The 245,048-nt window shown below is 38.6% G+C and overlaps 6 protein-coding genes and 1 long non-coding RNA gene across 12 annotated transcripts; 5 read left to right on the forward strand and 2 right to left on the reverse strand.

Annotated features, from left to right (window-relative positions):
- The first annotated feature begins 8,377 nt into the window (after positions 1–8,377).
- On the forward strand, positions 8,378–25,099 carry LOC124164346 (sphingomyelin phosphodiesterase-like). Its single transcript, XM_046541630.1, has 11 exons — positions 8,378–8,490; positions 10,031–10,224; positions 10,959–11,117; positions 12,132–12,302; positions 14,275–14,496; positions 15,445–15,617; positions 16,714–16,908; positions 17,567–17,737; positions 21,098–21,290; positions 23,245–23,438; positions 24,597–25,099. The coding sequence occupies exons 1-11, from the start codon at positions 8,421–8,423 to the stop codon at positions 24,787–24,789; spliced, it is 1,935 nt and encodes a 644-aa protein (XP_046397586.1). The 5' UTR covers positions 8,378–8,420; the 3' UTR covers positions 24,790–25,099.
- LOC124164347 (ubiquinol-cytochrome-c reductase complex assembly factor 1) lies at positions 25,021–37,458 on the reverse strand. The gene is made up of 6 exons (XM_046541632.1): positions 37,254–37,458; positions 37,002–37,181; positions 36,850–36,922; positions 32,841–33,004; positions 25,621–25,815; positions 25,021–25,372 (listed from the first exon to the last, which is right to left on the reverse strand). The coding sequence occupies exons 1-6, from the start codon at positions 37,284–37,286 to the stop codon at positions 25,289–25,291; spliced, it is 729 nt and encodes a 242-aa protein (XP_046397588.1). The 5' UTR covers positions 37,287–37,458; the 3' UTR covers positions 25,021–25,288.
- A 62-nt stretch (positions 37,459–37,520) lies between these two features.
- Positions 37,521–83,072, forward strand: LOC124164345. 3 transcript variants are annotated; one of them, XM_046541629.1, is made up of 9 exons: positions 37,521–37,717; positions 38,035–38,148; positions 47,942–48,162; positions 61,849–62,132; positions 62,412–63,163; positions 64,588–64,728; positions 69,250–69,605; positions 73,316–73,556; positions 79,428–83,072. In XM_046541629.1, the coding sequence occupies exons 3-9, from the start codon at positions 47,950–47,952 to the stop codon at positions 81,230–81,232; spliced, it is 3,792 nt and encodes a 1,263-aa protein (XP_046397585.1). In that variant the 5' UTR covers positions 37,521–37,717; positions 38,035–38,148; positions 47,942–47,949; the 3' UTR covers positions 81,233–83,072. The 3 variants fall into 3 exon arrangements, with proteins under 3 accessions (XP_046397585.1, XP_046397583.1, XP_046397584.1); XM_046541627.1 differs by lacking the exons at positions 37,521–37,717; positions 38,035–38,148 and adding an exon at positions 45,873–46,140; XM_046541628.1 differs by lacking the exons at positions 37,521–37,717; positions 38,035–38,148 and adding an exon at positions 45,873–46,140 and having other exon boundaries at positions 73,319–73,556.
- Positions 83,073–85,701: 2,629 nt separating this feature from the next.
- On the forward strand, positions 85,702–192,564 carry LOC124163316 (tetraspanin-18-like). Its single transcript, XM_046540132.1, has 8 exons — positions 85,702–85,906; positions 120,646–120,773; positions 125,124–125,222; positions 151,289–151,417; positions 184,965–185,039; positions 185,179–185,286; positions 185,821–186,006; positions 188,792–192,564. Exons 2-8 carry the CDS (start codon positions 120,708–120,710, stop codon positions 188,933–188,935), a joined length of 807 nt encoding a protein of 268 aa, XP_046396088.1. The 5' UTR covers positions 85,702–85,906; positions 120,646–120,707; the 3' UTR covers positions 188,936–192,564.
- LOC124163317 lies at positions 154,600–157,291 on the reverse strand. Of its 3 annotated transcripts, XR_006865745.1 has the most exons (4): positions 157,197–157,291; positions 155,741–156,055; positions 155,550–155,591; positions 154,600–154,958 (listed from the first exon to the last, which is right to left on the reverse strand). It is a non-coding gene; the product is annotated as an uncharacterized LOC124163317 (long non-coding RNA). The 3 variants fall into 3 exon arrangements; XR_006865744.1 differs by lacking the exon at positions 155,550–155,591 and having other exon boundaries at positions 155,959–156,055; XR_006865743.1 differs by having other exon boundaries at positions 155,550–156,055.
- A 9,998-nt stretch (positions 192,565–202,562) lies between the features above and the next one.
- Positions 202,563–227,190, forward strand: LOC124163928 (kelch-like protein 4). Of its 2 annotated transcripts, XR_006865879.1 has the most exons (12): positions 202,563–202,905; positions 202,980–203,094; positions 203,280–203,594; positions 203,707–203,919; positions 205,253–205,487; positions 210,135–210,442; positions 211,701–211,812; positions 220,358–220,547; positions 221,712–221,906; positions 223,034–223,164; positions 223,790–224,038; positions 226,186–227,190. XR_006865879.1 is itself a non-coding variant. In XM_046541043.1 (11 exons), exons 1-10 carry the CDS (start codon positions 202,739–202,741, stop codon positions 223,122–223,124), a joined length of 1,941 nt encoding a protein of 646 aa, XP_046396999.1. In that variant the 5' UTR covers positions 202,563–202,738; the 3' UTR covers positions 223,125–223,164; positions 226,186–227,190. The 2 variants fall into 2 exon arrangements, 1 of the variants encoding a protein (XP_046396999.1); XM_046541043.1 differs by lacking the exon at positions 223,790–224,038.
- An 8,181-nt stretch (positions 227,191–235,371) lies between these two features.
- Positions 235,372–237,757, forward strand: LOC124163874. The gene is made up of 3 exons (XM_046540978.1): positions 235,372–235,973; positions 236,152–236,295; positions 237,151–237,757. The coding sequence occupies exons 1-3, from the start codon at positions 235,692–235,694 to the stop codon at positions 237,589–237,591; spliced, it is 867 nt and encodes a 288-aa protein (XP_046396934.1). The 5' UTR covers positions 235,372–235,691; the 3' UTR covers positions 237,592–237,757.
- The last annotated feature ends 7,291 nt before the right edge of the window (positions 237,758–245,048 follow it).

Raw genomic sequence — 245,048 nt, forward strand, 5'->3', positions numbered from 1 at the left:
GCTGAGAGGGTTATAAACATACTAACAGAAAGTATGGAAAATTATAGGCATTCAAGTTGCCATCTAGAAAATTTCCTTTATAATGCATCCTCCAGGTATTCATTAATACTGTAATAGCATTTTTCAGCTAGGAGGCTTTTTAGTCTCCTTTTGAATTCGGAAGGTGATTTGCAATTTTTTATTTCATCGGGAACTTTACTGTATAGGATCGAGGCAGAGTGGTAGGGACCTTTTAGGCAGAGAGAGCTGGAATATTGGTTGGAATGGATGTTATTTCTAGAACGGGTGAGGTGATCATGGTAGGTAGAGTTTGGAAGAAAATGGGAAGGGTTTGCTTTGACAAAACAGGCACATGTAAACAATAAGTGACAAGGGAGTCAGGAGAGATAAGTGGAGGGGTTAAGATAAAAAAGGGCACACGGAGGAGAAAAGGACAGAAGTTAGAAAATAAAGACGTTGGGCAGTGGAGATAACAGAGTATCAAGGTGACGAAAGAGGACCCAGTAATCTAAAGGGAGGCCAGGAAGGAATCGGGCAGGAGACCCAAGAGATAAACTATATGACCCAAAAATCTAAAAATAAGGGAGGAGACAGACTGTTCCCATACTTGCAGCTGTCGAGGTGAAGGCAGAAATCCTCAGTGACTGATAAGCTCAGCCTTCAAGGATATTAAAGGAAAGAAGAACAATGACCTCCCTATGTGAAATTGTTGATGTCTGAAAAATAACGTAAGTGTATTGAGACTGGAGATTAACAGCGTATCGAGACAGTATTGAGATTAAAAGTGTAAATGGGGCCCAATATATCTTTAAAAAGCTTAAAATGTTGGTGTTGCTTATGAAAAAGTTAATTTCTAACTAAAATAAAGTGTTTAACTACGTTGGTGATTGAACTAAGTGTTTTCAATTATGAGTTGTATTATAATAACCATTAATACACTCTGCAAGGAGGCAAGCTTTTAAAGTGTTGTGTAATAGCAAAGGTTCATTGAATTTGTTTTAAATAAGAAAGAAAAATGTGACTGGGAGTTGGTTACATCGTAACTATCTCATACAAAAATTTCCTGGAGGAGAAATCAAAAGCCAAAGGTTCAAGGTTCTATTCCCGGTCCAGGGTAATTTTTTCTGTAAATTAATGCGAATTATTGAAAGAAGTTAACTTTTCCTCTATAAAATTGTTATCCATTACAACTGTGTGCCAATGGGGCCAAATTATACATGAGGCATGATAGGAGAGAAATAAACATTTTGAGGATTCATTATGGACTTCCCTATGTTGTCATCTGGACTGTTTTTCTTGGATAAAATGTGAGGTCAAATCATGACAATGGGAAGTGAAGACAGAGGTGTGAAATTGTTTTGAATGTGTCTTTGAAGATAGGAACAGTTATCTAATCTTTGGATGGAATAGATTACCTTGAGATGGTTGATTGCATGTATTGTTTTGATCCTTGAAAATAGCTGATTCTTATCATTTGAAGCTGATATTTGGCAGTTTTAATGTTTTGCAGATTTGAGAAATATCTTGATAAGCCTTTGGTGTGTGTGAGGCAAGACTTTGGTCCAAAATGATGCTGTGCCAAAATGCTCTGGATTCAGCCAGCTCTGGAAACGCCAGATTTAACATGTGCATTCAATTGCCTCTTTATTCTGTTATCTATTGCTATTGTCTTTGACTTACTGTCTGATTATCTGTCACTGCAATTGATGTGCCCTTGAAATTTTTAACTGGAAAGGCCTGATTATATGGCACATGAACCTATTTGAGTTGATGTCTCAATTGCACGAACAATTTTGATGGAACGTAATTAAAAATGTATGATTTCATGAACGAAGTTTAAGCAGGTTCTATTTTCTGTACATGCATTCACTCAAGTTGGGTGGTTACACGGTTCTTTCTTGCTTTCATTCTCTCATTCATACACTTACATATTAACTCATGGAGGTAAGTGTACTGTGTAACCAGGCACCTAGTTAGAGAGCTCACATGACATATGTACCCCTTCTTGATGTGGTATTAATTTCCTGTTATTTAGATAATTTATTCAGTTTTGAGAAATTTAATGTATATAAGTATATTTAATACTTTCTTCAACACCAATTGTACTTCAGTGGATACCTTTTGGAAGTATTGAAGTATTGGGATTGTACTTCTGTATTCCGTTGAGCAATATTCATTTTTCTATGCAAGTGAATTTTAGAAATGAATATCCGAATTCAAATTAAATTAGGGAATAGATTCGCTAGAACCTGGTTTTCACTCCACTTCTTACAGGTTAACTCACATTCCCCATCATTATCATCATTAGTCCACTATCCTAAGACTGGTTTGACGCAGCTCTCCATTTCTCTCTCCTAACCGCTAACCTTTGTATAGCGATGTAATTCTTCTCTTTTACATCCTTTATAAACTGTCCTATGTAACTCATTCCAGGTCGTCCCTTGCCCTTTTTCAATTCCACATTCCCCACTCCATTTAATAAGTCAACTGAAAAACCTGCTTTGGAAATAGCTATTACATTTGGCATTTGTTAACTAATTTATTCAATTCACTTGAAGCCAATGAGCACCTCAACTTAATTCATTTTTCACTTTTACACATAATCACTTTTTTCACACTTCTTAGGAATATTTTGAAAAAACACTAAATTAAAGCAAGTCATGTGGCAATTCCCACTTAAATTATATTTGCTCCTCTCATGTTTGTATTTATCATTATAATTAGGTATGAGTATTTTCATTTTCTGCTGCTCAGTTCTATCAAGTAATCAAATATGACAAGTAATGATAGAAATGCTTAGGTCTTTCAAGTAGAGAGTACCTATGTATAATCTTTTTATTTATCTGGATCCCAAGCCAGCAGATTTTGCCTTTGATATACATAATTTCCAATCCCTGTTGCTGGTGAGTTTTTTATTATGTACTTACCTTGAGGGGAATTCCTATGATGTCAAGTTTTATCTCTTCTCTGAGAAATAGGAAGTTTGTGATTGGAAAGAGATAGTGAGTCCATTGTAGATAGTTGGATTGGGGTAGAAAACAATGCAAGTGTCATCATGATTTTGGATTTGTTCATACATGTGTATATACTTTGCCATACTTGTACAACTATACTCTCCCCTACAAACCATCTCAAAAAGAAGTGTAGGGGGACTGTCAGAACACCAGTTATCTATTAATGTGAAAGAGTTCATTTGAAATTTTAAGTGTAGGTATGCATTGGAAGTGAGTTGATTCTAGCCTAACTTAAATCAGTGGTGGATTATAAGGAGAGGGGTATCTGCCTTCCCCTCCACAATTCCTGGAAAAAAATCTGGAGAAATAGGAATGATGGTAATCATTGAGAGGTCTCTCTAATGCACGTTTTTATTTCACCAGCTCTGCAAAAAGTTTTATAAGATAATGGGAGAATATCTAAAAGCCACTTGTTTATAAGCAGTCACATTCATGCTGAGAGGAATTGCATACCACCAAGCATCAACGAAACCTCCCCTAAACTATTGTTTCTGGCTGTACTTTGTGAAAATCCATTATGAGCAATAAAAAGTTATGGTACTTTTTCACATGATTTATTCAATACGACCAGTTTTTTGCAGAGGCGACATCATCAGGTACAGAAACCGTTATAATAACAGTTATAATAGTTAGTTAGTTCTGGTTGCGTAATAACAACCAGATAAACAACAACAAAATAACTGTTATTATAACGATTTCTGTACCTGATGATGTCGCCTCTGCGACGAAACCGGTCGTATTAATTAAATCGTGTGGAAAAGTACTGTAAATTTTTATTGTTCAGAAACCTCCCCTCCTCCAAAACAACAACCATAATGTGACCCTGCTTTTATCATGGCCTATATTATCTCCGAAAAACGAATTTACTTTTCTTTCTACATGGTATTGTGTCTCTCTTACATTTATCATTTCTATTGGATACAGAAATTTAGTTTGGCTCTGATATGATATCCTCTGTATCACTGTGGAAGATGTTTGATCTCAGCAGTTCAAAAATCTAAGGCTTGTGCTATAGTCTCAGATTATCTTTATATTCACAACTTAAGAATGAGATAAAGGTTTTTTAAGCCTGCTAAAACCTCTGTGGTGGCTTTGGTATTCTCCATAACCTCAAAGATGATTCTTCAAATCACTTATTAAAAGTATTTTTAAAATCACTAATTCAAGTGCTGAAGTCACCAATCGAAAATATTTACTTAAGGTAAAGAATTTTGATTTGTGAAAGAAGATTTTTGATTTGTGATTAAAATTTAAGATAAAATTTTCCGGATAAAATACCTTGATAAGACCAAGGCAAAAATAATTTGAGGATGATAAGCCAGCTTATCTTAAAGGTTTTCGATATTGAATAATGAGATTCAATTTATCACAAAGATAATTTGAGCACCTAGGTTTCATATGATTTCATAACTTCTAGGTTATTATTAAGCATTGATTTGACTCCATTACACCACTGGAAGATATCATATGAGTGGAAAGCAATCACGGCACCTACATAAAAGTTCACGTCCAGAGTGACATGCTGAGATATCAGCTCTGAAAGCATATGAATATAGACGCCCTCAAAGTCATTATATTATTTATTGCAAATGCTAATGAATGGAAATATATTTCAAAATAATTTTTGATATTGGCAATGTAAATGAGCAAAGACCCACATCATTTTGTTTACACGTTGTGTAGAATTGGCTGTTTTTTTGTTCTCTCTATTAATCTCAAAATGGGGGGTATTGTAGCATAATAGTTAGGTCGCTTAGCTACTGACCAAAGAGTCCATGGTTTTGATCTCAGGTGAAGCCTTCAGACACCCCCCAAATGAAATCCTCAAAGTTCGAGGAGGAACAGGCCCACAACCCAGAATGTGTGATATTCTCACTCCTGTGGCTAATAAGTCTGTGTTGAGCTCTACCCACACCTATCCAAAGCAGCCTTAAGGCAGGCGTGCACTAGCGTGACCACGACAAATCTCTGTCGCACACCTTCCGACCAGAGCACGACCACACCCACGATAGCAAAACACGTTCACTGTCCACTTGCTCAATCGGTATAGCCAGGTTTGAGTGAAGTCGGAGTCAGTGCGCGGCGCGCCATTACAATATGTGTAATTTTTGGCTGCAAGGACCCCTGAGTCGGGGACGACCAAATTCAAAAATTTTGGTCGGACGACTCGGGTCCGACCAACGAGTCGCACTTTGTCTAGTGCACGTTGCTCCATTTGTTGCAATGCTAAAACTGGTAGTGTGCCACAGGTCGTGGTCGCGCTAGTGCTCGCCTGCCCTTGAGGTTGTCTCACTGAGTGAATAATTTAATGTAAATGACGATGCTCTAAAATCGTCTGGAGGTCTTTGGACCCCTTCTGACCTGGGCAGGATTCCATACCCCACACCACCCCACCCTGCAGATGGTGCAGCACTTCAGGTAAAAACCGACAAGGGCTCTTCTAAACCCATTCTTGAATGTCAGAGGCATTGCAGTTCATTTTCCAGGCCTGAATTCGAAAAAAAAAAACATTCAGATTTGCCTATAGTATCTTCGAGAAATCCTGACCGAGAATTAATGATCGAGGGCCTTTAAGATGAACACCGAACCGCCGAGTAATATGACCGAACAAATGAAGCTATGGCGACGATTTTAGGCGTATGCTGATCCAGAGGGCTGTACGCTTACCTTCAATGGACGTAGAAACCGCGACGTTGTCCCGTTTAAGTGGCTTTTTAATCGGAAAGAATAAGACTCAAAGAAGATATTCATGGATTGCCATGAGAAAAAATTCGCGGTCCAGAGGAATTTTTTTCTCATGGCAAATCATAAATATTTCATCTTCCCAAATAAATTTCAATCCTTAAACCGAACTGCGGCTATACCGTGAAATGTGGAGACTGTAAAGTATAGTAATCATTTCTTTTTGCCAACTATTGAAGGCTACCACCCATGAAAATAGGAGAGAATATGATGGAAACCAAAACGTTTAATTTGAGTTAGACTAATATAACTTTACGAATCCTTGATTTTTACGCTGCCGGTTTTAGTGTTCAGTTAAAAATGTCGTAATTTATAAATGCCTAATGTGAGAAAAAGGACGTCAGCGTGTGGTAATGGGAGAAGCGTGGTAGAGTAGAGTAGAACTGTAGAAGGCATATGCGGAATTAGGAGGGGGCACGGGGCCACGTGCCTTTCCCCAGGCGCTTAAAAAAATAGAAAAAAAAAATTAACACGGCTATCATTACGTTAGTTTTGTTTTGTGTATTATGGAGCCACAATAATTTCATACTAATAACTTCCATATCAAAAGAAAGCGAATATTTCGTTAAGTGCGTAATAGTTGTAGTATGCTGTTTTTAATCTCAAATATGAGAAGACCGTTTGCCAGTCAGGCCCTTGTGCCCCCACCCAGAAAAATCCTGGATTTGCCCTGGGTAATGGTCATAGTGCCGAAGGAATGCGTGTTGTCTGCTGCTATATCCGACTGTGATTTCTGCCGTGACGCGTGCGTCGCGAAATACGAACGCGACAAAAAAAAGTGACTGTTGACGTCGCTGCGCGGATGCCGAGATATGAATCGGCCAACGTGCGGGGAAAGATGACGGTGAGTTTGAGTATTATTCAGACTTTTTTCCCGTTACTTCGATGCTTTATTGAGAACTTGGTCGTCAGCGGAGAAAACCCGTATGTTGATAACCCTGCGTCGATCCACTCATTCTCCCGCGCCCTACTTATTCCCGCAGTTTGCCACCCTCGTACCTCCTATGAGCGCGTGTCGCGGGTACATATCGAAAACGTGTTTATTTTTCACCACCGGAATCGTTTTGCGAAAGAAAAATGTAATGCCATTGGAAATGGAGCCTTTACTCATCACGCGCTATCTCACGTTTCATAGCGGATCCTCTCCTTAGCTGCTATATAAGTTAAAAAAAATATATAGGCAGTGCCGACGAGAGCCGGCCCAGGCAAGGATGTAAAACAATCCATGGGGTCCATTTGGATTGAGGGTTCTTTTGGTTAGATTCATCGGGAGGAGGTATTCTTATTGCTGTATCTTCCAAATATTTCAGAGGGCTTAAAAGCCCATCAAATGCTAGTGGGATTCTGCCCTTTTCATTTGCATCTCGGGATTGCTGCCTCTTATTGTTTGAAAAGAGTACCTGCGTGACAGCAGCAATCCCAGAATAGTGAACTACTCGAGTTTTGGTAACCTCAAGTTCGAGCTTCTGCCTTGACCTCCTCCACTTGTGCAGCATTGGGACTTGCAAGTGAGACTTGCAACGTTTTAGGGGATAAACCCCCCCCAGAGCTCAGAGAAATTTTTAAGCTTAATCCATTTTACTAGATTGGATTGATATTACTAATAGAATAGTGTAAGGATTAATAAAATATCCCCCTGAAAGCCGTAAAACTCACCATTTTGAACCATTTACCTTTAAATTCCACAATTTATTAATCTCGCACCTACCACTTATCCTGGTGGGTATTCCATACCTCCACACACCCCGGTATTAATTGCGCCTAAACCCCCCAGCCTCAATTCCTAGCTGCGCCCCTGGTATGGCGAATCCAGTGTAGAAAAGCAGGACATCTAGCAATGGCACAAAATTAACACAGAGTGAGCATGAGGGCCAAGGTAATTGCCAGAAAAGATTTATGGCTTGGGATGATTGTTGGAAAGGGACTAGATTTCAGGCTAGAAGGAGGTATTCAGTTCATACTTTGGCAGTAGCTACCCATCTCCCTAACTTTTGTGTTTTGAACCTCTTAAATGGATACCCACTACCCCAATATTGCTACATTCTTGGTCAGGGCTGCAGAAAGATGTGATTAATCAATTCTGTATATAAATTAACTCATTTAAATCCACTCAATTTGTTAAAGCCTCAATTTTTATTATGTGTATGTGAAGGAAGTGATTTTTATCATACCTAATCAGAGATTCAGCAATGTGAAGCCAGAAATTATTATCTATTATTAAATTATTAGTGTAATGCCTCTACTTGTAGGAAGTTTTTTTCCCAGAATAAACTGTTGCAAAAAGGTATACGGCTTTGTTGGTTATAGGGAGTAATCGTCAATCTTCATTCACTTCTTTTATTCCAAGGCCTTGTTGGTTATTCATTTTTCTTTGTTAGGTTTGAATTTAAAAAATATTTGGATTGGAGCAGAAATTCTATTGCCCCACTTATTTTTAGTGATGTCTGTTTATTCAACACATCCCTTAGTTCAGATACCAGCATATTCAAGGAATCTTTGAATGTGAAAAGGATGACGAGTGAGATAGCATTGATTATGAAGAAGGGGAAGAGATAGATGGAGTGGGACAGCTTATGGGGGTGCTTATCTGCCTTGATTATGAGTGGCTTATAAGCACCAGTTGGAGACATTCTCATGCAGTTTTGTCTCTCATAGTTTGCCACAATGGCTAGGTTTCTCAGCATATGCATTGTCCTTCTGCTGGGACTACTTACGTTCACATCTGGTACTCCAGGTAAGTAAAAGCTCTTCTTGGTTCTAGTTAATTGATCCTTGATCCCAAAAAAATATGCCATTAGATGGCTCAGATAGGCAGGGACATAGTCAGATGGTATAGTGAGTAAGGTGGCATAAATGGTTGAATATTAACTTCTGAGTTACTACACTATGGAGTAGTTGCAATTGGTGAATGCATCCAAAACATGAGAAATATTTTCTAAAAATATGAGGCCTGTAGGTGGCCCTGTAAGGTATGCATCACCTTTAACTGAACAGGGAACTCAAAAAAGAAGGCATGTATTTGGTTGACAGCACAAGTAGTAATGATATTACTACTGGGGAAAAAGTGAAGCCACTTGACAATTCAAGGTCCGTTGCAGTTGTTGTTTAATAAATTTCACAATGAATGATCATATCAGCAATGAATACTCTAGGAATGACCAACAGACAAAAGCAAACACAGCAGAAAATTCCATCATCCCAAACCCGCAAACACTAGTGCGCTGTGGTTCTGCCTTGCAGAGTGAGAGTGAAATTCCACACTTTGAAATGTGTATTTGACAAGTTAATATTTGGAACTTACAATTCCATGTTTTAATCTGTTTTGAAGCTGAGAAGGTTTTTATCCCCCGCGGTTTTGAAATGTGTATTTGACAAGTTAATATTTGGAACTTACAATTCCATGTTTTAATCTGTTTTGAAGCTGAGAAGGTTTTTATTCTGAACCTCTATATCTGACTGAAATTAATTTTACAGATGTTTTAAAATTATCCCACCATTAACATTTTTTGTAAATCAAAAGATCTCAATGCTATATTGGATGATATTATTTTAAGAGAAAAAATTTATTCTTTCTATGTTTAGAAGTACAAGATTCAAAGTTTTTACTCAATTGCATAATAAAAAAATGGAAACAGATTTTGGAAAATAAAAAATGTGAATTTGCCATTTTTTAAAATATCAAATTCTTTGGGTGAACAGAAAATATTCAGGTTGAAAAAAATATGAGTTATCAGATTTTTGTGATTGAGAATTGAAAAAGCTTGCTCACAAATCAGGAAAATTTTCTAATCATTATATTTGGGCAATCACACAAACCAGGGTATTAATTTTTAAGAAACTTAAATTTAAACAATTTTTATCATTCTTACATCCATCTGTAATAATGAATTTCAATTAGTCAATTGTAGTTCTAATTAGTGAGCTGCACTAACATTAGACATGTTACGGAAGTGCCATCACTCACAGATTAAACGTCCTTATAGTCTTGTGTACCATGGTGATTGTGACCAGTGGCGTAACTACAGGGGGTTTCTGGGTTATAAGCCCCCCTTGAGCCCTCAAAAGAGGACCCCTTAACCCCCTGTGCCCTGGGGCGTTTTCCATACAACCCGGGAGGGTCCCGAAATCTCCGGTAAACCCACCCATTTCAAATTCCTAGCTAGGCTACTGATTCTGACAACATAAAATGTACCTCTAGTAAGTACCACTTTGTAGCTTCCTTGTGAAGGGACCCTTGGTCTGATTCAGTACTAATCGTGATTATACATTGACAGATAGAGAAATTCAATCTGAGTTATCACAAGAGGAGTTCACCAGTCTGTTTGAAGAGGCATGGACAAACGAGAGGGCTGGAAGATCTTTATCTCAGGAGAAGAAGGAGCGCTTGAATTGGTATTTTGATGAGCTAAGTGCGCCGCATTCCCTTCGAGGAGATGGGCTCTTCACTGGACCAAATCCCTTCTTTCAGGTAATCCGTTCTTAAAAAAAATTTTCTCCTTCGTTTGAATTGGTGTGAATGTGATGAACATTAAAAAAAAGTTCAGTTAATTTCCTAAATGTATCAAAATATTGAAATAAAATGTGAACATATCTATGAAAGAGTCAACAGTAGATAAATAGGCTTCATTGTTGAGGGGACACATTTCTGGTTAATATTTGCATTCTACTTTCCCTTTTGTGTAGAGAGGGATAAACTATGTTCTCTGATTTTTACCTAAAATCTAGTAAACTCTCGATGCTAAAGTTATCTAAGAATTCAGTAGTGTGTATAACTTGGTTTTATAACCACTCTTTTAGAAATCAAAAACATCATTTAAATATCGTAAGAAATATTTTTCCATTGTGACTATTGATCAGTTCAAGTTTGAGTTTCAAACCACGAGTATAGCCAGAAATGCTTCCAGGGATACTGGTTTAATTCATGTTAGGGAGTTGAATGAGAATCTATCAGGAAAGGCATGATATTAATTGATAATTCTAGATAAATCATTATGGATTGACGTCTTTTTAAAATAAAACAATAATTTGTATTTTTGCCACTGAGCAACCAATTTTATATTAAAAAACTACTTCAGTATTCCGTGTAACTTTAATTTCTTCAAACTCATTTGGGTTCAGGGGTCACTAACATTCCAAACTCCCAATGACTACTTACTCCTAATACATTGCATAATAATGCCATGATAATGCTTCTCCTTTCAGTTTTCGTGCACTCTGTGTACCTTTGCCATAAACACTGTGCTGAAGAAATATGAAAGTGGAGCATCTCGGGATGAGCTGGTCGAGTATGTTGTCAACCTCTGTGTTAATTTCAAGATAGAGCCAGAGGAAGTTTGCCGAGGAGCTGTGGAACTCAATGTGGTGAGTGTTCTTAAGTTGAGCTGTAGTTTCACTTTATCTGTCGCATTTTAAAATATTGGCATAAAAGTACCTGTTTTATGCTGTAACAGGCTAAGTGGAAGGGCAGCCATTCCCCATAGTTTTTTTGAAAAATGATGGTAAAAAAAAGATGGCATCCTTGAAGGTGACTGTCCGATGAAAATGTTTTTTTTTTATCATCAGCTTAAAAACTAGCGTTTCAAAATAATTGATTTCTAAAAGCCTCTTCTCAATATGTATCAGACCTCAGATACATTGTTGCTGAAAGGTAATATGAATTACAAGGCACTGTGGAAATTGATGAACCACCTCCCTAACTATAGTTATTAGGAGCTGATTAGGGCCCTATGGTTTTATACTATCTTATGGAAGAAAATATTAGCGGTGACTTATTGATTAAGGTCTATGTGATTTATTAATAAAAATTAGGGACTGAGGGTAACTTTTTGTTTTAAAAACTGAATGACATTCCGTGTCGGAAAGAGGTAATATTTTTTTATCCCTGTTTTGGTCAATAATGATAAAAATAAATATCAGATTTTAAATTTGAGGGTTGAGAATATGTTTCCATGTAAATGATTGGGATTCATCGGGTAATGAAATATAACATGAAACAAATGCGTAATATGTTATGTGGATTGACTCAAATATGGAATTCATTCGTACTCTCAGCACTTTGGATTGTGAAAACAGTGTTGTAGCCAAGATCAGGAAAAATCTGTGAATCAGTGACAAAAAAGTCTTTATTCTTGAATATTGAACACAGGAAGATGCTCAAATTTCAGTAAAATGGTTGAAGCAGTAAAAAACATGTGGACCTTCCACGAAGTTGATTTAGCTGTAGCTAGAGTTCAGGGACTTACTTGTTTGTTTGTCCACAAGACCACCTCACTTTTTTCTAAAAAGTCATCTACATAATTTTTTAATATAAATATATGGTATGCAATCGTAGAATGGCAATGTCACTCTAAATTTTTTTTTCTTCTTGCTTTTCAGGATCCAATTCTGTACATTGCCAACAACTCCCAGGTTCCAGTGACTGCAGAGCGGATGTGTGGTGTGGTGTTTCAAAATCTGTGCCCTTTCACCGACGATGCCTATGAGTGGACCGTTGATTTGACAAAGTATGGTGAGAAACCAGAACTAAGGCCATTCATTCCCAATGACGTGAGTAACCATTGCCTTTCTTTATAATTATGTACTTCCATTATCGGTCAAGTTTCTCTCGGCACTCTGTCTATGTCTAATTAAGATCATTGTGACACAACAATCCAAAGGTTGTTTATACACAGCTCTCAATCCCACTCTTCCATCTACTGACACTCATATGGATGTATTTCCTACCTAAAAAATCCAATTATGTAACCGGCACACACAATATTACTCTGTTCAGCAATAAAGGCATACTTATGTGTGTTGTAAATTATTGAACCATTTGCCAGTTGAAATAAAAAATGAGCAAAGACTGGTGTGTTTAAAAATTAAATCAAAAAAATATTTCCTTGAAAACTGTTTTTACAATGTTAGAGAAGTCTTGTCAAATGACTGATAATATATATGTATGCGTATAACTTTTCTAATACATACGTACTTCCAATGTATTATATTTTACTTTTATTCTTTATTTGATGGGGTCTGTATGTATGTAATAACATACCAACGGGACCAATAAATTTATCCATACATCTATCCTTTTGCCATTACAATATTTTACTTGGTCACCCCCATGGTAATCCAGAAATATGGAAAATCTTTGGAAACGGAGTAGAAAATGAACCATTAAAATTCTTCCTCATCCTGGGATACGTTTGGAAAGTGAATGAAAAAAAAGATAAAAATGGTTAGAGAGATGCTAACCATCAATAATTCATTAGCCCTTATAAGGGCTTAACCTTTTCCCTAGTACACACGTATATATACGTATGGACGTTTCCTGACCCGGGAGACGACGGTCGTATATTTACGTGTGAGATTTTCTTGGCCAGGAGAACGAAAGCCATGTATATACATTTTCTAGCTCTCCCCCTTTTAGGACGGTCGCGGATTTATGTCGTCTTTGTCTCGGGACCCATCGCTGCGGGTTTTAGGATTTACCCTCGGAATCCGGGAGCAGGTACCTGGACCCCTCGTCTTTTATAACCCCTCTTAGCGGTAAGGGACAGCAGTCATGCAATTGTTTATCCAGTCAGTTTTCCAAATAAATATTTGTTCATTTCTCAAGAAAAATAAACTAAGAAATGAATTCTTGGTCTTTTAAACAGCATTTACAATTTTTAAACGAAATCCTGCGATAAATATTAACTTATATCTCGAGTTATGTATAAAAATCAACATGGAAATTGTTGCTGCATTAAATGCGTTAAATACGACCTTAGAACTTCGCTTAAAATTTGACAATGCTTGTAAAAAAATGAGGAATTCAATTCAAAGGCTGCAATTTACGTGCAAGCAACAATTATCCATGTGCTAAATACATATAAGCATTACATAAGTTGACCGCGAACCAATGCCGCAGTTATGGTCGTAAACCAGGAAAGGAGGGAGCACAACTACTCTCGGAGTCCGAAATAATTCGGAGTTCCAGCGAGGAGGGGTCGAAAAAGGTTCCGTGAGACACTTCTTTGAATGTCCTCCAAAAATGCTCCGTACCACGAGAAAGAAGTCTTTTGGGGCTCAGTACAGCAGTCATGCTGAGACGAAAACTATGCCGTCTCGAAAGGGTTAATAATTCATCATTAAGGGCTATCAGGGATGTAAATCTTATGTAGCTTTTTCATAGAAGTTTGCACAAGTGTTTAAAGCATGATGATATCATATTTATATTAAATATTTCCATCAGAAAATTTATTATAAATATCATTTTGTAATTGATACTTATAAGCAATTTTTATAAGAATGTTTCTGAATGAAATTTTCTTATAAGAAAAGTTCTTATGAGAAAATTTCTTATAAGAAAAATGCCCAATTTCTTCTTAGAAATTTTCTCATTAGAATTTTCCAATATTTTAGGGTATAGCACAAAAGCATTTTAAATGAAAGAATCTTTTGTTCTGTTACCTTTGCTGCAGTCTCTTTGTTTCACACTGTATCTTTCAATTTAGTCTTCATATTCCAACTTCCATTCAATCTCAATGTTCAGGCTGGCCGCATGAAAATAGTCCAAGTGACGGATCTGCACTATGACAGGAACTATGAGGTTGGGGGCAATGCAGCGTGTGACGAGCCCGCTTGCTGTCGAGCTGGCCAGGGTCACCCCACAGACCCCAGCGACCAGGCAGGCTACTGGGGCGACTACCGATCGTGCGACCTGCCTTGGCCTGCAGTACAATCCTTGTTTGAGAATATTAATGCCAACCACAATGTAAGTACATATTTCTGAAAGCGGTGTCCAATTTGCTAAGCTAGAATGTTTCAGCCTTGCCCTTGAGACCTTTCATTTGTTTCTGAATTCAACTGAAGTCTATCCAAGTATCAAAGTCATTAGCCCAAGCATCTACCCTGCAGCCTTAACACATTGCAACCATTGGAGCTAGCTTTGCGTGAACTTGAATGCTTGGTTGCATGGAAAATTCTAATTCTAAACCGCAAGCACGGTAGCACTGATGGCTCTGTGAGCCGAAACGCATCGTACGCATTAAAATATTGTGGAAAAGTGCTACCATCTTTTATTTAAATATGTCGAACTTCCAATATATAATGCCTGCATCTGTTGAACACAAGCAGGGTGTTCATCGCTAAACTACTCATGATTTAATTATTGATTTTAGGGACAGTGATGTAGTTTTACAATATATGACATTACAATGGGGCAGCTGAAACATAAAACTCTCCAAGGAAACACGTGATTAACAAATGTATTGTATAAATAAAACAACAATGTATGTACATAGTTACATGATTATGATTATGTGTTTGATGTAAGAATTGCATATTAGTCCAATGATTCAACACAAGTATTCTATACCATGCTGCTTTCAAAGCACAGCTTATCCTAAAAATTCTCTAGAAAAATTTTCAAATTGGTTTAAATATCATTCTAGTTAAACCAAACAGTTATGTACTCTAATATAAGGTGACGCAACCAAACTAATGATTTACAAGCATTCACAAGGTCATTCAAGAATTCTACCCCAGTGCTTAGCCTGCAGTATCTGCTTGTGTGGCTAACAAACCGAAGCCATCATTTATCACCTCCACCAAATACCCACCGACCTTGAATGCAATGCGGGTGCTGTGGAGTTTTTCATCACTCTATTTTCTTTCATGTACCAACAACTGCTCTCTGAACTGTGAAATTTTGGCTATGAAGGATGCTGACTACATAATGATGACTGGGGATCTTCTTGACCATGGTGTGTGGGCCACAACTGTGGAGACGAACAAGGCTGTCATCAGGAAAGTGATGACTGAGATGAAGACAGTGTTTGGTGACAAGCAGATTTTCCCCATCTTGGGTAACCACGAAGCCTCTCCACTCAACGTGTGAGTACCAACTTATGCTCAAATATTTAAGTCAGTAATGGTCGCAGTCAGGGGGAGTGAGAGCTCAGGAGGCCTTTCTACGTAGGCAATCTCTCGAATAGTTTGCGGAAAGACGTTATAATTCCAGAATGAGCTATACAGAATTGCGCATCCATGAATAAAATATGTATGTAGATAGATACAATGATATAAAACATAAGGTATAAACATGTTATAGGAGTAGAATTTTTAAATTGAGTTCATCTTTGCCACTAGTGACTTTGAAATCTAGATAGAGACATAGAGAAATCAAAACTTAGGCCGAGTTTATTAAAATTCCTCATCATTATGTAAAACGGGGAGTTAAACACATAATTTGTTCTGTGGTAATAAACAACAAATAGGTGTGGATTTCCAGAACTAAGGCGGGGTGCATTAAAATTTACTATAGAAAGAAGAAAGGCACAATAAATATAAGAATAAATAATTTTGTAGAGGAATATTGTTAGAAGGCTCATGCATGGTGGTTGTCCCAGGGCCCAGGCCCCCCCCTTTGATCTGCCCCTGTGTGTGTGTGCTTAAGACCTATGTACCTAGAAACTTGATCTTTGTGCAAATCAAGTAGGTGAATGAGGTAGTATGTGTGTGTTCCTTTGTTTTCTTGTCTAATTTTGTTGTATTTTGCCCTCTAGGCTTATTTCTTGGCATACCTTTCAGCCAATTTCTCCCTTCCCCAATCCCTTAACTTTCCCAGTAAATACTTAAGTTCCTTGGGGAATTCATTCATTAAAGTCAGGGAAAATTCATAAAAGAGTACTCTTGAAATGCTTCTCGTATTTTGGGATGCAATTTATGTATTCCCTTGTCGAACATTAATAATCATTAAAATTTTGTCTTTTCTTAATTTGATGTACAAGTTCAAAATACATATGTAACATTAATTTTTTATAAAAATTCAGCATGTACGTACCTGCCTAAGCTATATAAGTATCATGCAGTATATTTGATTTTCAGTTTCTCAAAAAGAAGGATGATTGTGGAAATGTAGGGGTGCTTTTTTCCTGTATTTTTGTCTATTGGATAAGAGGTGTGATACAAATTGATTTTTTCTTAATAGGTTTCCTCCAATATCCGTCACAGATGAGAAATTGTCCATCAACTGGCTATATGAAACAGTCGCTGATGTTTGGTCCCCATGGCTGTCAGAAGATGCTCGTGCTACCATTCTGAAGGGAGGTTACTACACTGCCCTTGCAAAGCCTGGCCTCCGAATAATAGGCCTGCATAACATGGCCTGCTATGTATTCAACTGGTAAGTAATGTGGCACTCAATTGTAATGCGTTATTGGGCATTTATTTATTCTGAGGAGAACCAGACAAAAATAATTTCCCATTGATTGCTTAGGTCTGTCTTCAACGAAAAAATAATTTTGCTCTGCTCATTTTAATGTTCAGGAGATGCCTATACTATGTAAAATCAATTTTTTACTCTTCATTATCGACTATGTCAGAAGAAAAGAGTAAGCAAATCGCCACAGTAGCTCAGTGAGGGCCTTTGCTAGCATAGAGCTACCAATCCTTCAACTTAATTTACCCAGGAATGACACGAGTATTTTTTCGAAAGTTTATCTCAATTTGGGGTCATTCTTAATATTTACATGAAAATAAGAGTGAAATTTCTTAACTTTTACTGGAGGATTAATTTTTTACTACTGATGAAATATAAGGAGTCTATGTAATTTAGCACTTTTCAAATGATTTTTTTTAGAAATACAAGTAAATTTTTTATAGGTGTAAAAAAGTCCCAATCCGAATTTTTTATGCTTGAGGTTCAGGTATGTACATAATTGTTTTCAAGGGTTTATTTTACATAACCTGAACTTTTCAAGATTATATGTTAAGTTTAATCAAGGAATCGGGTCTCTTTAATATTCTCTATGTTTCACTGTTTCCTATCATTGCCTTTAAAGGTGGGTAATGTACAACCCATCAGATCAAGATGGTCAGCTTGAGTGGCTGGCTGAGACACTCTGGGAGGCAGAGAAGAAGGGCGAGAAAGTTCATATTCTCTCCCACGTCCCCTCTGGTTCTCCTGACTGCTTCAAAGTATGGAGCCGAGAATACAGGAAAATTATCAACAGGTAATGGTTAAAAATTTCCACTTCTGTAAGTGCATGGCAGATATCAATATTTAAGACAGTACTTATTACATGTCATGCCACTTCTATTCAAGAGAAGATTGACCCTGATTTGAATCTGAATGGAAGATTGTTCTATAATGTCTAGTTAGTGTTTCCCAGAATATGGAGGGATGCCGACTACAAAAAAATATTGGGGGGGGGGCTCAAACTGGGGATCTTGCCCCAGGAAATTTTGAAGTAGTGAGTTGTAAGGTTTATAAGCATTTTAGAAGAGTAATATGATCAACATTAGAACCCTGATAACTAGAATCTCGATATTTGGACACTCCAGGGAAAATTGGCAAGCCTGAAGCATTTATTCCTCATGCCCATAGCGAATTTTTGAGGGGGCTCAGGCCCCCTTAGACCCGAAGGAGTCGGCGCCACTGAGAATATGATGCAGCCGTAACCTAAAGAATACGTATTTGAAAGTTAATGTAAAGCAAAGTAGTTCAGAACATTTAGTTGTACTAATTATCTTACATTCAAGAATTTGTTTACTCTGGCCTTCAGTCTCTGCTAAATTTTAACCATGCATAATAAAACTGGCCCATAGGATCTCAAATTCTACCATTTAACATGATTAATGTATTGTACACCCATGTCTCGTATAGCGCAATTTCGATTAGCGCAATTTCGATATAGCGCAAATTTGTTCCTCGGGGAAACATTGCAACGCAGTGTAGCCTAATCAAAAATCTTAAATGCTCTCGTGATAAAACGTGAACATGCGCTAAGTACACACGAAATTTCTATCATTTTACGCATATTAATATTATTGCTTGCCTCAAATTTTCTTTTTTGTTCATATATTAATCGAAATCCATTGCTGTGCAATGGCTAAAAGTATTACTCGTCATTGGGTCCAGATAGCTGGCTTACCGAAGTAATTTATCTTGTCTCCTTAACAGAATGAGTTAATTTAGATCATTAATAAGCGTGGGGCTAGTGGAAATGAGTTTTTTTAAAGCAATACTGGTTGAGACGTAATTTTTGCCGCCATAGGTTATCGGGCGATTGACTTCAAGGTAGAGGGTCTACGCTAAAGCCTTCAAGGTCATCGGTATTCACGGGGGAGAAATGGAGCGGTGGCCGAGTTGCGCATGAATAGCATCAACATGTAAGAGGGTCCGCTATAGAGTCTCAAACACAATAGCTTCGTTCCCTCCCCGCAGTCGTAGGCCCTCTGCGTCTCAAGAATACAGTTCAGCAGTAGAAGGTGATTTCGATAGAGCCATGCAGAGTAAAAACCAAGAGAAAATGACAAAAAATAGGAATGCGGGTAGAAAAATCAAGAATTTATCAAGAAAAACCATAAACCTTGAAGAGAAATTGATATAGGTCAATTGCTTTGAAAATGGAGAACGTCAAAGCGATATTGCGTGGAAGTTTAAACGCACGATGCCTTATTCTGAATAAAGACGAAGTTAAAACATCAGTGACCTCAGCCGCACCAACTTCAACCAAGCGGTCTACACATACGGAAAGTTCATAGTGAATCAGTACAAAAAGACGAGAGTGGTAACGCTCCGAGACATTTAGTGAAAGCTCCGGTTGGTTCCAGAATTTAAACGGCAAGCAGGTATTTTCAGTGCGGCGATATCAGGTGAATTTGCAAGTGTTGATAGCGCAGTCACCACAACATTTTCTGATGAACTCCAAGCTGTGATTGAAAGCGGCTCCTTTTCCCTTCAACTAGTTTTTAGTGTTGACGAGACAACATTCTTTTAGAAAAGAATGCATTCTCATTCATTCATTTTCAGGGAAGGAAAACCTGGGTCAGGTTTCAAGGCATTTAAAGACTGTTTCACGTAGCTGCTAAAGACTCGGAGGACTTCAAATTAAAATGATTTATCATTCATAAACTCCGCTAGCTATGAAATGGCATTCAAAGTAGTATTTTCCTGTCATTTCGATGAGCGACAAAAGGGCCTGGGTGACACAATAGTTGTTTTTAGATTGGTTTGAAAAATCGTCAACTGCCGGCAATGCATTACGAACCCCTGAGATAGCAGATGTTAGCCCACCCGCACGACAGGAGGGAATTTCAAAAGCACGTAAGAATTTTTTTTAACGTGAATAAAAGTCTTCAAATGCGTGCATACTATCTTTAAAGATGTTTTAAACTATTAACATTTATATAAATAATGCTTTCTAAGGCTATTTATGGGAATATATATGTTTTAGAGGAAATTCAATACCCAAGACCTATGCTACCAGGAACGCATCCCTATCTTCCCAATGTTAAAACGATCTCGTATAACGCAAATTCGTATAGCGCAAAGACCCCAAGGAACGCATCCCTTGCGCTATACGAGACATGGGTGTAATTGGGTTCATCATGACTGGAACTTTGCATCTGTTTGTTTACCGTCTAAGTTACCAGAGGCAACTCAATAAATATTATGGAAAGTCTGACAGATATAAAAAATTGAAAAGCTATTCTCAAGAGTGACAGTGTCTGAGAGCAATCATTTCAACTCTACCTAACCAGGGGCGCAGCCAGGAATTAAGGCTATGGGGGGTTTTAGGCGCAACTAATACTGGGGGGCTTGGAGGTATTGCATAACCGCCAGGGTAAGCGGGAGGCGCAGAGGTCGGAAAAGAAATTAAGATAAATGGTTCAAAATGGTGATTTTTACGGCCTTATGAGGGATATTTTATTAATCCTCACATTATTCTATAAGCAATATTAATCCAATTAAGGAAAATAGATTTACCTTAAAAATTTCTGTGAGCTCAGGGTGTGGTTTTATCCCTCAAAACCCCCCCCTCGCTGCGCCACTGTACCTAACTGTCACAGAGGAGTGATGGTGTGATTCAGGCTTCATAGCTCAAAAACACGTATATAGCAGGTAACTTCAGTGCTTCTAATGGGTGACTCAAAAGCTTGAGAAAAAGATGCAAAATAAATTTTTGAAAAACAGTTGGAGAGGTGAGAATGACATCATGGATATCTGGGAAATGACCTATCCTGGTGATAGGGGTCTGGTGGCCTCTAATTCAGTACGAAAGAATGTCCACTATAGGAGCTTCCTTATTAAGAGAACAGCTAACTTGTGGGTGAAACTTGAGATTTTCATGTACAAAAAAAGTAACAGACCGCCATCGATTTTTTTTCATGATTTTTTTGGTCCTAAGAAATTCTTTGTAAGGACGTTCTAATTTAATTGCTTTGGAAAAATATAACATTCTATATCACACCAAATTACTCTTCCATTCATAGCAAAGTTTTGTGCTCAAAATGTTGGTTGGGGGCAACATGCAAGGATGATGCTAGAGGAGGCTAATACTGTACATATATTGATGAATGATTTGCAGGTTTGAGAACACAGTGGTGGCTCAGTTTACTGGGCACACGCATCACGAAGAGATTCACCTCTATTACGACAACGAGGACCCCACCCGCCCCACGGCTCTCTCCTTCTGTGGTGGCAGCGGCACTTCCTTTACCAACGTCAATCCAAACTATCGCGTTTACTACGTTGATGATGCCGGGGAACAACCTACATGGGTAATGTACCTTGCTTATTTCACTCCAGTTGTTGAAATATTTCAGCAATCAATGGGCCCATTCAATAGAGCTGCTCTGAACCATTATTGCTGAATACATTCACTCATTGAGCAATCATGGGATGAAACTGGCCATCTTTTGGAGTGCTAGAAATCTTCATTCTGAGGAGTAATAAAATATGTCAGACTACCCAAAACAAACTTCCCAATCCTATTATAACAACCAAGTTTCTCATTCAGCAGAATAAGTGCACTCCAAAAACAACCTGAGCTACTCTATCATTAACTCCATAGGCTCTTTTTTAGCATATAACACTCACTGTCCTTCTTGATGGATGAGATGTTGAAGCAGGGTTCATACCGGTCAGGTATGAAAATGTCTGAGAAAGAGAAATATGGTACTGTAAGTCATGAAAATGTCAGGGAAATAAGGTAATGCTTGGGGAAAAATCTCTGCCACTAGCATTTAAGAAAGTCTTTTATTGTCTGGGGGAAAAGTATTTCTCATACCTATCCATTTGGCAAAATATCTCTCCTCATTTATCGTTTCTGTAGGACCTGAAAATATAGTGAGATTCTAATATGAAATTCTTCAAGTCACTCTGAAAGATATCTATTCTCAATTTCTCAAGCACACTACTCCTAGCACGCAGCCTCCGAGTCTGTAGTGGCTCCGGGCCTAATTAGTTTAATATCTGTGTAATGCTTTCTCTATGCTCATAGTAGTTTTCGATGAATCGTACAGCTTTCCTTCGTATTTTATTGAGTTCATGGATTCTTTCTGAACCAAATCCCATATGCTTGCTGCATGAGTGCGACACAGCACCTCTCTTATACTTTTTCATCTGAAAATCTTCCCACAAGACACTTGATGAATCCTAGCTTCTTCAGGGGTCTGCCACAAATATTTCTCATGTGTGATCCCCATGATAGAATCAAAGTTATCGTAACTACTAGATACTTCTCTTTATCCGCTGTGTTTATGTTAATACCATCCAGGTTTAGATGGAAGGTGAGGGTTAGATGGAAGATGGAACTTCCTAATCCCAACCTCACCTAATAAAGACAATTATAATTAATAAATAAAAGCGAACAAACTATGTATAAATCCACCAATTTATTTTTGTGGTACTACTAGTTTCGACGCAGCGGCGTCATCATCAGGTACTATGGCTACAAAGAAACAAACATCCTTATATATCATGTGGTATCGGGAGGAAGAAGGTAGGTGATATCCCGATACCACATGATATATAAGGATGTTTGTTTCTTTGTAGCCTTTGTACCTGATGATGACGCTGCTGCGTCGAAACTAGTAGTACCACAAAAATAAATTGGTGGATTTACACATAGTTTGTTTGCTTTTATTTATTAGAATGAACCTCCACAAAGTTGAGCCTATTACGATAGAGATTAACAATTATTATTATTATCCACAGCATATACATGGGGATAGTTGGACTACCTACTCAAGAAATGTGTCGCCGTGCATTTGCTCAGATTAAGTTCGAGTTCCCACTCTTGGCTCTACACATAATCGTTGATTAAATCTGATGGTAGAAAATCATAGTCAGAATGAGCATTAATTTTGCGAGTCATGGCTCAATCATAGCTCAATGATAATTTGGTGGAGTAATACACATGAAATTATGTGATTCCAGGCACTTTTTTAAATAGCAAAAATACAAAAAAAAATTAAAACGTGGATGAAATGCAAAAATTTATTTTTGCAAAACTGTCTTTGGGTATTTAATATAGGTACGCTAAGGGAAAACTTTTTGTTGAATTGAGGAGGAATGACCCAAGTATGACCCATTTTGGTGAACAGTAGAAGTGTTTTAAAATTAAATTCATTCACATTTACCAGCTTTTATTCAAATTCATTTTCAAAACCAACGTTGACTTATGAGTGCACTGAGGGAGTGTAAGACTAACATATGATTCATGATTTTCAGGCTGTGGTTGATTATGAATCATGGATCTACAACTTGACAGCTGACAGTCATATGGCTCCCACCCACCAGCCAGACTGGTTCAAGATGTATTCGTTCCGAGAGACATTTGGTGTGGACAACATGACCACAGCAAGCATTGATAAACTCACACGAGATATGCTCAGTAATGAAGAACTTCTGAATACATATTTCAGGTAAATGTTGTTTACCCTATCTATATTCAGCCCACTTTTTCACCACTTTTGCACAGGAATTGGAACCTTGGAGAAGAGAATAACTGAATATTTGTTTGTGTGGTTAAGAAAATTTTGCAATAAATTGTTTCATTCAATTCAATTATTCAACTCTTGGTCCAGCTAAATTTTTATCAATAGCAATTATTGTGTGCTTAATAAGGGCTTGGAACTTCAGTTGCATTTATTCTCAGTAGTGTAGAAACTTGAATGCTTTCCTGTAAGGATGAGTCGGTTCTTAAATTTTTTTCGGTTCTCAGCACCAGTCCGGTTCTCCCCAATCGGTTCTCGATACTCAGTTCCAAGAATGTACTCTCATGACCTGAATTAATGGCAATTTTTTTTGAGAAGCGCCATCATCTGGTTATTAAAATGATGCTGAAACACTCTTCTATTTAGAAATTATAAGTGTTTAATTAAAAATGTACAGTGGAACCTCGATAAAACGACACCCCACGGTGCACCAATAAACACTCGCTATAGCAAATTGTCGCTTTACCGGAGGTGGTGCAAATAATAGCCAATATACCTCATATTACTCCTTTATTTTTATTTTCTCGCTTAGACGTGTTTGGTGTTTTTTTGGCCATGGTGTGTTCCATCAAATGCTTTCTATTCATGCAACTCATGGACGTGCGGGTATGCTGACGACTGCTTTCTGCCGCCCGAGGAGCAAAAGAAGATCAAGCATTCGCGAATACTAATGCCACAATATTTTCACCAAAATTAACTACTTCTTTATCGAACGACAGTTTACCACATAAATTTGAAACTGAGCACTCCATTAACTTCATTTCTAACAGATCGCTAGCAATTAAAGAGATTAAGGAGTCTTGGTGTAAGTTTTTCCGGCGGTGAAACCCTCGCTATGGCGAGAGCCAACACCAAGAGGGCCTCGCAAAAACGAAATTTTTAACATGCTTGTTATAGGATAAATTGACGGTGCATCGGCTATCTCTCGTAATAGCGGGGGTTTCGCTATAGCCCGTACTCGCTTTAACGAGGTTCCACTGTAGTTATTTTTCAGCATGAAAGTAAAAAACTTACAGAAAGTTAAACCTGAAATGATTGATTTAGCTTCAGATCTAAGTATGCCATCTGATATTGTTGAATTTGCAGGTATTACGTTTCTGAAGGTGATCCATTCCTGGCCAAAGGATGTGATGAGAAGTGTCTCAAGGGACTGGTGTGTGAGATAGTCACCTGCCAACCAAATGATCCCACTCAGTGCACTCAATTGGGCCTCAACGCAATGGAGACTGAAGAAGACAATAGCGGCAGCAGCGAAGAGAACAGTAGCGAGGGTAATTGAATGACTTCTGGCTAGAGTACTCAATGATGAACTATTAAGGGAGATTCATTAGTGAAGGATATATTATGAGATCAAGGGACAACCAAATAGTGCAGTGTCGCCTATGGCCTCTCCATTATAGTGACTCTCTCAATGATTAAATGAAATGATGGTGATCTGAGAAGTTGGTTAACAACATTCTTACTCTTCTAAATAATATATTTTAAACTGAAGCATGGATGATTTTCAAGAGATCATAAAAATTTTTGTGTATTTCAGTGTAAAAAGTACATACCTCCTCCAAAGTACATAAAAAATCATACATATTGAATATCAACACTATTATTGGCATATTAACTCAGTTTAAAGTCATCATTGCATCCTCAAAACAGTTTCAACAAAGCTCCTTAACAGTTCCAAATCCATTGTTACTATGAAAAATTAAATGTCTTCATATTTACAAAATGAGTGCTCACAATACCAAATATGACTAGATATTTTGCCTAGAGAGAGAATCACATCATATACTGTCTGTGAGAGGAATCCACTTCAAGTCTGGACTAAGGATGATTTCCTCTCGACCTAATTTGTCCAGCTCATGCATCTGTGAGGGGAAAGAATACTTGAATGAATAAATGGTCTTTTGTAAGGACCAATACTGTATGGGAGAAAATGCATTATTAAGAACATGAAATAAAACTAATTTATATACAAAGTGCATCTTATACAAATATATTTACCCAGTGAATGACCCAAAAAACGTTCAATCAACTGTTATGCAAGAAAAGTAGCAGATTATTCTTCACCTTAATTGTACATTTAGAGCCAAAGACACAAGAACATAACTCTCACCTGATGTCTAACGTAAGCAACGAGGGCTTCCAGTGCCATAGCAGAGCCATGTTTCTGCTGAAGAATTCGTCTCCATAAAGCTCCGGCAAGGCACCTATCATCACCCAACAGCCCCTCATCGTATCCTATGATTGCAGCCCCAAACTGCTGTGAAAGCTCGTGCAGTGTTTCATTCACTCTAGATGAAGTGTCCACCTGTGAAATCAAAGGCACCATGTTGTACCCTTGTCATCCTCACACAGCACTAGACTTGATACTGCACAAAAAAAGTTTAAGCCACAAGAAAAAACAAAAAAGAGGAAATTTTGAAAAATAAAAAATTGTTAGACTTCATCCTTTCGCTATTAATGCCGAAAATATATGGCAGTACGATTCTTGACCAGGGAGATGAATGTTTCATAGTGGTGGCAGCAATGCTTTGGGACCCCCCGCAGTGGGGGTCAGGCTACCACAAAAATGGTCCTTACAGAGGGTACAGAAGACTATATAGGCTCAGTCCAGCAGCCATGCTAACGAGAGAACACAAGTCTCAAAAGGGTCAACCAGGATTCAAATTTGGATCTCCCGGCCCAGTAGCAAACCTGATGGGAAATCAGAGAGAGGTAACATATCAGATGGTGCCTGGTATATCCAGGTGTTTGCATCTGGATATAATGTGATGAGAAGTGTCTTCTGAAACACTCGTGATCTGAGAAGTTGGTTAACAACATTCTTGGGCAAGGCACAGATGAAATGTGACGACAATAAGGTCTTTCCTTTTACCTATGTAATTCATGATAAACATGCCTGATGCAACAAAATCTCCAGATCCCTTGAGCTGTACTCAACCGCATGCGAGGCCATAGCAATAATTGTGCTTCCACCTTGGATCCAAATATCCACGGATAATACCCTTACCCATGATGCGAGGACTAGATTTGGGTTAGAATCCAAGTCATATGATTACATATTTCAAGGCTAATGTCCTCATTTGATGCTTACATCTTTGCACCCAAGTATATATCTGTGTACAAAGTCACTTTTTGATGCCTCATCATCTTAAGTCAACACTCCAAAGACTGGTTTGAGCAACTCTCCATTCCCATCTCCTATCTGCTCGCCTTTTCATAGTGGCGTATTTCTTCTCTTTCAACTCCTTAATAACCTGTCCTATGTAATACATTCAGGTCTTCCCTTTTACCTGTCCTTATATGATTGTTTTCATCAAGCCATCATTCCTCACGATGTGGCCAACCAAGTAATCCCCTTTTTTCCTCAGTTTTTAGGTGACTTCCCTCCCAATCTTCTCAGCACTTCCTCATTACTTACTCGGTCGATCCATTTCATGCTCATCATCCTTCAGTAGCACCACATTTCGAATGCTTCCATTCTTGACTTCTCCGCTGCTGTCAACGTCCAAGCCTCGTTCGCACAGATACGCAATCTCTTCTTCCTTGGCCTCTGCTTCCACTTCCCTCACTCCCTTCACTTCTACCATTCCATTGCTCTCTGCTTTAGACCTTGAGGAGGCACAGCATAAACATGCCTGAGTACAACAAAATCTCCAGTACCCTTGAGCTGTACTCAACCGCATGCGAGGCCATAGCAAAAATTGTGCATATGATTCTTAAACAGAGTGTTGGCTACCACTAATTTGTGCTCTCAGCAGAATTCCATGAGCCTTTCTCCTCTTCCATTTTGATTTCCTAACCCATAATTTGCAGTTATTCTTTCATCCTGAACTTCGCAAAGGACAGCATTCCAACCACCTAAAACAGTAAGGTTTTCTTCATCCCATACCTGTTTGATTACTTCCTTGATATTTTCATACACGTCTTCAACTTCTTCATCCGAATAGTGTGTCGAAGGCATGTAAACCTGTACCATTATAGTATCTACTGGTTTGTTCTCTGATTTATCATAACTATACAGCAGGCTCCTGAATATCCAGCTGTGGTATATCCGTGCATGATTTTCACTCTTGCACAATATTTTCCGCAATCTTTATAAAAAAAATAAAATCGGACGTAAAATCACCGGAATTACTGCATTAATGCTAGGATACACCAGGCTTATTGTTTCCGTTATAATCCCCTTCATAAAACGGAAGCGATTGTGCGCTAGCTGCATTCACGGGAGCACCGTGTTCCTGTTTTCCAAGCCTCGCAGCTCGTGACCGTGCTCCGTGATCATGGATGCACGTCCCGCAGCAGCTGCAACCTGGGCAACTTGTGCGAGACGTGACTACGTGGCGTGATGCCCGACAGTGTAGTTTCCGCCGTTGAGCAGTGGTTTTGAAGCATTCGTGCGAACCACTCTTCTGTATCCATGATCACACAGCCACAGATGTGTGGTTTTCGAAACCAGGCATTACATGGAGCATTAATATAATACGATAACAACCATGTAATAATAATACGATTACAACCATGTTATCGCCGCTAAAAAGTTGGCGAACTGGCAAAGAAAGCTCTCAACGAGCCCGGGAAGCACTCTAAAATAACAGAATAACTGCATAAATAATAATATATTTTTTGTTTTACGTAAACTATGAACATTACAAGCATTTAAGTGAAATTTTTGGTTATCTGTGTTTTCCAATTCTTCGTGCCGCCTCTCCCCATCATTAGCCCGGATAATCGGGATTGTGCCTGTACTTTCATTGTACAGCAGGAAGCTTTTCGCACAAATCATGGCACTCTTTCTGAGCATTACCCGAACTCCTACATTATCATTAACAATTCTGTGTGTATAATCCTATAACTTCCACTCCAAAAGTCTCCCTCTTCAGGACACTTCATTTCACTGATTCCTAGCATGTCAAGGTTCAATTTTTGAATTTCCCCCTAAGGGTTTTCCAGCCTACTGCAGGTCATAAGCAATTTCACGTTCCACGTTCCTTTCAAATTAATTTTATTACATATAAGGGATTGAACGAACTACGGCCGTTAAACAGTTTAAAGAAAATTAATTCCCCAAGGCCGTACTCTTTGATGGGCAGATTTCTAATGGGAGGTAATTGTAAACGGGAGGTAATGGCAAGATAAGACACTAACTGAAAATACAAACGTGAAACTCACACACGCACCTCGCGGATTTGCTCAAGGGAACAAATGACCGCGTGGGACACACGCACTCACTCACTCAGGTTTGTGGAGCCCTCGCTCACGACAGTGACCCACTCACACAAAAGAAAAGGACAAAATAAAATAAATAAAAAACACGCTCTCAGTCACGCACCTCGCGGATTTGCTCAAGGGAACAAATGACCGCGATGGACACACGCACTCACGCACTCAGGTTTGTGGAGCCCTCGCTCACGACAGTGACCCACTCACACAAAAGAAAAGGACAAAATAAAATAAATAAAAAACACGCTCTCAGTCACGCACCTCGCGGATTTGCTCAAGGGAACAAATGACCGCGATGGACACACGCACTCACGCACTCAGGTTTGTGGAGCCCTCGCTCACGACAGTGACCCACTCACACAAAAGAAAAAGACAAAATAAAAACACGCTCTCAGTCACGCACCTCGCGGATTTGCTCAAGGGAACAAATGACCGCGTGGGACACACGCACTCAGGTTTGTGGAGCCCTCGCTCACGACAGTGACCCACTCACACAAACGAAAAGGACAAATGATAAAATAAATAAAAAATAAAACACGCTCTCTCTCACGCACCTCGCGGGTTTGCTCCAAGAAACAAATGGCCGCGTAGGACACACGCACTCACTCACTCAGGTTTGTGAAGCTCTCGCTTACGACAGTGACCGTCACACACACGGGAGTTGGGAAGGTAGAAGGGTAAAAGTGCCCAAGAAGTATCTCCTGACACCAGGTGTTTCTCCTGCCAAGCAGGCCTCCTCAAAGGAGAATGTTCAAAATATTGCAATATTGCCTTGTAAAACACGCCCCAGACCATTTATTAGACTATTATGAATCTATCCACGTACAAAAACACAAAGGCATAACTATGAACAGTGACCAAGGTCCAACAACATCTTGCCTTTTTTCCCTGATTTCAAAACACAAAACATCTAATAACAGCTTTCTTCCAACCGCTCCGTAATTTTCCATTCCCCCCCCCCTTTCCATATCCCAACGACTTCCTTACCCCCACTCCTTCCCCCACCTCCGCAATTCTTGACCCACCTCAGTATTGGCTCCTTACCTCCCCCAACCCCTGACGTTCGACCAATTACATCAACCTCTCCATCAACTACGCTCAATATTGCAATATTTTGAACATTCTCCTTTGAGGAGGCCTGCTTGGCAGGAGAAACACCTGGTGTCAGGAGATACTTCTTGGGCACTTTTACCCTTCTACCTTCCCAACTCCCGTGTGTGTGACGGTCACTGTCGTAAGCGAGAGCTTCACAAACCTGAGTGAGTGAGTGCGTGTGTCCTACGCGGCCATTTGTTTCTTGGAGCAAACCCGCGAGGTGCGTGAGAGAGAGCGTGTTTTATTTTTTATTTATTTTATCATTTGTCCTTTTCGTTTGTGTGAGTGGGTCACTGTCGTGAGCGAGGGCTCCACAAACCTGAGTGCGTGTGTCCCACGCGGTCATTTGTTCCCTTGAGCAAATCCGCGAGGTGCGTGACTGAGAGCGTGTTTTTATTTTGTCTTTTTCTTTTGTGTGAGTGGGTCACTGTCGTGAGCGAGGGCTCCACAAACCTGAGTGCGTGAGTGCGTGTGTCCATCGCGGTCATTTGTTCCCTTGAGCAAATCCGCGAGGTGCGTGACTGAGAGCGTGTTTTTTATTTATTTTATTTTGTCCTTTTCTTTTGTGTGAGTGGGTCACTGTCGTGAGCGAGGGCTCCACAAACCTGAGTGCGTGAGTGCGTGTGTCCATCGCGGTCATTTGTTCCCTTGAGCAAATCCGCGAGGTGCGTGACTGAGAGCGTGTTTTTTATTTATTTTATTTTGTCCTTTTCTTTTGTGTGAGTGGGTCACTGTCGTGAGCGAGGGCTCCACAAACCTGAGTGCGTGAGTGCGTGTGTCCCACGCGGTCATTTGTTCCCTTGAGCAAATCCGCGAGGTGCGTGTGTGAGTTTCACGTTTGTATTTTCAGTTAGTGTCTCATCTTGCCATTACCTCCCGTTTACAATTACCTCCCATTAGAAATCTGCCCATCAAAGAGTACGGCCTTGGGGAATTAATTTTCTTTAAATTTTATTACAATTGACTGATGTACCCTTTCCAGTAGTCCCCGCCTGAATGGGGTACTAATTACCTCAGGAATATTTTATCTGAGAGAATTCCATCATATCTGATATTTAAATATTGGAGTAGCTGCTACTCCTCAGAATAATGATGTGATGGTTTCCCATTACCTTCAACTGTTAATGAATATGTTACCATGCCAGCAGTGAAATACGTGTCGCTGTGAAAACTCACTCATATCGGAGCTAACCTTTATATCTCAAGGTGGACCCACCATCAGCAAACCGACAACTCAGTGGCTTTAACTTGAGCTGTGAGTTTGATGCAGAGCTTTTAAATTTACAACCAACTGGCCACTAGCCACTTCACCAACCACTACAACAACAAAGTCTTTGAATATTACACTGATATTTTAAATATATTCACCAAGCTGAAATTATACACTTGTATTGAGTCTCAAATCGATAAGTATAGTTCAAGGGCTCAACTAAATCAACAAAGAGTGAGACAGGACCAATACATGATGACTTCCTGCATGGTTTAACTTAATTGTGTCATCTAGCCCACAAATCTGTTAAAGATATGCCATATAAACGCAATAAGAGACAAACCCCTATTTTTGATCGGAGATAAAGAAGAAAAATGTAAGTGGCATTTCTTTTATCCTATCGCGCGATATTGTAGGGATATGCCCAATAACCTTTGACAGTTATCAAATATTCCACTTTCAGTACTAAATATTTACGCAACATTTTTCACCTAAATTTACACAATATTCATGGTGCTTGGAGATAAGCAGGTATTCTCTTGTTGTCTTAACCTTATGATGCTTGCTAGGGATGGTTGGATCGGATACATTGGATCCTAATATCCACGGATAATACCCTTAACCTTATAGTTCAAATACATATTTGTTGAAAAAATTGAATCTAAATCCGAAACTTTAAATCAATGCTTTTTTAAATGCAACGTCACATAAGAGGGAGTAGAGAGAGTTCTGATCCTCTCTTCGCATACGCCATTGCACTGCGATGCTTGTCCTACTCACAAACAATTTTGTTTATAAGCTCTATAGTAAGGACTATTGCAATAGAATTTCAGCCGAGGAAAATTTTAAGGCAAAACACGACAGGCACATAGCGTGAATCTTCCCTAGAGATTGAACAACAACCGGGGGAATCTCAGTGCTGTGAGATATTAACTACGGCATAGATTTCACATAAACACCCTAGGCCCTCCATCAGCCCATGCGTCTAAGGTTTTTTTTCCTTTCTGACACCACACAGACTTTGAAAGAAAGCATTTCCGATTTCTTGTATCTGCCATTTAGTCCAACAATGTACACACATGTTTGAATTTTTTAAACTGCAGGTTTTTACACCAAAAACATTTTCAATTGCAATAATCCTCATAATAGCATCTGAATTGATTTTTGAAAAATCAGGCCCTTAACGTAAAGAAAATTACTTGTCAAGATAGATGTTCACTATTAACCAGGTATTGCCCATAAAAACTATGCCTTTCTCGAAGTTTGATATGTGATTACTATTTGCAGTATAAATGCCATGGGATGCCCACTCATAGAAGTAAATTTAGTTCACCCTCCAGAGCGGAAATCCCTGTGCGATCTTTATTAGTTCACCTCAGAGATACCGCGATATTGTAATGCTTACGAGTAGAAACGCAAACAGGAGCATTGTAAAAATATGCCACTAACATTAAGAGAGAAACTCCCCTGCCTGCCGCTTGTTTTTGACCTAGGGTTTCAGATGACTGACTTATGCTGAAAATTAAGGCCACTCATTTCCCCTTGGACTTGTGACCCGGGAGAGGGGGAGAAGATAAGATACCTATTCGTGTAAGACTTGCACCCCCATTTTTGGCTGCAATTTCTGGTAATAAGGTGCGTCTCTTACACAAGTTTATGAGGTATGTAACAGAGCAACCAAAGAAGAGTGACACTAGCTGTATTTTCCCTATCCGATAAATGGTTGAAAGTTACATTTGCATGCTTTAAAAGAATTTTTTAAAATGGAAATGTTGTCTGCTAAAATCATAGAACTTCATTCTTACCTCAAGCTTTTTCATTCGCTGACGCACGTCGTCCCACATTGCTTCAACGATAACATTTCTAACAAAGCGTCCATCTTTTTCTGCCATAAGCCTCGCCATCACCATCCATACGTGAAGTTCTATGACTAGAAACCATGAAAACATGGTGTCTGGAAGACCAAGAACTGGAAAATATTAAAGACCCACTATTATAGTCACAATACTTGCACATCCAACCTGAGAAACAATGGTGGACGGCAATAAAATATTGTAACCTTAGTTATAAAGACAGTTTTTTCTTAAAATATTCAAACTATAAGGCAGCAAGACTAAAAGTTATAAAGGAAGGAATCAAGACTGTCCAGACACAAAAAGAAGGTTGAGAAGCTCAAGGCCAAGTTGGAAGTGGATGAACATCCTTAAAGAATACTTTCTTCAAGCACGATGATTGACATAATTAATTTGTTAACACATTCAATTCGGGCCCGATTTTCATTAAAGTTGCCAACATTGGCCGTTTAAATAAGAAAGAAAAATAGAGGGAGGTTTCCGTGCCATAACTGCTTCTGTTCAAATACTGCTTTTTACAAACGGCTCACACGGTTGGAAAGAGGGAAGCGTGCTGAAGGCCATACACACCATCAGAAGACTCAGAAGTGGATATTAGTCACGTACATAGGCGGAGAAAGGGCTCCCGGCCCAACCAGCAGAGCACGTCAATTGACGAGCTCTGCACTGAATATGTTTAAGTCTATTGGTGGAACTAATGTAAACATATTCACGTATTGTCTAACCTTTTCAGTTTCACAAAACATGCTAAACTTGAAAGTCTCTTTACTTTGGCTTGTCACTTTCTATCTGATTAAGATTTTCATGGACCCCCAGGACCTCTCCCCTCATTACACCAATGGCACTGTGATGAGTAATGAACTGCCACCCAAAACAAAGATCTCAATCTGCCCCTGGTGTCAAGCCATACCTGAAAACAATGCTGGGTGGAATGGAGGAGAACAAGATGGGAGGGTAGTAACATCTAAACATAAAGCTTCTCAAGTAAAAATTTCTCCCTTGAAACAGAGCTGATTCTTGGCTGAAACTCCACTGAATGTGTTAAAACTGCCTTGAAACAACCTTGTAGCTGCACTGCACTGCCTTGTCCTCAACAAGAAAAAGAGCACTCAACTGAAACTCTGATACCATTCTCCCTTGCAAGTCCATTGCTTTTGAACTGCTTCTCCCTTGCTGCATGTGTGCCCCACTGATACTGAACTGGACAATAGGCTCAGGCCAGGCCGAATTTATGACACCACTGCATCTCTATTGCCGCATGTCTTTACTGCCTTGCCACAGAGCTGCTGCAGCATTTGGGTATCCCCTCTCCCTCATGAATTTGAACTGCTTCCCCCTTGCTGCGCATGCGCTACCCATCGTAAGTTTTGCCAACATACGGAACCCATCTACCAGACATATACGCGACTCCTGTTTTCAGCGGCAATGTATTTTTTTAAATTTAGCTTTTGGCAACACGTATATCTTTTCCTGCGCGTCAAGCTGTCGGTTGCCGTTATTTCTCTTAAGTTGCTAGGAGCGAAAAACAAGTGGTGAACGTGGGTTTTGGCATGAAAAGATTGATGGCATAAATATTTTCCCGGTACTTCGACGGTTGTTAACGGCAAGAATTAATCGACATTAAGGTGAAGGGGAGAACGAGGTCGGTGGTGGTGACTGCAGCCATAATTGGAGGTAAGCATTTTAACTTCTCTGATGGCATGTTTATTCCTTCCATGTTTAGCCATGAGAACGTTGACATTGAATTCGTGTTTTAATCCAGGCACGTTTAAGTATTTCAAGCTCCTTTTTCAGGGGTCATGCAGCCAATAACGAATTCTTCTTTCAACGCATTGGCGACTGCCGTCCACTTTTCCTGCCTCATGGATACCCCAGACGAGGATAATACACCGACCGGTCATCAATGCCGCGCCGTCCATTAGTCACCCTGCGGAGGACCGGACTCGGTGAGCTCGAGCGGGCTTTCGAAGAAATAAGGAATGCGGGTGGGTTTCGCTATAGTGCAATGTATATTTACTGCTTATACTTATTAGTTACTGCTGAATGTTTTGGAATCTTGCGTGGTTTTCGTTTGGAGTTCACACATAGCCCAAGTAACAAGTCATCGCTTCGTTTTTCACTGAACTATGATGCAAAGCGCATGCTTCCCCAGTGATAATTTAATTTTTGCTTTCTATAATTTGAATGCTTCCCATTAATGCACCATATAACTAATAAGCCAAGTAAAGGAGAGTTTTTTATGTGCAATTTTGCTAATTTGATTTTGAGTTAAGTCGTTTGTGACTCTCATCAGTCATGTTTCTTCTCTATTGCAGGAGCATCTAACTTCCATGACTTCTTTCATTTGGAATATTTTTGTTTGTGCTTTTAACAGTTATTAATTTATTGATGTATTTTCATGTTCTAATAAATTGTGTCTTGAAAAATGTTGTGGTCATTGCAGTTATAACTATTGTTGATCGCAATCACCTGTCCACCCTTTATCTTTTATCATGCATGCAAAATTGTGGGAGAAATCTGTTATGTGATCATCCACTGTTGGCTGGGTTGCGCAAGTTGTTAATTTACTGTGTTTCATATGATTTGGCAAGAGAATTTTAATGGATTGGGTAGGGGAAATGCATTTAGCCAAACAAGGGAGTTTCAGCCTGGCATAGAAGGGAGTTTCAGCCTAGCTATCCAATGGAGTTTCAGTCTAGCTGGCAAAGGGAGTTTCAGTCTAGCTGGTAGCCAAGGGAGTTTCAGTGTAGCTAGCCAAGGGAGTTTCAGTTTAGTCAGCCAAGGGAGTTTCATTGGAGTAGCTGGAGTTCTTAATTGCACTGCTACTGCACTGCCATCCCTCTTCCAAACTCCACTGGTTCGTTTCAATTTCAGTGCAGTTTCAGCATAGAAGCAAGGCAGTGAGTTTCAAGGTAGTTTCAGCCCAGTTTCAGTCAAGTTTCAAGGGAGAAATTTTTACTTGAGTTATCACCTCGTGCAAGATACCCATTTAGAAGAGGTTTAATAAACTGTTCACATATTCCGTAAAAATTCAGCTCATATATTTAGATTAAGGGCACAAAAAGTTCTGCCAATTAGTTTTTAAATATGAGCTGTAATTGAAGAATATCAAGTAATCAGCTACACAAACATAAAATTATAGTAATGGATAGTAATTGGAAGTGGAACTATTTTTTTTTTGCTTCGTAAGTAGTGTTTTGTGATAATTATATGCATTGGGCTAGTTTTCACCAGATGTTGCTTGCGACAAAAGCAGTTTTTTCCAGGACACTCACCAAATTCTCGAGTTTTTCCAGAAGACCTAAATCCCTGAGTATTTCAGGTTTCCATACTAATACAGGCAAGAGGACGAATACCTATTAGTGTGAGAGCCAATCACATCAAGCCGAACTTGAGAAGTCTGCCAAGCGCCCTGTTGAACATCCAGTCAAGGCTTGCGGACAACACTTTGACCTGAATATGCTTCTTACAGAGGAAATGAGACTGCTGATATCCAAGGACAACCAATGAGGTGGAACACAAAAGATGGTGCAGTCACTCTCTCTCTCAAGGCCGGGTTTAATGATATATTAACCTATATGCTACGAAATTGCGGCTTAAACCTAGTTGTAACCAACTATTATTGACATGAATAAAAATTTATAAACTTTATATTGTACTTCATTGCATGGTAACTTTTCGATTTGGTTTACAATTAAGGTCTATGACAACAGGTGCATCCTGTAAAGCATGAATGATGGACATTTTCCTTCCTATTATAACTATAAGGAGATGCTAAGCTGTGCACAATAAATGTAATTGAGGAGATGACAGGCCAAGAACAGATGTAAAATATTTATGATCGAGAATATCACACTCGCCACAGCAATTATTCTAGTGTAAAATTACACAGTTAATTTATAAAACATTCATGAAGGTGGATGAGAAAGTGACAAAGATAGAATAAAAATAAGCTCATTACCGTCAAAAAACTTCTCCGCGTGGATCCTATCCGCAATATTTTCGTACAGCTTGTAGCCACCAGCCCTCAAGGTCTACAATAAAAGCAAGAGTAGCGATTACCTTAAGGGGACAAATTTAATAAATCATCGAAGACTAAAGCATACTACATACCGCTTTCGAGTAATCAAACCACTTCATGCTCATTGTCATCTTCTTAAAAAATCCAGGGCTACTAAAGTTAGGAGAATATGTGGAAACATTCACACATGTAATTCCAGAATGTTTTGATATACCAAAAACATCACTGCCAGCACTTTGACTGCGCAGAGTAACCTTGTGACGTGCACAGACCTGTAGGGTAAGGAAAACATTATTAGATGTGACAGGCACCTTAAAATCACTCAATGATAACAAATAACTCACCCTGAGGGTCTTCAGCGGAATTTTGTAACTCATGCCAAATAAATGGAAGATATGGAAAACTTTAACAACCAAATAAGAGTTAACGGTCGGAACGCAACATCTGACAAAAAGAAAAACTTATATTAGCAGCGTTTACAGGAAAACGGGGTGAATTAATAGGTTGCAGCAGGTTCCAGGCTCAATAATATTATGGATCTTCGTTGAAACTTGCACAAAAGTTGACCGCGACGATGCTGCGCCCTACACGGGATATTCATTACCTACCTTCTTCCTTGGTGAAAATGGTGGAGTTTGGGATGTGACTACGGATGGGATCTACCGAACATTACGCTTTAATAACGATTTAATATTGTTAAGAAGTTGTCTTTGTACGTGCACGAAGGCATATAGGGATACATGGATTCATAGTGGACTTGCTGTATCGCATTGTGTGGAGTCTTTTTCGTCTTAATAACCAGATTAACGTGAGTAGTCGGGATGTGGTTTAGGAGGTGACTCTGACCTTACGGAATTAGCGTTATTATATTTTGCTGTATACTACTAGTTATTGCCCATCGGAATATAGTTGTATCCCTATATTATTGCTTTAGCATCGTTGATATGTAATATTTTTGTGGTGGATAGCAAATTTAACGTAGTTTTTGTTAATGCAATGTGAGCTGGCTCAGCATTTCGACTAACATAAGCTTCTTATAAAGCTTGCTCTGGGGTTTAGTGGGATGGGCCCAACATGTTCATATATTTAAATGCACAGTGTGTTAACAATTTTATTTTATTTCAGGCGTCATGATGCTGACTTTTCTGAGAGAGGCGACTGATGTGAAGTGGCTGCCCATAACTTATTTTTTCAGCTAAAAGATACATTTATGGAGTAAAGTCTACATGCCTAATTTCTGTAAGTGCTATGTAAACCTCTATTAACACAAAATTTTCTAGTTTTTTTGATGTTATTCAAGAATTTAATTCCCCCATGTATTCGTGGATAATGTTAGTTTCTCTATTGTTACCACTGTTGTTATGAGTTAAATTGGAACCAATATTGTTTTTTTGGTTGTGATGAATACATGGATGTGAAATCTACTATTAAAACTGTTTCTATGCCCACCGATTGCTGATTTGCTTTCTTTTATAACATAAAATAGCATACTATTGGGGTCCTGTCTTAGTTTTGTATGCTACAAAAATACTCAAATCACATTTCTGTATTTACCAGCTGTATAAAATCATATTTCATAGCTGGACAGAGCTTGAGCTCTTTTATATTGTTATTGTTGTGCCACAATGTGTGAGGGAATGGATTTTCTCTCCAAAATCACAAATGCTGTATTCCAAGCCATCAAAATTCTCACTCTTACTTAGAAATGTATTTAAATAGATGATTCCATGCCTAAAAGTTATCGATTTATCCGCTTATTGAGTACCTATATTTCAAATTTTTGAAATGTATAATGCTCTAATTTATTATACTAATTTGGTTGATGCCATGCCATCATAATTTTATCATGATCTGTTAAGTAATTAATACGTGTATCTGATCTATCTTCTTTCAATAATTGATTCCATTATTGATTATCTCAATGCACGTTCACGAACCTTTTAGAAGAACAGTTGTGACAGTCGAAGTTCATCAACGACAGATATTATTCCCAATCTACCTGCATCTTATCAGTGTCACAAATGTTCTGTAGGTTTTTATTTGGTGATTTTTATGACGGAAATACTGTATTATTGGTAATATGACTCGTGTATGTCTTATTGTATGATGTCTTATTTTGAATTGTTGCACCATCGCATCATAAGTCGACTTACCCTTACTGGATATGAACTAATCATTGCTCAAGTAATCCTTGTGTTGGCTTTTGTGGTGTGGTGAGGATTCAACGTGGAGGTTTTTGGGGTTATTACCTCGTAGATTCATCTCTGCAGACAACAGTTTCGCCAGCATTGCAGCAGGCTTCTTTAGGTCAATGAAGTGGAGATCTGTTGAATCGCCTGTCTCTTATACACCTCGTTGGAGGCTGGTGTCTTCTCATTGGCTGGTTCAGGAGGCCCGGGTGGCTTCTCATTGGTTTGCACCTCCTGGTTCTGTCCTGTCTCTCCGGGTCTCGGAGGACTCTTCTCCATTTGTTAGGAAGCTGGTATCATTCCTCCCTATTGACGTTGTTCGGTGTCTTCATTATCTCTAAAGCTTCCCTAATTATCCGAGGGAAGTATCTAATGAAAAGAGAAAAAAAGTACCTGTATTATTCAATAAAAGTAGAGGCCGCTCATAGGATAGTGAGGAACCACTTAAAGGAAATGTAACACCCTTAAGGACAAAAACGGAGAACTATTGATTGAAAACAAAGAAAAAGGGAAGAGATGAAAGGAATATCTGGAAGATTTGTACAAAGGAAGTCGCCTCAGAACGAATGCTATCGAAAACGAGAGGGAAGTGGATGCCGATGACATGGGAGCCCCAATTTTAAGATCGGAATTTGATGCGGCTGTAAGAGACCTCAGGATAAATAAAGCGTCTGGCATTGATGACATTCCTGCAGAACTAATTAAAAATTCTGGAGAGAAGACGTTGAACCAGCTATACAAAATCATTAGTGAAATGCATTCGACAGGTGAGATACCAAAGGACTTTGAGAGGAACATTATAATCCCTATTCCTAAGAAGAAAAGAGCGGAGAACTGCGAAGACTTTAGGACCATAAGCCTTACTACACATGCGTCAAAGATACTGACAAGGATCATCTATAGAAGAATAGAACGAAAAGCAGAAGAGTACTTGGATGAGGACCATTTGGACTCGGAAAAAACAAAGGCACAAGGGAAGCAGTATTGGCCCTAAGACTGCTCATAGAGAAGAGAATGGAAAAGAACAAGCCAACATTCGTTGCGTTTGTGGACTTAGAGAAAGCATTTGACAACGTGGATTGGAGCACAATGCTTGGAATCCTAAAGGAAATTGGGGTTCTTTATAATGACAGAAGAATCATCCACAGTTTATTCAAAAACCAAGTAGCCGTGATAAAATCAGGGCCCAGCTGTGAAGAAGCAAGAATTAAGAAAGGAGTGCGACAAGGCTGTACATTGTCACCCTTAATTTTCAACGTTTACATTGAAAAAGCCTTTAATGAAATCAAAGAAAAGGAATTGGGAGTGAATATCCATGGAGAAAAAATTAGCATGCTAAGATTTGCCGATGACATAGCTGTTATAGCAGAAACAGGGAAGGGTTTGAAAAATATTCTGGTTATTATGGGTAGGGTAATGAGTAGATATCAACTGAAAATAAGCACGAAGAAAACCAAGATCTTAGTATGCAGCAGAAGAGAAGAAGTCAAGACCAACATTAAAATAGGGAGGCAAAAACTGAAAGAGGTGGATGAATTCTGTTATTTGGGAAGCAAGATAACTAGTGACGGGAGAAGCAAGAAAGAAATTATCAGCAGAATAGCCCAGGCAAAGAGAGCATTCCACCAAAAGAGAGACCTGCTTACAGCGGGAAACTTAAATATGGAAGTAAAGAAACAATTTATAAGAACCTACATCTGGAGTATGCTCCTATACGGAAGTGAGGCATGGACAATGACCGCAGCGGAGAAAGCAAGGATAGAGGCCTTTGAAATGTGGTGCTACAGAAGAATGATGGAAATCAAATGGATCGACCGAGTTAGTAACGAGGAAGTCCTAAGAAGGGTAGGAGAGAAGAGGAGCCTCATGAAAACCTTAATAAGAAGACGGAACAACCTTATAGGCCACATCTTGAGACATGATGGCCTGATGAAGACAATCGTCGAAGGACAAGTGGAAGGCAAGAATGGAAAAGGAAGACCCCGAACAAAATATATGGAACAAGTAAAGAGAAATGTGAAAGAGAAGAAATACGTAGGTGTGAAAAGTTTAGCTGATAGGAGAACTGAGTGGAGAGCTGCGTCAAACCAATCCTAGGATTGTTGACCAGTGATGATGATGATGATTATTCAATACCTGTCCTATCCAATTTTAGAGGGTGAACAGTCTAGAGATACTTCCCTCAGATCGTTAGGGAAGCTATAGAGATAATGAAGACACCGAACAATGTCAATAGGGAGGATGGATACCAGCTTCCTAACACATGGAGGAGAATCCTCAAGAGTGAACCTGGAGAGACAGGACAGAGCCAGGAGGTGCAGACCAATGAGAAGCTACACGGGCTTCCTGAACCAGCCAATGAGAAGACACCTACCTCCGACGGGGTGTATGAGAGATAGGCGATACCATGGATCTCCACTTCCTTGACCTGAAGAAGCCTGCTGCAATGGCAGCGAAACTGTCATCTGCAGAGATGAATCTACGCAGTAGTAACCCCAAAAACCTCTGCTTTGAATCCATTGCCCAAGTATTCACTTCCATTCATTGACTTTTATATAATCCTCTGCACCACTTTTGCTGTTGGCAATATTTGGGTAATTATGGAATATTCTTCAATCTCTATGGCTATCTTTAATCATGGAGTAAAAGTCAGAATGAACCAGAAAAAATTTGGAGGCGGTAAGAAGGAAAGCTATGGATGTATTTAGCCAGTTTATTTATCAGAAAATAAACAACTCACAAAAGAAGAGCCGTAGAGCACGGGGAAGGAAGAGGAATAAAAGATGAATCAGGGGAGAGAGAACACCCAAGCTAATGTGTTTTACTTGCGATTTGGCAGACCAAGAGGGATCTGGAGGTGATGGCATCTCTAATTTCCCTCAACGAGAGGCATGCAGCAAAAAAATGCTGGCCCATTTGATTCCTAAGGAACATTTCCAGAGGAACCACTTACTGCATCAGCCGACAAAAAAGCAAGTCAAGGCTTCGTCTCACATTCATCACCCTCAGTGGAAGTTGTAACTTTACTATCTATCTAAGACCTATCCTCTTATTTCCTGCCGACAAGTTGGAAAATCTGTCTCCTCCTCACTCACTCCAACCCGGAGGTTGGTTCAGATATGTGAGGGTAGAGCTCAGCTTTTCCTAAATTCTGTAGGAGCTCAGAAGGGGTGTGCTCCCTCTAATTTTATGTCTCTGGTCTGCGATCATCCTCATCCACTACTTCCTGTATGATAAATCTTTCTTTTCTATTCACGCTATCATACACATCCCTTCGATATTCCTCTGGTTCTGACCCTCTCCATGCTTAACATCTTCCCATTCTAAGCCAAATTATTAGGCATTATTTTTTCTCTTTTACCACACAATAAGTAATTTTCCTTAGCATACAGAGACCTTATCTCTCCCTGTGAAAACTTTTACATTTTTGAAACACTATCATACCTAAACTCTCTTGCTTTGTTAAATGTTTTCCTCCTTAATCTCTTGTTTATTTCCCCATACATCCACCTGTACCATGTACATGTTTGTCAACTTCATTCTTTACTTTAGTTGCCCCAATAATTTAATCTCACAGTTTCTTAATCCCAATGTTCTGCACATTTCTACATTTCCAGTAAATTTCTTGGGCCCATTAACTGTTTCTTCCATACCCCTCTCCTACCCATCCTCTAGAGTCTCCGTATTTCTACTCTTCTCTATACTATTCTCCATTGGTTACTGATTTTTCCTCGTCAGAGTTGGAGGTGTTACACTCCATCTCCTAACTCTAACCCTTTTGAACCTGATATTGCTTGTATTTCATTCTAGGTTGTGATCCAAATCCCCCATTGCATTAGTTTTTAAATCTCCTATTCCTCTTCTATGCTATGCTATAATTTAGTATATCATTATCTCCCTTGTCTCATTTGGTCTCCTATTCATGTACCTCCAAATTATATTTATTGTATTTCCTGACATAGTAGATGAACCAGCATCTTTGATACCCTTTGATTTCCTCGTTAGATTTTATGAAACACACTTGCTAGGGCACTCAGCATTTTCAACTCTGCTGGCACCATGGAGCAGTCAGAGTTCTGCAAACTGCTGTGGTGGACAATATAGATATACAACACAAAAAGCCTTTATACAGATTGTTTGTTATCTTTTGAAGGAATTAGTCACAGAAATAGTAGTACTGGCTTAAATCAGAGTTATGATTGATAATTTTAATAAAGACAACCATATTCTTGGCTGAGCAGCTTGTGTTGGTAGAGAATGAAGTCATACCCTCAGCCCATAAGATTCTGGCTGATTTTTGGGCACATTTGTGAGGAAAAAAGTGTGTGTTATGGGCTGGGAAATGCAGTATTTATTTCCTTCACTATTGCAGTGTCAACTCTTAAGGTTTATTAGGTCAGATGAGGTAAGAGCCAATCCCAGACTTAGCTACAGGCATGTGAATTTGCAACCCTCTGGGTTTAGGGGCCTGTTGCTTTCCCTGGCCAACTGTACTTTGGGGATGTTACTTCATCTGGAATTAGAATACAGGCATCTTGGATGAGTAGTCAAGTACTCTACCCAATAAGCAATTACACTTCTCAGTTCTTCCCCATGGTCATTTCTCGTTCCCAATCCACAATTTCCATCGCTACCTTCCCCTACATCAGCACTCCAATTTGCTATCATCGTGTACCTGATTTGGATTTCATTAATTATTTCCTTTTACCGTGAATATACCTGAATATACCATCATGCAATGAATAAATCTATTCCTGATATCATGTGTATAAAAAAAAAAAAACTCGTAGAATAGATAAACTTTGCCTCTTGGTAGGGACAAGCAAATAGCCACTCCTCAAAGTGAAAATTTAATTTTGTAGAACAAAATGTCGTGTATTTTGCTGATCAAAAACATTTTACTGCTATTTCGACCTATTATAAAGAAAATATCAGGCATATAAAATACGTGCTGAAATATGTACTAATATGACGATAAAAAAGGGAACTACACAAAATCAATTAAGTATTTTCATATTTTTAGCATTATTGGCTCAATCACATTTCTCAGGTGATGTAATTTTTTCCAGAAAAAAGTCACATCCTGTATTTATTTTTAGAATCCTACACTGTCAAAAATATTAACTTTATATCACAGAAAAAGTAAATTCTGGGAAAGCTTGGACTTTTTCTGGATACCTGGACATGGGGTTAACATGTAAGACATGCCTGGGGGCCTGGATGCCTACCCAATGAGAAATTTAAAAAAAGTAACCATCACTGTACTTGTAACCATAATTATTATCTCTTCACTCTATGTTTGCGGGTGAGCTTCCGTGAGAGTGCGGACACTCTCGGAAGGCTTTGCTATTGGGGTAGGGGTTGTACCAAGAGAGAAAGGGAGAGTGAATTTAACGTTGATAATATAGCCACCCTAGTTTGTCACTGAAAACGTGTGAGTCATGGGTGGCCACTGGTATCTTGGCTCTGGTGCCGAGACAATACACATACTTAATTTGAAGGTATTGAGGATAATCCTTTCACAGAAGCCCATGACATTGTCAGCTACCACACTGAATGAGGCACGGTTGGTGAAAGGCATACTTGAAGACATGCGAGGAGAATGTGTGAGGTTTGGCAACACTGCTCCATGAGTAGATTCACGATGTTAACTTGATGGTGGTCTCAGAGTGACTGACTCAGGCCACGCCTACTGTCTGCTGATTGGCTAAGGGAAAGTCATGTGTCGAGATACTTTCCCTCCCCCACCCTCACTTGCTTTTGCCACACCAGCTTAACCGCAAAGATAAAATAATTTTTATTGCTATTTTATTTATCTTTGTTGATCACTCGCCGAAACATCATTCCTGGGTTAGTTGTCTCCGAAGTGGACATATTGCTGGCAGTTGCGGCAAAAGGAAAAAAGTTTTGTATGGGTAGTAGGAGGGGGGGTCTGAAGCCTATTATGTGCCTGTATAAGTGAGTAAACTGAAAGCAGTCTGCAGGAAATTTGGCTTGGAGCCACTAAGCGTGGCCAGTGATAGCCGTGAAAGTTTTTTGTGTCAACAGTAGAATAAATCTCATAACCTTAAAAGCCCAAAACTGCTTGCGTTATAAATCAATCTTCTGTTGTTATCTGTGACCAACTGCCGTGCATTACTTAGTAATCTGTTGGCCTCTTTGCAGTTTTCCTTGCATTTTAGTTCTGGAATTTTCAAAACTCAGTATTCAATGATCACTTTCCATTCATATCCCTATTTCAGCCTCTTCAAGCTTCCTTGCTCAGCTTTAATCAATGACTAATAATATTTCAATGAGGAAAAATGTTCAGTTTCCTTGTTTTGAATGCTTTGAGCCCTCTCTTAATTTGCATCTCATTCTGTGATTCACATTTGTTGGAATTCTGTGAGCCATCTCCTCTCTTTAACCATTCATTGCGTATTCAAAATTCTTTTTTCTTAAAGATGGCATCTTTATATAGAGAAGAAATGTCATAGAGCTAAATAATATCGCTTTCAGTTTTTATATTTTTGTTTTTACTTATGTGTGCTACAAAGCACAAAACGTATGGATTACCGAAAAAATATTTCAATGACACCAAGGAATACAAGCAGATGGGATAGTTACTATCTAAATATAATGCCAAATAAGTGTTTTTAGGCGTCAATCTCCTGCAAGTTATGGGATTTCACGATGAAATCTAAACCTTCCTATGAAAATTTTAGAATTTTTTGGTACATGAGATTGTTGCTATGGTTTTGATGTTAGAACTTTGTTGAATATTGCTGTGTAGTCCATGACATGGAAATTGTTTGGCATAGGGTTGAGGTTATTGATTGATATGGATATTTCATTGTTTGGTGAATTGTAAAGTGTATTTTGGGGGTAAATGTTGGGGTCTCATTTAACAAATCAATTGCACATTGAAATATAAGTGAGTGAAGTGTACTTTATGGGTGGTTTTGATATTGTCTGTCTAACTCTTGAGTCTGAAATGTTGCGTGTTAACTTGGTGGTATGAATTGTGTCAGTAATATGAAAAGCACATCTTATAATTTGAGAGGTAAGAATATTTCTGCTTTTTCTAGTTTCTAGGAATAAAACTTGGCCAATTGAAGTAGGGGATTATCACTTTTCAGATAAAATCAAAATCACGATTGCAAGTTTTTAAAATTCATCGGATAAATTTCATCCCTCAATTTAAATGAGAGGGCTTTTCTCTTGCTGAATAAATGAAAATCAATATTTTAGACCAGCTCCAGCGACATACTGTTTAGAGTTTGAATCGGTAAGATCAGTGTGCACATCATGGGTTTCCCTGGCTTTTCAATGAGATGGTTTATCAACTGATATTCGCACTGGTGAAAGAGAAGAAATTCGTAGATATGAAAAGGTTAGCGGATAGGATAGCAGAGTGGAGAGCTGCATCAAACCTATTTCAGGATTGATGATGGTTATTCAAGTGACTTGGCAATCATGTCTTGGGAGGAGATTAAGAAGTAGCTGAGTAAAAGTAACTGATTTACCTATTATGATAACATTTCATTTACTTTTTACTGGTATTTGTTACATAGAAAAAATTTAGCAATGACTTATAACCTACTCATTGCTTTCTGAAATTATTTTTTACTTTACCGGACATATTGTACTATTTTAAAAAGCTGGTGTAGCATGAGCGAGTATATCCCCACAAATGTACCAAGTAATGATGGTGAATGCCCTTACTGTAAAAGGAAATGAGCAACTGGAAATGTAATCATAGGTTCAAGTGTTATGATAGAAAATTTAATAATTTTGACTCATTGATCCCTTTAAGTCTAACGTTAAATACCTTATATTTTTTCTACTCTTTATTTAATGATGGGGATTTTAAGTAACTGAATTATTGATTAATACGAAGCAAAGAGTTTAAAATTTTTGTTCACCAAAACTCTTATATGCCTATAGGCTGTGCATGACATTTTCCAAAAAAAGTCCACAATATTTACTGTAGCTATGCTTGTAACTGATTACAAGTTTTTAAAATTAACAGATAACAGAGCTCAGCTACTTATTTTTGGGTATTTAAGCCATCTCTGTTGCTTAGTCATTTGATAAGCTCTTTTTGATAGTATTTATTCATTATTATCTCAAACTCATCTGTTTCAACTTTTCATTTCATTTGAATAGTGATGTACATTGCCGCCCGTCGTAGGAAAAAAGAAATAAAAAGCTATATTCACATGCTGATTTATTGTGAATGGCCATGGTTACGACAAAGTATAAAATTTTCAAGGTGAAAAATAAATTTTCAACTATAAATCACCATGTGGTCAAAGCAAAGTTTTTACTTTGTTAATTCCTACGATAAAGGATTTCCTCAAAGTTATGCCCACTACTATTTATTGTTGCTGCCCTCGTTTTAGGTTTGATTATGCTATATTATACCATTTTTCTGAACTGATGGCGGCTGACCTTGAGCGCGCTCGAAACCCACACACTCTTCTAGCCAATCACAGGAGAGCGATAGTAGAAAGTGTGTAGGAGCCCGCAGTCTCTCTCCGAAGTCCATGCAGTGCAGATCGCTCTCCAGCTAGCAGTGTTGCAAAATCGAATAGCTCAGCGTTCGTCCGAGAATCTTCCGCCGCCCCCGAAAGTACCGTTATTCTCAAGGCTGGCAACGCCGGTCAGCCGGATGGAGGGGAGGGGAGCGGAGCGGAAAAGGGAAGGGGATGGAGGGGAAGGGAGAGGTGGAAGGGGCAGCGCTTCTGATTGGCTACTTGCTATTTTCCACCCAGCCGCCATCAGTTCAGAAAAATGGTATAAATGTCACAAACATTGATTTGATGTTTCGTTTTTAATCAATCATTGATTTCGCTTTGCAGAGGTAAGGATGGGGTCAAGGTCTGCTGCCAAAAGCGGCAGGAATAAGGCAATTGCGGGGCCGAGTAAAGGGCCCACGAAATCTGGCACTGCTGGTGGCAAGCAGAGCCAGAGTGAAGAGGCTGAGGAGTTGGAGGACCTTTCTGTTTTGAGAAAGTCTGTGGGGACAAGTGTGAATGGCCTGATCCATGCTCTCAAAGTCTTTCAAACCGGGACAGAAGAGGTAGGACTGCCTTTTGGCTTGATTTACCTTAGCTTATATGTACTTTTATTACATTACTTTTCAGGTTTCATGCTGTATCATGCTCTGAATCGCGTCCGTGAAAAAGTAAATATTGAGCCATAATGATTGGACTGCATTATATACGCAGTACATAAGTATATAATATTAACTATAGAAAATAGTTAGTAGTCATAGTTGAAGTAGAAAAGGGATGTCAATAGCTTTTTTTTTACACTTTTTGCACTCTTACATGATGCATACTTAAATGTTATACAGCACACTCCCAATTATCCGGGCTAATGATTGGGGAGTGACAGCACCAATAATCGGAAAACATGGATAACCCAAACTTTGATGTAAATGTCTTGTAATGTTCATAATTTATGTAAAACAAACAATACATTATTATTTATGCAGTTATTCTGTTATTTTAAAGTACTTTCCAGACTCCTTGAGAGCTTTTTTTGCCAGTTCGCAATCTTTTTAGCGGTGACAACATGGTTTTACTCGTACTGTTAGAGCTCCATATAAAAACTGGTTTTGAAAACCACGCATCCACGGCTGCGTGATCACGAATACAGAAAAGTGGTTTGCATGCTTCAAAACCATTGCGCGACGTCGGAAATCAAAACTTTCTGGCACCACACCACGCAATCGCATCTCGCACATGTTGCCCAGGTTGAAACTGCTGCGGGACGTGTATCCGTGATGACCGAGCTTGATCGTTCATTGCGAGGCTTCGAAAACAGGAACACAGAGCTCCCGTGAATGCAGCTAGGGTGTGATTGCTTCTGTTTACAAAGGGGATTCTAACGGAAATAATAAGCCCGGTGTATCCTAGCAATCAAATGCAGTAATTCCGGTGATTCTGCGTTCGATTTTAATTTTTTATAAAGATCGCTGAAAACACTGAGCGAGAGTGAAAATCATGCACGGATAATCCGCAACATGGATATACTGCAGCCGGATAATCGGGAATATGCTATCTTAGGCATTTAAATATGTGCACAAAGGAATTACCCTCCATCCTTGCATTGCATAAAATTGCATAAAATGAAAATAAAGTCATTTCCACTGATTCAATGTGAATCCTAACTTTTAAGGACTCTGAAAATAAATTTATACCATCATAATACTCATATACGTATGCACCTAGGTCCCGTTATTGCTTGAGCTTGGGTAAAAATAACCCTTATGAATCAATTAAGGTCTAAATGTTATCTGAGAGACCATTTTGTCATCATTTCTCATTTATGAATTAGCAGGGCATAAAAATATTTTACGTAAATTTCCACTTAGTGCTTTGCTTTGAATGGTTGTGGAGGCTTAGGTGTCTGGGAGCCTTTGGACTTAATGTGCAAACACCTTTTTGTGGCCACCGAGAAATAAGATGTGGTGTAATTCCACATGACAATAACAATAGAAAAACTAGATCATTCAAGGTTAAATGTATTTCTCAAATATTCAAATGAACCCAAGATAATTTATGTGGGGACCGAAGGGCCATCATTTATGGAGTAGCTATGTGAAAAGGGATTTTGCGTGCAGGTGTAGCAGGATTAGAAGCGGTGCTAGCAGTGGTGTGGCAGCAAAGGCGTTCATTCAGGGCATGCAGCAATAGGGTAGGCAGCATAGGCGTGGAGGTGAGGCAGCAGGTGGTGAAGGTGTGCAGGCAAGGTGGGAAATGTGAAAAAGATGGCCTGCTAAGGTCAGCTAAGGAGAGGTCTGCTATGTAATGTCATTCACAGAAGTGAGAGAGGTGCTTGCCCTGACTTCCAATGCCTCTACAGCAAAAGTGATAAAGGGTTTGCAGCTCCACTGCCGACAAAGTACAGAACCAAAAAAAAAAAGAGATGTTAGTGTATGGCACCAATACTAAACATCATCTGGGGATCGGGTTGGTGTGGTTGCTAGAGTGTTGGCTTCCCACCCGGAGGGCGCGGGTTCAAATCCCGGCAGCGGCAGAGAATTTTTCAGAGACTCCCCGATCCCTGCTTGAATGTTGTGTGGAGGATATTTCAAGCGCAATACTCCGTCTGTCGGATGGGACGTTAAGCCGTGGTCCCCTTGGCGCCTTTCGTAAAGAGCAGGCTAATGCCGACGCTGGGTTTCTCTCCACCCTTCCTTACCTACCCTTCCCTCATGGCGCAAATGACCACAGCTGTCGGTCGCCTCCTCCAAATACCATACCACCACCACTAAACATCATCAATGTGTATATGTGCTTATTATTACATGCTACTTCTCATCATGACTACATATATACATGTCGGCCTCGGTGGCAGCAAGGATAAGTCCTCGCCCACCATACCATCATGGGCGCAGGTTCGAGTCCTGCCTGGACAGGTTATCCCTTCCAGGACTTGGATGTATGTGATCGTCTGTTGTTGATTATTAAAATACCCTATGTAAAGGCCTCAGTGTTCTGTTTTTGGGGGCAATTGAGATAAATAAAATAAAAATTAAAAAAATATATTGCTTGGAGTAAATGGGCTGGTAAGATTTTTTTTCACTGCATTCCTAATACGAAATCCCAATCTTTCATTTGACAGCAGATTTTAAAAAGTAATTTTTCTTTGTAATTTTATTATTTCAGTGTGATCTGAACTGAATTTTGTGTCTTAATTTATGAATTCTCCTTAGCAAGCGTACAAAATCTGCAAAAGTGGTAGTTGAATCTTTAGCTTGAGGATATATTTTAGACTTTGAATCAGAGTTCCATCTGTCCCTGGAAACTATTTAACCTTAGCACCAGGAGGATGGGAGTTTTGCATTTCCTGGGACAGGTATGGGTCATTTAGATCCATTAAGTACTTTAGCTTCATGCACATTTATTTCCGGGCGTCCAGCGACTGGGAAAATCGGGGATTCTGTGTGAATTTTCAGTCCCTGGAATTATGCATGAATTATTCATGAATTTTTGCTCTGACCAGGAATTTCAAAATCTACTATTCCAAATTAATTTCACATAAAATGTTTCCCGTTCAACACCCATTTTCTGGCCTAAAATGTGTTTTTCATATTTATAAGGGCAGTATCCCTGTAGAATTTTTACAGTCACACTGAAACGTGTAATGTCAGACAAGACAACAGAATCGAAATGTCAAATACTCTTGACCCAAATTAGATTCAAAAAGACAAAGAATAGAATATCAGGTGACAACAGCATCTACTTATGAGGTCAAAGCAGAGTCTTGGATTTGCGCTGAATAAATTTAAATTTTAAATGAAATCTGCCTAAAAATTACACAAGATTTTTAACACAGTTATCATTACGTTCGTTTTATTCTGAGTGTTACAGAGACTCAATTATTTTATAATATTAAAAACTTTCTTATTAAAATTAAGAGAATATTTTCTGCTGCAATTGTTGTATTTTGTTTTTAATCTCAAATATGAGAAGACCTGTCAGACCCTTGTGCCCTCCAGAAAAAAATCCTGGGTCCGCCCCTGAATGTGCGAGTAGAATATTATTTAAAAGTATTGAAGTAATTTTGGGTGTTTTAAAATTCTTTTCTATCGCAGTAACCTCGTAAGATTAACCTGGAATTTTGTAAAATTTCCGTGGGAGACCAGGAATTATGCATGAATTTTTCTACTTATGATTGGCTGGACACCGTGTTACTCCATCGACATGTCCTATTTATTGGCATGTTTCAGTTGAGGAAAGTGAAGAATGCCGTGATAGAATGAGAATAATTTGCCATGAATCATGTTTCTGTTACAAATGCAATGTATAGTTGAACTGGAAGAAATGTGAAAATTATTGTGAGCTAGGTAACCAGCAAATCATGGGAGGACGAAGTATAGCGCTCTTATGAAATAAAAAGGTTTCAAGTATAAATCCAAACACATGTTTGTTGGTGTGTCGTTGTTTCTATAAATAAATACCGGGGTATCCTGGAGGATAAAGTGTAGAAAAACCTTAACTTGTAGGGAGAGGTTGTGGTTCCAGATTCTACATCTATCCCTTTAGGCATGACAACCATAAAATTTATCCTATGAGTAATTGCAAAACTTTTCTCCTATTTTAGTAAAATATGAGCGAAAATAGTCAAGGCCCCAAAATTATAGAAGAATTGGATAGTGAATGAGTTTTTAAAATTTGATTTTGAACATGTGATATTGGTGAATATGCGGCTCTTCCAGGATTTACTCCATGCCTGGCCTAGGCCGGTCACTTCAGTAACCTTGAAAAACTGCTTAAAACACTTGCAAAACTGTAGATGGAATGTAATATGGGCAGATGCAGAGTAAAGCCTGGAAGAGCTACATCTTCATTTACAGCAACCCACAGGAGCCTTCGTAAGGATGACATAAGGGACAAAAAGACGTACACCATTCTTCTGATGTTTAAATTCATTGCACTTGCATTGTACTAATACCATTCTGCGTAATTATGTTCTGTGCTCGGAAGGAACATAGTTTAAATATTGGTTACGTGCCATTGGGGCCGCATAGTCGAACAAGCTTCACATGTATCCTTCATCAAACTCTTAATCAGATTTCATATGTGGTTTTCGTAGTAAATTTTGCACATTTCACATTGATAAGCCATCATATGTGAGCTGCAGAGACAGTTCAGTTGTGGTACCACTCTCAACTTCCTAATGACTAATAAACTTGATTTTTTTATTGTAAGGCAATCAATATTTCCCCATATTTTCAATTATATGTAAAAAAGCGAAGGGATTATTGAATGAATATTCGCTGTGGTGAAAACCATTTTATTTAATTGGTGTTCCTAAAACGACCACTTTTTGGGAAACAGGAGTTAAGTTCTGCTTGAAGGATTAACTGTGTAACTTACTGTTACAGTTTATTTATTTCTAAATTTGTAGTTCACAAAGTTTTGCTGTGGTTGTGTTCAGAGAATGTTTATATAATTCTTTATTGGAATATAAGAAAGATAAGGAGCAAAGTTACAATTCCCATATGGTCTAGTAACTACACTTCTTGAGCATTCAGTGCTCGTCAATTTAGCTACAGCCCTCTTTTCAAATACTGTCCATCATCAAGAATGACAAGGATAATTTTTTTTTCCCTGTTCACGAAAAGAGAGGGAATGTATAATTACATACGCTGTTTCTGGCACTCATCCTACTTCCTTGCGTACGGTTTCTTCTGCCTTTTTTTCATTGATGAAAATGCCCAAGGAATTCTGGTATCTTCCCTTTTAATATGGCCCCATAATTTAATGCTCATGCTTGATAATTTTGTACATTGGAATTGTAATTCCTTCATTGATATTGAGATTGATTTTCATTCCATATTTTATGCATTGCATTTCATAATGCATCTACCAATGACTGCAGACCTTTTGATGATCAACTAACTCCTGATTGTCAGCTGGTGTAACTATCAGCTGGTAAAAGTATGTACGTATAGATGATTTCAAAAAATTTTAACTTTCAGTTAATGTTTCGAGTTAGAGATGGGATTGGTATTGATGTTCATGTGGGATATATAATGGCATCGAAATTTTTTACCCTTCAGGTGCCGCAGATTATATCCATTGGCAGTGGGATATGGAGGACGTCTATATTTCTTTCCCATTAAATAATTAAAATATGTCTTGGACCATCTAGTCATTGCTTTTTCATTAATCTTTTCTTCCTTTTTACGGCTCACTTCCATACATTTCCAATTTATTTGTCTGGTATGTTGCAGGCACTATGTAGAAACTGTATGTATCACTGTAGCATCATTATCAAACTTCCGTCCAAATTGTTGACAGTGTTTAAAATTGTAAAATAAAGTGTTAACCTTTGTGAACTCAACATCTGTTAACAGAGACTTCTTCATAAATTTTCATAGTTAATTTTGCATGTTGTTTATGGCATTGTTTCATGAATCGCAATGCTTGATTATTGAATTTGAGTGCTGAATTTTGATCTAATTAATTCATCTCTATTATGAGTGTTACGGCAAGTAGTGAAAATCTGGTTGACTTACGTTTAGTGACTTTAACCTCTTTACCTGTCTTTCAAGAAATGAAACTGGAATTGTATAATTCAAATCTCATTATATTACTCGAGTTGATTGTTTGGCAAAATAAATATTATAATTTTTTCATTGGTGGGGTCTCAAATTATTTAGTTTCTGTACTGAGTGAATATATTTTATTTAAGTAAACCAGGACTAGCCACAATGATAACTTTATGGAGTCACCCATAAGGCACGAATTGTGCAAAATTTGTTAGATAAATGTGTGGAGAAGCAGGTTTACCGAAGAGTTGACTGTAGTTACTACTGAAATATTTTTGTATGCTTGGTTTATGATTTGATAATCTCAAATTCATTTTAAATAAGTTTCCCTGAATCCACCTAGATAAAAATTGAAATTCAAATGTAATGAGAGGGTGACTTCCCTGAGCAGTATGGTATTGAATTACTGACTTAGACGGATTAGATTTGAGCCAAATTTCATTTTCTTGAAAGCTGTAATAGCAATCTGTGTGTGCAAAAATATTTGTAAATTGCCTGTTTAACTGCCGAGTGTAATACAGTTAAGCGTGAAATTTGTTAAAAATATCTTGAATATAGCATTCAATGTTAAAAATGCTATATTTACTGCAAATGTTGCTTGAAAATAACCACAAGTAGAAAAGTACTATTGGCCTCCAAAATGGTTGAGAAGTCCTCTGGTTTCATCCTCAAAAATTAATTTTATGAACACAAAGACTGTCCAATACAATAATATTTACCATCAATTTCAAAGTACATATCTCAAGCTTGAATTCTTATGTCTCGGTAAAGAAAATCACTCAAAGACAAAATTTATTCCAACAGGAAGCTTGTTTTATAAGAGTTATCACTATAACTACGGAGTGAGCCATTTTGGTAATGGCATGCCATCGTTCTAGGCATTTATTTCCTAAAAATATTCGCACAGCAGATACCTGACTGCACTAACCTAAAGATCTTTAAAGTGAATTAAAAGTCACAAAAGGCCAAATTAATTAAAAGAAATTGGTGAATAAGTGAAGGAACAAAATTCACTGGCTCACTCCGTCGTTCAAGTGTTAATTGAAGTCAAAATCCTTTAGCAATATTAATGGATGTTTTTGCACTAACAAGGAGAGATCGCCAAAGTGATGTTCGGGATCTGGAGCAGATGTTATTTTCTGAAACTATATAGTAGGTATCTTTAAGGACATCCAGATTTCGCGCAGTATGACATCCCTAGAGTAATCCCTCTCTGTTATCTACGGCCGTGGCGGCGCAGCCTAGGGCTCTACTCCCGTAATCTGTCGTGGGTGTTCCGGGTTCGAGTCCCAGTATCGGCAATTCTTTTTCTCTCTTCTAATTTTTGAAATCACTGTTACCATTTATTGTCATTTGTTTTAACCCCAAATTTTTACATGCGAATATCTCTCGAACCCGGGCCTATGTGGAAGAAAGCCGTGAAACTTTTTCTACCTTACCTATATAGCTTCAGAAAATAACATCTGCATCCAGATTCCGAACATCACTTTGGCGATGTCTCCTTGTAAGTTTGAGAACTCACTCGGTGATTCAATCTGAAGGCTGGTTTAGAAAGGTGAAGTTAGAGCTCACTCCAGAGCCACAGGCAAGTGAATCTCACTTATACCAGGTATGAAGGGGAAGAAGAGGTATAAAGGGACAAAATAGGAAGGGGCAATTAATTCCTTGGATCAACTCGCTCTCGCAGGATTTTCGTTTGGGGGTGTCTGAAGGCTTTACCTGAGAATTAAACCCAGGACCCTTTGGCTAGCAGGCTCACCACTAAGTAAAGCCCTCCCAGCTCCCCTAAGTAGATAAAAGAGCTCTTTATGTATGAATTTTTTTTCAAACTGACAAAATGATATTTTGCCCAATAAGTGGGGCAAAACAGACACCCTTAGAATTTGCATTTACTAAACCTTTATTGTACAATTTTGGAAGACTTATTTTACAAACACACTTTTAAAACGTGTGTGACATTTCTCAACATGAAATAGTAAATTAACAATATTTGAGGTTGGTTATGAACTTATTTACAGAAATCAAAAATGAAATTGTCACCTTCTTCTTCACAGTTTGAACACTCCTTGTGAGCCCACCCTTTGCAGTTCTGACATTGTATCAAACCCACTTTTTCTTGGAACTGGAATGCAACTCATTGTAAAATATGCAAGCCTCCTCGTCTCCTTCGTCAAAATCATCCTTATCTTTAAGGATATCCAACCTCTGTCAGTCCTGTCCCACTCTCCTGGAGACGGTTTTGCCCCTCGGCACGCAGCATAAGAAATATGGCAATACAAGCTTATCCATAATCAACTACTCGGCTACATGGTCTTAAAACACAACTAATAACACTAAATTATCATATTAATTTACTGTTAGTTAATCAGATGGGCATAATAGCTGCCAGATCCAAAACAAACGCAATAAAAATCCTTAAGAAAACTGTCTAAAAATTGAAAAATTCACAGAAACAAAACGGCGGCCACTACGCAAACGAAAACAAGCTCGATCTGCAGGTAATGGTGGCCACTTCAACTAGGTAGTTTATAATGTTGCTGCTTGAAAGCAAGAACTACCGGGTGATTTTAAAAGGGTCGGTTTGACCCGCCCAGTCGGTTTTGCCCCACTCTCCCCTACTCGTGCTGGGACTTGGCAATCTCGGAAAAATCTCTGCCAACCCCTGCATTTGAATCTAAGCCCACTGTGTGAGAGGTTAACATTCACGAAACCACAACAAATGGAACCATGGGTTACCAAAAGAGACAGATAGTCCATTCAATCTGATTACTGTGTCGTATGTACTTTATTGGCATCATTTGTGTTCATTCTATAGTAAAAATAGTGATTTTGAGGGGTGGGAGTAAAAGAAAGAGTAGATGAGTGATTGGAGGGACTGGCTAGGGTCATCAACTGGTTCTCTGCCCATGACAATTGGGCACTTCAAATAATGATAAAAAGTTTAGAGGAAGGAATGAAAGACTATGGAATGAAAGTAAATGTTGTGAAAACAAAAGTTATGGGAGTAAATGATGGTGGAAATGTGAATGTTATGTTCAATGGGGAAAATGTAGAGCAAGTTAGAAGTTATAGATATTTAGGATAGTTGAAGCTGGTTAGGGTAGTGATGGGAAAATGTTGTTGTTTTTGATCAAAATGAAAAGCTTTACTTTACTTCAAAATTGAAATTTGAACCAATAGATCAAACAATAAAAAAATGAACAGTTCTTAAAAACAACTTTGTACAAAAACATGTTCATAATTCATTAGAAGAACACTCAAAATACACCTTTGAGTAGTGGAGAAAAATCTTTGTACAATACATGCTTGAATTATTTGTAATAAAAATTTATAAGTACACACACATTAAAGTTTTGAGGTTCTCGCTTGGAAACATTTGGCTTCAATCAAACTATTGTTTATCAGACGACAGATAAGCTAGGTTATGCTGTGTTAATGAACTGCATGGAAAATTTTGAAAGCAGTCTGGAAGAGTCTTGGAATTTCAAATTGATACTATTTTGTGTGGCCATCCTGTGGATGAAAAGTCAGAAAGCTGTCTAATGATAGTGTTAAATTAGAGATTTACCTACCTCATTTTCCACAGACCTTATGAAAGATAAAGTAACTTCTATTAATAATCAATAATTCAAGAAAATAATTAAGTTATATTATGCCTTGTGAAATCACAAAAATATATTGGTGATTTTTATTTCCCATGCTTGATGATAGTTACCTTTTAAAATAAATTCAACAATGAGTGTTGAAACAAATAATTATAAGGTTAAGCAGGTTAACTGAATCAAGTGTTGTGAATCATGGTAGTGTTTCGGTGCTGCGACACACTTTCAATTTAACCTCTTCCTGGGGCAAGACCTCCGATATGGGCCCCCCCCAATATTTTTTATAAGTCGGTGCCCCTGTCTCCATCTCATTTTCATTACTAAAACTCCCAGATACTTTGGCTGCCAGTCTTTTCCAGGGATTGAGTGGGTGTTGTGGCTAGTGTGTTGGCACAGTGGTGGTAGATGATTTTCAGAGGTCAACCTTAGTGTTGGATGGAAGGCACGTGACACTCACGCTGTTGGATGAGATTTTAAGTCATGGTTCCTTCGGTGTCTTTTTTAATAAGAGGAGGCTGATGTGGGCACTGAGTTTCTCTCCACCCTTCCCTTTCTACACTTCCCTGATGGTGCTAATGACCTATGCTGTCAGTGTTGCCTCCTCCATGTACCACATCATAAGTTTCTTCCATGATGTGTTTAGTGGGTAACTGCCCTTTCCGTTGAAGTTATGTACTTGGCATTTTGTGACTTAGTGTGACTTCTCTGATCTGTCGAGGGAAGTAACAGCACTCTTTCACCAATACCTTTGCCTTCTTGAATTCCGCAGTGTGGCCCGGTTTTGACCATGCATGTTTGGCAATTGTGGAGAGGCAGGGCCCTCCACAATTTCGGAACCCTCTGTTTTTGGTTGACCTCTGGTGTTCTTTGATTTGCACTTTCCCTGAATGACAAGATTTGCCAATGTGGAGCCTGAATCGCACGATCATTTGTTTCGTCCCTCTTAGTGCTCACGCGAGCCATTGCTTTTCGGGGCCGGAAAAGTGATCGCTTGAGGCATAGCTTTTTTGAATCACGGTCATTATTTCCGTCACTCTTTCCGTCACGTTTTGGCATTATCACATCTAGTCATTCATGTTTACCTGTGTCGTTCCCACGATTGTCAAACATTGCACTGCATTCTACTGTAACTGCAACTCTATACGGCTGTGCATTCTGATTCAGTGGTGGTTTCTGCGACAGAAAAAGCGATGTGCTGAGTGATGAAAAAAGTGATGGGAATCTTCATCGCTGGAGCCATTGGGAAAAGTAATCACGTGGGTTGATCATTTCTGAGTGATCGCTGGAGTGAGCACACGTAAATGGTGAAAAAAATGATGGTGTGATTCAGACTTAAGATGTCTTACAAGAATAGGGAACCTCATGCAATCCCTCATTCAAAGCTTGTGGAGTAGTTCCCATGAGTACAGGTTGACATTTTTTCATACTGGTCATGCACTTGTACCTAGTGATGAGGTTGTGTTTTCTTAGTACATATCATGTACTGCAACAGGTTCACACTGGTCAACTACAATAGATCCATACAGATTATATGTAGATGAGATCTCATGTCATTTTCAGCCTGGTCACTTGCAAGAGCACAGCAGATATCCCTCCCTCTGTGGTAATAAGATTTGGGGCAATTATTGAAATGGCCAGCCTCGGTTTTGCGTTCACGTGATGATGAAGGGCATCGATTTAATATGACAATTCTCGAATTACCTCCAATTGGGGAGATATCAAATGGTTATTGCAATGTTGATGACTTTGGTACTCTAGGTACTGTTGGTAATTTGATGCTTATTTTTTTAATTCAGCTATAACTGCCTGGTATCTCATCCTTTGGGAGCAGTTTGTAAATTTTTCGTATTAGATTGTTTTCTTTTGTCATCGAGTGAACTTGAATTGAATTCAACTTAATTATTGACTCTTTCAAAAATGTCCATAGATTAATTTAATTCTGAATGTGCCGGACAGAGTCAGGTAGAGCATGTTCTGGAATTCCCCTGTTGGGTTCTCATGTAAATGCAGGCTGTACCCATTGCTGCATGTTAGAACATTTGGTCTAAAGTCCCTTATGTTTCACTCAAATGACCAAGTGGCTGAGAATGCATGGACCACAAGGGTAAGAGCTGGTTGAAGCAGTGGTGAAGTTTTAGGTATCAAAGTGTATGGATCTTACACATTAGCTGCTTAATATCAGTCAACATACTTGATGGGAAGGTGTGTAAAATAATAACTGTGTAATTACCATAATGTGGTATAACAGGGTTGTTCACTTTGATCCAATACCACAATTCATTTGACAAGTTTGGTAGATGGAAAGGAAGGATAAGTTACTGTGGCGAGAATCGTCCCCATTCTCTCTGAAAATTTAAAAATAAGAAAATGCTGAAGTTACTACCCTTTACATTAGAGGTCTGATTCTTTTACCTGATCAAGGTAAACTTTTGATGGAAATAAAGAATTGCCCATAACATTGTAAACAACAATGAACCATGTAAAGCCTTCAATCATGGCCGAGAAGCAGGGAAGAAGTAGCTAAGAAGCAGTGAACCACTCAGCATGAGCTTGTGATATCATCAACTTATCTGAAAAAGGGTTAAAGCTGTTGGTTTTTTGCTGCAATAAGTTGGCAACGAATCAGAAAACGGAAAAATGTGTCTATATATTTTTCAATTTCTATAACACTTGACAAGAATTATTTGGTGAATGAGCAAATTAGGTTTAAATCAGTTAACCATCAGCAATACTTTTTATCAAGTCTTTAGGCAGCCCAATTTAACGTCTTTATCCCATTTTGCCCTTTCACAATCATTATTCAAGAACATTTTATACAAAAGATACAAGAACATACTTAGGCAAAAATGTAACTGTCTAAATCATCTGCTGGTGATCTAACTGGAAAATTCCATTCCAGAAGATCAGGATGAGGATAGTCACTGTGAAATTGTGTGCTAATATAATTAAATAATTAACTAATAAGTAATGAGCATGTTGAAAATTGTAGGCATGTTGATACTCTGAGGTATTTTTATGTAATTTCACTGAGGTTACAATTCACAAAGCCATGGCAGCTATGTCTCCTCTGCATATGTTACCCTTTATTTGAAAGCTTACTAGAACTTGCATAGGCATTTTACTGAAAGATTTCATGTAATACATTTCAAAGAGCAGAGCAGGTACCTCATATATATTGGATTTAATTTCTGTGTCAAATGCTGTTTTTAATTATATTGTAACCAGAGAAATTTTAAGGCTGCATTTTTGCAGTACATGAGTGTGTATGCAGAAAAAAGTGATGTCTGTGGCTTTCACTTCTTGTTCATTCTTGTTAGAAAATGGGCATGTTAGCAACATTAACCCTCATCATGTGGCCTAGCTAACCTTTTGTTCAACAAAATTTTTATATTCTTAAAATATTTTTTATCGACAAAATTAAATTGTTTTAATTTACAATCTATTCTTGTAAATCTGTGCGGGTTAGTATTAATGGGGAATGTCATCTCATATAATGGAGGAGAAAACATTCATCATGAACATTGAGTCTTGAAGCTACACCAGAAGAAGAAAAAAATAAAAGAACCACTCGGGAAGCCTTAGTTCCAACTGTTCCTATGTTCAAAATCCATTTTTACTATTACCAATGCTGAATAGTTATTCTTGTGAGTGTGGATTCATGGATTCTTTGATTCTAAGGACTTTAAAAAAAAACAAGCTTTGCTTTTTCCACATGACACATTCATTCCACATTCATTGACACTGACCAAGGTTTTGTCGGAGGGTGACATTATCATCATATTTTTAATTTTTCCTTCCCTTTCTGGAATATATAATTTTTTTTAAATATGTGGTCATTTTTTACATCTTATACAAAATTATTGTTATGGCTTCCACTTAACAATTTGGTTCAAAACAAAGATCACTAGCTGTACAAAATAAGGGAAAAGGTTATTGGATATGAGAGTACATATTATTGCTGTTCATATATACAGTAGGATCGTGATGCAATTTTATGGCATTTGGCCTGAATATCTATCCCATTTTTCCTTCTCAGATATGATTTTGCCTGTGAATTGAGAAACCACTCTAGCATTGTATTCATTTTCCTTTGCAGATAAGAAGTCTGCTCTCTCAAGAATGCAAGGTGATATATGAATGCCGCGTTTGTGACAACTTGTTTCGGTCTCTGGCTAACTTCCTCTCGCACAAGAGGATCTACTGCAAGGGTGTCGCATCGGCTGTCCACCCATCTAGTTGCCCTCCATGTCAGCCGAATGGCCTCCTGCCGCATGGAGGGCGTGTCGCTGCCGCTAATGGCACAGAGCCTCAGCCAGATGGCTCCCTAGAAATGGTCATTGTGGAGCCAGAACCTCCTCCCAAGCGGCAACGGACCGAAAGGTGAGCATGCTTCATTTATGATTTTCATTTTTTAGGGCTTAAGTTTTTAATAATTTAGGAAAATGAATATTCAACTGTCCGTGAATTGTTATTCTTAAGTCACAGTGGAAAGTAATTAATAGAGTAATCACCACATTTTTTAACTTGGTTAATCTAAAATATTTTTATCAGAGAAATTATCGCATGATTTGATTTTACTCGAGGAAAAATATTGTATAAATTTGTGTGGTTAAGTATGTATTACTTGTATTTAACCTTGTTATATTGTCTATCTTGCAGTCCTGAACACTGGCTTTGTAATGAATCAACACCTGTATCGGATGGAAAGTTAGTGGGGCCCTTACCAAAACTGCAAGTCTCTGTTCCTCCCATTCGTCGGCGTAAAGACATTTGTGGTGTGATTGAGAAGTTGTCTAGACGTGCATCACGTCAAAATCTGGCCAACGCCACGGCTGTGGCGTCTCACATTGCTTCCTTCACGGGTGGGCAGCTGTGCTTGGACAATGCCGTGACCACCTCTACCTCCAATGCCCTGTACATGGAAAACATTTCGGAGACAAAACAAGCTGTTTACCAAACACTCCTCTGTGCATCGTCATCTTCGATGAAACTCAGTTTCCCCCCCAGTGGCTCCGAACATTCCACAGTGCCGCACCTGAAAGGGGAAGTTGGTTGTGGGGATGCCAAGGCCAGCCCAATGCCCAGTGACTACGTTAACCCCTCGTTCCCTCCCCCCCACAGCCTCCTCATCAAGAACCGAGTGGCTTTAATGAAAGAGGCAATTTCCCAGGGTGAGAGCGGAGTGCTTGGGCCAGATGGCATCTTGATTCCCAGCCCGCCTAAAGCCAATGGGCCCACGTATCCCCCTGAGGTGTGCTCTGGGGGTGTGTCGAACAGCGAAGGAGAGGAAGTGGAGGATGACGATGAGGATGGCTGCGGGGAAGTGGTGGCGCCCAGGGGAGCCAAGTCGAAGGCTTTAGCGGAAGCAAGTAAAGCCCAGGACGAGAAGGAGGAAATCATTTGCTCCATCTGTGAGTCTTACTTTAAAACAGAGTAACTAGAAAAAAATCTCTGGGTCATTCTCTGCACAGGGCTATCTTCCATTTCTCTATGAGCAGTGAGTCTGGTTTTGCTTGTGCAGGGGTTCCCAGCTGGTGGTACGCTTATCCCTTGGAGGTAAGCGATAAACTAGTTGGGGGTACAATGGAAATAATCTGTAATGGCAGACACTATGTTCCCTGTTAGTAGCCTGGCTATAGTGGCACGCTGAAAATCTTAGCCAGGCAATATTAATTGATTTATTTTATACTCCAAAACCACCAAATATAACTCATATCAGACAAATTATATCGTGGTGTTCAACGAATTTAGCAATCAAATGTACATGAACAACCGTAGGAGAGGAGAAACCTACCTGGGCAGGACTCGAACCCGTGACCTCTTGTTTGGCTGGCGAGGACTTAACCCCACTGCCTCCAAGGCCGGCAAATATACATATTATGTGGGGTATTTAAAACAAAATTTCTATTTATAAAATTGTTCTAAGCTAAAAGTGTCACCTACCTGTAGTGAAATTATGTAATAAAATTTGCACGTTACATTTTTGGAGGTACAAAATTAGTTATATACATACATACATACAGAGGGGTACGGGAGTAAAAAAGGGTTGGGAACCGCTGATCTAGTGGAAGCTCACGTCATCCTGATGATGGCACAGGATTCTTTCCTTATGTCCCTATCCTTGCTTTGGAGGCATTGTCGGGCTCCTTAATCTCTGTGATGTTTCTTTATTTATTTATGTTTATTTCCTTTTTGCTTTTCTCTCCTCTGCCCTCATGAGGTCAGGGTAAAAAAGTGGGTGGATTTTAGACCCAACCTCAGGAGCATATCTACTTGTAAAACAGGGGTCAGCAACCTGCTACCAAATGACCTTCATAAACTTTATATTAAGGGAATTCTTTCCTTATTATGAAATTCCACTGCCTCCTCCATTAATTCATTAGACAAAGTAGTTAACTTTTGGTCTTTCTCGGGGTGGTTTTAAAAAGTCCTGGTATGCAATACATACTCATGTTCTCCACTGGATCAGGTATTCCAGAGCCGATATTTACCTTACCCTAGCCTACGATCCTGCTTCAATCACCTCTTCGAAGATTAAATCGTTGGTTTTGGGAAACCTGAATGATCAACTGGGCATTGTTCTGAAAATCGTGTATTTGTAACTCTATTTTCCCTAAGACTTGCATATCTACTGGCATTACTCTGCTTACATGCTATCTCTGATTGTGAAAACATCTCTATATCAATTAATCTAGGTGAAGGGACATCATATAATTGTGTTTCCCTGAAATAAAGCCCTTACAATTAATATCTTTTTGTTAAATGCTAGTTTATTATGGATTATTATGTATGGATTAGTGGTCTAATTGGTATATTTTCTTTTCTTTTTTTCCAGGCAAAGCTAAATTCTCCACCCGTAAAACTCTAAGTCATCATATGAAGAGTCTGCATGTTATGTTTAGGACTTATTACCGGTGCCCTTGCTGTAAAACTTGTTTTGCCAACAACTGGAGTGTCTACAGGCACCTTTATAAAGGTAATGACCTGATGATTTTTTAGATAAAATAATTAGGTTGCAATTATGTGCAATTCTCATGTCAATTGATTGTGGGAGTGATCCTTGAGAAATGATATCAGCCTCTTATCTGGGGTTTTTATTTCCTCCAATTTCTTTATGCTGATTAAAAAAAATGGATATTTTGAACCTTAATTTAAGTGAGGAGACTAATTTCATGTTGAAAATTATTATGTGCCATAGGATTGTTCACAATTTTTTTATTGCTGTATTTGAAAATTAAAGTTAAAAAAAGGAAATGCCATGTCGATTGACTTTTTTTGCAATATACAGGTTAGGGATGAGTCGATTCCACTTTTTTTCGATTCCGATTCCAATTTCGATTCCTTCAAATCGATTCCCGATTCTCGATTCCGATTCCATCGATTCTTGTTCATTCTATCTGGTGGGATTTTGATTTATCTGTAGCATCGCTGTCATTAAAATTTAAGAATTGAATGGAATGAAAAAACTAGGGATGGACGGATCCAGGATTTTTGGAGCCAGATCTTTCGAATCGGATATTTTCGAATCCAAATGCATTTTCAAATTCCTGCCATTAAACAAAGTCATTATTCGTGTATTGTGGGTACATACAATCAATGGAATGCTTCTTAGATTTTCATTCACATTTTAATATTTTTATAAATTAAAAATTATTTTATGGGCTTTCAAGTTGTTTTTTAAAAACATCTTCACATACTCAGGGCCTAAACTGTTACGCTTGGGTTTGGAAATGAAAATAGGAAAAATCTTAGGATGAACCACTGACCAGTGGCGTAGCGAGAGGAATATAAATATAAAAAACACAATTACTTTCCTTCATAAAAGGAAACAAAATATTTAAAAATCATGAATTTACAAAAATGAAAAGAATGAATCTTTGAAAAATGAAGTTTTTCTATTATGAAGGGCGTTAAAATTAGTTTGAAACCCTCTCCTTTGTACCCTGTTGTTTAAAAATTTTCCCCCTGGTTTTGGATCCCCCCTTAACAAAATTCCTGGGTACCCCCCTGCCATCGACTGAATTCCAATTTTCCTCACGCACATTTCCCCCGAATTTTACTTTCTCATCACTTACGGACTTGTGTTTCATCCGAAAATGCTTCAGTATGGTGAGGTGGATTTAGCACATCCTCGGGATAACTTACGCCACAGTGCACGCACATGGCATTCTTTGGTTCTCCTTATCTCAGTGGAAATGTTTACACGCAAGACATTTTTATCGGCGTATCATTAAATTGAATTGCAACTGTGCAATTAGCAACACAATTCACAGTATTTAAAACGGCATTAACGTCATGTGTGACAAGGTGCTCAACCGCTTAGCATGAGGAAGAAGTGGGCAGCAGAAGCATGTAAAGGAGAGGTGGAGGGGTGGCGTAGCCAGGAATTTCGTTCGGGGGGGATTCAAAACCAGGGGGGAAATTAGAAAAAAAACCGGGCACTAAATAATGGGTTTTAAACTAATTTTAACACTTTTTATAATCGAAAAACTTAATTTGTTAAAGAAAAATTTTGTAAATTCCTGATTTTTCAATATTTTGTTTTCTTTTGTGAAGGACAATAACTGTGTTTTTATATTTCGGGGGGTGAGGTCCGGACCATCCCCATGGCTACGCCACTGGGAAGGAGCACGTGAAGGAGAGGTGGAGAGGAAGGAGCCCGCTCCCTCCGTATTTCAAACAACAAGGCTACAAATGAGGGAGTCGGACGAAGAAATCAGATCTTGCTTCAGTGACGTCGTTGCCTTCAAAGCGAAGCCGGGCGCGCTACGTGATATATGTAGTTGGCGTTTCCAATCCGTCTCTAATTGTTTGAGGGGTTAATGCTGCGCTTGTTTCTTTGAAAATTATGCTGTTTGGACAATCAGTAAAGTGTAATTGTAGAATTGTAGATAGAAAACAGAGTGGCAATCAATTAGAGCTGAAAAATAAACAGAAATATCGTCAGGAATGCTTCTCGTTTGGTCTAATTCTTTTCTAAATCCCGTGCATATCATCTAATTGTCGAAGCTATCAAAATATCTTCGGGCCCAAAAAGTCACTCTCCTAGCATTTGTCGTCTAGAAACAGAGAATTGAAGCAGGTAGGCCAAAAAAGGTCAGTTGGTGAGGCGAGTTAGGGATGAAACACGCTTCAATTGTTTTCATGTGATTTGATATTTTCCTTAGAAGACAATGATTTTTGGTCCGTGTGATTTCGGATACAAAAAAAAACAATAAAGGCACGGGCTGGTGGACGGCCGAGGGTGGTTTTCTGAAATCTGCGACGTAGTTACTTTTGACGTGGTTATTATCCTACGGCGCTGAAATTCCTCCGATGATTGTTCAATCTCTTGGGAAGAGTCACACTATGTGCCAGTCGTATTTTGCCTTTTTTATTTTCTGGCTGAAAATCCTGGCCACGGCTGAAATTCTACTCGCAACCTCTGCGAGAGCTTTCAAACAAAACGGTTCATGAGTAGGACAAGAATCGCATGCGACGACGCATTCGAAGAGAGAATCGGAACTCTTTCCACCCTGATGTGGCGTTGCATTCACTGAATCTATTATTTAAAATTTCGGATCCAGATCCGATGTCTTCCGCGACTTTGGATCCGATGTATCCGATCCGACCATCCCTAAAAATAACAATAGCCGCGGTGGCTACATTCTCGTTTGGCCGCGGTGGCTAAACAAGAATGTAGCGTTCATTGCATCCATACACACTAGAGCAGCCTGGCGGGTGCGCGGTGGCGGCCGAACGCAACCTGTCGAGTCCGCCCGGAGGCCGCGGCGGCTTATGCCAAGCAAGTATCAACTTCCTCAAGGGTTGCATTGATGAAACTGGGCTATACGAATGCTAATGTGTCTAAATTTTTTATTATTGACGCAGACGCGTGTTAGTCTAAAAAAGTTACGTATATAAAAAAACCCGCTCTCAGCGCGTATTTATAAGAAACTTTTTTCACAGGAAAACTTGCTCTCTGCACGTTGTTATTATCATCAGACTTCAAATATCATTCGAAAATAAAAAAAATATATTTCGATCTATTATACTTTAAAATTGGTGGTCGAGATGAATTCTCCGAATGTGATTCATAATCGCAATACTTTGATTTGCCGCGACCAGCGGCTAACAAAAGAACGGAAAACGCATGCATTGCTTCCCGATCCCGAGGTTTCCAATTTTTTTTTCTCTTAGAGTTGCTCATGATCACGCGCCATTTCAGGGTTCGTCGGTTTGTCGCTCTTGCCGACATTTTCATGTTTCCGAGGCCGCTTAGGTATGTTAGTCGCAGCACCCGCGTGCCGGGCGTATCCTCCGCGCGGGCAAGGCTGACACCGCGGCCGCTTAGATGTGTGGCAGCCTTTGTGCCCCAAACTTATAGTCTCTGCTCAAAACATTTATCTTCCTGGAATCGATGGAATCGGAATCGACTTTAGGCGATCGATTCTCGATTCCGATTCCGTGCCCGAGAATCGGTGGAATCGAGAATCGACATTTGGAATCGACTCATCCCTAATACAGGTATTAAAAAAATGCTCTGAAATTGGTGGTGTTTTTTTCTGTGCTGGGACAGCCTACTGCTATGTTGATTTTTGAAGAGAAAATTGATGAAATTGATTTTCTCGATACCAATGCTGCTTTCAACATTAGAGTCATTAATCTTATCCCCACCAGAATTGCCTATGCCAGTCAAACAGAAATTGATAATATTCTTACTGATATTGACATCAATGATGTTGACACCAGAGTCATTGATGAGCACATCTCAGATCATTTGCCTATCATTGCATCTATTCATGTACAAATAGGCTGGCATCAACTTTTTTTGATGAATAAGGCTGTGCTGTAGTTGTGAAAAAAATTTAGGCGGTACTCACCAAAAATCCCTGAAGGAGGTTTCTGATAGACTCGTAGTGGACTTCGTTGAGTGGGTCACATTGTCGACATTCTGTTTTTTCAGCTGAGCTGAACATGTATTATACATCTGGGTGTGATTGAAATCTCAAACTCTAATTCTTATGGGCCCAATTAGTTCCAAGTCGTGTCACGAGATAATTCTGAACAAGTAAATAATCATTTCCGATTTTTCTTTCCGAAATCCATTGGACAATTTACAGTAGGGCTATTTTTTTTACAGATTTTCAAAAGTTAGTTTAACCAGTATGCTTATTAAATTAAAAAGAAGAACTTTGTGCTTTCACATTAATATTTATTCACGACCATGGTTTCAACGTTAGACGTCATCATCAGGTTGAAACCATGGTAGTGAATAAATATTAATGTGAAAGCACAAAGTTCTTCTTTTTAATTTAATTATGAATCACTTTCACCAAGTTACGCCTCAAACAATCAATTTTATCAGTATGCTTATAACAAATGTGGATTTTATGGGGTACGCTGTAATAGCCCAAATACAGCTCTGGAAATAGGAGAGCTTGCCTGAAAGAATGAATCTTCTTTAGTCGATTACTGTACTCTTTTCTTACTTTTCATCAATTATCTCCTGTTATAGTTCACCGGAAGACTACAGATCAGGTTCGTAAGCTCAGGGCACTAATCAAGAAGAAGGCATTCCGAAAGAAGATCATACTCCCACTGCCAAATCAGACCTCTGAGCCTGCCAAGCCCCAACCTGTGGCAAAAGATCGGCCCAAGCACTCTGCCGTGCCCGTCGCTCAGTCAACAACACCCGAGAAGGCCACCTCCCCCCCTGCAGCGAAGTCGTCAACATCGTCCACCACCTCGAGTAAAATCGTGTCCTCGGGACGATCGGGCTCTCCTCTCCCACCCCCTACGGAAGCAACGCAGTTCCCTGCCATTTCAGCTCAGCATGCTCAAGTCCTACGGAAATTGGAAAACATTGTGAAGGTATGCATGTTGTTCACTTCAGTTGAATTTCACCGTGGAAAAAAATGTGAATTTCTGTACTTCTCTGTACTTTTCCCTGCAGTTTTCAAAGATTTCATTTTGAAAATAAGGAGTTATTGCACTTGAATATAGTCACTTTATTTTTATTTTTCTTTCGCAGATTTTGCTCAAAAATCATGCGTAGAAATAAAATATCATCATTTAACGTATTGAATAAATAATTATCTATAGTCAAGAAAAAATGCCCTCTGGGCTATGCATGGTGGGTAGTGTACATTTTTGGCAGCAAAAACTATCAAATTAATGTCATAGTTGTCACAGCATCTAATATAATCTTCACATTTGGCCCCAGGTGGCCTTTTCCTTGGACAAATGAAAAAATATATTCCGGGGAAATGATTAATGTGGAATAATGATTGGCTGTGGAAATGAAGACCTACAGTGAGGCCCTCCTAAAATTATGCCTTTTGGATTGCTTTAAAGTATTGCAGTAATGAGCTTCATTTTGTGATCAAAAAGAGAATTAAGCTGAAATTGTTAAACTAACTTAAAAAAGTCAATTGTCTTTGTCTATTTTTTGAACAACTTAGTGATATGCCCTCTTTGAATCATTGTCTGAAAACTACCAAGATTTTAGATTGTGGTGATAATAGTTGGTCTGACTCTTTGATAAAAGTGTATTTATTTAGGTATTTTACTCTTAAGTTCATATTTATCATCTAGAGGCATTATATGTGTGTTATATTGTGAAGCCTTTCATTGCACTTATCAATATTTTAACCCAATAGATAATGGTTCTACCTATATTTAATTGTTCCTTCATGTGTAAATTACTTGCAATTAGGTTGCTAGCCAGGGATGGTGACAAAAAAGGCTTATGAATGCATATTTCGGCAAATTTGCATAAATCTCTCTTATCAAATGGTATACTTATTTAAAGGTGATTGTTGAATTGTATTAGATCTCTCCTCTCCCGAAATAATCTCTGGCTACGTGCCTATTTGTTATTGATTTTCGTCTAGGAAATAAATAATAGTTATGTACACATATACTGAATTTATATTTTGCTTTAGGTAGCTGTAGTTTGGCCCAATTGCATAAATTAGGCTCAATACGTTAAGGTCATTACTGGTTTCATTTTTTTTTCAAAGAATTTCATATTCTAGGATAATCTGAACTCTTTTTAAGCATTGTGTGGCATTTTGGAATTATTGATGAACTGTGGATGATTGAAAGGGATCCAAACCCTGGATTTTTTGAATGCATGTATATTTCACTTGTCATTTCATTTTATTCATGCAACTCATAGATGTGTGTACAGCCCTGTAAGTCCTCCTTGGTATGTATTATGTGCTTGGTAATCTTGTCTGCACATTCATAGATCACTTGCTGTGAATATTTGCTACATCATAGTAAAGTTCTTTTTTTCCGTTGCTAAAATTTGAATTTTGTAGTTGGCTGAATAGCATTCTTAATATTTATGAATTTTCTTGTCTGATTGAAGCTTGTGAACTGGGGCTGATGTACATGCTTCATAAATTATAGAAAATGATACCATTTTGTTAGTGCAGTGTAGGGTTTTGCATGAAGTATCATGGATTAAAAAAGTTTCCCAACAATTGGACTGGCAGCACGATCGCCTTTGTTGGGAAATCAGCTTCATATCCTGTAGTTTATTCGTATGAGGTCCCATTGCTAGTACTGAAATTCAACTTAGTGATGTTCGTAGGTGTTTAAGAGTAGGCTTATGTATTTTAATTCATCGAATTACCAAAACTTGTATAAATGAAAGAATTTGTTTACCACCATAATACTCTCTCCAGCTCAGTTATGAACTTTCCACCATAGCTTTTTGATAATTTTGCTTTGAGAGTAGAGTAGCATAATGTTTAGTGTTTATTTTTTGCTTTGTTTTCTTTTAGCTGTATAAATTAGGCAAATTTATTACAGCAAATGACATTATGGTGATTGAATTTTATTCTTCATGGGCAGGGGCAGATCCAAGATTTTTTCTGGCGTGGGTCACAAGGGTGTGACAGGTCTTCTCACATTTGAGATTAAAAACAAAATACAAAAATTACTGTAGAAAATATTCTCTATATTTTGATATGAAAGTTATTAATATTAATTAAAATTATTGAGGTTCTGTAATACACAAAATAAAATGAACGTAATTATAACTGTATTAAAAATCTTTTTTCTATCTTATAATTCTTGAAAGTCTATTTTTTAAGCGTCTGGGAGCACTCCCCCCCTTAAATTTGCCTACGTTCATGGGTATTGCCTTGGAATGGCATATAATAATGGAAGACATTAAAAGTCATCCACAAGCATTAGTGGTGCCACTCCATTTTAAAGGAAACTGTTTTGTTTTGATCGTACATTGATTGTTATGGCGGATAAATAGATTGTGGTTACTAGTATAGCCTGATAATGGTTTGAGTGTTCTAAAAGTGTCTCAGTGAAAAAGATGACCACCTTCATCTAGAGAAAGGCTTATTGAAAAAAAAATGAACTTTTTCACTCTATTTTCATTGTTAGTCAATTTGATTCTATTATCAATTGCTATAGAGTTTGAAAAATTAAGAGACCCATATTGTTTCTGTTTTTTGATCCGTTACCTACTTCTTAAAAAAAATCCTGGATCCGTCCATCCCTAATAAATGGTATTACATCCTATTTATTGTATTAGGGAAAGCTTACCTCTCCTAAATGTGTAGAGTATGGGAGGTAGAATGAGTGGTAGGGAGAAGAATGGAGGGGAATGTCAGCTCATGGCTTGTAGAGCAGCTAACTTAGAAATGGAATTCCGAGTCATATTGAACAATTGTACTCGACATTGAAACTGTAGCAATTACTTAGCTGATGCATCCTTACTCCCCCAAACCCCCCTGCAGTGAAAGGTGGGGTCACAGAAGCTCATTGAATGCATATGACAAATTTCAAAGTTGGCCATGAAAATTGTAATCACAATAGGGAACTTTCAAGGTTTAACCCTCCCATCTGATAGATAACCAGTAGTGTTCCTATAAACTTTTTCTTTAAAATGAGCAACCTTTTTTTGTTGAACTTAGGTTAATCATAAATATTGCAAAGTTTCAAATGCAGCTAGCTATCCACATGCCATTTTGGGAAATGGGTGCGTAATGTCATAACTGCCGTTGGATTCTGATTTTGTTCCTTTTGCCTCACATTCTGAGTGAGAATTAGCAGAGTTCTTTGAGCCATCCGAAGTTCTTCCAGTACAGTGGCGCTGACTCCATGGGGCCGGAGGGGGCCCGAGCCCCCTCAAAAATTGGTTATGTGTGTGAGGAAAAAATGTGTCAGGCTTGCTGATTTTCCCTGGAGTGTCCAGATATTGAGATTCGAGTTATCAGGGTTCTAATGTTGTTCATATGACTCTTATAAAAGGCTTAAAAAACTTAAAACTCACTACTTATAAAATTTCCCAAAGCAAGATCCCCGGTTTGGGCCCCCCCAATATTTTTTGCAAGTCGGCGTCCCTGTTCCATTAACACCAGTTTTCAAAGAAGTTCCTTCCAGTCCCAAAATTCTCGACTCTGCAATGACTTAAAGGTTTTACTAGGACTGACCAAACGTTTTTGTTGCAGCTCATGCATCGATTGTAGTTTGTCCTTCAAATTTTTTGCGTCACTTATGCATGTTTTTCTAGTTCCCAAGTTCTCGATTTAAAGCGTTTCCGTTCTCAGCAGGAGGACAATAACTGGCGGCTGGAATCATTTCCCGAGCGACCGGGAATGGGTCAGTCGTGCCCTGGTTGCAATCGTCGGTTTGAGAGGCGGGCTGCCCTGGCATCCCATGCGCATTCGTGCCACAAGAGGATATTGCTAGCCGCCCAGAAGGCTAGTCGAGCGCGTAACAAGCAACAGCAGCAGAAGATGGGTAAAGGTGTGGTGCCTGGAACTGCAGAGACTGCAAAGAATGATAAAGGTAATGTACTCGGCTAATCTGTGGGATTTCTCAAAACTATCAATGTACCATATTTTACATGGTCACCACTTGCCAGTTGACACCAGAAAAGCAGTAAAGCTGAATTTAGTAGCAATTAAAATCACCAATAACCATAACTTGCAAGATTTTTTTAAGAATCCTTTAAATAATTTAATACTGTGCCATTAAACATGATTAACTACGAACAAAAAATGAAATATGTTTCACCACGAGACTGTGTCACACATTATGTCTGTTTTGGTTGGTGTGGGTCTGCACTGTGTTGTTGGAACCTAATAATGGAATTTGTTCTGCCAGATTGGAAAGAAATTATATTCTGTGCAGTGAAATTATTTTTACTGTAAGTCACACTTTAGTACATTCTGCACTCCCTTCCGTAGCATAGTTCATTTTTTGTTCGGAGTTAATCATGTTTAATGGCACATTATTAAAGTATTTAAAGGATTCTTAAAAAAATCTTGCAAGTTATGGTTATTGCTGATTTTAATTGCTACTAAATTCAGCTTTGCTGCTTTCTGGTGTCAACTGGCAAGTTAAATGAAATCAGCAGTGGAAAATATAAAATTTTATGCTTACATAATATGTTGGACAGTACCACAATTTGGGGTTAAGTCCATTGAGATCCACAAGTTAATGGATTATGTACGACCTTACCTTTGGAATTCCATACTAGCAGAAAGGCTCTTGGTACTCTTATGGATATTTAACATAATTATACAAGGCGTAATCAAAAAAACACCAGACTGATTTTATAACTTGTTTATTTCGACGGATACAGTTACCGTATAAGCGCGTGTAAGAGGCGCACCTTTTTTCCCAGATATTGCAGCCGAAAATGGGGGTGCGCCTCTTACACAAACTTCTAATCTCCCCCCCCCCTCCCCTTCCCCGGTCGCAAGTCCAAGGGGAACTGAGTGGTCTTGATTTTCAGCGTGAGTCAGTCATCTGAAACCCTGGGTCAAAATCAAGCGGCAGGCAGGAGAGTTTCTCCCTTAGTGACGTATTTTTAAAATGCTCCTGTTTGAATTTCTTGCAAGCATCGCGCCGTCACGTCGGTACCCCAGAAGTAAACATTGAAAAGATCGCGAGGGGTGATTCGCTCCGGAGCGCGCGCTAAATTTATTGCCACGAGTGGGCATCCCGCGGCATTTATACTGCATATAGTAATATTGGTGTCAAAACCTGCGGTTGAAAAAATTCGAACGAGTGCGCTCATCGTTGGACTTAATGGTGGATTGAATAAATCGGAAATGCTTATCAGTGAAGAGCGCTGAAGGAGAGATTGAGGGGAAGAGGGCTCCCTCCCCTCCGTATTTAAAGCTACGAGCGAAGGAGCAAGGGAAGAACACGTCCGATCTTGCATGTGACGTCGTTGCCTTTAAAGCGAAGGGGCGAAAGCGCAGCAATGTGATATACGCAGTTTGCGTTGCCTGAGTTTCCAGTCCGTCTCGTCTTGTTTGAATGCGCTTATGCTACGCTTGTTTCTTCCGAAATAGTGCTGTTTGGACTATGTTGAATATTAGTAGCCTTATTTTAACTATAAATCTTTGTGTCAATCAATTAGAGCTCAAAAAACTTAAATGCTGTAAGATATACGCCGCGTTAGGTCTAATTCTTTTTAGAACTTCGTGCGTGTCATACAATTGCAGAAAGATATATCGAGATATCTTCGAGCTCAGAAGGTGACTCACGTAGCATTTGACCTCCAGAAACTCGGGGAATTGAACCTGGTAGACCGAAAAAGGTCAGTTGGTGGAATGGGGTAGGGATGAAACACGTTTCCATTGTTCCCCTGTGACTTGATATTTTCCTGTGGAGTCTCGGAAAGGAAAAAAACGGCAGAGGCATTAGCTGATGGAGAGCCGAGTGTAGTTCCGTTAGGCCCCTTGCACACACACCGATTTTGGACGGCCGGTAAAATATTGGCCGATATTTTACCGGCGAAGCGATACTTGCACACACGCCGGATTTTTACCGGTCAAACGATACGTTGATAAGTTTTTGAGCCGGCGTCGGCGATCCACAGTGACAATAGCCGGCAGCTAACCGGCATTTTGCCGGTGCCGGCGTGTGGTCGGTACGTGTGCAAGCTCCAATGCTCTCCCATTGTTCACTATTGGAATGTGGACGGCCGATATTTTACCGGCCGTCCAAAATCGGTGGGTGTGCAAGGGGCCTTAAATCTACGACGTGGTTATTATCCTACGGCGCTGATATTGCCCCGATTGTTGTTCAATCTCTTGGGAAAGCTCATGCCATTTGCCTGTCGTGTTTTGCCTTAAAATTTTTCACGGCTGCGATTCTATTGCAATACTCCTGCGAGAGCTTTTAAATAAAATTGTTCGTGAGTAGGACAAGCAACGTAGAGCGATGGCGTAGGCAAAGAGAGGATCGGAACTCTTTCTACTCCCTCTTATGCCGCCGCAGTTATTAAAATTTCCTCTTTCAAATAGTACTGAAAGAGGACATTTCGATAACTGTCGAAATTCCAGGCATACGTCTGCAACACCGCACGATAGGATAAAAAAAATGTCGCAAAATTTTTTTTCTTCATAGCTTCGATCCTCAAAATAGGGGTGCGCCTCTTACACGTGTGCGCCTCTTACACAAGCTTATACGGTAATTGAACTTCATCATCACCACTGGTCAACAATCCTAGGATTGGTTTGACGCAGCTCTCCACTCAGTTCTCCTATCAGCTAATCTTTTCACACCTACGTATTTCTTCTCTTTCTCATCCTTCTTTACTTGTTTCATATACAGTGGAACTTGGTTAGTACGTTCCTCCTTAGTACGTTTTCCTCCTTAGTACGGCGATTTCCCTCGGTCCCGGTACCATCCAAACAAAATACAGGTAAAAGAATTTGGTTAGTACGTTTGAAAAAATTGCGCTTTCCTGGTTAGTACGCTTAATTGCTTGCCGTGACGCAACCCGCAATTCGTTCTCTAGTGTCTTCTTAAGGGTCACAAACGTCTGAATTCATGATTTAATTTATTATTATTAGCCATTAACATTCTTCCATTCATTCCACATCTCTTTCTTCTACCGTAATTTATCCAAATGCATTTCTGAATTCTTGTGACGTGCTGAATAATAAAATGCGGCCATTTTTCGGGAATGTCTGACTATGAAAAACTACAGCCAATAAGAAGCCCCAATTTTCCCCACCCCGAGCTCCTCACCTTTTGTTGCCTTTGGAGCGCTTGGGAGTGCCCACTGCTGCGCACGAAGTTCGAGTGGGAAATTGTTGCTATTGCACGAGTTATCATGATGAAGAAATGAGTCTTAACGGTATTAGACAATTCCCACATTATCTAAAGCAGTACTGCTCCATAAACTCGACGTCGTGCGTATTTACTTGACTACTGTTGCAGGAGCAGACGATCCTCTGGATCTCCACGCGAAGCTTAGCTTAAAAATACTTGATCTCGGAACGAAAGCAGACGACATTAGACAAATTTTGAATGTAAATTTCAACTGTTAAATATAAAATTTTCTTGTAATTACGTCGTAATCTAATAATCTTGCGTGTCATCAGTCGATATATCGATCGATTTTACAATCGAAATGGTATCATTCCAGAAGCGAATGTCTGCGGCTGTTGCCGTAATTTGAAAGTCAATATAATTTTGCCCAATTTTTATGATGTTTAAAAAACCAGTTGACCTACTCCGGGTTGTTGTTATATTCTCCGAGTACGCTGTGAGAAAGAAAAATGACTTGTCTTCGCTTGTCTGAGCTTCACTCGTCCTCGTTCTGTAAATATATATAAATCACGGGAGATAGACGCCGTAATCATGAAATCGTCTCCGGGATGTCCATGAAAAATTGCGATTTTTATTCAGAAAAGGGTTTGTTTTTCATGGTAGCGCTCATTTTCTTGATTTTAAATGTGAAAAGAGTTCAGGTAGGCGATCCTATGAGAACTACCGATAGTAATTGTAATTATGACGACTTTTCCACAGATTGCAATAACCCGGACTGCTATTATTTACTTTCCTCGTTAGTACGTTTTCCTGGTTAGTACGTTCATTTTTCGTGGTCCCTTCAGAAACGTACTAACCAAGTTCCACTGTATATGTATTATTAAATGTATTTAATATGCACATTTAATTGTTATCATAGTATTCTACCGATTAAGGTAGGTTTCCATGGAGTACTAAAGAAGCGATCTGGGAGCCTTTCCTTCTAGCACTGCCTTCTTCAATTCACTGTAAGGCCTACTCCCTTTCAATTTACTATGGATCTATAAATTCCATTATCTTCCTTTCCCATCCTAGCTTACCAAAAATGCTGCCCTCCAACGCGGACTTATACATCCCCTCCCCGCTCAGTACTCCTTCCATCCAAATCTTCTGTCTCCTCTAATACGATATGTCATTTTTTTCAAGAGAAACGCATAAGGAAAGGGCCGAATTTCCTACGTCATCCTCAAAGTACATGCCTTGCCTCACGACACACCACTGTCAACGTTTCTTTCAGCTCACGAACCCTGCCTTATAAGCGGCTTTAGGGATCCTTCTCAGGTCCGCCGTACAATTAGTTTTAACGTCCGCAACAGAGTTGAATCGGTGCCCTTTCAAGGTTGATTTTTACTATGAAAACAAAAAAAAGTGTTATTGGAGCCACCTATGGAGAGTAGCGTGGTTGCGGAAGTTCTAGTTTTGGCAAAAACTCCATCATAATCAGTGTGTGAGTCAGTGCATTACCGTGGTGAAAACGCCATCATGAGGGACGAATTTTGATGCGATGCGTATCATGCCCAAAATGCCTATTAAAATTGTCTGACAGCATCCAAAACTAATGTTAACTTCTTCGGCTACCTCCCTAACACTTAAATAGCGATTTTCCTGCTCCAAACCATTCACCAATTTGATATGATTGGGGTCTGTTAATGTGGAAGGCCGCGAATCTTCATCTGTTGAGGTTCTGCCCAATTGAAAATGACTTTACCTCTTGAAACACTTTCTTCGACTCATAGCTTCATTAACAAAGCCTTAATGAATCATTCAAAATGTCTCTGTTGCTCTTTTGCCAAGTTTGAAACGAAATTTCATGCACTCAAGCTGTTTCTTCATTGCTGCTGTTGCAGGTGGCGACAAACAGGTTAAGACGCGTATCGCTGCTGCTAAGTAATTACTTGATGTAAACAAATGCAACACCTCTCACTTTAGTCGTGAGATGTGTCGCAAGATGTTGCACTTTGTTTTTGTTTCGATCCATTGAATGGTTTGCGTAGAATATAATCAGTCCGGTCTTTTTTTGATCACACCTTGTATTTGAAGAATTTGCTTTTTGAAAACTATTGCTGTTTTTTTTCATCCTGTGTGTTGCCAATTATCTTCTCCTGTTGTTCACTTAAATTTAGTCGTATTTTCTCTAACCTACTTCCTAGCTTCAACAATGTTCTTTAAGTAAGCTAACAATGGTTATGACAGGGGAGCCAGTATGAGAAGTCGTTACTCAGGGAACGAAAACAAGCCACATTCATCGGCAGTGGAAAGGAAGTTTGTATGTGAAGCGAAAAAATGTACCAAGGAAAGGAAATATAAATTCATTGCGAAAGCTTAACTTGAGAAAAAATCCTGAGAAATCGTTGCAAATTATTTTTATGGAACATAATGCATTGCAAAATATCAATTAACTCATTTGGTTGACTAGGTATTTGTTGTTCTGGTAGTAAAAATATTGTTTTACACTTTGAGCACCTATAATGTTGAACATCTGAAGCTTCAAGGTTTGCTTTGAACAAAAGATTTAAAAAAAAATAAGCCTTGTAAATTGGGGGAATGCTGTATTACCTAATTGAAGAATTTATACATTAATTGACTCGTTATTAATATTTCCAGGTTTGCTCAAGTCCAAGGAGGCTGCTTCGGGAAAGGAGCAGGTTCAAGGAAAGCCCAAAATCGAGTCGATTAAATTGAGCAAAAATCAAGCAGGTGTTGTGACCTTCCAGAGAGGCACTGCTGTAAAGAAGGAAGAGAACTCGAGTGAGGAGGAAGAGGTGGAAGTGCAAGGCTCCTCCTCCTACAAGACTCAGAATGTTAAGCCCAGCTTGGCCAGGGGAATCGACTCCCGTGCCCCTGCTTCCCATTACAAAGCCCTCCCTGAAGTACCGTTCGAGAAGTTCAAGGAAGAGGAGTCTGAGGAGATAGAGAGACCAAGCTCAGCAGCATCATCCTTTGGCACGCACCGTGACAGCTGCTCCCCACTCACCATTCCCACTCACCCCGGGCGACAGCAGCGAATCGGCATCCAAATAAGGAAGGACTACGTAAAGGGAGATCGAGTGTCGGTTTGCTCGTCAGGGCCCACGCCCCCTCCGTACCCACCCCTGCACTTGTGCAAGGAGGAAGACGAGGCAGACGAGGACGTTGTTGTCTTGGACTCAAAAGATGCGGAGGCCGGTGGCGCCAAGGAATCTGCAGTCCCTGGGGGTGGTGAGGAAAACCCTTCCTCAGATCCCGACGGGGGGAGCAGTGCGAATACGTCTGTCAAGAGTAGTTTTGAAGGGAGGAGAGAGGATTGGGAGAGGGGAGAGGAGGAGGATGACGAGGAGGGGGAAAAGGTCCCGTCTGTGGGCGGTGAGAGCAACTTTCAAAGCGAGGAAGAGGGCAGCTCCGGTGGGGAAGAGGAGAGTGCTGCTGAGGGTAAGGAGACGCAGGGGAGTGCCATGTCATCGGGGGAGGTGAAGAGGGTGTTCCTGGAGCTGATAGTGGGGGGCGTGGCCGACCCCAACAGCCTCGCGGTGGACGAAGAGGATGGTGAGGGGAAGGCGGAGGACTCCTTGAGGAAGGAGGGCAAGCAGGAGTTGCCGGGACGTCGAGGCCCCAGCACGCGAGGAAAGCCATCTGCCCTCGAGATGTCCTCTTCGCAGCAGCAACAACGCCAAGGGGGCCGCCCTGTGCGCAACCGCGTCAAAGTGGAGAGGGAGGACTTCATCTACGACCTGTCGGACATGAAGCTCAGTCCCACCAAGAAGGATGATGCGTGTGCCACTAGCAGTTTCCCGACATCGAAGAAGACGAGGAGGAACGTGGGACAGGTGGGGGGTGGGGTTGGACAGAGCTCAAATGGGTCCTCTGTGAGGCAAATGTTGGTTCCTGGCATGATCAAAGTGGAGGGAGGTGGTCGGGCGCAGTGCTCCTCGGTGATAAACAATGATGGAGGGGGACATCCCCCTCGAGTTTACTCAGGGAAGGCAATGGGAGGCTCGTTGCCTGCCGACAAATCAGTCAACAAAGTTCCTGTTTCCGCGAAAGGTGGCTCCTACCCTGCGCCTGTGGCGTCCCAGAAGGGTGATTGCCGTGTGGTGATCGGGGGTTTGAGGAGTGGTGATATGACTCAGCTGTCCGTGCGGAGGGTTTACAGTAGTAGTCGAAAAGCACTGAGTCCGTCCAGAATGGCTCCAATGGCAGTTGAGTCCGAGGAGACGGGTTCTTGTGGCAATGTGAGTGACATTGACGATGATGGGCTGTTTGCCGAGGTGAGCGAGATAGAGGCAGCAGTGATGGAGAGGTCTTCAGGCAAGACGTCATCTCTCCTCTATCAGAGCGACTCGTTGGACAGTGGTGAATCATTGAGTGATTATGGTGGTGCCGCTCAAGTTAACAGCCCCGTTGATAGCAATGAATTGAACCCTACTTCATAACTAGGACCCATGTATTTGATGGCAACAACGCAAGTGTGAAAAACATTGGTCAAATTGGTTATCAAATGCAATGTGCCTCTAGAATATGCTCCTCAGTCAGATATCAGCTTGTGTTGCTGATGAAACACTGTGTTCAGCAATGCTAAAACTCATTGAGTTAGGTATTACTGTTTGCTTGGATTGCTGTGGCAGTTTGAGCTGTAAAAAAATGTACTTATTTTTTTCCTTATGGCTCTCCAAACATGATCCATCTACTCTTCCACAAAGTGGATTTAATGTCTGTGATTAAACCTACTTGTCAGGATTTTAGGAAATATTGAATCCTGTGGTAGGTTTATTATAATATAATTTTCTGTACATTAATTTTTAAATATTAAGATTTCAGTGGGGTATAATTTAAAATGTGGCTTTTTTCTGTCATGAATGCCTAAACGTGTGACTTTATGATGTTTGTTCTTGCAAGTGTGATTGTCATGTGCCAAAGCTTATACTGAAGCATTTCATTTCCCATGCGGCAGATTTATCTGAACAGTGATCGTCATGCCATTCAAACTTGTATGATTATCAATCTGAGCTCTTGTGTGAATATCAATCTTGAGATCCATTTATGGAGAAATTTTTTTGAAGAGATATCTGTATAAAAGTGAGTGGCTGCATTTGGGACGAATTGAAATTTTTTTCTGGCATTTTCTCTGAGTATGAATTGATCAAATTTTGAGTACCTACATACTCTCTAGCGCAAAGCATCGCTTCTTTTGCCTGTCTCGGTATCATGTGCAATTTTTGTTTACCTCTAATATTTGGAGATGATGATGAGCCAAAAAAATTCCCAACCCATATTTTATTACGTATCAATTGTAAGTTCATTTGATTTATTCATGTAGCAGTTCCTTATCTTTGTAGAAATTTGGACCCCGATAAATGAATAGCTATTTTTTTCAGTAATTCTTTGTTTTCCTCTTGATTTTCAGCACTTAACACAGAACAAGTTTTATTATCCTGGTATTTTTTTCAAATCGTAATTGGACTAAACTGTCTCATGAATGATAAATGCTCATTTAAAATTCATAATTAATGCTCTGATGTTCGTATTCCTTGATGTACGTATAATACTTTAACGTGCCTGTTGTACTAGCCTTCCGAGAACCTTACTGCTGTTGTTATGTGTTACTTTGCCCTTCAAAGGCATCAATAGAATTTCACAAATTTCTCTGTTTTGCAATTTCAACAGTGATTTTTATTTTATTATTTTTATTTCATTGCGAAGGTTTCACTCTGAGTCTATTAAGATTATTTTGTAACATTATAAATTAATGCCATGTTAAGGTCAGTCATTTCAATGACATTTTTTTCCGTTGACATTCTTACAAGTAAGTTTTAGTCCCTTGCATACTTCGCATGAAATATTTTTCAAGTAGCTGTAAAATATGGCTATATGCCATAAAGTAAATTATTATTTGCTCCAGAAGGTAACTTTAAGTATTTTGATTTTGTAGGCTGTACTAATTGTAAGTCGAATTGCAATATTTGATGTGACGGCAAAACTTCCTGAGAAAATATCCTTGATATCATTATTTATTAAGCTTTGAGGTTCTCAATGTATTTTTTTATGCTGCCTCAGTGATTTTCTTTATAAATGACACGAATCACCCCTGAAAATTGCAGCAAAGTATGAAGAGGAAATGAAGTATCCAGTGTACAGTTAATAAAATATTGTTTAAAACATTGAGCAGAAACAATGGAGGACTGTGACCTTGATATTTGGTGTTATGTTCATTGTCAAATATTCTCATCTATAATTTTCATGAGTGAGAAAAATAAAATATCAATTTGTACACCACATTTCATCTCCTAAACAATTTTGACTCTGCAGCAGTGATTCCTTCATTTTAAATCATTAAGTCTTTTTGTGAGGTTATAGAAAATTGGTGTTCTTCTAGTAGTTCTATGTCAGTGAAGCAGATATTACACCACATTAAGAATATAGGAGGAACTCAGAGGAACCGGTTTTTTGATGAAGCCTTGAGGACGACATTGAGAAATTCTTGTATGTGTAGGAAAATTCTAGTGTAACTGAATGGAATAGTTAGCATTCGGGTAAATTTAAACACTAATAATACCCAATATTCATTGGGTAACTAACCAGGGTTTTGCTAGCTCAGTGCCATTTTGCCTGTGAAATGGGACAAATGCGGAAACCTGGGCCAGTTTTCATGAAATTAGTGTAGGGAATAGTTGATGCTTATTTCTACGTCAATACAAGATATAACTAATAACTTCAGGCTTTACTTTGTGAAACCTCTCCATACTAGTTTTATTTTCTTACTTTCAATACAAGATTCTTTACTCATTAAGTGATGCATGATCTAAGGCAGTGGTTCCCAACCTTTTCTTGTTTTAGGCACCCTTGGAAAGCCTTTCAAAAGTTCCCGGCACCCTTATAAGGAAATAGATATTTAAAATCTCCGAAGATTTTTTATTATTATTTATTTAATTGTTTCATTTCGAGAGTTTGCATCCAACAACACCTTATACCTAGTCCTAGATGATATGAGAATACTGTTTACACTGATTCTGCCTTAATAAAAAAATAGTATTACGATTCCCCGAAATTTTGGCGGCACCCTCAAAAGATCTCACGGCACCCCTTAGTGCCGCGGCACACCGGTTGGGAACCACTGATCTAAGGCCTACGTGGTGGATTATACCCGAGGTTTTTTTTTTGGCTGACACACTGAGTATAATTACTTATTCCGGACAATGTATTGATACTAATGAGGCATAATCATCAGGAATGAGGTTAGACATGCTTTGTATGATATGGATAACAGGAAACACAAAGCATACTTCTTGGGAAACTAATTTGGATTATGGAAAAATGGGAATAAATGCAATTCCTAAAATTACTGGTAAAGAAAATGGTTCACATTAAGAAACTTCTGCAAGTAGTGGTCTTGGAGATGACATTTTCTAATGTAGAATGGAATAAAATGTTCAGCACAACAGAAAAAAATGGCTTGGACGTCAATAACGGGAATTGTCTACTGTGTCAAGGTGGCCCCAATACAGATGCAGGAAGAAAGAAATAAACAAAGGGGCCCAAAAAGGATGAAATCAACCACCAGCACTCTTAAATGTATTGATGCATACAGGTGGAGGAAGCAATGTGGGAGAAAAGAGATAACAGGCTGGCTGTCAGGTGCTGAAGATAAAATGGATGGGTAGGGTAAGAAACAAGGTGTACTGAAGTATTAGGAGAACAATATTCCAGAGAAGGGCTCGATGGATAGGTCATTTCATGAAATATAACAATTTGATGATGAATATAAGAGATGGAAAAGTCTCCTGTGGAAGAACCAGGGATAAATACTTGGAACAGATAAGGACTGGCACAAAGAGAAAGAATATCAGGAGAGTGAATGGAATAGTTTGGCTAAGAGATAAATCGAAGGCTGCAGTTAAACAAGTTTAGGATTGAAGTACCAGAAATGAAAGTGACTCTTCAGTTAATGCTGTCTTAAATACTTCCAAGGAACATAATATTTATGTAATACACCATGAATGAATTATCCATTTTCAAAAATAATGTATTATTCCAGTTCCAATTGGCCCTCGATTACATTGAATTTATATTTTTCTTTGATACCTACTCATAATGTGGTATATGAGACAATGCGTCTTTGTTTATTTTGAGAAAATTGCATGGGAATCAAAAGGTATTCCATTGAATAAAATAAATCTAATTAGATTAAAAATTATACAGATAAAGATCATAAAATTATTGTGTTCTCAAAATGAGGGAAATAAATTTTTTGGTGTGACTGGGGAGTATTAATGCCATGCTAATGCATTGCTTAACCTCACAAGCCTCGAACTTCGTCATCTTTGAAAGCACGCTTTCTGGAGAAATCAAAAGTGTGGAAAAAATGACCCAAAAACAAAAATTCGACGTATTTACATAGGAAATACTAAAAAAATGGGCAATTATTTTTAATTACAAAAATTATAATCGTCAAGTAAAGAAATATTCCACAGTTTGGCTATTATCCTACGAAACTATCCACTCAAAATGGCGCGTTGCATACCAAAGTTGAACTGCTACGATGGCTACGCCACCAATATGATACTAAATGCGTGATAAATGTTCTTTGAGGCGTACTTTAGAACCTCCAAAATTAATTTTTTTCGTCACAAATGGATTTTGTATACTCTGCAGCTACTGAAAGCTACAAAATAAAGCTTATTTTAACGAAAAAAGGAAAAAGTGCCAATGGAACGGCCCAGTTGATGTTAGCGACATCTACTCCTACTTTGACGTACTAGCAGTGGAAAGTTTCAGATCAGATTCTCAACAACCTCTAATTTTGTAGATCCATTATGTATGTTCACGGCTGATCGACAGAAATGGCAACCTTGGCAAGAGCGGCAACAGTGTACGCTCCAATGCTCAGCATTTGTTTTGCTAGAGGTGCGCGGAGTGGGGGATTAGTAGTTGAAGTTGTCGTTTGTGGCGAGGTGTTGTCTCAGGTCCTGTAGTGAAGTTCCCCAAGTATTATTTATTAAATTTAAAACATCGTCATCCGTGAGTGTTTTTTCATGACATTAAAGACTGTGTTGTGTTACGTTCGAATGGAATACGAGATCCTGGAACTGCCTTTATATTGAAAATCAGTTGTAAGTGTCACCACTACCTTTCTTTTCTTTTATTTTAGTGCCTTTTATTATTACCTGGAAAAATAAACATTCGTCCCCAATGCGATGCGATAAAAATGTGTAGATTTTCCTTACTTTAAAAGTATCGGGAAATACTGTGTGGAAGTAGTTGGAGGACGTGAAAGGATCAGCAAGCCTCAGCTCTGTTCCTTGCTATATTCCCATAAATATATAACCATTCGTCTGGACTTTTTGGAAAATATTTATTGCTACGTTTAAGCTTTGCTTATTTTGTTTGCATCGATAGTGCGACCGTCAGTGAGAAGACTTGTTTATAGGTCAGTCCACGACATTGCTTCAGCATTTCAGGTTAAACCCGGAATACTTATTCGTAATACCATCCTGAAAGTTGACTAGGGCCAGAAAAATATCTTTGACAGTGAAGTGTTACAGGTGGAGTCCATTTGACCGTATGCTGGTGGTTATATATCAGCCTGCTATGTAATATCATGTGGTTTGTTTATTGGGAGCTTGGGTGACCTTGTGACTGGCCACATTCCTGAATTAATAAGCGTTAAAATAAACACAATCGCTACAGTATTGCTCTTTATGGGAATCATCCTTACAATTTTGCCATCTAACTAACGTCTTGAATTTATTGTGGGGATTCGGTTGTGTCACTCTCTCATTGATTGAATTTAATCGTTTCCGCGCTTAAATGAATAATATTTACATTTACAATTTTTTGACAGTGGCATAGTTACGCAGGGGATTTCAATACAAAGTTATCTTCCTTGGTATAGAGTCGCACGTCAAATTTATCAGATTCATCCTTGTGATCGTGAGATCTAACCATGTTATTTTAATTTAATGGTGAATTTTTTATGAAATAATTGTTTACAATGTAAAATGTAATAATATACATTTAAAATAATTGTTTCGTTGTTCAAGATTTCCGTAATAAAACAAATGTTATCCATCAGCCTCGTCACTTGAATGGCATATCATAGCTCAATGCTGTGCATTATTAGCTAGTCTTTAGTCGGGATGGGACGAATCAGCATTAAACCCCTATTTGAATTTTTTCTATAGCTATGTTAGAGGCAGTGGAAAGGTAGTGGGAGTAACTTACCGCTTATTCGCGTTTTTTCAACGCGATTGATTCCTTACACTCGGCAACAAGTGGTTTTCAACTCCTGGCGAAGGATATCTTTGCCGTAAAAAGGTACTGGCGAACTTGATGTATTGTTTCTCTGCAATCCGTCCGGAATTTAATCCGGGTTGTGGCTGTAGGTGAACATTCGATGGGAACGCATTCGTCGTGAAATTGGACCTCAAGAGACATTTCTGAAATGTGTTACGGTCGCTTGTAGGTTTTTGCCAATTTCTGCGGCGAAAAAGTGATCTAAATGGCCCAAGTCGCAGCCTGGATCGCCGATTTTACATTCAAGATGATGAACCATAGTTGCATGGGTGTTATTTATGCAGTTTCATTCGTTTTTCTACCTTTGCATGTTTGTAATCAGTGGCGTAACTAGGAATATGCCTTGGGGGGATGGGGTGGCGACCCATCCCCCTACGCAAAATCTGGTAAAATTTTTGAAAAATGACATTCTTGGATATAAATTTTAAATCATTTCGGCACTATAAATTTTACTTTAAGCAGCTGTAATTATTTTGAGTCAAAACTAGACAATAGTTTTTTATATAAAAAAAAAATATTTCTCCGAGGGTTTAGGGTTCATCCTTCCCCCATAGTTACGCCAGTGTTTTTAATCGTTATTCGTCGCCACTGTTTCCTAGCACTCGAAGTTGATAGCGGTGAATTACGATATCGTTAACATTCGTGCGTTAACTCGATCGACTGGTTATGCATGCGTATGGATTGCTAAAGTTTTTTTTGTGAAGTATTCGTTGAGAATTTTGCTGAACTGCGGTGAAATCGCTGGCATTCGCTACCATGGGAACTTTTTTCCATTGGGTGGGACGAAGCCCAAATTTTCTCGAAGCGAAATCCGATAAGTTACCTCCTGATAGCGCTTAGTAATTTAATCTGTAAGGCTTATTGAGCCTATTTAAATGGCCATCGCGAATCATCATTAAACCACCCTCCGTTATATTTGACGCGACCCCGATCCTCTCCTTGACGCCAGCTATGTTACGAGGAAACTGTCGCCAGATTTTACTTCTATTTTCCTCGATTCTTCTTTATTGGTTCTCGACCAATGAGGGGAGCGGAAATTCAGGGTGTGCAAACCCCCAGTAGTGTTGTAAAGATACGTTTAACCCTCTTCTTGTGAACCCCTCCCCCCCAGAAATATACCATCTCTCCCGATGAGCAGCATCGTGAAACATTTTTTTTTTCGGTTGCGGCCTTGGGTTTTCAAGTTTTCCCTTGAAAACACCAATCCGATGAATTTCTTCTCCAGAATATGAATTCACTCGCTCATCGGCACAATCCGTAGGTTTTCTGCCATTGCAGGACCTGTCCCCGGAGTTTCTGGAAAGCATGACTAGCCTTGGTAGAATTCTGCTCTCAAAGTAAGGAAATAAAACTTTGTTAGGTTCACTGTTATTTAATTATGGGCAAGACCCTATACGACGATAAATAATAGTGAACCTTACAAAGTTTTATTTCCTTACTTCCTATATGGAGAGGTTTCCCAAAGTAAAGCCTGAAGTTATTAGTTATATCTGTTCTTAAATTCTGTATTTTTTTGAAGTTGTTTCTCCGGTAGAAATCCTGCTTGGAATATTTTTTTTACCAACCACTCCGGCAATTCTTACTTCGAATTTTCTTCATCAGGTTGGTATGAGGCCCAACCCTATAAGTGGCAATTCGTTCGAAGATATGTTAATGCGAGGAATCTTCAATTTTAAAGTTCTGCGTTGGAATAGATTTCAATGAATGTTAATGAATTTTCGTACCGCTATAACTTACTATACTATATCGATGGCTAAGTTATAACAACACGTATCTCAAAAATAGTAACTGTTCAGGAGAGCAAAAGAAACGATTTATATTTTTAATTGTACACTGAAATTAAAAAAACCAATAATTCATAGAACTGAAAAAGAAGCATACATTTGCAAACAGACAGTTGTTTTTTGCTGGAATTTTATTTTTTTAATATCATTACACTTTGTTTAAGATACCCATCTCAACCCGGCCAAATTTTGAGATACTTGTAGTTAGAACTTAGCCATCTATATGCAATATTATCGGCAAATTTACGAGTCCGCGCTGGCAATTGAACACCCTACGAATCAAAGGATCATTAATCCGTTGCAAAATTCTGTCCCCCGAGTTAGAATAAGGCCTGGTTACACGGTACATTAACACTTACGATTTTATGTCTGAACGTATGAATGCGAGAATGAACATGAGAATGCGTCGTGTGGCCACCTAACTTTTGCGAATGCATTAACAGGAAATATAACCTGTTGTCATTTGGTTCATGCATTCGTACATGTTCCGTTCCGGTTCACAAAAATCGTTCGCGCAAACAGAAATTAACTCGTATATATCGTGTAACAAGACCTTTAAAGACTGCTCGTTCGATTTCAAAACATGGTTCACCATGTGAAAACTCATATTTTTGACTCGAGTTATGGTATGCTAATGCTCAAAAACGGAATTCCGCGCATTTTGTGGGTTTCGCACGGATGCATTGCATTTACGGCTTTGTAGCAACAAATCGAGGTATAAAAATTTCCTCCATATTTTATTTGTTGTAGCCGAAGGCTTTCGCAATAGTCATTTAAAGATTCATGCTGTTACGCTACAGAACGGATAGCAAGTAGTCTGTCTTCAGCGCTCGTGGATGATCGAGATCGTATTGGTCGCTTTTTTCTCTGCATTCCAGGGCGGGTTTTCGTAAGGACGTGGAGGTCCGGTTCCGCGAGTAATCAGCTGGGCGTTCATTCGAATACATTCGTACCCTGCTTGGAAATTCTGTATAAATACCTTAAAACCTTTTGGTCACAGATTTCCCTAGAATTTGTACAGAATTCGTAAAATGTTGCATTACCGTTTAAGGAATTTCTACAGCATTCCATAGCTGTTTCTGTTGATGTTGTTCAGAATACCTTAGCATTGTTTATGTAGTTTTAAAACATTCTTTAGAAAATCCTTAGCTCAAATTTCTTTCCGCACGGATATAAAATTTATTTCTAAAAGCAGAAAGAATAGTTTTGAAAGCTTTTAAACGCTAATTAATATATATGTAAACGCCAATTAATGTGTATAATTTCAAATGATAAATTTAAGAGAAAGAATACGGAATTTTTTTATAATCGATTTCATGATTTATTCATTAATAGCCTTCTGCTGTCACCACTAGATCATATCATCATCCATAGTAGGTGGTGGTATGACCAAATATAGTGTTGCGATAAACTATAGTAGTGCGTGTCGGTCTTTTGACGAAATTAAGGTTAGAGTCGACCGAGTACGAATGTATCCGACGAATTCCAAGGCCCAATTATGTGTTCCAAATGTGTTTCCCAGAACTTGTTTCGAAAAAAATAACTTTTTATCCTCCTGTCGCAGGCGTCAACTTTCTACTTCCTCTTCGATCCATCCGTACGTTATAAAATGCATAAAATCTGTACGTTACAATGTGCCCTACATTGGTGAATTTGATTTTTGTGGCATAGTTAGTAATATAAGATGGACGGATCCAGGATTTTTCTCGGATCCGGATTCGGATCGGATCCTTGATTTTCAGAGCCGGATCTTTCGGATCGGATATTTTCGGATCCAAATGCATTTTCAAATTCCTGACGCTGAGATTCCCCCGATGATTGTTCAATCTCCCTGGAAGAGTCGCACAAACCTTGGAGTCGCACTATGTGGCAGTCGTATTTTGCTTTTTTTTATTTTCCTCGTCTGAAATTCTCCTACATAACCTCTGCGAGAGCTTTCAAACAAAACGGTTCATGAGTAGGACAAGAATCGCATGCGACGGCGCATTCGAAGATATAATCGGAACTCTTCCCACCCTTATGGGGCGCCGCATTCACTGAAGCTATTATTTTTAAAATTTCGGATCCAGATCCGATGTATTCCGCAACTTTGGATCCGATGCATCCGACGAAGGGCATTATCCGCGGGTATTTAGATCCGAGGTATCCGATCCGACCATCCCTATTAATAATTATATAATTAAGTCATTGTCCGTTAGAAGTCCAGTCCACACATCATGTCTGCCCACCGACGCGAGAAAAAAGGCAAAATACTAGTGACTCAGATGCTTGCGGAAAAAAATTAAACGGGAAGTTTCTCGAGTCCCCGAGAAAAGTTCTGTAAGTGAACAAATGGAATTTCGTATTCTAATATAATTTAAAGGAATAACATTATATTTACTGGAAAAAGTGAAGCATGCACACTGACCTGTTAAATGAAAGATAACCGAAAATGGGTTTAACACGGTTTAAATCGTTACGCCGAAAATTATATGAACCGCCCTGAATCGGCGCTGTGTGTTTTGCGAAATGGTTGATAGCCTGAATTTATTCTGCATCATACTCATACACTGCTCTTCAAACTGCTATTGTACTTAAAGGAAGTTACTGCAATTATATAACTCGGAGAGTATTTCCCCATGATCATGACTCTGTAGTGATAATGAATTGAAATCGGTCGAGATTATACCGAATAATGGTCTATGGAATAGACTAAGTTATCGATATATATTTATTTAATCAAATATATTACCCCAGCACGCATAATGCGTACTCTTCGATTACCTGTTATAAAATCGCCCATTAGAGCTGTGTCGTTGATAATTGAACCGTTTTGAGTTAACGTTTAATGGCGAAAACAGAAGGAATGAAAATCATATTTTCCAATTTTAATCGTTAAAAATTGCTATCTCATCGGTGAGTGACTCCAAATCTTTGAAATGACCTATTGGGATTCCCATATTCAAGAGAAAAAGTGTTTGTCATTTAAGGAAATAGCCGCGGACTCGCCAGCGGTGTTTTTTGTTATGGTTAGCGTGTATGGCAATGTGCGATCGCGATTCGAACTGGAATTGCCCGAATACCACTTGTTCTACCGCGACTATCTTCTTCCTCTGCGGAATTTTGTTGGCTTTTGTGGACAAGAGACTTTTTCATTCCCGCAGTGTTGTCTATTATTCGACTATCTACTATCCATTTTGCGCATTCGTCCGTAGACGTGGCTGGGTTTAGGTTCGGGTATTTGGTCCGATCCAATGTATCGCAATTCGCCATCAAATCGTTCATTATGTTTATTCAGAGTAATTTAGTGTTTACTTACGTGAAATGAATGGAGAGGGAATTGGGTTTGTGTAGCGGCTGAAGTGCTGATTTCCCACCCATTGGCTCCGGGATCAAATCCCGGCGGCGACAGAGACTGAGTTCTGTTACGTCTCGATAATGACCTGAAAAGGTCGAAATCGAGTTTTTAATCAATACTGTGTGAAATATATAATAGAGTATTTTGAATCTATGATTGATAGAGATTTTGTAGAAACTGCCCGATTCCGGCCTAAGTGCTTTGTCGAGGTCATTCAAGTGCAGAAATCCGTCCGTCGGGTGGGACGTTAAATCGTGGTCCCGTGGTACTTTTCGGTGTGATTAGGTATTCGTTATGATTTCGCTCTGAATTAATGTCTGCCCTATCATTGGTCCCACTATCCAATTGTAGGAATATTCATGATCTTTCCTTCATTTACAATGCCTTAAATGGCAAGTTCACATCCTCAGAAGTACTCCCTTTCTTTTCACTCCACATTCCCACCCGCTCCTTTCGGAAAAATCACCTACTACCCCAACCTAAATTCCGTCTTTCTATCTCCCAGAGATCACGTTTTTGCAGACTTCCTACCTTTTACCATTTCGACTACTCACCCTTACTTGGATCGTTGAATGCCCATTAGATCATTCAAGAGGCAGCTTCGAAAAACCATCTTCTGAATATTTTTAATATCCTTTTTGTAGTTTTTTTATAGGTTATATTTTTTTCGAGCTGCAGATTTTAAGTTTTCTATTCAATATAAAGGCCGTTTCGGCTGTTTTTGAATGATTAAATAAAATAAAATAGGCTAACGTGGACGAGGAGTTTCTCTTCATGCTTCCCTCCCAATCCTTCCGTAATGGCGCAGATGACCTCAGATGTCGGTCGCCGCCTTAACGTACCTTGCCATGAAATACGTGGGAAGGCCACATCGCATGACCATGAATAGCGGAGATGTGCGCAAAGCATAATGAATCCCTCATTATGACTCGGAAGTAGTCATTTGATTGCTATGATTATGCTTCTTATTCATGCCGGACTTTCATTGTACCGAACTCGGTTTATTAACAACGGACGCCCTTGGCACAAAATCGTATACCCGCAAATGCCCGCATGTTTTTGTCACGGTATAATGTCGAGAGTCTACCTCTTTCGGCGGCTGTTTCCATTATTATTATTATTATTATCGTCAGTTTTGGATAATTTCAAATTCAGTCAAAATTTAACGCTTAAACCATCAAGATTTAAATATTTTAACTATGAATTATTGATTTGGATGCTGATTTACAAAACTAGGGCTTATCCTATGTGACCAGGTACGTTTCGCTCATGTTTATGCAAGATTTTGCAGTTCTATTACTATTTTATTAACAAAAAAAACTATTTCTAGATAAAATTAATTGTTTGAGGCGTAACTTCTAGGTAAGAGCCGTCGATGATCCATGGCTTCCATTTCCTAACCTCCCATACATATTTAAAGGCCTACCGAAAAGGTGCACGCGAGTGGTTTTTTGCTGATATTTTCGCGGGTATATTTTTTTCTCTTGTAATTCACTTTCATATTTAGTAATGCTTTTGTTGCGATGTCGAACGGTTCTTTTTGTTGTGTTCCTTCTGCTTTTCTTGAAAACCGAATACTTCGATTATTCGCCATATTGGTTAGTTTCATATATGCAACTGAAAAAGCATCGATTTTAGCGGAAGTAATGTTGACATTCCATTTTGACTGCATTGTATAAAATGTTTTTTTATATTTTTTTGCTAAAGGTCTTGTTGTTCTTTTGATTGAAAAATGTAATTCACTTCACGTAATTTCGGATCATACTCGTAAGTTAGCTGTTTTTCTCACTAAAATTTCCTGACTGGAACACCATATTTTATTTCGTATGTATTCTTCTAAATTTCTGTCTTTAATTCCATCTAATTTTAGGCTGTTTTAAGTTTAGTAAAAACCTTAGGTATCAATATCTCCCAATTTCACGTTTTCAGCTGCGTAATATCCTACTGAAATGTAGGAAGCAACACTGGAAGTTGTCTATCATATGAAGGAATCTTTCCGGTGTATATTCTTGCAACAATATGCAAACAATGGTATTAATATCGGAAGGTCCATATCCACCGGATATCCATATGTCCAAAAATGCGATATCCTATGGATATCGGATATCCGTGGCCCATCCGTAACGTCCGTCTTTGATATCCGTCGGACATCCGTTGGATGTCCATGTGTTGTTAGGGATGATTGAGCTTAGATAGTGAAAGTGATAAGGACTCGTCAGATAGTGAATGAAAAACAGTAACTTTTTATTGCTGAAAGTGCTAATTTGCAGTACGTTAGTTGGGAAAAGTGTAAATTTTGTTATTTTTGTTCATTTATTGTTTGCACGGTAAAATATTTCTAAGAAAAAATTACGATTTTGTCAACAGCGCAGTTTATTGAGAATAATGACTGTGAAATACACGTAAGAGATTTAAATCAATGCTTTGAATTGAGCATAAGGCATAAATTAAAATTAACTGTATTTCTTTCAAAGCATATATTATCCGATAGAAGTAATATGCCTTTCGAACCTTCTACAGCTAGCAGGAGACCATACCAAAAACAAGGTCGAAGGGCTCCGGACTTCATCAATACTATAAAACGACCGTTGCCAGCAGGCCTTTAACTATGTTTGGGAGGTTAGGAAGTGGAGGCCATGGATCATCGAAGGCTCTTGTCTAGAAATAGAGTTTTTTTGTTAATAAAATAGTCCGTTCCCCTACTTTAAGCACACGATTTAAGTCCATTCTCCGTAGTAGTATATGGAATGCACTCAAAGAAATAAACCTTTCAGTGCACCTCTTGCAGTGCCCAGCGATTGCATAATAAGAGTCATTCGTAGCAATATTTATTAATTTTATTTTCTTGTGATTATTTTCTATTATATCTTTTATCTACATATAAAAGTGAATGAGACCATATTGCATCCACACGCTTGCCGCGTCGCCGTACTCTCCGCCGCCGCCGGCCACAACCGGAGTCGACCGCACGCTCGAAAAAACGATTTAAAATTCGGGGTTGCAAGTTGGTGCAAGGTTTTACTTTAGATCCACAATGTATAAGCTTCATAGAACGACGTGGTATCAGTCACTTGGCGGAAGTCCATGGTAACATCTACTTTTTCTCTACGTTTATGTAAAAACTGGGCTGAAAACAGGCTCCGCCATTTTGTTATATATCTATGGTTATTGACGAAACAAAATCTTTGAAAACCCTTCAAATGGAAGAAAAAGAAGTGTCAATTAAGATGGTATAACATTTTTTTCGATGAATGAAACCGCTGCACGAGGATAAAGTTGGCAATTTTCAGAAAAAAATCGAGGGTGGTCGTTTTTCGCTATTTTGTTCAACTTTGACCTCGCATATATTGTTAACGTGAAAACATAGGAATTAAATAATCTGGAAAGCTATGCACAATTTATTTGAGAATATGTATTCGAAGTGTCAACCTCCTAGCTCAAAAAAATCGTTTTTGAGGTTTTGGCCAGCTTTTTTCGATTCTAGCCCACTGTGCGACGGATCGAAAAAACGGAAAAATACGTGTCCATGAAATTTTCATACTCTATTACAGTCGGCAGTGCAAAGAATAATCAGTGAACGAGCCCTTTCATATTTGGGATACTGCCGAAGGGATTGGAAATGTACTCCATTCACGATTTAAAATTGCGGGAGAATGCTCCAAATTCTTTTAAAACTGCAAGAATCTAATGAATAGTGCATGCGGATAAGGTATTTGTATGTTGTGTTTGGGGCCGCTATATCGATGGCTAAGTTATAAAAATACGTATCTCAAATTCGTCCGGTTTGAGACAGGTATCTTAAACAAAGTGTAGTAACATTTAAAAAAATAGAAGCAAAGAACAACTTTTTATTTGCAAATGAATGCTTCTTTTTCAGTTTCATGAACTTTTGGTTTTTAATTTCAATGGGCAAGTAAAAGAAATTAATCATTTTTTTACTCTCCTGAAAAGTTGCTATTTTTGAGATACGTGTTATTAGAACTTAGCCATCAATATGCTGCTTTTTCCCCTCAAAGACATCGATATGATCCGGATGGGAGTGATGAAACGTGATAGGTACCTTGAGTGTGCTGATTGGCGTGAAATACCCATCTTTCTCCTGCGTGGGTGGCTGTGTTACATCATAGCTAAAATGTACGGCTCGTCATCGTTGTCCATCTTCGGAGGTCATTATTCACTGACAATGAGTATTCCTCCTATGCCTCATGCACTGAAAATTCGGAAACCAGTTTGTGTTGAGATAAATTTAGCTTTTCATTATTTATTTATTGCATGTAAGGATAATAATTAACGGAAGAATGATAGTAGAATGAGTGTAATTCATAGGGTTATATTAATTGAGCTCGCTCTTATTGGTTAAAGCCTACTTTTTTTTGGCGATTCATGATTAATATTCATTTTATAACGGCTTGAAAAGGTAAATAAAGACCGTGAATTAAAATGAATGCGGTGTCGAAGTGTGTTGGCCATGTTACGAAGCGTGTTTAACACAATTGTTTTTATTTTGGTATTTAAATTATATATGTTACTATTGGGGGAGAGTGGTGGCCTAGTGGGTGAAGCGCTTGTCTGCTGATTGAAGGGTTTCTGGTTCAAATCCCGGTTGAAGCCTTCCGACAACTCCAATTAAAAAATCCTGGAGTTGCAAAGTGGACCAGGAAGAGGAATTGTCCCATTCCCACCCTGAATGGGTGAACTTCACTCGCCTGTGGCTTAGCCCGGGGTGAGTTTTACCTTCACCTAACCACACCAGCCTTCAGGTTGATTCACTGAGGAAGTGAAAGAGCGATTTTTCTATTCTGTTATACTGTATAAATTTTATGTTTTGTTGTCCGGATGAGCTCTAGTCTGACCTAACTAAACGAAATTTCATGTTTAATCACTGATCGAGTGATTAAGTTGGTTTTTGTATGCTGTAAATCGGTATAAATTTATGTATTAAAAAAAATGTGGATCGTAAACTACAGGTACATCACTCACCCTAAACCAGTTTTTTGGCGCATTTTTACATGAATCAATCGATGTCTTCTTGAAAATTTGCGGGTATATAAAGCTTCCATAGGGAAATGTCATTCGTAATAAAATATTAAACAAACACAGTTGTTCTATATTTTATCATAAATTAAATTTTTCACAAATGACAAAACGACTTCGTTTTCTTCCACGTATTTATTTTCTTGGTACAACGTGTTTTAACCTCAAGAGATCATTTTCAAGTACTTCTCGAGGTTGAAACATGTTGTACTAAGAAAATAAATCCGTGGAAAAAAACGAAGTCATTTATGAACTTCAACTTCTACTACGTTGAGCCGGAAACCATTGAGTGAATGAAACTTTTGATCAAGATACCGAGAAATGTTGAAAAGGATTTACTATATCTGCCCCGTAAATTTAAGTGTGATGGTGCACATGTTTTGAACCAGTGATTCGTCACAAGAAATGGCATAATGGCTACGGTCAGGCCGGAGTGATGCGTCGTCCTATTATCTAGGTCGCTCCTCCGCATTGCCCTATTATTCCGTCTATCTTTGCTTGCTGGACTCGCCGTGCGGTCACCCAGGAGCACCTCGATAAGGACGGTCGTAAATCTAGATATTAATTGAGAAAGAGTGGCATGCGCTTTGCCCCAACAACTCATGCTTCCATTTCCTTTCCCCCAACTACCCTCACTACCTCCCCTCAACCGTGCCATTTCATTCAGTCGTTTGATTCATATGCATTTTACCGCAGGCGTTTGATTTCCCTCTGCATACCAGGAGAGCCACCTCAAGGGTCTTTGGCAGGGGCTGACCACTAGGGCGGATCCAGCATTTTTTTCCTGGGGGGTCACAAGGGTCTGACAGGCAAACGGAGACAAAATAATGACATGCAAAAATTATTGTGCGAAATATTCATTTTCTATTAATATGAAAGTTATCAATGTGTGAATATTAATAAGGTGTGTGTAAAATGACGACAGTTTTCGTCCCCATTCCCACGTGGTAATACGTAATAATAACATATTAAACATATATAACATATAAACGTAATGATAACATATTAAAAATCTTGTCTGTTTTTGCTTGTTCTGTCATTGAAATTGAAAATTGCAATGAAAGTAAAAAATTCTGTCTGTTTTTGTGTTTCGGGGGGGCACGCGCCCCTGTCCCCCCCAGAAATCCGCCTATGGGTGACTATACACCAACTTGTTCCATGCAACAAGGCGTGTGAGCGCTTCCTGAATTTCGAGAAATAATTTTAATTACCCGTGCGCATATGTGAAGGTGATGTGTGATAACGAAAGAACATCGCGAATGCTAATTTCGGTTTAGAAACAACTTTAGCTTATTTATACGTGAATTTCGGTTCGTTCTACTCCAGGATGACCTACCCAGGAGTCGAGGAACCCCTGTTTAGTTATAGATTTCCCTCTCCATACAATATAAATTAATTTGAAAGTTATCAATGTGTAAATATTAATAAGGTGTGTGTAAAATAACGACAGTTTTCGTCCTCATTCCCACGTGGGAATATATAGTAATAACTCGTAATATGAATATATATAAAAAATACGTAAAAATTAATTTCTGCACGTTATTATAGGATAGGCTACAGCAGACTAGGCAGCCGCGAGGTAAGCAAGCTATACGGATCTTGGAGAATTACAAGAACATTACCTCAGAAGAACCCACACTGGACCTTTAGGTGTGTTTTCACACGAAGCGCATCTAAATAGGTTTACAAATGACGCCACTCGCGTCGCTGACGGACAAAATGATCCGTTTCGCGAATATTAATTTCGTTTTACGGCCATGGTTGTTGCTTATTTTCCGTGAAATTCGAATAGTCAGCGACGCTCACGTCATCCTTTTTAAACATATTTAAGTGCGCATTTGGTGACAACACATTTTCAGGTCCAGTGGAGGTTTTTCTGTTGTTATGTCCCTCATTTTACGGCCAAAATTATTTTAAAAAATGAAAACTTTTGAAAATTCCCCTAAATTTCCTCTTCGAAGTCGAATTTTCTCCTTTCTGTGACCGTGAATTTGCTTAGTTTTTATAGTACACTTCGGGCTGAATATATAATAGGGATTAATATACTGACGTCAGTTTAAAAAATACTTTTTGGGCTGTAGATGATTTAATACCTGTAAATATGTACCATTTCCGACTTATGAGAAAGTCTTTGGCACGTATCCTGTTCGTAAGTCGGATTTTCGTTCGGTTTCGTAAATTCGTAGGTTGTAAGTGGTTTTTATACGGTAATACTTAGATTGTTGACCAGTGATGATGATAGAATGGGAAGACACATAAGAGTAACAAGTTGAATGGTGGGAATATTTTCTAGTGTATCCCATTCTATTGCCCTACTTGTTTTTTTGACTGTCTCCGTGGGAACCCTCTCCTCTCCTATAGCCCCTCCTCTCTTCTGCTTATTCCCACGCTAATGGCCTTCTCCCCCCTCCTCCGCCTTCAACCTCCCCTCCCTGAAAATCATCTCCTCACTTCCCCGACTTAAAAAAAACTATTCTCGTATCCTGACACACTGATGCTCCGAGTCCATTCACCAATGGTTAAGGGAGCGCCTCATCGGCTGGCCTTTTTTCGTCGTCTACGTTTTTTCTCACGTACCACGTGCACCTATTTTTCCTTTTTTTAGTGGTGTCATATTTAACTGTTTGCGCGTCTTACTCTGGTAAAATGAAGGCATGGATTTGGAAGACACGATCGGCGATGCTGTCAATGAACTCCGTCCATGTAATTACTGTCATATTTTCGTCCATTAGCGGTGATCCTGGCAAGCCAACCAGCCACGTCAATGTTACTAGTAATGTTGTGCCAATTTTTTCAAAATTATAATAAGTCTTGTGACCAAACAGCAAGGTGCGCGCCTTACACGAATGAGCATGGTACATGAGAATGTTCGGTATTATACCTCGTTCATCACAACTTATCTTGGCGTAATATGGTTAATTTTGACCCAAGGCAGTGAGTGTTATCTTCCACCCAGACTTGACTATTAATCATGAAATCGATGTTGGAGGATTTTTGAAGGTTTTCGGACTATCAACGGACAGTACCATATTCATAGCTATTTCTTGACTACTAGGCGAATGTTGGCAGTGGTGTAGCTAGGGGGGAGTCCGGACCCCCGAAATATAAAAGCAATTATTTTCCTTCATGAAAGAAAACAAAATATTGAAAAATCATGAATTTACCAAATATTTCTTTAACAAATGAGGTTTTTCGAATATGAAAAGTGTTAAAATTAGTTTAAAACTTAGTACCCTGTTTTTTCAAAAATTTTCCCCCCAGGTTTTGGACCCCCCTCGAACGAAATTCGTGGCTATGCCACTGAATGTTGGACTTCGCACAGCTATTGCACATGTAGAGTCTAGTGGCGTCGATTTATGTGTTGGCGGTCTGACTGTCGCTCTCATTAAATCCTCAACTCCAAAACTACTCGAACTTATGTCAAGGTATTTTGTGGTGACACTTCGACCTGAAGGCGCTTGCTTGAATGCAAGACAAACTGTTGTCTCTATCACACCGAAGTCGCGGGGAAACCCGGGAAATGCAGCCTTCAATATCATCGCACCGCGGAAGCCTTCGCATCGAGTTCACAATCTGCGTAAATTTTGCATGAGTCTTGTTACTTGATGAAAAATAACTTAGGTTCGAAGATTTTCGCGGCGTTGATTAGATGATCTCTGCATTCTATTCGGGTTTTCACCGCGTCCGTTGTGTTTTGTCGCCAAAACACAACGGACGCGGTGAAAACCCGAATAGAATGCATAGATCATCGAAAAATAACTTAGTTGAGGGGGTTTACGTGCAACTAATACCGGGGTGTGTGTGGTATAGAATACCTACCAGGATAAGCGGTAGGTGCGAGATTAATAAATTGCGGAATTTTAAGATAAATGGTTCAAAATGGTGAGTTTTACGGGTTTCTGAGGGATATTTTATTAATCCGTACACTATTCTATTAGCAATATCAATCCAATTAAGTAAAATGGATTAAACTTAAAAAATTCTCTGAGTTCTGGGGGGGGGGGTTTATCCCCCAAACCTCCCCCCCCTCGCTGCGCCACTGGCACTCATATTTATAACTCAACCCAAGGCTTCAGCATATTAGTAGTGCCATCATTTGAGTCCAGGCATCGTTTTACCTTTACTTATAGTCTCTTTACCTCAATGGTTGTCGTGTTTGATGGCGGAACTTTTTTTCAATAACATCCTCTGAAAGTATATGTTATGATCTCGCAGTCGCTAACCTGCCTCCCTCGTAAGGGCCTTTTGTTTACTTTCCTCTCCACTGATATTTTTACTTGTCAGCGCCCTCATCCGCGCACAGTTCTTTGTTTCCTGCTTGCCCCCCTACCCCTTGTGTATATCCACTCCCCCACGAATAACAGCAACGCACATGAGGGGCTATATTTAGCCTCGGCAGCGGGTGTTATCAAATCGTGCCTGGGGGTGGGTACGTTGCCCTCTCACGTGCTAGGCCTCACAGGGCCGTTCGTTGACTTGATGGGAGTCGAACTCTAATGAACAAAGTAAACATTTCGCGCACGTTGAGTTTGTAGCCGTTTCACGAAGAAGGTAGTGTGTGTGAAGGTTAAGTAGTCTATATTTCCCGAAGGAAAGGTTTTAAGGGTGCACTAAAGTAGCTAAAGTATCTATAATACTGACCTTCATAAATACCTGTAATAGGGTGGTTTCCTATTATTTTTTTATTGCCTAAATCGAAAGATTATTACTCCTGGAGTACGAATTTCACACTTTGAGATTTTTAAATGACGATATCTATTTTTCGCGATTAAACGAAAAGTGAAAAATTTCAAGCGCGCGAAAACGCGATGGCTAAGTAGGAATGATGGGAAAAAGTCCGTGTTACGTATTTCTGGTTCCCCCTGCCGCCTTGTGAGGTGACCTTGGGGCGAGGCTTGAGCGCTGATGCTAGCAGGCTAAGCGCAGGCTGCTAGCAGGTAGCGCTTAGCTTAAATAAGGATTATTAATACCTTATCAAACGAAGGAAACTTTCCGACCATAGGCAGTTTTAATAGGTGATTATTAAGACATATTTCCTTGAGCTCTGTGCCTCATGCATGCATGGGTAATCTCAGACGATGTAAAACTCCTATCTACTCGTATAGAAACTAGGTCCATGTGACGTCACGTGTGATAGACTTTGAAAAATAAATAAATCATTTTTTGATCATTTATATTCTTCGCGTACTTCTTGAGCTATGAAAACTCCGTGCCTTAGCAGATAAGTTGATTATGTCTCCGACTGTTGCCGAACGTTACTCTACGTCTTAGCTTCTCCTCGTCCTCGCGCATCGGCCTCTCGTGGTTCCTAGTATTTTTGCCCATTGAAGGCAATTACTTTCTTCCCGGAGTGGTTTTTTCTGCAAGAGTTAATGAGCCGAATGTTTAATGAACTCTACTCATCAAAATTGGGTAACAACTGTAGTGTCGTTTTTTCGTTTAAGCATCACGAGAGAATCGGGGAGATTTTTTCTTTGTAATGACTGATATTTCTCTTCCAACAATCGAATTCTTTAAATAATTGGTGATTTCGTGTATGAGTTTGTGGCCCCTTTTTGGATGTTTTGTTGAGAGTAATCGTTGCCGCAGGGTGTCCTATGACCTTGAAAATCTTCGATACTTTGGTAATGGAGAACTGGAGCAAAAACTTCGAGTGTGCTTGAAAAATAGGTTTTACATGTATACAGCTTCCTCCGGAAACTAGCCTCATTCTTCGGATCCTTCCGATGCATCCAAACCAAACACTAGAGCCGAGCAAAAATTCAAATAATTTTTATTAGATTGTTGTTTTAATTTTCTTAGGAATCTAATCCTTTCTTCTGGAATCCCTCCTCTTCCAATAATTTAGGATTTTAATAATTTTAATTGGTATAATTCCTTAGTTTATACTCTTCCCTTATTCGCGTACTAACAGCTCATATTTGGAAACTATTTATGGATTGGACTTCAGTGCTAGGTATTTCCGTTTTCTTTATGCGGTATTTCATGGTGTTAAATTTAATTTTCTGTTGAAAACATTTGGGGTAGGCTAGAGGACTTTGTACAAAGTGCCGTCCCTGCTATAATTAGTGAATAATGTCTGTGCTAGATTTTTTCATCATGCTATCTTGGAGCTGAAGTTTTCGAGAATATGTAAACGGAGTAATAAACCTCACATAATTGGGGTAAATAGCATGTAAAGATATATTGAAGATGTGTAAAGTGTCGGGCAATGTATTACTTGTATGTATCAGAAGTATGTGATAATGCCTTTGATTTGATAACTGTCATATGAAGATAAGTTTCCATCATCGCACGATATTATACCTAGCATTTCAATGACTTTAAAACTATTTCTGTGGTCAAAATTTTCTCTTCCGTGAACAATAATTAGCCAAAAACGCTCATGTGTAAGACTGAATAGTGCTGTGGAAAACTAAGCTATTTTACTGGAAAATCTGGAAATTCCGGGGATTTTTTAAAACTCTACTCATTGTCAGTGGACACCCCGTGTCCGGTTCTGCTGGCTGTAGGATTGTCCGCTTGTTTCATTGGCGCCTCTTGCGGTGTAGATGTGAAGGGAAGGTCCTCTCCTTCCACTTCTCCTTGGTCACGGATTCTCGTGGAATGCTCGTGTGGAGTGGGGGGCGTGAATGCGGTCCGTTGTTCATGAAATCATGTTCGTGTCCGAAGTGTGCTTCAGCTGTTCCGAACGGCGGTGGAGCCCCCACCCGGGTGAAAAAGCCGTATTACGCGATGTGCCAGATACAGGGCCACGAATATTACATTAGAGGATCCTCAAGTTGGCCTCTCAAAATGTTGTCACCCAACGCGTATTTAAATGAGTTTACGAAAGTCGCCACTCGTGTCGCTGACGGACAAATTTATCCGAGTTTCACGGGAAAATTATGTATGTATGATTAGGGGTATTAACTGAAATTTGTACACATGATGATGCGATATTTCAAATTCATTACTTTTCAATGCTATTTCTCGCAATGGCAAACATTATACTGCAAAATAACGGATAAAAGTGGATCGCATTGCACTCATCACCGCGCCGCGGAAATTTTTGAAAACCTATTCAAATGCGACCGAAGTCAGACTTCTATGGGATGTAATTTGGCCTAGTCTATGCAGTCTCTATGTGCAGGGCGATGTCAGATTGTTGGAGCTCCGTGTCGAGTACAGCCTGTAGGCCGATGGTGTATTGAAAAATGTATCCGTAATTTTTGAAAAAAATCGTAATGATTGTTAGTATTGAGAGATTGCGACGACTATTACTCTCAGCCAAGCATCGCCAATGGGCCCGTACATTCACTCACGAAATGCAGATTTATTTAAAGAATTCGATTGTTAGAGCAGAAATATCAGTTTCTACGAAAATATCTCCCTCATTAGCAGTTTTCTCATCATTTTAAAACGAAAAAAGGTTGTCGCCCACTTTTCATGACTTGGTAATTTTTTTGGGCTGTTTGACGATCAGAGGACAACCGGCGTCAGGAAATGCTCTCAAACTCTCCCATTAGGGCCGTACCTAAGGACCCGAAATACCCACTAATTTAAAGAATTCCACTGGTGGAAGAGAAATATCATCAGCTACGAAAAAATCTCCTTCATTTCCACAATTCTCTCATAATTTTAAAACGAAAAAACACGAAATCTGTCGCCCGATGTTCCTGATTTGGTGACGTCATTAAAGTTTCGGCTTTGTAACTCTTTCAGAAAGAACCAATTATTGAAGGCAGTAATTTATAAGGGATTAAAAAGAAAAAAACCACCGGAGGACGAGGCGTAGCCAAGATACAGAGACCCGTTCTGCAAGAGTCGGTAACGTCATCAACTTATTTACGGAGCGGTTAAGCGTCGAGTGATCATCGCGAATAGCTCGAGAAGTAGGCGATAGTGCCTTTATTTTTTCAAACTCATCAATTGCGACAATACAGAAAAATTGGTGAAAGAGGCATATATTTTTATCAAGGTTAGTCTTGCACTGCAGCTACTTAATCGTAGCCTTAACACCTTGCCTTCGGACAAAGTTCACCAATTAACCTTCACGTACTCTCCCTTCTTCATAAAACAGCTGCAAACTCAGCGTGCGTAAAAGGCTTAATTTAATAAAAAAACGTTGGGAGGACTTGGCGCGAAATTCCAGTGCCTGATCAAATTCATTAATTAATTTATTAAGTTTTTATTAAGTTAACGGAAAAATAGAGGGGTGTTTGGTCGTTTTTGTTTTTGCGGGAAGTTGATCGTGAAAAATTGGAACGCGTTGTGGTTTGGCCATTTTTGTTCGCTTTTCATTCGTGTTTTGTTAGTTGTTTCAACCGTTAATCATGTCAAGAAGACATCTCGGGTGGAAAGTAACCTGTACAAGTATGCATATAATATAGAATAGAGAAGTAGAAGACTAAGGAAAAGACATCAATGCAGTTAATAAACAACTGAATTCAATTTTAGTGCCGTATGTGCGGTACTTCGCTATTAGTTCTGCAGAATATCGAGTGGTATCGAGTATGCGTAATGATTTTTTTATGAAGCACCCCGGGTCATTAAGCTGATTTTTCGTTGACTTCTCAAATGTATTAATCGCTTATTGCTTCAATAAATTTTTTCTGCTCTACGAGTTTGAGACAGGAAGAGTATATATCCAGTTTTTTTTAAATCTTGGGTGACATAACTTTATTTTTTCGAATTTTAATCAATTCTCAAGGATCAAATATCGGATTTCGACTACGTTGGATGTGGTTCGATTCCCGATACAGGGAACTTATTTCTCAGGGCTGTCAACGACAACTGTCTCTTCCGTTCAAGCGGACGGTGGGTCCGGAATACTCCGGTCCGGAATATTTGTTAAGTGCAGTGCTCCGCTTGAGCACTGCACTTAACAAATGCGCGGAAGAAGGTTGTCGTGGCATTTAGAATGTGCATCACGACGCAATCAGGTGGTCAAGTGCGGGAAAAGGATGGACACCGCGGCCGATGGGAATGTGCCATGACGGGACTGCTGACGTCTCGTAGCAGCACTTGTGGAATCGTTGCTCAGCTGACTCCCCGGAATTGGGATGTCTCTCATCCATTGTCTATAAATCAATCATGCATCATAAATTCCATCCTCAATATGCTGCCAAGAATGACCCTGACGGCATAATGCCCTTTCATAGCACCTGAGAATCCAAGAATGAAAAAGGAACGTGTGCCAGGCATATGAATGGAAGCGGCATTTATGTATTCATGGTGTCCGAATGCCATTAGCGCATGTATAGAGTCTATTTTATTCCAGCGTTATGGTTCGCATTGGAAATGAATTGATGGATCAGTAAGCCAAGTCAAATGCGTATGCATGCAGAAACAAGTGAAGTACGTATTTTACGTACCGTATGCGATACGATCCTTATGCGTTCTTTTTCACGATCTGTGAAGCTTCCGAGAATGTCTTCAAAATAAGCTCCTGAGAATAAATAAATGTTTTAAAATGTCAATAAATAAATGTTTTAAATGTAAAATATAAAGGAACTAAAAATAGCAAAATGTAATTTTCTCTTTCAAACCGTAAATTAACAGCAACTGGTCTAATGGCGCACATTCCGATTTTTGTATGTACAATTCATCCCCGAACGTAATTGCGTCGAAAAGCATGAGTAAAAGTATTCTATCGATTAGGGCATGGTGGGCGCAGGGAGCTGAAGTTCCGCCGAAAGAGAATTTCCAAAATGAGCGAATGGCTTGTTTTCGATCTTTTTACGTTGTTTCTTCTGCAACAAACGGAATAATTGCCACTATATTTTTACTCTAATTCGTTTTATTATGACCTTTTTTATTTAAGTCTCCTTAATATTTTTAAAAATTTGTTTTAGTCATCGGGGAATCCAGAGATGACGTGACGCATCGCCCCTGGTCCAAAATGTTCTTGGTCCAAGTTGCTTGGAAGGTAGATTTGTAGAATTTGATAACAACTGATATTGTAGTTGTGGAAGCCACGAAAGAAATTTACCCTCATTTTATCAACATTTTTTTCTTCCCGAAAAAAAATTATTTGACTTAATATTTGCTCGTGGTGTCAAAAAATGATAAAAAAATCAATACATTCAATCGTAAAGGTTCTTTAAACTTTATTGGGGTCCTTTATAACCATGTTTTGCGTAATAACTTTACTTAGAAGAAGATTTGTATTGTCGCAATTGGCTCATGTGGGTAATTGATATCATCAGGATATCTTTTGAAACTACAATGAATATGTGTACAATTAACTCTGTGAGGTATTTTTTTAATTTTATCCTGGGATATTACAAAATAAGCACTCACGCGAAACTTCATGCTACATCTGTGCATTATGAAGAATACGGTCTAGCAGTGGAATTCACGAAAGAATTTTGTCTTACATTTTTGTCTTCTCGAAGAAGGACGTCTTAAAGCTGTACAGTGTTGGTAAGTGACGTAGAAGGCGTGTCTATTGCGTTTTTTTAATTTTATCCTGGGATATTACAAAATAAGCACTCACGCGAAACTTCATGCTACATCTGTGCATTATGAAGAATACGGTCTAGCAGTGGAATTCACGAAAGAATTTTGTCTTACATTTTTGTCTTCTCGAAGAAGGACGTCTTAAAGCGGTACAGTGTTGGTAAGTGACGTAGAAGGCGTGTCTATTGGCTGAATAGAAAACCTCACTTGCGGGGTGTTTGATTGGAATACGTAAGTGGGTGGCTTGTCGGCCGCTTTAAGTCAATTTCCGCCTACCGTTACTTCTTTCTCTCTGTCGCCATTTCCTGCTCCATCACATCAGGTTACGACCTTTAAAGGTGAACTCTCGGAAGCAAATGCCTGTAAACGCCTGAGGAGTCTGTCACAACCAGTCGCAGCCTTTCGCGTTAATGACGAGTTGTGTGTGGTCTTGGAACTGGATTGATAATATCCTACACTCGAGCTTCTTGATAATTCATGAGGTTTGGCTGCACGGCTATGCTTGAAGAGTCACTGTGAAATATCTGTAGTTTTCATGCTCTGTTGGAGCAGGTATGGATCAGTGTCATGCGGCACATATTATAGCTCAAGAATTTCCTTAATGGATTTCCCTTCTGTTTGTGAGATTCCTGCACTTCATTCTCGATGGCTCGCTAGATTTAAAAAAATGTATTTTATTTCAGGTTTTTGTATCGGTCGTGTAACAGTTTAGTTACAATCCCCAGTCCTTTACATGAAATTTTCCGTGACGACTAACTTTTACGTCTATTTATTTAAATTTACTTGCGTTTTTGCCGTGCTTGTGCTTATCTTCTTTCCTACACCTTTAAATTTGAGTGTTTATTTTCATGTATTTGTGTACAGCATGTTGTATCGATGCCATAACGTATTCCGTGGGGTTCCTCTCTGGAGCCCTTTAAGATTTGAATAGAATAATAATTTCTACCGCCGTGGAATTTACTGGATATTTACCTGATGGATGCATGCGTACTAACGCGCTTCAATGACTGTAGCCAGGGACAAGAAGACTCACGGACTAGGGCCGCAGTTTTGCTTTGTGCCGCTGGTAAGTGTGTTGGGAAAAAACTCAAATTTGTAGCATTTAATATATCACTCTTTAAGCTAGCTGCGAGATAATAATTTTGCTTAATTATTTCACCCACTCATTGGCGGCATTTCTGGAAACGTGAAGTCATCCGTATTTTAACTTAGAATTAGCTTGGTCATCGGCGTATAATTTTTGATGGACATGTATCCACAAGCCCAAACATCTGTGTGGTTTCGTATTGGTTGAGCATAGGTACAACTTGAGCTCTTTCCGGAATTTAACGAGCGATTTCAATGAGCAAGTCTCCGGGTAGTACTGCGGAAGTTATGATATGATATGTGGAGGCTTACAACGATTGCCTTCCCGGAAGTCATAATCATAAGTGATTCTTTTCTTCGTTCCGGATCTTCGCCTCCTACGTTTCATTTGTTATCGCCTTTGTCGCGTGGACTTTGATATGTTTATTTCGCTGACCCCTAAAGGGGTCGTCTGCTGTGGACCCTTCGGAGCGTAACCCTATGGACCACGAGCGACTTGTCGAGACCGGTAGATGAGATAATAGGAAGTGGAGTTGCATTATTTTTTTCGTCTCGCGTGCCGAATCTACGCCCCTCTACCACATCAGTCAGGTTATTGCGGTCAGATAATTATCTATACAGTTACATTGATGCTCTACTATTTCGGGGGCTTTTCATACACCAAAGATAATTATTAAAGAATTTTTGGAATCGCTAATAGCGTCCGCAAATATATTATCCGTGGAATTTTAATAATGCACTGTAAAGCAAAAATGGTTGACACGGCAATTTCCATAGGTGCGCGGATCGGAAAATTACCAATTTCTACAATTTTATCCATTAATATAATATTAATTAGCATACCAACTTAAAACTTCTCATGAATTTTTTTAGCCAGTAGTTACAACAAATAGATATGAAGACTTTGTAACTCATTCCGCATTGATGCTTCGAAGCGGTGAAGTCCTTACATCCCTGCGGCAGCCAGTGAAATGCGATTAAAACCCTTTTCTGGACGCTTAGTAAAATTATAACTCACATGAAAATACTATTCATGCCATGTGGCAACGCATAAATAAAAGAGCTCCTCATAAAATTTGATTTGAAAATGAATGAAATTTGATTTACAATTTCACTGCAAGGAGTTACACTGCATTTCTCTGCCAAGCCCTCGCGTCTAATTTGTCTTTCCAGGGGACGGGGCGGCCAACCTCATCCCCTTCTTATATACACCCCTGGACCATTAGCCAGAAGACTATTGGAGGCTATCAAGGGAATATTTTCCTGAAGTAGGTGACAAGAGAACTCAAATAATAGCTCATCCGAAGGATCTGTTGTGCCTGAATTTTCCTCTTGCCCACCTACGTCCTCGTCTCGTCTAGAGGCCTGTTTTAAGTATACCGGGACTAGCCACGGTGATAACTTTTACGGAGTCACCCGCAATGCACAATTTGTGCGAAAAATCCACAGAGGAAATTTCATTCGCCTTGACCGGGATTCGAACCCAGATCCCTCGATTTCCGGCCGAGTGCTTTAGCCAGGTAAGCTACCGAGGCGTCATTCTCCCGTGGAAATTTGTGGACTATACCGGACAGAGGACGGAGATAGAGGCCTGGTTACGCGATGCATTAACATGCACGAGTTTATGTCTAAATGCATCAACGCGTTAATGAACACGAAAATGCACCATGCAATCACCCAAATTGTGCGAACGCATGAACGGAAAATAGAACCTGTTCTAATTTTGTTCATGCATTGGTACGTGTTCCGATGAAGGTTTTGGTACTTTCCCGGCGAATCTTGCTGATGAAGTCTTCTCGGGAAATCAGCCGGGTCAAGATGGACATTGCTGCCAATGTTTCGACGGCCTTCTCTGTCATCGTCATCATGGCGTAACTGATGACGATGGCAGAGAAGGCCGCCGAAACGTTGGCAGCAGTGTCCATCCTGACCCGGCTGATTTCCCGAGAAGACTTCATCACTACGTGTTCTGCTCCGGTCCACAAAATTCATTCACGCAAACAGACATTGACTTCTACGTGTTAATTCATCGTGGAACCAGGCCTTTAAAGACGATCATCATACATACGCCTCTCTGCGAACTCCGCCTACATCGAACCACATCGCCCCGGTTCTCGGGGTACGCTTCGCATTCCAGATTTATCGCGCCCACGAGTTTCCTGGGACCCCTTTGGATAGTTGCAAATCGATGCGAAAGCAAGAGGTGCGGCTCGGTTTCGTCAATGTTTAAAGAGAGCCGTGAATCGTATAAGTGAGTGAATATTTCATTCATATTCTAAAATTTTTCCTTCTGGCTAATAGCCGTGGAGAAGAGCGGAGGGAATGGGGTTCGTTGTGATGGGGAGAGTGTTGGCTTCCCGCCCTGAGGGACAGGGTTCAAATGCTTGTGGTGACGGAGGAATTTCATGGTGTGCCGGCCCCTGCATGAATGCTTTGAGGCGGGCACTTTAAGTACAGCACTCCCTTTGCTGGATTGAATGTTAAGCCGTGATCCCCTTGTCGCCTTTCGCTAAGGGCATGCTAATATTATTAGCTATTAATGCCGAAGACGGTACTCTCTCTATCGTTCCTTCCATACCTTTCCTTATGGCGCAAATGACATCAGCTGTGGACTGTCTCCTCCAAATACGATACCATGTCTGGGAGGAGCATTGTAGCGAAGGGATTAAAACACTTGGCTGCCATAGTCAGCTTTTTGCGGAAAGATATTGTGGAATAACATATCGAATTATAAAAAAATATGTCATATTTCCCTCTAATTTTATTTTGACGGCATACAACAGGTATTTCGATGCTGCACTATCATTATCAGGTACTTTACGTGATGGCGATTGTGTAGCGGTCGAAATACGTGCTACAAGCAGTTAAAATGAAATAAGTAGGCCATATGGTACCTACTTCATCTGATGATGATTGTGTAGCAATCGAAATACGTATTGTAAGCCGTTAAAATAAAATTAGTAGTCAACACGATATATTTGTTTATCATTCACTTGGCTGCTGATCGTTGGATTTCGGATTCAAATACCGAGTGAAGCCTCCGTACACCCTCAAACAAAAAAATGGCCTGGGGACACCGTACTCCTGGAATGGACTCCGTACCCTGAATATGTGAAATTCACTTGATTGTGGCTGAGTAGGGGGGGTGAGCTTTGCCTTCCCCTATCGCTACTAGATCCGGTGCTGAAAAGCATAATCCGCGAGCTTAATTTAATACGGTAAATTGCGCAATTCTTCAAAAACTACCATTAGCAAACAGCAATTATTACTCAGCTTTTACAGTAACTAGGCTGGGAGCCGCTAGAGACTCAGAGGGTACGTGCTAGACATTTATTTCGTGAGATAGTAAGAGTAAATATCTTTCAATTACCTCTCAGTGAAGTTGAAGCCTGTATCATCTTGTTGTTAGTGTTAACCAGACATTATGAAATCCAGCCCTTAGACTCAGGGAAATATTTATTATTTAGTTCATTCGGATCGCTCAGTTTCTGGACATCCCACCTTCGTAGTAATGAGAATATGAGGTCGTGTGAGTGGCGAACGAGGACGCTGGATCACGAGAGGCGTGATGTGTTGTCAAACTGGATATTTATTTCTTCCTCCTTCCCTACATCTCTTCTGTTTCCGGACGACCTTCCCTCGGGCACTTCTGATGTGCTTCCCACTTGAAGGAGTTGACGGCATCCCTCTAGAGAGAATGCATGAACAAGAATGATTATCGTACTGTGCCCAGGATTAAAATGACGCAATCTGAGATCATGTGATCAGATCGATAGGCTGATTCGGACGATGGCTTGTGTTTTCATGTTCTTTTTATCGATTTTTTACCACGCTCTTCATAATCTCTACTTCAAGTAATAATTTTGTGATGTAATTACGAGTGCGTGCTTTAAATCAAAGCCAGTCAAGCCAAAAAACTTCGCTTAGTTTTCGAAATCGAAGTTAAATTTTTTGTAAGGGATTCCGTTACATTTTTTGTGATAATGCCTTCAATCACTGAATACGTGGTGGCATTATAAGGCATTTTTTATAGGTGAACTTGTGAAATCAAAGTCCTAGACTGAAACATTTTAGTCAGGGATGGGGATAATTCCTTGAATAACTGTGGAATAATATTTTTCCTAATGCGTTGGAAGGAATTACGGACGGAGTGGATTATCCGAAGATAGGATTTCAATTTTAAAAGTGACATTTTAAAAGTTCGAAAAGATAACTTTGTAGCTTTTTGAACATAATGAGGTTATAAACATTCCATTGAAGATCAGTTGCCAGAAAAGACTAATAATGCGAAGTGAAAAAACCATCGCTATGTTAAATAAAAACTTTTGGGCTATGTCGCCGCGTCAATTATTCCCTTAACAAAGGGAATCTTGAGAATGCGACCAGCATCGGTAGGGGAACGCTGGGGCCACCAAAAAATTGACGCTGTGACATATCCCAAAAGTTTTTACGAGGAAAACCATTTCTGTTTGATAGCCTATTTTCACTTTCTCCCATACTGCGTCATGCTGCCTTTATCCCAGTCTTAAACTCATAGGAATTATAGTGGAACGTGTAAAAATAACCTAAATATAAGTAACCCATTATTTCCCCTTACACCTGTTGCTCTCCGTTTCTAAGGGTGCTGTTTACAATGCGCACTCATGTGCTTCCCTTTGCGATTTCGTGGGACATTTTTTCGGCCCGCTCCCGACCACGCCAAGGCTTATTTCGATGTGACCTCCGGCTGACTCGAAGGTCAAGGGCTGCAATCTTATCTTGATGGACCACGTCACGTTTCTCTCTCCCGCATCGTTCTCATTTTGTTCGCTTCGCGTTTAATTTGCGGTTTATAGTGTGTTGCCATCCTATCTTAGTGTCCTGAGCGCAAAGGTGTACTGAAATGTCCGGCTGCTTTAAAGTTCATATTCTCTCTCACTGTAAGTAGTAGCGAAGCGCTCAATGTGTCTACGCATTTGTTGAGAACGATTTTATGGCAACAGACGATCTTGAGATAGACCTTCTATAAAAGAAGTATAGATACACATTATTGTAGGAACGCACCTTTGAATAGAATATGTATCTTATGCAATGGTCTTTCAAGTGAATTAAATATAAATTGATCTAAATAAATGTTTCGCAGGCAGATGTCGTCGATGTTAGCGCCAGTATTAACTTGTAAAAAGTTTTGCATGTGGTATTTAGCTGGCCTTGACTGTTTTGATAATTATTTGATTGTGCTGTTAGTGTATTAGTTACTTGTGTGTGGTGATTGTAATTATGATTAATTAATAAAAATAGTTTACCCTATTATTGTGTTTTCATGTTGGGTGAACTTAAAATAATAATATAAGAAATAAATAAGTAATAATTGGTGGGCTCTTTTTTACGATGTTAGTTGCCAACTTTGAAATGTTTTTTTATGACTTCCATGTATTTAATTGCCTCTATCTATTCGCTGTTGTGTGTTTTGGGGTGGGCGTCGTCCCTAATTTCACGGAGCTGGCGGCGTAAGGACAGAGGGCAAATGTCGTATATATGCTTCATGCTACTCTGTAAGTCGTTACTCCGCTACATTTTGGCGATGTGATGATCATTCTACCTGCCATGTGGTCACTTGGTTCGAGAGTCCTTTACTGAGAATATTTCACTGTTATTGTTACAGTCAACATGAAATTTAAGTCATGTTAGCTGATTTTCAATTTACCTATATCTTAAGTCACGATATTGTAAAATTTCTATACAAGCATTTTTTTAGTATTTTTAATATATAATAGCAAAATATATTTAATAGTTGGTCATTTAATCTATCGATAGTTTTGCCTCGTTCTCGAGCAATTGGTAGTATACTCATATAGTTATATTTTAACCCTATTGCTACGTTTATGGGTGTTTAAAGGGGAGAAAGAGCGAGGAGAAACTATAAATTATTAGATAAATGTAAAAAAATGCATTTGTGAGATGCCAGTATATTTTATTAACAAAATGGTAGGTTAGATGGGAATGGGATGTAAAAAAAGAATTTTCGGCCGTTTGTGAGATGGAGTATTTTATAAAAGTTAATTTGCAATTTTTTAATCACAAATAAAATGAATTTATATTTAATGAAAAAGAAACAGTCTGGTTGATATTTGCGATTCTCAATTTTTTAAAATTAACGCCCAACTATCACTCTACGGCAATTAGGACGAGCATTGTAAGGAATTACTACATGATTCAAGGCAAATGACAAAATTTTAAAAAAGTGAATATAAGTAGGTACGCATATATTGCTCATTTTCATTTCGAATGAAAATTTTATGTTTTTATTTTGTGGTGAATATATACCCACGTAGAAATTTTATCAAAATCGTAGACCTTAGTGCTTACTCGTTTGTTTAATGGATATACCTGTATGCAATGACCCATACTGTAGTTGCCTTCCAGATATCACCCAAAGCCACTCGGAGAATATTATCTTGGAACCTCGTTATGTTTTTTAGGTCCGACGGATACGATAAAATATGGGAGATATTTTGCGTAACGGATAGCAGTCGGAAATCGTAATTCCCGCAATAATTAAACGAATTTAATAATTTTAAGGACCCAGTAGTCCATATCTTCTACGCGCGCCCCCACTAATTTTTTTCATACAATCCGATTTTTTAAATTGCTGGATTTTGTCATATCTGATGCCTCACGCGACTTGCGCGGCTGCATTTAGATTTAGATTAAGATATAAAAAAACAGAACTTGTTACAGGGTTCAATTTCTGGATTATTATCCTGAGGGGTTCGTTAAGGTTAAGTGGTCAATTTCCTCATGTTGGTTCTTGCTGAAATAGGAGACTAGCAGAAACATGTATGCATCAAAATATTATTATCGGCAGAGGAATAGATTAACTGCAATATCGTGGTGGCTTTGTCATCGCAAGACCAGGACAGTGCAGGTGCTGTTAATGTATGGAAAAACATTATTATTCATACTTCATGTGCTATCTTTAGAGTTATGAATGCAGATTGATCATTATGGTTTCTAAAATTATAAAAAAGAAATTTCATCATCATCGTCGTCGGTTAACATCTTTGGATTAGTTAGTCGGTTTGTTTGATAATTTTGATAAGTGTGGTTTAATTGTTTATCTCTTTCGCATTACTCATCACCTGTTCCACTTATATCAGGACCTGTTCCACTCGTCTAAGGACCCTCATCGCCGCTCGTGCGAGGAAAAGTTAAGGAAATGGGTTCTCGAGAAAACTTTTTCGAATGAATAATCTTCTCTGGTGATTCCTTGAAGTCTGCCTGCTTACTGGGAGTCACTTGTCAAGGACTATCAAATTAGGATAACTTCTATTGCATGATTATAGGGTGGTTGTCATCATCAAATCTATAAATACGTAAATAAACCCATGGGCGTACCCAGCGAGGGGCAGGAGGGGGCAGCTGCCCCCTAGAAGCAAAAATCGCGAATGTCTTCAAGGAAAATTATATTTTTTCAAGCAAATGGTTTTAAAAACTAATAAAGAGCTGTTACAATTTCCTTAGAATGTTGATTTCAATCACCTTTTCCATGCTTAAATAGTACCTACAACTTGAACAACCATGGCTTGCCCCGCCCCCCCTAGTTTTCATCCTGGGTACGCCCTTATAAACCTTTCACAATGCATCATTCCGTGGGTTACTTCTGCGCTATCATGCGTGAACGTATTGAGAGGTCCTTTTCGAAAGTTTAACGTAATGCCATTGTGTGCCGCTACCTGGATCGGTTGGAATAATTGAGTGTGGAGATAGAAAAGTAATTTTTATTATGTTTATTGCCAAAGATTTCCACCGAATTGTGCCGGAAACTGTTCCTTTTACCCTTTTCGAAAGGACCTAACGTATGGAAGCATACGGGGCGCTTCCCGTCGCTCATCTGTCTGTCTGCTTCTCCCTCGGATGCGCTAATGTCGCCGTGAACACGTCATGCCCTTTCGGATGGGTCCAATGGGTGGAATAGGAGGGAGGGGGGAGAATTATCGTGGAGGGGACGCCCCCATCCCATCCCTCTCGGGTTGTAACCCCTCTGATTGACCCCATGGTGCCAGGAGTCGCCGTATTTAAAAGAGCAATTGTGAGAGGGGAGCGGAAGCCCTCCATATGGGCGCGTCAGAGAGAGGATGCCAGCCGCAGTGGTGGTGCTGGATCCAGAAGAGGGAATGCACAGCAGATATATGTATATGTATGTGTGGGAACTCGTCGTGATATGTTGGGCGACGAAGGTGATGTCGATAGGCTTACGTGGCGCTGAAGCACTGAACTATGGACAATGTTTAAAATCCGAAGATTCTTGCGTGATGGAGTGAAATTTCACAATGTTGAAATAATTGAGAGACAAGGGTGAACACTTAGAAATGATGCAGCACCTAACATTGAAACCTATGTCGTAATGAATTTTGTAATCGTCGAAAATTGCAAGTTTGTATTTCAATATGAACAATAAAATGTTCAACCGGTCTTTGTATGAAGGCTACTTTACAAGGTTAAAAGATTACTACATCACCTAGGGGATGATGTAGTAACATTGAAATCTTAAGTCTTAATAATTTTGTAATCGTGGAAAATGGAAAGTTTGTATTTCAGTATGAACAATTTGATGCTCGGCCGGTCTTTTCACTGACGCATAACTTTAATATTAATGGCTTCCGGGGTAACCTGCGTCAATACGTCAAAATGGCCTACGTTTCCTCTCCCATTCGTGTGGAATTATGCTGGATCTTTCTAAGTTAATTGCGAAGAAAAAAATTTTGCCTTGCAAAAATCTTGCATTCCTAAATGTTTGGATGTAGAAGGAGAACAAGAAAGAATGAAGAGGCCAATAAAGAACGGATCACTCCCTTCCTCCATACTTCTCGTATTTTTATATTCGTCTGTACATGTAGTAATTAGCAAACTTTTAGTCTATGTACGTAGCATGGGCGTGGAAAAATTATGTAGGATGTGGCAAGTGCTGTAAGGACAGGATATGCAAAATAAAATGCGTCTGACGCGTAAGTTGAGTGTCCCCTCACGCATATGCTGTTCTGTCGAATTTCGTTGGATCTTTCAAAATTTTGTTTGTGTATAAAAAAAAGTAAATCTTCTTCCAGTATTAGTAGAAAGTGAGGCTTCTGTATATCATCAGTTTCGTCCGATGGCAGCGGGTTTATTTCAGGGCCCGCCCGCTACCGAAACAAGGAAGCAAGGAGCGATCAACGTGAAGTAAACACTTAAGCCCCTCGAGTTCCATCCTTGCAAGGAGATATAATAATAGAAGACTCCACTTTTAGCGGTAGTTCGGCGGCTTAAAGCTTGTGCCTCATCCATATTTTGGATGGCGTCGTTGGTGGTTTACCATGGCCTGAGAGAGACTCCTTCCTCCTGTTTCTCAGGATATTATGGACAATGCATTTGTGTGCACCGTAATGGAGGAAATATTCGGAAAACATCCTTGGTGACTCCACCCTTCGGTTATCGACGAATTTTGATTTATAAATTCTCTTTAATTGTACGTTAATATATGACAAGATTGTGGCTTACGAAATACTGAGGAAGAATGCGCGGTCAAACACAAGGCAAATATGGAAAAGGACAGAAATAGTTTTGAATTTTAATTGGGGTAGAATACTATCAATTTTTAAATTGTATTTAAAGTATATTTATTTTTAAACCATCATTTAACCTCGTACAATCACCATGGAATTCTTTTTTCGTTGAGAACCCTTCCAGATACTCACGTCCCCTGAGGTTTCTCCGGCGCTAAATCTTCCTACGTACTGGGTTTTCTACGGAACGTACGGAATTCACTGCTACGTATTGGGACTATTCGCTCTTTGAAGAGTTCTAGGAAACAAAAGCTCATAGGAGAGAAAGTCTTATGCCAGTGCAATTTGTTCAGGGCTGAAAGAAAGTGCTTATTTTTAAAGAAAGAGTTCCATTGTTATAGGAAATATCTGCAGAAAAGTTGAGGATTTTTTTGTCTGAGCGGTTCTTACTTCTACTTCGGCATTCAATCCTTGGATTGGTCTGTAGTAGTTTTACACTAGGCTCTCTTTTCTGTTTTTCTTTTGAAATTTTTTTCTTGCTGGTATAAGTTATTATTATTTAAGTAGGTATTCTACCGGTTTATTTAGCATTAAAGGGAGAATTTGCTAATCCTTCTACCAAATTGAACTTCCTTATTTGACTAACAGTTACGTCTCTTCGATTTTATTTTAACTATGAATGCTATTCTCATCCTTCGACTTCCCCGAATAGCTAATATTCTTCCCATCAACATCTTTTTAAATATTCCCTCTCCGCTCATTTCTGGCGTTATCCCAATCCTTTGCCTCCTCCCTCCGTTTCTCATGCATTAGTCTCCCCACCCACCATATCCAGCACTTTGTCGTCCCTCCTCCACAGCCCCATCTCGAACGCCTCCATTATTTTGTCAGCCTCTTTCCTAAGTGTCCATGTTTCCATACCTTGTAGTGCTACAATCCAGATCAGACACTTTATTAGCCTCTTCTATTGAAGTATTATGTGTCGACCCTCTCATCAGTACTTTCCCGTTCTTGAACGACTTCGTTGTTAACGTAATGGTACAAATAGTGAACTTTGGAGATGCTACTTAAATAATATTGCGTCGCCTCACATAGGGGATCTACTGTTCGACTTCTTATTTACGTCCAATTCAATCTTTACAATGTAATTTAACAATAAATTCTTTATCAGTACTTCGTATTCCACAATCCTGTCATACATTAACGTATAGGTCAAGCGAATATATAAATAAATGCATCGATAACCGAAGGGCGGGATAGTTTCTGAACATTCTAATAAAAAGTGGGCTTTGGAGATTATTAGATATTAGTACCTAACCTCGGCGAAATTTTATTCGTTGTGTGGGTGTTATTGTGTGAGGGATTTGAATCAAACATGCAGTCAGTGATTTTTATTTCAGGAGATCGTTGTGAGTGAAATGGACAGCTGTTTTGCGACAAGGTGTGGCGAGGATTTTAACTGGCTAATGGGAGGAGGTGCTTAGGATAATGAACGAAGGCAAGGAAGTGGGTTGAGGGGATGAATTTAAGAGGGGTTCAGCCTCCGATATTAATTAAGGCGCAGAAGGGAGGCCAACGACATCCCAAGACGTGCTTCCTGGAAGATGGTGTCTTATCCTTATCAGATGTTTGGCTTTATGAGGCTCTGTGATTACGACGAGGGGTTGGATCATCTTATGAAGACCGCTAAGATCAACTTAGAATGTGCTCCACTGTTGACTACTGCGTCTTGCCCATCATTGTATTTATTTTACAGCCGTGATGAATATAGCCTTGAGGATTATCTGTTTTACTACCACATACATACTACCCCGCAGGCCGCCTCAATAGGCGTATGTGTGGGGGGTGTAAGGACAGACACCAGTCGTTAACAAAATAGAACGGAAAGAATTCGAGTTCCACCTAGTTGTTAGTGAAGTCCTTTATTTTTCGAGGTATAAACGAAGTCCTATAACAATCCGATCAGCAAAGTATCTCTCTTAATTCATCGTTCCTGTCGGACCTAGGAATTAATGAGGTTCTAAGATGGTGTTATCAATATCGCTCTGAAAGATATCCGTTCTTAATTTCCCCAACCATCATTGGCTGAGTTTATTTGATTTGTTATATAAAAAAGCACTGGCAGTTCAGCTACTGCTACTACGCGGAATCCTGCGTGAAAAATTGATTATCTATTATATCTGGTGGGAGGTATTTGATGAGGACGCCGCTGTATCTAAACTAGCGATACTTTAAATAAATAGGTGGAGTAAAACAAAGTTTTTTTTTCATTTTATTATTAAAACAAACTTCCAAAAAGTTGAGCCTGAGACGGTAGATATACTCATTTCTTTTCTTTGTTTTTTTTTAAGGTGGGGCTATTAGGGAGCTTGGCTGGGAGTCGAACCGGTGGTCCCCTATGTGAGGCGGCGCAATGCCGCTCGACTGCGGGGCCTGGCTGGCCAAGTACATCTTGTGCCTCTTCAACTTCATCTTCTTCGTGAGTATAAACCGTACACCTTCAACATAAGCCCTTGCTTGTTTTCCTGTCGTTCTCATGTTCGGAGATTTGACGTGAAATGCGAGGACGCTTTTTAATAATTACATTTTTTCAAAGTTGCAATATGTTTTAAACCATTGCATGATTAAAAAACTTTCGGGTTTACGTTTTTTAATGTAATGAAGACGATTTGGTAAATTCTAGTAAACCGGTATTTACTAGCTTAGCTTTACGGAGTCACCCGTTTAAATTTCCACACAGAGGATCAGGTAGCCTCGCTATTTTAACTGGCTAAAGCTCTCGGTCCGAAATCGATTGGTCCGGAATCGAATCCCGGTCAAGATGAATGACTTTTCCTTTTCAGAATTTCGCACATGTTGCAATTTGGCAAATTTTGTCGGCATTGGTTTTTTTCTATGGCGAAGTTTTCCATCTCTCCGGTCTAATTCGGGTGGAATGACCTGGGGCTATTCATTTTTCAAAACCAGCATGATATGAAAAAAGGAAGAATTGGTGACCAAGCGCGTTTGACAATAGGGTAATAATCACTTATTAATATTGCCCATGGTCGGAAAGTTTCCTTCGTTTGATAGGGTATTAATAATCCAATATTAATAATTAAGCCAAGCGCTATCTGCTAGCAGGGTTCTCTGCTACCTGCTAGCAGCCTGCGTCGTGGCGGCGCTCATAGCCTCTTACTAAGGTGGCCTCACATGGCAGCAGCCGGAACCAGAATGACGTCACACGGGCTTTTCCCAGCATTCATACTTAGACGTCGCGTTTTAGCGCGCTTGAAATTTTTCACTTTTAATTTAATCGCGAAAAATAGATATCGTCATTTAAAAAACTAAAAGCGTGAAATGCGTACTCCAGAAGTATTAATCTTTAGATTTAGGCAATTAAAAAAATAGGAAACCACCCTATTGCTGTCCTGAAAGCTAGGTGGCGCTCTGAACTACATCGGCGACTGCTTCGACCTGTTCTTGGTCATGCAGGGGGAGGGATGGAGGGGGAGACGAAGGTTGTTGGGCAATTAAAGACATTGTGGCGATGGAGGAGGTACCGATCCGACTCGTATGACCTTACAAGGTGATTCGGTGCACTCCCGGCAAGGAAGTCGCCGCGAGGCGAAGTGCAGGTGCTGTCCTACTCATTCAATCGACGACCCTCGTCTCGTACGGTGAACTCCTCTTGCGCGGCCATTGGACGAAGTGAATGAAAAAGTTGTGCGATGGCGTAAGCGTCTGGCCCATCGGGTAAATTCCCGCGAAACAGTGCACAAGGTGGCTGTGCAATGAGCAAAAGCCGAAATCAACAATGAAACCAAGAATATTGCAATCAATGGGATTGCATAGAAGAGGGTCACATTCCGTCGCAAAGAAGCTTAATTTATATTACAGTTTGCGGGAATTATAATATTTTTCCAAGAATATCCGTTTCGCGGCGATGGGGTGTGAGGGAAAGCTTAGTGAGAGCGATTCATTTATTCTCGAAATCTCTTGGAATGAATTTAATATTTCCAATCGTGAGAAATAGCATTGGAAAGCTGCGATTCGATGGGTCAAAGCACGAATAATATATATTTTGTTTAACAGCCCTTTTAAAAGCTTTTCTTTCCGGAAATTTCGGATAGATCTGGTCGTCATCGACGCGAGTACCTTACCGCAGCCTAACCTTTTGAAAATCATGCTGAGACGCTGTAAGCGGTCGAGGTCAATTAAAATGCATGAAAAGGAACAAGCTTATGTCTTAAATCGCTTGCTTTTTAAGAAAATTGATACGCTAACAATTTCATTTATTCTTATGACGTCACCAACTCGCGAAAGGCTGGCGGTCGCCACCGCAGTTTTTATGCTTATCTTATGGGAGAATGACTTAATGCGATGATTTTATTAGAGGTAATTCATCTTTCCCTTCCACTTACTAAATTCTTATACTGAATTGCGATTTTGGGTTTTAAGGCGTGGTCACACGGTACGATAACATGTACAAGTTAATGTACGTTTTCTTGAATGATTTTAGTGGACCGGAACGGAACATGTACGAATGCATGAATCATAATTTCATGAACGGAATATAGAACAGGTTCTATATTCCGTTCATGAATTCGCACAAGTTGGGTGGTTACTCAGTACTTTTTCGTGTTCATTCTCGCTTTCATACAGTTAGACATTAACCCGTACGTTTTAATGTATCGTGTAACAAGGCCTTTAGTGTACCTACTAATTGTAAGCGAGTGTCTTGGAGAGTTTTTGTGGGCCTTTGATCCCCAAGGCGACGCCCTCCCCCTAACCTTCGCCACCTGAGATGCCTGTGCTCCTAAACGTGGTGTGGGGCAACCCCTCTCGTCGCTTGACAGATGACTATGAGAGGCCCCGAATCTTATCCTCCCTGCATTGTGGATACTCACGCCATCAGAAATTGATCGGAAGACGGTGCGAAAATGTGCGCTCGAGGGATATTTTGAAATGTTAAAGGGAAGCTTTCCCATGGCCTCGATGAACAAGAGATGAAAGAGAAATACTTTCAGTCCGTTTAAATCTTGATGGCCCCTGAATGCGTTGAAGTACGGCGAGTGGAAGGTAAAGCGTTAGTGGTGGGTTAACTTCGGAGGGGAGACGAAGCGCTTCGGGCGTAGTCAAGCATAGACCTTGAATGGAGTCAAATCGCTCATATAATCAAATGATTAACCGTAGTCTACGTTGTATACACGTAGGTTACGGATTAACTGACTGGTAGCTGGGAAAGTTTTTAAAAATTCTCCTTCAGGCAACATAACTGCTGAGATATGATTTGATGCTTTCCCGGCGAATGATGTGGATAAACTCTTCTCGGAATTCCTACCGGGTTAATTTTTCACAATGGCCATCGCTTTAAGCCCCGATTCGGAGCTTGAAACTTTGACCATCGTGGAAAAATTAACCCGATGGGAATCCCGAGAAGAGTTTTCCCACAAATAACTGCTTTAACTATTAAAAGCCTAAAGGTGATAGCAGCCAGGATACTCAATAAAAAATAGCTGGATGATGATACGAATTAGGATCGTAAGGATTTTTTTTGCATGCGAGATACTGATAAAGTTTGACGTTGAATTACTCAATATACCCAGAAAAGTTCGTGTTAATGGCATAAGTAATGAAGGCGTAATGCCCGGTGAATAAATCACTAAGTACGACCGTTGGAGGGCGCGTGAAGACATGTTAGGCACATACTATGAGCGCGAGGCCAGTTAAGCATAAAAATCACCAAGTTAATAAAACCAATATATTTCTGTGAGCAATTTATGTTGTAAATTTAAAAAATCAACCTTTATGTTTAGAATAAATAGTCATCCAATTGCCAAATATGCAAAAATGGACAAGTCATCATGCTGGATCAAATATTTCAGTGTACCCCTGGGTATCACAGGAATTCGATTAAATTTGGCTTTTTTGAGTACCTGCTTGTGTGGAAAGGCTATTTCAACCCTCTTTTGCAATCAAGACTCAGTACCGGAACAAACTTGATATTTCTAGTGACTTGCATTGTGTCCTTTCGAAAGCACAACCAAGGACAGGTTTAATAGGAAAGAGAAATGATAACCCCACCCATCTCACTAGCTTGTGTTCTCTTTGTATATGTTTTTCTCTGAGCAGTATTTCCTCAAAACTAATGATGTTATAATTTGTGATAGTAAAATTCCATCTTTTGTTTTCAATGTAATACTCGTTTTTTCACATGCCCACGAAATATGCAGTGAATGGGGGCGTGGAAGATTTTTTTGGAAAGGTGGAAAATTTTCGCGAGAGGGAGTGTAGTAGAAAAATTTTAAAATGCATGACTCGGCTGATGCACGAGTCCTTAAGCATGATGATCATGTGCAGGGCCGTAATTAAAGGAAAAGATGCCGTATGATTTTACACTTATGAGGCCCTTTCACGACTCATTTTTAATTATAAAATTCGAGGAATCAAGCGAGATGGAGTGGAATTGATTCATAATGAAACACTGACTTAAAATATTTTTGTGGAAAATTGCAAGTTAGTGTTTCATTATCATTTTTAATTTTGTAAGTTACATGAGAGATGTGTGTAATTAATGTGAGAGATATGTTAAATGAAAAATATTATGATCGGTACTTACTTTTATAGAAAAATGTGGCTCAGTGTTTTTAGCTCACTGTTTTTAGAATAGCGTGCAATTTTAATTTTTCTAACGAATTGAGTGCTGGCCTTTCTTGATCTTGAGGCTCTAGGGTGAAGCCTTGTTAGCCTACGGGAAATTCCGGCCCTGCTCATGTGAGAATATATTATTTCATGTCATTTCCTGTGTGTGTACATGGACTTAAAATGTGATGGTATTGTTTTTCAGCTGGCTGGCACTGCCGTGCTGAGCATCGGAATATGGCTGGCGGCGGACAAGAACTCGTTCATCGCGCTCATGCAAAACACGCAGAATCCCACACTGCAGGTGAGTGAGCTAACTCCATCCCACAAGTTACGTCGTACAATGGGCTAAAATTGAATAAAGAGCATGCCGAAAATCTCTCTAGATGTAAATATTTGTAAATTAAAGCAGGTGTTTGCGTAATATCTATTTCTATCTCATTGATGCAAGGAAATATCTAATATCTATTTCATTGATGCAAGGAAACTTAGGTTGATATAGGCTTAAAATCGGATCAGAGGGCAATAACAGGTAAAAATAGCGGAAATTGGCTCAAGAATATCAATGGAAAGTTAGAAATGCTTTTATTGATAATACGTAACATATTATAGCATATAATTAACTGGTAATTATTTAGATAAAGATTTAACGTTGCTAACGGGCTTTTAATCATGAAATATTTGCTATTGCAGCATTTAATTTAAGTACCAAACAAAGTGACAGTTTTAAGCATTTTTTGTCCTATTTAAATATGGTGTCGCAACTCCATAGTTACTGAGTTAGTTTTAAGTATACCGGGATTAGCTAAGGTGATAACTTTTAATGCACAAATTGTGAGAAAAATCCACAGAGAAAAAAATCATTCGCCTTGACGAGGATACGAACCCCGATCCTGGTCAAGGCGAATGATTTTTTCTCTTTGAATTTTTCGCACAAGTTACTGAGCTACTATGTACCTATTATTGATAGTCGCTCAAAGCTCTCATTTCCGTGCCGTGATTGACGCATTTATTGAACGAAACTCGATCATTGCGGTGAATTCATTCATCTTCAATTCCTCACCTCTGTTTCAAGCCTCCATTGTTGTAGCCATTGGGCTCGGTAACTGGGAAAAATTACACCTCTCTCCCCATCCAAGGAATGCTGCATAACGGTCATGACATCTCTTAAGTTTCCGTCAAATCATCATAATCATCCGCCCAAATAATGATAAAGAAATGATGTTTATTGCAATAAATTAAATTCCTAAAATAAGTTATGAAATTATATATTTTGATCTGAAAATAAATCTGTTGTCGTAAAAAATACGCCTTTGAAAGTTGAAATGTCTACAATTATTCGGAGTTCGTTGTAAAAATAAGCCACCATTCTCTTTGTGTAGGGATAACATAAAATGAACTAACCATATCTCAAGCACAATCAGCACAAGTTACAGATTCCTTCCATCATTGCACATTAAGATCTTCAGCGTTTTCATGGCAACTGAAAACGCATCCAACAAAATGTTTGCTTTGCCATATCTCAGTAACTGAGGGGTTGCAACCAGTGGTGTCATGGTGACTGAATGCGCCGGAACGCCGTTCCGGCACTGGTTAAAAAAATACATGATGAGCAAATAACACTTTTATCATTTTTTTGCCACAAAATTTCTAACATAGGTACATTCGTAACCAAAACGATAAAAAATTGTGATAAATGAAAATAATAACTTTTAATAAAAGGACACACGAATATTCCACTTCTAAAAAAAGTCGAGGAAAATGCGTTCCAGCTCTGCTAATTTTGCCATGACGTCAGTGGTGGCAAACCTATTTTCTCGGACGAAAAATTCGTAAAATTGCCTTCGCTACCACTTCCTAAAGTATTGCATATTCCTTCTGAAACACCCTGTATAAAGGCCTGTTCACACGATAAATTAACACGTACGAGTTAATGTCTGTTTGCGTGAATGATTTTTGTGGACCGGAACGAAACATGTACCAATGCAATAAACCAAAGGTTCTATTTTCCGTTCATGCATTCGCACAAGTTGGGTAGTTACAGGGTACATTTTCGTGTTCATTCTCGCGTTCATGCATTTAGACATTAACTCGTACGGATTAATGTCCGTGTAAACAGGCCTTATATTTACTGCTTTGTAACTTGAAAATTGTCACGGAGGACGTGGCCCTCGGGTCTCTTCATTCAGTTGCGTTGTATGGAACAAATTTTATACTATTTTACATAAGAATCCAGTTCCACCAAGTTGCGCCTGAATCCATCCATTTTAGTCTTCCCGAGGGTTGTGTGTCCCTTATGCTTCGGGTGAGCCAGAAGGGAGAGAAATTCGATGCAGCGAGGGACCCTTGGGTTGGAAGTTATCGAGGGTGTTCGTTCGTATAAAAAATTTCATGGGAACTTGGAGGGGGCGATAGCCATCTTAGGACGGGCCAACCCTCTTTCCTGCATTCTATATCACGTTCCGCCTTACCGCGTGACGGGACCGGAGTAGTGATTCGACGTTGGTTCTTCGCCTTGGTGCGAGGAAGGGAATCGTCACGCAGATGTGAATAAAAGCCTCGTTACACGGTACATAAACCCGTACGAGTTAAGCCTGAAGTACACGATCATTTTTTCCGTCCCTCTGAATGATAGCTACATCGATAGTTTTTCAGGGATCAAATAGTGATCGTTCGACTCATCATTTTCTGGATCAAACGGCTGCGAATTTGAAATGGTTTACAAAAGTCGCCACTCGTGTCGCTGGCGGACAAATTGATCAGAGTTTCACGAGGAAATAAGGTGTAATTAGGGTATAGACCGAAATATTTACACATGGTGATGAAATACATCCATTTCATGACTTTTCAATGATATTCATTGCAGTGACAAGCATTATACTGCAAAATATTGAAAAAAAGGGGATCGCATTGCACTCATCATCGCGCCGCGGACATTTTCGAAAGCCGATTAAAATACGAACGCAGTGGTTGTAGAAATCAGCCTTCTATGGGATGGAATTGGGCCTCCTCTCTGCTGTCTCCTTGACTCGACTCATTACCTATTTTTCCATTTCTTTTTCCGCAACTTTCCTTACTAGCGTACTGATGTATCATGCGGAAAAACGATGAAAAAAGAATTTTCGATTGCGAGGCATGATATTACTATTGAAAGAGTCAAAACTAAAAAATTTATTTCCGTGATTGAAAAGAATAAGAGAGAAAATAGAAATCGCTTTAGGTTACCGAAAGTAAGTAAAAGTGTCTTTTAAACCACATGCTAATTAAGGAACGAAATAATTCGAAGGAAAAGAGTTGGTAACTAGTTTAGTAATAGCATTTTAATGTCAAACTATAATTGATAATAAATTTATATCACTTATTTATTAGAATGGCGGCAATAAGGATACAAGTTGAGGTTATTTTTATTTTTACCTCTTTTTTAATTTTTGTATTTGCAATTGGTTGCTAATCTCTTCCCTAAAAGGAGAAGATACCGGTCAAAAAAAGGTCACAAAAAAGTTATGAAACAAACATAGTATGAACTCTGCTATCTCCGTTTGTTTTTCTTCATTTTGAAGTTTAGTCTAACAGGTAGTTTCCCAGATAAGTAGTCTTAAGGGTTGCATCTTAACACATTCGATGCTGAAATTATGTATGGAAGCAATCCACTATACACAGCAATATTTTTGTGATGGTAGTAGTAGTATACAAATGAGTTCAGTAAAAATTTTCCACATGGAAATTACAATATTCCACTCTTCCTGCTTAAAAAATTTAGGCCGTAAAGTCGGAGAGCCTTCTGATGAACCATATATGGCTCAGATGGACTCAAAATGTAAATAAATTGATGGCCTGCTTCTATGAATTTTTTTTGCGCTCAATGTAAAAAAAATCACCAGATCTAGCTGCCTAGACCGATGGAGATGGTCGGTTAAGAAACATATGCAAATGTTGCCATGAATTCAAGACACCACCATTGAATGTGTTTAGACTAAATCTCATTGTAGACCAGGCATTAGTGCCTACTCTTATTCCTTGTGCGTGTGTGTTCCTCGTTATTAATTCGGATCAGTGGCTAGGGGTGCCGAAAAATATCGTCCTCGCCTCAGGGCGGCCGATGGCTGATCTGAACCTGGAGTGAAGTGCGCGGGCGACTGGGGTGCTGGTCACTTGGGGTGTGAAGAGGGGGCGGAATGTCAGAAGGGGGTGGGTGAAATGGGGAAGGTGTTGGAGGGGTGAGTGGGAGGGTAGTATTTGGGGTGTGGATTGAACAGGTGTTTTTCGATTCAAGCGGAGAGTGGTGGTGCACGCTCATGGGGAGGCGAGAAATTTTCGAGGGAAGTTGGATACTTGAAGTGGTGGAGAAATCGCTGTAAAAACTTGTCTGGGTGCATACCCAGTAAATCGTCCGTTGTTAATTGTTTAAACTTCCGATGTAAAGGCCTCATTGTACTATTTTCGGGGGCAATTGAGATAAATAAATACCCGTCAGGGAAATAAAAAAATTGTTAGAGAATTCGGGGAAATTAGATTATGACCACGGAAAAACTTCGGAGGCGCAGCTGAGAAATAAAAATTGTGGTTGAACATGCTGCGTAAGTGCAAAAACACTGTAAATCAAGGATAAGTCAGGAAATTGTCAGTGGGTATGAACCTTTTTAAGAGGACGCATCATTCTCGCTATGAACATGATATAACATTGAATTCAAAACATTTTCAAAAGTGATTTTATCAATTTCCAATGACTTTCATGCCTGCAATATTTATTTTCCACATTGAAAATCTAGCTTTAAGCTAGCTGTTAGGATCTAAATTAATTTTTATAGGAGCTCTTTTAATCAGCGTTTTCCTCAACCAGTTTCTAATCTGCTAGTTACGTATTCCCTCCTTTAAATAACGCATCGGCACATAAGATGAGCCAGGATTTTTAGGTTAAATTTTTAGATATTTCTTTCGTTCTTGACCTCTTATTTTAAAGTTTATGAGCTTGAAATCTTGAGGTTTACGTCCTCTCATATTGGATACTTATGTGCCCAAGATTCGGAAATGCGTTTCCAATTTTTAAGGCTGATTAAATGAAAAGATGAGATTTAAAAATTACACACCTATCGGAATGGATGGATGAATGTGTGCTTAGCAAAAACTGAGAATTTGAACGCGATATCATATATTTAAATTTTGAATTAACCACGATCTACTGTTTAGTAATATCGGGTGTGTAATATCGTTCGTAAAAATCGATCGATTAAACATTCGCGTCTTGTAAAATTTTGTGTTTTTTTTGGGGAGTATAAATCACCACTATCTTTTGTGATGGGGTGAATGGAATTAAATGTGTACCGCCCCGATTTCAATCAGTGTTAGTTTGTGATTCTGTGAATCCACTAGTAGATACAGTTGCTGTCATTTAGATTTATGCGGTGACTTCGTCCTTGGGAATATTTCAGTGTGACGAGTGATTTTACCGCAATAGACTGTACAGTAATATCGGGGATGTTAGTATCGTAAAAATTCTCGTATCAAGTATCGTGAAAATCGATAGATTAAATATTGGTCCCATTAAAAACTTTAATTTTTAGTGAGTATATATCTTTCGTGATAAGATGGATGTGTTGAAATGTGTACCACCCCGATTTCAATCAGTGGTATATTGTGATTTGGTCAATCCACTAGTAGATACAGTTGCTTTAATTTAGAGGCATTGTGGCGACTTCGTCCTTGGGAATATTTCAGTGTGACGAGTGAATTCACCGCGATCCACTGTACAGTAATGTCGGGGATGTAGTATCGTTCTTAATAATCGATAAATTAAAAATTTGTCCCCTTTAAAATTTTTTAATTTTTATTGAGTATATATATTTTATAATGGGATGAATGCGGTGTAATGTGTACCACCCCGATTTCAATCAGTGGGAGCTCGTGATACGATCAATCCATTAGTACAGTTGCTGTCTTTTAGAAGCATTGCATTGCGGTGACTTCGTCCTTGGGAATATTTCAGTGTGACGAGTGAATTTACCGCGATCCACGGTATAGTAATATCGGGGATGTAATATCGCTCCTAAAAATCGAATTGTCCCTTTTAAAACTTTTTCATTATAATTAAGCATAAATCTTTTGTGGTGGGATGAATGTGGTGTAATGTGTACCACCCCTAATTCAATCAGTGGGAGTTTTTGCGATAAGATCTATCCATTAGTACAGTTGCTGTCTTTTAGAGGCATTGCGGCGACTTCGTCCTTCGGAATATTTTATTGTGACTAGTGATTCCCGCTCTCAATCCTTTCATCGACTACCGCAATGCCCTGACCGCAGACATTCGCTCGGGGAAGAAAAATAGGAATGTTTTCCTTTGTGTGGTCATCCATTGTATTCGCCCTGGCCTCGCTAATGGATTGGTCCCCTGCACAAATGGTGCGCACGGTGTCTCTCTTCCCATTGAGTAGCAAAAATATATCAGTGGAGAGGGCACGCCACATAAACGTGAAGAGAAAGTGTGATCAAGCACGGATGCCGGCAGTGCGTGACTGCAGTGCGATCACGGCGAGACAGAAACACCGGTAGCATGATCTTCATCGGAATATTACCCTCCGTAATCCGATACATACGAAACCGTGACTTGTTCGGATATTGAACATTTTAAATGTGAATTTTTACCTAAGTTTTGGTATATTAAAAATCCATCAGGGCTTTGAATGAATGTGAGGACATTAATGTGTTAAATCAAGGCATTAAAATGTTACTACAATTTTTTTAGAATAATAAAATAAAAAAGAATTTGGATGTACATTAATCGAAAAGAAGAGACTAGAATTTTGACTTACCTTTATTTAGGAATGAATTGGGTTTGTTTATTGATGCTAAGCTAATGCGGAGGAATTCTTCTCTGGTTCTACACCAGGATAATTCAGTCGTATTGGCCGACCTTTCGGAAAACGACTTGTCGTCCATTTCCAAGGCATGTTGCCCAATGAATGTCCAATTTCACTCTGAACCGAATCGACCGTTTGGCGAATGCAAGTCTCAGGTGTCGTCCGATTGGCCGATGGTCTTTTGAAGTTCTTTGAATGACATACGTATACTGTTCAACAATGGGCATTTCATATTTAAGTGGTACTCCTTGCATTTTGGTTGTGTAGTGCTGTAGGGAAATAATTTTTGAGCACGATGCCTAAAGTGTACCATTTTGATATTTTGCATACATATAGTAAAATGTATGAGAAACATCATATATTTTTTATAAAAAAATTGAAGGGGGGTGTTTTGAGATATTCAAGGTAAAAGGTCAAGGTCGATGAGCTCGAGTATTGAAATTCTTATACATAGGCCATGTTGTATGTCCATGTAAAGCCCTATATTGCCTTTCCAAAAACACAAGTTTCATTTTTCTACCGTGAATAGAACCAGAATTATAGTCATTTACATTTAGGGAGACACGCTTAAATTTAGAAAAATTTCCAACATTTGCGTACCCGTAACTTTTGTCAAAATCGTCATTTACGTCTGCAAATTGGTATTTTTCCATTTATTACCAGGATAATTGAATACACCAAATTTGAAATAAATCTGAATTGGTCGGGTTGAGTGGTGTGTTGATTTAATATGGAATGGCCCTTATGAGCTTCTCTTATGCTTTTTATGCAGCTGACGACAGGTCTCCATGCATTGCTAAAATGAAAGCCAGTATCACGATTGAAATTTTTTAGATTGAGTCGGATCTCGATGGCTTCCTTAATTATGCGGTCCCAGTAGCGTTGTGCATCGCGAAGAATTTTTGCAACTCCCCATCTAATGGCATGGTCTTCATTAATTCTGTGTTCCGCCACGGCCGACTTCCCTGGTTGCGCTAATCTGAAATGCCATCGGTGCTCTTTCAGCCTCGTCTCAATCGTTCGGCCTGTCTTCCACACACATATTTTGCCACGGATTCCATTTTCACGAGGAATCAAAATTAAAATCTTTTAAGCTAATACAGTAAATGGTGACCTATCGAATTTGATTAATTAAATGAAAGACTTTCTGTTATTGAAATAACATCGTAATACTTGAAATAAATAAGAAAAGAATGCAGTTCGCCGTTGTATATTTTAATATTTAAAAAAATAAGTTTGGAATGTAATGCCGTTGCGTCCTCCCTCTCTTGTTGACTGGTGCACGACTGATCTTTTTTTCCTCACCTCGTCGTTATTTTCCCGATATAATGGATCTCGTCACCAAAAATTCATGCAGATTATATGAGTGGGTTAGAAGCCAAGGGATACAAGCGATTTCTTTTTTCTATACAGAGAGTTAGGTACAGAAATTAGGTATAGAAAGAAAAACGAGATTGGGTAGGGCATTTGATTTTCCACTCGACGTCAGCACAGAACAGATACTCACTCGTATCCTTTGGCAACCAAGTTTTTGTGTATTTCCTCTAACTTTACCTAACTCTGTTGGGAAAAAAATCACTTGTACCCCTTTGCTTCTCACCTCTTCATATGCCAAAGGATGCCAATTATATAACAGGAACAGTCCTAAATCCAAAAACGAAATCTCTTAATATGCATTGAAACATCTTGCTTATTAATTTGACGACATTATTTAAGCCGATGCCAAGTCGCTATCCCGCGACGTGGTATTACCGTAAGATTGTTCTGATAGTCGTCGTTACTCGTAATTTCCCCCCATGTAAAAGGCCCTAAATGAGTTTTTTTCGTGGTGATGATAAAACGATACGTTAAGGCCGGAATGTTTAGATTGTATAAGTGAACCCTATTACCGTGTAAAAATATTTTTTTGCATGTTTCATAAACAGTGCCTACTCTCTTACCTTAACGTTATGTCTCTTGGATGAGAAGGTGCAGGCACCGTGTACAGCACGGCGTCGAAAATCCACTGTCCATATTTTTTCATGAATATAATCAATTCTCTGCCTTGGGCTATTGCATTTGTGCTCAAAACTCCTTTTGTTTCCATGGGAAAAAATTATGAGGGGTGCTACGCAATCGATCGAACCCTACCCCTTGTGACCCCTCTCCTCTTAGGAGCGAGAACCCTTTTCTCCCCATTCGTGGCAGGGGCTGTGCTTCGCGCACTAATGATTTTTCTTCCGTGCGTCGTCCGCAGGGTGGAATAGAGCTGGCATTCCATTTCTTTAGCTCCACCGAGAATCGGGGTTTATGACTTTAAATCGGAAAATTAAAAATTATGTCGGTCAGGGAAATAAGAATCTTCATGTACATATTACCCCTCAAGCCGCCTCAATAGGCGTTTGGCGGGGGTTGTAAGGACACCAGCCGTTTATGGAAATAGGAAATGCCCTAACGAAATTTACGCGTAGCGTTTATTTAAGTCCTTTTTCGTGAGGGGAAAAACAAAGTGCCATGTCTATCCTTACGGAAAATCATCTCTCTTCATCGATCGTTTCTGTCGGACCTGGAAACATAGTGGGGTTTTATAATGATGTTCTCCGTGTCGCTCCCAAAGAAATATATTCTTAATTGTTCAAGTAATCTAAGCCTAGCGCGCAGCCTCCGAGTCTCTAGCTGCTCCCGGGCTAATGCGTTTAACATCTGTGTAAAAATCTCTGTGTAGTCGGGTGTGAAAGTCATGGAAACGTCGGGGAAATTAGATTTTTGTTAGAGAAATATTCGAGAGGCTCAGGAAAAAGATGTAAGTCATCGTTGAACGCTCTGAGGGTAGAGCTCTGAGCGTAGAGACTCGTAGAGTTGATTTTTTGCTGCGTCCTGGCTGGGTGGCTAAGGGTAGCGCCGACTTGGAGCTACTTGGCCTGATTTCAGCTGGTATAATTTGATTTTATTACTACTACTCGAACCTATTTCTCAGTATAACTAGCAATTAACAAACGTAGGGGATGCTAGGAGAGGTGCGTTCGCCTGATGTACTACTCGCTACATTATTCAGTAATTATAAGTAGAAATACATAATAGAATAAAAAGAAATATAAAAAAGCTTTTTCCAAAAAACAGTATAAAATATAATAAAAAGTAAAGAAATTCTTCCAATTGCTGAGTGCTGGAGAGCCTGATAGGTGAGTAAGGATTGGCACGCATTATTTAAATAATATATAAACGTAATCGGAACCCACGCTTTACTCTCCGATTGACGAAAAGCGTAGTTTTTTTATTTTTTTGTGCATTTTAAAACTGATTTTGGAACGGGCGTATTTTTTCATAAAAGATTTTTAAAATTTTACTGCCTACTTTCAAGTGGTGAATCATGTAGTCAATCAAACCATATCTCTAGAAGAAACATATGGGTATTTTTTGACTACTTATTGAGAACATTTAAAGCTTTTTTCCAAATGGGAATTTAGTCAATTAATTATTGCACGATGGAAAATAAAATTCCAAAGTCTGATTACTGAATATTGTACTGTCGTCAGAAGATAGTAAGTCCGCGAAATTTCAAGCCGATCCAAGAATGGGAATTGGGTTAAAAATGAATACCAGGATTCCATCGATGAGTCAGACAAACTGACGAAGCAAGTTATGACAAGCGTGTAGTAACTTCCTAACGAAACTGTGTAACGGAAGAGAATTTTTCCCTTCCCCGTGATCAATGTCATTCTTTGGAAGAATGAATGTTTGAACATTTTCCTTCTAGAATCTCGCTTCTTCTACCCATCATTGATCCATGCTGGGAAACGTGCAGCAAAAGTGTTACTGCCGCTTTATCGTAGTAAAAATGTCGATCGACTCATTTAAGCTCCTCGTGTGTGCATAGCTCAGCGCCTTGGCTCGATAACATTCCATATTACTAGCTCGTGTGCGGTAGTCGTAAAACGCAAAACAGATTTCGAATCTCAAATATTGATCGCGCCGATCTTTTTTATTTTTTAATCTTTTTCACCACCAACTCCAGCCATTTTGTATCCATGTAAGATATCGTATACTTAGTATTAATAAAATAGGTACTCCGATGATTTTTCAGTTACTCCATCGTATTTATTACTGATAATGCGCGAAAAAATACGCCGGGCAAACGAAAATAGCCATCACCATCCGACTGACCGAATACCGAAGGGCTCTCAGAAATAAACATTTTGAGCAATCGGCAGTAGCAGAACATGCGTTCAATAATCCCGGACATAAGATCATGATTGAGGAATCAAAGGTCCCGGCCAAAAGACGATTTTATTTTCCTCGCAATATTCGTGTGGCTATTGAAATCGAAAATCAACGGAATAGTTCAATAGAGATGATGGACACACCTTTAATACTACTTGGAAAAAGACTTAAACGCAAAAATTGAGGTCCTCGACGCTGATTGGTCGAGCCACCGGTAGGCCACCCTGAGGTTGGGTATATATATAATGGGGCATTTCCATCTATCGGCCCTCAGACCTGATCTGAAGATGTGACCAGCATAGGCCACGAAACGTCATCAAAATCAACTTCGAAGCAGCTAACCCGAAAAGCAATGGAGAGAAAAGGAACTCCGATGATTTTTCAGATACTGTATCGTATTTATTACGTCTTATTTTTGTATTCCATCCGAGATTTCAAGTGAATGCTGTTGAGTACTGTGGAATGCGGTGATAATCCATGTAAGGGATGGAGACTTAATGTAGCTTTAATTGTAAGACTTTTTTGGAGACAGCTTAGGTCAGTTACTGTATTACGCATGGGATTGTACGTGCGAGAACAGAATCCTGGGGGAATAGAAGGAAATCCGTAGTCCGTATTAGCATACTCTTCTCTCGAATGACCCCAAGAAAGCTTCGGTTCTACATCCTATACGACAGATTGTTAACCTATCTAACCTATGCCAAAATGACAGAATAATGAGATGCAAATAATCTCCTCTCATGTATTTTATGAAATTAATCCTTCCTCTCTTGCTTCCAACTCGCGACATAACGGTAATTGAAACTAAATTAAGTGTCGAGTTTACATAATTATTTTGTATTTTTACAGTTCCAAACTCAGTTTTGCATCCGACTTGGCTTGAATCCATATCCATCTTTATTTGAATGTTCTATCTTAATTCGAAATTCCTTAAAAAACAAAATTTGGAGGGAGATGAACAAAAAGAGAAAAACTGGACATAAGCAACCGAGGTATGTGATGTAAGCAACATAACCTGATAAGGACGCTCCTCGTTGGCGTAAGTTTTCTTTTTAATTCTTTATCCTGATGATAGGGCCTTATCCCTGTCCCCGGCATTTTTGAAATCGCTTGGGTCTTAGGAATGTATCGTCTTACCTTTTCAGTCGGAGACATACTCTTATTTTGCTCACTCGACCGTTTCTTCCTGCCCTTGCTCCATCACTTTATTACATCTCAGTTTAATTATTGGGATTGCCAGTAGAATTTTGAACCAAAAATTATGATACGTTTTGTTTTACCCTGCTCATGTAGGAACTCATTCGGACATGTCTAGCAGAGCTGGTGCATAATATTGAAATGACTTATCGCTGTTATTAATTTTAAAGTTTTTCGTGAGCCTTTCAATGGTCCATGTGAAAAATTGTTGTGCTTAAGTATTTATAACTAAAAATAAAGCTATGCATTAAGAAAAGAAAAAATAATAGGAATACACATTTAAACAAATACGCTATGTCCAAACGCAAAAAATTTAAAGAAAAACATTGTTCGGATCGGAAAGAGTTAAGAGGTACATTAATTGGCTTTCAAAATTGAAATTAATAAATTAACATTAATTTTACCGATCACAGTGCAGTTAAGCGCGAGGTGAATCACACGTAACCTCGGAGACGAAAACTTAAAATCTCCCGATAATACATATAAACCGCATCAGGTGATACATGTTGGCCTCGACCACCTGCGACTGCGCAGTGCTCCCGTATGTATTTCTCTTTAGGTTGGAGATCTCTCTGGCACTGTCATGGTTACGCAAACGAGCATCGTGTGTGTTACGAGGGCATCTCGTGTGGATAGCAGGTAAACAGTTGAGCAACGGCGATCCAATCGAAAGAGACGTCTTTTCACACTCGAGAGATTGGCCAGGGAGCGGATTCAGTGCGTGACATACGTACACACTCTTGCTCGAGACTCTCACTTCCCGTTTCCCCAACGCTGTTCTCGCCTTCGAAATCATCGCTTTTCGGTTGTCTTATCGGCGCGATCCCTATCTCTTTAGTTTGGAGCTACTCTTCTATCACACTCATGGCTGGTAATACGCTACCACGCATATTTTGCTTCAAAAACAACGATGGATAGATAAATGGTATTATTGACCATAAAACAATATCACAGTTATACAGCCTTCAATTATTAAATTATGAAAAATGTTTTCAATAAAAAATAACCCATAAATTCACAGAACAATTATTATAATTACGACAGTTAAAAATCGATTGAATTCCAGAGGACGTTTCATTCATTACTCTATAATTTAATCTTTCTTGTATGGTCTTAAAGCAGGGCCGGATTTAGATGAAAGGTGGCCCTAGGCTATTCCACTTCTGAGCCCCTTTCACCTCCCGTTTTTAATTTAATGAATTGAATGGGACATAATAAAATTCATCGTCGCTGTGACACGTATTATCTTGTAAAATGAAACATATCGAGATTGGTTCTAACTTTTATAAAATGTGGCTCCGATACTAAATAAAATAGTCGACAATGTAGAGTGAATGTGGGCCCCTCTTGATCTTGAGGCTTTAGGCTAAAGCCTAGTTACCCTTTAGGAAAATCCGGCCCTATGTGAAAGGGATGGTTTAGGAGTGATGTACTGCAGTGTTCTATGAAGGTTTTGCATTTATCTCTAGTGTTGTATTAGTTCTCATCGTTATTTCTAGTCACAGAACATGAGTACGAGCCGACTGTCCCTATACTAGTTTTTAACGCAACCTAAGATGTATCCCTAGTAAAGTAACTGAGGTTGCGTTGCGGTTGACGAGAAGCTTGAGGCTTCCTGTGAATACCACGCGAGTACTTGAGCTAGGATAGAGTTTCAGAACATCTGAATTTCTCACGGCGCGATAAGGATGACAAGAAATTTAGAGGATTTGCTTTTATTTTTGCATTGCATTCACTTCTTATCATTGCTTAATCTAGTTTTTATCGTGGTTCAGTGCGGAAGAAGCAAAATAAATTTTTGAATAAATATTGTGCATAGAGGATTATCGGGTTCTTCACGAGGTATTTTTTTAGAATAATGAAATGAAATCTTTATTGCAACACACAGAAAAAATTGTAACACAATATCTTTCGATGTGACATGAAAATCTTACATGTTAGGAAAGCTACAATAAGTAGGCAAAAAAAATAGCACAAATATAATAAGAAAAAAATACAATCTTGGATACATAGTTATAGAACACAGAAATATTTACAATTTAAGTCCTCAGCCACTGGCTCGTCAGGAGGTGCTTATATAAATACACATATGGAGGGCAAGAAATACACATTATGGCAATTGATCATTTACCTTAAAACTAGAAAAATATGTAAAAAATAATGTTACACTTGTTAAACATAGGTTCAAAATCTATAAAGTAGAAAATATTCCATTCTCATTAGTTTTTTTCGTTATTATTTTTCCAGTAACAGTTTTATACATATTCTTTTTAATTATGAATAAATAGTTATGTTTTGGGTTTTTAAATTTACATAGTTCATTAGTTTTGGTATTGTTACTCTAAGCATTCTCATGGCATAGTTGGTCTATGCCTCTGGAATTACAAACAGCTTCCAACTATCAAGCAACCCCTCAACTTCATTGCACATTTATTGTCTTTTTTCACTTAATATTTATTATTAAGTAATTTTCTGGTATGAGTATATACTCATAAAGTTTATTAAGATTAATTGGATCGACCTTACTTAATCGTAGGGGATCTTTTGAATCCATCATAGAGAAGATTCCCTCAGGATTAAGATAAAGTCTTTCTCCGAAACGTCGGGAGAATAGGGTAGTTTCCCTCATCAAAGAAAACGAAAGTCATTGATTGCGATTCGTTACCCACCATTACTGTATGCATAATATACAAATTATTTCGTTTTAGAAATACCGGTTTAGACGAATGGCAATGGTCCATTTTTATCCTCATTTGAAAAGGGCCAGATTGGCGCCCATGCGATGCCACTCCACGTGACGTCACAGGGACCTAGTTTCTATACGAGAAGATAGGAGTTATACGTCGTCTAAGGTTACCAATTAATGCATGAGGCGCAGAGCTCAGGGAAACGTGTCTTAATAATCACTCATTAAAACTGGCTAAGGTCGGAAAGTTTTCTTCATTTGATAAGGTATTAATAATCCTTGTTTAAGCCAAGCGCTACCAGCCAGCAGGGTACTCAGCTACCCGCTAGCAGCCTGCGTCGTATCAGCGCTCAACTCGCCTCAAGGTCACCTCACAAGGCGGCAGCGGGAACTAGAAATACGTCACACGGAGAGATTTCCCGACATTCATACTTACGCGTCGCGTTTTCGCGCGCTAGAAATTTTTCACTTTTCATTTAATCGCGAAAAATAGATATCGTCATTTAAAAATCTAACAGCGTGAAAAACGTACTCCAGGAGTAATAATCTTTCGATTTAGGCAATAAAAAAATAATAGGAAACCACCCTATTGCAGTCAATTACACGAATTACACGGTGTAGAACCCGTAATCCTTTATGCACCTGATACGTTGTAAAAATCTATGATCTTTCAAGTATTGTGCATTTTATTTTTTTCCTCATAAGTGATTGTTGTTAGGTAAGTCGGAATATAATTTGAAAATGGCGTTCATACTTTGTTTTAATGGACGCTTATTGAGCCCTCCTAGATGTGGCATTGTAGGTGAATAAACTGGTTTTTGCCAACTTTATCTTCCCTACACTTAATGCAATTATAGCCAATTTTGGTTGAAATGTGCTCGAATCACGTGCGTTTTCCTTCTTAACATCATGTCTGGCTTCCACGAACTTGAACGTGATGAAATTCTTCGAGCAGATGACTCCTCAGTCGCGCGAAGTTTCCTTCATATGCGTGTTCCCACATGAAAATTTCCTCCTTTGTCAAAACACTTAGCCTTGGGCTGATTGAGTGAGATGTCTTGCTCTGCGTCACCGTCGTCGCTAACGTGCGGTTAATTAGTCCTCCAGTTTTAATTGTTGTCCGGGCCTATCGTCGTGGCCTTCACAGTTAGTATCCTATTCGCGATGGTTAAATGTTATGCTAGAGTGGGAAGTGTGGCTCTGAACTCCCATTGTCACAGTCTCAATAGTGTCTTTTGGAAGGACAGACTAGCTTCAATCACATTTTGCACATTTTTACATTAAAAACTTTTTTATTTTCCGAAAATGTATAAAAATAACCTAACAGGTAAAAAACATATTACCTTGGTATTTTGTCAAAAATTGTCCCGAACTTCCGCAAAGAAAAATTCCCAACAATTAATTTTTTTACATTTTGGTCTCCGTTCAAATCATGTTTCCAGCAGAGGACCTATCTGGTTTTTTGTGATGTAACTATAGGCATCGTCTGCTTTAATATAGACCAGCCTACTCTTTGTAATGCTATCCCGCCCGACTGAAAATATTGTTCTAAAGTGTCGAAAGTAAATGGTTGTTTAATTTTACGAGCATGTCGCGTGAAGGGCGGTGAAATTTACATGAATTGCCTTGAGAAATAACTCCCCTGGACCGGGAATCGAACCACGGACCTTTTGCTTTCCGGGCTATTTCGCAGATCTCCACGCTATTCACTATTCAGGTTCCTTAATTACATGGTAAAAATGTTATGAGGAATAAGAAACCTGGATAGCGTAGTGGTCTGCGCAGTGCCCCTGAGTGCCAAAGGTGGTTCCATTTTCGGTCTAGGGGATTTTTTTTTCATAGCGATTCACGTATATAAATGGTTGCTGTTTAGGTAAGCGATTCAAAAGTGGCATCATAAATCTAGCTCCTGCGGGATGGAATCGGTCCTCCTCTATGTAATCCCATCCATAACGACGTTTACACGAGTTATTTGTCGCGAATTAAAGTCAAAATACGGTTGAAAGAGAGTGATGTGTGTTGCCGGCCTCGTTGGCGGCGGGGTAACGTCCTCACGTGCCAAACAAGAGGTCGCGGGTTCGAGTCCCGCCTGGGTAGGTTTCCCCGGTCCTGTGTATGGTTGTTCGTGGACGTTTACTTACGTTAAATATGTTGAATGCCCCGGTATAAAATGGCCAATGAGAGCTGTATCCGGTGGTTTGAGAATTAATAAAAAACTAATAGTAGTAAATTTATGCCACAATATAATTCCTCCTTGTTTGTAAGTCCTCACCATGCCAACTACATTGCATGTGTGTTTGGAGCAGACGCCCTGAGTAAGTTCACTGCCCAAAAGAGGTCCTTAATTTCTTTTTCCATGCCGCACGCACTCTCTCGCAATCGGTGGTGAAATTGTACGCCCTCCCTCCGTCATTGGAGGTGAAATTGTGCTTCCTTCTGCTCTCCTCCTTTTATCCTCGGAGCGTGTCCGTCCGCTTTCGCTCCCATCTCTCACCTGTACCTCTGGTGTGCTTAAATTGGCGTTCGGTCGAGTAGTGATTACAAGAAAGCTGTGATTATGGCATGCACGGAGTGTCTGAAGAGGACGCATGCCTCCTTCTCGACTGGTGTGCTTTGGTGACAGATTATGGGGCGTCCATAAATCACGTGAGGTGATTTTGGCTGTTTTTGGACACCCCCATCCCTGTTGGCGATATCGTGAGATTTGGCTCGACCCCCTCCCTCTAAACTCGCGTGAGATTTTTCGAAAAGCGTATTTTCAGTGAAAATACGTTAATCCATGCTTCATTGCGTTGGATTTATTGAAAGAAAACAATTTTTAAAAGTATTTTTATTTAAGATTATTTAAGACTAGTTTTTAGGATTATTAAGATCGCAATTTTACCCTGCTTCTTGCGGGAAAAAATGATACCTGCCTGGACACTCTCTCTCCCCCACGTGAGATTAGGTGAGAATCGGCTAGGCCCCCTCCCTCCCTGAACGCCTAACCTAATTAATTGATGCCATCTTGCTCGATTTAAACTTAATTATATCATCTTGATATTTTCAGGGTGTGTAAAGTAGACCCTTTTCAACATACGAAGAAGTCTAAAAATTTAAAATCGTACCTCAGTATTGTCTCAGATTTAAAATTTTCACTGTGATGGCTCTCTATGGTTTTACTCTCTATAGGGTGGAAAAAAATTGTGTCACAAAATTTTAATCCTGGATAGCTGATGTCAGTAAGAGCATAAATTACCAATGACGTTTTTGTCGAAAAGGCATCATTTTTTAACTATAGAAACTTTAACACAAGCGCTATGATTGGTCGCGAGTTTGCCCTGTTGCCGGAAACCTTTGATGCATCGCAATCGCCAAACTGATAAGGGAAGCATTGCTTCCTTAAGACCCCGTCCTCGTGATACAATGACTCAAAGAAGTCTGAAGAAGAATTCAATTTATCTTTGGGACAGATCCTGTAAGTAATTCTTGGTTAAAACTTTCGCGGGTACTCGTCATGTTGAATAAAAACTTTTGGGCCGTGTTTTTTCACGAAAGATTTCATTTTAAAAATTCTGTTGGTTTTTTTCCACTATTTCTTTTTGTTAATTTTGCGTTTTAACTTTTAATTATTTATTCAGTTGTATTTTTTTAAATTATTTGAGCTACAAGCAACTGTCGACAACGGTCTACTTTATATACCCTCAAATTTCAAGATGATTCCAAGAAAAATAAAGCGAATAATCCGTCATCAAGAAAGACAGTTCGTGAGGGAGGCATAAATCCTCATCATCTGGGTCCGTTAACTGGGTTTACTCGTCGAAATATTAACTGCTATAGCAGACGCCTGTATAGCTGTCTACTTTGCTGGCCTCGGTGGCGGCGGCGGGGTCAAATCCTTGCCTGCCACTCAAGTGGTCGCAGGTTCGAATCTCGCCTGGATAGGTATATATATTTGTTTACATTTGATTTTTAAGTTAAAAGGGATGGAAACCGACTCGGTTTCCGAAATATCGGCAGCAATATAATCATTGACCCAAATTGCCTTCGACATCTTAAAAGTCGTGCTTTACATTAGTGATAATTGTTGTAAAATCAGTTCAACTTCATTCATTGATGTAATAACCCAGGCCGCCGTTAAAACTCATTTATTAGCACCATGCCTTTTTGGGGCAGATCCTATTCCCTGACTGTATATCACCCATGTGAGTCAGTTGATGACGTTTCGTGGGCGGGCGGCGCTGCGCCTCCCGCAATTAGAGCGCCACGCGGGAATAAGGGAAATTAACGCCACTTTGAACTCTTATATGAGCGTTCAAGGAAATAGTGGATCTCCAAGATGTTTCGAAACGTATTGGGCGTTAAACGATCTCGAGTATCTCACATTTAATTGTTAAGAGATACATTCCATCATGTCAATAACGTTTTTGAACAAATAAAAAAAAAACAAATTAGTGAGGAATTTTCTCGTGATCGAGGATCTCCCATCTAATGGGTGTTGGGTTTTAGTAACTCTTGAGAAATTGGTTTGGCTTTGTTTATTTTGCATTGACTTGATATAACCTATAATAAAAAAATTGTATTTCATTTTTATTTTACAATGTGGCGTGTTGATGTTTAGCCTTTAAGCTTGCTCTCAATTAGGAAATTGAAGAATTTTCAAGGCAATAATCGCGTATCACTAACGTATGGGAGTTACCCATTAGTGAACATCTAGTGAAGGAGAGAAGTAATGCATCTCATTGAACTGAATAATTTTACTTATTTTTACCTAATGATTTTATTTTTTACTGTCTTTTGACTTTTTATCCCACAAAGAATTTTACTTACGTGGTGATGTTTCCTCTGTTGCTTTTCAATATCATTTCCTTTGAAAATGCCACTTAAGTGTTCATATTTTCGGATGCCTCAAGGTGTTCATTACTTCCGTCTCACATTAGATTTTAGGTACGTTCTGGTTTTCTCCATCATCTTTTCTTGATCTTCAGCCGTTAAAACTCGATTTTCGATTTTAATCGTCATCGATTTTTCCATCACTATGGTAGCAGTTCTCTTTCATCGAAAAATTTCGTAGAACACGCTAAATGTATAAAGACTGTGTAGTTGTATAATTTTTTCACTGCCTGTGCCGTGTCTGGCTGTTTCTTTTTTGTCTTTACTGCTGCGCCAGTGGGTGGTCTGCTTCAACTTCCGGGCAATGGGCGCGTGCCACTCCCCGCGGGCTCATATGCCAACCGCCGCCTCCCTTTATTCTTTTTTTTTGTTGTAACAATGTGTGCTGACTTTCGCGGAGCAGGCCAATCCTCCCCCCTCCCTACCGCCAGAGGCGCCTCAAGCGTGTCTCCACTTTCCCTCCAACTCCATGTTCGTCCGACTCGAAACAGGTGTCGCGTACAACTACCGCTCAAAATTCAGACTGTCTTTGAAGTGGATGCTGGGCGACCTCTACTGGCGTTTAAAATTTTTTCACGCTTTGTCCTTCGACTTCGTGAGATAATGATAAATATTAATTTCATCTATAGTGCGTTAAAAATCATAGAAAAGATCATTGGGGTGTATCCGGCGTTTTTTTTTCGATGAAAGTTTGCGAATAAGTTGAAACTTTGCTGTTGTAGTTCATCCATTTGTTGGTTTGAGGAATAGCTTGTGAAGGCGATTCATTGTGAAAAATGAAAAAGAAGAAAATTTGTGATTTCATATGAAATCAAAAAGCATTTCGCGTGAATGCACAAAGTGTCTTCTTTTTCATTTTTCATAATTCATCCATTTCTTAGGATAGATCCTGAGAAACTTCAATAATATTAAAAATCGAAGAAATGACCATTAAAGTCCATTTTTTCGTAATTGATTGACGGACGGGAACAGAGATTATACTGTTTGTTTGATCCCGGCAAAATAACTATGGCTTGGGTTTTATTCGCCGTCATTATGACGAAATGGTTTTTATATTTCCGTGAAACAACTGGTATGCTTCCATTTATAACGCATTGATGACCACTGTAATTGCATTTTTGGAAAGCTATTTGGCGTTTAAGCCTCAGTGTGGCTTTCTCACCTTGGGAGACGTCCAAGATTTGGTCGAGTGTCTCATGAAACTGTTGTGATCTTAGAACCAACAGTTCACCTTAGAAACGCATTTGGTCATCGGAGAGTTATAGTAATAACATTTATTTATTTGCTGTGTTGGAGGATGGCCTGGCTGAAGAACCTTAAGTTTGAAATGCGAAGGATTTGAAATAGAAAAATACGAAAGTATGAAGAGGTTAGCTGACTGGAGTGGAGGGCTGCGTCAGACCAGTATTCGAATTGATGAGTTCGAGACAACGTTCTCGTTCCTTGATGATATGTCTAACCTCAATAATTTCTATGAGAGAAATATAACCTTTGGTTATAATTCTCTCATAGAAATCGCTTCCACAGACAAAATAAACAAGACAACTCATGGTGGCTGTCACTAGTAGCCAAACGCTGATGTCATTATCGAAACAGCCAACGTTTGTGTAATCGTAGGGAATCGATAAATATTAGTTTACGAAGTTCCTATGAATAGATATTTAAAAAATCTTCAATAATCTCCCTTGTTAGGATTGTTAAATTCGATGGAATGAAAGATTACAATCGAAAGAAAAAGCATGAAAACTAATGTATCAAAGTGATTACACGAAAGAAAATTTTCAATATCACTTGACAATTTCATATTTCTTTATCCCATACATATAAATACGGTTTTTTCTACTACAATCCCTAGTTTTTATCTCAGTAACCATGGTGCCAACTCATCACAAAACAATAAAAATGAAAATGCAACAAATAGCAAATGAACTTCAAAAAATGAATCACATAAAAAAATAGAAACTTATATAAAATACTTACAAAAGTGATGGCGGTCATTAAAAATACATGCATCAAAAGATATTGTCCGAATCAGCTAATCAGGTCCATTACGTTATACATGATATTGACGTCACAATCTTGGCCCCTTGGTCAGGGCCGGTTTACGCGGTAACCGGAGAACGCGGCCGCGTAGGGCGACATACAAAAGTGGGAGCCTATGAGATCGTAGTCAAATATGTTTAGTAGTATTGAAACTAGGAGATTGAAGGTTGAGGGTTGATGTACTCCATAAAATATTCACACAATTCAATATATTAGAGTAAGCAAGTTTGCGCTGATATTAAAGTCTCGACCCTTCTTCTGAAATTATTTCTATTTATTTTAAAATGTATCTAGTGAGAATCCCCACTACCTCTTAGGTATTTTTTTCGGGGGGAGGATCGAAATGTTGTTCGCTTACTCTAGAAAAATGTCTAGGAGCGGCCGCTCCCCTGGTCTAAAATCGCTCTTGCTGTATTTGATCTCTTATCTCCTCTATTTTATATTTGTCCTCGTGTCGATAGCGAGAGTGGAATGTCTCGTAGACGATGGCGGTGGTTTGAAATTCCTGTTGGCTGTTGATTGCACGTCCCAATCAAGAGGAACCGGTTCCCGAGTCCACTCCCGAAAAAGGCTGCCGGGCGAGACGCAAGGGATGGGGTAGTGGCCAATTATGTTATTGTTGGGGTGTGGGTAAGGGAAAGGGCGGTAGTGGTTGTTGGCGTGGGCTGACATTCTTAAAAATCTCCAGTTTTTGGTATTTTTCGCCAATGTCGTTTTATATGGTGTTAAAATTAGTGTTTTAGTGGACTTTATAACTCCCGCACGATCGGCCTTTTTTTCTTAGCTTCGCTAATTCTCGACCCTAAGGTTGGTTTGCATAGGTGAGGGTAGAGCTCACCACAGACTGACCCTCAGGCGCGTGAAGATCACACTACTGGATGAATACTAATGCTGTCATCTTGAAATTTTCACGGTATATTGAATGGATACTAGTCAACATTTTCCTGTACCTATAATTTTAAAGTATTCCTTCAATCTTATCTCACAAGGGGAGACCACGAAAGTTGCTCCGCCTTTTTCAATGCCGTATTTTTTATGGCCTTCGGAATGGTGAACACATCCCTGAACTAGTAGTGGTTCCGTTGAATGGGCCTTAGTTTGGCTGTAATTAATTAATTTTCATGCGGTACTTTTCACAAGCCGCGTATAGTTTTATGATATCGCACCTGTCATCAGGAGGGTTAGGTGGGGTAGTGTTTAGCGTTTACGGCTACCACCCGGGGGACTAGGGTTCGAGGCTCCGCGATGACATTATATTTTCTTGACTCCATTGTGATCATGCGGCATCAACTTTTTCATTAGTTTTAATTGCGACAAGCATAGACATGAGACTATTTTTTTATCACCATAATGACGTTTAGGTATTTAAGCAGTGTCATTTTCAACGCGGAGAAGTGAAGGCTCCACTTTCTACTCAAAAACATAACGAAAGATTAATGGGGGGCTAAAGCAGTGGCTTTTTTTTGGAAGAAATGACATTTGTTGGTGCATATCTTATTATTATATTGGAAGGGCTACGGAAGATTTTGGGAAGCGGCGAGCACAAGACACATTTGGTGTAATTGTTGCTTTTAACCCTCTAGCGGGCGCGACTGTTATTTCTTCACAACCGGGCGAATGGCGTACTTTTCCCATGTTATGTGTATATATGATAATACTCGATTTTTGTTAAAATTAATCTTTATTTGTAGAAATTAGTAATATCTTGTACATTTATAGGTGATACAGATATAAAGGTACAGAGGTGGTATACGGCCGGTCGCCCGGCGTAATTTATACGCCACGTGTGACGGGTTCCTCTTGCTGATCTAAAAAAAATTAGCTACAATAACTCGAACTTTGAAAACTCGCAATATAGACAGTCAAAGTACATTGTAGGAATACACGAGACCATTCTAGCCCAGAATGTACGTACGATGTTGAAATCCTTGGCTTTCGAAGATTGACGTCTTTTATACGCCACCACGTCCGGTCCAGGGTCATAAACTTTTATTTCATCCTATTTATTAATGGAACTTATATTTCGGAATGGTTCTTTTAGCACATAGGTACTGTGTAAGTAAACTCCCTTTGGAGTAAAGTGAATTACAAGTGTTCGAGAGATATAGCATTTTATATTCGTTTTGTGTTCTTATTAATTATGTCTGTACGCATGTTGTTGGTCGCCGCGAGCATATAATGCCATGTGCTCTTGCAAGAGTGGTTTCCATTTTTAATGTGGAAGTTGATCAGTATAAGCAATGAAGAAATTAACAATTTGGCGCACATCAACCCTTGCTAGTGTTGTCGTCGTATCTCCGTGTTGGAAATGACACTGCTTAAATACCTAAACGTCATTATGGTGATAAAAAAATAGTCTCATGTCTATGCTTGTCGCAATTAAAATTAATGAAAAAGTTGACGTCGTGTGATCACAATGGAGACAAGAAAATATGTCATCGCGGAGCCTCGAACCCCTAGTCCTAGTCCTAGCCTAGTCCCCCGGGTGGTAGCCGTAAACGCTAACTACTACCCCACCTGACCCTCTTGATGAGGTATGCGATATCATGAAACTATACGCGGCTTGTGAAAAGTACCGCATGAAAATTAATTAATTACAGCCAAACTAAGGCCCATTCAACGGAACCACTACTAGTTCAGGGATGTGTTCACCATTCCGAAGGCCATAAAAAATACGGCATTGAAAAAGGCGGAGCAACTTTCGTGGTCTCCCCTTGTCAGTTTTTATTGGTTGTATGTGAAATAGTAAAATGTTGGCAAGGTTCTATTGTATGTAATCTGAAAATTTTAAGGCTTCAGTGTAAATAACGTTGATAATTATGCGCGAAACAAGGCAAAATACGACTCTGCGTGGCCCGTTTCATTGGCATTCCTTTTTGCGCTTCGATGGTTTTGTCTGATCCCTCGATTCGCTCAATGACGGTCATGACTCCAGATGGCGCTATCATGGCAGTTCCCTCGCCTCACCACCCTTGAATGGGCATTTTTCTAGAGCCGTTCAAGGCTCGCTGAAAGGTCTGGTTCGCCAATTTTTCTTTGCTTTTAACTATGATAGAGTTTGAAAGATGAAGGGACACGTATTTTACCATTTGTTAACCTATAGCCTACTTTTCGGGCATTTCACGACGAATATTCAACATACAGTAGTTAATAAAACATTTAGTAGCTAAGTTTTTGACGTCACAACCTCTATTGGAGCTGGTCACAGTTGCTTAGCTACTTATCTTTTCCTCGTATCGGTTTCGTGTTGTTCTTTGCTTTTTACACTCCTCTTTTTTATTCCTTCATGTACATTAAAAAAAAATATTTTAGTATTTTTTTGTCCCTTTTTCCAGCACCATCTACGTTGAGATCGCTGCCAGCAACTCTCTTCATTATATCAAAAGGCAAATGTGACGTTAAAATCACTGTACGCACGCACGCAAAGAATTTCTTTTTGGTTGTTATTCCTAGTTCCCAGCTGGCCTGCTGTCTCCTAGGAATTTGTGCAACTTTTTTTCTGTTAAAAAAAAACACTTAAATTCATAGCACATAACGGTCGTGCGTTCTGTTTGATTGAAAGACGGTGGTTCCATCGACGGAAAAAGGGACGTACCCGAGTGATGGAAAAAGGGATGGTATTCCCATCCCTAGAGTAATCGCGGAAAATTATCGCGGGATACGGTCATTTTTCCTTCATCTCTGGAGTTTCGCTCGAAAGGGACGGAAGAAAAACAATCGTGTGATTCAGGCGTGAGAAAGACTGGTGATGTGATTTAACAGTAGCGGATACAGAAATAACTCAAGGGGGTAGGCGCAAAAGATATCTTGAGCTACCTGTACTTTTATCGTAATAAAAAAATATTTTCATGTTCAATGCAACGTTTAAGAAAATTTCATTTTAACTGATAATACACATACACAAGGCATTGCCATGTTTTGATGTATAAAAGTTACTATTGTGTTACTGCAATGAACGGCTATGCGGGCGGCCCCGCAAGGGGGGGGGGGCGCCCCCATATGGATCCAGCACTGTGTGATTATCTATGTAAATATGTAAAAATTTTCTGTCATGATGTTTTGTGTTCGTTACCCTCCAAGAATGTCAGTGTACAACTGACCCTTTGGTTGCATTAGCCAGAAAAATATCAGATATTCTCTAATGATTAACAACATCAAGATTGATATATTCCATGGGAAAATAAACATTATATGTTTAAAATCCTTGAAATATGAGGGAATTTTCTAAAGGTCTATTTACACGGTACATTAGCTTGTACAAGTTAATGTCTAAATGTAGGAACGCTGGAATGAACGCTAAAATGTACCGTGTAACCACCCAACCTCTGCAATTGCATGAACAGAAAATAGAACCTGTTCTAATTTGATTCATGTGTTGGTAAATCTTCCGTTCCGGTACACCAAAATCGTTCATGCGATCAGACATTAACTCGTACGTGTTAATGTATCATTTGAAGAGGCCTTAAGACCCATTTTTTTAATACTCTCTCATTTTATTATTATCTGTATTCGTTTTAGCAATTCGGGCAGCAGACGGTTGTGGACCAGGCAGCCTATATTCTCATCGCCATCGGCGCCTTTGTGTTCGTCATCAGCTTCCTCGGATACTGCGGAGCCATTCGGGAGTCGAAATGCATGCTCATGCTTGTAAGTACACCCTATTCTTTCTGTCTCTTTCACTTGGTGACTAGACCCGAAGGTTAATTTGGATATTCAACCTTCCACTCAACATGCCAATACCTAGGCCATCATTAAATAAGCGCTCTCTATTCTCTCGACTTTCCGTATCTCTCTCTCGACTGAAATTGATCCGTTTTCGTTATCAATTAAAAATTTTACTCACTTGTCATCATGTCATTTAACAAAAATTAACGACTAAAACATTTTCTACCAAACCAAGCAACTACTTTGGACCTTTTAAAAAATACCCCACCATTTTACAAATACTATCCACCGGCAGAGCAAGAAACTAATACACATATTCTTTACTGGGACCTACAGAGACTCAGGGACAAAACCATAGATTACAACAACTTCGCATTATATAACTTGTTAAATAGTGAGGTTGTGGCCACTGTAATTGGCTTGTTGTTTTTGTTTTCTTACTGTTTTAAGTATTTGTGATCGTAAATAGATTATTTGTTTATTCTTTTAAGTGCACTTTAAATCGACAGTATTGCTGTGTGTGTACCATTTTCTTTATAATAAAAAATGAAATTAAATATGAGCTAACCGCAGACTAAGCTTAGCATGTATGAATGCCTTACATTCGGGGCCTACGCATTTCCCTGGGTCGACTCCCAAGGTCTTGAAGGATTTTTGTGTGAAGGTGTCCGGAGGCTTCACCCGGGATATGGAACCTGGGACCCTTATGTCAGTAGCTTAGCGCTCAACCCGATAGGCTATCACGCACATTTTCCTTCTCAGTACCCAATATCCATGTAAAGTAAAAAAATTTGTTGCCCCTGCGCGGGCGTCGGTTTTGGTCACGCAATTCTGTTTTGGAGAGGCACCGTCACACGGGGGTGTTGTTTGAAATTTCCATTTTTTGCTTGGGACTTGACTCCATACAAGGTCTATGCTTGACTGCCATTACCGTCCGCTTATGATTGGTAACGCAAAGATCCCAGGTATTCATTTCACAAGTTCCTGATGAGACCAAGCATTTTCGTGGCGTTGCCCGTGTACGTTGAGAAAATTGGAGAATAAAGTGAGTCAGCAACGTCACCGCGTGATTCGAACTATCCGTCGCGCCCGAATGAAATATTTCAACAAACTGCACTCATCCTGATAACGAGTGGAAAGAAATAAGACTTAAGAACGGAGAGATTTTAGATGTCTCTCTTTTGTAGGAATATTATATTTTTTGCATTCGGACTATTACAAATTTTTACATGTTTTTTTCTATCTTATAATTTCCGATAAATTTTGTCTAAAATTTGCTAGCAGTTATCCCTTTGTTTGATGCTAACTCAGAATGAATGAACGTATTTTCATTATTAAATGTGGACAAATTTTAGCGTTCGCTGTACTGTTCGTTTAAAACTTGGTGGCGCATGCGCGGACGTCAGTTTTGGGTATGGGCGAGTCTATTTTGAATCAACTGTCACTCTGGGGTGTAGGTTAAAATAGCTATTTTTGATGTTTGGGACTTGACTGCATTCGAGGTCTATGCTTGACTCAGTCTTGAGCGCTTCGCCTTCGCTTCCGAAGTTCCCCCACCACAGCCACTTTCTCCTCCACTCGCTGTAGGTCTTCGCTTTCGGGTGCCACCAAGTTTTGACAGGACTGCATATCGATGGCTGAGTTCTTACAACACGCATCTCAAAAATAGCAACTATTCAGGAGACCAAAAAAGCTATTAATTTCTTTTACTTGCACACTGAAATTAAAAACCAAAAATTCATAAAACTGTAAAAGAAGCATTCATTTGCAAATAAAGAATTGTTCTTTGCTTGTATATTATTTTTTTAATGGTATTACACTTTGTTTATGATACCCGTGTCAAACCGGCCGAATTTTAGATACGTGTTGTTAGAACTTAGCCATCGATATGCTAACGCACTAATGCATCTCGCTACCTTGGTTTGACAAGGTTCTAACTGCGTTTTACGTATTTTATTACTCATATAAACATGTAAAAAAAAATAAAATGAACAACATATTTTCTAAAAGTAATAATTACTAGTGTATCTAGTGGATCACTAGTTTATATGCCAAAAATCAAAAATAAATTCCTATTAATAATAGAAATAGAGCAGTTTAAAACTTTGACAAGGATTTTCTCAAAACCAGCTGATGGTCAGTTAGAACCTTGTCAAACCAAGATAGCGATCTGTCTCCTAGTAACCGTCCAATGCCATTGGAGGTGTAGGACAATGGCTAATCAAGAGAGTGAAGTTTTGAGCATAATTTCTCTTATGCCTGGGGATATAAAATTATCTAAAAAAATATTGTGTGGAATCATATCGCCTTATTCAGATATATTAAACTGATTGCTTCCATCTTGAATATTGTTTCCACAGACGAGCGTGAAAGGTGCTCGGTCAAGACGGCCATTCCGCCAAAAATCTACGGCACTCTTGATAACGCGTCGTTTGGTGCTCAATATGAATCGAAGCAATTTTATGCAGCAACCTAGCGTTCGCTATATCGTATAGTAGGTACAGGATGCGAAAAATGATGAAGATAAAATGGATCGATCGAGTAAGTAATGAGGGAGTGCTGGGAAGAGTGGGGGAAAATAGAAGCCTTCTAAAAACCAAATGGAGGAGACGGGAAAACTTCGTTGCCCGCATTATGTGGTATGATGGCCTGATAAAAACAATCATAGAGGGACAGGTGGAAGGGAAAAAGGGTAAGGGACGGCCCAAAATAAGTTACTTAGGACAGGTTATAATGGATGTGGAACAGACAAAATGCGTCTCTATAAAAGGCTAGCGGATAGGAGGGAGAAATGGAGAGCTGCGTCTAACCAATCTTAGGGTTGTTGTCTAATGGTGATGATGAGGTACAGGATGACGCAAGTGTGTAAAGATTGAGTGTAATTTCTCAAATATTTGATTTTATAATATTTATTTCAAAGCCCACTTACTAAATATTGCCAATTTATAGTAGCCCAATAACAAGAAAACAGAATACTATTTGTCTTAAATTATATTGAAGCACAGCGTACGATCCAGTTTAAGGGATAAGAACAGGTCGACGAGTAACCATAATAGCCAACTTAATTGAATACTGTTGTTCTGTACTTTATCATGGCTTTGACCACTATTTCCGAAAAACTCAAGTTGTAATCGATAAGCAAATAAAATAACAACGAGACAATGTTTTCAGGATAGCAGTTCAATTTATTTTTCAAGGCTTGGGAGTGGTGTTTTAACAATAGCGGCGAATACATTTAAAGGAAAGTTTGCCTTCACTGATTTGGAATAGTCATATTTTCAAGTGAACGAAGGATGAGATCACACTTTCTTGTCCTTGAATGTTGATTGCTATTGTGTTTGGAGATGCATGATGAGTGGGAAAATGATGAGATTGCTTTGCTATTCAGTTACGATTATGCGGCACATGCAGATTTTGTGTCCTTCTCCACCGCAATAACCTCCGAAAGCTCCTTGCTTCATCTTTCGGCACTGGGTGTTGCACTCATAGTTGCTCCCCGGACAACCGTAGTGGTATGATGCAGCTGAAGGAAGGAAATGATCGTATCAGTTTAAGAAAACAGATGCGTCATTTAAACTATGCTATTATACCTCGCGAATGCTGCTTTCCTTTAGTAATGTCTCGTTGTATAGGGTGATTGTAAATTATGGATTTCAAATTTTAGCGATATGTTTAATAGAGCGCTATGCTATTTAGTGCATGTAGTTTTTTAATAATAAAGTATGGAATTTTCTAATGCATCGCTGGGCGCTACTATACTACTAGCAAATCATGAACCCATTTAACTATATTTACTTAGTGAAATAGTAGAGTTATTGTAAAACTATTTTTTTGGAGCTTTAGAGATTAATAGTTCAATGTGTCTTAAATTTTCCAAATTTTCTCTTATTCAATTGTAAGCTTCAACGGGGTTCTGGAGAAAATACATGATTGAGGTTTAACCGGCAAAACTGGTGTAAGCCCATCTTTATGTATTTTCACCTGAGCCCTAATGAATTGGCAACTGAGTATTGGAAAATTAGTGTTGGATTGGGATTTTTATGCCAAAACCACCATAAAGTCTATGACTTAATAATAGAGTGGTCAGTAATAACTATTTACAACTTACGGTTACCTTAAGCCTCTGCTCTTATGTTTTTGGTCTAGGACTCGTTGGCTAAGTAGAACAGAATAAGGAACTGCCGTTAATGCAATACAATATTGTACAATTATTACAATTAATACTTTTCTGCATTTTTGAAATTGCGACCAACGCAAGTGATAATTACAGAAAATACTATCACATAACTACTATGAAATGGATACCTTTATTCTGCCTCAGGTCAAGGGGTTTGAAGGTGACAAGCCAGACTTCATTTCAGAAGTCTATTTAGATTTCCTCAGTATAAGAAGAATGATTGATTTCATTGTGGAGCTTTCAGTAACTCATTTGGTTATTGATTTTAGGAAAGAGCTAATAGAAATAAGTACTCAACATTCGTTACGTGGTATTTAAGCCAATATTGGTTCCATAATTTTCTCACCGTCACCATACATCGTGCCAAAGGTTGATACCAGTAAAAGAATGACCAGAATAAAAGTCAGGCTCTCCATAAGTCTCATTTTCGTTGGCAGAATTTTCTGTAACAGAGAAGTATATTGTTAGCGAGGAAGTTTTCGCACTACTATGATTAATGTTAATTAATGTTAAAGTTAAAGTTAAATTAATGATTAATGTCCATTAATAATTAGAGGTGATTTTGGCGATTTTAGAACCTTCCATTTTAGTGGGATATCCTGAGATTTGGCTAGACCCCTCCCTCTATTCTCACGTGAGATTGCTCAATATCCGTATTTTCAGTGTAAATACATTATTATATGCGTCATTGCGTTAGATTTATCAAAGAAAAAAAACCAATTTAATTATTTAGTCATCGTGCCGGAACCTGCCGGAACCCCGTTCGGGCACTGGTTAACAAAAGACATAATGGTGAAATAACACTTTAATCAATTTTATTGCCACCAAAATTCTATTATTTACATTTGTAATAAAATGTAAATAATAACTTGTAACAAAAAACATTTTGGAGTAATATTTCACTTATAAAAAAAGTTAAGTAAAGTGCGTTCCGGCACTACTAATTTTGCCATGGCATCACTGATTAAGACTAGTATTTTAGATTACTAAGATCGCAATTGTACATGTTTCTTGCGTAAAAAAAGTACGTGATACTTGCCAGGACCCCCCTCTTTCCCCAACGTGAGATTGGGTGAGAAACGGCTTGACTCCCTACCTCCCCTAATCGCGTCACGTGAATTCGGCGTATTTTCGAGCAAAAAAATACATATTCCGGCGAAAATTCGCTCTTCCATATTCAATACCCCATTTATAAATTTTAAATAACTCTTAGATAAAGTTGACGTCCACGCCAAAAGTTCTTGACGTCATCAAATGGCCCAATTCGCTAGCTTTAAAGTAATATGAGGAGAATCCTGCGTAACGCCCAGTGCAACTGGACAGGAACAGTGAGTGTCGCCATTAGCTTTCAAATCACTCACTCAGTGAATCAACCCGAAGGTTGGTTTGGGTAGGTGAGGGTAGAGCTCACCCCGAATCAACCCGCAGGTGTACCGACGTTAAGTCGTGGCCCTTATTGGCGCCTTTCGTTGAGAGTGCCAAAATGACCTCAGCTATCTGTCGTCTCCTCTAAATATCATACCATACCTATAAATACTTTTACTGCGGACCTATCTGCCTAAATAAATATTGAAAGTAACTTACCCGGTGTGGATTGAAGTGCTTCAGGCAATGGAGTTCAGCTCTTGGCGTCCAAATTTATATTGATTTCCGTATGTCTGCCTTCCGCATATTTATGTGGCTTCGCCGTCCGAGGAGAGGATATGATTTGTATGTTCAATGAATTACGCCCCGGAAGTGTTTAGCTCTCATTAGTGAAGCAGCGTTGATGTCGTCACGATGTTGATCCCACGTGCTGTGATCATAACAACAATAATAACGACGTCTTGAACGGATTTAAAAAAATATGGTGGAATTTTGCTGGATATTTTTAAACTCAGTTGTCGTATTAGCCATTGATATTTAATTTTCGCAGGTGGAAATCCATAGGTGTGAAAATATTAGCTGATTGGAGAATTGAGTGGAGAGCTGCGTCAAACCAATCTTAGGATGCCAGTGATGATTTATGTTCGATATAATTGTGATTGGAATAAGGCACAAGAAAATTATTATAAAAGTAAAAATTAATATAAAATATTAAATCACGCTACAGTTGGCTTTTTAATATTAAATTTGTTAGTGAATAGAGTTTACGATCGTAAAGAAAAAAGAAGGATAAAACACAATCTTGGGAAACTTTGTGGTATTCCATCACAGACTTTATTAGGTGAGGAAACTTTACTAAACCGCACAATTAAAAAAATACACCCGATGATGACGTTAAGACGTTGAAACCCGGGTCGTGTTGTCGTTTTTATTTATGTGGTTTAGTAAAAGTTTCCTCTCCCAATAAAGAAAAAAGAAGCCCTTAAAAATATGGGTAAGTAGGCTAACGCGGGTGAGCTTGGGAATAAGAGAAATATTTTTGCTGTAATATGAGAATATAATTCGGAATCTGAAGGGACAGAACTGGGACCACAGACATTTTTTTGTTGTGAATGGAGTACCGTTTCAAGCCCGCTCCAAAAATGTGGAAAAAACAACGATTGACAGAGGTTGTCAGGTAGATCGGAGTAACGGTGTCACCCAGGCCACGGCCCAACTCGTAACTGGGCCAAGCGCCACCTATCCGGGGTTTTACCGGGTTATTGGCACTGAACTCTTGTAACTCAATGCAGTGGAATGGCGATGATCCATCCCCTTGTGCAGACAGAAAATTGCGATTTCGGTCGTCTTAGGGAGGACGTATAACTATAGCCCTATAATTTGCAGGGATGACTAATACAAAATAATTCACGCTTCATTTAGAGTACATTTTTCCTCAATTGGACGACAATTTCGGCTTGGTTATTGTTTTTTTCATAGTCATTCAACAAATGGTAGTAGTGTTGGGGAATCTACGATTGTACCCTCCATCAGATTTGGTTAATTATAATTAGCTTTTTTGAAAAATGTTTAGCTTGTAGATAGTTGATATGAGCGTAATTTTTAGCAATAAACTATTAAATTCACGCTTTGGCTGAAAACGTTTTTATTACGCTTTGGCTGATACGTATCGATACCTCCACAGCAAAAACGCTCAACAATCGCCCACCGAATCAAATCCGCTCATCTAGTTGCCCAACAATACGAATCCACTCATCTAGCAGTGTCCACTGGACACTGTCCAGGGCATAAACGCTCATCTCCTATTATCCAAGTTTGGAGGTAGGCATTTATGCTCCGGACACTGCCAGCTGAGCGGATTCGCATTCGGATGAAAAGTCGCAGGGTGATCGTGGGCACGCATATTATAAGTAGGTATGGGTGCCTCAAGGGAAAGCCCAGAAAATTTCATAATATACCACGCCTAATGTAACGTGTAGTTGGCTCTGGAAAATTAACTTACTTATCGTAACCGTCGGCCTCGATGGCGGCGGGATCAAGTCGTCGCCTGCCAAACCAAAGGTCACGGGTTCCAGTAAGTTACCCTTATTCAGGGCATGGATGTTTGTGCAAGTTTGATTGTTACATGCTATCATAAACTCCGCTGTAAAGTCCGAATAGTGCTATTTTCGGAGGCGTGGAAATAATAATAATAATAATAATAATAATATCGTTTATTTTCGTAGGCACTGGGGCCCATGAGAAAATATAAGTACATCTTTCTACATTTCACATTGAGATAGATAAATAAAAGAAAAAGTAAATAAATACATATACGTATACAGTCAAATGTGAGCAGTGCATATCGCCTAGTACATGAAAGAAACAATACAATATTTTCGACAAAAAAAAATAATAATAAATAATCGCACTTCGATATAACACACTAATTACAAAATTTAAGGTGACAAACAAAAGAAATATGAACAAGAGATATGAACATAAGAAAGTGAATATAAAAAAGAAATATGAGCATAAGAAAGTGAATATAAACAAGAAATATGAGCATAAGAAAATGAATATAAACAAGAAATATGAACATTAGAAAGTGAATATAAACAAGAAATATGAACATAAGAAAGTGAATATAAACAAAAGAAATTTAACTTGGGGATAAGGAGGCATTCTTCAGAAACCCATATGTGCTGTGTTTGAACCTATTGATATTTGTACTGCTTCTTATTTGGGCTGGGAGAGAGTTCCATATATGTGAGGCGGTTACTATGAATGATTTTTTCATATGAGGCGTGTGATGTTTTGGAATATGGAGGTCAATGTTATGATTTCGGGTAGGTATATCATGAACCTCAGATTTTCTAATGAATTTCTCATACAAGTATGGCGGGTAACCGGTCGTTAAGATACTAAAGGCTAGAGTTATTATGTGAAGGGTGCGTCGCTCTTTATACTTAAGCCAGTTGAGGTGATTGTAATAGTTACTGATATGGTCCCATTTTTTTAAATCGTAAATAAACCTTACAGCTGAATTCATGGCCAATTGGAGTTTATTATTGTTTGCGTCGTCTTGGTTAGTGAATAAGGCTGTGCAATAATCCAAGTGAGGGAAGACTAGTGTTTTAACTAATGAAATTCGTATGTCGGGTGTAAGTATTTCTCTGGCTCTGACAAGTTGATGTAGTGATCCCAAAATTTTACGCCTCGCATAGTAATGGAAATAATTGAATAAATAAACTTATCACTCATCTGTGCCACACTAATTTTAGGCCCCTCCTTCAGTTCGAAAGATATTTTGTAGTAATTATAGCGTGTTCCATCCGAAGAAATATTAAATCTGTGCTTAACGATCTGTGTTGGATTTTATGGGTTTATTAATGCACCGCGCCGCTTTCCTTTGTACTTTAATTAGTTTACAGATAAAATCTTTCTGTCTCGAGTGCTTGCCGCGTCAGTGTGTCGCAAACAGCGGAAAGTTTGAATATTTAGGCGATCTTCATTTTGATATGCGAATGCATAGAAAATCAGCAAAAAAATGTTCAGCTAAAAATATTAAAACCCTGTTGTAACGCATTCAAAATTCATAAATTTCATTTGCGTATTTCGAGGATGTTGCCTCAGGAAGGTTTAAGTTTTGACGAAGACTTATTATTCATTATAGAAATTAATTTAAAATAATACATTGAAATGTGATTTTAAAAACAATTTTCCGCTATTTTTGGCGTTTTACTCGTTATTAAGGGTTTGATAACTCACCCTGCCTACTTCCTTCAGGCATTTTAAGCATTTGCCGATATGAAGGCTCGCATAAGGCAGTGCCCGAATACATTATTGATACAATAAGTGTTTAGAACACTGTTGGTGTTTGCGTAGTTTATTAACTTTTCGACTATTTAAACATTTTTAAACTTGCAATTTGCAAAGTATTTCACATCTTAGGAGAAGAATATGAAGGTTATATTCGCATTCGTCGCCGAAAAATACGTAGGAATAAATTATTTTTATGAAAAGTACTACCAAGGCCGGCTTGCTTCGTTAATTTCAGAGGAACTGTTAATTGCGTAGATGAGAAAAAAATGCCAATTATCAAATGGCGCTGGAGTTTTATGAAGATAATAATCTTGGAGATAAAAGTTGTAGGAAATTTAATGTACTTCAATTCTGCGCTGAAAACTCATTCCTTTAAAGATGGCAGGTAACGAATTATATACTAAAAATCGAAGAAAGTAATTATATTTGGAATTTTTTTGAAACGGTGCGTCACGAAATATTGTTAGCAAACCTTGTATTTCAATTAATAGCAAACGTCGGGCAAATCATGCCACACGGCGATATGTGTTCAGAGCGATTCATTTTTTCTCAATATTTGCTTCCGATTTCTTGCACTCGTGAGAAATTGCATTGAAAATCTATGAGTTCAATATAATATGTTATTTAAAATGTAAATTTTACTTAACAGGATTAATTATAGCTAATTTCTGTGTGAAATTCCGAGCACTCTGCCGTCTGCAACCCTAGTGGTGATTTAGGCAAATTCATTTAAATGGGCGGGGGATAGCAAAACGTCCAGTGACGAACAGAAGAGTCTTCTTGTGTAATATTCGTTACTACAACGCTGTTCCTTCAAGAATTTCCACGTAACAAGGGAGATGCCCCCTGAATTATCAAAACTTTCGTTTTTTCTTGGCATACCCAGTGACCGCTTACTAGAAGCGCAGCCTTTCTGAATTCTCTCGCTTTTGATTGCAGCAGTTGGCGCTCTATTGACCGATTCCGTGCGAGGATATATCCGAGTGCTCTAGGTTTTATCTCGGATGACCGAAGTCGATGTTGCATGGCTGGAGGGTTCAATGGAGCGTTCTAAGAAGCGATCGGGATGGTCGCACACGCGATGTGTGCCTCAAAGGGCATCCGCCGATGGTTGAATTAAAAGGAGGATTCTGAAGAGGACTGTTCGGCTCTGACAAAATAACATGCTGATATTTCGATATTACTGTTTGATACTCAGGGCCGGATTTAAATTAATGGAGGCCTTAGTCTATTCCCCACTAGGCCCATGCACCTCCCATTTTTAACTTTGTAAGTTACATGAGAGATCATTAATGTGATATACGTCAATAACTAGCGATTGGAAAAGCAAGAAAAAAATTATCAGCATAATATCCCAGGCGAAGAGAGCATTCCACCAAAAGAAAGAGCGAGAAATTTAGAGATAAAAGTAAGGGAACGGTTTATCAGAATAGCTTGTATGATGTTAGGCACGTTATCATGTTAAATATTCCAATGTCCAATTTTACTTATGGTTTATCAGAAGCAGGGGTGACGACTTACAAAAAAATATTGGGGGGCCAAAACCGAGGATCTTGACCCGGGAAATTTTATAAGTAGTGAGTTTCAAATTTTTTATAGCATTTTAGAAGAGTCCTATGCTCAACATCAGAACCCTGATAACTCGAATCTCGATATCTGGACACTCCGGGGAAAATCGGCAAGCTTGACATATTTTTTCCTCACACCCATAACGAATTTTTGAGGGGGATCGGGCCCCTTCAGGCCCCATGGAGTCGGCGCCACTGATCAGAAGTTACATTTGGAGTATGCTCCTCTACGGAAGTGAGGTATCGACAAAGAGCCGCGGAGAAATTAAGAGAAGAGGCTTTCTCATACTTTCAATTTTTCAGCTTGTAGGAAATGATTTTTTTCGTAAATTATCATTCCCTAAAAGCTGAAAAATGATGAGGAGCCTGCCATTATAGCTATATCATGGCATGCTTATTATAAGAATTTTTACCGAAAAATCTAAAGACAGAAAGCTTACGAAATGTGTTGTCTCAGAAGAATGATGAAGATCAAATGTATATATTGCATGAGTAATGCGGAAGTTCTAAGAAGAGTGGGAGAGAAGTCTTCCGAAATCCTTGGGTACTAAACGGGACTTTTTATTCTACCACAACATGCGACACGTTGGTCTAATGAAAATTATCGACGATGGAGGACAGATTGAAGGGAGGAACGGCTGAGATGGGCCGCGGGTGAGATACGTTTAGCAGGTGATTAACGACGCAAAGCCGAAGAGTTATGTAGGCGCTAAAAGATTAGCTAATAGGAGAATTGAGTGGAATAGCTACGTAAAACCAATCTTAGGGCGCGGTTACACAATACGAGTTGCTGACCTGACAGTAGAAAGCTACTGGATCTGGATACTGGCATGACAGTAGCTCGGCTCGCCTCACCCGGTCGCTCGAGTTCGAGCTGCTGGCGTGAAAGTAGACAGTTACCGCACGTGTGTAGGTACTCGCATCGTTTCAGTGGCGTTTCAAACCCAATTCCATGCGAATGGGTTCAAGCGAGGCTTAACGCAAATCACTGTTCTTATAATTAGGATTCAAGCAAATCCATAAGTTGGTTTGGTCCTTGTTTTACTCCACAAACTTTACATTTTGTTTGGAAGCCCATCTGTCCGCCATTTCTCGTTTTTAATAACTACTTACTTAAAACACAGAAACACGAAGAATTCGTCCGGGTCACATGCGAGCTGCCGCTTGTGGCACGGTGGGAGAAGGCGAGAGGGGAGTAAAAACAATACTTTTTGTAGTAACTCGGTTGCGAGTTACTGACCGACTCGCACGTAACAGTAACTCGTATGATGCGGTCGCACGGTGGGAGTAGCTGCGCTGCAGTAACCGACTAGGCCAGCTCGGATGCTAGCTCACACTGTGTAAACCAGGCCCTAGGATTCTTGACTAGTGATAATGAAATTACATGAGAGATCATTATTCTGATATACCTCGATGGTGTCTCGTATGCCTCATATGTCAACATGTTAAATTAAACATACTGTGATTGGTATTTACCTTTCTAAAAAAATGTGGTTCAGTGATTTGTGTTCACTGTTTTTAGAATAGTATTATTTTAATTTTGCTAACAATTTGCTTTGCCTAGTTAGGCTATAGGAAAATCCTGTGGTGATACTTATCATAATTTATCGTTATTTTCAGTAGGTATATTTCAGAAATCGTACTTTCAAACTAAATCCTTCCGGGCACTTCAAAATTATAAAATATTAGCTTCGTACTTAATGAGGGATTGTTGAATATTAAACCCGGTGATTCCGTTTTTCACCTTGACCTTGAAAAATTGCTGAGATTTTCGGCGACATTAAAAAATAATGAATTCTGGACAACTTATTAAGGTACTTCTCAAAATCCTGAAATAAAACCACAAGGTTAATTATTTATTAAAGAGTTATAATCTGTGTTATGAGTTGCTTTCGGTATAATCACTAACGTTTTTTTTAATTAGAGTATTCTTCGTTGTCCAACTGTTAGATGACCAGCATAGAGAAAAATGGGCATACTGGAAAGGTGACATGCTTATATTCCCATTATTTTTCATGATTTCTATTTCCTCTAGTTCGATATGGGATTATTGCAGTTTTTAATAGGTTTCTCATAGTTTTTCCCTCACTATTTGTGTTCAGTCTAGATTTCACTCTTGAAAAGTGAAAACATGTAGTTACCCGAAAATTACAGTAATTTATCTGAATTACCTTTCTCGATTGACGCCGGCGGTAATTCTGCTTTTCTCGGAGTGGAGGTCACCTTTTCGTGGGGTTTCGCCCTCCCAACTTGGTCACGGTCGCCCTCTCAAATCCCATTCGTCGTGGGTCACTCACTCTCTCCAACTGCCTATGCGCCGTGATCTCATGAATTCGTGATCTCGATGAGTGAATGTTGCCATCATCTTTTAAAGGGACCATCGCTGAATGGGGTCTGCTGTTACGTCGGCGATTATAAAAGTAGGTACTCCTTAGAGTATACTAATGAGCCACTTGGCTGCTACTTCAGGATAAATATAAACGAGAACGATTTTCTGCTGCAGCTCACTCGAGCAAGTATGGAATGACCAAATCCTAGATTTCGTGATGGGACTGATTGGCTGGTTCCGACGGTAGCGTTTTTTTTATCGTTGATTTGTTTCGATTGGTCATTTAATTCAGGTCTTTTTTTAATCCTCATAAAGGAGGAAAAATTTCAAGGTTTTATAAAATATAATACCCATTAAGTAAGTTATTTACTTTTTTCATCTCCCATAACAATACCGAAGTTTTAGGGTTACCAAATGTTTGGCCCTGCTTTTGCACAGTCACCATGGACGCTGTTATAGTTATATTTACTGTGACTTGTATAAGCTTAGTTACCATCAATAAACTATGCAAAAAAGGTGTGTCAAAATTCTCGTCTCTTCTTTTTTGTTAATGCATAACTGAATGTTTCCGTTTTTGAATGTATCATTGTAAAAACCCTTGTGGTAAGTTACAAGCGGCCGGGTTCAGCCGTCCCTGAATTTTGCTAACGTTAGGTGACGTCATAACTGATAGTTCTTTCATAGATGTGTTTGCATTCACGGGTGGAGCACGACCACCGAGGGAGAGCGAATCTCTCTCGGAATTGAACAAAATTTAAAATGTCTCATTATTGAGTACCTATCGTGTTGTCGTCAGAAGCAAGGAAGCGTGCAAAATTTCAAGCCGATCCAACTATGGGAAGTGGGTTAAAAATCAATTAAAAGATTCTATCGATGAAACTGGCAAAAAAAAGTTCTTCCCAAACGCCCAATTTCTTCTTTTTAATGTTAATTATGAATCGCTTTCACCAAGTTACGCCTCAAACAGTCAATTTTAAAAAAAGTTTAGAAAAAGCGTGCAAATTGGGTCTCTCTCGGTGGTCGTGGTCGAGTACGTTAATTTTTAGTAAATTTGCGACCGGTGATTGTTACGTGATCCATATTTCAGTGCCTAAAAAGTCGTATCAGCAGTCCGTGAATTTGACGACATTTAGATGGTAAAAGTAGGAAAAAACATGAATTTCATTATTTAGTTGGATTGGGAACCCGGGTAACCCTTTATTTTGCTTACATATGAAAATGATATACCAATTTTCATGTCAAGCAATGATGATGATTTACGAATAAACCGAAACGTCGGCAAAACTTATGTTTCAATTTAAAAACCTAAGCACAAAATTGTTTCAGGCTGGATTTTGTGGAAGTTCGACATATATACATGATAAAAGAACACACATGGTAATTTCCCCACTCTTTATTCAAAACTCAACAACCTAAGAGATTAAGACCTACTCTCCATGATTAAAATTTAGTTTAAGTATAGAGGTCAGATAAAGGAGAGAAAAATAATCAGTTTATATTTATTTTGTGCGTTCGCACCAAAAGCCACTGCGTTGAAGTCTTAAGTTGGTTCGTATCTGCTTACGTGGTAAGTCTTGAGCTCGTGTGGTGGTGTCTACGTTTTCTTCTTAGAATAATTAACCATCGTCCGTCTCCGTTGACTTCCAAGGGCGCGTCGTAATTGTTTATTCGTCATAGCGGGAGACATTGGTGTAGGATGTCTTTGCTTCCGTTTAAATGCATCTCAAAGCGGTACACCTTTCCTCTCGCGATCATCCCGTGCATGAAAGGGGGGGGGGTGAGAAAGGAAGACTTAGCTAGTCAGATGCTCCTTAGCAAACGGTTAGTGTGCTCCTAGGAAATCCCCGGAATCTTAAATGAGGAGAAAAATAAAATTACAAGACATTTAAAAAATTACGCTTTTTTCAAAAACAGTATAAAATAATCTATGAAGCAAAAGAATAAGAAAAAATGGATAACTAACACCATCTATTGTGAAAATTAAAGTTATTTTTCCATGTGGAAATTTAGTTAATTAACCCTTCCGTATTGTGCCTAGAATACTTGCGCGAACAACTGGTTGGGGTATCTCAAGTACCCCATCTATAATTCATAAATTATAGAGTGATCGTAGGCTTTCCCCGCGTATCGAATCGTGGACGGTTACTCGGGAAATCCACCGGGTAAGGTTCTCCAACTCCATCTCGGCCGACGTTTCGATGAACGAGTTGTCCATCGTCATCAAAGAATTATATGTTGTACATTAGTCATTACTGTAATTCAACACCATGGTTCTTTTTTTAATGACATAAAATCTTATTTTTAAATTTTTTATTTAAAAATACATTGTTGGCTACATTAAGGTTTTTATATTGATTTTGTGCGAATTGACAGGAATCTTTCATATTTTGCTATTGTAACTGTACATTGGCTAACATGCTATGGAAAAACAAGTACAAAAGTTGCCATCATGTACAATATTGGCGTATTGAAGTTATTATATCATAAAATTTATTGCATTCAACTTTTATCCTTGCACTCATATCACAAACAAGTTTTTTTTCTTCCCGCCAACAGCTGTGCGGGTTAACTCAGTTACCCTACCGATAAAAACTGAAGTTTTCAAAAACAGTTTAAATGCAAAAAAAAAACATTCGTAGCCTAATGAACGAAAAAGTGGTTGAGTTCAAGTGCAAAAAATATCAAAGGGACAAAATAAAAATAAAAAAATACAACATTAACATAAGTTTGACTGTGTTACCCCGCTCAGTCACGGGAGTGTTTTTCGAGCGTGTATGACAAAATTTAAAATGTCTCATTATTGAATATCGTGTTGTCGTCAGAAGCAAGGAAGGATGCAACATTTAAAGCCGATCCAACAATGGGAAGTGGGTTAAAAATCAATTAAAAGATTCTATCGATGAAACTGGCAAAAAAAAAAGTTTAGAAAAAGCGTGCAAATTGGGCCGCGTGTTTCTTCCATACAAACCGTGTTTCTTCCATACAGACCGTGTTTCTTCCATACAAACCGTGTTTCTTCCATACAAACCGTGTTTCTTCCATACAAACCGTGTTTCTTCCATACAAACCGTGTTTCTTTCTTTATTTCACAAGAGAAGGTTCGCCATTGTCACCACATCGCGTTTGAACTTCGCAGCATGATACAAAATGAAATTTAAGATAGAAGAGTTCTTGCTCAAAGGTCCAATTGGCCATAATTTTCTATATCTAATCGATAGAAAATTCTAGGTAAACGGCTGGATTAATGCAACCCGCGTTATATAACTGCCGCTATAATATAGCCTCGCATTACGTAGACTTCTATTCCGTTGCTAGGCTGGATGATGAGCCCAGCAAACACACGCCACGGTCCGTCAGCGACGCGAGTGGCGACTTTGTAAACCCATTTAAATGCGCGGTGGGCGATAACACATTATGAGGCCGAATAGGGTAGTTTCCTATTATTTTTTTATTGCCTAAATCGAAAGATTATTACTCCTGGAGTACGTATTTCTTGCTTTTAGATTTTTAAATGACGATATCTATTTTTCGCTATTAAATGAAAAGGGAAAATTTTCAAGCGCGCGAAAACGCGACGCGTAAGTATTAATGCCGGGAAATCTCTCCGTGTGACGTATTTCTGGTTCCCGCTGCCGCCCTGTGAGGTGACCTTGAGGCGAGGCTTAGCGCTGATACGACGCAGACTGCTAGCGGGTAGCTGAGTACCCTGCTGGCTGGTAGCGCTTGGCTTAAATAAGGATTATTAATACCTTATCAAATGAAGAAAACTTTCCGACCTTAGCCAGTTTTAATAAGTGATTATTAAGACATGTTTCCCTGAGCTCTGCGCCTCATGCATGCATTGGTAACCTCAGACGATGTATAACTCCTATCTTCTCGTATAGAAACTAGGTCCCTGTGACCTCACGTGGAGTGGCATCGCATGGGCGCCAATCTGGCCCTTTTCAAATGAGGATAAAAATGGACCATTGTCATTCGTCTAAACCGGTATTTCTAAAAAGAATTAATTTGTATATTATGAATACAGTAATGGTGGGTAACGAATCGCAATCAATGCCTTTCGTTTTCTTTGATGAAGGAAACTACCCTATTGAGGATCCTCTATTGTAATATTCGTGCCATTACGCTTGAATCGAATCTTCGGATTTTATTTCCCCTGATAAAATGCCCCAAAGTGTGAGGTGTGGACAGGGAAAGGAGCTGGCCCCACGACCCTGAATGTGAGAAATCACACTTCTGTCGCTCAGAGTCCTCTGGATGGCAGTTCTCTACACTACTCCCTCATAGGGTCTTTGTAGTGTATTATCAACAATCCAGAGGACTCTGCTGTCGCTTAGCCCGTGCTGCGCTCTATCCTCACCCATCCAAACCAACCCTCCAGTCTTTCTGTTTGAAAATCCTATCAAACGGAGGAGCGTGGTCACCTGTTTTGAAGAGCACTCGGCCACTGATTTAAGGGTTCCGAATTCAAATCCCGGGTGAAACTTATCGACATCCTTAAAATACCTCTTACAAGTATGAGGTTGCTCAAGGAAAGGAACGAGTCCTGACCAGAAGGTTAGAGGTCGCCAGTGGCGTAGCTAGGAATAGGATTTGGGGGGAATAAGAGGGGATGGGGAAGGGCGACCTCCCACCCCTCACCCCCCCTCCCTCTGGGAAAATTTGTAAAAATGGCATGCCTGCAAACATATATTACACAATTTTAGCACTTAAAATTTGCGTTTCATTAAAAGGTTACGTTAAAATTTACTATTTGTCAAAACTAGACGATAGTTTTTGATATTATTTTTATTTCTCTGAGGCTTTGGGGGGGATCTATTCCCCTCATCCCCCCCCCCATAGTTACGCCACTGGAGGTCGCGTTAAACAAGAATGTCACGCGATTTCATGGGTAAACTATTTTTCTTCATTAATGAGTGATACTTAATTCATGAAATCAGGTATAAGTACGTTCAATACGTAAGGTCTCCGTTTATGTATATATCACGATTAAAATTTAGCGGTGAAGTGGTTAAAAATAGTCTTAGGCTGTAAGATGTACGTGAATTGAGATATGGATGATATTCGCTCCTCTTAAACAATCATACTAGTGAATGCACAGATCTGCAGTTTTGTGAGCGCTCTGCCGTTCAAATATATTTCATTTTATCTAAATTTATTCTTTCCCTAACAATATTTAACACGATGGAAAATTATTGATCGCCGAAAGCGCACGAGAAAGAAACATGTTTCATCTGGAAGAAAAAGTGAAAATTTTCGGAAGAGTTGGTACTTTTGCGATTCCCTAGCCTCCCCAGCTTGTTGTATTCGTCAAGCGTGTTGTGGAAAGGATTTCGGATTAAAACTTGAAGGAGATGTGCCACGTCTCTCTTCTTAGGCCACACCTCGTAAGCGCGGCGAGAATGTGGGATCCAGCACAGAAATATTTAATCCGTGAACTAAATAAAGTACTTAAAAAAGCTGCGCTATTAAAAAAAAACGTTGCAAGCGAGCATTGAAAGTTGCTCAGCATCAGCTCAGGGATTCAACGTGGGATACGCAAGTGACTCGTACGGCACGTGGTAGACAGAGATTGCTTAAGCTTTTAAGAACTGATATCTTTCAGAGTGACACTATGAGCGTCATTTTAGAGCCAAGTGCTAAGGGAAATGAATACTTGCAATTTTCCGCATATTCTTCACGTTGAAGGTGATGTTGTAATATTGAAACCTAGGTAGTAATGAATTTTATAATCGTGGACAATGGCAAGTTTGAAGGCTTATTATGGATAAATTTCACTCCATTAACCAAGGAGACTGCATAGAGGAGGCCTAATTTCATCCCATAGATGGCTCATTTCTGTTTCCATTTTGTTCGCATTTTAATTGGCTTTCAAAAATGTCCGCGGCGCATTGATGTGCGCAATGCGATCCATTTTTTCCCAATATTTTATATAATGTATGTTATTGCGACGAATATCTTCGAAAAGTCAATATTTCCAGGTCCGATACAAACGATGACATAAGAGAGAGATTTTACTACGGCAAAAAAAATCGATTAATCGAAAAAAATCGATTGATCGAGAGATCGATTTATCGAAAAATCGATTTTGACCGTCATTTTTCTATCACTAGACGTAGAATACTTCACGGGGAACTGGATGTCGTGTTGCGAAGTGAGGGGAGTTGATCTCTTAGGTCATCATCGTCTGCTCATCTTTCAAGTCACGCACCAGCCATTGACCACGTCGTAACCCCTCTCTCTTAGCAATCTCTCCTCTCACCTCTACGTTCACCTTGACCCCTCTATTCCGCAGAATACATTCACGATAGGTTTAAGCAGGGCCGGAACTAGAGCTGGACATAGGGGCCCCGGGCGGTAGACTTCAGGGTGCGGCAAAGTTTGGAAATTTTCAACATTATAATTAAATCATTCAGCAATAATTATTCATTTATTAATTTTGAAACAAGAATACAGTGGATCCTGGATAAATCGAACATCAATGTACCAGCAAAAAACTTCCAATTACTTATCCAAAAATTCTAATTAGAGAAGTCCTTGATAAATAGGTCCAAGACAATAAAATTCATATTCCCAATCAAAACTCCTAATAAAATTGACACTCTTGAAATATAAATACTTCGGTAAACGCCTATTAACAAGATTAAAGTAACCTTAAAACAGGAATATTTATTTCAACAAACTACGAAATAAAGTATATTAACATTTTTTTATATCATCTTAAAATGCCCTCAGCAACATCCATGGGCGTACCCAGCGCGGGGCAGGAGGGGGTAGCTGCCCCCCCTAGAAGCAAAAATCGCAAACGTCTTTAAAGAAAATAATATTTTTTCAAGCAAATAATTTTAAAGACTAATGAAGAGCTGTTACACTTACCTTAAAATGTTGGTTCATTAACTTTTTCCATGCTTACATCTTACGTATAACTTGAGCAACCATGGATTCCCCCCCTCCCCCCTAGTTTTGATCCTGGGTTCGCCCTTGGCAACATCTGAACTGCTGTGCACTACCAACTTAATTCGTAATCGTATACGTTTAAACAAGATGTAATTTTTGACAATAGCGTTAGCAAAGCATATTTTCCGATGGATTCACCGTTATTATGAGTCGTAGATTATAATTTATACCTTAATTTGACATACCAAAATTTCGAATTATGCATGATAAAATTCGAATTTTCCACGATTTTTTTAAAGGATTGTTTGAATACAAAATGCTAGGGATCAAGAGAAGTATTCGAATTAAAGAATATTTCGAATGAAAGAAATTCGAATTATCCAGGTTCCACCGTATTAATAAAACGTCTTAATAGTATGCATTCGGTGTGTAGTTTCAACTGCCGCATTTCAAAATAATAGTTTATTGATGTAGTGTTGTAGTATATAGTGGTGAGAGAGGGTGGGGAGAGATGGAATGGGGGTGGGGGGGAGGATGAGGGGAAGGGGGACGGCATACTGATCTTGACAAAACTCATCCGGCCGTGGGTTTAAACTGAATTACGTGAAATGTAAATACACGAAGAGTAAACGACAATTTCAGGCGATGTGGCTTCAATTGGAGCTATCATTTCCTCTTCATTGTCAATAGTCATCAATCCTTAGGCCTGAACCGCACGATCATCTTTTTCGTCCCTCAGAGTTATAGCTCCAGCGAAATATTTTCATAAGAGGGATCGATTTGGCATGGTGGCTAGAGTGCTGCCTTCCCATACAGATGGTCCGGGTTCAAATCCCGGCGTTGGCAGAGATTTTTCAGAAGCTGCCTGATCCCTAATTTAGTGCTTTGTGGAGGGAACTACAAGCACAACACTCCGTCCGTCGGATGGGACGTTGAGCCGTGGTCCCCTTGGCGCCTTTCGTTAAGAGCAGGCTAATGCCCACGCCGGATTTCTCTCCATCTCCTGGCACAAATGACCTTAACTGTCGGTCGCCTCCTCCAAATGCGTACCGTACCACAATAGGTTTACAGGGACCAGAAAAGTGATCGCTCGTTCCATCATTTTCTGAATCATATGGTCATTCCCACCGTCCCTTTTTCCATCCTTTATTCCGTAACTCTCCGTATTTACAACTGTCATTCAATTAAGAGCCTAGCGTGGCGTTACAATCTCAGTTAGAGGCCATTAGGTCTGATTGTCCGAAGAACAGAACCAGCGATGGAAAAAGTGTGTGATGGAAAAAGGGATGAGATTTCCATCCCTGGAGACACCGCGGAAAATGATTGCGCGAAACGGTAATTTTTCCGCCATCATTGGAGCGATCGATGGAGCTATCCCTCGAAAGGCTGGAAAAAATGATCGTGTGATACAGTTTTAAGATTGGTTTAACGCAGCTCTCCACTCAGTTCTCCCATTTGCTAAATTCTTTTAACGCCTGCATAATTTTTCAGCCTTACATTCTCAATCTCCTGCTAAGCGTATCACGCCCGTGGCCTATATCAGCTGTTCCTCCCTTCCACCTGTTCTTCAGTGATGATTTTCATTAGACTAACGGGTCTCATGATATGGCTGATTTAATTGTCCCGTATTCTACCCAAGGATTTCAAAAGACTTCTCACCTGTTCATGTCAAAACTTCCGAGTTACTCATACATTCTATCCATTTGATCTTCATCATTATTCTGTGGCAACGCATTTCGAAGGCTTCCAACCTTTAGAATTTTGGTAAAATATTTTTTATCCAAGTATGTCATGACAAAGCTATTATGGCAAGTTCCTCATTATAATTCAGCTTTTAGAAAATGACATCAAAGCTGAAAAAAATTTGCATTATGAGGAGCTTGCCTTATTATCTAGTTATAGCATACTACGTTTAGTTTTTTTACCAATCAATCTATATATTCTAGTGTATGGGACCCATTTACCGTGCAAACACAAGTATTGCAAAAACATAAGAAAAATTCGGTTTCTCTAATCTCTCGTACAATATAGCACGAAAGACCTAGTTTTTTAGTATTCAATGGACACAGTGTTGAAGCCAAGAGATAATATTTTTTAAACTTCGTGAAAATTACATTGCCTTTCCTAAAGTGGGAACATTATTAGTGAATTAATTAATTAATGATAAGGACTAACGGCCAGTCTCACACGTCCGTAAGGGTTAAGTATAATTTTTCTCGGAAGAATTCACGACGACAGTTTTGCCGCAAGGCCTCGGCGTAATGGAAGTAATTAATTTCGCATATCGCGTCATTACTAATCGATGACACCCTAATTGGGACGCCCATAACATGCGATAGCAATCAACTGCAGACCATGCAACTTTGGAGGCTAGAGCTGAAATGACGCCCAGTGGCGGATATCCTGATGTACTCTCCAGGGTGGATCATTAAGGGATTAAGTGTCGCAAATCATTTCCCCTACGTTGCCGTACTGAAAACATTTTTCTCTAACTTGGAGTACGTAAAATATTTTTAAGCATATGGTTTCGGTGTCCAATTAAATATTGATGCGTTATTCGCAGATTTTTTGGAATTCTGGGTATTCTCAAGTGCTTTTCTCCATCATGGCCGAAAATAGTCTGTTAAATATTTTATTTTCACCGTGGTTACAAAAACATAGTTCAAAACATAATATTTACATTGGGAGCTACAGAGTAAAACTTAATATTTTTATCGATTTTTTGCGTTGTCTTTCGCTCTTTTGGAGCAGTTTAGACGAATTTGGAAAATTATACCAAAAAATAAATATTTGTCAGACCCTCCAGAAATATTGGCGAAACCCTATTTGCTTGTATGCATCTATTAAGGATAGTTTTTCAAATTAATTGTCAAGAGCAATTGAGGTGTAATTTTATTTTATAAAAGCTGAAGCGTGTTTCAAATTAAGTAGATGTTGTTGCAAAAAGACTCCTTAAACCTCGCATCATATAGGCAAATATCTCTGCTACACCCTTTTAGTATGGGAGAATGTTTCTATCATACAACCCTTCCATTTACTCCCTTCGAAATATTCAAATTACACATAACAAGCACTAATTTTTATCTTGAAAATTTATTTTACTATTAATGTATGAATGTTTGATTTAAAAATCACGTGCTGAAATAAAACATAAGATTACTGTCATAAAATATTTGCATAAATTGTACGTTTCCAAGCCCTATTTTAGGTAGTAGGGAATGTTGGCGGAATTTTATGGACTCTTTTAGCTTCTCTTTTCCTACCTCAGCCTGTTTTTTCCGTGGACCCACGCGAATTGAAGATGGAGCTCGAGCGTAGCCTTTTCTGCTGAATCGCTGCAATAAGTAGGTAAAAAGTTTGCTTTATTGAAGCGAGCACGCTTTGAATGAACCACGTGGGTCAGAAAAAGGGTCGAGGGTTTTCTCCTTACCCTCCCCCTTGACCACCCATCTTAAGGCTGGGTCATAGAAAAAATTGCGATAAATTTTCACTGTGCACTTTTCGAAAAATTAGTCTTGGAAAAAAAGATTTGGGGGTTTTAATAGAAAAAATAACGCGCGATTAACGATATCTATCGTTCTTCTGCAGAAATGAGAACATACTGCCGCACAATAGGTATTGGAATTGAGTTGAATTGTTTCTTAAGCCTTCAGGAAAGTATTTTGGTCGGTAGAAAATATACATGCAGCATCATTAAAGAAGCTATAAATTTCGTTTTCATCGTCCTTAAAGTTGGCGTCATAATTTTTTAATAATAGCATTTTGGCTTCGTTGTCATTTGTTTCCTAAATCCGCCTGATTTTTCGATAAAATATTTTTTTAGGCTACGGGCGGCTGTTGTTAATATTATCCGATTTAAGAAAGTACCGGATCTGAGACCCTGACCTCTGTCCACAAATTTTAATCATTAGCCTCGACTGCAGTAAAACTTTGTGGGGAACGGGCTTCCAGGAGGTTTTGGGGGGTTATGGAATATCCCTCCGTGGAAGTTGGGTCCGTCCGACCCCCCCAGAAATAAAAAGAAATAAATCCTGGAAATAGTGATTTTAAATCATTTTTAACACATAATATACCTAATTTTTACCCAATTTTATACCCCATCACGAGAAAAAAACAATATATGGTTTAATTGTTTGGGTAAATGGTAAACAATCCGCTTTTCATTGTTTAATTACGCTTATTAATTATAACCTCATTTAATTCTATGGAATACGTATCTTACTCCTCTCTGATCCCACTTAACAATTATCGGAGGTGGGACGCGTCCTGTTACCCATAGGATCGAAGCCAGTGCTTTAAATAGTTGCGAGAAAGCCAAAGGTTAAGTATCCCTGGGCTAGTAGTGTCCTGACGGATTGAATGGCGGGCTGTCGCTACTAGGGAAAAAAATCGGGAGGGGAGCACTGAAGCCCCCAATTCCCCCATCCTGGCTACGTGCTTGAGCCGCGTCTATCCCTACCCCTGGAGGCAGCGTCTCCTTACCACAGCATCGCCTCCTTCCTTTTGTCCTCCCCTATGCATTTTATCTTCCTGTGGTACGGGCGTGATAGTGACGGACTTACGAGCCTGGCCCCAAGAGTGTATCCCCGCGAGCCTGACTAGGGTTTCGTTCCAAGTGCCGCGTTCAGCGATACCCATTGTTTCTAAGTAGCGCATGGTCCCATTGTTGTGAAAATGCTGTCACCCATTGATGCGATGTGACTTTTATACGGTGTTTGCCTGGTAACTGCACTCACCGGGAAACCATAGAGGAGAGACTCCGCTTTAAAAAAATATATATTTTACTTATCGATAATTAGAGCACAGAAACTTGTCCTAATACTATAAAACTCGCTTCCGACCAGTGACTGACTGACTGATTCACACAAATGATTGGTTTGAACGAGGTAAGATAAAAAAGTTATAGAATCGACCCCCCTAAAAATTACCTGAAACCCTAGGAATTTTGTCGAAATACTAAATTTTCTATGTATGACGGTGTGCCAATTGCCTCCATACCTCTATTTTTTGGGGACGTCTGGAGGTCAAAAAATATTTTTTTTTCAAAAATGTCAATTTTAGAATCTAGACCAAGTGATACGTCGAGAAATCAATTTTCAGACCGATTAGGGCACATTTAATTTAGGCCCGATAGTGCAACTTCGCCAGTATTTCATGATTTATTATCTCAACAACGGATGGAGATACGTTGTTGCGATTTGGGGGCATTGACCCCCGAACATTCCAAAAAAGTAGAGGCATGGAGGCAGTTGGCAACACTATAATAGAAAGAAAATATTAGTGCTTCTAGAGTTTTTCCTAGGGTTTTCAGAGTATTTTAAGAGGGGGTTGATTCTATGACTTTTTGTCTCGTATCTCGTCTCGTGCACCCCTAATATTTGTATGGATCAGTCAATCAGTCAGTGGCCGGAAGTGGGTTTTTACAGTGGTGGATCCAGGGGGGTACAGGGGTCCCCACCCTCTCCCCAAAATTTCATCAAACATTTAAAATTTTATTAATTAAATAGTTTAAGTATCCTTAAATGACTAAAATTGTTCGATTTCATGTGTTTCTAAAGGTAAAAACGAAATTTTAGGCCCCTAAATGCGTAAAAATATGGGCATTTTAAAACTTTTACTCGGGAGATTCTCCATTCTACAGGGGGGTATTCCATATTCCCCGGACCCAGTTCATGGCACCCCTCCAAATTTAATGCTGAATCCGCCCCTAGTTTTTTTAGTATATGGATTCGCGGTAGTCCACTTGGATCGAAGTTTGCAGTGACGAAAGTTTGTGAGTAAACAGCCATCCCTTGTACTGTGCCTCATGCTAGTAATACCAGGGTTCGTCGACCCTTCCAGTGCATGCATTATCCCGTCGCGTGCTCTCCTTTCAATTTAAACTGCACTTCGTTCTTCTGCTCAGACTCGAATTACACCCACGCGAAGTCGGAAGCCCGGCAGTAAATCCCCTTCGCAATCCTCGTCTTCTCTTTTTTTCTCCATCCTCGCAAGAGTGGGTATTCACTATTCATGCGATGCCCCTGGCACACGCCGCTTTCGTCGGAAATCGAAGTATAGCTTGCTTAGCTTAATAGTTCGAGTATTACAGGAGAGGATTCTCTCGTCGGCCGCTGAATGGCTACCATCGATCTCGCATTTAAAATGGTTTGCAGAAGTCGCCACTCGCGTCGCTAACGGTTAGAGCGATTCGAGTTTCAACGAGAAATGAACTATAACTAGGGCCAGTGGCGAAGCGAGAGGGGGGTTTTGGTGGAAACCCCCCCCCCCCCCAGAGCTCAGAGACATTTTATGTTTAATCCATTTTACTTAATTGGATTGATATTACTTATAGAATAGTGTAAGGATTAATAAAATATCCTTCAGAAAGCCGTAAAATTCACCATTTTGAACTATTTATCTTAAAATTCCGCAATTTATCAATCTCGCACCTACCGCTACCGCATGTATGTACGTTATGAAAAATTACTTATCTTGTCCTTCAATCTAGATTATTTCTACCAAATCGACAAAGAATTGATATAAATTAGGAATTTTAATGGGTCCAATTTCGGTATTTGAGGGTGATAAGGGTTCTAACAGCTCCACATGACGAGTCATCTGAAAATTAATTATTTTCAAGCACTATGGCGCGAAGGGTTTGAAAGTCACTCTTTGATCTTCGCCATTGCGTGTGGAGAATTGTTCTGCATGATCGCATATGTATGTCCAATTAGAGTTTCTCTTCTTCTGCTTCATTTATTCAGTCTTTCGGGACTCAATCGCGGATTAAACTTAATCCATGGTTCGAATCCCGGTCATAGCAAATTATTTTTCAATTATGGAGTATCCACGCTTGTTGTGCATTTTCGTATTACTCCTTACAGGTATATCGCTTACTGGTTCTCGGCTGTTTCCTTAACGTTAGTCTGAATATTTTAAATACTGTGCAAATCTTACAATCTTGCAAGCATACAACATTAACATCGTTTCTGCTATTCAGATTTGGAAGGGTAATGTGTGGAAATAATAACGAAATTTCCTTTTATTTTAGGTGGGTGGAGCGTATTCTTGATAATGTACATAATTATGTGACTTCTCACTCTTGTTTATTTCTTGATTTCCCACGATTAAGGGAACAAACATTATTGTTATTATTATTATTCTTTATTCCACAAGATTTACTTGGAGGTCTGCCAGCGTCGGGCCTTGCCAAGACGCTGCCTCAAGTTACAATTCATTTAAAAACAATCTAACTGTTCTACATGTATCCAGTATTACAGATTTTTGAATGTTATATATTGTGTTTCTTTTAATTTTTAATTGTTCAATTCCAAAATTTAGTGATGAATGTATTATTCCTGTTGATGATATTACTATGGGGATGGTGGTGACCACGTCCTGTTTCCAGATAGTTTTTATTTGCCTTGCGAGGTCTTGATATTTTTGTTTCTTTTCCTCGTATTTCTTCTTAAGGTTGTGGTCAGCCGGAACTGCTATTTCAATTATAAAGGTCTGCTTTTCTTTTTTTTAAATCCAGATTATGTCCGGTCTGTTATGCTGGACAGGTTTGTCTGTGTAAATTGTGTTATTATTATTATTATTACATAAATTGTTACAAGTCGACCATAATGTCGGGTGGTAACATAAAATCAGGAAGTACATAATACAAAGAAACAGAACCAGAACATATATCCATGATAAAAATAATACCCTTATTCTAATCTCATACAACTAAGAATTTAACATTATCCCAATAAAACAATTTAAAACAATCCATTAAATACATTAATTCTAATAAAATACAACTAAAAAATGAGCATTGACCCAACTTCAAACTCTTTCTTTGAACCATTATGTACTTAATTAATAGTTTAGTGCTTCACACTTCTTCCTAAATATTTTGGCATTTGAAGGTAAGATCTTAAAAATCACTTCAGGTAGGTCATTCCACTCTTTTATTCCTCTATGTAGATTGTTGATGGGTTAGTTAACTTAAATTCAATGCTGTGTCATGAGGCATGATAAGAATTACCCTAAAGATCAGCTTTGAACTCACAGATCTTCTTAGGAATCTAGACCCGAATCGAGTGATGAAAATTACTCGATTGTTTCTTCTAAGACGAGTTTATGCATAGGAAGGAGAAGTGAGATGAAGATGTAAGATTAGTGCTGAGAACACCGGTCGAAAGTGAAATCAAGATATGTTCGTTCATCTAGCTGGGTTAGCGAGAAAGCTCCATATAATGTTCCGTAGGGAGCAAATGAGGCAAACTAAGAAAATAGATGTAGATTGTATACTCACTCTGCGATTGTGAATGGATAAGACGTCGGCATTGCGAATGAATGGTAGATAGTCGAGGGGAAATCATATGAAAGGAGTTTAAAGAGGCTGTTCGGTGGAGTTTAAAATGATGCCAAGTAATTGGTCAGGGAAGGTGGGGAAGAGTTTGATGCTGGAATCAAGAGTAATATTTACTAAAACATGAAAAATTAACATTAACTTATAACTTAAAATAACTTAAAATATTAACATTGGCATAATTTATAATAAAATATTGTTCTGTTTCGTTTCACTGTTATTTTTGTAGAGGTTTAGTCGCTTAGGTTCAAGTCTTCATTTTCAATTATTTTAAGTTTCTTCTTTCATATTAACTATATTTAACCTATGCCAATGGTATACTATAGCTATTTTAAAACATTCATTACCCTTAAAGGGTTTTAAAGAGCAACCGGAGCAGTCTTTACACACGCCTTCGGCGCATCTTCAAGTCTGGGAGTCGACTTGGCTGAGTCATCCGAAGGCGGACGCGGTAGAGATTAGTGTTGGCAGAAGAACTTCAAAAAGAGGCGAATTCGGGCGTGAGAGGAGTAAAACCGCAAGCGGAGAAACCGCGATAAGTCTCCGACCGACACGCGGGAACAGAATTAAAAATTTCTGAGCCTCTCGTTTAGGAAACCCTAATTCGCCTTTGCCTCCCCTGTAGGGCTACCTTGGCTTTAGGGAAATTAGGGGCTTAGGATCATGGGGATTGACTCCTCAATACGGATTATAGCTCGCCGACTCGAGCGCTGGGATTTCTTTTCAATCACGCGAGTATGTAAACAGATATGCCTCCACGCATTACGCTGTTTCGAAAAAAATCGATATTTCTAGTATCGAATTCCAGTAGCACTCAAAAGAAGCGGTTAAACGCTGGGCGTGAGTTCGTTCGCGTTTCCTTGATTTAAACATAGAAGAGAGTGTGTGACTGGGGACGATTACTTTTTCGTCTAAATCAGCGGTTCCCAATCATTTTTTCCTCCCGCATCCCTCTATATGTATAAGTATATAGTACCCCCAAATATGTAACGTGCACATTTTATTACATAATTTCAGTACGGGTAGGTGACACTTTTCGTTATAAATTATTGTATAAATAGAAACTTTGTTTTAAATACTCCACATAAAATGTATACATATTTCCTGATTAAGAGTTACTTAATTCCTGGCGTCTGACATGACCACCGATTGGGAACCGCTGGCCTAAACTAATCATTCCATTTCATCTGCCGAAACCTTTAACACCAAACTTATCATTTTTACGGGTACTCTCTACTTTCTTAACCGTAAAGCCTACATTTTTCTTTGTAGTTTTAATTTTGTTGACTTTTATTTATTTTAATGGTACATTTCCTGTTAAAATATTATTTAATTTTATCACGTATAGAAATGGAATTATACCGCCTGTCTACTTTAAAAGAACGACATCCGTCAAAATGATGCGGTAAGCGATTCTATTTTATTTGTCACGGTAACGCGTTTTTTTTTCAGGAAATCAGTACACTATATAACGTCTGGCCATTTCATTATTTTAGATCGCACATTTATGCATTTAACATTCATTATTTGATTTGGAATAGAAATAAGCAGCATAGCTGATCTAAGTAGTGGCGTGTGGTATGCCAGGGCAGGAAAATCAGGAGCGACGTGACCGCTGTATATTTTATAATTTTTTGTAAAATGAATTGTAAATATATACTGGATTGTATTGATAAGTAAAGGAAAATATTATATTCAATGAAGTTATCAATTAATTTTAACATAAACGAAGAAATATTTAAAATAATTACTACCAGTCAAAAAGGCGGGTAATGGTCTGCGATTTTGGGTCTGTGGGTGAACGATCCCATTGGAGCTTATTGTAGATTGTCCTCTTTTCTACGTCCGATGTTCTCTATATCACCATCTGGGGCGGTGCCGGGTGATTGGGGGCCCTCGGCTGGGGCTTTTGGGAGTAGGACCCCTTACAGGGAGATTCGGAGGTCCTCTCCCGGAAAATTTTAGGAAATTGGATGGATTTTGCCGCTATTCTGGCTATTTAAAACCAGATAAAAATTAATAAAAAATAGCAATGTCCTAAGAAAAAATATGATGAAAGGTGATAATTACACACCTTATAAAATTAAATAATGTAATGTGGCCCTATATCTATAATTAAGTGAATTTGTCCCTTAGACCTGCGCTGAAATATAATAAAAACTCTAAAATAACATTTTTGAACAACCCTGTCAAAAAATCATCAGTTTCTCTTTTATCTTCTGAAAACTATATTTTTATATAATCTTTTGAACTGAGTGTGCATACAGTGTAAAACAACTAATTAAAAAACGTAGAATTTCAAAATTATAAAAAAACTTTGGCTCAAGTAATTTTTTTCATTCGAGTCATTTTTTATTACACCTATTACTGAATATATATAAGCAAGGAAAAATCTCACTCGACACTCACAGCCCTGTAGACGATGACCGAATCGGACATCGAAGCGTCGGTAGTTATACAGTTCCTGACCCGGTGGCGATCCCGAGAACATTCCACGACTCTATTCACCGGAAAGCACTAAATCTTTCTTCTGTTTCTTACGCTTCACGATAGACGCGAGCGTTTTGCCCCCCCCCCCCTCCTCAGCTCGGGGCCCTCGGCAATACGGTGGTTTCCTATTATTTTTTTATTGCCTAAATCGAAAGATTATTACTCCTGGAGTACGTATTTCACGCTTTTAGATTTTTAAATGACGATATCTATTTTTCGCGATTAAATGAAAAGTGAAAATTTTCAAGCGCGTGGAAACGCGACGGCTAAGTATGAATGCCGGGAAATCTCTCCGTGTGACGTTGTTCTGGTTCCCGCTGCCGCAAGTGAGGTGACCTTGGGGAGAGGCTATGAGCGCTGATACGACGCAGGATGCTAGCAGGCAGCCGAGTACCCTGCTAGCTGGTAGCGCTTGGCTTAAAAAAGGTTTATTAATACCTTATCAAATGAAGAAAACTCTCCGACCTTAGCCAGGTTTAATAGGTGATTATTAAGACATGTTTCCCTGAGCTCTGTGCCTCATACATGTATTGGTAATCTCAGATGATGTAAAACTCCTATCTACTCGTTTAGAAACAAGGTCCCTGTGACGTCACGTGGAGTGGCATCGCATGGGCGGCAATCTGGCCTTTTTCAAATGAGGATCAAATTTACCATTGCCATTCGTCTAAACTGGGATTTCTAAAACCAAATAATTTGTATATTATAAATACACTAATGGTGGGTAACGAATCGCAATCATTGCCTTCCGTTTTATTTGACGAAGGAAACTACCCTATTGCCGACCAGCCGATCTGGCCAAACAGACCCTAATCACCACGTCCTTTTATTGAATCATCGATTTCATCCTCGACTGTATTGAATGTTTGTCGTGTGCGATTTTAATTGAGTTTATGAACAGTCGTAAATATTTTGTACCAGTTTCAGAACGAGGGGTTGGAGGGAACGAAGGGTCTTTGTAATCGCAATCTCGCCTCAGTATCGGCGTTTGATTATAATTTTTATTATATAATTTTCAGCGCTGAGGAGAGAGGTTTGACCCTGCGAGAGATGCAAATGGTTCCGTGGCCGAATGGCACTTCCCGTGCTTCACAATGTCCCCACCTTCCTGCCCCTCCCCTGCGGATTAAAGTGCTTGCGAGGTTTCCGTCGGAATTCCACGACCCCTTGGGAATTGAGGAAGAGTAGGGGGAGGGTATGAAGAAGTGGAGTTATGCGCCCCTTAGTTCTGGGAATTAGGCAATGCACTTTATAGGCGGGAGGCAGAAATCGGAAACTTTTCCAGGAAAAACTCGAAAAGAGGCCGCATAATGTCGAGTGATCACCTGCGAATTGTAATACTTATATTAGATAAGTATCTTGGAGTTAAGGTCTTGAAAAAATTGAAATGCAATTTTTGCCTACAGGGCTTTTTGTGATGTTTAATGATGGTGACTATATTATCAATGAACATCGCTAAAAGGCCTAATGAAGGTTTAAATATAAACCGAAACGTTGGCAAAAACCGTTGGTATAGTTACCATCGTTAAAAATTACGAAAACGCATGATGAAGGTTTAAAGATAAACCGAAGTGTTGTCGAAAATTGTATTTTAATTTTTTCCGGGCCTACACTCCATTATAAGTATTCAATATTTAATATGTATATAGGTCATTAAAAGAAAATATAGTACACACAGGGTCTGGAATTTTTGGAAGTAATTTTAGGTTGGGGAAAAAGAAAGAATTTGTTTTTATTGACGGGATTAGCTCTTTGAAAAATACATAGGAATACTCGTGAAACGTGATGCATAATATTCAAACGTAAACTCAATGGTAATTATGTTGTAATACATTAAATAATAGATCAAATATTGTAATTGGAGACAACGAGTTCAAGAAATAATTATGGTAAAGAGAGACAAGTAGATATCAATTAAGGACCTTACACAAATATGTACCAGGATAATTGAAAATTCACATTATACTCCTATGTTCTTTTCCAATATTCAATCTGTTTTGCATTACCTTATGAAAGTGCAGTCTTTTTATCTGTCATCTTAGAAAAGGCAAAAGTGCTTAAAAAATTGTGCGAAAAATCCACAGAGGAAAAATCATTCGCCTCGACCGGGATTTTTCCTCCTTGAAGTATGATTCTTCCTTCGTGGATTTTTCGCACAATTTGTGCATTGTGGGTGACTCCGTAAAAGTTATCACCGCGGCTAGTTCCGGTATGCTTAAATAATGATTTTATATGACGAGTATTTTGGTCAAGAAAAAGAAAATCCACGCCTTTGCTTTTTTTATTTACTAGCAACACTTTCAGTCTAAATATTGTTCCTTTGTTGCTCTTAAAATTACATAAATTAGAGTTTTGACTGAGCTAGCTGGCTAGTATTTTCACCTTATCTGTCATCTGTAAATAGTTTTATGTTGAGAACCAGAATTAGTTCATATTATTAATTGAGAACCTATTAGTTGTGATTGAACTTTATATAAAAGTTTTTTATTTTTATTTTTTGGATTGATTTGGAATTCCACTCTTCCACTCATATGTTTCCTTGATCTTCCTAATTTCAGTATGCCGTCTTCCTCTTTTTGATTCTTATCCTGGAAGTAACAGCCGGAGGACTTGTTGTTGGGTACAGAAAAGAGGTTAGTATCATATGGGCCTGGTATAATTAACAACTATTTAGAAGTTAAAGCCTTTTTTTTCATAAGCTTGCTACTTCATAATATATTCAATGATTATAATTCATAGTAATGCATTTCTTGATTTCTCAATTCCTCAAAGGCTGAGGACCACGCCAGAGATGGATTGAAAACAACCATCAAGGACTATTATGCGACGAAGGGTAAAGAAGACACTGTGACATTGTTATGGAACTACGTAATGTCTCAGGTATGTCATTTACTCACCCATTATTCCTATCAAAAATTGACTTGCAGTTGCTGATGAAGTTGTTTCACCATTATTTTGCAGAACCGTGCAAAAAAGAGGGGGACAATTTTATGAAATTTGAAGTTCTTCTGCACTTGTGTTAGGACTTTATTTTTTTTCTATTACCAATTTTCTTCATTGAATTTTATATCACGTTATATACATTTTTCTTTTGGAGTTGCACCAGTTAAATTTTGAAGACTGTATCTAAAGATGATGAGCTTTTCTATCCGTGTACTGTACCATTGATACAATCATTTCCCAAAACTGTAAAAGGAATTTGCTACAATAAGGGTGCTTTTGGAGATGCACCACTAATTTTTGTGTAACTGATAGTCCTCAAAATTTAAGAATGGATGAAAACTGTATAGTAATGCAAGCAGACATACAGTAAAAAAATCCTTTTTGTAATATGCATTCAGATTGCAATTTTATTCTAATTTTGTGAATCTATCGTACGTTATTTTCTACTCACATTTCTTGCTTATAATTCAGTTTTCATGCTGTGGAGTGGATAATTACAAAGACTTTGAGACGTCTGAGAAATGGAGACTCGGAAGCAAGACAGTTCCAGAGGCATGCTGTGTTCTCATCCCAGATGGGCCCGACCCTTCACTCTTCAGCCCAAGAGACCCAGACTGCCCCAAGAATCCCACTGCCTCCAATTCATATTATGAAACTGTAAGTGTACAGCTGGGTGGCCCATGACTCTGCGGCGTGTTTGTCTACTACTCTTGACTTTTTGAAAGGTTAACATGTGTGCATAACGGAATAGAGTAAAATCCTATCCCTTTTTGCCCACATCCTGGTGATGTTTGAGATTCTTCAGAGCTATGCAATCTCTGCTTGAGTGCTTTGGGGAGGGGATTTAAAGTATAACACTCCATCCTTCCAATGGACCATGATGCCATCATTTAGAGCAGGCTGATTCCAATGCTGGGTTTCTCTCCACCCTTCCCTTCTACTACATACTACGAACTATGCAAATGACGTAAGCTGTCCATTGCCTACCCCAAAACCTTGTTTATAGAGTAAAATGATTTTTTCCCTTTTGGCATTACATTTACTATCACTCAATCACCTGGTGACCTTAAGGTTTGTTTGGATAGGTGAGGGTAGAGCTGACCCCTGACTAGGCCGCAGGCATGTGAATTTCACACATTTAGGGTAAAGGGGCTAGTTCCTCAGTAATACCCTTGCAAGGCCATCTCGACCTGCAAGGGTATGGATTTGGGGTTTGTAGAATTGTTCTAGAACTGCTCTTTTTTATGATCTGAAACTTATTAATGATGAAGAAAGTTTATCAAGTGATGCATGCATAGTGTTTTTGTGGATCTAGCTTTCTAATCATGGGTTCCAGGCTAATTCCGAGTGACAAGGGAAAACTGGGGAATCAGGGAATTGTCATTGAATTTTCAGTACTGGATCTTGTGGATTATTTGTGAATTTTGGGTTGAAATTGGGAATTTTTAAAGCATCATATCAAGGGAAAATATCTTCATTTTATGTATATTATCCACCATGAACTCTGCAAAGTAAATGACATGAATAAAGTAGTAAATTGGGGACTAAAATTTTGTTTGGCTCATGGTTTCGTCAAACTTACTTCCAACAGAACAACAGATTCTCTCTTAGCTTTATCAAGTGTTTATAATAATTTTACTACATTCTTTCACTTTTTATAGACGTGAATAAACACTCAAAAGCTTGTGTAAAAAGTGAAAGAATCTACATGCATGAAAAAACTGCAAAATCATAGCCTAGAAAACATTATAAATATAGCCTTGAAAACCTGGAGTTTTGCACAAATTAATATAATGTCATGAATGGTTAGTTGTAATTATTCTTTTATTTATGGAATCTGGAATTACATACATTATGTGCTCTTGTTTCTAGGATTGTTTTTTTTAATGTGAAACTTATTAATGGGAATGGAAGTTTCTCAAGTGATGGTTGTCCCTTGCATGGTGTTTTTATTGTAGTCAGGGGCAAAGTGATTATTGGTGAAGTTATCAGGTCGGAAGTGGTTACTCGATGACCCCAGTGGGGTGTTGAGGTCAATTGTCCTCGAACAGTAGCTCTGCCATTAAAAAAAGTGAGATGAAACTATGTATTTTAGATAGATTTTTTTTAGGCTAAAAGGAAAGACTTCATTAACGGAAGGAAGTGCTCATTGAAAGGAAGTGTTTTTCACTCCTCCTTAAGTCTGGGTAAATATGGTTGTAAGTGTGCCTGGACTAGCCGCGGTGATAACTTTTACGACAGCCACCTGCAATGCACAAATTGTGCCAAAAATCCACAGAAAAAAATCATTTGCCTTGATTTACCAGGATTCGAACCCAGATACCCCGATTTCCACTGATTTTTCCGGTTGTGTCCACAAATATCCACAAGGAGGAATGACACCTTAACTGGCTAAAGCACTCAACACGTTGCGTACTGGGGTATTTAAATTCCTAGGAATGCCGATTCTGGAAATATGTGCCTATTAGGGCATAATGCCTTTGGTTTAAACATGGCTAAAAAGCTAATGTTTAGAATATAACTTTACTCAATCAAACGTTATGATGTATCAATTCATTATAAATAGCGAACAACAACTGAAAACGTACTAACGAATACGTATTGTACGCTTTAAAATTGTTTAGGTTGACGCACCTAAATGACGAGAATCTTCGTCATCCGTCCGGAACATTCGGGAAAAAAATGACGAGAATTCTCGCCATCCGTACGCAACGTGTTAACAGGAAATCGGGGGATCAGAGTTCGAATCCTGGTCAAGGCGAATGATTTTTTTCTATGTGGATTTTTCGCACGACTGGGTAAAAATGTCAACAATTTTATCTATGTCCACGCAAGAAAGCCAACAGTCTTGCGAAACTTAAATATATAATATAAAAAAATGAGGGCTCAAATTTTTCTTGAGACGAAGAGCTGCAAAACCTGGTCTATATAATCTTGACTTTGAGAACAATCGCTCATAATACACATTGGTACACTGGGCTATTGGTAAAAATTCAATTCAATTCAATTTATTCAGTCACCATAAGCATATGAATTATGCATGGCTTTGTCAATATATTACATGTTTTACATTCCATATAAATAAAAAAATATTATGCACAATATCGAAACAATATGAAAAATACAATACATACAATTTACAATTTTTTTTTATTATCATATTTCAATTATACATTTAAATTAGTTTCAATTAGAAAATCATCTACACTATAGAATAATTTACATGAAAGTAGGTTTTTCACAGCACACTTGAATTTAAATGAACTTTTGATATTTTTTATATAGGTAGGCAATTTATTGTAAAACATAAGTATTCCATGCATTATACATGTGCATTGCCTGGGGCCTTGCTGGGCCAGGGCCCTGGCAGGTATTCCTGCCTGCTAACTGTGACCAGTCCACCCCGACTGTGGAGTACACTATGTCTGTTGATTATTTGCAGGGATGCTACCAAGTCTTCCTGAATACGTTGAACGAGCGCACGGACATTGTGCTTGGAGTGGTGGTCGGCCTGGTACTCATTCAAATCATCGGGATATGCCTCTCGTGCTGCCTCTACCGAGTGCTTGACAGTTACATCAAGTAATTCCAACTCTCCTGTAGTTGCTGCTCTAGAAATCTCCTCCAGAGAAAGAAATCTCCGCATGTTTCAAAACGTCATGTGTTCATCACACGTTCATTTCTTCAACACCAATGACTTTCTGAAAGTGTAACGAACAATTTAGTGTGTTGAAAGAAAACGAAAGCCATTGGAACAATTTCAAAATGGTCTTGCCGCTCTCGAGAAAGTGTGGACGAAGTGAAGCCTTCTTTCAGTTGGCTTTGTGTGTGAAATTGCCCGTCAGTGTTGCCATGAATTAGGTTGTGTATATGTTGTATAGCCTTTGTTATTGTTCAGCCAATGCACTCGTAGATGTGCTGTTTGTTCAATTTTTGCCCCCTCTGCCATGACGAAGGTCGATTGCAAACACAGTAATGCTTGTTTGTGCCTTGGCCTGCTGCTTTAGAGGCATAAATGATGGCTTACTTTTGTGACAATTATTTTTTGTTTACTTTATAATACTCATATATGTTATATTCAGGTACGTTAATTAATATGTATCTTAGGTTTTTTTGTAATTCCCTTTATAACTGATGACTGTGAGGGTCAAAGTATTTTTCCTTTCTGAGTGTTTGTATGCACATATTTTTAAATGTTTCTAAGTGTGTTGCTTATTTTAAGTACCTATATTGCTTTTATAAATTTGGGAATTAAATTTTAGGAATTGTTTACAATATTTTGAAATTTTATGCAAATGTTAGCAATGGTAAATTTAACTTTATACAACTTCTAAGGTCCAGTACTGGTGCCTATGCTTATTGTATGAAATGTAATTACTAATTCTTTCAGTTGTATGTATCGTTAGTGAGATTTTTGCCTATAACTTTTAATGTATTGATGGCATTTGACTTTTGTCAAGCATTTACTTTTCTTTAGTTCGGAATTTCCTACATTGCGAGTCATGAATGAACATCATGCATCGAACAATGCGTGATTATCTTTAAGTTCTCTGTAGAAAAGGATACATTGTATCTTTTATTTTGACTCATAGGTTTTTAAACTCATTATTGCTGATGCCAATGCATAAATTCTTGCTTAATGATGATTAATGTTAGCACATCAGTTTTCTGATGCACTGATATGTTTGAATCTCACTTCAGACCTGATATATAGATCGTGATTAATACAGCAAAGTCACAAAGTTAATTATGTGATGGGAGCATGAGTTTGTGGGAACATATTGAAAGCTATGAGCTGTGTGGTCCTTTCTTTTTAGAATAGAAGTTTAGGCAATTGATTGACAATACTCCTCATGGTGTGTAATGCTACCATATAATTTGAAAATGAATCAAACATATAGAACCCATTAACACTGCAAAAATCCCTTGTGAAGTTGATGAATTCCCTATCCTACATGGATGCATTTAATAGAGTACCAATTCAAATTATATTGAGTAAGTGATGCAAGTATAGTTTTTGAAAATGTAATGATTATATCAACTTGATTTTTGATGTGAGATAGAGTAGGATATGTGGAAGTTAATGTAATTTTTTTGGAGGATATTTTATTTTGGCCATTAAATGAATATTGGAATGCATCACTATTTTGCTGATGCTCTTTTGTAATAAGAGTGATAATGAGAGCTGAATTGCTCAGTTGTTTTTAAGTTACCATCAAATGGAACTTGGTGTGTGGAATTATCTGTGCAATGTGAAACATTGAACTCTTGTAAATTAGCAATGGCCGAAAGGTTATCATCTTTCTCACTAAATGGTATTTGGTTCGTAAAGCTTGGGTAAATTGTGAAAAAATATTATCTGTATAACTCCAGGAAGATGGGTAGAGTCTAAACATCTGGCTTCTAGAATGATTGTGCTGAAATTACCCGTAAATGAATAAAATGACACTGATTAGGAATTTGAAAAGAATTTCATACACCTATTATATTTGATTGGCTAATTTTTAAAGTAGTCATTGAATAATTGTCCCCCGGGAAACCAAATGTCAACCTTGAATCTAAAAAAATTAAAGGAATACATATTTTCTGATGAAATATAATTTGATGCTTTCCCGGTGAATAATGTGGGTAAACTTGTCTTGGGATCCCCACTGGGTTAGATTTTTACCCACGTATTTTCTGATGCTAAAATTTTACTACACAAAAATCTTCTAGATATTAATTATTCTTAAAATAAACTCCATATAAGGAAGTATCAATGGAAGGATTTGATCACAAATACTTAGTAACTATTAATTTTGAATGATAAGTAATTTTGGAATCCTTTAATTGAGTTTTTCACTGGTTTCATCCTGGAAATGCATTTGGTAAGGTGGAGAAAGGATTAGTTAAGTTTATCTATGAATACATAGTATATACATGAATTTCTTACATTCTCTTATTCTGGATAGAATGACTGTGAAATTATATATTTTTAACGCAGATTTTTTGGTTCCTTTTGTAAGAAGTAAGTGAGATTGTCTCTTTACTAGAAGATCTTGTACACCCTTGTGTCAAAAGTATTTTTTTTAGCATGATAAGGCAGTGAAAAATAGATAACTTAGCAATACTATGTAGCACATCCTCATTTTATATAGGTTTTGGGAAATGGATCGAAATATGTACCTAAAACATACTGTTTTTGGGTTTGATATAATTTTGATGAGTGGTAATTTGATGAGAAAAGAGCATTATATTTATCGGCCATAGAGTTAAGTATTTTCAGAATTGTTTTTAGAATTACTCCATAAACACTATAAAATTCATGTTGGTATAAGGTACTGAGAGACTTTCTTTAACTACAGCATTTATTTTGGTGAAGACCATAGTTTTTTTATAATTATCTTTCTTTAATGTTGTTACAAGGTATTTATAATCTCAAAATTTTCTCATTAGTTTTATAAAAAATAAATTTGTATCAAAATACCATGTGTTCAACTTCACAATTGTCCCTTACTTTTTATGGAACTTTGATATTCATAGGTTCATATCTTTCCATTAATTTTCCATCTATTGGTGTTGTGGTAGTTGAATATTGAGACTGGAAGTGGGATTTAATGTGTAATTTGGTGTTGAATTATATAACCTTGCTTTAATAGTTTAACGCTGGTCATAAGCATCACTGGAGAGAGAAGTAATGGCAATATGGAACTTTTAACTTCGTGTAAATGTCTGACAATCAATTACTAGTCATGAAATTAGGTAATCCACATTATATATTTAATTAAAGACCAAATTTTCTACGTTGTCTTATTTCAATAGTTTTTTCAATTTTGTTGGACTTTGCAAAATGAGTAATGTGTTAATGGTTTTCACCACCAAATATATTAGAAGAGTATTGCCTTTTCTCAAATTACAGCATTCAAAATGTGACATTTTTGTCATATTCTATGGTTGAAAGATTTTGTAATGCTGTTTGCTCAACCCAGTGGTGGCATATACCTGGTTCAACTCTGACCGTAAAAAGACGAATTTTTGCTGACAAGGCTCAATGTTCTGCAGAGCGATGGGTGCAAGTTTGTAGTACTCCTTCAAATAGAATGAAATATGTATTTGAGTTTGTTCCAGCATTGTGGGCTGAAAATGTATGCAGTCATTTTCATTGTAAATCTTTTGTGTGATTTCATGTGTAAATGGCACAATATTTTGTCAATAAACCAAGATTTTTAGTAATAATTGTGTTGTATCTTTTATCATGTATGATTTAACGGGCCTGAATGAAATGAAATGCTGTTGATTCTCAGGGTTGCCATGTATACCTCACTCAAAATCAGAGCAATTGGGATTGTCAATGAGGACCTCTGAGGACTCTTGCAGATCATGAAATGAAATGGAACTTAGTAACTGAAATCATTTCTGAGCACTGAGACTCTCATCTTTGAATATGAAATAATTTCAAGATTATCTGGCATATTATCTTTGATTTTATTTAAATTCTGGTTCTTACCTTGATCTTTGATCAGGGAACTAAATCTTGATGCAATCTTTTTATAGATATTTACCTTGTAAATTGCCATATTGTGTGCATTCTATTGATACCTGAGTCAAGGTAATAGGGTGGTTTCCTATTATTTTTTTATTGCCTAAATCGAAAGATTATTACTCCTGGAGTACGTATTTCGCGCTTTTAGATTTTTAAATGACGATATCTATTTTTCGCGATTAAATGAAAAGTGAAAAATTTCAAGCGCGCAAAAACGCGACGCGTAAGTAGGAAAGTCCGTGCGCCGCATTTCTGGTTCCCCCTCTCTCCTTGTGAAGTGACCTTGATCGAGGCTCTGAGCACTGATAGGACGCAGGATGCTAGTGGATAGCCGAGTACCTTCCTGTCTGGTAGCGCAAGGCTTAAAAAAGGTTTATTAATACCTTATCAAGCGAAGAAAACTTTCCGACCTTAGCCAGTTTTAATAGGTGATTATTAAGACATGTTTCCCTGAGCTCTGTGCCTCATGCATGCATTGGTAACCTCAGACGATGTATAACTCCTATCCTCTCGTGTAGAAACTAGGTCCCTGTGACGTCACGCGGAGCGGAATCGCATGGGCGCCAATCTGGCCTTTTTCAAATGAGGATAAAATTTGACCCTTGCCATTCGTCTAAACCGGTATTTCAAAAACCAAATAATTTGTGTATTATGAATACACTAATGGTGGGCAACGAATCGCAATCAATGCCTATCGTTTTCTTTGATGAAGGAAACTACCCTATTAGCAAAGTTAATTCAGAACTTTAAGTGTGTATATATTTCCACAAATCTGAGGATGTATTAATATAACCATACATCTTCACTATGGTTGTAAAAAACCGTGGTCATTCTATTTTTTCACTCATAGCGATCAGTATCTTCCATCAAAAATGCTTTGGACTTTTACCACAGGTGCACTGTGACCTGGATAAAATTATTTCCGATATCAAGATGTTTGTGTTCCCTTCAAAGAAATTCTTAGCTTTCAGACAAATGGAGAAAAGCACCTGTCTTAACTCAATTAACAAGTGTTCATGCTTATAATTTTGTTTTTACCTCCGATTTTATGGCTTTGTTTGCTTTGCTTGCAGCAAAACGAAAGGGTTTTTCCTTTACTGGAAACGTTTCCATCCAAAATATACAGCTGCTTTTGTCAAAGTCAATGCATGGGTTGCCAGACTTTAAATGTATAAAAGATTACCTTGGCAGATGTCATATCTCCACAACACTATGAGGTTGGACCCTTGCGCTCTAACGTTCCCCGTTGACCCCCAAAAAATCTTTGGAATCCAAGGTATTTTTTTCTACCAACCCTTAATACACATCCTTGCCCAAACACTGTTCCCCCCATGCCATAGAAGACGGACATGGGGTCAACACCCAGGAGAAGGAGATCATCTAGAATGAGGACTCCGCCCTGACGACCTCAACGCTGAAGACATGGATGAAGCTAGGAATTGAGGCTAGGGGGTTTTAGAAACAACTTATACTGGGGGCCTGAGGGGTATTGATACCCGCCAGGATACTGGGAGATACTGGGGCCCTCCCCCAGATAAATTTTAAGATAAATGGTTCCAAGTGGTGAGTTTTATGGCTTTCTGAGGGATATTTTATTAATACCTACCCTATTCAATGAGTAATATCAATCCAATTAAGTAAAATGGATTTAACTTAAAAATTTCTCTGAGCTCTGGGTGGGAGGTTTACCCGCCAAAGCCCCCCCTCGCTGCGCCATGGCTGAAGAAGACAATGAAGATGTGCCTGATACCCTCACCCTGGAACCTTTCTTCCCCCTCTTCCTCTTGCTTGAGAACATAAAAATGACCCATTCTCCCGCAATCTTCAATATCCCTACTTTCCGACACCCAAACCTCATCTTTCCTCTTACCCCTCCTCTCCTTTTGTAACAGGAAGTATTTAAGGAGGCACATGGCTGCACATGTAATAATAATAATTTGAAAATGTTGTTGTGGCAATGAAACTCATCTTGTTTGAATAAATTCTGTGGAAATATTGCAATGTTTCATTTAACTTATATGTATTAAGAACTTCCATCGCATTATGCCACATATCATACAAGCTATTGGTGGATGCCATTGGAAGGACAGGCATGGAATGTCCTTTATACTTCTCCACTGTTATATGACTCCATTTGATCAAAAGACATTCAAATGGTACTGTGAGCCCATGAAACCAACATAAGTGCTTTAATATTGGAAGATTTGGGTTCAGCCACATGCTGAGGGATGATTTTTGACCGTGCTGATGCTGGAGTTATTATTCTCAGCAATGATCTTACTCCTGGGTTGAAGTTGTTGCCTCTATCTACTCTGCTCTTTGGTTTAAAATTTCCTCAGAACCGATGGAATTTCAAACAATTAAGTTTCATTCAAGGGAGTAACATATGAGCAAATAAGAATGGGAAGTGTTGCTTGTCAATTATTTCTATCCATCATATCCTATAAAGTCTCCTAACCTAGCCAGTGCAGGGCGGTGAGTGCATACCCAAGAAAACCCCTTGCATAACTGACTCTCTCAAGTATACAAATTACTGGCCATAAAGGAAAAGGAGCAGGGCTGAAAATTTAGTGGATGCTGAGGTCTGAAAAAAATTCAGAAAACCCTGGCTTTCCCTCTTCTTCCGCCTAAAAGAATTAAATTAGGTGGGAATTCTGGTTTTTCCTTTTGCTCTTTTCTCTAACAATGCTAGTTTAAAGCATTTTGTATATTTTGAGAGGTAGCAAGTATTTCTTATCACCATGGCTAAAATAGATAGTTAAATTGAATATAGCAGGACATGGGGTTCAAGGCAGAAAAACATCTCTGAGCCAGGAAGGCACAGTCATTTGTCAATAATGCATGATCTTAACAGCCACACAAGTCAGGGCCGGATGATGCAGCCATCCAGGGGGTTGTAATAGTAGGGGGGGGGGTGTTATGCATATTCAATGGGATGTGTGACCGACTGCCTCACTTATTCATGTGTGTGAGTTCCCCACCACTTCCAGAATAGCTTGAGGGCTAAAATTTTGCACAGAGGTGGCTGAACGGAAATGATCCAGAGGTAAATTCCAAAAACCAGAAATTTCAATCACCTTCCATTGTTATTATGTCCAAATGGAGGAAAATTTGATTTTTTGGTAAATTCCGTGACGTAATAAACATGGAATGTGTTTATTTATTTGGATGCTCAATGGATACACGATGCATACTATGTGCTTATCAGTGGCGCAGCGAGGGGGGGGTTTTGGGGGTTAAACCCCCCCCAGAGCTCAGAGTAATATTTAAATTTAATCCATTTTACTTAATTGGATTGATATTACTAATAGAATAGTGTAAGGATTAATAATATATCCCTCAGAAAGCCGTAAAACTCACCACCCACCAAACTCACCGTTTATCTTAAAATTCCGCAATGTATTAATCTCGCACCTACCACTTATCCTGGTGTGTATTCCATACCTCCACACACCCCGGTATTAGTTGCACCTAAACCCCCCAGCCTTAATTCCTGGCTGCGCCCCTGGTGCTTATATGTGTCTCCTTATCCAACAATGGTTCTGAAATCACCCGTCTAAGGCGGGGTATAGAATATAAAATTTTGCGGAGACCTCAACGGGTGAATTCTGTCACTCTCCCCCGGACTAGTCTGGACTCCTAAGTCACACAACCCGTCATGCAGCGGAGACTTCAACGGGCGAGGAAGTGTCTTCTATGCAGTGGCGCAGCGAGGGGGGGGTTTTGGGGGATAAAACCCACACAGAGCTCAGAGAAACTTTTATGTTTAATCCATTTTACTTAATTGGATCAATATTACTTATAGAATAGTGTTAGCATTAATCAAATATCCCTCAGAAAGCCTTACACTCGCCATTTTGAACCATTATTCTTAAAATTTTTCTGGAGTAGGGCCCCCGCAACAACTACTTACCCTGGCGGGTATGCAATACCCCACAAATCTATGTACTAGTTGCGCCTAAAACCCCCCTAGCCTTAATTCTTAGCTGCGCCCCTGCTCCTACGGGTACGCAACCCATTTTACAAAAACGTAAAATATTTTATCAGGCACTTGCAATTTATTTGGAGGATTTATATACGGTGTGAAAATACCGATCCAAAATAATTTGTAGAAAAATATACAAAACAGGCCAACGTACCCTACAAAATAAACCTGCTTTTTTCTAATGGCCTCAGTACTATGCTAATCATGTATATTGAAAGCCTCTAAATAGATTTTGTAACCATGGTTGATATAGGCAGTTTAATTTGATCGAAGGATACCGGAATCTAATCCAGTTTTGGCTTTTGGAACAGCTTCAAAAAATCTTCGTGGTGACGAACAATCCACGGAAAGAAATAGATTGCCTACAATTGGCCGTATTGCCTACAATTCTCTATGTCCATTAATTTGCCACTGAATGAGTGGACAGGGAATGTAGTTGATACAGCACTCTGCACTTACGTAGGGTATAAGGGGAAAATATTTTTATTGCTAGAAAAATCAAATAATCATTATTATCTTCGAGTATATTCCAAAAATAAAGCTACGACATTCATTTAGCTTCATACTAATTAATATTACCTATGTTGTTACATGTATGAACAAAAAACAAGCAGAATACTGTCATAACTGGCTGCAGCAAAAATATCATACGTAGAAATTCTTAGTTTTTATTTAGCGAATTACAATCGGTCAAAGTCTACCTTATTATTTTACATGAGTATCTATTGTAAATGATTGTGCAGAGGAGGTAAAAATACGACACAAGCTCATAACTAACTATATTTTTTCCGTCCCAAAATAAACTCTTGTATGTTAATAGCATGGTTGGCGGCAACCCAAGTCAGAAACCGCTCATCCGAGCCAACCCTAACTTTACGCGCGCACTTGTAGGAGTTCCCTTCCAATGTAACCAAAATATAATTATATAATTTACCTGTGACCTCTACTAAAACGCATTGCATATTCATGGTTAGGATGTAGCGAGAAATTAATCCTCAAAGGCCCATAGATATTGCAGCCATTAGATTGCTTAACAAAATACGTTTTTAGGCTAATATTAATGCGGAGATTCCAATAACATTTACATGAAAGCGGTATCTCTAATGGTTTCTGAGATACAGTCTGGAACGAGAAATAATAACAATTCTCGCTCCTTTATGGTCGATAGGGACATATGTGTCCCATGACATAACAACACTAATTTTGTGAAAATTAAAGCACAAATGCGGAGTTTTTCGTACTGACTCCTCAGGATAGGTACACCTTAAGGATAAACCGAAAGTCTATTGTTATAACTGACCATTGTCACTGCTTTGTTATAATGTATCAAATTTCCACTTCGTGAACAGCATTTCAAGTGAAAGTTCTTAAAAATGTGGAAACTATGTAACAATATCGTAAGGATCAGGGGCGCAGCTAGGAACAGTGGCGCCGACTCCACGGGGCCTGAGGGGGTCTGAGCCCCCCCAAAAATTCGTTACAGATGCGAGGAAAAAATTTGTCAGGCTTGTCGATTTTCCCCGGAGTTTCCAGATATCGAGATTCGAGTGATCAGAGTTCTAATGTTGATCATATGACTCTTCTAAAATGCTTAAAAAACTTTAAATTCACCACTTATAAAATTTACCAGGGCAAGGTCCCCGGTTTGGGCCCCCCCAATATTTTTTGTAAGTCGGCACCCCTGGCTAGGAATTAAGGCTAGGGGGGGTTTTAGGCGCAAAACACTGGGGTGTCTGAGGGTGTGGATTACCCGCCAGGGTAAGCGGGAGGTGCGGGGGCCCTACCCTAGAAAATTTTTCATTTAATGGTTCAAAATAGTGAGTTTTGCGGCCTTCTGAGGGATATTTTATTAATATTTACAGTATTTTTGAGTAATATTAATCCAAATAAGTGGAATGAATTAAACTTAAAAATTTCTCTGAGCTTTTGGGGGGGAGGGGTTATCCCCAAACCCCCCCTCGCTGCGCCACTGTTAAGGATATCGCAAAAGAATTAAAAACTAGAAGCCAATAGCCTATTATTCAATACCTTTTCATTTAATTTTGAGAGATTTTCAAAATTTTGGGACGGATATGTCCTTTGGGCCTTAAAGGGTTAAAACTGATTTATCCCAGGAGAACTCGCTAAAATGAATCATCGTCTACATAAAATATTATAATAAAAAGGAATAATGGATTAACATGAAAAATAAGAAAATGCTAATAATTAAAAAAATGCCATTCCTTAAAATAGATTGCCGCGAGCGATTTACGCAAAAATACTGTGATATCTGCAGATTTTTACCTCCCACAGAACCGAACGTTATCTATAGTTGAAGGAAAAAAAATCTTCAATTACACAAACAATATGTAACATTACGACGAATTGGATCATTATTTTATAAAATGTAACTCTTCTTCTCTTCTTAAAATAAATTTTTGATAGAATGTAACTCTTCAAAGCCTAAATGACGTCAAAAATTTCGAATTGCTTCAAAATTATAATTATTAGCCTCTGGTAGAAAGTATTAAGTAACACATTCAGTGAATATTAGAACCATTGAATTTTTCATCGATAAATATTGATAAGATTCTTTTAGAAATTTATGCAAGTAAGCTGAACCTAAAATTTTATTTTTTTTAATTTTTCCGTCATCGTTTAGCCTTCTCGATCTGGAGAAATTTCAATTTTCTTGTATATATAAATATCTAACCGCTCAAAAATTCCGCGCAAATAGACTTATTTCCAAACAAATGATAGAATTTAGTATTCCACAAAGAGAAAATAAACACCTCTGAAAAAAGATACTAAGCCTCCGCCATATTAGGCATAACGCGCTTCGACAAAATGCGCGTCAGGGGTCGAACCCCATTCCTCCGCACGACACCAGCCATTGCCGGCGTGACTGCTGCTGGTTTGATGAACTTCTCCTCAAGGACACAACGACTCGTTGAGCGCAGGCCTTCAAGGGCCTCGGAGGAGCCAGCCCGCTTCATGGGACCCTCGCGGCCCAATAGTATGAAGCGAAAAATTGACGATCATTTGACAGTTTTATAACAGGCAATCAAAAGAACGCAAAATTATTAGCTAGTACGGCCATTTTGGGAGCAGAATATCATTTCATTCCTCGGACTATCTGCCAATTCCTTTGCTTGCAGGAATATTTTACCACATTTCTTCAGAGAACTCAGGATATCAGGGTTGCGAGCAAAAATACGGAAAGATTACAAGCATAAATACTATAAAAATTGGTGTGATGTGCTTACATTCGAATAGGGTGTCCCATCAGTACCTTCATACAATTTCCCCCCAACATTTTTGGTGCAGTTTGCACCAAAATAACACAAGCTCTCGCATATGGTTATCTTTCCGCAACTTGCCGTGCACGGTAAACAATTTCAATTTTTGTAAGCCTCATCACACCGAGGAGAGAGAGGAACCACCAACAGAAAAAGACGCACAATTGTGGAAAAACGTCAATCTCGGGAGAAATAAACGCAATTTCTGACTTTCATTAAATAATAACTGATGACTAACATCTCTAACGTAACCACAAGACCAAATTTCAAGGTAATAGGGTTTCTTTTTGGGTATGGTTGAAATTTCGCGCGAAAAAGAGCCAAAATACATTCCTACTGAATCAAGTAAATATTTCGTATTCGCCGTGTCATCGCGATTGGTGATAATTCGGTGCGTCAACCTATCATGGCTCTGTGTTTCCTATCCATAATTCCCTCTCGGCGATCGGGTGCATAGCAAATTGGTCGTACAGATTTTTGAACGACGTCGTACGAATTTCACAGAATTGGATTAATATTGCTTGTTTTGAATAGTGCAAGGATTAATAAAATATCCCTCGCCGTAAAACTAACCATTTTTAGCCATTTATCTTAAAATTTTTTTAAGGGAGGGACCCCCGCACATCCCGCTTACCCTGGCGGGTAATCCACACCCTCAGACCCCCCAGTGTTATAAGTTGCGCCTAACCCCCCCCCCTCTTAGCCTTAATTTCTAGCTGTGCCTCTGCCTTAATCCGCATTCTGATGGTCGAAGTAATTAGAATAACATCTGAATATTCCAGGAATTTACGAGGCATATTTCATGCATGTGAGCAACAAAAATTAGTTTTAGGAATTATAATGGTACTTTGAGACTGACATATGTATATATCGGCAGTAAAATATTTGTGCGCAGTTTATACCATTGCAAAATTTTCGGTTGACTCTGGTCTATTTTTCTGGTGCTTCTCAAACCTTGAATTATGCCATAGAGTAAGTATATGCTTACTCTATGGCATAGAGTAAGTATGTACTATCCTATGACTATGCTCAATGTGCTGTGACGGTGGCATAGTGCGATATAAAAAGTTAATTAGCAATGAATACACGGTATTCATTGCTAATTGACAGCTTACATATATTTATTCTTCATTTCTCTTTTCGATCAATTTGGATTGTAATCCGACTCCCAATTGACGACGGAAATGCGTAGTGACGATGCACAATATTTACTGAAACATCGTGAAATACGTACAGCAATATTTTCATGACCAAGTTATTGGTTGATTCTCGCATCGTTTTTATTTATTATTTTTGTAAAATATGCATTTAAATGGATTTTGTACGAGATGATTGATGGAAATCTTTAATGTGAAAAATTAAAACTGTGATAATTCCCTATTATTGTTCAACTAGGTAACCCGTGCGAAAATTCGCTCTTTCACAGTGTCAGGCAGTGACGTCATAACAAAATTAGCAGGGCCGGAACGTACTTTCCTAAGCTTTTTTTTAGAAGTGTGTGTGTTTTTTTATTAAAACTTATTATTTACATTTTATCACAATTTTTTGGTTGCTAATGTATATATAAGAAATTTTCGGGCTCCAAAATTGACGAAAGTGTTATTTAAGTATTATGTCTTTTGTTTACCAGTGCCGGAACGTTTTCTTGCAAAAATATACAAAAAATATGCATTACAGGCGACAGAGTTTGTTACCAGAAAGAACAATCATGACGGCTGTTACTGAATAATATGTTTCTGTTTTTTACGTACGTAATCTTTTAAGTTCATAACGCCCAATTTATCTTTTAGAGAACGTTTAACATTCTTCATACTTATTAGATTAAAAAAAATATTTTTGAATGTTTATGTTACCATTCTTTGGTTTAGTTATGGGTTTAACGGGTTTTTAAACCTTTTTTTGATGTATAGAATAAAAAAACGTGTCGAGTCGACACACCTCGAGCGAGTAATCGGCATGGAATAATCGAAGCTTTTTAGCAAAATTAATGAATAGTGACATTTGAGATAAAGATAGCATTTTCGTCAGAATCTGGTGATTCAAAGTTTAAAGTGATACCTCATTTATCACTGTAGGTGCAGTATTAACGGAGCATATTTGGAATGACAGTAAAAGACCTTTCTGTAATAATAATAATATATACAAAGGATTTATTTCATGACTAAGCTGAAAAAGACCTTTCTGTAATAATACATAGGATTTTAAAATTTAATAAACGCTATTAACAACGCTGCAGCGAACCGAACGTAGATTATTACGACGCGAACCGTGAGTCTTCCGCAATTTATTTTGAATTCAATGTTTTGGCGCGGTGTGTGGCCCACCAGCTGGATAGGGCGGCGTTTTGGCAACACTGTTCTCCACGAGTCTTCCACTGGTGCTGTCATCGGCAACACCGTATGTCACTGTTTACAAATTTTCACCGCAGTCAACATTGGTCGTCGTCGTGTTGCATATGATTCGGAACATTGTTTTTTCTGTGAAAGAATCGGGAATTATTGGTAAGGCAAGGTGAAATCTTGGTGCGTCAAGTGACGCTTCTCCTTCCTTAGGTGCATAGAAATTTAAATTATTTGCCGAATGTGTGCGAAATCCTGACGGAAAATGATGGAGGAACCACAGTTGTTCAGAAATGAACTGTATCACAAACTTGTATTCCAATCTATTGGTGAAATGCGACAGTCTGGTGCACTATGTGATGTAATATTAGTATGCGATGGGGAAATACCTGCTCATCGATTAATACTAAGTGCAGCATCTCCTTATTTCCGGTTAGTAATTTATATATCTTTAAGTAATTTTCTAGTTTTGTCGGTGAGTTGTCAGTAGAATGATATCTTTTCAGGGGAATGTTTAACCTCGGCTTGAAAGAATCAAAAGAAGAACGCATAGTAATCAACTCAATGGATGGAGATGTTTTGCGTGCAGCAGTTGAGTTCATGTACTCAGGGGAAATATTTGTAAGTGTCAACACCTCAAAATGTTTTTTCTGCATTCATTTCAGTTATTTTTCTGTATTTTTGTTATATATACGCTTGTTTCTGATTCTTAGGGTTTCTATAGAATGTATTTAATGGTCATAGTGTCTTATAAAATTCCTTGGTTTCGAGTGGTATCTTAGTTTAAACGATGCCTTTCTTCCCAGGCACCGGATTATCTAATCTTACCACTCCTTGAGGCATCATCATTGCTTCAATTAAGCAGCCTTCGTTCTGCTTGTATTCACAAACTTGTGCAGTTATCCACTCCGTATTCAACGTTCGGGTACTGTGGTGGCCTAGCCAATAAACTTGGTTTGTTAGAACTTGGAAACTACTTTCATCGGCTCACTATTGAAAACTTCAAAACAGTCGCCTTTGGAGATCGTAAACAACAATGGCTCGATGCTCCATTTGAAACCATAGCTCCTATTCTGTGCCACTTGTCAATATTTTCTCATCCAGCCACTTTGGTGTTAAAGGTATGCATCTCTCTTAAAATAGATGTTTTTTGTTGGTCATTTTCATCTTGCTTACCTATCTATCTATCGTAATTTGTTGTAATTGAAATTGAATATATTTTTTTTACTTCAGGCAATGTTGGAGTGGGTGCTGAGTGATAAAACTGGAAGTCGAGAAAAACATTTGAAAGTTCTCTTACATATATTGAAGAATGTAAGCACGTCTGACTTGGAGAATGAGATAAAGGGACTACTGATTCATAAACCAGACATTTATAAATGGCTTTTTTCTAATTGCATTCAGTCTGAGCCCACCAAGAAAATATTAAGTGCCAAAGAATTGGAGGTGAGCAGTTTATTTCTTTGTGTATTAGTATCATTTTATTTATGGATTCCGTTTTAAGATCATGTGAAGATAATTCAATCAACCTTTCATTCCTTGTGCAATAATGATAGTAATGTGTGTATGCAATGTTTGATCAGATACAGGGTCAAACCTTTAGTCATTCCAAAAATATGTATCTCAGCCATTACAAAGATGGCCTTTCAATGGAGGTCTAAATGTGGATATTTATGATATATATATTCATTCCATTTGATGCCCAGTGAACATCGTATGAATTTCCAAATGCCCCACTTGATGTCATCTTTGGGATGTCCATTTAATAATTAAGGTTATTGTTTTAGCTTCCATGGATAAATGAATGTCATTAATCTGCTTTTCTATGTATGATAATAGAGAATTGCGCTCATTCCATGGAAAGACAAAGGAGCAGTGGCGGATCCAGGATAGGGACAAGGGGGAGTAAGTGGGGTTAAAATTCCTGCAGTAGTGGGAGTCGGAAAAAAATTACCTTTATATCTAATGTAAATTGGATACCCAAAGGGGGGCCATAGCCCCCACTCCATAGATCCGCCGCAGCAAAGGAGTAGTGGTTATTTGAAGCGTTACATTGGTTACACTTGCAGTAAATTTTTTCTGCACTGATCAGGACACTCAGATAGAATATAGCATTATACGTTATTATTTTAGCATAGTGGTAAATACTGGAGCAGGATTATCTTATTTTATCGACCGAGATCTATAAATAAAGCACTTAAATAGACCCCTTTTAAATAGCAATATTGTGACATTGCTAAAGCAACACTTCAACAATAGTATAATATAGATGGTTTCCTTTTTATGAATCAAATTATAATAATCAAATGATCTTACATGAGCAAGTGGGAAGGGTTTCTACAAATGCCGATCTTTTTTTACACTTGAAGGTTGGGTCAAAAATGACTGAGGTCACTGTCTAATATAAACCTGTGTATTACACGCAAAAAGATCAATTCTCATCATCATCTAACTATTTCTTAACAGCATAAATTACTAAACTGATTCATGTCACTGAAAACATACAGAACAAGATTGTAAAGATTGAGAAGGTTGAACTCTAAAATATTAAAGTTAAGTCAATCAGGAATTTTAGCTTAGTCATCCCTCATTTAATCTGATATTGAGTGATGACAGTATTTTTAAAATTTTTTCAATTCTTTTATTCAAGTAATTTATCATACCGTGGAATTCCCACCTCATGTGGTCCTGCAGTATGTGCTGTCATTGGCCATTTATGCTGATATTTTGAGCCAATGAAGCAGTGAACGGATGTAACTCGTTCGACTTTTATCCGCAGGTAGTGGTGGTTGTCGGAGGACTGTCTCAAGATGTCCCAATGACGACAGCTGAATGCTATGTCGCCTCCGTTCCATCTTCCTCTTCGTGGACTCTCTACCTGCCAGATAATGACAGTCTTCATCCTGAATCGGGAACCTCTCTGAGAAATGTGATTGACCGTGTTATCCCGCCAATGGCCTTTCCTCGAGTGTATGCTGCTAGTGCTTTCTTGGATCATGAAATATACGTCATAGGTTTGTGACTGTTTTAAATCTTCTAATTTAAACATTGAATTTTATGGGATTCTGGGCATTTAAAAAAGAATATATATGTACAGTACACTCCCGCTTATCTGGGCAAATGATGGGGAGAGATGGCACGAATAATCGGAAAACACAGATGACCCAAACTTTCACTTAAATGCCTTGCAATGTTCATAATAGGGAGGTTTCCTATTATTTTTTCATTGCCTAGATCGAAAGATTTATTCTGTTATTTAAGAGTGCTTCCTTGACTCAATGAGAGCTATCTTTGCCAGTTCGCGATCTTTTTAGCGGCAATAACATGGTTGTACTCGTATTATTAAGGTTCAATGAAGAAAAGAAACACCTGGAGTACGTATTTCACGCTTTAAGATTTTTAAATGACAATATCTATTTTTCGCGATTAAATGACCTGATTAAGTGACCTTGGGGCGAGGCTCTGAGCGCTGATACGACGCAACTTTCCGACCTTAGCCAGTTTTAATAGGTGATTATTAAGAGATGTTTCCCTGAGCTCTGTGCCTCGTTCATGCATTGGTTACCTCAGACAATGTAAAACTCCTATCTACTTGTGTAGAAACTAGGTCCCTGTGACGTCACGTGGAGTGGCATCGCATGGGTGCCAATCTGGCCTTTTTCAAATGAGGATAAAATTGACCCTTGTTATTCGTCTAAACCGGTATTTCTAAAACCAAATAATTTGTATATTTTGAGTACACCAATGGTGGGTAACGAATCGCAATCAATGCCTTTTGTTTTCTTTGATGAAGAAAACTACCCTTTTTGCCTAAAACAAACAATATATTATTATTTATGCAGTTATTCTGTTATTTAAGAGTGCTTCCCGGACTCAATGAGAGCCATCTTCGCCAGTTTGGGATCTTTTTAGCGGCATTAACATGGTTGAACTCGTATTATTAAGGTCCAAAGAAAGGCCTGGTTTCGAAAACCACACATCAGTGGCTGTGTTATCACGGTTATAGAAATGTGGTTTGCACGAAAGCTTCAAAACCACTGCTTGACGGCGGAAACTACTCTGGTAGGCACCACGCCACGTAGTCGCCTCTTGCACAAGTTGCCCGGGTTGCAACTGGTGCGGGACGTGTATGCATGGTCACGGAGTGTGGTCGCTCACTGTGAGGCTTGGAAAACAGAAACATGGTGCTCCCGTGAATGCAGCTAGGGAGCTATCACTTCTGTTTTACGAAGGGGATTATAACGGAAACAATAAGCCCGGTGTATCCTTGCATTAATGCAGTAATTCCGATGATTTTGCGTCCGATTTTATTTTTAAATAAAGATTGCAGAAAATATTGACTGAGAGTGAAAATCATGCACGGATAATCCGCAACACGGATATTCTGCAGCCAGATAATCGGGAGTACGCTGTATTTCGAATGCATATATTTATTAAACTTAAAGGTATACGAATGTGAAACTCCACACACGTATTTACGAACCTCTCAAGTACGGATTACAGATGTTTAATTTGTCCTCCATCAGCGACATGAACAATATCACATCAACACTCAAATTCCTCCCATGCTCGGCATGTTCTTTGTGACTAATGTTATGGCATTACGGATCCAGTTCTACATCTAAATCTACATAATACCCCGCAAGCCGCCTAAAAGGCGTGTGGCAGGGGGTGTTAGGACACCAGCCGTTTACAGCTTAAAAAAAAAATTAAGTGCTCAAACGAAGTTGGGACTAGCGTTTATTAAAGTCCTTTATGGTTCGGGGGAAAAACGAATTCGCATATCTATCCGTTCGGCAAAATATCTCTCTTAATTTATCACTTCTATCGGACCTGGAAATATAGTGTGGCTTTAATATTATGTTCTCTGTGTCGCTCTTAAAGATATCCATTCTCAATTGTTCAAGCAATCTAAGCCTAGCGCGCAGCCTCCGAGTCTCCAACGGCTCCCAGCCTAACTCGCTTAACATCTGGGTAACACTGTCTGTACGCCCGTAGCAGTTTTTGACGAAACGCGCAGCCTTCCTTTGAATTTTATTCAGTTCGCGGATTAAGTCTTTCTGCACCGGATCCCATATGCTCGCTGCATATTCAAGGTGCGGTCGGACGAGAGCGAAATAGCACCTTTCCTTTACTTTCTCATCCAAAAATCTTCCCACAATACGCTTGACAAATCCTAATTTCTTCAGGGCTGTGCTGCAAATATTCTTTATATGTGATCCCCACGGGAGGCTCGAGGTTATCGTAACTGTTGTCCCAGCTTATTCCATAAAAGTGAGGTGTAGCTGACTATAACAAGTCTAAAATAATATGAATATGTATAATTCTCCAAAAACTTCTCTTCATTTCATCATACTTAACTCCATTAGATTGAATTTCATACAAAAAAATATAACTGATAACTTCAGGCTTGACTATGTGAAACCACTCCATATTGTAAATAAAGGAATAAATTTTGTAAGGTTCGCTTGTGCATTCACTACACAAGTGAACCTTACAGAGTTTATTCTTTTATTTACGAATAAAAGTGTTTGGATTAGAAGGGGAACGAAACATTACGTGAAGACAAATAACCTGCATCACAAGTTGAAGGTCCCAGCACTGCGTTTGTGGAAGAATCCTGATGAAGAAGCATTCCCTGGTAGATTCAATCGACTCTTGCTAAAATTTCATGAGAATTTTCTTGTTGTTGAGTAGAAAGTTATAGATTTCAATGATCATTTGAATCAAACATAATGAAAAAACATAAAATCGGTCAAAAAAATCTTCATCATCATCATTTGTCAACAATCCCAAGATTGGTGTGACGCAACTCTCCATTTCTCTCTCCTATCCACTAACCTTTTTGTATTGATGTATTTCTTCTCTTTTACATCCTTTATAACCTGTCCTTCTACGATTGTTTTCATCAGGCCATCGTGCCTTAAAATATGGCCAACTAGATTTTTCCGTCTTCTGCTTAAGGTTTTTAGGAGGCTTCTCTTTTCTCCCACTCTTCTTAGCACTTCCTTGTTACGTACACGGTCAATCCATTTTATCTTCTTCATTCTTCTGTAGCACCGCATTTAAAGTGTTTCCACTCTTGACTTCTCTGGGAAAAAAAATTTACGGCCTTAAATGCAGGATGCAGAAACTCTAAAGAAGGATAAATTTTACATTCCTTGTATGTGGAATGAATAGGAACCTCTAAAAATAAACATGAAATCCGGAAAAACATTAAATACGAAAATGTTAAACCGGTATCCGACTGTATTCTTTTCTCCATTAGCTGAGCCGATGAGCAACGATCGATAGTTTGGACAAAATAATACGTTATCCTTTTTGAAACACCTTGTATTTTGGATGATATAATTTATTTTTTATTGAGGCTTTATCATTCGCTAGTGACTTTGGGGACAGTTTTTTCATATTGCTGGTAGAGGTGGGCCTTGTTTGTTTGTAAATTTGTTGGATTTGTGGTGAAAATCAATCATTGGTTTCTGTACATCGTACCACCACATTCTTCATGCATTCAATCACCTCAAACGTGCATTGAACTGGAGAGCATGATGACTGGTTTTTTGCTTATGTCAATATGTTAACTTATCCGAAATAGACAGGGGGGTGTATCTTAACTTATGCTTGAAGCCAGTAGACTCTTGTCAGTACAGACGCCCTTATTGCAAAGTTCTTGTTTTTACTAAGAAAAAATGTTAGTCCTAATGAAAAATGTTGGCCCCGACTATTTATTCTCAGCCTTCTATGCATTTGTACCAGATGATGATGTGCAACGTGGAAACCTAGGTCTTACATGAACTATTTATGTTGAAATACAAAGTTTTCTTCACTCTTCATTACTCTAAACTCAGCCCACGATTAGAGGTAACCTAGGACTTGGATGAATGCAAGCTTTTTTTGCCTCACATGCAATGTTTGGTCATGACGAGCATGATGCACCCACCCCCAGCAGGCTTCCCCTGCTCTTTTCAATGCAGCTCCACAGAGGGAGGGTTTCTAATTTTAAAATGTAGAAAAAAAGGCATGGTCTTATGTACAAATTGAATTGGAACGTTCATATACAAATTGAGGTCAGAGGACCTCTTTAAACACAACATTGGAAGTAATTACACTATCCTCTGTTAATACTTGTTTAGCGTTTTCCTTAGTATTTACAAAAAATTTTGAAAAGATCTTACCCTTGAGAATGCTACATAAAGTTGGCCATGAGAGAATACAGGGTCAGGCAGGAATAAGCCAGCTCTTTGCAAAGTCTGACCCTTGTTAATAGTCATCGCATAGGAAACCTTAATGGGAAATTGTCTGCGAGTCAAATTAAAAGACATGGTGGGATCCGACGGCGTTAACTGTATTCTTGTAATAATATGTATCTGAAAATAAATTAGTATCAATTAAATATCCTGAAATAAAGGTTTGCTCTGCACCATGGAGCAAGTGCGTGACGTCAAGATGGCGGATCGCCTCATCTCCTAAGAGAAATATCAAGGGCCATTTTTAAAACCAATTTTAGGAAACAATAGCAATATTTAGGAAGTAAGATATGCCGTCGCATGTTCTCTGATAAATTCTGTGCATTTTGGTACCTCATTTGTAGAGTTTGGTTGCGTATAAGTTGAGAAAAAGGTATCTATGCAGTAGAAATAATATAGAGGATTGGATTGCAGGGGGTGAGAGTGGCTGGGTCGAAAACCCTGGCTGCCTGTTCCACATGCAGACGGAAGCGAGCGTGGAGTGCTACAACATTGTTGGTAACAAGTGGAGGGTGCTCCCGGGGATCCCTCTTCCCAAGCACATGCTGGAGGACGAGGAGGGGAATGATTGGCTCCGATTGGTGGGCGCGGCTGCCACTTTTGTCGAGGGGGATCTCTATGTGTGTGGTGGCAGGGTGGAGGTGATAGATTGCAATCAGGAGGATGACCACTCCCCACCCACCAAGTGGGATGTGTCCTCAGGATTCATCGGGACGACTTGGGTGAGTGAATCGAATCATTTTACCATGAATTCCTAGGTGTAATGTGCACTCGTATAGAATGTGCAGACACCTGCAGAAACATGACGACTGAAATTCAAACTCTCATTGATACACGTAAGCGATATGTTGGATGCTGGATTAACTGGTGCTCAAAGTCCCCGGAAAATAGCTTGCCAATCGGGTGCTTGTTGTGTCGGAAGCTGAAAGTGAAGCTCTACAATTCCCATATTCACCTTTACTTACAGCTTTTGTATTGCTAGCTATGTATTCTATCTCTTTTGTAGCTATTTTTGATGTGCTTGACTAAAAGAGCTTCACATATTCCCATCAGCAGAGTTAAGCATAGGTATAGTTGATTGTAGAATTTAGGCAATTTATTTTCTTATGTTATTATATCAATATAAAACTTAATCAATGACTGATGGCTATTCAGTATCCCACCTCCATATTTGACCACAATTTAGACAGGGTTTTACCAAAGCAGAAAAATATCTACAGCTATCCAGTCGGTGGCTTGTTCCTGAAAATTTCCCTGATGCACAGTCTGAAGTATTCTAATAAATTTTCATCTAGCATAGTGAAGTACAGTAAAAATTTCATCATAAAAATGAATGAATTTCATGAATTTTTGAGCATGCGATGAAAAAACACCATTCTTTGATTACTAACTTAACTGAATAACTAAAAGATAGTGAATTGGTTTGTTCATTTGAGCATCTCTGGTGAAGAATTATTTGGAATTCATTGGAGGAGACAGTCTCTGAAATGGATAAACAAAGCAGATTTTTCAGTCAATTTGGATGGTAGCTTTTTCTGAATGATTTCAGGCTTTGTTTTCCTTCCCTTTATGAGGTTAAAAAGTAATTGCAGTGATATAGCCATAGTAAACTTGGTTTAATGTTCAATTCAAAGTTCACAAGAAATGGCCCTCATGTGTCTTAGTTCGGTTACTACGAAGTAAACTTCCAGCGTCCTCAACTTTGTTGTACATACACGGGATCCTCTGATATAACATTTCATAATGCCTGCTAATGACTAACAATCAATTTAGCTTTCTGCAAAATGCAGATGAATTATATGGCTAATTAAATGAAATGTTTGCTTTTACGATTAATGCGGATTTACTACAAAATATTGGTATAGGCAACCTGCATACCTTCCAAGCACCCCAGAAGCAAATTTTTTAGCTATACATATTTCTAGTTCTGGAATAAATATTTTACTATCTCAAAATTTTCTTTGTCACTATTCATCACAGGTTTTCAGTGAGTTGAAGAACAGATGGAGGAAGTGTAGCCCAATGCATCAGTCTAGGGCATTTCATGGAGCAGCATCAGTGAATGGAGTTCTTTATGCTGTTGGCGGAGTAGGTACGTTCACATGTGTTTTTATTTATCTCCCGAGCAGTGCTATTAAATAAATAAATATATTTTAAGGATGAGTCGGTTCTTAAATTTTTTCAGTTCTTGGTACCGGTCTGGTCCCCCCCAATCGGTTCTAGATACTTGGTTCCAAGGATGAACTCTTATCATCTGAATTAATGGTAAATTTAAATGAACAACCACAAGAAATGAATGAAAATAATATCACTAAAGATGCAAATTAGCAGGAAAGCTCTGTAAAAAAACTTAAGATCGTCTCCATAATTTTATTTTCAAGCAATAAAGTTTAAATAACATGTTGTTAAAGAATGCATCATCATCATCATTGGTCAACAATCCTAGGATTGGTTTGACGCAGCTCTCCACTCAGTTCTCCTATCAGCTAATCTTTTCACACCTACGTATTTCTTCTCTTTCACATCTCTCTTTGCTTGTTCCATATATTTTGTTCGGGGTCTTCCTTTTCCATTCTTGCCTTCCACTTGTCCTTCGACGATTGTCTTCATCAAAGAATGCACGATCAACCAATGTGTCGCATTACATCAGGCAGCCACTGGCTCTTTCTCCAGGTTTTGATTTTAAAAATTCAACATTTTTACCCCAAGTTATTATTAACCCCTTCCACTTCAATTTATTTTCCGAATATCGTGCACCTATTCTCTATTCATTTTTTTCAGTGGTTCTTTTTAAGATGGCAGGTAATGAAATGATAATTTAATAATTTGTAATCAACGTAGAACCGTGAAATAAAATGTGATTATTAACCCTTTCACTCCCAAGCGGCCGATATATCGGCCGCGGCCTTTCTGCCCAATACGCCCAAGCGGCCGATTAATCGGCCGCTTGCTTAGAGCAATACTTCACATAAACTATGATGTGTTATTATTTAATTTATTTTTATAATAAATCTATACATATTTTGCTATCCTTAGGTATTTTTTATATAATTTAATTTATACTTTAAATATTTTAATGGACGCTATTTCTTTAACTCTTTGTAAAATCTGACTCATTTTGTCGAAATTCTTACGCCACTTTATAACTAAGGGAAATTAGAAAATTTGTACGTCATTGTTGCTAATTATCGTTTATAAGTTATATTGAGGATAAATTTTAATAAATATTTAATTTAAATGTTCTTTTTCTGTAATTTTTATGTAAACTGACAGCTTATTGAACTCCTTTTTTTCCTCGTAAATTGCCGCCACGGCTGAATGACCTTATGATGTTCTCAACAAGCTTAGGCACGCTTTTACGCGTGATTTATTGTTATTCACTTCACTACATCACGTTCGTCTTTATTCATGTAATACATTGGTGCGTATGACTCCGTTCTTTCCACGACGTAACATTTTATCTAACCTCTATCTCCCGCCCGCTGCAATTATACTTCGACGTCTCCTTATTACAATCAAATCCTTTTTCGGCATCGACATACATTTCAAAGGAATCGTCTTATCTGACTTACATTATTACATTTTATTCACAAGGAAACAATACTTCTTGTTTACAGGAAGAGTACACAAAGGGTAAGATTATTGTGCGTGGGGCGCGAATAAAATGTTTTCAGCGAACCTCAGCAAGTGGCCGATAACGTTGCCGAATAGTCCGTGAAAGTGAAGGCTTCACAGTTTTTTATCCCAATCTTCCTTATCTACATAAGTGATTCATTGTGTCACTGCTTTGCTGACACCTACTTTGTGGGCAACTTCTGAGAATGCGTCATCAGTTACAAATGTAATGGTTTGCATGCGGAGTCCCGACGGCTTAGTTTGCATCAACTTGCGCGTATCAGAGGTTGGATACTTTTCTTCGCATGGTGTTTTCTGTGCATTGAGTCACTTGAATTTGCGATAAGTTCATCATTGCAGCGAAATCTGCGTATAAAAGTCTTGTGCCTTTTTTTAGTGGTGTGAGTGATATTTTTCCAAAAAAAAATATCACCAATAATGGCTGGACCGTCACTCGTAACGGACAAGGATATTTTGGAAATTTTAGACAGTTCATCCAATGCAAGTGAATCAGACTACAACGAAAGTGACAGTGAGTCGGGGAATAATAGTGATGGAGATCAGCATTCGTTTCAGTCTTCGGATGAGCTGGACACTGACGAAGACAGTGACAACGGAGAATGGAGGGAAGTACAAGCTAATGAAGAACAAATACCCACTAAGTTCAAGTTCCAAGAAGTAAGAGGACCCAAGAAAGCCCCACCACCTAACTCGCCACCAATTCTTTATTTTAGACTTTTTTTTACGGACCTTCTTTTGAACCTCTTCGTCACTGAAACAAATAGATACAGTGGAACCTCGTTAAAGCGAGTACGGGCTATAGCGACACCTCTGCTATAACGAGACATAGCCGATGCACCGTCAATTGACCCTATAAAAAGCGCGTTAGAAAATTCGTTTTTACGAGACCCTTTAGGTGTTGGCTCTCGCCATAGCGAGGGTTTCACCGCCGGTAGTCTTTCATCAAGACTCCTTAACCTCTGTAATTCTAGCGATCTGTTAGAAATGAAGTTAATGGAGTACTCAGTCTCAAATTTATGTGGTAAACTGTCGTTCGATAAATAAGTACCGTATATCTCCGAATATAGTCCCCCCTTTTTTTCCAAAAATGGCCGCGGAAAAGTAAGGGGGGGGGACTATAATCGAGTGTAATCCAATTTAGCATACTAAAGGTGACCATAAAGTAATAAATAACGGCATAATGGCTAATGTTCTCGTAGTCTTTCTATTTGAGTATATTTATGAGGATTATAATCGGAGATATTAGTAAATACTGCCACGTTTTACCGGAAATTAAGACAATTTTTACCACAAATGTTGTACAGATACGATTATTCCGATTCAAATAGCATATCGAATATGCGTTTTCACGGAATCCATCGGGTAGCCGCTAATTTTTCTTGGAAAAGAATTGTTAGAATAATTCAATCGACACTGATCACTTAATGACGCAAAACAGTAAATAATTAAAATGAAAACTAAACACACACTATCATTACATTAATCGAACACTAGAATTGAATCAATAGTATATGTACCCGTCGCTCATTTAATAACTACACGATTTAAATAATTGCGAAAAATAAACAGATAAAGTGAACCTTTCGTGACGATTTAGCATTTCATTGCGTCCGTAGCTACTATACGTCCGTGCGGTTCGTGTTTACAACCACTGCCTTTACCGCCTTCACAGAACAAGAATGCGCAATAGGTGATGCATTTGTTTCTGAAAAGGCGCAATAATCGACGACTTTAAACCAGAAGCGCCGGCATTACTGCATTTGATCGAAATACAGCGACTCAGCATCGAAAGTGTAATCAATTTATTGAGGAATATCTTCAATTCGTCAGGGTAAATAGGATCGATAAATTACGTCGCATAACGTTTCGCAATTATTTCCGCGATATTTTCTTTATTAAAAATAATTTTACGTTCAACAGTGAGGTGATGGATCAAGTAGAAAGATGAGGATCAATCCTGCCGCAGATTAGAGGCCTTCAAAGACAGAGTTTCGATGCCAATTTAAAAATAGCCGTTGCAGAATACGCCGTAAATCATAGTATTTACAGCGCTAGCAAAGCGCTAATACATCGCGGAAGTCATTTCGGGGGTCTCGATGCGGCAATTCAAAGAATTAGAGGAAAATATCGTCGAATTTGTGCGCAAATGCAGAGCAGAAGCTCTTTGTGTAACTTATGCAATGATTCGCGACGAGGCATTGAAAATTGATATAATTTTTTTTCAGTTTTAATGTTTGTTGGAAAAAGTTTATTTCTTAATTTTATTACTTTGATATTTGTAAGTCCTGTAGTTTAATTGTTTTGCTTAGCAGGCATTTGATAGCAATATTTTTATAATATTTATAATTTATTTAACACAATTTTATTTAGATTTCCTAAATTCTTCAGGTCACTTGGATTTGTGATGACTTGATGGGTGTGTTACACTGGATCTAAGGAAGTTTCAGGGCCAAATGCAATACTGTTTATGGGCTTTAAGTTAAAGCTTATATATTGACATTGTCTGTAGTCATTTGGAAATCAAAAATATTAATAATTTGTGAAGGTTTAAAAAATACAATAGCCTTGGATACTTAAAAAATTTCTCATTTCTTCATTACATCTGGTTAAGGAACTATAAATTACTGATACATGCAATGGATCACAACATGTTTTAGGAATAGTTATTTTGTTGTGATGGAAAATATGTGAACAGATTTGTTCTTAATCTTCACAGAAAATAATAGTTTTTATCGAATCTAGAATCTTAACTTGCTAACCACAGAAAAATTGCCTTCCTTTACATTTTAAAATTTTTCCCAAAACTGAGGTCTCAAAATTGGGGGGGGGGACTATATTCGGGGGGGGACTATATTCGGAGATATACGGTAGTTAATTTTGGTGAAAATATTGTGGCATAAGCATTCGCGAATGCTTCATCTTCATTTATTCCTCGGGCGGTAGAAAGCAGTCGGCAGCATACCCGCACGTCCGTGAGTTGCGTGAATAGAAAGCATTTGATGGCAGTCACCATGGCCAAAAAACACCAAACACGTCTAAGCGAGAAAATAAAAATAAAGGAGTAATATGAGAGTGTCGAAATTAATTTATCTTCCTATTCGCTCTGCAAAATTAAAACAAAAATAAAAGCGCCCAAGGAATGCAGACGATGAAGAGTTATAAGAAGCTTTGTTCGGGTGGTTTTGCCCACTCAAATACGCGGGAACTTCTGAGAAAGGGGCTACGCCTAAGCCTAAAGCGGAGTATTTCAGGCATAGATTGCAAATCGAGAATTTTAAGAGTGCGGAAGGTTGATTATACTAATGCGAAGCACCAAAGCGTTATCTCCCCTCATTGCTGGTGATGCCTGCGAGTGTAAACCCGAAGTCGTGGAATAAAGGACTCCAATCATAATTATCTTTAGAAGTATTCCCCGCGTCATATAACATAGACGAAACTGAACATTTTTACATACAACTCCCCGACAAAACCCTCGCAGTATGAGGTATTTCTTGCAATGATGCCTCTAAAGGTAGGTAGTGTGCCTGAGCGATGATGTAGGATGTACGAAGCAATGATACTCAGCGTGAATTGTCCGGATGGACGTATTTATTCTCCGTTGCGGATTTACAAGGGTGAACTATTCGCATCAGTGGTCGCAGTGGTACTGGTGCTCTCTTTTGTCACATGGGTAGCCGAGCATCCCCTGGTGGCCGCTGGAAGAACTCACAGAACAACTAACTCTCGTCTGCAGTGCCGTGGTAAACTCGGTGCATTATTTCAAATACGTCACGAGCGTAAGACTCAAAAAGAAACTTTTTTTCAACAACGGCAATTTTAATCACATCATTTTTCAAGCTTAGCAAACTTTTTACCGTAGATGATGAAGATATTACATTATCTGATAGAAAAAGTCTTCCAAGGCGGGAACGTTATGCAACCTTCCACCGTTTTCGCCTGTAGAAACAAATGTAGTGCGTTATTTCACTTCACTGCCGCGTAACGAACAGAAGCAATAAACATACACCTATAGAAACATTTGAGGCATTAAATAACCACGATACTGTTTTATCAGGAAATTTTTGAATTTTCAGTGGAAAATACCAAAATAATAGAATGATCACGTAAATGAACTAATTAAGTGCATAGAAAAATGGCTTCGTCGGTTGTGCATTGGCATAATGATTGACGAAACAATGCTCTGTATGATTTTTATTCAGTACCGCGCTTATAAATTGTTTGAATAGTTAGTCGTTGTTTGAGTAAAGAAATTTAGTGATGCAAAAAAACATCGTTTTTCGTCTGGATTTATGCTTACGTTTATCGGATAGATGTTTATCTGTCGCCGCACCACTCCTGTTCTTGTATATCTGTCCGCAACAGATATATTGGCTATCATTTGCTCCACCTCCGGTAAAGCGACAATTCGCTATAGCGAGTGTTTATTAGTGCACCGTGGGGTGTCGTTATATTGAGGTTGCACTGTATGCAAAACAAAACATTACCTCTCATTCAGGAAGATCATCACCACCACTGAAGTGGGAAACAGTTACAATTGCGGAAATGAAAGGATTCCTAGCCTGTATTTTGAACGTGGGAATTATACGGAATCCCACCATAGCTTCATATTGGTCGACTTTGCCTTCTCAGAGTACCCCTTGGTTCGGAAAAATGTTTCCGCGGAATCGCTTCCAGCAAATTTTGCGATTCTTTCATTTGGTTGACCCTAAAAAATGTACGGCCCGTAACGATCCCAGATATGACCCTTGCATCAGGTACCAACCCCTTGTTGACCATGCAAATAATGTATTTAGATACCATTATACCCCTCACGAAACTCTGAGTGTAGATGAAAGTCTGGTAGGGACAAAAAACCGTACAAGTTTGTTGCAGTACCTGCCAAATAAGCACCATCACCGCTGGGGAATCAAATTTTGGATGCTGTGTGATGCTGTATCAAACTATTGCTAAGGTTTCTTTATTTACAAAGGTAGATCAAATGATGAAGAAAGGATGGAGGTGAAGGAACATGGGCTGGGATATACAGTGGTACTGAAACTCCTTCAGATGAACAATTATTTATACAAAGGCTACCATGTTTTTGTGGACAATTTTTTTATGTCAGTTCCCTTAGTGAACAAACTTTACCAAATGGGAACATATATTACAGGAACTGTTGGAAAAAACCGAAAATTTCTGCCCGAGTTTTTCAAAAAGAAGTTCACCGTTGGGGAAAAAATGTTTTGCCGTTCCGGCTGTATTCTAGCCAGTGCATTTAGGGAAAAAAATTCTCAAAAAGGACCTGTGATCCTTCTTTCAAGTAAGGCGACTGCAAGGAATAGTGAAGTGACAAAATTGAGACAAGGCTGCGAGAAAAAAACTGTGAAACCGGAAGTAATTTTGGAATATAACAAGTATATGGGAGATGTAGACTCTTCAGACATGATGCTCTATGTATATTTAGATGAAAGGAAAACATTAAAATATTGGAAGAAAGTAGCGTTCAACATTATTGGTAGGATGGTTTTGAATAGCTACATAATATATGAGGAAAATTTCAAAGAACCTGGAAAGCCTCTGACAAGACTTATGTACACAGTTAGTATAATTGAAAACTTAGGAGCTGAGTGGTTGAATTTCAGGGAAGAGTGCGAAGTGAGGGGCCGTATTTCACCGGGAATAAGGAAACTGGGTGGGAGAAGAGAATACAGATGCTGTGTCTGCAGCACAAAGGAACAAAGAAGAAGATCCAGAACAGTGTGCATCAGATGCAGCAGGGGTTTGCATGGGAAGTGTTTGCATAAGCATAAGTGCTAAAAGATTGATTGTGAGCAAAAGGCAAAATTTATTCCTACGTGATAGTTTAAACGTGAAACTAATCAAAAGTGCACCTATGTAGTTATTTCATTAACAACTTGAACAAATAATGAAAAATCCTCCGTGAAACAATTTTCATCATAATTTGTTTGCCTTCGTTTTTATAGAAATAACATTGCATATATAAGTCATTCATTTGTTTAAATAAATGCAATGTTAACATTTAAACAATTCCTTGAGCTTTAATTTAAAATAGCAATAATTTGTATTATTTAAGGCCTAGATATATAAATATATACATATTTCATTGTTTTTTCTACAGAAGACTGGCTTAGGCACTGCTCAAAAGTGATTGTGACAGATTTAAACAATTAAACTTTTATGACAACAATTTTTTTTGTTCATGCATAAAAAATTAGATAGATCTATCAAAAACTAAATTTTTAATGTTATTCAATTTTCAATAATAGCAAAATGAAAAAAATACTATGAATGAATAAGCCATAAAGTTAAGTTTTTCATAAAAACATTTTAAAGTTTAAATTTTATAAATTTATTATTGCAAAACTAAAATTTATACATAATGATAATGAGCATTTTTGAAAACGTCATTTAATTTTACATATGGTTGATTTTTTCCATGTCTATAAAACCTAAAATAAATCCATGAGAATTTTTACGTAAAGTGGTAATAATTTCATTAAAAAACCCTTGGGAATTTCGGGTATGCATATTGCAAAATGCTTGGGAGTGAAAGGGTTAAACATGGAGAACACAGCTATCGCTACTCGAATAAGATCATTTTAATCCTCTCAATGCATCATGTTTCATTAAACATGAATTATTTGTGTATGCTATGAATGTTTTAACATTGTTAAGCTTTCAAAATAATTATATTGTTCCTCAAAATAGGGCTATAAACTTACGAAAATCTGATGACGAGATACACTCGTTATTGCGCGGTTTGGCATCGCAAGTTCATGACGAGCTAGACTCGTCACTACAGTGCAAGGGGTTAAATATGTATCTAGTTGATCTTGTTCGTTCTCTTTGCGTAATTTCTGTTCCTAACTTTGGTTATAAAGAAAAATTACTTGTACCCCTTCGTTTTTCACCCCTCATATGTTGAAAGGAGTACAATTGATATGTTCCGTGAATATTACAGCACTGGGGTAACGGGATGTCTCCTTGAATCATTCTCCTAGGTACATTGAGGGAAGGTCACTTCGTGGAATGTTTGGACTCTGTCGAGTGTTTTGATCCGTGGAGTGGGGTGTGGACAAAAGTCAACCTAATGCCATCACCGAGGGCATATTTTGGTTGCACGACATTCAGCCGATACATTTATGTCTTGGGTGGTCATAATCTGGAGTGCTGCACGGACACCGTCTTCAGGTAATGTGTCTTTTTCATAGATGTTAATTCATACATATGTTTGCTTTATCTTCATAAAAATTCATGTTTTTGATTTGCTCCACCTGTAGTTGTGCATATTTTTCTTGGCTTTCTAATTGGGCTTTCAATTGCATCTTACTTTTACTCAATTCATTGGTAAACATAAAATAATATTGTTATTTTGGCAATAGTCATCTCACTACTCAAGTATTCTATCGAATCATCACCACTTATTTAAAAAGACTCTGAAAAAACAATAATCTATGTGCCCTTGTCTTATTTCTCAATGTTCATAAGAATTTTGTTTTCTTTGAAATAATTCATATTTTGTGTCATATAAGTTCTCAAACTTATAACTCTTTTCGGGATTCCCATTGGATTAATTTATCCATAACAGCCAACGTTTCAAGCTCTGACTCATCCTCAGAGCTGAATGTTGTTTACTTTGTTTGTGGATGCTATGTCTCATTGTTAAAATAAATTTAGTTAGTTAAAATGCATTTTTTTAATATTTTAACATAAAAAACCACAGGTTGGGTAGAATCGCAGTTCACAAAAAAGATTAAAAAAACACTCACAGTAAGTACTAAATTTTCGGTGGCGCATTACCACCTTCCTCAGAGTTAGGTAGGAGACTGTAGGTAAAGGATAGTTGAGGGAAGGGGAAATAGTGGGGGGGTAGGATCCAAAGGGGGGAGGGGGAAAGAGTGTGCTGAGGCAATTAAGAGATTATCGGTTGATATTTAAGCCGGGAGGAAGAAATGCTTTAAATAGCCATATGTACGTTAATTCGATGGAATTAAGTTTGAGTGGGTGGTCTGTGGGGGGAAGGGAGGCCATTTTTAAAAATATTATTTATTTAAGAAGTGTTTACCCACATCATTTGTCGGGAAAGTATCAAATCATAAGTTCTTATATCCTTATGTGTCTGATTCAAGTCTTTTTCATCAAATCCTACCTAAAAAAAAGTGCATATTATAGGCTAGGAAATATAGCACATATTATGACTTGGAAATTTCTATGAATTTTAGCCTTTGAAACCTGTAATTGGACTTGGATGTGATATTTATGTTCAAGCACCCTGAATTGCACGGTTGATATATTGTTAAATCTTTCATGATGCGTTTTGTAACCATCTTTCATTGAACATATTTGTGCATCCAGGTATGATACATTCAGGGACAGTTGGCAGGTCATTGAGCACCCTTTGAGGACTCCCGTGGACTCAATGGCTGTTTGTTCACTCAAGTACCCGGTGGATACTACCAGAAATTCCAAGGCTCATTCCTACATACTGGGAGGGAGGAACAGCCATTCTGGGATCAGGGATGCAAACATTTACAATTTCCACACAAGCAGGTAATATGATGATGGCTTTGTTTTACTGCCTAGTCTATGTTGAATTTTTCCCTGCACTCAACTCTTGTTTACTATCTCTGCTAATGGATGTAAGTCATGTCATATACGTACAATAAAAGTTGTATATTAAATTATTTAAACACTCTATTTTACCGAATGAATTAAATGATTTGATAAATTTTAAATCCTCTTAAAGCCAGGCCAATGTATGACTCATTTCCAAGTATGGAATTGAGCTTTTGAAATCTTGTTTAGGGAAGCACAGTCTAGTTAATTATGCTATCAAAATAATACAGTGATTCATTATGGTTTCGGATACCCTTTAACAGTGGTAGTGCAGAGAAAAATGAAAAATTATGCTTTTGTTTTCTCGCATCGAATTTAAACATATAAAAATGGATTAGCAATAAAATTTCTGGTTCTTAAGGCCATTAGATATGTGATGTCTTGGACACTTTTTCTCCTCTTGTTTCAAATACATTCCAAGGAAAGTAACCATAAATTATATTCAATATTATGTTTATAATTCAATACTCAAGCTCAGTATAAGATAAAATGCTAAGAATTCATCTTAATTGGATTTTATGAATGAGAATGCATTTTTAGATAACAATGAACGTGTTAGGCACTGTATTTGTTTATCTGATTATATTTTATTCAGTTGTATACCATGAGAACAAAAATGTTCAACTTCTATAACTGTAAGGCATGCTTTGCACTAAATACATTTTTTATGAAAATCAATTCTCAAATATTAGGGGGGGGTTGCTATATTTGGTGCAGGGATTATATTTGCAGAAATATCTTAATTACAGTGTTAATTTGGGGCAGTAAATACATTTTTTATGAAAATCAATTCTCAAAAATTTAGGGGGGGGTTGCTATATTTGGTGCGGGTATTATATTTGCAGAAATATCTTAATTACAGTGTTAATTTGGGGCAGTAACAGTAATTAATATTTAACATTGGTGTGGATGCGTACAGATACATTTTAATTTTGATTTTAATGAATTATCATTAGTTAAAATCATTTGCAATCACCCTCTTAAAAATGTAATGACTGACGAAGCAAGAGAACCATCAATGAATATGGAGCAGTAGTTAATTGTAGTCCAATTTTTTACAGGTGGCATTGCCTTCAGTCTATGATAAATACAAGAATTGGAGCATCTGCCGCAATTTTAAGGTTACCTATCAATGTTCCTGCATCTATGTAGAAGTGTAATGAGTGTTGAAGTGCATTTCTTCTCCCTTTGGGTACGTGTATATTTCAGTATATGTGACTGATATTTGGTAACGTTTCCTTTAAGATGAATCCCTGCTCCATCGCTATGAAATCATTCTTTGCTGATGCATATGTAGTCAGAGGTACGGAAAAGTGGCAATTGAATTTTTTATGTGAATGAATGGCATTTTTTGTCTGTTTTTAACCATTTATATTGCAAGTCTGGAGTGCAATAAATTCCAATTCATGCAATACATTCAAGTTTCCGTGAGAATGTTTCAATATGTTAGGTATGAACTTGACAGTAACAACAACTCGAAAACAAATGACTCATTTTGCAATGCTAATTGCGGAATGAATGATACTTCAAATGCCTAGAGGGGGTCAACAATGTTATCATCACATGGAAAACAGACCCCCTGAATTTGAATCTCTTCTTTTTGTAAATTCATACTGTAAAATTTTATTTATTCAGTTAGCATTTTAGTATTATTTCAGTTACTAGCATACAAAATTTGATTCTTTATCTTTCTATCTTTCTTTTCTTATCTTTCTATTCTATCTTTCCGTACCACTACTGATGATACTTGTGATTTTTTGATGGGCCACGGGAACACTTATGCTGAAGTTTTCTGTTATTTTTCTATATTTTTAAAGATTTGAGAGCATCAACCATCATGCTTGAAGCTCGCAAAGATGCTGTTTTTGTGAAAAGGCAATTTGTATCTTGTCAGTGTGAGTGATTCTTATTGCTTTAAAATGGAGAAAAATGTTGACAGCCCTTATAAAACATTTGTTCCTATGTGATTGGAAGATGGAGATGTTCATAGATGATGAAGATACGAAGAATTTATGAGTTCAAATTCAAAGTTATGCTCTTGTGGATAATGTAAACCAGTGAATGAGGTATAATTTTTCTTTCTTTATATTTCTTTTCAACTGTTGTACTTCCTCCAGGAGATGTACTGTTGAGGATTTCTGCTTGCCAATGTTTTTCACATGCACTACCAAAATGCCGTAGTCTGCTAATGAAATAATTACCAATGGCCTGCTATATTTGGGTTCCGTATCCATTCATTGTTTTCTCAATTTACTTTAGTACCACTGCATATTTTATAATGAAAGTTAACCCTTTCGAGACGGCGGAGTTTTCGTGTTAGCATGACTGCTGTACTGAACCCCTAGAGATTCTTCATTCTCGTGGTACGGAGCATTTTTGGAGGATATTCTTTAAGAAGGGTCTCGCTGAACCTTTGTGGACCCCTCCATGTAGGGACTTCGCATTATCTCCTACTCCGAGAGTAGTTGTGCTCCCTCCTTTCCGGGTTTACGACCATACCTGCGGCATTGGTTCGCGGTCAACTTATGTATTGCTTATATGTATTTATCAAATGGATAATTGTTGCTTGCACGTATATTACAGACTTTGAATTTAATTCCTCATTTTTTTCTGAGCATTGCTAAATTTTAAACGAAGTTCTAAGGCCAATATTAACGCATTTAATGCAGCAACAATTTCCATGTTGATGTTTGTACATAACTTGAGATATAAGTTAATATTTATCGTAGAATTTCATTTAAAAATTGTAAACGCTGCTCATAAGACGAATAATTCAATTTTTAGTTTATTTTTCTTGAGAAATAAACAAATATTTATTTCAAAACCTGACTGGATAAACAATTGTATGACCGCTGTCCCTTACCACTAAGAGGGGTTATAAAAGACAAGGGGTCCGGGTACCTGCTCTCGGATTCCGAGGGTAAATCCTAAACCCCACAGGGTTGGGTCCCGAGACAAAGACGATGTAAACCCGCGACCGTCCTAAAAGGGGGAGAGCTAGAAAACGTAAATATATATGTACAGCTTTCGTTTTCCTGGGTATGAAAATCTCACACGTAAATATACGGCTGTCGTCTTCCAGGTCAGGAAACATCCACACGTATATATACGTGTATAGTAGGGAAAAGGTTAACAGGAGTTAGAAAGGTTCACTTCGGCCTTAAGAGATCCATTGGGTACTGAGTTGTTCATTTTTGAAATTAGTCCCTTTAATTTTTTCACCTTTTTTTCCATTCCTCAAAAGTCTGTCCTCGATAGAAATTGTTTGCTTCAATTCCTGAAGTTAGGACCCTACCAATTTAGAAAGTCAATGAGTTTGTTTTAGCCCACAAACAATTCAAATTTTGACCTTTTCCAATTTATAACTTCACATCCAATGATGTAATTCTTTTATATTTATTTATAAATTGCTGTGTAATATTAGTTCTTTTTTAACTAAATCTTGTTAGAAATTTTGCTTTTATACAGTAGACCCTTGCTAATCTGTACTATATGAGGTAGGGGATTATACATATCTGTTAAAAGTGAAGTCTGGATTACCCAGGGAATCTCATGCAATGGAACCTAATGGTATTTGAAGAAACAAACGCCCAGTTACTCATGATTTCTTGCCGTTTAGATGACATTGGAAATTTCTCAGAGTCGAATTGCATATTAATATAAAGTATTTAACTAAAAGTAAAATGCATAATATGTTATTATTTAGAATGAAGGGCAAAAAGACACATGTGAAGCTGCTTTATCTGCATAAGTGGGATTCCTGATTTTGTGGAGTTCCAGATTATGCGGGTCCGGGCTAGTAAGGGTCTACTGTGTGTCCTTAACCATACATGTATCATTTGATATTCATCCATTACTTTAATTACTCTCAAGTAAATGAAGTTTTTTGTTCTGAAGAGATTTTTTACTTTCACATTTTACGTTAGGATATTTTTTTTTAACCCTCTAAAAAAAATCGAATTATGGGTCCTTGGGGCTCAGGTTCCTGTTAATTTGAAGTGACCAAATTTTAGATATGAATATATAAACTTTAAGGATGTGTCGAGATAAGAAAACATAACTTTTTTCAAAATCTGTAAAATAAAAGGCAGCATTATTTTTCTTCCATTCTTGCTGAGATGCAATTAATTAAAACCATCATTATTATCATTTTTTAATGCCGACTATGTATTGTGATTTAAAATATAGTAGAATATTCCATTTCTTTTTTCAGGCAGTGATTGAAGAACAAATTCAAATTCTTGTGAAAATCACTTTATTGTCAACTGCATTCCATCCAGCTATCCTGTATCCAAGACTATTCCATTTTACTGTCACAGTTATATTAATTTGTTGGAATAATTTATTGCAATTGAAATGAAATTGGTAACATACTATTCAACCCATAGTGCAGACCTCTAATGATGTCTCTTGTTAGAGCTTCATAAAATTTCTCCTGGTTGTCAACAACAATAATCTTGTACTGAGATAAGTTTTTTTTTTTGCTTTTATCCGTCACAGCTGTGTGTGAGATGTATTGTCTAATGAAGCATTGGGAGGGAAGTGAAAAGTGCCTTAGATTTAACATCTAATGTTTGAATACAGCACCACATAATGGTAGTATAAGCTTAAGTGTTTTGAGGATACCTGTGATTCTGAGTTGGTAGACCTTATTGTGGCTGTATGCCATAAATGTCATAAGGAAACTGTCTTGTTTGGGTGCTCGACTTGGTGGTCAAATAAATGGCTTGAAGAATGGAAGCCATATATTAGTGCCAGTGATATAAAGGTGATCTTTGTTAGGTATCTGCATAGTTACAGTGGAATTGGAGGACTGGGCAAACTTCAATTTATCTAGTTTTATGTAGGTATCCATCAAACATTGCCCTTTTTGTGACCTAGTCATATTCTATTGAGATATGTAATATGTACATTTTTATTATTTTGTGATCTAGTCCTATGTAATGCATTGTTATTTATTCTATTTTGTGGTGTAGTCTAAGTGCAATGAATCTGTGATACTTACTGCAAGTGAAGAAGGAGTCAAGTGTTTCAAGAAAATGTTGTTGTAACAAAAGGATGGAAAATATTTCTCCTAAGGATTCATGAACGCTACTGGGGAATTAACGTTGTGCATATTGCGCAGTTAAAACAGTTTCTAAACATTCCCATGTTGTTTTGTTTTTTTAAATGTAATAATTCAAACTTTTCTGTGAATATATCTGCTTTATTTTTGTGACTCTATGTTTTTCTTTTTTCCTCGTGTGGGTATGATCTCCTTCTATTGCATCTCTTCTTCAAGGCAAGGCATTCTTTTTCATCGGTGTAGGATTACCAGAAGCAAAGCTGAATGGATAAAGAGCCTGAGAATAATATCAGTGAAATAGTATAGTTTATCATTCAGCTTTGTCAAGCATTTTATGCTTCCAAGTGAGCATGTATGGCTTCCCCTTTTTTGTCGGTTTTGATTGTGGTCCAGTTCCTGGCATCGATTCTCACTCCTGTTCTCAATTATTGCTATAAATCAAGTGTTTCATTTGAATTGCTTCATTTTCAAAAGTTTCAATGATTTTGTAAGGCCTATTGTTGTAATCTATGGCAATATTTCTGGAATAGGCTGGTTTCCTATTATTTTTTTATTGCCTAAATCGAAAGATTATTACTCCTGAAGTACGCATTTCACGCTTTTAGATTTTTAAATGACAATATCTATTTTTTGCGATTAAATGAAAAGTGAAAATTTTCAAGCGCGCGAAAACACGACGGGTAAGTATGAATGCCGGGAAAAACTCTGTGTGACGTCGTTCTGGTTCCCGCTGCCGCAACTGAGGTGACCTTGGGGCGAGGCTCTGAGCACTGATACGACGCAGGATGCTAACAGGTAGCAGAGTACCATGCTAGCTGGTAGCGCTTAGCTTAAATAAGGATTATAAATACCTCATCAAACGAAGAAAACTTTACGACCTTAGGCAGTTTCAATAGGTGATTATCAAGACATGTTTCCCTGAGCTCTGTGCCTCATGCATGCATTGGTAACCTCAGACGATGTAAAACTCCTATCTACTCGTATAGAAACTAGGTCCCTGTGACGTCACGTGGAGTGGCATCGCATGGGCGCCAATCTGGCCTTTTTCAAATGAGGATAAAATTGGTCCTTGCCATTCGTCTAAACCGGTATTTCCAAAACCAAATAATTTGTATATTATGAATACACGAATGGTGGGTAACGAATCACAATCCCCCCTTGACCCCCCTAGATCTGCCTATGGCTGCACACACGCTTACATTTTTAAAATCCATTTGGTAATTACTGTAGAAGCCTCAGGGAGGACGGGTCCTATGTAATGGATGGAGCAATTCCTTTGCTGGTCTTTGGAAGAAGCCAACTTGTTGGTGGAAAGTTGGAAACGCACATGATGACTCATACTTACGTATCAACAGGAGACTTGAATGCGGAATCAGCCGCATTTTGGTAAAAGTTATTTAAAGAATGCGAGATATTGTTGCAAATGAACAAATGTATCAGTTTGCGCACTCTTAACGTCATATTTACCGGTTTTTGTTTTTTTTTAATTATTTAAAAACCAATTTTAGGAAACAATTGCAATATTTAGAAAGTAAGATATGCCGTCGCATGCTCTCTGATAAATTCTGTGCACCTGATTTGAAGAGTTTGGTTGCGTATAAGTTGAGAAAAAGGTATCTATACAGTAGAAATAATATAGAAGATAGAAAATTTTCTATCCAGTCATAAATATTATGGCAGCTAAATTTTTCACCATTAAACTTTACAGCACAAAAGAACACGTAGTTTAAATCTTTCCTGAATAAAGCTTAAAACGAATACATTTTTGAAGTTAATTGGACGCAACATTGAGTTATAATGGGTTAAAAGCGAACCGGGGCGTTACTGTTAGCGGACGTGCGTTCAGATTTTGCTGAAGGACGATGATAGCGATGGTTTCAGCGACGGAAAAAAGGACGAGCCGAGTGATGGAAAAAGGGATGGGATTCCCTCTGGGCAGGGGCTATCTGGGGTGATTTGGGGCCCTCCTTATCGGGGGAAACAGGGGTAACCCCCCGGAAAGTATTTGGAAATTGCTTGCGAGGAAATGCATTTTAGCGCTATTGTGTTTATTAAATACTAGATAAAATTGAATAAAAATAGAATTTTCGTAAGAAAAAATTCTATAAAAAGTGAATTATAAAACAGCTTATAAAATTAAAAAAAAATTGTTTCATGGTTCTATAATGTATTTGGTGAATTTTTTCCTTTGAACTGCACTCGAGTCTGAAAAAAATCTCGAAAATAACATTTTCGAGTGACCCTTTCAAAAAAGCATAGGGTTCTCTTTTATATTCTTACACCTTTATTTTATTAATTTTTTTTACAATCTTTTTACCCTGAGTATGTCGTAAATATATCAACTACTTATTGAAAACGCAGAATTTTATGATAGAAAAAAAACTTTGGTTCAACTAATCTGATTGTATTTCTTTATTACGCCCTTCATATACACTTCACGATAGACGCAAGCGTTGTAGAGCCCCCCTAAGCTCGGGGCCCTCGGCGATCGCCGACCAGCGGACCTAGCCAGACAGTCCCTGTCACTAGGTATCGCGGAAAATGGTCGTGTGAAACGGTCACTTTTCCGCCATCATTGGAGCGATCGCTGGAGCTGTCCCTCGAAAGGGATTGGAAAAAATGACACTGTGATTCAGGCTTACTCATTTCACCCGACCAGTGGCGCCGACTCCATGGGGTCTGAGGGGGCCCGAGCCCCCCCAAAAATTCGTTAAAGATGTGAGGAAAAAATGTGTCAGGCTTGTCGATTTTCCCCGGAGTCTCCAGATATCGAGATTCGAGTGATTAGGGTTCTAATGTTATCATATGACTCTTCTAAAATGCTTAAAAACTTAAAATTCACTACTTATAAAATTTACCGGAGCAAGGTCCCCGGATTGGCCCCCCCCAATATTTTTTGTAAGTCGGCACCCCCGCACCCGACTCATTCCACCCAGGGGTGCCATGGTGCCGAAACGTTAGAAAAGCCATAACAGTCAAATCCTGAACTTATCCCATGTAGTTCGTCAGAATGCGAACGAGGTTTTAGTCTCATGAACCAGATAATGACTGATTTGCGACCTAGACTCTTAACAGGCATATTCCAGCGGCGGCGTAGCCAGGAATTTTTTTTCGGGGGGAGGTTCAAAACTAGGGAGGAAAATTTTTGGAAAACATGGTACTAATTAGAGGGTTTAAACTAATTTTAACAATTTTCATAATCGAAAAAACTTAATTTGTTAAAAACATATATTACGTAAATTCATGATTCTTCAATGTTTTGTTTTCTTTTATGAAGGAAAATGATAGGGTGGTTTCCTATTATTTTTTATTGCCTTAATCGAAAGATTATTACTCCTGGAGTACGTATTTCACGCTTTTAGATTTTTAAATGACGACATCTATTTTTCGCGATTAAATGAAAAGTGAAAAATTTCAAGTGCGCGAAAACTCCACGGCTAAGTATTAATGCTGGTAAAAGCCGGTGTGACGTCATTCTGGTTCCGGCTGCCGCCGTGTGAGGCCACCTTATTGCGAGACTATGAGCACCGCTACGACGCAGGCTGCTAGCAGGTAGGTAGCAGAGTACCCTGCTAGCAAGTAGCGCCTGGCTTAAATAAGGATTATTAATACCCTATCAAACGAAGGAAACTTTCCGAACTTAGGCAATTTTAATGGGTGATTATTAAGACATGTTTCCCTGAGCTCTGTGCCTCATGCTTGCTTTGGTAATCTCAGACGATGTAAAACTCCTATCTACTCGTATAGAAACTAGGTCCCTGTGACGTCACGTGGAGTGGCATCGCATGGGCACCAATCTGTCCTTTTTCAAAAGAGGATAATAGGACCATTGCCATTCGTCTAAACTGGGATTTCTAAAACCAAATAATTTGTATATTATGAAAACACTAATGGTGGGTAAAGAATCGCAATCAATGCATTTCGTTTTCTTTGAAGAAGGAAACTACCCTATTGTGTTCTTATATTTCGGGGGGAGGGGAGATATTTTTTTATTTCAGGGGGTACGGACCCCCCGAACCCCCCATGCTATGCCACTGGTATATTTCAAGTCTTATGTCCATAAAACAACATGGACCTAGTGTATATGAGTGGAATGTGGAACCCTAAGTGAACACCTGGTTGAGGAGACACCGCACAGCAGACGGCACTAGGATACGCACTGCAGAAGCTTCTCCGAAGGAAGAAAACCCTTTTGTTCAGTTTTTGTAAATTTGATTAGCATTTGTAAACTCAATTTCTCAAAAATCAACTCAAATAAAATCAATGTGTTCATTTTTTGTAAATATTTTTAAATGTTAAACAACACCTTTGGTTCCTATGTCTTATATGGTCGTCATGCAGGAACGATTGGCGCCGCTACAATCGAGCTTACTACGCGATTTTTAACATGGAGTTCCGTATCTTTCCTTTAGGGTATATATGATAGTTGGTCATTTAAATAAAACTTGTTTATTGTAATTGTGTGTTTTAATTTTACAGCAAATGGTTCTTAGCCTATTTTGTCTTCTTTTCTCATACTTATGAGCAAAAATGATCTAAAGCAGATTTAAATATAGATTACACAAAGGCATATAAATTTTAAAATATGCAGACGTGTTCTGTAATAAAAATAACTCACTGAGTAATTTTCATTTGGAAAAAAGTTAAGGGAAGTCCGTACCGGCACTGTTAATTTTGCCATCACACCTCTGATTCCACCCTATCCATTTCAACCCCTCCCTTCTACTATTTCCCCTCCTCCCTATCGCTTCCTCCCTATAGGGTAGTTTCCTTCATCAAAGAAATCGAAAGGCATTGATTGCGATTTGTTACCCACCATTACTGTATTCATAATATACAAATTATTTCGTTTTAGAAATACCGGTTTAGAGGAATGGCAATGGTCCATTTTTATCCTCATTTGAAAAGGGCCAGATTGGCGCCCATGCGATGCCACTCCACGTGACGTCACAGGGACCTAGTTTCTATACGAGAAGATAGGAGTTATACATCGTCTGAGGTTACCAATGCATGCATGAGGCGCAGAGCTCAGGGAAACATGTCTTAATAATCACTTATTAAAACTGGCTAAGGTCGGAAAGTTTTCTTCGTTTGATAAGGTATTAATAATCCTTATTTAAGCCAAGCGCTACCAGCCAGCAGGGTTCTCAGCTACCCTCTAGCAGCCTGCGTTGTATCAGCGCTCAGAGCCTCGATCAAGGTCACCTCAAAGGCGGGAGGGGGAACCAGAAATACGTCACACGGAGAGATTTCCTTACCCGTCGCGTTTTCGCGCGCTTGAAAATTTTCACTTTTCATTTAATCGCGAAAAATAGATATCGTCATTTAAAAATCTAAAAGCGTGAAATACGTACTCCAGGAGTAATAATCTTCCGATATAGGCAATAAAAAAATAATAGGAAACCACCCTATTATTTTCTCCCTATCCACTTCAATCGATGAGGTTAAAAATTTTACAGCCGCTATTGCTCGTTACTAACTAAATTAATGCATCTCTTTCTGTACTTTTTTGATGCTATAGTTTCCATTACCAACCTTTCGCACGTGGTTGCCATTATCCCGTTTGACGGAAACTATTTTATTTATCAAATTATCCTTGGGAAAGCTATCCTATCTCTAGATAAAACTCAGTTGACAATATTTCGACGAAGTGCTTCATCCCTAGATAAAACTCAGTTGACGATATTTCGACGAAGTACTCCACTATCATTTTTGCTTCCTGTTCGGACGGCTATCATTATCTCCTTGTTGGCATGATTTTGTCTTCCAGTTAGTCTATCAAAGAACTCTCTATTGATTGAGTTTGAAAATTCTTGGCCATGGTTGTTCAAGTTATAGGTAAGATTTAAGCATTTTTATTATTGTATTCTACCGATTAAGGTAGGTTTCCAAGGAGTACTAAAGAAGTGATCTGGGAGCCTCCCTATCCTTCCAGTGCTGCCTTCTTCAATTCACTGTAAGGCCTACTTCTTTTCAATCTATGTAAAAATACTATTCTCCTCCCCCTCTTCCATCGTTTCCCTAACATTCTACCCTCGAACACCATTTCCAACATCCCATCCCCGTTAAGTACTCGCTCCATTTATTGTAGCATATCGATACTAGTTCATTTATTTAATTATCTATACACTCTTTATTTATCTATTGATTCTATATATTTCTGTAATCAATCTTTTACCGGATTTACCATTTTAGTATTTTTACACCCTATACTTTGACCTCAGAGTTTCATTATTAATTCTTTATATTATTTTTAACGTACTTATTTTAATTATTTTATCATCCCAACATTTTATGATTTTTTATTGAAATTTTATACAAATTTGTTCCGTTATCAGTTTTTAATTTCATCAACCTCACATTTCTTTTATTCATTGTTTTATCATGCCCTTTAACCTGGTTTTGTGTAAACTTCTGATGGCTTAAATTCAATCTAAAATTTATTCCTACCATGTATCATACCTTCCTGAGCGGTGACAGCTACAGGAGGCCACTCAAAGACTTGACCGGCTCAACAAGATGCCAGGAAGGATCTCATCTAAAAGTTGCCTCTAATCACCCACCATGTCCAACACATCGTCGTTTCTCCTCCTCTCCGTCCATTTCACCTTCTCCATTCTTCTCCATACCCACATCTCGAATGCATCCAATCTTCTTTCGTCTTCTTTCCTCAGTGTCCACGTTTCCGTACCGTAGAGAGCTACACTCCAGATCAAACTCTTCACTAACCTTTTCTTTAAACTCTTACATAACGATCCTCTCAGAAGCTCCTAAAAGGTGAATGAAACTAACATAATAAGGAAACTTTAACAGCTCTTTATTAGTTTTTGAAATTATTTGCTTGAAAAAATATTATTTTCCTCGAAGACATTTGCGATTTTTGCTTCTATGGGTGGGGGCAGCTGCCCCCTCCTTCCCCTCTTTGGGTACGCCCATTTTAAATAGAGGAAATTGGTTGCCAACAAATTGCTGAATATTAAATTTATAGTATCTGTTTGACCTTTTCATCTTATGCTCCAAAAAAGTTTTTCGCTTAGTTGGCACTTAATAGAGTAACGGACGACGTAAGATACGTTATTAACGGACCAATGTTTATTGTTTTTACACGCTTTTTCGTGCTTCGTCTGTTTCTTCGATGGAATCTTGTAATTGAATTTAACCTACTTCCGATTGTCGGATCGGCTTGATATTTTGCACACTTTCTTGCTTCAGATGACAATAGAGTATTCAAGAATCGGACACTTGGAATTTTGTTGCATTGTTCTCTAACTGATTTAATAAATTTCGATGTAAAAAATATTTTTAGGTTTTATCAATAGATTGCATTAGTTATAACTTTTTTTGGGAGAAATTTATTTTAAAGTCCTGATTTAATCAATTAAATGATTCAACCCTAAAAAATAGAAAATATGAATAAATAAAAAAAACATAAAAAAACAGTATTAAAGGCAATAAATCGTAAAAGATAAGCTTTTAATCATTCGGAAAATAAAGCGTTGGTGCTGATTAGGTTTAGATAATATTGCGATTCAATCCTTACCCGCACATCAAGCTCTTCCACTCCCATTTCTATTAAATCTAATCAGCATCCTCGCTTTTGTCCCCGAGTGATGAAGGGCTTATATTATTTTTTACTTTTTAGTTAGTGACTTTATAGTAAAATTAGCAGTGCCGGAACGCACTTTACTTAGCTTCTTTTTCGTGGTGAAATATTACACCGAGTAGTTTTTTGATTACAAGTTATTTTTTTATATTTTATAATTTTTTGTTTTGGCTACGAATGTAAATATTAGAAATTTTGAGGCACCAAAATTGATGAAAGCGTTATTTGACCATCATGTCTTTTGTTAACCAGTTCCGGCGCTTTCCGGCACCATGACATCACCGTTTTTAGTGCAATTTATTCTGTTATTGGAGAATGCAGGTCTCTTTAATTTTTTGGGGAAGACTCGATGCGTTCGATTAGTGGACTACGCCCTCTAAGAACCCCCTTGGACGGCTGCGCCTTCCAGCGTTGGAGAATGTCACTGCGTCCGTTTTCTTATTTTCTTGAATATCCCTATGTTTGATTACCAAATTAAACAGAAAAACTCTTTCCGCGTTACCCATTCGCTCCATTTCGGCATATGGCTCATGTGACGCTAGGTGAGTTATGCTTTGTCTTTGTTTGACTGGATGAACGGATCTCAGAACCGGACATTCCATGAGCGACGAAAATGATCCAAAAGACCAGCTTAAGTCGGAAGATAGAGAAGAGCTTCACTGAGGATCGTCTCTCGAACGTAACCGCGTCCTTCGCGAAGGAGGCCGCCGAAGGAATCCTAAAGCCTGAATCACACGATCATTTTTTCCATCCCTTTGAAGACATAGCTCCTCCTATAGCTCTGGCGATGGCGGAAGAAATGACCGTTTCTGCCTATCATTTCGCGCGATGGCTCGAGGGACGGGATTTTCATAGCTTTTTCCATCACTCGGCACGTCCATTCTTTCGTCGCTGAAACCGCAGCTTCTACCGTCCTTCAGCCAATCAGAACGCACGGTCGCTGAGAGCGATTGCAACGCCACGCTTGGCTTTTATTGGAATAACTGTTGTAAACACAGGGAAAATAGTAAACAACTCTTTGGTTAAACAAAAACATATTCAAACTTTTAAAATGTCGCGGAATTCCACTGCCCCATGGACTCAAGAGGCGACAAATGCGCTAATTGACAATTATAGTAGGCATGAACATTTGTTCAATAGCAAAGCAGTGAATTACCACAATAAATTCCTGAGGACGAAAAGCCTTAACGAGATACTGTTATGCGTCGAACCTTTTCGACCTGGCACCACAGTGCAAGATATAAAAACGAAGGTAAATACGCTGCGAAGCCAATTCGGCGCAGAGGAGCAGCGTATAAAGGCTTCCATGAAGAGCGGATGCTCCGCGGACGAGGTATGAACGAAATTTTCCAAATGGATTAACATTACCGACGTAAAATCAAATACGGAAATACTGATAATTTTTTTGGGAAGTTAAATCAGCTCGATTTTCATAGTTTTTTCTGTGCATTTATATTCATTTTTGCGTATTCTTCACTGCATTAATGCAATTGCTTCTTTCGTTTCTCAAGGTTTATGTGCCTACATTTAGGCATTATGAACAGCTGCTTTTTTTGAGAGGACACATGATTCCTCGAAAAAGCGCCGAGACTCGGATTGCTTTAGAAAGTCCGGAAAGTACACCGGGGCCAAGTACCAGTACTGGCGATGCTAGGGTAAGTGAAAATTTATCACACAATCAGCTGTTATTAAGTATACAATGTTTTGAATAATAATATATTTATTCCACGGTCTTAAGCCCTTTTACCATATTACAATTGAAATGTAGGTATTGCACAATAAACAGTGTATAACAATATACTAATAAACACAACATACATGGATAATATGTATACATTGAGATCGAGATACTCAATACATAGAAGTGTGATACAGTAATAAATAGTTATTTGTAACATTGGTAGAAAAATATATGAGAGTAAAAAATAGGTAAACAACATTTAGAATTAAGAATAGTTGAAAGAGAAAATTCTATTGGTTCAACATATTCCGAAATTTGTGTTATGAAGAAAAAACATTAATTTGGTAGGGCATAGAAGACGGTTCTGTAAGAATTTTTTTAATGAAGTTGTAGATAGTTGAAAGATATCAGCATCCCAGCATATTTTATTGAAATCTTTAGCTATCCTATACATTGGCAAATAATATAGGTAATTGCAACTACTTTGTGGATTATAAAAAAGATTGAGATCTTGAGTCCAAGGCAGGGACTTATATTTTAATTAAAGTCTAACAGATCTAAGCGTTGGACTAGGTTATTTAACCAAATGAGAACTATAAACCCAATTGTTTACTGCTATTATGTAGTGAATTCAGCCCTTTAATGTACACATGTAAGAAACATTACTTCAAAGTACTGAACTTTTTATTGGTACCTAATTGAGGTTAAACAATCATAGTGATGGGTCCATACATCAGATACAAATATTTAGTATGGTTAACATAAACTTAAATCTAATATATTCTGACCATAAAACTGAAATCACATATTCATTTATTTTTAATGACAGGGGGAAGCAGTGTCCGTTGAAGTGGACATGAGTACCTTTGAACCTCTGGTTGGGGATTATGAGGTCCTTCAGTTCCATGAAGGTGACATAAGTTTAGATGAGCGTCCGCAGTCATCGATTTCGACTGCATGTTCCATAGGAACAACTGAAGAAAGGGTGGTGACACCAATGTCCGATGCCTCTTCCACCTCAAAGGCGAGGAGGGGCAAGCGGCAGAGGGAAGCTGACACCTCTAAATCGGCTGAGGTGTTGGAGAAGATAGCCCGAACTCTTGATGCCCCCATCAACCCTCCTGAGTCGCAGGAGTCCCACTTCGCAAAGTTTCTCTGGCATGGGCTGGAGAGGATCCAGAGTGAGGAGAGACGGCTAAGAACAACTAAAAAATTATTCGACATCCTTCTGGAGGCGCAATTGGAGGACCTGTTAGACAGGAAGAATTAAAAATATAGTTTATGTGTTTGTTGTGTATTTTTATGTTTTATGTGTATCATTGGAATTTTATGTGATTGTGGAGTGTTATTTTCAAGTAAGAGACAAATTAGTGTAGTGAAATCACAAATAATGAGTTATTTTAACAGGAAAATGCAAGTTAAAACATGAAGTCATACCTTTTGGTTTACATGTTTCCCCTGTTGACTGCCTCATCCTGCCAGGGAACTCGCCCAACACCATTAAAATATTGGACAAATTCCTCCCTAATGTGATAAATATGGGCCCGAGCCCTGTTTCCACCTATAAGGCATCTAATTGGCTGCAAATTTTGAACCCTCTCCACATCTTCATCTCCTAAGTGAATCGGTTTCCTATTCAAAATGAAATTATGCAGCAGACAGCAGCTAGTCACAATTTCATCAACCTTTTCTGCGGAGAGCTTAATTTTCGTGAGAAGCACTCTAAATTTATTGGCCAATAATCCAAAGGCATTCTCTATCACACGTCGGGCTCGACTCAATCTATAATTATAATGCCTTCTTTGATTGGTTAGTTCCCTCATCCTGTATGGTTTCATAAGATGCCAATCGAGTGGGAAAGCATCATCTGCATTGATAACATATGGAACGTTAATAGTCCCATTTGGAAGGGGTGATGCTGGTGGGAGGTTCATTAAATTTCTATCCAAAGCCCTTTTGAGGTTGCTTGCATTATAAATACTTGCATCATTTGCCCTTCCATTCACGCCAACGTTTATCCAGACAAATCTGCAATTAGCATCAGCTAATGCAAGTAGTACTATGCTATCTGTCCCCTTGTAATTGCGGTAGTAGGACCCACTAGCTCTAGGAGGAGTGAATGCAACATGCTTGCCATCAAGTGCTCCCAGACAGTGGGGAAAGTTCTACAGAGAGAGGAACTGGTTGGAAATAATTTTCCACTCCTCTACTGACGATGGTACCTGCAAATAGAGTGTGAATTATATACAGACACATAATTCGGTAAAGTGTTAATATTATTTCACTGTACCTTTATCTCATTTTCAAGGGTATTAATTATGGCGCTCAAAGTTTCAGCAACTATTCCGGAAATAGTGTTGGAAGCCATTCTTGAGGAGAAGTGTAGATTTTTAAAGGTTTCCCCGGTGGCCAAGAACCGTAGTGTCACGGATAACCTATTGGGTAGAAAATGTAAGTCAATCCACAGTAAGGGTACTTCGGTTACTTCTTTTTAATTTATTATTGAATAAAGTCGAAGCTTAACCTTTCATCTGCAGTAATGCATTGTCGCATCACTGTATTTTGCTTCTGTATTAAAGGCGACACTTTGGCCAGAAGCTCCGTGTACATGTCTTCGTCCATTCTCAGGAAGTTTCTGTATGATCGAAGGTCTTCTAGTCTGGGAAAAATATATTTTGAACATTACATATGTATCTATAGGAAATTCTATGTTTTAAAAACGAATCCCTTTCAGCGTCCAAATACGCCGCCAATTTGGGAAACAAGTGAAGATCGATCACCGTGGCCCACTTACGTGGAGATTCGTAATCACCCATTCTCTGCTATCAACTTTATTCCCTAGTTTAAACATTAATATTTGTAATTAAGGAAGATACCTTAATTCCCTGTGCACCATATTTATGAGTCCTTGGCCAGTATCTCTTCTTTGAAGCCATTCTCTCGCCCATACCCTGCGACGTCGTCGTTCATTTCGTCGCCGATGATCATTGTCCACTATAATTGCTGCTGCTGCAGCCAAAAGAAGTCTGCGCCGATGTAAATCATCCATAGCAGCGCTCCCAAATTTAAATGGTATCAAATCAACCGAGTCAATAGATTTTTCCTGATGCAGGTAGTATGACACCGAGTAGTGCTATCGGAAATGATGTCAAAAGCGACGGAAAAAGGGACGGTGGGAGGGATCGTGTGATTCAGAAATCTATAGGTCGACCTATCATTTCTTTGGTCCCTCTAAACCTATCGCAGGAGCTATGTCTCAGAGGGATGGAAAAAATGATCGTGTGATTCAGGCTTAAGTGAAGACGAGATCTGAAGGAGCGACTGACGATATGGGCCGTGTCGGAGTTTTGAACATTTTCCTCCGAGTTACTCTTTTTGCCCTGTAGCGATTTACTACGCTAAATAATACTTTTGTAGGCTAAATAACATACTTATGTCTTTACTACTGTGAAGCGTTTATTCTCACTTCGAAGTACAGACTCAACTGCTGAATCATTGTTGGCCAAGATCGCTTGTTTATATAGTAACGGCGAATGCGAGCGCCGCGCTGGAAGTTCTTGGAACATTCCCGATTTTCTCAACTGCGTGTTGTGCCGGATATTGTGCCACAGCCCCATATCCTCCTGGTTCGGCTTCACCGTCCCATTCTCCACTAGGGCACTCACCTTCTACATCTACATACTACCCTGCAAGCCGCCTAAAATGCGTGTGGCAGGGGGTGTTAAGAAACCAGCCATTTGCACATAAAAAGGAAATGCTCGAACGAAATTACCACTGGCATTTATTAAAGTCCTTTATGTTTCGGGGGAAAAAGGAATTCGCATATCTGTCCGTTCGGCAAAATATCTCTCTTAATTTATCGCTTCCTTGGGATATCGTCTTCTCGGCTCCATCATCTTGTCCCGTGGGTTTTGCCTAACTTATCCAGCCCATTTCCCATCCGAAGCTTGGTATATATTAAAGCCTGAATCATACGATCATTTTTTTCTTCCCTATGAGTGATAGCTCCAGCGATAGTTTTTCAGGGACCAAAGAAATGAATGCTCGACCCATCATTTTCTGAATCACACGGTCTTATCCACCGTCCCTTTTTCCATCCCTTATTCCGTCAATTTCCGATTTACAACTGCCATTCAATTAAAAGCCAAGCGTGGCATTAAAATCGCTGATAGCGTCCTTGCGTTCTGATTGGCTGAAGGGCAGTGCCAGCGATGGTTTCAGCGACGGAAAAAGGGACGAGCCGAGTGATGGAAAAAGGGATGGGATTTCCATCCCTGGAGCCATCACGGAAAGTGATCACGTGAAATGGTAATTTTTTGCCATCATTGGAGCGATCACTGGGCCTGTCCCTCGAAAGGAATGGGAAAAAATGATCGTGTGACTCTGACTTAATCCTCTCTGCACCATTCTCCATTAACTCTTTTTTTTAGTTTCATAGATATATTCTGGGTTTTACCGCCAGCTAAAACTTGTGAGTAAAATCCACAGAGAAAAAAATCATTCGCCTTGACCAGTATATGTCTATGAAACAACATAATATGGTAGTTTCCTTCATCGAAGAAAACGAAATGCATTGATTGCGATTCCTTACCCACCATTAGTGTATTCATAATATACAAATTATTTGGTTTTATAAATCCCAGTTTAGACGAATGTTAATGGTCAATTTTAACCTCATTTGAAAAAGGCCTGACTGGCGCCCATGCGATGCCACTCCACGTGACGTCACAGGGACCTAGTTTCTATAGGAGTAGATAGGAGTTTTACATCGTCTGAGATTACCAATGCATGCATGAGGCACAGAGCTCAGAGAAACATGTCTTAATAATCACCTATTAAAACTGCATATAGTCGGAAAGTTTTCTTCGTTTGATAAGGTATTAATAATTCTTATTTTAGCCAAGCGATACCTGCTAGCAGCCTGCATCACAACGGCGCACACATCCTCGCCCTAAGGTCACCTCACACGACGATCGCGGGAACCAGAATGTCGTCACACGGGGTTTTCCCAGCATTCATACTTAGCCGTCGCGTTTTCAAGCGCTTGAAAATTTTCACTTTTCTTTTAATCGCGAAAAATAGATATCGTCATTTAAAAATCTGAAAGTGTGAAATGCGTACTCCAGGAGTAATAAACTTTCGATTTAGGCAATAAAAATAATAGGAAACCACCCTATCGTGCATTGCGGATGACACCGTGAAGATATAACCGTGGCTTGTCCCGGTATCCTTAAATTGGCCAACTATAACGCCCGACATGCGTAGGTATATCGTGATACTTTTAGACAAAAGGAATTTATGCAAGGGGGTTTCCGTAATTTTTCCCCATGCATATCCCATTGGTCATTGATTAGGGAAATTTCCATTCCGCAGCGCATTTACAAGACGTGCGAAAATAATTTTAGATGATATGTACCTAAGGGTGAAATTCCGAGTGCAAGGGATTTTCACACTACGCTTAGAAATATGAATATTAAATAAATAGCAACCTGAGTAGATGAAGCGAATTAATTTCATTGAATTAAGGTAAAAGCGAATAGAAGTCCCAATCCAAACTCCTATGCTTGCAGTAGATGTTAATCGGTATACAAAAGCACTCATGTGAAGGTAGATTAAGTATGCAAAGTTGATATCCTTTGCTTTGAAGAAATATTTCTTTTTCTCAATAAACCAATTGAAACTTAGCGATGTTGTCTCAATCACCTCTTGTAAACAAATGCCGCCATAAATGTTTCGCCATATTTGTTTCCCTCCATTACCCTATCCCAATTTATCCAGCAGACACCTAAGATTAATGGCAGATCCAGAATTTTTTTTCTGAGGGGGCATAAGGATATGACAGGCAAACGGTATTCTCATATTAGAGATTAAAAATAACATGTCGATGGCTAAGTTCTAATAACACTTATCTAAAAAAAAGCAACTTTTCAGGAGAGCAAAAGAAACGATTCATGTTTTTTAGCTGAAAATTAACAACCGAAAATTCGGAAAACTGAAAAAGAAGCATACATTTGCAAACAAAGAATTGTTTTTTGCTTGAATTTTATTTTTTAAATGTCATTAGATTTTGTTGAAGATACCTGTCTCAAACCAGCTAAATATTGAAATAGGTACGTGTTGTTAGAACTTAGCAATCGATAAAACAATTGCTGTGCGAAATATTATCTTTATTTTAACATGAAAGTTAATTATATGAAATTAAATGACTTTGGCTCCGTACTAATACACAAAACCAATCTAACGCAATGATATACAACATCTTTTTTTTTAAGCGTTTGGGGGGAAGGGGGTTCGTGCCCCCGTGCTACCACCCCTAAATCCGCCTTTGGCGTTTGTCGCCGTTTTTGGTCCGTTGGTCCATGAGCCGTTCAAAACCAGACTACTGCTAGTGACATCACGACCTAGCGCACCGGCCTTCTACTCTCGTTGGTCGTGCCTCATTAAGCCCATTTCAAGCTGCAGCCCAGATTCGGTTTTGGGGAGATATTTAGTCCTTCGCGCGATGCGAAATCAGTTGTTTTGTGTGCCGAGGTTCACATGCGTGAAAGGACATTTCGCGCAAACAGAAGTATTCACGGATGGATTCGTAATTCCAATTTAACACCCATTTGGTTCTGTGCCCATGCTGCGAAAGATTGGTCCATAAGGCCTTGGGCGAGCCGGCAGAATAATTGTGGGGGTCAGTGTTTTCAGTGCCGGCCCTTGTGAATTATGTTGTTCGGTGCGGCCGTTAACCAATTAATCCCCAGCGTTGCGTTAACGCAACATTATTGAATCCTAATTCTCAGAACAAGTTTCTACTTCAGAATAATTTTTTCTTGTATTTACTGACTGTTTAAAAGTATCTCTAGTTCTAATTTTGTTATTTCCACCAACATTTTCATTCATATAACTGTGTTTTTTTGGCTGAAGGCGTTTGGCATATAAATCGGTGCGCACATACGAGACACCCTAGGAGAAATGACATACCTTAGCATGTCCGTTAAAAGGCAGAATGGAGCATTTCCTCCAAAGGAATACTGATAACTTTCGACGAAGATATCGAGTGTGCAAATCAAGATAAAAAATAACAGATGTAACCCGAGTTTTTAAAATAACTGCTTTTGAATTTATTTACCGGAGTTTTCCCAGCGTTGCACATACGCAGCATTATGAAAATCATATAATACGATGAAAACATTTTTATTCCAAGAATTCATCTTCAATAGGCCAAAATAAATCGGAGAATGCGAAATAACCGAAGTTAAAATGACCTTGCCCTGTTGCCCTGAGTACAGTCTGGGGAACTATATGGGTTAATATTTCATATCCTTTTTATAAACTCTCTTTGTTGATTGTCATCTTGCCCGGGTCAAATCTTACAACTCAATTCTAACCAAATTTCCGATTAGTTATCAAGCTGAAATTTTCAAGATGATACAGAACCAAATGGTATTGCAATTCCATAAAACTTTTATTGTGATTTCAGCTGACTCTCCATTGTAATTCAGAGTTTATTATTAGATATCGATATCAGTTTTTAAAAATGACCACCAAAATCCGTTGGAAGCACTGCGATCATTAAAAGGAACAAGAATGATAGAGAGTTGTAAGTAAATATTTGTTTGCATCAAAGTTCACTGAAAACTTGATTGTGCAGAAATTTCCTTGATTTCCTTTCAGCTCGACATAAAAGCGTTTTTTATTAAAAATTCTTTTTATTTTGTACTATTTTGTTTAAGCAGCAAAAAAACTTGCAGTTTTGTCACAAATGACACTTAACAGTTGTTCTTTGTTATTAATGTTTTCATTTGCTAAATACACCGTCCCTGATCAAATTACAAACTGTCGGTACAAAACACAGGCCAACAATGAAAAAACTTTTTTACTGAAATTACCTTATTCTTATGTTTTTAAAGTTGCCGAATCCAAATATGATGGTTTTAAAGTTGTATCACCCACCATTTATTAACATTTTACAGTTAAATTTATGAGATCAAGCAATATTTTTAGAATTTAACAGCTTTTTATAGTTATAATAAAATTGAAAAAGTAGGTCTAATGAACAAAGATAATGGGGGATAACTGTGGGTACTTCACCGAGGAGTTGAGCAAGCGATTCATCGCAGAAAAAGCTACACAAGAAGCTTCAAGGAAAATGGGAAAGAAAATGTAGACCAATTCCAGTTGACAAGTGATCCCTTTATTATCACGCTGTGGTAAATACAAACAATTTTATCAGGATGTAGTGAACAGTAAATACAAACAATTTTATGATGTAGCACAAGTGTTTCATTGATTTCCTTATATACCGTATAGGGGTATTAGACTAAATATTAAATGTATATTGCTTGGAAAATATGGGTGATACAAAAAAAACTAAGGCCAGGGTTGGATTCGGCACATAAAATCTATAAAGATCAGCTATTAAAATAAAAAAAGTTTTCGAACAAAATTTTTTTGTTGGCCTGTGTAATTACTCAAAACTTCAGGGAGCCAGGGAGGGAGTTCCCGCCGGAGGCCCGTGAATAAGTCCTTGGGAACCTTACTTTTTTCGCCTAACCTTCGCCTTGTTTCCCTGGTTAGATTTGCATATGCTCTTTATATGATCGAAGATACTTTTTTATTACAAGGCATTCGTCGACGAGGGCGATCCCCAAGGCTATTTGTTTATTTTTCACCACTTGATGCTGTGCCGAGTAACTGACAGTGAGATGCTGATTGGATGAAATTAAAAAGCGGACACTA

This window comes from Ischnura elegans, chromosome 8, assembly GCF_921293095.1.
Source record: "Ischnura elegans chromosome 8, ioIscEleg1.1, whole genome shotgun sequence".
Taxonomy (NCBI): Eukaryota; Metazoa; Arthropoda; class Insecta; order Odonata; family Coenagrionidae; genus Ischnura; species Ischnura elegans.

Coding starts and splice junctions, on each gene's coding strand:
- LOC124164346 (XM_046541630.1), top strand. CDS start 8,421: ATGGCTAGGTTTCTCAGCATATGCATTGTCCTTCTGCTGGGACTACTT. Junction 16,909..17,566: donor GCCTGCTATGTATTCAACTG/GTAAGTAATGTG, acceptor TTGCCTTTAAAG/GTGGGTAATGTACAACCCAT. Junction 23,439..24,596: donor CTTCTGAATACATATTTCAG/GTAAATGTTGTT, acceptor TTGAATTTGCAG/GTATTACGTTTCTGAAGGTG.
- LOC124164347 (XM_046541632.1), bottom strand. CDS start 37,286: ATGAGTTACAAAATTCCGCTGAAGACCCTCAGG. Junction 37,182..37,253: donor TTCCGCTGAAGACCCTCAGG/GTGAGTTATTTG, acceptor CTTACCCTACAG/GTCTGTGCACGTCACAAGGT. Junction 36,923..37,001: donor GGTTTGATTACTCGAAAGCG/GTATGTAGTATG, acceptor CTTTTATTGTAG/ACCTTGAGGGCTGGTGGCTA.
- LOC124164345 (XM_046541627.1), top strand. CDS start 46,095: ATGAATTGTGTCAGTAATATGAAAAGCACATCTTATAATTTGAGAG. Junction 62,133..62,411: donor AAGCGGCAACGGACCGAAAG/GTGAGCATGCTT, acceptor TCTATCTTGCAG/TCCTGAACACTGGCTTTGTA. Junction 64,729..69,249: donor CTACAGGCACCTTTATAAAG/GTAATGACCTGA, acceptor CTCCTGTTATAG/TTCACCGGAAGACTACAGAT.
- LOC124163316 (XM_046540132.1), top strand. CDS start 120,708: ATGCCGCTCGACTGCGGGGCCTGGCTGGCCAAGTACATCTTGTGCCTC. Junction 151,418..184,964: donor CGAAATGCATGCTCATGCTT/GTAAGTACACCC, acceptor TCCTAATTTCAG/TATGCCGTCTTCCTCTTTTT. Junction 185,287..185,820: donor GGAACTACGTAATGTCTCAG/GTATGTCATTTA, acceptor CTTATAATTCAG/TTTTCATGCTGTGGAGTGGA.
- LOC124163928 (XM_046541043.1), top strand. CDS start 202,739: ATGATGGAGGAACCACAGTTGTTCAGAAATGAACTGTATCACAAACTT. Junction 203,595..203,706: donor CAGCCACTTTGGTGTTAAAG/GTATGCATCTCT, acceptor TTTTTACTTCAG/GCAATGTTGGAGTGGGTGCT. Junction 220,548..221,711: donor TGCACGGACACCGTCTTCAG/GTAATGTGTCTT, acceptor TTGTGCATCCAG/GTATGATACATTCAGGGACA.
- LOC124163874 (XM_046540978.1), top strand. CDS start 235,692: ATGTCGCGGAATTCCACTGCCCCATGGACTCAAGAGGCGACAAATGCG. Junction 235,974..236,151: donor GCGGATGCTCCGCGGACGAG/GTATGAACGAAA, acceptor TCGTTTCTCAAG/GTTTATGTGCCTACATTTAG. Junction 236,296..237,150: donor CCAGTACTGGCGATGCTAGG/GTAAGTGAAAAT, acceptor TTTTAATGACAG/GGGGAAGCAGTGTCCGTTGA.